Raw genomic sequence first — 288,358 nt, 5'->3', positions numbered from 1 at the left:
CCAAAAATAAATAAATTTATAAAAAAAAAAGAAATGAAGGAAAAGATAGTAAAGATCAATAAAACTAAAAGCTGGCTCTTTGAAATGATAAACAAAATTGATAAACCATTAGCCAGACTCATCACAAAAAAAAGGGAGCAGACTCAAATCAATAGAATTAGAAATGAAAAAAGAAGTAACAACTGGCACTGCAGAAATACAAAGGATCATGAGATATTACTACAAGCAACTCTATGCCAATAAAATGGACAACCTGGAAGAAATGGACAAATTCTTAGAAAAGCAGAACCTTCCAAGACTGAACCAGAAAGAAATAGAACATATGAACAGACCAATCACAAGCACTGAAATTGAAAGTGTGATAAAAAATCTTCCAACAAACAAAAGCCCAGGAACAGATGGCTTCACAGGCGAATTCTATCAAACATTTAGAGAAGAGCTAACACCTATCCTTCTCAAACTCTTCCAAAATACAGCAGAGGGAGGAAAACTCCCAAACTCATTCTACGAAGCCACCATCACCCTGATACCAAAACCAGATAAAGATGCCACAAAAAAAGAAAACTATACACCAGTATCACTGATGAACATAGATGCAAAAATCCTCAACAAAATACTAGCAAACAGAATCCAACAGCACATTAAAAGGATCATACACTATGATCAAGTGGGGTTTATCCCAGGAATGCAAGGATTCTTCAATATATGCAATTCAATCAATGTGATTCACAATTTTAACAAATTGAAGGAGAAAAGCCATAGGATCATTTCAAAAGATGCAGAAAAAGCTTTCAACAAAATTCATCACTCATTCATGATAAAAACCCTCCAGAAAGTAGGCATAGAGGGAACTTACCTCAACATAATAAAGGCCATATATGACAAACCCACAGCCAACATCATTCTCAATGGTGAAACACTGAGATCAGGAAGAAGACAAGGTTGTCCACTCTCACCACTATTATTCAACATAGTTTTGGAAGTTTTAGCCATAGCAATCAGAAAAGAAAAAGAAATAAAAGGAATCCAAATCAGAAAAGAAGAAGTAAAGCTGTCACTGTTTGCACATGACATGATACTACACATAGAGAATTCTAAAGATGCTACCAGAAAACTACTAGAGCTAATCAATGAATTTGGTAAAGTAGCAGGATACAAAGTTAATGCACAGAAATCTCTTGCATTCCTATACACTAACAATGAAAAATCTGAAAGAGAAACTGAGGAAATACTCCCATTTACCACTGCAACAAAAAGAATAAAATATCTAGGAATAAACCTACCTAAAGAGAAAAAACACCTGTATGCAGAAAACTGTGAGACACTGATGAAGGAAATTAAAGATGATACAAACAGATGGAGAGATATACCATGTTCTTGGATTGGAAGAATCAACATTGTGAAAATGACTATACTACCCAAAGCCATCTACAGATCAATCCCTATCAAACTACCAATCGCATTTTTCACAGAACTAGAATAAAAAATTTCACAATTTGTATGGAAATACAAAAGAGCTCGAATAGCCAAGCAATCTTAAGAAAGAAAAATGGAGCTGGAAGAATCAGGCTCCCTGACTTCAGACTATACTACGAAGCTACAGTAATCAAGACAGTATGGCACTGGCACAAAAAAAGAAATATACAGCAGTGGAACAGGATAGAAAGCCCAGAGATAATCCCACACACATATGGTCACCTTATCTTTGATAAAGGAGGCAAGAATATAAAATGGAGAAAAGACAGCCTCTTCAATAAGTGATGCTGGGAAAACTGGACAGCTACATGTAAAAGAATGAAAGTAGAACACTCCCTGACACCATACACAAAAATAAACTCAAAATGGCTTAAAGAGCTAAATGTAAGGCCAGACACTATAAATCTCTTAGCAAAAACAAAGGCAGAACACTCCACGACATAAATCACAGCAAGATCCTTTTTGACCCACCTCCTAGAGAAATGGAAATAAAAACAAAAATCAACAAATGGGACCTAATGAAATTTAAAAGCTTTTGCACAGCAAAGGAAACCATAAACAAGACAAAAAGACAACCCTCAGAATGGGAGAAAAAATTTGCAAATGAAGCAACTGACAAAGGATTAATCTCCAAAATTTACAAGCAGCTCATGCAGCTCAATATCAAAAAAACAAACAACCCGATCCAAAAATGGGCAGAAGACCTACATAGACATTTCTCCAAAGAAAATATACAGATTGCCAACAAACAAATGAAAGGATGCTCAACATCATTAATCATTAGAGAAATGCAAATCAAAACTACAATGAGGTATCACCTCACACCAGTCAGAATGGCCATCATCAAAAAATCTACAAACAATAAATGCTGGAGAGGGTGTGGAGAAAAGGGAACTCTCTTGCACTGTTGGTGGGAATGTGAATTGATACAGCCACTATGGAGAACAGTATGGAGCTTCCTTAAAAAGCTACAAATAGAACTACCATACAACCCAGCAATCCCACTACTGGGCAAATACCCTGAGAAAACCATAATTCAAAAAGAGTCATGTACCACAATGTTCACTACAGCTCTATTTACAATAGCCAGGATATGGAAGCAACCTAAATGTGCATCAACAGATGAATGGATAAAGAAGATGTGGCACATGTATACAATGCAATAGTACTCAGCCATAAAAGGAAATGAAATTGAGTTATTTGTAGTGAGGTGGATGTACCTAGAGTCTGTCATACAGAGTAAGTCAGAAAGAAAAACAAATACCATATGCTAACACATATATATGGAATCTAAAAAAAAAAGGTTCTGAAGAACCTAGGGGCAGGATAGAAATATAGATGCTGACATAGAGAACTGACTTGAGGACATGGGGATGGGGAAGGGTAAGCTGGGACGAAGTGAGAGAGTGGCACTGACATATATACTCTACCAAATGTAAAACAGATAGGTAGTGGGAAGCATCCACATAGCACAAGGAGATCAGCTTGGTGCTTTGTGTCCACTTAGAGGGGTGGGGTAGGGAGGGTGGGAGGGAGATGCAAGAAGGAGGAGATATGGTGATGTATGTATATGTATAGCTGATTCACTTTGTTATACAGCAGAAACTAACACACTATTGTAAACAACTGTACTCCAATAAAGATGTTAAAAAAATTTTCAATATAGAAATTAAACTAAAAAATATGAAAAGAAATAATAAAAACTTCCCAAATCTGGGGACATATTTCAATATTTTCAATATCCAAGTTCATGAAGGTAATAAGTCACCTCAAAATTTCAACTCAAAACAATCTAACTCCAAGACACCTAATAAAACTGAATAAAATCAAAGAGAAGGTGGGTAACAAAGGTGGGTACATCACAAGTCTAGTATGAAAGTTACAGACAAAATTATTAAAAATAACTACGAAACAGTAATTTGTAAATGGATATGCAGTATATATAGATGAAAAGTGAAATCAAAAACAAAATAGATAAGGAGATAGAAAATTGTAGAATATTAGTATGTGTTTGGAGTTATTATCAACTTAAAATAGATTGTTGTAAATATAATACGTTTTCTGTAAGCCTAATGGCAACCACAAAGCAAACACCTATTGTAGATATATAAAAAATACTAAGAAAAGAATTAAGACATACCACTATTAAAAAAATCATAAAATCACAAAAGAAGAGTCACAGAAAAAAGAAGGAACAAAGAAATTACAAAACAGCTACATAACAGATAAACAAATGGCAATAGTTAATCCATGCCTATCAAAATTACTTTGAATGTAAATGCACTAACTTCTCCAATCAAAAGAGATAAATGGCTGAATGGATTAAAAAATAAGACCCAACTTTATGCTGTGTACAAGCAACTCATTTTAGCTTTAAGGACACAAATAGGCTCCAAATGAAGGGATGGAAAATGATATTCCAAGCAAATGGAACCCGAAAGAGAGAAGGTTGCTATATTTATATCAGACAAAGTAGATTTTAAGTCAAAAACTTTAACAACAGACAGATACATAATGATAAAGGGATCAATTCATCAAGAGAATATAACAATTATAAATATATATGCACCCAGTATCAGAGCACCTAAATATATTTAGCAAACACTACAGAATGGGAGAAATAGACAATAATAGTAGGGGACTTCAATACCCTACTTAAACTATGGGAAGATCATCCAGACAGAAAATCAGTAAAGAAACGTTGGACTTGAACTATACCTTAGATCAAATGGGCCTGACAGACATGTATAAAACATTTCACCCAACAGCAGCAGAATACATATTCTTCTCAAGTGCACCTGTAGCTTCCTCCAAGATAGATTATATGTTAGGACACAAAACACGCCTTAGCAAATACAAGATTGAAATCATACCAAGTATCTTTTCCAACCACAATGGTATGAAACTAGACATCAGTAACAGGAGGAAAACTGAAAACATAATAAATGTGTGGAAAGTAAACAACCACTCCCAAACAACCAATGGGTCAAAGAGGAAATCAGAAGGGAAATAAAAAATTATCTTGAAACAAATGAAAATACAAAATACCAAAACTTATGGGATGCAGCAAAAGCAATAAACTTTTATGACAAAAACTCTCAACAAAGTGGGTATAGAGGGAACAGAGCTCAACATAATAGGTCATATATAACATCACACTCAGTGGTTAAATGTTAAAAGCTTTCCTACTAAGATCAGGAACAAGACAAGGGTGCTCATTTTACCACTCCTGTTCAACACAGTACTGGAAGTTCTAGCCAGAGCAATTATGTAAGAAAAATAATAAATAAATAAGAGGTGTCCAAATTGGAGAAGAGGAAGTAAAAGTGTCTGTTTGCAGGTGATATGATCTTATACACAGAAAGCCTGAAAGATGCCACCAAAACACTGTTAACACTAAAAAGTGAATTTAAAAAAAGTTGCAGGACACAAAGATCAACATAAAAAAATCAGCTGTGTTTCTATGTACTAACAACAAGCTATCTGAAAAAGAAATAAAAAACCCCATTTCAACAGAATCACAAATAATAAAATAGTTAGGAATAAATTTAACCAAGGAGGTGGTAGTGTAAGTGTCTGACAGTTTTTTGTTTATTTTTTTTTATCATAATGCAAGTGCCTAACTTAAGCTCTGATTGCTAAGGAATCCAATTCAAAGACAGCTCTCTTGACTAAACACACTGCCAGCCACATGACTAGGTAAGAGCCAGGCTTCACACCACATCCACCTCACCCCTACTGCACCAAAGTTTGCTTGTTTTAGAGATCTTTGATTCACTTAGATAACTGACTGTTGGCTGTTTTTCTCTTCTTGAACTTTAATTCCTGATCTTATGCTTTAAATTCACCAATAAAGAATGATCCTACGAAACCACAGGCCCCCACTATTGACCCCAATAAAAGCAGAGCTCCCAGACCTTAGTGTGTGTGTTCTCTCTCTCCCCACCTGCCCTCATTCCACCTGAGGCCTCACTGTGTGGCCTCAGGTATGCCACATACTCTCCAAGACCTATGAGTAATAAACCCTGTTGTTTCACAGTGTCTTGATGTTAACAGCTGAGGGCATCCTGCAGTCATAATAATAACCACAAGGGCTGGTCTAGCCACAACATCAGTTCCAAAAGGGGAAAAGTCTACGGGGAGCTTGCCTCAGGCCCAGATAAGCACCCAACCCTCGTATTTCTAGCCAAGAGCAACACTATCAATAGGCTGGGATCAGCACAAAACAGAGGTGAAAAATCTGTATGCTGAAAATTACAAGAGCTTGATCAAAGAAATTAAAGAAGTCACATGCAAGTGGAAAGATATCCCATGTTTTATGAATTGGAATAATTAATGTTAAAATGTCCATACTCAAAGCCATTTATAGATTCAATGCAATCCCTATCAAGATTCCAATGGCATTTTTTTTACAGAAGGGCAAAATAATCCTAAAATGTCTATGATTTTTTGGATAGACACCAAAAGTAATCAAAATAGTTTGGTACTGGCATAAAAATAGACACATAGACCAACCGAAAAGAATCAAGAGTCCAGAAATAAACCCAAGCATATACAGTGAATGAATATTTGATAAGGGAGACAAGAATACCCAATGCGGAAAGCTTAGTCTCTTCAATAAATGGTGTTAAGAAAACTGGATATTCACAGGCAAAAGGATAAAATTCAACTCATATTTTATAACACTCACAAAATTAATGCAAAATGGATTAATGAATTAAATGTAAGACTCCAAACTATAAACCCATTAGAAGAAAACAGAAAAAAGCTCTTTGACATTAGTCTTGGCAATGACTTTTTGGATATGACACCAAAAGTGTAAGCAACAAATGCAAAAATAAACAAGTAGGGCTACATCAAATTAAAATATTTTAGCACAGCAAAAGAAATCATCAATAAAAAGAAAAGGAAATCTAGGAAATGGGAGAAAATATTTGCAAACCATCTGTGGGATAAAGGGTTAATACAAATCAATAGCTCATACAACTCCATAGTTTAAAAAAATCCAATTAAAAAATGAGAAGAGGATTTGAATAGACATTTTTTTTCAAAGAAGGTATACAAGTGGCCAACAAGTACATGAAAAGATGCCCATCACTAATCATCAAGGAAATGTAAATCAAAACCACAATGAGATATCTCACACCTGTTAAAATGGCTTTCATCAAAAAAATAAGAAACAAGTGTTCCTGAAGATGTGGAGAAAAGGGAACCTTTGTGTGTTGTTTGTGGGTATGTAAATTGATGCGAATACGGAAAACAGAATGGAGGCCCCTCAAAACAGTAAAAATAGACCTACCATATAATTCAGCAATTCCACTTCTGGGTATTTATCCAAAGGAAACAAAATCGCTATCTTAAAGAGATATTTGCACCCTCATGTCCATTGCGGTGTTATTTACAATAGATAAGACACAGAAACAAGTAAGTATTCACTGATGGATGAATAAACAAAGAAAATATGGTATACATATACAATGGAATATCGTTTAGCCATAAGAAGGAAGGAAATCCTGCCTTTTGTGACAACACAGTTGGACCTTGAGGGCATAAGCCAAGTGAAATAAGTCAGAGAAGAGAAAGACAAATGCTGTATGTTCTCACTTATATATGGAATCTAAAAAAGCTGAACTCATAGAAAGAAAGCAGAATGGTGGTTGCCAGGAGTTGAGGGGTAGGGGAATGTTGGTCAAAGGGTACAAACTTCCAGCTATAAGATGAATAAGTTCTGGAGATCTAATATAAGATGGTGACTACAGTTAACAACAGAGTATTATACACTTGAAAGTTAAGACAGTAGATCTTAAATGTTATCACCACACAAAATAATGGTAATAATGTAAGGGGACGTAGGTGTTAACTAATCTCATACTGATACTCACTTTGCAATATACACATGTATCAAATCATCACACTGTACCTCTTAAACTCACATGTTATATTTTAATAATATCTCAATAGAGCTAAGAGAAAAAACGAATGAAAGAGAATATTTTATAAAATTATGCCTGAAAATTTCCACAACAAATTCTTCAAATTAACAAAACACAAGGAAAAATGTACTGGATAAATTAAAATACATTCAAATCCAAACATTTGTTTAAAATTTCCGAAGAATAAAAACAAGATGGTGACTGCATGTGAAGTACAATTAGATTGAAAGCAGAAATTTTTATCAACAACAGTAAAGGCTGGAGCCTTATCTTCAAAATGTTGAACTTAGCACAGTATACCTACGTAAACTTGCTTCAGACCAAAAGAGAAATAGACATCTTGAGAGAGGCAGAAGGAGCTTACCTTTTACAAGTTCTTACTGGAAGCATCCTGAGAGGATATACAGCTGACTCTTGAATAACACAGGTTGGACTGTGTGGGTCCATTTATACGTGGATTATTTCAATAGTAAAAACTACAGTACTACACCATCTGCAGTTGGTTGAACCTGCGGATTCAAAACTGTAGATATGGAGGAACCTATATATATGCAGTCGCCCTATATGTGGAGGGCCTATTATAAGTTTATATTTGGATTTTCAACTGCATGGAGGCTCGGCAACCCAACCGTTGCATTGTTCAAGGATCAGCGGTATATCTAAAAGAAGTACATACAACTGAAAGGAAGGCAGGGAAGTTAAGTCAAAGGCATTGGAAAGCAAGAGAATCTTGCAAAAGCATTGACTGTAAACAAATAACAATATCAACAATGACAAAAATAATAATGACTATTTATGAAAATATATAAAATGAATGACTAAAGGGGATCATCAAAATGAAAAGTATTCTAAGATCCTAAGATTCTGCCAGATATCAGTCTTAAAATACATAAAGCAAAAATTTTTTAATTTTTTAAAACATTGAAAATAAGTGGAATGAAAAACTGGCATAGTAAAAACAGCTTAACAGATCAAGTAGGCCAGAGCATTTTAAAATTTTCCACTAAGGGCCATTGACAGCAGAATACAATTGAGCATTTTTACTTCAGTCAATATCCATATTTGTTTAAATATAAAGGTACAGATTCCTCAACAGAAAAAAATTATTTTAGTAAAATTAATAATGTTTTGTGTTTATGCTGTGCCTTTACCTACTCCATGCATATCTCTATAAGCCTCTGAGTTGTGTTTATCACAGAAAATATCCTTGCCTTCACAGCTTACAGTACAGTTTTACAGTTGCATTACTTCAAACTGTCAAGAAACATATTATTCTCAGGATAGTAAATTTAGCCTTCAAACTTAGACCTCACAAAGTAACACATAAACACATGCACATGAACTATGGTATGACCTTTTGAGGTTGTCCAAAACACAAGGACATGATCTTCAGAATATTACTAAAAGAACTGTACTTCATAATCAATTTATATACAGCAAGAAAAGGCTGGTTCCAAGTAGGAATTTTAGTAACAAAATTCTTTAATATGTTAAAAGAGAGAAAACTAAATTATCATTTGCAAAAATGACAAAAAGATACCAAAGAAATTGTCATCTTTAGAAAATTAAATGTAGAATGATACTTCTTCAACATGTACAGGACAAGAAGTTCTATGCTCTCCACTTATCATGCCATACTATTTGAAACTTCTTGTCAGTGTGATAAATAATAGTAGAAATAATTTGTAAAGGAAGGCATCCAGAATATGCCACTATCTACCTAAAAAAAGCAAGGCAAAAAATTAAACTTAAAAGCATGTAAAATAAAAAATGGTATATGTTAGATGTGAAATATAAAGAAATAAAAAGTTTCCTTGGATACCTAATATCTAAGATGTGAGTCTCTATAGCAACCAATGTCTAAAATATATAGGAATTAATTTTATAAGAAATATTTATGAAAGTTATCACAAAACTTCACAAAGGAAGAATATTTTAAAAGGTAAATAAAAGGAGAGAGATATACCAGATTTCTGGATGAAAAGATGGGATGTTATAAAGGTATCCGTTTAAATTACTTGTAAACATAATGAAATTCTAATCAGTATCTGAAAAAGATATATTTCAAACTTGACAAAAATGTTTCTAAGGCTTATCTGAAAAAAGAGATGGTGCTGTTCTTATGCCCTATCCCTTAGAGAAGGTCATGCTTGAGAGAAGCATTTGGACTATGTTCTACATGTCCCTGAAGATATTACATATATGGATGGACAGAAAATTGGTATATGCTACTGTTGTTAGGTTAACTGCATATCTTGATAGATGTCCTATTCCATACTATTTACTTACAATCCTACTAAGTAGGAAATCGTGTTTCAAAACTTAATGTACACTAAACAGATCTTGGTACTCAGAATTGCAAATAAACAGTAGACTGAGCTTCAACATCTAACTTTTTCTTTCATAAATGGGAACTAAGATAAACACTGATATTTACTGAGCACTTATAATTATCTAGGAACTTTACATGCATTTCCTCACACAATCTTTTATGCAAACACCATGAGATAAATATATCAGCAGTTCCATGAGAAAATTAAAGCTCAGAGAATTTCAACACCAGTTTTTCAACTACTTATTGGTGAACTTGACCAATCCCAGGAACTTTTGGGCTTTAAATTCAGGCTTCTTCCTTGTTGCTGTCATTTGCTTATGGTTTTATTGCTTCTTTTAACTCTTTAATCATTTTTAGTATTCTTACTTCAAATATTATATCTAGTTAGGTCATTCTGCTCTTCATTCTACCTGACAATTCTCATGTTACTTTATTTGCTGTGCATTAGCAATTTTTGTTTAGTTGAAATTCTATTTATTTATTTTATTTATTATTTTCAATAGGAGGCCCTCAAGTTGTGAAAATGTCACTTCAGAGATGTTTTTGGCTTGTTTATTCAGGGAATTTCAAGGGCTTCAATGATCCTGGACCAATTTCTACACTGAATTTTTGCCATGTGGTTCACAGCCATGTGGGATATGTGCATTATCTCTCCATACCTATGTGTAAGGTATGCCTGGGATTCCAATTTCCCCTCAGTGACATTTTCTCTTAAGAGATAGATACAACAAATCCCCTTACCTTTTTACAGGAAGAGGTGGGGGAGTGAGGAGTACTGAGTTTTCTGCAGGTCCTTACCCTGAGCAGCCCCGAGGCATGCTGTCCATCCTTGTAAATCTTCACAAGCTTCAGAGCCCACTTCTCCAGCCCCTACGAGACCTTCTAGAACCCCAATCCCTTGACCATTTGGGTATCAGCCCTACCACTTTTGCATTGGTTTTGTAACTGATTTCAAGCAAATGCAGATTCACTTGTTATTATTTTTAGGTTATTTAATTTTTTTATTCTAGCACTTCCATATGTTTTTAAAGGAACATTGCCTCTTCTTTCTCTTTCCACATGAGCTGAGTCTTGGAACCCCATACTCTTCCCTCATTTTTTTGGCTCTATTGACTGAGAAATCTTTCTCTCTAACCTTTTCTTTTTTTTTTAATCCCATCCACATATTTTCTGTTCTCTTACCTCTTCCTCATTTATTGATTTCTTCTATCTTCTCCCCTTTCCCTGGGGTGCCCCTTCCTCTTTACCTATGTTCAACATCAGCCAACCCTATTCTCTGTCATTTTTTCCACTTTTCATGTAACTTATTATCTATTAGCTATACATTTTGTTTGGTTGTCTCTTGTTATACAAGGATAAAAGTCACAGCTGGAAAATTATGAGATTTTTTTTGTGTTTCATTGGTTCGCTCAGAACACTACAAGAAATTACAACCAAAATGGGGCTTTAGGGATCAAATTCTGATGAAAAATTAATTAAGTTAATTAACTGCAACTTGGAGTTTGAATGTACAGAACTCTTTTGGGTAACTAGCACACCTACAGGCTAGGCACTCTATTATTTAGGGTGTAACAAAGTGTGAAGCTTAAACTGAAATCCGATAATTTATGGAAAACCTCTTCTCAACTGTAAGTCCTAAATTAATATCAAGCATTTCATTTTTAATGTTAAGATATGTTAAATATGTCAATACAGCTTTAGAACGAAGATATTCTGTAAATGTGGCTAATTCTAATATACAAAGTTAGGTAAAAATTACAGCGAAGATATTTTGATTGATGTAAGGATAGGGTTGCTCTATCATTTGGAGGTCACCTTTGAGCAGGACCCCAGTTTGTATAATAGAAAGAACAATAGCTCACACTTACTGTGTAGTTACCATGTGTGACTTACGTTTAATCATTCATCTCCTTCTAAAATGACCCTAAGAGATAGGTTATATTATTATTTCATCTTGCATATGAGAAACTAAGGCACAGACAGGTTAAGTAACTTGTTCAAGGTCACACAGATATTGAGGTTTGAAGTTGGGATTTGAAATTAGACAAATTGGCTTCATTCTGGGCTTTGAAGAAACATTACACTTTCAAGAACTATACTTAAAGTCTAAAGCAACCACATTATAAGAACCATGAAGACCTTGGATAAGTGGTATTAATTGAAACCTATTTTTCAGTTAAGTATATATTAATATTTTAATTATTTTATAAGCATCTATAATTTACATGAAAAGATAAAACTTGCACTTTTTTTTTAAACCAAAAAGGTATTCTTTAACATCTCGAGTAAACAACCTGACCCTGCACCTAAAGCAATTAGAGAAAGAAGAACAAAAAAACCCCAAAGTTAGCAGAAGGAAAGAAATCATAAAGATCAGATCAGAAATAAATGAAAAAGAAATGAAGGAAATGATAGCAAAGATCAATAAAACAAAACCTGGTGCTTTGAAAAGATAAACAAAATTGATAAACCATTAGCCAGACTCATCAAGAAAATAAGGGAGAAGACTCAAATCAATAGAATTAGAAATGAAAAAGGAGAAGTAACAACTGACACTCCAGAAATACAGAAGATCATGAGAGAATACTACAAGCAACTCTATGCCAATAAAATGGACAACCTGGAAGAAATGGACAAATTCTTAGAAATGCACAACCTGCCAAGACTGAATCAGGAAGAAATAGAAAATATGACTAGACCAATTACAAGCACTGAAATTGAAACTGTGATTAAAAATCTTCCAACAAACAAAAGCCCAGGACCAGATGACTTCACAGGCGAATTCTATCAAACATTTAGAGAAGAGTTAACACCTATCCTTCTCAAACTCTTCCAAAATATAGCAGAGGGAAAAGCACTCCCAAACTCATTCTACGAGGCCACCATCACCTTGATAACAAAACCAGGTAAGGATGTCACAAAGAAAGAAAACTACAGGCCAATATCACTGATGAACACAGATGCAAAAATCCTCAACAAAATACTAGCAGACAAAATCCAACAGCACATTAAAAGGATCATACACCATGATCAAGTGGGGTTTATTCCAGGAATGCAAGGATTCTTCAATATATGCAAATCAATGTGATACATCATATTAACAAATTGAAGGAGAAAAACCATATGATCATCTCAATAGATGCAGAGAAAGCTTTCAACAAAGTTCAACACCCATTTATGATAAAAACCCTGCAGGAAGTAGGCATAGAGGGAACTTTCCTCAACATAATAAAGGCCATATATGACAAACCCACAGCCAACATCGTCCTCAATGGTGAAAACCTGAAACCATTTCCACTAAGATCAGGAACAAGACAAGGCTGCCCACTCTCACCACTCTTATTCAACCTAGTTTTGGAAGTTTTAGCCACAGCAATCAGAGAAGAAAAGGAAATAAAAGGAATCCAAATTGGAAAAGAAGAAGTAAAGCTGTCACTGTTTGCAGATGACATGATACTATACATAGAGAATCCTAAAGATGCTACCAGAAAACTACTAGAGCTAATCAATGAATTTGGTAAAGTAGCAGGATACAAAATTAATGCACAGAAATCTCTGGCATTCCTGTACACTAATGATGAAAAATCTGAAAGTGAAATCAAGAAAACACTCCCATTTACCACTGCAGCAAAAAGAATAAAATATCTAGGAATAAACCTACCTAAGGAGACAAAAGACCTGTATGCAGGAAATTATAAGACACTGATGAAAGAAATTAAAGATGATACAAATAGATGGAGAGATATACCATGTTCCTGGATTGGAAGAATCAATATTGTGAAAATGACTCTACTACCCAAAGCAATCTACAGATTCAATGCAATCCCTATCACACTACCACTGGCATTTTTCACAGAACTACAACAAAAAATTTCAAAATTTATTTGGAAAAACAAAAGACCCCGAATAGCCAAAGCAATCTTGAGAACAAAAAACGGAGCTGGAGGAATCAGGCTCCCTGACTTCAGACTATGCTACAAAGCTACAGTAATCAAGACAGTGTGGTACTGGCACAAAAACAGAAAGATAGATCAATGGAACAGGATAGAAAGCCCAGAGATAAACCCATGCACATATGGTCCACTTATCTTTGATAAAGGAGGCAGGAATGTAAAGTGGAGAAAGGACAGCCTCTTCAATAAGTGGTGCTGGGAAAACTGGACAGGGACATGTAAAAGTATGAGATTAGATCATTCCTTAACACCATACACAAAAATAAGCTCAAAATGGATTAAAGACCTAAAGGTAAGGCCAGACAATATCAAACTCTTAGAGGAAAACATTGGCAGAACACACTATGACATAAATCACAGCAAGATCCTTTTGGACCCACCTTCTAGAGAAATGGAAATAAAAAGAAAAATAAACAAATGGGACCTAATGAAACTTCAAAGCTTTTGCACAGCAAAGGAAACCATAAACAAGACCAAAAGACAACCCTCAGAATGGGAGAAAATATTTGCAAATGAAGCAACTGACAAAGGATTAATCTCCAAAATTTATAAGCAGCTCATGCAGCTCAACAGCAAAAAAACAAACAACCCAATCCAAAAATGGGCAGAAGACTTAAATAGACATTTCTCCAAAGAAGTATACAGACTGCCAACAAACACATGAAAGAATGCTCAACATCATTAATCATTAGAGAAATGCAAATCAAAACTACAATGAGATATCATCTCACACCAGTCAGAATGGCCATCATCAAAAAATCTAGAAACAATAAATTCTGGAGAGGGTGTGGAGAAAAGGGAACACTCTTGCACTGCTGGTGGGAATGTGAATTGGTACAGCCACTATGGAGAACAGTATGGAGGTTCCTTAAAAAACTAAAAATAGAACTACCATATGACCCAGCAATCCCACTACTAGGCATATACCCTGAGAAAACCATAATTCAAAAAGTCATGTACCAAAATGTTCATTGCAGCTCTATTCACAATAGCCTGGAGATGGAAACAACTTAAGTGTCCATCATCAGATGAATGAATAAAGAAGATGTGGCACATATATACAATGGAATATTACTCAGCCATAAAAAGAAACGAAATTGAGCTATTTGTAATGAGGTGGATAGACCTAGAGTCTGTCATACAGAGTGAAGTAAGTCAGAAAGAGAAAGACAAATACCGTATGCTAACACATATATATGGAATTTAAGAAAAAAAATGTCATGAAGAACCTAGGGGTAAAACAGGAATAAAGACACAGACCTGCTTGAGAATGGACTTGAGGATATGGGGAGGGCGAAGGGGAAGTTGTGACAAAGCAAGAGAGAGGCATGGACATATATACACTACCAAACGTAAGGTAGATAGATAGTGAGAAGCAGCCACATAGCACAGGGAGATCAGCTCGGTGCTTTGTGACCACCTGGAGGGGCGGGATAGGGAGGGTGGGAGGGAGGGAGACGCAAGAGGGAAGGAATATGGGAACAGATGTATATGTATGACTGATTCACTTTGTTATAAAGCAGAAACTAAATAAAAAATAAAAAAAGGTATTTCTTAATATATTGCCATTATGAGTGTGTGTTGTCCCAGTTGAATGTAAGCATTTTAGAAATACCATGAGAAGAGAAGCAGAGATCATTAGGATAGTCTATGAAGAGAAATTAAAGACTCACCATAGAGCCATCTTTACCTGGCCTTGGTCCAAGAATTCATTATAGCTACCTGTGACTTTATTAAGATAAAGACAAATAGAGAGACAGAAATGAAAACAATAACCACATGTAAAGGAAATTATTTTGACAATCTCTATTCTCAGGTACTCAAATAAAAATAAGAGATTTTTAAATATTTCATATGCAACATTTTTAATTTGTGTATTTCATAATTATTGTACCATATTTCCTTGATTACACAAGCAATATATGTTGATTATACAAAGTTTGGAAAGCAAAGAAAAGCAAAAAGAAAGAAAGGCAAGAAAAAGAAAACAAGGAAGGAAGGAAAGGAGGGAGGAAGGAGAAATGGAAGGAAGGAGGGAGGATGGGAAGGATGGATGAAGGCAAGAAAGGGAAGAAAGAGGGAAAAGAGGAGGAGAGAGAAAAATAAATTAAAAGATAAAGGAAAGGAAAAATCACCTACAGTTCAACTTCCCAGAGGTAATTTCTCTCAATATTTTGGTGTACTTTCTTTCCAATGTATATTATATATCATTAAAAATAGTCACATACACAGTGGGATGAATGCATTCATTTGTAGTCTCCTTTTTCTGTTATCAGTGCATTATGAACAAAACATTGCCTGTGCCATTAATCAATTATTTATCTTTCTCAATTTTTCATTTTAAAATAATTTCAGATTTACAAAAACATTTAAAAATTCATACAAAATTGTTGTATCTTTCCCCCATCTTTTCCAAATGTTAACACCATTATATAATACAATAAAATTATCAAAATCAGGAAATTAACATCGATACAATAGTAGTCAAAACCTACAGACCTCATTGAAATTTCATCAATTGTCCCACTAATGTCCGTTTTCTGGTCCAGGATCCAGTCAGGACCACATATTGCATTTAGATATCATCTTTCTTTAGACCACTTTAGCCTGGGACAATTTCTCATTTTTATCTTCCATGGTCTTTAATCATTTGAAGAGTATTGGTCAGATATCTCATAGAATACCCTCAATTTAAGGTTGTCTGATGGTTCAGATTATGCATTTGGGGAAGTATATCACAGAAGTGATGTTGTGCCCTTCTCACTTCATCATATGAGGAAGTGATGAACTTATTGATATGCTCCATTACTGGTAAATTAACCTTGTTCACTGAGGTAAGATCTAGGTCTTTCCACTAAAAAGCTACCAGTTCCCCTTTTGTTTTTAATAATTATCCTATGGGAAGATACTTGAGATTATGTAAATATCCCATTCACATCATACTTTCACCCACTAACTTTATCACCCATTGATAATTCTTGCCTAAAATAGTTATAACTACAGTCTTTACCAAATTGCAATTTTCTTTTCCCATCATTTCTTCTACAATTATTAATTTGAATTCTTCTATAAATACTGTCACTTCTCTCTCATTTATTCAAATATGTATGTGTATATATATATGTATATATATGCACATCAGTATGAACTCATGGATATTTGTTTTGTGTTTTATAATCCATTACTTCTATTATTAATTTTCTTGCTCTAATTGTACCAGATATTTGGCCATTGGAGCATGTCCCAATCATTTTTTTGAGCGCTTCCTTAATTTCTAGCACCACAAGACGTTCCTAGCTTATCATGTACTTTCCCTGCCCTGGAATCTGCCATGTCTCCAAAGAGTCCTGGTTCCATTTGTAGTAAAGTACCATTAGGAAACCAAGATCCAGGCACTGGGTATGCTGATTGTTACTTGGTTTTCTTTGTTTCCAGGCCCTTTCAGTAGACAGAGCTAGAAAATACATGTATATATACACAAAATTATATACACATTTATATTTATCTCCATATATGTGTATATCTATGTCTATCTATATTAAAAATGAATTTATACTGATATTTCTAATTCCACTCCAACAACTTCTAGCTTCCTTCCTTTCCTTATTTATAACTCCTTTTCACTTTTGAACCATAAGCCCCCCTTTTTATTTTGCACTTGGCCACCCAAATTATGTAGTGGGTTCTGTGTCCTAATGAAGGTATCAATATACTCTTAGTAGTAGCTTCCATGTCCACCTGCTATGACATCTCAAAGTAATTCATATCTTTCACCATCGCTTACTTCTCATTCACTTCTCCTTTTCCAAGGAAAGTTTATTGTTGAGTTATCAATTTCACTATCTCCTAGTTCTTAGGAAATATTTATTATATACTTCATTAATTATTCCATCTTTAACTTATTCAAACATAGTCTTGGGTCTGCAACATAGTGAGTTATTCTCCTAGTATTTTCACTAGGAGAATGGGTTAGTAATTGAGAAACTATTTTCGATTGAGCAAATGAGTAAATATTGTGGGTAATGTTTCAGGTTTCTTATTGTGGAGGAAAAGAGTTATAATGTGCAATGATCTACTGATTGCCAAAATCAGCACATTTCCCCTAGTTTTTCACATTTCCTTCATAATGTTGTTGGCCCCTGTTTTCTACTTAAACTTTTCTCCTCAACTGCCTCTCATGATAAAAATATTCATCCTTTTCCTCTATGCTCTGATGCCCCCCCTCCCACCCCCACTCAGTCTGCTTTTAGTGGATCTAAACAGGGCACATACCTTAAGGTTCAATCCTCAATCAAAAGAGCCATAGGAGAATTTAAAGGCAGGATGCAGAGGTAGAATCCAAAACCAAAAGGAGTGATGGAGAAAAGCAGAAAGCTAAGAATTTCCCAGGATTCGGCTACAGAAATTTGGAATTTCTCTTTAGACTTTTACTATTGAAGTGCTTCAGTCCAGTGATTCCTAATATTCTGGGAGGTTTTGAATTCCCAAAAGAAAGGATCTGATTGAGTCATCTTATGCCTTGGATCAATCATTTTTGGCCCTGTACAAGATCAGGAATAGAGTCTTGGTCCTAGCTGTTGGAAAAGACCACAATTGGTGTCTACTACAAATATTCACTATAAATATATCCTACATTTCTGCACTGAAAAAAAATTTCTGTACTTTTATTCCATTCTGTGTGATATAGTTTAAAGAAGACAATGAAAACTAGCCAGTTAGTTCCCAGAGAGAGTGGCTGAATGAACATAGAATCTAAAAAAAAAAAATATATATATATATATATATATATATATCAGATAAGAGTTGGAGGGAAGAAAATATGCAATAAGTTTTCAAATATTTTAAACTTATTATGAGTTAGAAAAGGTCAACTAATTTTCATACCTCCAGGGAACAGAAATGAATATCACAATGTAAAATATGTGTGATTGTATTTCTATGGCTCAAAGAGGAACATTTTTTTATCTTTTATTGAAGTACAATTGACTTATAATATTACATTAGTTTCAGGTGTAGCACATAGTGATTCAACATTTTTGTACATTACGAAATGGCCACCACTTTAAGTCCAGTTACCATCTGCCACCACAGTTATTATAATTTTATTGATTATATTCCCTTTACTGAACATTATATCCCCGTGACTTGTTTAATTTATAACTGGAAGTTTGTACCTCTTAATCCACTTGGCCTATTTCGCTCATCTCCTCACTCCCTTCTCCTCTGGCATCTACCAAATTGTCTTTTGTATTTAGGATTCTATATCTGTTTTGTTTTCTCATTTGTTTTATTTTTTAGGTTTCATATAAGCAAAATCAGATAGTATTTACCTTTCTCTGTCTGAATTATTTCATTTAATAATACCCTCTACGTCCATCCACCATGTTAAAAAAGGCAAGATTTCATTTGTTTTTATGGCTGAGTAATATTCTTGTATCTCATATCTTCTTTATTAATTCATCTATCAATGGACACTGCAATGAACTTTGGGATGCATATATCTTTTCAAATTAGTGTTTTCGTTTTCTTTGAATAAATACCCAGAAATGGAACTGCTGAATCCATGTTAGTTCTATTTTTAATTTTTTGAGGAATCTCCAAACTGTTTTCCACACTTACTGTACAAATTCACATTCCCACCAACAGTGCACCAATGTTCCCTTTCTCCACATCCTCACCAACATTTGTTACTTCTTATCTTTTTGATAACAGCCATCTGACAGGTGTGAAGTGATACATCACTGTGGTTTTGACTTGTGCTTCCCTGATGATTAGTGATACTGAGCATCATTTCACCTGCCTGTGGGTCATCTATGTCTTCTTTAGAAAAATGTCTATTCAGGTCTTCTGCCCGTATTTTGATTGGATTTTGGGAGGCTACTGAGCTCTTTACATATTTTTGATAGTAACCCTTATCACATACATCATTTGCAAATATCTTCTCACATGTATTAGGCTGGCTTTTCTTTTTGTTGATGGTATGGTTTCCTTTGCTGGGCAAAAGCTTTTTAATTTGATGTACTGCCATTTGCTTATTTTTCCTTTTGTTGCCCTTGCCTCAAGGGACAGATCCAGAAAAATACTGCAAAGACCAATACCAAAGAGCAAACTATGTATGTTTTCTCCTAGTTTTATGGATTCAGGTCTTATACTCAAGCGTTTAATTCATTTTGAGTTTATTTTTGTATTTGATGTAGGAAAGTGGTCTAGTTTCATTCTTCTGTGCAGTTGTCCAGTTTTCAAAACACCATTTATTGAAGAGACTATCTTTTCCCCATTGATATTCTTGCCTCCTTTGCCAAAGATTAACTGATTGTATAAGCACAGACTTATTTGTAGCTTCTCTATTCTGTTCCATTGATCTATGTGTCTGTTTTTGTGCCAGTACCATACTGTTTGGGGCATGATACCTTCAGCTTTCTTCTTTCTCAAGATTGCTTTTGGCTTTTTAGGGTCTTTTGTGTTTCCATACAAATTTTAGGATTGTTTATTCTTGTTCTCTGAAAAATGCCATGGGTATTTTGATCAGGATTTCATTGAATATGTAGATTGCTTTAGGCAGCATGGACATTTTAACAATATTAATTCTTCCATCCATGAACACAGTGTATCTTTTCATTTGTTTGTGTCATCTTCAATTTCCTTTATCGATGTCTTATAGTTTTGAGAGTAGGGGTTTTTCACCTCCTTGGTTAAATTTATTCCTAGGTATTTTATTCCTTTTGGTGTAATTGTAAATGGGATTTTCTTAATTTTGCTTTCTGATAGTTTGTTGTTAATGTATAGAAATAGAACAGATTTATGTATATTAATTTTGTAAGCTGCAACTTTACTGAATTCATTTATTTGTTCTAATACCTTTTTGGTAGCATTTTTAATATTTTCTAAATATCTTGTCATGTCATTTACAAAGAGTGACAGTTTACTTCTTCCTTCCCAATTTGGATTCCTTTATTTTTTCCTTGTTTGATTGCTGTGGCTAGGATTTTCAACAACATTGAATACAAATTATGAGAGTGGGCATCCTTGATGTGTTCCTGATCTTAGAGGGATAGCTTTCAATTTTTCACCACTGAAGATAATGTTATCTGTGAATTTGTCACATATGGCCTTTTTTATGTTGACATATGTTCCCTCTATACCCACTTTGCTGACAGTTTTTATCATAAATTTATGTTGAATTTTGTCAGATCTTTTTTCTGCATGATCATATGGTTTTTATCCTTTGTTTTGTTAATGTGATGTATCAGGCTGATTGATTTGCAGATACTGAACCATTCTTCCATCCCTGGAGTAAATTGCACTAGTTCATGATTTATTATACTCTTAATTTATTGCTGAATTTATTTTGCTAATATAACCACAATCTGTTGAGGATATTTGCTAATATAACCACATTTTGCTGAGGATATTTGTATCTAAGTTCATCAGGGATACTGGCCTGGATTTTTTTCTTTTTTTTACAAAAAAAAATACTACAGTATCTTTATCTAGTTTTTATATCAATCAGGGTAATGCTGGTCTGAGAAAATGAGTTTGGAAGTGTTACTTCCTCTTCAATTGTTTCAGAATAATTTGAGAAAAATAGGTATTAACTCTTCTTTAAATGTTTGGTAGAAATCACCTGTGAAGCCATCTGGACCTGAACTTTTATTTGTTGGAAGCTTTTTTGATTATTGATTCAATTTCATTACTAGTAATCAGTCTGTTCATATTTTGTTTCTTTATGATTCAGTCTTGAAAGAGTGTATGTTTCTAAGAATTTATCCATTTATTCTAGGTTGTACAATTTTTTGGCATATAATTGTCCACAGCAGTCTCTAATGATTCTTTGTATTTCTGTGGTATGGGTTATAATTTCTCCTCTTTCATTTCTGATTTTATTTACTTGCGTCTTTTTTCTTGGTGAGTCTGACTAAACTTTCATCTAGTCTATATTTTCAAAGAACTAGCCCTTAGTATTATTGATCTTTTTCTATTTTTTTAGTATCTATTTATTTCTGCTCTGATTTTTATTATTTCCTTGAGTCTAATAACTTTAGGCTTTATTCTTTTTCTATTTCCTTTAGGTGTGTAGTTTATTTTGAATTTTTCTTGTTTCTTGAGGTAAGGCTGTTCACTATGAAATTCCCTCTTATAACTGCATTTGCTTCATTCCATTGAGTTTTTAAAGTTCTGTTTCCATTTTCATTTGTCTCAAGGTATTTTTAAATTTTCTCTTAGATTCTTCCTCTTTGATTACTGAATATGTGATTAGTGACAGGTACGTACTTGCTGCCATTTTATTAATTGTTTTCTGGTTGTTTATGCAGTTCTTCTCTTTTTCTTTCTTCTGTTATCCTCTTCCCTTGTGGTTTTATGATTTTTTTAATGTTATGCTTGGTTCCTTTCTCTTTTTTGTGTATGTATTTATTATATGTTTTTGGTTTGTGGTTACCATAAGGTTCATGAATATTGACCTATATAAATGTGGTTTATTTAGGGCTGCTAATCATAAGTTTGAATGCATTCTAAAAGCACTATATTTCTATTCACTCCCTCCAATGTTTTACGTTTTTGACATGATATTTTACATCTTTTCATTTTGTGTATTTCTTAATTGTAGTTACCATCAATTTTATGATTTTTGTCTTTTAATCTTCATACAAAATTTGTAAGTGGTTGATCCACTGCCTTTACTATATATTTAACTTTACCAATGAGATTTTTTTTTCTTTCATAGATTTTCTTATTTCTATTTATGGCCTTTTCCTTTCTGCTTAAAGAAGACCCTTAAACCTTTCTTGTACAGCTGGTATAGTGGTGATGAACCCCTTAGTTTTTGGGTTTCTGGGAAACTCTATCTCTTCTCAGTTTTGAACGATAATCTTGAAAGGTAGGATATTTTTGGTTGTTAAGTCTTTTTTTTTCCTTCAGTGTTTTAAACACATCATGGCACTCCCTTCTGGCCTGCAAGGTTTCTGCTGAAAATCAGCTGATAATCTTACGAGGGTTTCCTCGCATGTGACTTGTTTTTCTCTGCTGCCTTAAAATTCCTTATCTTTAAACTTTGTCATTTTAATTATAATATGTCTTGGTGTGGGTCTCTTTGGGTTCATCTTGTTTGGGACTCTCCATGATTCCCTAGGTTAGGGAAGCTTTCAGCCCTTATTTCTTCAAGTTTTCTGTTCATTTCTCTCTCTCTTCTCCCTCTGGGACCCCCATAGTGTAAATGTTAGTATGTCTGATGTTATCCCAAAAAGGTCCCTTATACTACCACAATTAATTTTTTTTTCTATTTTTGCTGTTCTGATTGGGTGCTTGCCACTACTCTGTCTTCCAGATCACTGATCCATTCTTCTGAATCATCTGTCCTGCTGTTGATTCCCTCTAATGTATTTTTCATTTCAGTTACATTCTTCAACTCTGATTGGTTCTTTCTTATATTTTCTAACTGTTGAAGTTCTCACCACGTTCCTCCATTCTTCTCTCAAGTTTGGTGAGCACCTTTATGATCATTATTTTAAGCTCTTTATCAGGTAAATTTCTTATCTCCATTTCATTAAGTTTTTTCCTTCCCTGTAATTTTGCCTTGTTCTTTAATTTGGAACATATTTCTCTGTTTCCACATTTTGTTTGACTTTCTGCATTTGTTCAGTGAATCTGGTGAAATGGCTACCTCTCCCAGTCTTGAAGGCATGGTCTTGTGCAGGAGCATCCTCTATGAGTATTGCATGTGCCAGGCAGGTTTGGCAGGCAGGCTGGAGTGGGTGTGGATGGGGGGAATCCTGGGGTACACTGTGTTGGGGACATATTGGCAGAATGGATGGAGCTGGAGAAGATTAAGGCAGTGGGAGTGGAAGGGGGAAGTTCCAGATACACTGGGCTGGAGCTGCCTCATCAGGACAGGTAGAGCTAAAACCAAGTGCAGCCAGGGGGATCTGGGGCATGCCATGGCCAGGCTGTCTTGGTGGGATGGCTGGAGCTGGAGCAGGTGTTCTGGAACACCTTAAGGGCATGGTTATTGTTGGTGTGGCCAGTGATCTGGGGCATGCTGGGATGGCCTTGGCAAGCTGGTTAGAGCACGTGGACTGGGTTCCTACCTGCACTATCAAAGTGTAGGGGGAAGGCAATAAAAATGGTGTTCTCAGGTGCTTCTGACCCTGGAGAGAGTTCTAGCAGTTCCTTGCTTGTTTAGCAATGCTCTAGGATTAGTATATTTCCTATACATATAATCTAGGTGCCCCTTAAACCACTGGGCTGTTTCTTTTTTCTGCTGTGCCTCAGGCCAGCCAAGTATGCACAAGGGTCCCTTACATCCCTCCTTTCTGTCGGTCAACAGGTCAGGAGTGGTCACTTATCTCTGTCTCTCCTACTTATCTCTGTAGTCACTCTGTTTTTTGTTGTGCAGGAGCTGTTCAATCAGCCCTCCGACCTTCCTCAGTAGGAATTGCTCTATATGCAGATGTAGATTCAGTGTGTCTATGGGAGGAGGTGAATTCAGGGTCTTCCTATGCTGCCATCTTGGACCCACCCAGGAGAAACACTTTAAAATTACCAAGTTTTCTATTAACAATGTTATGAGAATTTAAACACTCTATAAATATGATAGGCAAACTCAAATTTTCCTTTCACTGGAGATATTCAAATTGAAAATTAACAATTATTTATGAGGAATATTCTAGAGAAATATACTAATACTATTTGAGGAATCTACAGTAACTATTGTCCAAGAATCTAATTAAATAATGTTGGCACTGGAGTGGGTCTTATGTAATCTAGTCTACTTAAATCACTCTATAAATGAACAACTGAGACTATGAAATTTTGTAGCCCCAAGGTTGGTTAGTGACAGGACCAGAGCAGAAACACCCTTTAATGAATGCTCCACAAAACCTAGAACAGATTACAACACCTACAATGAACAGAGGAACATACTAGTTCACAAGCAGAAACACTGGATAATATTAGTGCTTAATGTCAAAAGCTTTTCTGACAGGCTAAAGCTATAAAGTTTGCCAGAGCACTCTGTTCTGGTGCGGGGAAATAGCCTAAGCTGGCATTTTTTCCACTCAGGCTAATAAATATTTATATAGTTTAAATGTAAAAATAATATAAAACAAAACAAAAACATGTAGAAAACAGAAGAAAAATCACTGACAGCCCCACTCATATACAACTATTTTGGTACTATGGTTTATCTAATTCCACTATTTATTACTTTTGAATATGTTTTATGTGGCTTATATACACATACTTCCCATATGTAAAATTCTGCACCTTTATTTTTACTTTCCTCCAATATATTATCACACACTCTTAAATAGCTCTCTACATTTCCTTTAAAGGAGTTATCAAAGAACAATTTTAAGAAAATATCTTAATGAAGTGTTTTTAAAAGAAGTAGCAGAATACAATTGCACTTTTTTCTCATATTATAGCAATGTTCATGTTGTACAATCACCATATGTAACTTGAGAAGATTCTCTAACCAGTTGGGATGAAAGGCTATGTCTTTCTTCCACAGTCATTCTCATCTGTGAATAATTTAAGGCAGAGCAGATTTGTGACTACACTCCCACCAGTATCTTAGCCATATTATCACAAGTTCTTTTCATAGGTAATGCTCCTCTTCAGAGGAATAGTAATGCTTTTCCTCTCCAGAGGGATACATATGGTGCATTACTCCCCCCCCAATAAATATTGCGAATGAATGCAAAATATGTTATGTAAACTTGTATGTGCATTTAAAGCCCATATAAGATTCACATATTTTCCTGTTTGGGAAACAAATATCTTTTTTTTTTCAGAGGTGAGCTTGCATTTTTGCCAGAATGTTATCTTTTAAAATTTAATCCCTTGTGATAATTGAGCAAGAAATGTCAGGAAATTGTTATTCTGGCGAACGTGAGCACATGAACTATATGAAGGGCTGTGAGAGTTCAAAATAACCGAAAGAGCATTCAGGTTAAAGTTAGAGAAAGGAAGAAGATGATACAGAAGAATATTTTTATTTTTAATAGTACTTTTAAGCATACTGGAAAACCAACACTAACTGTGGACAAAAATATCCAATCATTCATCCTTTATTAAACATTAACATATGTTAACTATGTGTGTGACAATGACCAAAGCACCTCTCTTACTCTGAGTTCACCCATCAGTGCACTAAATGATACAGCTTCTAAGATTCCTTCCTGTTCTTCAAATCTCACTGCCACCTCCAACAACATATATTAAAACCACAAGATTACCTTAGTGGGAATACAAACGATTATTAAACATTGTCCCTGCTGTCAATGGGCCTAAATCTATAGTAGTGAAACATAGCTAAATCAGGGATTATAAGTAACAATACATAAATTAAACATTTTATTTTAACAACATATACGAATGATCATTCATTCACCAACATTTTCAGGTAAGAACTTTTAAAAATATGGGTCTCAAGATTGGAATATATTCTTTATAATTTCTAGTCTCTGTTTCTTTGAAGTAGAGTGAAGTAGAGTGACAGTCTATGTGTAAAAAAACCTTCCAGTATTGCTTTTCTTTTTCTAATCAGTTATTATGGTCATACTTATATATGGTCTTACTTATATATAAACTAAAGGATATTTTCCTCTGGTGAACACATATTGAGTCTTTCCAAAGCACTGGACTTAGTTTTCAGAGTCCAACTCTTGTCACACTTAATAAGTAAATAATTACATATATATGATTACATATGTAATTGACACGATATGATATACATATCATATATGTAATTACATATGAAATAGTAATAATATGACAATTTTATATGTAAAATATAAATATGTAATATTTATGTAATATAAATTATATATGCAATATGTAATTATACATAATTACAATTTTAGTTGTAACTGTTATAAGCATGTTTGAGAACAAATTCAACTGACTCTTGTTAAGCACACGAGCACCTCATGGGAGCCAAAGTGCACAGGTGCACTAGAGAGAGGCCTACAAGCAATGAATATTCACTACGCCCTGGACAGTGGTCAGTGTCATTTGTAGATGGACTGTGAGCACCTGTTAATACAGCAGTTATACTCAGTGGAGACTGGGTAAGAAAACTTCTCCTCTATTTGGGGACAACAAATAAGCATATAGAGAAGTGTGTAAAAATATGATATGAATTACTATAGAACAATGTAGTGAATATATAAATATATATAATCCAGCGTCTAACAAATGAATGGAAAGTATATGAGTCCAGAAAGAACTTTTCAGGGTAAAAAGTGTTAGGAGGTAACAGCTGTTTTCCACTCCTGTCCTCTCTCTGCCTCTTTAATCTTCCCATCCCAGGGGAATGCAATGCCTTTTCTCATTGGAAAATTTGAGTTTAACATTTCCCTTCTTCTCTTTCAGGAATGACCTGCTCATCTGGAGTGGGCTTGCTCTCTCAAGACTAGGCTCTGCCCCAGGTTGTAGAGGGACCTTGCCCCAGCCCACAGCTGCCAATGGTTTGGAATTTGATATTAAGAAGCACACTTGCCTACAGACATAAGCCACATTTTTCAACCCAGACTTTATCAGTATTAAAGGTGATATTTTGGCTCCCATCTGCTTGATATTATCTATTTTTTTCACTTGATTCAGAACGTAAATGAAGAAGATAGTTCTAGAGAGTGGCTGGGCCCTTCAAAGAACCCAGCAAGAAGATCAAAGAATGCTTGAGGAAAGGTGTGGAACTTCAGGTGGAGACAGAAATGGAGAGTCCCCAGAACTCACGTTTCACTGAAAATGCCTTTTAATGGGTCTGTCATTCCCAGATCTTCACTAATAACTCTTTCCACTCTACCACGAGAATCATCTTTCCTAGAAATGTGCTTGCGATTAAATATCTCAATTACTTCCTTAGCATAACATTCAAGGCCTGTTATTATTAGGGTGACCATTTATCCTGTGTTGTTTAGGGAAGTCCCAGTTTGAATATGTTGGTGTCATTATTGATAGCACCCCCTTTACTCTTAAAAGTGTTCCGGTTTCAAAGTTTTATTGTAACCGTATTTATGATGTACCTGTTACCTAGCCTTTCAGTCTCTTTTCCTACTTCTCTCTAACTTGCAATTCTAGCTCTACCCAATATAACCCACTCAGCAATTCCAAATAATGCATGCATATTGTCTCCTATGGCCCTTTGTCACAGCTGCCCCTTTTCTATGGAATGCCTTTCCTTCCTCCCTCATTTGGTAAAATTCTACTTATTCTTCATGATCCAGATCCAAGGTCACTGTTTCTATCAAGTCTTCCATGACCCCTCTCTGCTCATCCAAACTCACACTTAGTCTGTGTCTGCCACTGGAATGAAACGTACTTTGAGGCACTAAGGCACCAGTATATTTTGATCGATGTATACAATTTAATTTTTGCTAAAACAGAATATAGAGAATGTTAAACAGTGTCTTAAGAGTGAACACTGCACTGAGAATCCTTTATTGTGGTTCAGAGCTGGGCATAAGACACGCTCTGTAAGAGTCAAGCAGAGTTTAATATTAAGCAGGTGACAGAGAATAAGCACAGGTCAAGCGGGATGTGTGAGAACTCTCCCTGGTGAGTATATTACTGTGCTTGTTTAGATGGGCAGTAAACAGTCCAGCTCCAACGTGGCCTGTGCTAGAGAACAGTGGATTATTTTTATAGACACTGGGAGACATTGTTATGCTGTCGCAGTGATTGCATTGTCATTATTGCTAACCTGTTTAGTGTTCTTTTGAGTCTTTTAACCACTTCAAGTGTACTGTCAAAAATTCTAGTACTCAGAACTGTGCTGTGATGACAAAAAAACTGGAGAGCTACTGGTAGGGTAACTAAGAGCTAGGTGTTTTGAATAAAGAAGACCTGGGGACACATTCTGCCACCCTCTAAATGTGACTTTAGACAAATTATTGAAACTCTAAACGAAGTTTCTTCATCATTAAAAGAGGGACAACCCTATGATCCAGCAATCCCACTCCTGGGCACGTATCCAGAGAAAACCATAATTCGGAAAGATACATGCACCCCAATGTTCAGTGCAGCACTATTTACAATAGCCAGGACATGGAAGCAACCAAAATGCCCATCGATGGAGGAATGGATAAAGAAGATGTGGTACATATACACAATGGAATGTTCTGCCATAAAAAAGAATGAAATAATGTCATTTGCAGAAACATGGATGGACCTAGAGATTGTCATACTGGGTGAAGTCAGACACAGAAAGACAAATATCATATGATATCGCTTTTATGTAGAATCTAAACAAATGGTACAAATGAACTTATTTACAAAACAGTAATAGAGTCACAGATGTAGAAAACAAACTTACGGTTATCAATGGGAAAAGAGGGGAGGGATAAATTGGGAGATTGGGATTGACATATACACAATACTATATATAAAAAGAACCTGCTGTATAGCACAGGGAACTCTACTCAATACTCTGTAATGACCTAAATGGGAAAAGAATCTAAAAAAGAGTGGATATATGTATATGTATAACTGATTCACTTTACTGTACACCTGAAACTAATACAACATTGTAAATCAACTATACTCCAATATAAATTAATTAAAAAATAAAAATAAAAAAATAAAAGAGGGACAAAAATACCTATCCTATAAGGTTGGTTAGGTCAGTTACATAAAATCATGCTTGTAAAGGGCATTTAGATTAAGTACTCAGTAAATGTTAGCCACTCCTGCCTAGAAAATATTTGTGTACTCATATAAGATGTGTCATGATACCATGAGAACTAATCAACTGATGCAACTTTGTGTTTGTGGGGAAAAGTGTGCAGAAGAAAACTAACATGTTTGCTATATGTCTCCCCTAAACAGCTTTGCAGTCAAAACAGACTCTGAGCCACCAGACCCAGTTTTCATAATTTGGCTCAAGCAGGTTGGTCACTGAGGGACTGAGAGAGAAACCAGGTCCTCCTTCAGTGTACTTCCCTGGGGATAGTTTTCAAACTTGAATACCTTTTACATCATTGCTTTCTCTCCCTCTCCCTCTCTCCCTGTCTTTTTTTCTTTTAAGAAACCCAAGTGTTTACCCGGCAAGGCTCTTTTTCAACCATTTTCCTAACAAAGGCCTCTATATCTTCTGAGTCATAACATGACAGAAAATAATTTCCTGCCTTCTCCTCTCCTCTATTACTAAACTAAGTACACAACATAGTGAAGGTTTTATTAAAATGCTATTGTTATTAACGATGACAGAAAGAATAGAGGACCTTATTTCTAAAGCCCTCCTCCTCACTATACTCTATGAAAAATAAAAATCTAGAATAATGTCCCTCTGTAAGAACTAATTGTAGATTTGGGTAGACAAACAACAGAAATATATCCCGTCCATTTTTGAGAGGAAAATCATTCTGAGAATATCTGAGCATTTCTTCTACGCTAAGGTTGAGAGTCAGTACCTGGGAGGGTCTCTGGGTAAAGTGCAGAGGAAAGGAGGGAGGTAACAATGGAGAGACAGCAGCTGTACTGACCAGCAGTAGTAGCAGAAGCTTAATGGAAGATCAAGTTTAGAGAGTTATTTCTCTTTCTTCTTTTCTATTGTTCTTGCCCAGATCAATGCTAATCTTGCCTCAAAAATTGTTCTTACATTTTTCTCACGATAGAGATAATATCATCATAGGGTTGTTATGAGAAGTAAACATGATAACAGATGCAAAACACTAAATGCATTGCCCATGAACAAACTCAATGGTGTTGGTCATCATTATTATCATTAATTTTTATTATTGTCCTTATCATAGAGTGACACTAAGGTAGAATGAAATACTGGATAGATTGTGCAATGCTGTGAAATAGGATGAAGAGAAGATAATGGTTCCTGTACTGAGATAGGAGTTTGCAGATGAAGAAAACAAAAAAAATACAGAAACACTCTACTAAGAGGAAAGGGAGGTCCCATATCATTGAACACAGGGATATATATGTTCAGTGTTTGTTTGATTTCAGCCTGGGAGTCAAAAACACATGAGCTGTAACATGGTAAGAGGGCAAAAAGAATAATTGCGCTAGGGTGGAAGTGGAATCAGAGTAAGACGGAAAGCAAGACTGTGCAGAATACCAGGCACAGTGGAAGCTTCACGGAGACAACCCTGGAAATGGGCACAGATAATTAAGACAATTCTAAGTGCCAAGCTCCTAAGACTGAAGGGTGTAAGAGAAAATGGTTCTTCAGTGACAGGAATGCGGTGGCAAAGCAGTAACATCAGTGCAAAGCAAAGACAGTGAACTTAACAGAAGAGATTCAGGTCATCCTAGGAGACTTCAGAAAATTGAAGGAGATTGTGAGCGAAAAAGTCAAAAGAGGCTAAGACATCAATATTCTTTAGGAACCAATGTGATATGAGCTCATAAAATAATGGGATCAAGTAATTAGCCTAACTTCCCGGGGAGAGTTTTGGGACAGACCTTTGCCACCCAATCAGGCAGTGAAATGTTTCCAAGAACATCTTATGAGTAAATTAATTAACTGGCCCTTTATCTCCTAAGAAAATGAGCAGGCCATCCTGGGATAAATAAATATGGAGACCTAGATATACCTGAACATTGCTATAATATGAGAAAAATGCTATTATAGTATACTGCTACTTCCTTTAAAAAACAATTAAAGGCTTCCCTGGTGGCGCAGTGGTTGAGAGTCCGCCTGCGGATGCGGAGGATGCGGGTTCGTGCCCCGGTCTGGGAAGATCCCACATGCCGCGGAGCGGCTGGGCCAGTGAGCCATGGCCGTTGGGCCTGCGCGTCCGGAGCCTGTGCTCCGCAGTGGGAGAGGCCACAACAGTGAGAGGCCCGCGTACCGCAAAAAACAACAACAACAACAACAAAAAAAAAAACAACAAAAAGAAACAATTAAGATATTCTTTTCTTATAATTGTTCTTTGGGCTTCCCTGGTGGTGCAGTGGTTAAGAATCCGCCTGCCAATGCAGGGTACATGGGTTCGAGCCCTGATCCAGGAAGATCCCACATGCCTCAGAGCAACTAAGCCCGTGTGCCACAACTACTGAGTCTGTGCTCTAGAGCCCGCAAGCCACAACTACTGAGCCTGTGCACCACAACTACTGAAGCCCACGCACCTAGAGCCCGTGCTCCGCAACAAGGCACCGCAATGAGAAGCCCATGCACCGCAGCAAAGAGTAGCTCCAACTTACTTCAACTAGAGAAAGCCCGCGCGCAGCAATGAAGACCCAACGCAGCCAAAAAATTTTTTAAAAAATTGTTCTTTGATAGCTCCTTTAAAGGAAAGGTAGAGAACTATTTAAGAGTGGGTGATAATACGTCGGAGAGAAGTAAAAATAAATCCACATACTTGAATGCTCATTTGACCCACTTGATTGGGGCAAAGATAATGAAGTTCCTTTCACATGCTGAAGCATTTACAGTCATAGAAACCCACTTAGTGCAATGTTTGTCTGAGTATAAATGCTGAATAAATGTGGCTTGTATCTAAAAGAGTACGTTTAATTTTTAACAATGTATTTTAATCCAAATAAAGAGTACTGAATGATGGAGGGAGTTTCTAGTACATTGGTAGGAGTAAGGATGGATATATTTTGGAGCCAAGAAGTCCTTTGCAACTTTTCAAATCCCACTAGAAACCTATATGTGCCTAGGACCAGAGTTCAACACAGGCAGTTTTTATACAAGTTTCTAGGAGTTGTGAAGGACACCACAATAAATATTGTCCACATTCCCTGGGGAAAGTAAGTCAAATTACTTACTATTTGTGGAAAAAAAACAGTCTGAAATTGTGAGGGCTTCAGAAAGTCACCAAAGATCTGTCATGGGATCAGGTGAGCTCTCAAAATTTTATAATTTGGGGGCTAGAGGATATACTAAAATTCTTATTAGCTAAAATGAGGGTAAAGGAAGCAGGGTGCAGAAATGTATATGTTTATATAGAAATGAAATATATATGCAGTTGGGATAACAATATATTTGGAAGAACTTTCAACTTGTGGGAAGTTGAGAAAATGAAGTTCAGGGTTACCTGAGAATAAGGGGCTGGCTATTTTTACTCATCACTGAAATGCAGCCGTCAATATCTTTTCAAATAACCTTAAACTTAAGGTCTGAACTCTTCTGGATTTAACTCAGATTTCTAATGCCATTTTAACATTTTACACAGTGGTTTAATAATACAGAGTCTTCAGCTCAAAAAAATTAGGAACAGATGGTGAGAATGGACTCATTCCCATTCCTGATGTGCACTTTATTATACTCCTTTCAAAGAGTGACTTAAAGCACATTCCAAAAACGTACAGTAGGTGTGTGGCTTGTGTCTCTTGAGAAATGAATATTTTCGTGCAGTATTCCTTTAACTATTGCTATTCCAAGCTCTGTTTCGGAATGCAATGGGACAATCTTAGAAAACAAAGCAAATTAATAACTAGTGATGCAGATGTCCAACACAACAATTATTCTACAACCTATAAATGAATTTTAGTATTTAAATCTCTCTTTAAAATAAAAATTCTATTCCCTAATATTTAAAAAGGACTTTTAAACAATACTCAGTATCAACCACAATAGGATATTTTCAATTAATTTTATTTTATTATTTACTTGTTTTTGTGGTATAATTGGCATATAACATTATATTAGTTTCAGGTATACAACATAGTGGTTTGATATTTGTATATATGAGCCTAACAATAAATAGGATATTTTTTAAATTCCTGATTTCAGAAATTAATTATGAAATGGTGACATAAAAATAATAACAGCAGTAGCTAATATTAAGTGAGTGCTTGTTATTTGCCAGTCATTATTTTAAGTGTTATATATTTTTAAATCTCATTTATTGTTCAAGATTACCCCAGTTTCAGGGAATACATTTTTAGGGATACGTTTATCCCCAGTTCATAGATGAGAAAACTGAGATACGAAGAAATCAAGTATTTTGCCTTCCCAAGGTTTATAAATAACATACTCTGTTAGATGGCCATTAATAGTAACATTTAATCACTAGTAGAATACAAAATATTTAAATGTACACCTACAGAGTAAGATAACTTAATTGATTTTTTAATGTACTTACTACTAGATTACAGTACAGTTTGTTGTCTACCAGAAACATAGATAGCAATAAGTAAGTTTTCTCAAAGTATACCTCTGGCTCAATGTACTCTCACTATATCCCAACAAAGTCCCTAAAAGTGTGATTAAAATTTGATACTCTGCTTCTTATGTCATAACTGTTTTACTAGAATTATAAACAGAGTGGAGAGGTTGGGAGAGGCTGATGTATTTCTACAGTGGTAACAACTTGCTCTGAGCACTTGGCTTGGGAGTGAGGGAAGCCAGATATTATAGAACATTAATAAACAGAAATCTCTATTAAATAGGGTCAGGAGACCAGAAGGGGGAGCTCTCACACCCTATGAAGATAGCAGAGCCCAGCAGGAAGAAGACTCCTTTCCTGGCAAGGTCTCAGTCAATGAAAAGCCATGGACTTTTTGTTTACTGTAACCCTCCCAACCCTTTGTTTACTGTAATGCCCCTCTGAAAAGGCATTCTCCTTTCTTTGCCATGCTGGGAGTTGCACGTGGCTCACCATGATTGCAGACCCCAAATTGCAATTCTCTGCCAATCTTGAATCAACTCGTCTTTGCTAGAGAAATACCTGGCAGTCTATTTATTTTAGGTCAACAATATATATGAAACAACAATGATCCAGATCTGATTCTATAAGGAAATTCCCCACAAACACTACTAAAGTGATCTGCTTGGAGTATACTTTGGTGTTCTGGAGTCACACATCCTCTTAGAGAGATTTTCAAAATAACACCTTGTCTTTGATCAGTAAATCTTTTCTTCATATGACTTCCCAAAGATCATGCTTGCTTGAAAATTATGAGATGAATAATGAAGCAAGAGATCCCTATCTTCATTTTATCAAGTAACCAAAGTTTGGCTTGTACTTCCTCTGGATTTACAAGTTAGGAAGACTGCACTGATTTCAGCTCTGAATTAGTTTTTGCCAATTTTGCATGCTGCATGAAGCAGTGGTTCTCAAACATTAGTGTATATCAGAATCAACTGGAGGTTTGTAAAATTCATTTTACTGGGGACCCTGCCCCCAAGTTTTGGATTCAATAGGCCTAGGATGGGGCTGAAGAATTTGCATCTCTAACACATTCCCAGGTGATGCTGATGCTGCCAGTTGGGAGATCACACTTTGAGAAGACAAATCAGTGTGTGCTACACGTGTCTTAAAACCAAGCATCGACCATTTTGATTTGCATTAGATTTTTAATGTCTTTGGTTATTTTTTCTGAGAGCTAATTGATATTACTTAATACTTTATAGTTGGTTGTTATGTTTAAGTTTTATATCTTCCTTTTTTCAAGATGGTTGTTGCCCTATATATTTTTCTCTTCTGGATACCTGAATTCTAAATCAAAAAAAAAAAAATGTGAAATTTTGTGAAGGCATACATTCATAGATGTAAATCTTCCTTCCTATATTACCACAGTTTTAGATGGTGGTTTCGCTCCAATGAAAGGATTTTTTTTTTTAATTAAGAGAATGGTAATATGCTTCAAGTTGATCTTCTTTCTAAATGGATAATATTACAAATAATCATCGGTAGCTTTCCAAAGTATATACAAACCATATAAAGTAACTGAGGTACTGTGCTAGATTAGTCCCATTATTTTCTCTTTTATAAAATACTCATTTCTTTAATAGGCTTAGAATATTATAAATAAAGTTTTGCATAGCACAATTCCTATCAGGTTTCGAGAAAAAAATTTTGGTGCTATTTAGATATGCCATCCCTTTTCAAGGAAGATTACCCTATAAACCTAATCTTGGAATTGAAGACGTTTATTGGCTAACAGTATAAAAAGAAAACACACTAAAAGCCAGTAAGAAATTATCTTGGATTATTAAATTTTAATTTACAGCCACTCACGTCTGTGGCTTAATGTGGAACTCATTTTACAGATTGTTGACGTGTTATTTTTAATGTAACCAATGAGAGATTCTCTTTATCTGATAACTCTAAACACAGTTATGTTATTAAGGTACAGTATTTAAAGAAATGCTTACAAACTTAACAAAGTAAAGCCGAACATCTGTTTGCAAAGTAATTTTGCAGTCACTAAGAGTAAAACTATATTACTATTAGGAGACACAAAAGAAGACCAGAGGAGTTGTATTTTCTCAGCTTGTTTGTATTGTGAAGCACTGTTAAACAAATAGCATCTCCCTTTCATGGCTCAGAACCCCAGCCAATAATACAGCTGAGGCTGAAACTATTTGAGAGGGAGACTTGGCTTTTGTTGAGATCAGGCTGGAAGGCATTGCTTAGTAGAAAGCCAAAGTGCTGTTGCTCTACCACAAATACTTCACAAGGCAAGGAACTTTAGAGAGAGACGACAGCAGAAACTATTAGAAGATTAATGAGGAACCCCCTGGCCTGTTCTTTTATGGATTGCCAGGAACTTTTTCATCAACCATATTTACTGGGCAAGTAAATCTACTGCGAAAATATGTATATATGATATGTATCTGTGTCTACCTATCCATCCATCTATTTATATTTAAAAGGATCTCCTACAAGTCTGCTTTCAGGTAAGAGATTCTACACAAAAGGTTTAATAACATTTTATCAATAATGAAAGACTCAAGGAGAAAAAATAAAAGGAAGGGGAAAAGCTAGGAAAACTTTCACTGTGCATGCCAATTAGACATTTTTCCCTTCAATGCCAACAAGCTTCTTTTGGATTTTCTCACAAACATAAAGAAAATAATGCAGAATGAAAGTGAAACATACTAACAATGTATTAACGTATGTGTTAAATCATTTTAAAACTGCTTTACCAGTAGTATTTGTTATTTCAACAATCAAATATAGACTTATGAATGAATTCATTACATAAAATTAACAAGAAAAATGAGCATCATGTTTTTTAAAAAATTGTAACAAATTTGATATTAAGTTTATATACTACCCACATAAAACTTAAAAAAATAAACAGACAACAGGTTTTAATCTGCTAATGGTTTAGAGGAGCAGAGTAAGCTTAAAACTTCAGATTCCAAGCAAAAATTTCAGAACGATCCATGCAGTTCTGAATTAGTTTTAAAATAAGTACCACGCCAGGAGAAAAAGCTCCCTTCTTTTGTAGCGCTACCCCTTCCCTTCCTTACTGCCTCTTAACAGGGCAGCATGTAGAGCTCTGGCAGAAAATATGCAAGTTAACCTAAACAGAACATATGATAACTCTCTGCTAAAGAAGGGTGCTCTGTTACATTGACAGGGACAATTACAACAAAAGCTGAACTACTTTTAGGTAACTGTTTTTGGTAACCAGATTTTATAAAATTTAAATTTTAAATTTGGTATCATGTTGCCTCCAAACTATTTGGGATCACTTTACAACATTCCTAAACAAAACGGTATCCTAAATGCAGATGTATATAGATCCAGAACATAATTCACTTATGGAAAGAAACCAAATTAGAGTAATGGAGTGAGAGGAAATGAAGCAAGAATTATTAGTAGTGCCATCAAATCTCACAATGTAACCTCAGCCACATACCCACAATAAAGAATATCATAGTAAGAGGAATGTGCCGTATTATTATACATAGAAGACCATCACCAATGTCAACTATATAGACTTTGGTACAAAATTAAATACTTACATTTGAATATGAGTTATGTTTGATCTTTTCAAAATTTATTGCATTTCAGAAATACTACTGCTTACAACTGTCACATGATATCCATTAGCCTCTGGTTCAACCAAATCCTAAGACCCTCCCATTAGGTGAATGAATAGTATTATTTACCAGATTAATGAAAAGTATAAACCAGCAGATCTGTCCTCTCCCTTTCTGAACCTGTCTTTCTTTAAAACACAGTAATAAATAAAATGTTTAGACTCAAAGACTTTCCCTGTTAGGCAGCAGGCAAAACACAAAAGTAATCACATTTACTAAGAATAATCGAAAGGAAGGTATATCTCTAAAAAATAATAAAGATAAATTTATTTATGGAATTAGAGTCATTTTAAAGATAATTTCTAGTACTGTTTTGGCCTTCTATATAATAACATACTATACAGTATTTTAGTAAAAATGATTTAACCCCAAAGAGTATATATTCTAATTTGACTGTTAAATTTATGATAAAATATTTTAATGATATGAAAAACTATTAAAATAAGTCCAAGAACTCAACACCTAGATTTAACAGTTTTCAGTTTGGTATATTTGCTTCAGGTATCTTTCCTTTCCTCCTTCCCTCCCTTCCTTCCTTCTTTCCCATCTTCCTTCCTTCCTCTAGATTAGTAATAAAAATAGATATTAAATGTATCATTAATAAATTAAAATTGTGATTTGGGCTGTGAAGAAGCTCATTATAATAAATTTTACTAATGATTAAGCAAATAAATTTAAGGATTAAAAAGAGATCTTACAAATATGTAGTCTAACTTCCTCATTTTTACCCAACTCTCAGTTCCCTCTTATTTGTCAAAAATACCACGGAGAAAATTTTTTCAACTGAAACGTGTTTGACATCTAACACTGTGCAAATATAAGATGTACAACATGTTAATTTGATACATTAATATACTGTAATATGGTTACCACTGTAGAAATAATTAGCACCTCTGTCACATTACATAATGATCTTTTCTTTTTAGTGGTTGAAATCATTAAGTTCTAGTTTCTTAGCAATTTGATGATTATAATACAGTATTGTTTCTATATCCTCTATATTGTGCACTAGATCTCTAGGGCATATTGCAACTCATTGCAAGTTTGTACACTTAAACAACATCTATCCTATTCCCCCACCCCCAATCCCCTGGTAACCACTATGTTACTTTATGTTTTTATGAGTTTGGCTTTTTTATATTCCACATATAAATGATATCATATAGTACTTTTTCTTCTGTGTCTGACTTATCTCACTTAGCATAATATGCTCAAGGTCTACCCGTTGTCACAAATGGCAGCGTGTCCTCATTTCTCATCGTTGAATAATACCATAGAACAAATTCTTAAACAGGTGGAGGAAAAAAAATGCCTTCTAAGGTCACAATCAACATTAAATTCTGTAATTCAAACTTAAATGTTCATAAGTAGCTCTATTTTGGTGAATAAAAGCCATAATAGTTACCATGTTATACAACTGCGTTGAAATGCCAAGCTGGAGATCACGTAAGGAAACTTGAAAATGTTCATGTATGAACAGGTGGACACTGTTTTGTGTTTTTTTTTCCTACCACAATCTTTCCTGTACAACCAGAGTTCTTGGCATACTGGAGATTCTCAACAAGTATTTGCTGAATAAAGAAAATAATAAAACTGTACATTGATTCTGTCTACCTTCTACTTAGTGGCCCATCCTGCATACATTATCCTTTAAATACTCAATGAACGTCTTACATCTTGTGTAAATGACACTAGTTGGTGTCAACCCCCCAAAAGATCTGTCCACTTCCTAACTCTGGAAAACTTTGCATACAACCTGATTCGAAAAATGGTCTTTGCAGGCGTAATTAAGGATCAAGACAAAATTATATGGATTGTCCAAGTGGGCCCTAAATCCCACGTCAAGTGTCCTTATCAGAAACACACAGAAGAGCCATATAAAGAGAGAACAGAATGTGGCCATGCAAAGACAGAGGCAGAGCTGAGAGTTATTTGGCCATAAGTCAAAGAATATATGAAGCTACTAGAAGCTGGAAGAGGCAAGGAAGGCTTGATTCTCCCTTAGAGCCTTCTGAAGGAGTGTGGACCCCTGATTTTGGACTGCTGGCTCCAGACTTGGGAGTGAATGAATTTCTATTGTTTAAGCCACGTAGTTTGTGGTATTTGTTATGGCAGTCTTAGAAAATAATATAATACAGTGACCAAGCAGCAAGTTCAAAGCTGGAAAGATTTACATTCTAATCCTGCCTTCATTTTTTTATTGGTTCTGTGACCTTGAACAAGGGACACAGACCAATGAACATCAGTTTCCTCATCTCTAGGAGAGGATAACAACACTTACTCTATGCTATTCCCAAATGTCAATGAAATAAAGCATAGAAACAGTAAAACACTATACAAACAGAGGAGTGTTTTAATGTCTCTTATAATTTCCTCTCAAAGATAAATCTCTCTGGGACTTTTACCTTTTTATCATATGGCATAGTTTCAAATCCTTCATTAAAATGGTTATCTTCTTTGAAGATAAAGAGAGGATTCCAAAGGCAGTAAGAGAAAAACAAATAGTTAATTACAAAGGAACTCCCATAAGGCTATTAGTTGATTTCTCTACAGAAACTTTGCAGGCAAAAGGGAGTGGCAAAATATATTCCAAGTCCTGAAAGGGAAAAATCTGCAAGCTAGGTTACTCTACCCAGCAAGATTATCACTTAGAATAGAAAAAGAGAGAAAGAATTTCACAGACAAGCAAAAACTAAAAGAGTACAGCAACACTAAACCTATCCTAAAGGAAATATTGAAAGGTCTTCTCCAAATAGAAAAGCAGCAAGAATCTATAAGAAAGAGAAAATCACAACTGGAAAGTAAACCACTTAAATAATCCAGTACACATATTAAAAAAAATTCTGTGAAAGAAATGATAACCACAATGAACAGCAAAAGGATAAACATGGAGATGTAAAAGAGGAAACCAAAATCATAAAATGTGGGAAGAAGAGTACGAAAACATAGATTTTTTTTTTTTCAGAATGTGTTTGAGCCTACATGACTATCAGTGTAAAGTAAGTAGATATACGAAGGGGTTAACATACTTGAAAAACAGGTAATCACAAATCAAAAACTTACAATACAGTCACAAAAACAAAAAGAAGAGAATACAAGCATACTGCAAAAGAAAATCATCAAACCACAAAAGGAAAAACAAAAAGAAAAAGGAACAAAGAATACAAAATCAATGGGAAAACAAGATTTAAAATGGCAATAAATACATATCTATCAATAATCACCTTAAATGTCAATAGCCTAAATGCTCCAATCAAAAGACAAAGTGGCAGATTGGATTAAAAAAAAGCCTACACTATGCTGCCTACAAGAGACCCACTTTAGGGCAAAGGACACACTTAGACTGAAAGTGAGAGGATGGAAAAAGATATTTCATGCAAACGGAAATGACAAGAAAGCAGATGGCAATATTCATATCAGAAAAAATAGACTTTAAAACAAAGGCTATAAAGAAAGATAAAGGTCACTATGTAATGATAAAAGAATCAATACAAGAAGAAGATATTACACTCATCAGCAAATATGTACCCAATATAGGAGCACCTAAATACATAAAACAAATACTGACAAACATAAAGGGAGAGGTTGATGGGAATACAATAATAGTAGGAGACTTTAATACCCCACTCACACCAATGGACAGATCTTCTAGACAGAAAATCAATAAGGCAACAGAGATCCTAAATGATATAATTGAACAGTTAGACTTAATTGATATTTTCAGAACATTACAACCAAAAAACCCCCAGAATACACCTTCTTTTCAAGCACACATGGAACATTCTCTAGGAATGACCACATACTAGGGCACAAAACAAGCTTCAACAAATTTAAGAGTGAAGAGATTATTTCAAGCATCTTTTCTGACCACAACAGCATGAAACTAGAAATCAACCACAGAAAAAGAAATAAGAAAACAATTACATGGAGAATAAATGACATGCTACTAAAAAAACCAATGGGTCAATGATGAAATCAAAGAGCAAATTTAAAAAATACCTTGAGACGAATGACAATGAAAATACAACCATAAAAAGTCTGTGGAATACAGCAAAACAGTTCTTAGAGGGAAGTTCATAGTGATACAGGCCTTTTTGAAGAAACAAGAAAAATCTCAAGTAAACAACATTACCTATCACCTGAAAGAATTAGAAAAAGAAGGACAAACAAAACCTAAAGTCAGCAGAAGCAAGGAAATGATAAACATCATACAGGAAATAAAAAACTAGAGACTTTTTAAAAAATGGAAAAAAGTCAGTAAAACCAAGCACTGGTTCTTTGAAAGAGTAAACAAAATTGACAAACCTCTGGCCAGGCTCACAAAGAAGAAAAGAGGACCCAAGTAAACAAAACAAAAACTGAAAGAGGAGAAATCACAACCAATACCGCAGAAATACAAAAAAACCCTAAGACGATACTATGAACAACTATATGCCAACAAACTGGACAACCTAGAAGAAATGGACAAGTTTCTAGAAACATACAGCCCACCAAAACTGAATCAAGAAGATATAATTTGAACAGACCGATCACTAGAAGTGAAATAGAATCTGTAATTTAAAGAACTCCCTACAAACAAAAGTCCAGGACCAGATGGCTTCTCAGGCAAATTCTACTAAACATACAAAGAAGAACTTTTACCAATCCTTCTCAAACTCTTCCAAAAGATTGAAGAGGAGGGAACACTCCCAAAGATATTCTATGAAGTCACCATCACACTGATACCAAAACCAGATAAAGACACTACCAAAAAAGAAAATTACAGGCCAATATCTTTGATAAATATAAATGCAAAAATTCTCAACAAAATATTAGCAAACTAAATCCAAAAACACATACAAAAGATCATACATCATGACCAAACTGGATTCATCCCAATGTCACAAGGATGGTTCAACATACATAAATCAATGTGATACACCATATCAACAAAAGAAAAGACAAAAACAACATGATCATCTCAATAGATGCAGGAAAAGGATTTGATAAAAGTCAATATCCATTCATGATAAAAAACATTTATGAAAGTGGGTATATAGGGAACATATCTCAACATAATAAAAGCTATTTATGACAAAACCACTGCCAATATAATACTCAATGGTGAAAAGCTGAAAACCTTCCTGCTAAAACCTAGAACAAGACAAGGATGCCCACTCTCACCTCTTCTATTAAACATAGTATTGGAAGTCCTAGCCACAGCAGTCAGACAAGAAAAAGAAATAAAGTATATCCAAGTTGGTAAGGAGGAGGAAATAGTGTTTATATGCAGATGACATGATACTATATATATAGAAAACCCTAAAGACTCCACACAAAAACTACTAGAACTGATAAACAAATTCAGCAAGGTAGCAGGATACAATATTAACATAAAGAAATCAGTTGCATTTCTTTACATTAACAAATATCAGACAGGAAATGTTAAAAAAAAATCCCTTTTAAAATCACATCAAAAAATAAAATACGTAGGAATAAACCTGACCAAGGAGGTGAAAGACTTATATGCTGAGAACTATAAAACATTAATAAAGGAAACTGAAGATGATTCAAAGAAATGGAATGATATCCTATGCTCTTGGATTTGAAGATATTGTTAAAATGGCCATACTACCCAAAGCAATATACAGATTTAATGTGATCCCTATCAAATTACCCATGACATTTTTCACAGAACTAGAACAAATAATCCTAAAATTTATATGGAACCATAAAAGACTGAGAGTTGCCAAAGTAATCCTGAGGAAAAAGGACAAAGTAGGAGGCATAGCCCTCCCAGACTTCAGACAATACTACAAAGGTACAGTAATCAAAACAGCAGGGCACAAAAACAGATATATGGATCAATGAAACAGAATAGAGAGCCCAGAAATAAACCCACACACCTACAGTCAATTAATTTTTGACAAATGAGACAAAAATATACAATGGGGAAAAGACAGCCTCTTCAGCAAGTGGTGCTGGAAAGTTGGACAGCCACGTGTAAATCAATGAAGTCAGAACATCCCCTCACACCAACACAAAAATAAACTTAAAATGGCTTAAAAGGGGCTTCCCTGGTGGCGCAGTGGTTGAGAGTCCACCTGCCGATGCTGGGGACATGGGTTCGTGCCCTGGTCCAGGAAGATCCCACATGCCACGGAGCGGCTGGGCCCGTGAGCCATGGCTGCTGAGCCTGTGCGTCCGGAGCCTGTGCTCTGCAACGGGAGAGCCCGCAACAGTGTGAGGCCCGCGTACCGCAAAAAAAAAAAAAAAAAAAAAAATGGCTTAAAGACTAAAATATAAGACATGACACCATAAAACTCCTAGAAGAGAACATAGGCAAAATACCATCTGACATAAATTGTACAAATGTTTTCTTAGGTCAGTCCACCAAGGCAATAGAAATAAAAGCAAAAATAAACAAATGGAAACTAATGAAACTTATAAGCTTTTGCACAACAAAGGAAACCATAAAAAAATGAAAAGACAACCGATGGACTGGGAGAAAATATTTGCAAATGATGTGGCTGACAAGTGCTTAATTTACAAAATACACATACAGCTCATACAACTCAATAACAAAAAAACAAAGAACCCTATCAAAAAATGGGTGGAAGATCTAAAGAGACATTTCTCCAAAGAAGACATACAGATGGCCAATAGGCACATGAAAAGATGCTCATTATCACTAATTATTAGAGAAATGCAAATCAAAACTACAATGAGGTATCACCTCACATGGGTCAGAATGGCCATCATTAAAACGTCTACAAATAATAAATGCTGGAGAGAGTGTGGAGAAAAGAGAACCCCCCTACACAGTTGGTGGGACTGTAAATTGGTACAGCCACTATGGAAAACAGTATGGAGGCTCCTCAAAAAAACTAAAAACAGAGTTTCCATATGATCCAGCAATCCCACTCCTGGGCATATATCAAGACAAAACTATAATTCGAAAAGACACATGCACCCCTATGTTCATAACAGCATTATTTACAATAGCCAAGGCATAGAATCAAACTAAATATCCATGAACAGATAAACAAGTTGTGTGTGTGTGTGTGTATACATACACACACACACGCATATATATATACACACACACAATGGAATACTACTCAGCCACAGAAAAGAATGAAATAATGCCATTTGCACCAACATGGATGGACCTAGAGAATATCACACTAAATGAAGTCAGAAAGAGAAAGACATTTGCCATATGATATCACTTAAATGTGGAATCTAACACATGACACAAATGAACTTACCTAGGAAACAGAAGCAGACTCACAGACATAGAGAACAGACTTGTGGTTACCTTCCAAGGGAGGTTGTGTGTGTGGGAGGGTTAGATTGTGAGTTTCGGAACTAGCAGATGCAAACTATTACATATAGGATGGATAAACAACGAGGTCCTACTGTATAGCACAGGGAACTATCATCAATATCCTGTGATAAACCATAATGGAAAAGAATATGAAAAAGAATATATACATATGTATGTATAACTCAATCATTTTGCTTTACAGCAGAAATTAATACAACATTGTAAATCAACTATACTTCAATAAAATACATTTTTTAAAAGCTTAAAAAATGGTTATATTCTTATGGAAGAATAAATTTGACTATTCTGAATATTAATTCTCTAATCATTAATTGAACAAACTTGGTCTCTTCCATTAGGATGCATAATCCATATTCTACCTAAATGGCTACTCAGCATCTCTACTTGCTTGCCCAATATGCATCTCAAAATCAGTAAGTTCAAAACAGAAATCTTCACTCAACCTCGGCCTCAAACTTACCTTACCCCCAAGCCACTTCTCCTTTTAGATTTCCTCATTCATGGTCAATGGTTCCTAGATGAGCACACCTGGGCAATATAAAGTATAAAAGGCAAAATTAATTCCTCTCTTTGGTCACCTCTCACATCCAACCCACCAGAAAGATCTCGTGCCTGTACTTCTCACGTATATGCCAAATCTGACCATTTTCATTGAACACTAACCACCTTGTTCATTACCGTCTTCTCTCAACAGGAATACTTCAACAGCCTTCTAACTCATTTCCCAGTTTCCATCATGGGTTTACACGTGGCTCATTTTCTACATGCTAGTCGGGCAAACTTCCAAAAATGTAAATCAATCCATGCCACTCCTCTGATGAAATCTCTCCAATGTCTTCCCATTGCAATTAGAATACAATTTAAATTTATTGTCTTAGCCCACAACACACAGCTGGATTTGGCCTCTCCCTGCTTGTCTAACCATTCACCACACTCCAACCAAACGGACCTTCCTTGCCAAGCTCACTCTCTCATCAGGGACTTTACATATTCTGCTTAAAATATCCTTGTTCTAGTTCTTCAAAAACCTGGTCCTTTCTAACAATTAAGGTCCCAGCTCAAAGGTTACCTCCTGAAAGAGATCTTCCGTGGCCATCTCATATAAAGCAGCTCTCCCTCCTGTTTCTATACTAGCCCCCCCGATCCCAAATTCCAGTTTTCTTATTACAGCACTTATTACCATACAAGAGTGTCTTGTTTAGTTATTTCGGTATGCATTTACATCTGCTCTCTTTTTTGGAAGGTGATACCCACAAGAGAAATTACCTTTTGTGACTCTGTACACCACCTGGTGTCAACTACCAGACATTTCGTGAACACTCAATGAATGTCATTAAATACTTCAAAAAAGCAGATGGCAGCAAATAAAACAACAAAAATATGTGACAACTGTGGGAAAATGTGCAAATAGTCACAAATATATTTAAGTGTTCTGACTGAAATAGAGAAAATAAAGTGAGATAATTACTTTAAAATTCTAAAACTGTGGAAGAAATGTTAGGATTTTGAAGTATTGATTTAATATCCTTATTTTCCTTTCTAAAAATCCTCTTCTGCACATTGAAAAATAGTACAGAATCTAATTAGTAATAATGAAGATATAATATTATGCAATGATAATGTAATTATTATGATTTGGTTCACTAAAGAAGAAATATAAGCAAAATAACATCCCCTAATAAAATTTTAACTCACATAAACATTTAAAGATCCAAACAACCATGCAGTAGGCTGATTCATATGAACAGTATGGAGTAATTCCAGCATTAATAAACTAATAATAGTCATTACCTTTAATGAAGGTCATACAATTTCCTTTTTCAAGTCAACATAATTTTGAAACTTTATAACTCAAGGAAAAATTATATGAGGGCTTGAAAACTATTCAAGTAAGTCATGAATAGCAAGGGTACACACTTTACTCCTGGAAACTTTATCAGTGTAAAATGAACATGATTATGATTTGATTTGTGCAGACTTGTATTTGTGATTACTCCAATGCTGCCTATTAATTCTTAGAATTATATTAAATACACTCAAGGAAGATTGGTTAATATCTCCTGAGATTTCCATGAGAAATAAATGCTTTTTCATTTGGCTAGTCAAGTGGGAAAATACGAAGACAAAGTCTATACTAATTTACATAGCATACTGTGTTGTTTCCAAAGGCTCAAAAATATGCATTTTTCCGGATAGTAATAATCCCTTCCACTTTACAGTTTGCAAATCGCACCACATACATTATTACCTTTGAGCCTCATAAAAATAAGTGTAACAGTGTATTATTTCATTTTTGTATCAATAAATGAGAGAAAAAATTTACATAACTTTTCCAAATGGCATGGCTAGAACATGGACAAACCAACAAGAGGCCATGGTTGAAATTTTCATCATACGATCCTCCCTTGTTAATTTCTTGACAGGTAGGGCATAAAGTAATTAAAGAAAAGTGCTTTCAGCTACTGCTACCCAAGGAAGTGTCATGACATCCACATTTTCCTGCAACAGGAGAACCAGTTCTGACTCCAAGCAGGAAGTAACTCTTAAAAACAAGGGGCTTAAAAACCCCTCTTGCGTCACCAAAGTAAAGAAGAAAACAGCAATTCTACGAAGAGAAAGCAGCTGCCAGCAGACACAAAGTTCTTAGAATAGAAGGGCAGAGAACAGCTGGAAACTACTCCTAGACAGCAGTTTCCAAAACATATTAAAGTGAAGCACAGCTTTCTGTAGAAATCAATTGATAAAAATCCAGTACTTAAAGATTATACATTGAGGAAGAAAAACAGAAAAAGACTGAGACTATTACATTAAGGAACCTGAATCTATAGGTCAGGCAGATTTGGGCAAGAGAAACTTGAGAAAGATCAGAACCCAGATTGGACCATATCACATTGTTGAATGAATATTACAAGTCTTATGGGAGGGGAATTTGGAAAAGTCAGAACCTCTGTTATGCTTATTATAGATCTTACCTTACCACACTGTAAATTGCATAACACTTTCCTTTGGCTTATGGGCTCAGTTACTCTAGACAAAGTTGCTACTGTCATTAAGTTTCAGTATGAAGACACTTCTCTGGATATGTTTATATGAAGATACCTAGACCAATGCAGTTCCTACTGGAGCCCAGATTAGATTAGTCAGTGAACCAACTTTATACCTTTTTTAATGAGGTTATTTCTGTCTTAGGCTGTGTTCATCCACAAACGGTCACTGCTTCTCTCTAGGACAAGATTATACATGACTGTATCCCTCAGGCTCCCCAAACTTCTTCCTCCCTTACTCCTCCTGGGCCTAAGTGTGGTAATAGTTTGTTTGCTAATATACCCAAGATTACTGCAACAGTCTTTGCGATTACCATACACCCACACTTTTATAATTAGTATCTCTGTAAATAAGTCATTCTAGAATTAACCTATTTCAAGTGTGCCATCTGTTTCCTGTTAGTACTCCAAAAGATACAGATTACAAGACTCTGTTACCTAGTTCTCATCATAACGATGACAGATAATGAATTTTAGTATTTCCTACTGACACCAATGAAACTCAGGGTTGTAAAGTAATTTACCTAATGTCACACAGATAGTAAGGTAGCACCAAAATCTTGAAATACAATAATCTGAGCCAAAACCTCTGGTATTTCCACTGTACTGCATTGACTCTTGAGTTTATTATATATCTTTCCACATATGTATATCTGATTTCTAACAGAATTTGCTATAAAGTGACAGGATGTTTGAGTGAAAAAGATAGTACAGATAACCTATCTTAAAACCTTTATAAACAAATGAGGTAAGAAAACTGGGGAAAATGAAGTAGTTTGCTCAAATTCACAAAGGTATTGACTGCCAGCCAAATTTCCCACACATTCTTTAAATAAACAGATGTGCTATTCAATGACATACTGATACAGACAGGTGAAATGACTTGCCAAAGGTGATATACTCAAAGGTTGAGACATGTTTCTTATTCTCAAACATCTTATATAAGAGTTGTAGGGGGCTTCCCTGGTGGTGCAGTGGTTAAGAATCCACCTGCCAAGACGCGGAGATCACCTTCCTCCCCACAGATACACCAGAAATACAGCTACACATTGAACAACTCCTACAGAACACCTACTGAACGCTGGCAGAAGACCCCAGACCTCCCAAAAGGCAAGAAACTCCCCACCTACCTGGGTAGGGCAAAGCAGAGAGATTCCCGCACAGAGGATCGGTGCCGAACAGCACTCACCAGCCCGAGAGGCTTGTCTGCTCACCCACCAGGGCGGGTGGCGCTGAAAGCTGAGGCTCGGGCTTCGGTCAGAGCACAGGGAGAGGACTGGGGCTGGCGGCAAGAACTCAGCCTGAAGGGGGCTAATGCGCCACAGCTAGCTGAGAGGGAGTCCGGGAAAACTCTGGAGCTGCCAAAAAGGCAAGAGACTTTTGCTTCCCTCTTGGTTTCCTGGTGCGCGAGGAGAGGGGATTAAGAGCGCTGCTTAAAGGAGCTCCACAGACGGGAGTCGAGGCTGAAAGCGCGGAACCCAGAGACGGGCGTGGGACGCTGGGGCTGCTGCTGCCGCCGCCAAGAGGCCTGTGTGCGAGCGCAGGTCACTGTACACACCGCCCTTCCGGGAGCCTGTGCAGCCCGCCACTGCCGGGGTCCCGGGATCCAGGGGCGGCTTCCCTGGGAGAACGCACGGCGCGCCTCGGGCTGGTGCAACGTCACGCCGACTTCTGCCGCTGCAGGCTGGCCCCGCACTCCGTGACCCTCCCTCCCGCCCGGCCTGAGTGAGCAAGAGTCCCCGAAGCGGCTGCTCCTTTAACCCTGTCCTGTCTGAGCGAAGAACAGACGCCCTCCGGCGACCTACACGCAGAGGCGGGGCCAAATCCAAAGCTGAGACCCAGGAGCTGTGAGAACAAAGAAGAGAAAGGGAAACCTCTCCCAGCAGCCTCAGAAGCAGCGGATTAAAGCTCCACAATCAACTTGATGTACCCTGCATCTGTGGAATACATAAATAGACAACACATCATCCCAAATTGAGGAGCCAGGAGTCAGTGCTGTGCCTCTGAGGTGGGAGAGCCAACTTCAGGACACTGGTCCACAAGAGACCTCGCAGCTCCACATAATATCAAACGGCGAAAATCTTCCAGAGATCTCCATCTCAACACCAGCACCCAGCTTCACTCAACGACCAGCAAGCTACAGTGCTGGACACCCTATGCCAAACAACTAGCAAGACAGGAACACAACGCCACATTAGCAGAGAGGCTGCCTAAAATCATAAAAAGTCCGCAGACACCCCAAAACACACCACCAGACGTGGACCTGCCCACCAGAAAGACAAGATCCAGCCTCATCCACCAGAACATAGGCACTAGTCCCCTCCACCAGGAAGCCTACACAACTCACTAAACCAACCTTAGCCACTGGGGACAGTCACCAAAAACAACGGGAACTACGAACCTGCAGCCTGCAAAAAGGAGACCCCAAACACAGTAACATAAGCAAAATGAGAAGACAGAAAAACACACAGCAGGAGAAGGAGCAAGATAAAAACCCACCAGACCTAACAAATGAAGAGGTAATAGGCAGTCTACTTGAAAAAGAATTCAGAATAATGATAGTAAAGATGATCCAAGATTCTATTTCCAAGATCCAAAATCTTGGAAATAGAATAGACAAAATGCAAGAAACAGTTAACAAGGACCTAGAAGAACTAAAGATGAATCAAGCATCGATTAAAAACACAATAAATGAAATGAAAAATACTCTAGATGGGATCAATACCAGAATAACTGAGGCAGAAGAACGGATAAGTGAGGTGGAAGATAAAATAGTGGAAATAACTGCTGCAGAGCAAAATAAAGAAAAAAGAATGAAAAGAACAGAGGACAGTCTCAGAGACCTCTGGGACAACATTAAATGCACCAACATTCAAATTATAGGGGTTCCAGAAGAAGAAGAGAAAAAGAAAGGGACTGAGAAAATATTTGAAGAGATTATAGTTGAAAACTTCCTTAATATGGGAAAGAAAATAGTTAATCAAGTCCAGGAGGCACAGAGAGTCCCATACAGAATAAATCCAAGGAGAAATACGCCAAGACACATATTAATCAAACTGTCAAAAATTAAACACAAAGAAATCATATTAAAAGCAGCAAGGCAAAAACAACAAACGACACACAAGGGAATCCCCATCAGGATAACAGCTGATCTCTCAGCAGAAACTCTACAAGCCAGAAGGGAGTGGCAGGACATAATTAAAGTGATGAAGGAGAAAAACCTAAAAACAGGATTACTCTACCCAGCAAGGATCTCATTCAGATTTGATGGAGAAATTAAAACGTTTACAGACAAGCAAAAGCTGAGAGAGTTCAGCACCACCAAACCAGCTTTACAACAAATGCTAAAGGAACTTCTCTAGGCAAGAAACACAACAGAAGGAAAAGACCTAAAATAACGAACCCAAAACAATTAAGAAAATGGGAATAGGAACATACATATCGATAATTACCTTAAATGTAAATGGACTAAATGCTCCCACCAAAAGACACAGATTGGCTGAATGGATACAAAAACAAGACCCACTTATATATGCTGTCTACAAGAGACCCACTTGAGACCTAGAGACACATACAGACTGAAAGTAAGGGGATGGCAAAAGATATTCCATGCAAATGGAAACCAAAAGAAAGCTGGAGTAGCAATTCTCATATCAGACAAAATAGACTTTAAAATAAAGACTACTAGAAGAGACAAAGAAGGACACTACATAATGATCAAGGGATTGATCCAAGAAGAAGATTTAACAATTGAAAATATTTATGCACCCGACATAGGAGCACCTCAATACATAAGGCAAATACTAACAGCCATAAAAGGAGAAATCGACAGTAACACAATCATAGTAGGGGACTTTAACACCCCACTTTCACCAATGGACAGATCATCCAAAATGAAAATAAATAAGAAAACACAAGCTTTAAATGATACATTAAACAAGATGGACTTAATTGATATTTATAGGACATTCCATCCAAAAACAACAGAATACACATTTTTCTCAAGTGCTCATGGAACATTCTCCAGGACAGATCATATCTTGGGTCACAAATCAAGCCTTGGTAAATTTAAGAACATTGAAATTGTATCAAGTATCTTTCCTGACCACAATGCTATGAGACTAGATATCAATTACAGGAAAAGAGCTGTAAAAAATACAAACACATGGAGGCTAAACAATACACTACTTAATAATGAAGTGATCACTGAAGAAATCAAAGAGGAAATTAAAAAATACAAAAAACAAATGACAATGGAGACACGATGACCCAAAACCTATGGGATGCAGCAAAAGCAGTTTTAAGAGGGAAGTTTATAGCAATACAATCCTACCTTAAGAAACAGGAAACATCTCGAATAAACAATCTAACCTTGCACCTAAAGCAATTAGAGAAAGAGGAACAAAAACACCCAAAGTTAGCAGAAGGAAAGAAATCATAAAAATCAGATCAGAAATAAATGAAAAAGAAATGAAGGAAACGATAGCAAAGATCATCAAAACTAAAAGCTGGTTCTTTGAGAAGATAAACAAAATTGATAAACCATTAGCCAGACTCATCAAGAAAAAAAGGGAGAAGACTCAAATCAATAGAATTAGAAATGAAAAAGGAGAAGTAACAACTGACACTGCAGAAATACAAAAGATCATGAGAGATTACTACAAGCAACTCTATGTCAATAAAATGGACAACCTGGAAGAAATGGACAAATTCTTAGAAATGCACAACCTGCCAAGACTGAATCAGGAAGAAATAGAAAATATGAACAGACCAATCACAAGCACTGAAATTGAAACTGTGATTAAAAATCTTCCAACGAACAAAAGCCCAGAACCAGATGGCTTCACAGGCGAATTCTATCAAGCATTTAGAGAAGAGCTAACACCTATCCTTCTCAAACTCTTCCAAAATATAGCAGAGGGAGGAACACTCCCAAACTCATTCTACGAGGCCACCATCACCTTGATACCAAAACCAGAAAAGGATGTCACAAAGAAAGAAAACTACAGGCCAATATCACTGATGAACATAGATGCAAAAATCCTCAACAAAATACTAGCAAACGGGCTTCCCTGGTGGCGCAGTGGTTGAGAGTCCATCTGCCGGTGCAGGGGACGCGGGTTCGTGTCCCGGTCCGGGGAGGATCCCACATGCCGCGGAGCGGCTGGGCCCGTGAGCCATGGCTGCTGAGCCTGCGCGTCTGGAGCCTGGACTCTCTCCACAACGGTAGAGGCTGCAGCGGTGAGAGGCCCGCGTACCGCAAAAAAAAAAAAAATACTAGCAAACAGAATCCAACAGCACATTAAAAGGATCATACACCATGATCAAGTGGGGTTTATTCCAGGAATGCAAGGATTCTTCAATATACACAAATCAATCAATGTGATACACCATATTAACAAGTTGAAGGAGAAAAACCATATGATCATCTCAATAGATGCAGAGAAAGCTTTCGACAAAATTCAACACCAATTTATGCTAAAAACCCTGCAGAAAGTAGGCATAGAGGGAACTTTCCTCAACATAATAAAGGTCATATATGACAAACCCACAGCCAGCATCGTCCTCAATGGTGAAAAACTGAAACCATTTCCACTAAGATCAGGAACAAGACAAGGTTGCCCACTCTCACCACTCTTATTCAACATAGTTTTGGAAGTTTTAGCCACAGCAATCAGAGAAGAAAAGGAAATAAAAGGAATCCAAATTGGAAAAGAAGAAGTAAAGCTGTCACTGTTTGCAGATGACATGATACTATACATAGAGAATCCTAAAGATGCTACCAGAAAACTACTAGAGCTAATCAATGAATTTGGTAAAGTAGCAGGATACAAAATTAATGCACAGAAATCTCTGGCATTCCTATATACTAATGATGAAAAATCTGAAAGTGAAATCAAGGAAACACTCCCATTTACCACTGCAACAAAAAGAATAAGATATCTAGAAATAAACCTACCTAAGGAGACAAAAGACCTGTATGCAGAAAATTATAAGACACTGATGAAAGAAATTAAAGATGATACAAATAGATGGAGAGATGTATCATGTTTTTGGATTGGAAGAATCAATATTGTGAAAATGACTACTACCCAAAGCAATCTACAGATTCAATGCAATCCCTATCAAACTACCACTGGCATTTTTCACAGAACTAGAACAAAAAATTTCACAGTTTGTATGGAAACACAAAAGACCCCAAATAGCCAAAGCAATCTTGAGAACGAAAAATGGAGCTGGAGGAATCGGGCTCCCTGACTTCAGACTATACTACAAAGCTATAGCAGTCAAGACAGTATGGTACTGGCACAAAAACAGAAAGATAGATCAATGGAACAGGATAGAAAGCCCAGAGATAAACCCACGCACATATGGTCACCTTATCTTTGATAAAGGAGGCAGGAATGTACAGTGGAGAAAGGACAGTCTCTTCAATAAGTGGTGCTGGGAAAACTGGACAGGGACATTTAAAAGTATGAGATTAGATCACTCCCTAACACCACACACAATAATAAGCTCAAAATGGATTAAAGACCTAAATGTAAGGCCAGACACTATCAAACTCTTAGAGGAAAACATAGGCAGAACACTCTATGACATAAATCACAGCAAGATCCTTTTGGACCCACCTCCTAGAGAAATGGAAATAAAGACAAAAATAAACACATGGGACCTAATGAAACTTAAAAGCTTTTGCACAGCAAAGGAAACCATAAACAAGACCAAAAGACAACCCTCAGAATGGGAGAAAATATTTGCAAATGAAGCAACTGATAAAGGATTAATCTCCAAAATTTATAAGCAGCTCATGCAGCTCAATAACAAAAAAACAAACAACCCAATCCAAAAATGGGCAGAAGACCTAAATAGACATTTCCCCACAGAAGATATACAGACTGCCAACAAACACATGAAAGGATGCTCAACATCTTTACTCATTAGAGAAATGCAAATCAAAGCTACAATGAGCTATCATCTCACACCAGTCAGAATGGCCATCATCAAAAAATCTAGAAACAATAAATGCTGGAGAGGGTGTGGAAAAAAGGGAACATTCTTGCACTGCTGGTGGGAATCTGAATTGGTACAGCCACTATGGAGAATGGTATGGAGGTTCCTTAAAAAACTATAAATAGGGCTTCCCTGGTGGCGCAGTGGTTGGGAGTCCGCCTGCCGATGCAGGGGACACGGGTTCATGCCCCGGTCCGGGAAGATCCCACGTGCCACGGAGCGGCTGGGCCCGTGAGCCATGGCCGGTGAGCCTGCGCATCCGGAGCCTGTGCTCCGCAACGGGAGAGGCCACAGCAGTGGGAGGCTCGTGTACCGCTAAAAAAAAAAAAACAAAAAAAAACTACAAATAGAACTACCATATGACCCAGCAATCCCACTACTGGGCATATACCCTGAGAAAACCATAATTCAATAACAGTCATGTACCAAAATGTTCATAGCAGCCCTATTTACAATAGCCCAGAGATGGAAACAACCTAAGTGTCCATCATCGGATGAATGGATAAAGAAGATGTGGCACATATATACAATGGAATATTACTCAGCCATAAAAAAAAACGAAATTGAGCTATTTGTAATGAGGTGGATGGACCTAGAGTCTGTTATACATAGTGAAGTAAGTCAGAAAAAGACAAATACTGTATGCTGACTCATATATATGGAATTTAAGAAAAAAAATGTCATGAAGAACATAGGGGTAAGACACGAATAAAGACACAGACTTACTAGAGAATGGACTTGAGGATATGGGGAGGGGGAAGGGTAAGCTGTTACAAGTGAGAGAGTGGCATGGACATATATACACTACCAAACGTAAGGTAGATAGCTAGTGGGAAGCAGCCACATAGCACAGGGAGATCAGCTCAGTGCTTTGTGACCACCTGGAGGGGTGGGATAGGGAGGGTGGGAGGGAGATGCAAAAGGGAGGGGATATGGGAATATATGTATATGTATAACTGATTAAATTTGTTATAAAGCAAAAAAAATAAAAAATAAAAAAAATAAATAAAAACAAAAAGAATCCACCTGCCAATGCAGAGGATACGGGTTTGAGCCCAGGTCCGGGAAGATCCCACATGCCGCGGAGCAGCTAAGCCTATGCGCCACAACTACTGAGCCTGCACTCTAGAGCCCGTGAGCCACAACTACTGAAGCCCATGTGCCTGGAGCCCATGCTGCACAAGAGAGGCCACTGCAATGAGAAGCCTGCACACCGCAACAAAGAGTGGCCCTGCTGCCACAACTAGAGAAAAGCCCCACGCAGCAACAAAGACCCAGCACAGCCAAAAATAAAAAATAAATTAAATTAAAAAAAAAAGAGTTGTAGGGCAGAGTAGGTGCTCATAACTCTAATAGAGAGGAAATCAATATTTTTTAAACTGAAATTATCCATCAATTGCTTTATCTAACCATCTTACAGTTTTGATTAGAAATAACGAATCAATTTCTGAAGGAAATGGCAATCTGGGGAGCATATTTGACATTTTGAAATGCTATAATTATTATTATTATCCTCATATAGTATTTAGAGAATCACTATCTGGTCAAGTGAGGAATAATTCTAATATTTTAGGCAATTTTGAGTAAACCTTATTACTAGCTTTAAAATGTAAAATAAAAAGCATAGCTAACTCATACTAAATATAAAACACAAATAAAATCAGCGCTAAAAAAAGAATTTCTAGTAAAAATGTTATAATTTTCATGCCTTTGGAAGTTCTAACCAATACAATTTATCAAAATAGAAGTTAAATAATAGAAGTGAAAATATGGGGAAAGAAACAAAATTATCATTTTTATGGATAATATGATTGTATAGGTAGGAATTTCAAAAGAATGAAGAGAAACTACTAAATTAACACGAAAATTCAATAAGGTGGCTAGAAACAAAATGACATAGTTTTCTTGTATAGCAGTATTAAATAATTAGAAGTATAATTTAAAAACGTATACTAGTGTTCAAATATAAGGTACTCAAGTAAGAAAATGAACAAAAAATATATGAGATCTACATGAAATCAACTACAAAATTCCTGAAAGCCATAAATACATTAAAAGTCATGCACTATTTCTGGATCAAAATACAAATTATATAGACATCTAATTGTTTCCAAACTTCAGTAAATTTAAAATACAATTTTAATAAAAACTCTGAAGAGATCTTATCCTAATTAAAAAAAAATAATTATAATGTTCATGAACAGATAGCAGAAATCAAACAATTTTGGGGAGGAAATTTACACAAAGGAATTAGTTTACATAAAGGAATATATGATATGGAAAACAATGAGGAAAGAATAGATTAATCGACCAATTATCTTGAACAAATGGTCAGCTAATTTTAAAAATATCAGCTAAGATTCTATCTTTATAATACATGCAAAAATATAGTATAAATTAAAAAATTAAATATCAAGCCATAAAAAACAGAAAATATTAAAACTTTCTACTTTTATTTTTTTATTTTTATTTTTCTTGGTACACGGGCCTCTCACTGTTGTGGCCTCTCCCATTGCAGAGCACAGGCTCCGAACGTGCAGACTCAGCGGCCATGGCTCACGGGCCTAGCCACTCCGCGGCATGTGGGATCTTCCCGGACTGGGGCACAAACCCATGTCCCCTTCCTCGGCAGGCAGACTCGCAACCACTGCGCCACCAGGGAAGCCCAAAACTTTCTACTTTTAATGTCATTGGAAGTAATCATGAAGGATACAGTTAATATATTGGCAAAATAAAAATATAAAACTGAATGTTGAAAGTATTGTAAACATTAAAAGATAAACTGAAGAAATATTTGCAATAGAGAAAGGGTTAGTGAGTTTAATACATAGAGTTTAATCAAGCAATTAAGGAAAAATTTGAGACAATACATAAATGAAAAAAGGATATGAGAGAATTCATGAAAAAGGAATTTTATGTAATAAATATATTTTTAAAAGGCTGAATGTCAAAAGTAATGAAATATATTTTACTTAAAATAAAAATCAATTTTTCAGGCTTCCCTGGTGGCGCAGTGGTTGACAGTCTGCCTGCCAATGCAGGGGACACGGGATCGTGCCCCAGTCTGGGAGGATCCCACATACCGCAGAGCGGCAAGGCCCGTGAGCCAGGGCCACTGAGCCTGCACATCTGGAGCCTGTGCTCCGCAATGGGAGAGGCCACAACAGTGAGAGGCCTACGTACCACAAAAAAAAAAAAAAAAAAAAATCAATTTTTCAACAACTAGATTTGCAAACATTTTTTTAAAAGTTAGTTTTACAAGGTTAAGTTATGTACATAGTACCAAGTTTGAAAGTATAATGATATAGCCAGTAATTTCATCCTTGGTAATCCATAACAAGGATATACCCTGAAACACAAATATTTATGCACTAAATTCTTCTACACTGCATTAGAGTAAAAACAGGATTAATTTGCATATGGGATATGATATTAACTATGTTCTACCAGATAGAAGAATAGTAGGAAGTTTTGTAAATTGTATTTCATGTTGATTCTTTTTTTTACCTATTTTATTGAGATCTAATTGACATACAGTACCGTACAAGTTTAAGGTGTAAAGCATAATGATTTGACTTACATACATTATGAAATGATTACAATAAGTTTAGTGAACATCAACCATCTTATATAGATATAAAATTAGAGAAAAACAATTTCCTTGTGATGAGAACTCCTAGGATTTTCTCTCTTAACAACTGTCATATATAACATACAGCAGTGTCAATTATATTAATCATTTTGTACATTATATCCCTAGTACTTATTTATTTTTTAACCAAAAATTTGTACCTCTTTCTTTTTTTTTTTTTTTTTGCAGTACGCAGGCCTCTCACCGTTGTGGCCTCTCCCGCTGTGGAGCACAGGCTCCAGACGCACAGGCTCAGTGGCCATGGCTCGTGGGCCCAGCCACTCCGCAGCATGTGGGATCCTCCCGGACTGGGGCACGAACCCGTGTCCCCTGCATCGGCAGGCAGACTCTCAACCACTGCGCCACCAGGGAAGCCCCAAAATTTGTACCTTTTGATCCCTGTCATCCAATTGCCCCTCCACCTAACCCCACTCTGGTAACCACAAATCTGATCTCCTTTTATATGAGGTTGTCTGTTTGGGTTTTTTTTTTTTTTTTTTTTTTTTTTAAGTATGATTGATCTACAACACCATGTAAGTTCCTGGCGCACAACATAGTGATTCAATATTTCTATACATCGCAAAATGATCAATATGATGTCTAGTGTCCATGTGTCACCATACAAAGCTATTATATTATTATTGACTATATTTCCCACTCTGTACATTTCACTCCTGAGACTCATATGGTAATTTAAAGTTTTCACCTCTTGATCTCCATCATCTATTTCACTCAATGATCTGTGCCCCTTTCCTCTGGCAACCACTGTTTGTTCTCTGTATCTGTGACTCTGTTTCTGTTTTATGTTTGTTCATTTGTTTTTTTAGATTCTACATAAAAGTGAAGTCATAGGGTGTTTGTCTTTCTCTGTCTGACTTATTTTGCTTAGGATAATACCATCTAGGTTCATCCATGATGTCTCAAAAAGCAAGATTTCATTCTTTTTTACAGCTCAGTAATATTCCATTGTGTGTGTGACTGTGTGTGTGTGTGTGTGTGTGTCACATCTTCTTTATCTTTTAACCTACCGAAGAACACTTGAGTTGCTCTCATACCAAGGAAATTGTAAATAATGCTGCAACGAACATAAGGGTGCATATATCTTTTTGAATTAGTGTTTTTGTTGATTTCAGAAAAAAAAAAAAACAGTAGTGGAATTTCTGCATCTTATTGTAGTTCTAATTTTTTGAGGAATCTCCACACTGTTTTCCATAGGGGCTACACCAATTTACATTCCCACCAACAGTGCACAAGGGTTCCTTTTTCTTCATATCTTTGCCAACACTTGATATTTGTTGTCTATTTGATAATAGCCATTCTAGCAAGAGTGAGGTAATATCTCATTGTGGTTTCAATTTGCACTCCCCTGATTATCAGTGATGCTGAGCATCTTTTCATGTGTCTGTTGGTCATCTGTATGCCTTCTTTCAAAAAGTGTCTACTCGGGTCCTCGGCCCATTTTTCCATTGGGTAGTTTAATTTTTTGATATTGAGTTATATGAGTTCTTTGTATATTTTGTATATTAACCTCTTATAGAACTGAATTTGTAGATTGTCTTGGGTAGTATGGTCTTTATAACAATACTAATTCTTTCAATCCATGAGCACAGTATATCTTTCCATTTGTTTGTGTCCTCTTCAATTTCTTTCATCAGTGTCTTATAGTTTCCCTAGTACAGGTCTTTTACATTCTTAGATTTATTGCTAGGTATTTTTTTTGATGCAATTATAAATTTCTCTCATAGTTTGTTGTTAATGTACAAAAATGCAACATATTTCTACATGTTAATTTTGTATCCTCCCAATTTACTTAATTAATTTATTAGTTCTAATAGTTTTTTGGTGGTGTCTTTAGAATTTTCTATATATAGTATCATGTCATCTGCAAGCAGTGACAGCTTTACTTCTTCTTTTCCAATTTGGATTCCTTTTCTTACTTTTTCTTGTCTGTTTGCTGTGGCTAGGACTTCCATACTATGTTGAATACAAGTTGTAGGAATGGTCATTATTATCTTATTCCTGGTCTTAGAGGAAATGTTTTAAACTTTTAACTGTTGAGTATGATGTTGGCTATAGGTTTGTCACATATGGCCTTCATCATTTTGATGTATATTCCCTCTATACTCACTTTATGGACAATATTTTATCATAAATGATGGGTGAATTTTGCTCAAAGATTTTTCTGCATCTATTGAGATGATCATTGGATTTTTATTCTTCAATCTGTTAGCATGGGGCATCACACTGACTGATTTGCAGACATTGAACCATCCTTGCATACGTGGAATAAATCTCACTTGATCCTGGTATATGATCCTTTTAATGTATTGTTTAATTCAATTTGCTAATATTTTGTTGAGGATTTTTGTATCTGTGGTCAATAGTGATACTCTCCTGTAATTTTCTTTTCTGTGGTAACAAGAGATGAAGTGGAGTGACAGAGACACTCCAGGCTAGGACTCTGATATATGAATAAAAATATCTATAATAATTTGTATTTCCCTAATGTCTAATGATACTGAGCATCATTTTGTGCACTTATTTGCCATCAGTATACCTTCTTTAGTGAAGTGTCTTTTCAAAACTTTTCCATGTTCCTGTTGAATTATTTGCATTTTTCTTACTGAAGTTTGAGTGTTTTATATACACTCTGAATAATAGGCATATAGTGAGGTACCATTCCACATCTATTAAAAGCTATAATTTAAAAAACTGACTGTACCAAGTATTGGGAAGATGTGAAGGAATTGGAACTTTCATACACTTTTTTTTTTTTTTTTTTTTTTTTTTTTTTACTTTTGGCTGCGTTGGGTCTTTGTTGCTGTGTGCAGGCATTCTCTAGTTGCGGTGAGTGGGGGATACTCTTCATTGCAGTGCGTGGGCTTCTCATTGCAGTGGCTTCTCTTGTTGTGGAGCACGGGCTCCAGGCACGCAGGCTTCAGTAGTTGTGGCTCACAGGCTTCAGTAGTTGTGGCTAGCGGGTTCTAGAGTGCAGGGTCAGTAGTTGTGGTGCACGGGCTCAGTTGCTCCGTGGCATGTGGGATCTTCCCAGAGCAGGGCTCAAACCCGTGTCCCCTGCACTGGCAGGTAGACTCCTAACCACTGTGCCACCAGCAAAGTCCTCTCAAACACTTCTGCTGGTAAGATGGTATAACCACTTTGAAAAGCAGCTTGGCAGTTTCTTAAAATATCTACTATATAATCCATCCATACTACTCGAAGTATCTACCCAAAAGAAACAAAAGTATATGTCCATATAAAGACCTGAATACGACTGTTCATAGAAACTTTATTTGTAATATCCCCAAGCTAGAAACAACCTAAATGTCCATCAACAGACCAATAGATAAACAAATTGTGGTAATTCCATACAATAAAATACTACTCAGCAAAAGATAGGAATGATACTACTTACTGATACATTCAACAATATGGATGAATCTCAAAATAATATGCTGAGGTGAAAGAAACCAGACAAAAACTATGTACATTCTATGAATCCATTTCTATAAAACTCTAGAAGATTCAAGATAATCTATAGAGAAAGCAGATGAGTGGCATGTGAAAACTGGGAGGGAGAGAGTGAGAGGAGTGTGAAAAGGGTGCAAAACTGGAATTACAAAAGGTTATGAGATTAGTTTAGGGAATGAAACTTACAAAATGTACATTTTGTATATGTAAAATTTAGTGTATGTCTTTGTTACCACAATAAAAGCTGTTAAAAATTTACAGTGACCACATGTTACTTTTCATATTTCGATTATTTTTATTATTGTGGGTGCATTATTAAATATTCAGATTCTGATCATGTATTAGTTAACTTAGTGGGTGAAGAGTTTCCCTCAAGGGAAAGGTTTATGGAGGGAAGTCCTGTGTGGGCCAGTTAGGCAGGGAATGTTATACAGATATCTCTCTATGGTATAGGAGGGAAGACAGAGAAGCAGGAGGGAGGACAGGCCAGAGGATAAAGAAAGATGAACATGGCCTAGTGGGAGGAAATGGGTTTGAAAAGGTCCAGGAGGGCATGAGGCCAAGGTCAGTAGCTGAAGATCCAAGAAATTTAGGTGACCAGGCTGGTCACCTAACAGGTACAGTCTAGAGAGTCTATTTAAGATTTGGGGGGCGAGCCTAGCATATTTCATTAGACTAGGGTAAGACAAGTGACATATCTATTCTAAGCTGGGTAACGAATTCACTGGCTAAACAAAGAAGAGATCTCACAGTGATGCTCTTTCAAAAGAAGAGAAGTCTCCATATTTGACTAGGAAGAACACTTCACATTATGTAAAAATGACTGTCTATGAAGTTGGATTGCGGCTGGAAAGGAAGATATGTGAACACTTTCATTTCCTACTGTGTATATAAAATAATTGCTCTTTGAAAAAGTAAAATCTCAATTTAGTGAAAATGCTTAGGGATTAAGATTTCCTTGTTAATTGAATTTTTTATTTATACAATCATTGATGACAATCATAGAATTTCACAGCTGGAAAGGACCTTGGAGATCCTTTGGTCCAACCTCACTTTATAGATTAGGTAACAGAGGACCAAGAGGTTAAGTAAATGGCCCAAGGTTGCAGTCAATTAGTGACAACTGGGATTATAAGAGAAATTTAACTAGAACATGCTTTTGTTTCAATCCTTGTGATTGAAACTTTTTCTTCAAGAATGTGTTCATATATTTAAATGTTTTAATATGGAAATACAGGAACTCTGAACCTACAAAGAGGTGTGCCTCCAATTTCATCTTTTATCAATTGGTTTAACTAATATTTATTAAATTCCTACTATGTTCTGGGCACTGATTAAGTTCTAAGACTAAAGAAATAAAATATAAATAAAAAGAGCTCATAGTCTAAGGTGCTGACAGAAAGTAAATGTGATTAATGCTATGACAGATGTAAGCATAGGAGCTCTCAAACCACACCAGAGTGATGTCTGCTGGGATAGAAAAGAGTTGTGACAAGTATTGCATTAATACAAACAATATATTAATTAGACACACAAGAAAACATAAGAAAAACAAGGAAATATTATCACAAAATTTAGGATAGCAATTACCTCCAGGATGGAGTAAAGGGAGGCCATTACCAGAAGCCTACTCAATTATATTGGTCATGATCTATTTCTTAAACTGGATGGGCACATGTATGCTCATTCTAAGTGATTTTTTAAGTAACAATATATAGTTGTTTGTACACAGGCTACGTTACATACAGAAAAAATCTTTTAAGCAACTGAGAGCTAGAGAGAAGGAGAATAAGTGAAAACTACAGTCCCTCTAATGGTGAAGGGAAGAAAGGAGTTTCTATAGGAGTTCAAGGGGTATGAGGGGGGAAAAAATAAAGTATTTCAGCTTTTCTGCTGGCCAACAAGAAACAGATTGAAAATTACAGAGGACTATATCAATACATGTAATTATGAAAATTGGAGAATGTAAGTTTTGCTTGAGAAAAGTGGCAAGCACTTTCTTCTGTTAGACGAAAGAAAAAGGAAAAAATAGTTAACTGTGAGAAACATTAGGAGCAAATAAAGGCATTTCCTGAAGCTCCTCTTGAAGGCTCATGGTTTTCTTAGCAAAAGTAAGGATCCAATTATTTGCCCAGAGAGTAAGGGCAAGAGGTGGTAAGGGAGGGATAGGGGAGTGGAAGGGGTAGAGATGGGGAAGAATTGTTCTTAGAAGCTGGAGGGAAATGAAAAAGTATGAAATGGCCTCTAACGAATACAGACATTACCACTCAAGTCTATCTGAGGAGTAAGAGTAAACCTGCAGTTGATTATATTGGCAGTCTTGTGACTTTTTTTTTTTTTGCAATGATACGCAAGCTGGCTGCAGAAGTAGAGAGCTCAGGTGGCTTAGAATAACATAAAGTGTTCTGTGGACTTGATTGAGGAAGCAAGGAAACATAGAGTGTTGGGACATGTCATACATTGGACTGGGTTATGAGATGTAGAGCTCCAATCAGGCAAACAAAAGAGTGGAAAGGATGAAGCCATTTGAACCTTAATCTAACCCCACCAGGGCAGAACAGGTATGGAGATTATGCTTAAGATTTAATAGTTAAGATTTACTGTGAGCCTAACTACAAAGTGCAGTTGAAAGGGGAAAGGGGTGTAGGAGGTTGTGAGCCATGTACAAAGAATGTGATGAACTCAATTTGGATTCAGACAAAAGTCAAAAGGGGGTTTGCAAGAGCAGGTGTTAGATCCCAGCAGGAAGGCAGAGCACAGCTATATAATCTGGTTGATGGCCCAGGAAATTTAGGAAGAAAAAAAGTCACTATTCAGAACCAGGTCTGTAGGTGGAAAATAAAGGCCCATTTAGTAAGTGGGTGTTTAGAAGCAACACTTTTGTACTTCTAGAAGGGAGTAGAAAAGGAGACAGGCTAAAAGGAACTAAGTTACTAATTAGCCATGTTCTGGGAACTGGACCCCTAGAGATAAGGGTAAGTGTGACTCTGAAGTCTATATATCAGAGTCTTTGGCTGGAAGAATGACAAAGGCTAAATGTCTATTAGATTGGTGTCTTCAGCTGTTCAGTCGTTCTTTCATAAGTCAGTTGGTCTTGGAACTGGAGGAAAAGAAAGGTGTACTGAATGTATACAAGTGGACGCAGTTCCATTAGTGGAGCTTGGAACAGTAGAGTCAAGAGAACTGAGGTGGAAGGATTAATTAGGAGTTTGGCATTAAAATATACACAGTACTGTATATAAAATAGATAAACAACAAAGATCTACTGTATAGCACAGGGAACTATACTCAATAACTTGTAATAACCTATAATGGAAAAGAATCTAAAAAAGAATAGATTTGGGGGTGGTGGTGCAGTGGTTAAGAATCTGCATGCCAGTGCAGGAGACACAGGTTCGAGTCCTGATCCAGGAAGATCCCACATGCCGCGGAGCAACTACGCCCGTGTGCCACAACTATTGAGCCTGTGCTCTAGAGCCCGTGAGCCACAACTGCTGAGCCCTCCATGCTGCAACTACTGAAGCCCACATGCCTAGAAACCATGCTCCACAACAAGAGAAGCCACCACAATGAGAAGCCCGCACACGACAATGAAGAGTAGCCCCTGCTCGCTGCAACTAGAGAAAGCCCACACTCAGCAACGAAGACCGAACACAGCCAAAAATAAATAAATTTATTAAAAAATGAATAGATTTGTATATATGTATAATTGAATCACTTTGCTGTATACCTGAAACAAACACAACATTGGAAATCAACTATATTTCAATAATTTTTTTTTTAAAAAGAGAACTGAGGTGGATACTGTCAAAGAGAGCATGGTAAAAATGGATTAACATCAGGTCTAGGAGACTGGCAGAATCTGGGCCCAGATGCCACTGAGATTTCTCTAGGTGTGATTAATACTATTAATACTATTAATACTATTAATACTATGTTGGTGGACTTCAGGTTTCCTACTAGTTCATATCTGTACCCAGACTGTACCAAATGATTTAGAGTCACCTGTGTTTCTTCTTATAGATGGATTTCAAGATCACATTCATCAGACTGTCAGAGCATGGGTTAGTGTTTTCAAAGACTCGCGTTATTCTTAGGAAGCTTGAAGTGTTGCCCAAAACGCATGAGCACCAGTGCTGTCAAAACTTCTGCAGTATATGAAAGTGCCAAATACACCTATACAACACACCTGACTTCACAAAAATTTTAATCCATTTCACCCATAAGCCATGCTTAACAGAAAAATGACAAGCCAGAGTTGCCACCCTTGAGATTGTGGAATGTGGTTAATCATTTGGGAAGGTTAAAAAGAGAAGGGTGGGCAGAGGGCAGTAATAATTGTGAAGATGATTCGACGTAAAAAACAGAAGGAATAATGCTAAAGAAATGTAGGAACAAATACTCAAACAATAGAAAGGTGAAAGGTATATTTTCACTTTAAAAATTTTTCCTTGTTAAAATATGTTTTAAAGTTACTTTAAATATACAAGATTGAATCTTAAAGAGCTATGTATGGAAACTTCACTGCATGGCTCTTCACTTGGGAACTCTTCATTATAGAAGATTCAAGTCTATTTGGGTATCAATTGGAGAATGAGTATTCAATAAAATACCCAGAGGATCGCAAAATTATTTCACTAAAGGCAGTCTCAAAACAGGAAACTTGAGTATAGTGTTTTAGCAAAGTTCCAGTATATATTTGTATTTTAATCCTTTGGAATAAAAACTAGAATAATTTTCTCAGGAATTAAAACATAGAACTCTAAGAAAGATAGAAATAGACTCACAGACATAGAGAATAAACTTATGATACCAAAGGAGAAAGTGGGGGGAGGAAACTATATGTACTGTATGTATAGCACAGGGAACTATATTCAAGATATTGTAACAACCTATAATGGGAAAAAGTCTGAAAAAGTATACATATATATATATATATATATATATGAATCACTTTGCAGTAGAAACACTGTAAATCAACTATACTTCAATTTTAAAAAACCCAAAAAACAAAATATAGTACTTTAAGAATCTATGATGAGAATGCTAAGAAGAAAAATCTTTATTTTATTTTCCTAAAAAATAAGGAATACTTTATATCACTATGAGTAATATTTTTAATCTTCACTTTTTAAAAACATACATAAAAACATTTGAAAATTGTCCAAATTTTTAATATCTCCCTTACTGTTGATTTTGTTACCCACAGAAAGTTTAAAATTAGGTTTTCTGTGCTTAAAGCACAAAACTTTCATGAAAGTTTTTCTCAACCTTATTTACCCTGAGAAATATGTATCTTAATTTGATTTATGCTCTCAAATAAATAATCCACTTAATAGGGAATTTTTCTTAAAATGCAAATGCTATTCAACTTCAATACACAAACTTTTAAACTATTATTCTGCAATAAAGATACATTTTGCAAAAACACGCCATGCTTATTTTTCAGTTCATTTTTAAATTAATCTTGCACACACACACACACACATACACACGCTTAAGGGTGAACAAAACTTATGGTTGTACAATGTAGGGAAAAAACAAAACAGAAAAAGTCATCCTTATTCACTTTGAATTTTATCTATAGAATAAGCAATCATAGAAGTAGAAGAGAATTATATCTGTCATGTTCCCAACAAGAAACAGATGTCACACTCAAATTAGGATAATTCAACAGACTACCTGGATATGGGGCTATTTACAGAGGTGGGAATGTAGGGGAACCACAAAGTAGATACAGCAGTGCGGGCTTAGTAGTAACTGTGGAGCTGAGGCCCCTGACCTAAGGGAGAAGGGAGGGAGCGGTTATTGGACCATCGAAGAGAGAGCCAAGAGAACACAGACCTGACTTCATCCTCTTCCTTCCCCAATGACCAGACCCAATCTGAAGCCTCTGGGCACAAGAACCCCATGGCTGTAGGGCAAGTTGTTCCCTTTCCTCAGACAGAGAACAGGGTAGAGAAGGGAAGAGAACAGAAAATCCAAAGGAATGAACCAACAATGTCAAAGCCAAAAATATATAACCAGAGCAAAAAACTCTTCTCCTAAACTAATAGATAAGATACGTAAATTATAATAATTATTGAATAGTATTAGTAATTACAACCAAGCAGCACATGGTTGAATTGCTTAGAATTTCCATTACCATTAATGACTGAGTTCACAATCGGGCCTAACACAAATCCCATCGCTAAATCATAGTTAGAGGAGACACGGAGACACACGCACACACACAATGTAATATATTCAACAGCTAGGTTCATCATTCATTCTTTCAGTCATTAGCATGTACTCTGCTAGGCACTAGGGATTAAAAAAAGAGATCTCTGCTCTCCAGAAATTCACAGTGCAGTGAAAAAGACAAATTTAGCAAGTAATTAGGAGACAATAGAAGTGAAAAGTGGTAAAGACCTCAGAACAGGGAAGCCTTCATAAAATGCTAACTTTTGACCTGAGACTTGAAGGAATAATTACTCTAGACAGGGGATAAAGCTTGCACAAAAGCATGGAGTGAGAGGGTTTGGTATGGTTGGGAAACCAGAAAAAAAAATTCAGAGTGATGGGGAACAGTGTGAGTGAGGATGCAAGATGCACATGAGATAGAAAAGATGAGTTAGGACCAAATTATTAAGGCCCTGTTTGCTATGAAAATAGCATAAATTTCATCCTAAGATAATACTTTTCAAACTTTTCACCACAAAAATAACACAGAGAGAAGACAGTGAATGTATACACCCATAGATCTGTTGGCAACATCTGCAGCAGTTTCTACTTCAAGCAAAAACATTTTTAAAGTCTTAAACCTTACTGTGAAAACTAATGAGAATTTTGCATTCTACTCTTTTGTTTGTAATAACACGAAAGGGATATTTTGACACACTTAAAACTGAGTAAAGTGGATACTACAGTAAGCTCAGCCATGGTTAGTTTGGGGCTTCTAAAACTCCCAGGAATAAGCTAAGAAAACACCCTCTCCAGGAAGTTTGAAAAGCAGATTTGAAAAGTCTCAGGAGGCAATAGAGAGACAATGGAGATTTTATATACATATATATATAATATATAAAAATACAGACAGTGATACTACAGAAAAGAGAATGGATTCAAGAAATGCGGGCTCTAGCGTCTGGCAACACTAGGAGATGAAGAATGTGACAAGTTTTCTATCTTGGGTAGCTGGTCTCAATGGTAATGATATTTTTGAAAATCACAAACAAAGAGAGGAAAGTTTGTCAGTGAATGTGGCGATTATAGCTTGGGAACATAGTGAGTTTCAAGAGGACGCCATACAGATAAGTAGAGCTTTCCAGAGGAATGATATAAAATAAGGTCTAGAGTTCTAAAAATGGAGGTTGAGATTAAACATCAAATATTAGCCACCCTGAAACTAAAGCTGGTCTATACAAGTGTTGTGTTTGACGTGCATAGTGTGAAAATATGTTTTTGAACTAACCTTCAAACATTTGGAGACTAATTTCAACTATTCTCAAAATACTTCAAATTCAGGGAACCCTGGACCAAATTACCACATGACAAATCTCCCACTTACGAAGTAAAGGCTGCCCCTTTTGAAGAGGTCTGCACCCTCCTCTAATCAAGGAGGCATATACACTTACCTCCATCTGCCTCACTCATGTATAGTGTTACTTGTGAGGCCCTGATGATGTTTATACTTCAGTGTCTGGTCTAAGTGAAAGCTAAACTTTTATAGTTAATGAAATCACTTGTATGAGAGAACAGGAGGATAAGAGAAAGGAGAAAGGAAAAGAGATGGGAAGAGAGACAACGAAAGGAAAGGGGAGAGGAGGGAAGGAGAATGTTTTCCCTGAGAAACAGTTGAACACTTGCAAAAAGAAGTGCCAGAAAAGGATTGTAAGGATGGTCAAGCCAATAAGAAAACTCAGACTGTGCTGTCGTGACAGCCAAGGGAGTAGAGATCTCCAATAAAGAAATGAGAAGTCCCATGGGGTCGAAAGGTTCAATTCAAATGAATTTGGAATTGTGGAGATCCTTGTTGTTTCAACACGAGTCAGACTGCAGTACATTTAGGGGAGTGGAAAGTGAGAAGAGAGATACAAGTAGCCCAAAACATCCTTTTAGTAAATGATTGTTTGTGTGTTCTTTGAAGTTTAATCCACATGACAAAGTGCATTCTAAAACGATTTCTGAGTTATTTTTTTATATTTAATGGTTTGCAAAACAGATGAGAAATTAGTGTCCTAAATTATAAAATCTTAAGCTTTAATTTAAATAAATTTTATTTTCAGGATACACATATCACTAGAAAAAAAGGGATTATTGGTAAAGAGAACAAAGACTTATAGTGTATCTAGAACATTGCTTGAATATGAGGATAGATGAGACTTGAAGTAACCCAACTTCATGGCAAGGCTGTGGTGATTTTTTTTTTTTTTACTTGACCTTGATACTGACTCTTCTCTATTTTAGAGGAATGAAAAAATATTAATAAAATCATGTATAATGACCAAGATTTATGCAGATTATCCTCTCACTCAAATACTAACAAGTACATTTGTGGAACAGAAATAAATCCATTTACATCCAATGACCTGTCCTGCAGGTTATGGCAGAAAACCAAAGACATATTCAAAAGGAGTCTGTGATTGAAGAGAATTTATGGAAGGGACTGTTTTACAAAGGCTTTCACACAGTCAAAGGACAGCAATAAAGAATGGTATCAGATCCAAGGGCTCGTGACAGTGGAAAGAAAGCCAGCCCCAGGCCTGAATAAGTAAGAAGAGGGAATATTTACAAGAACCCAGGTAAACATGTAACTGTAGTTTAAAAAAAAAAAAAAAAAGGACAGGAGCTTCCAGAGAGCAACAGCTACAGCCAACCTGAATGATGCCTGACAGGAAGGGAGCTGGGGGAATAAATATCTCAAACACATTGTCCTCCAGATCTCCAACTTCCGGCCATTGTCTCCCATTTTCTAAACCCAGTCAGAACATAAGGGAGACCAGCTGATGTGACCATTAACACCAGCCTCCCCACTAGCAGAGAGAAGAGGAGAGAAGGGACAAAAAGATATCTCTAGCATATCCCCCAGAAAGTAAATAGTTTTCCCTCAGGGAGTTGCCTAGACCCTACATTACAGCAGTTTCTTCAACCAATGGCGAGTTGTTCCCCTTTTGCAATAATAGTGATGTTTCATTTTCTCATTGTTTGGAAAATTGGCATATAAGGCAGCATAATGGTTAGCGTAGTGGTTTTTTGTTGTCTGCTTGTTTATTTATAGCATCCAACCCCCTTTCTGATTTCCAGAGAATCTGTCATTGTTGATTGTGTCTGTGGGGAGGTGGGGAAAGGTGCTCCTGCCTTTGACTAGGAAAGCCTGAGGGACAGCCCCTTCCTCTTCCTGCCCTCTGCCCACAAAGGCAAGTCCCTGGACCTAAGAGCACTGAATGAGATGTGTTCTCCCAAGACCCTAAATTCAGAGGAGGTAAGCAATATTAACTAGAGTTAGGATTTCTTCTAGGCAGAGGAAGCTGTGCTCATTTCCTTAGCAACAGCAGTAGCAGCCTGGCTAGGTTACTCCTGTTAAGAACACTTGTAGTACTTTCTGTACTTTTACTACTGGGAAGCACTTAGTTCAGTCCATTCTGCTAATCTAGGCTTCCAGCTTCTCTGCAATTACCTAAGTTCCAAAGATCCCCCCCCCACCAATAAACGCTCTTGTTGGCTTCTGTTATGTGTACTCAGAAACATCTTAACATGTATGATCACTGTTTGCAGCACTGAGTGGCCAGTTGGACGACACCAGGTTTTCCCCAGGAGCAGGTTCCCTTCACACCTCTGATGTGGACCCATCTGCATTTGTCCTGTCCTCCTTACCCAGCCACTCAGTCCCCATCTCAGTACCTGACCTTTGTCCTGACCCTATCCTCAACTGGGGCCTTTCTCTCCCTTTCTTTTAAAATTAGTACCATTTTTAAATCTCAATCCTCGTCTTCAGAAATATTTTAATTCCAAGTCTTTTGATTCCAATATTTGGATTCATTTAGGTGTGTATAACTGATAGAAGCTGGACAGGACAAGCAATAGATTTTCAGGTGTCAGAGGTCAGCTGTTAGTTGAGATATCTGAGGAACAGGTAGACGATCCCGGCAGTCTTAAAAAAATCTCAACAGTTAGATGACTGACGACCCTGCTTAAAAATCTAAATGCAAGAGAAAAAGGGAAAATACCATTTTATATTTGTCTACTAAGTCAACCGCACTGAGCTAGCCACTTTGGGACATTTTCTTTCATTCTCACAATAAGAGAGTTTAGGAAACTTCCCCAAATAACTGCTATTTAGTGACAGAGCTGGAATTTGAACCTGTAACTCCTCCCTCAGCTCCTGCCACACCACCACTCTGCCTAAAAATGACAGCCACCTCTTCAAAGATTCTGACACTCCGAGTGTGAGAAAATAGTGGCAGCAGTCAGTTCAGTGACGAAGGTACAAGAGACTACAAGGCATCGTACGTTTCAAGATGAATTTTTGACAGCACAGGAGGCGCTTTAGAAGAAGTCATGAATTCAATTGGGTTAAGCTTAGAACATCTACTAGAAAACCATTTCTTAAATTACTATTTTCTATGGTATTGATGGAAAGGAAATTGTATAATTTGCTCATGTGCCAGAGATAGTCTGCTTGTTTACTGTTAATGATAATCAAAATATCTGACATGTAATAATGTTCGGGTAACACTTAAATCAACCTGATTATACTGGAGACCTAATAAATAATAACTACAGAGTTTTTTTGTTTAATATGCCTCTGGCTGCTGAAGTACTGCCAATCTGTAAAATATTTGAATTCCAAACCACAAATGGATGTGTATTCGATTGGATAATCAAAAGAGAGGAAATAAAAAACACAGCTTTGATGGAGTAGCCTTTTAACATGAAATTAAAGAAAAAAACCTGAAAATCATAAAAGTACACTTCAATTTTGAATGTTAATTTTAGGGAATTAATAATATTTTGTGGCCAAGATGAGTTTCTTTAGCATAATTGAATTCTTTTTGGTAATCGGGTTTCATAGGTGTGACCGGAAGCAGCTGCAAAAGCAAATCAGGTTTTCTCAGAAAGAATATTAATGGCATTCTGAAATTCCTCATTCCCAAGAGGAGAGTAAAACTTTAAGCTAAATACTTGAAAGAATACACATTTTACATGTTTCTTTTATTAGTGATGAGAGTTGCTTATTAATCAATGTTTAACAATGTAATTACAGCTGTTTTAGTCTCACCAGATAACATAGATTAATAAATGACCTGCAACTAGTGAAGTGTGCAGAAAGGGTAATGAATTCTTTCCATCAGCACACTAATATATTAGTAATAAACAAAGACCATGATGAATTAGGAGTATTGTAGAGTTTCTGAATATTGAAATCAAATTTCCAGATGAAAGCATTTAATCATTCAGTTTTCCTTCATTTACTTCTCTTCATGTCTGATAATGGGTTGGGATTTGCTTTTCTGGACTGCATTAAATAGTGCATCTAAAGCTCATCTCTTATACTATTTTTGCAAGTTTACACTGATCCAACTCTTATTATTTTATATTAGTTTTACCTAACACTGAAAGTAGTGTAACTTTGATATCAACTAATCGAATTATTACGTTTAGGAAGCTCCTTGTTCCAGCTCCACAAAGCACTACTAGATGAGCCCTGTTTTTCCAAAACTGGCTTTAACTATGCAGAATTCTATTTGAAAAATTTAGTTAACTCAAAGGAGAAAGACACAAACACATGTGTTTTATGATAAATATCACCAAAATCTGATGGGGAAGGAAAGTTATTAGTCATATGCACACCCAAAAGTAACACTGTACAATGTTTAAGAGTCATTTCAAAATATTTCTTTGTTTTAACTCTAGCCTTTCTTTGTTTTAACTTCTAGCCCTTGAAGTACTGTAGCAGAGAGTTGTTCGAATATGAACTTTACCTGATGGCATACATTATACTACGTGTTCCTTCAATTACATCCAATTACTACCAAATGCACCTTCCATATCATTTCTGGGGGGGAAGACATTCTAAATCTGAGTTACTAAATTAGAAATGCAGTGCTGTATTAAAAATAATTTGCAGCATAAGATGCCAAGCATTTTCTTAAACTATTTAAGACAAGAAATTATGCCTAAAAATATATATATATATTTTTTTCTGCTGAACTGTATTTTAAGATGTAGATTCTGAACAAAAGGTATAAATCACATTAAGACACAGGACAAAGAGTGAGCTACAAGCTACAAGAGGGAAAAGTCAAAGGATAAGAATTTGAAGCAAAGTAAATTTGTGCACTAACTTTCTGCCCATAATAGAAATGTTTAGTAAGAAAATTACTCTCTCCTGCTGAGAAAGGCTAAATCATAAAAACCCTGAGGGTTGACACTGCTTCCTGTATCCACATATTGTTGGAGATACCCTCTCTTTTTCTATCTTGACTCTAGCCTGGTGGAACAGAAAGCTTTTTCCTTCATGTAAAGGAAGCAAGTAAGCAGACGGAGAACTACTTATACATGAGCAGGAGTTAACAATGCTTTTTCTCCATGAAAACCTCTCAAGGAGGGTGTTAAAAGCTTCAACTTTAAGGCTGGAAAGTGTAGTGGACAATGGCTGGAGAAACTGGAACCATTCTACATTGCTAGAGGGGATGTGAAATGGTTCAGGTACTGTTGAAAAGAGTTTGACAATTCCTCAAAAAAAATTAAATATAATGTATACAACTGAGCAAATCCACTAAGTATATACCGAAGAGAAATGAAAACCGGTACTCAAATGAATACATATTCACGAATATTCATAGCAGCACTGTTCACAATAGATGAACAGTGAAAACAACCCATCACAGGATGAATGGATAGACAAATTATTACAATGGAATGTTATTCAGTAAGAAAAACAAATGAAGTACTGATACATGCTACAACTTGGATGAACCCTGAAAACATGCCGAGTGAAAGAAGTTAATAACAAAACACCACACACTGTATGACTGCATTTATGTGAAATATATGGGATAGGTAAAATCCATGGAGATAGAGCTGATTGGTGTTTGTCAGCAGTAGGATGGGGAGTAACTAGTTGATGGGTTTCCTTTTGAGTGAGAAAAATGTTTTAGAACTAGATAAAGTTCATAGTTGCACACATTGTGAATGTACTAAATACCACTGAATTGATATTTAAAATCATCAATTTTATGTTATGGGAATTTCACATCCATAAAATTAAAAACAAACCAAGAAATAGATAAAACCATAATAAACGATGGCTAAATAGTGTTTATTCCAGAAAAAAATGACCAAAACAGGATATCTATTTAAGTAAAAAATTCATGATCATACGAAGACCAATAAAGTTTAATAGCCAATGCTAATAAAAAAACCCTCTAAATAGAAGGAAATGATATAATGTTGATAAACATTAATAACAGATATGTAACAAAAACTTACTATTATAGTGAATGGTGAAATGTTAAAATCGTAACACAGAAGTCATGAACAAGACAAGAATGCCTATGCCAACTATTGTGATTATGAAAATTATTTTGGACAATTCAGTTAATGCAATTGGACTTTAAAAATGTGAATTTTTAAAAATATTGGAGGAATAAAAACATATTTATTTACAAAACAAATGATACATGCCCAGAAAATCCAAGAGATACCAAACTTCTAGAATTAAAAATAGAATTCAGTAAGTTGGGTGATATCTGAAAAACATACAAAGTTCCATAAATAATTCCCAATAACAAGTTAGATAATAGGGTTGCAAAATAAATGTCCCTGTTACAACTTTAAAAAAACTACAAAATATAATGTGTATTTTTTTAAGTACAGCACCTACATAAAGGAACTGGAACACAGGGCATTCTCACCACTCTAGCCACCAACACCATTTAGATAAGTTTGTGGTACCAGGTTCCTAGGACGTTGGGGCAGAATGGCACAGATCAACCCACTGTCCATTCCACAGAAACATTCAGGGATTGGGCTTCTCAAACCTACCACAGACACATGAGGGTTCCAGCATGGCAAAGATCTGTAACTGGTCCCAAGTGAGAAACCAGGGAGACTGGAGAGGATGAGGCTTTCATTGAGATGTTTGAGATGGAATCAGAACCTGGCAGAGGAAGCTGGGCCATGTAGCAAACTGTTCTCCATGTCAATTAGGCTGGTAAGTAATCCACAATAATAAGGAATATATATATATATATATATATATATATATATATATAATTTGTTAAAAGATTACTGACTTAAGTCTTTTCGCTATAAGACAACTTTTGTAAAATTTGACAAGGCACTGTGGTGAGTTATATTCATAATTTCAAATTGTTACAATTATTCTGGGAGATACATATTTTTAATCCCTGTTAGACAGATGAGGAAACTGATACTAAACAGCTGGAAGAGACCTGCTCTAAATCACAAAATGGAAAAGAATGGGGACTGGGATTTGACCATAGTTGTGAATGCATATATCATTATGTATCATTCAACAACATAGCCTACAGTAAGACTGTAGTAATGTCTTTGATGGTGCTTCTTGAACAGTATTTATTTCCAAGATATATGCCTGGCATTAAGAGCTGGACTTACTACAAAGATCACATTCAATTAGTGAACAGGCACCATCAACTATTCTCCTTTCATACAATTTTTCTAACAGTGCAGCCTTAGAACTTAGGCCTGAGTTATTGAACCTATACTTATTGAAAACTTTTGAGAAAAATGGATGAAAGCAAATGGTGAGATGTAACAGAAAATTCATTATCCACTTCTATATGATGGAAACACAGGGAATAGAGCAAGTGCTCAGAAAAGTTAATAAGCACGATTTAAGGTTATGTGACGATACAACACATCTGAAGAAGGGACAAAAAGAAAGAGTTATATGGAAGCATCCTTTGAATTGAAAGGACCATCAAACAAACATAGTACTAAGAAATTTACACCAAAAAACCATAAACCAGGAAAGACCCTCTGCTGGGGAACATGACCTTAAAACATACTTGTTTCCCCAGACTGTCCAGATAGTACACATGGCAGATCATGAGTTGATTTAATAATTCCTTTTATCACAGGTGAAAGTCTCTTTGTCTTTAATAGACAATGATATATTGACAGCATTTTGAAACTTGCCCAGCTGAGTTCACACAAGGCTATTACAAATAACTCAGAAACTGTAGGATCTGCAACGTATGGAGAGAAGCTGTTTATGGGTGGCTTTTTGGGTGTAAAGAAGAGGATAACCTGTTACAGTCATGTGGAGTGTGTTTCTCTGGTCAACTGCAGATAGAGTGGGGATGGGGATGGCTTCTATCAAGGCATAAATCTCTGATAAGCTAAAAGAAACCTGCTCCATCAAGCTGTGACAGGAAACCCTACTGGGAACTTCAGCCTCACATTTGTCCTTTTGAGATATTTTCCTTGCAAGAAACTTCAACCTTGTCATGGCAGATGCAAAGGGAGTTTGTTAGTGGGATTTGACCATCTTACAACTCAAGAAGGGCTTAGTTAGGACCTAGGACTTGAGCTTAATGCAATTTCGAATAACAATGTGTGTTTACTTCTGCATCTACTTTGTTTTTTAGTGGGCTGTCTTTGAGCTTCTTTTGTTTTTTGATTTATTCTACTACATGCTGAGAATAGTGATCAATGAATACATGCATAACACAGTCTATTATGAGAGTAATTGAGCATTAAAGAGTAAAGCTAGATTTACATCACAAAGATATGCAATCTCCTGAAACAGGTCCCAAATTTGGGCCTTGAAAAGGTTCCTGTGATTGCTTCATATTAAAAAAACCATTGCCCAGTCCTTTTCAGAGGGAATTCAGGCATGTACTACAACAACCCTGCTATCTGTTTTTCAGAAACATTTAGCATTTCAAACAAAAAAAAATTAATGAAACTCCTATTATAAGACATCTTGGGAGACCTTCAAGATGACGGAGGAGTAAGACACGGAGATCGCCTTCCTCCCCACAGACACACCAAAAATACATCTACATGTGGAACAACTCCTACAGAACACCTACTGAACACTGGCAGAAGACCTCAGACTTCCCACATACCTGGGTAGGGCAAAAGAAAAAAGAAAAAACAGAGATAAAAGAATAGGGATGGGACCTGAACCTTGGGGAGGGAGCTGTGAAGGAGAAAAGGTTTCCACACACTAGGAAGGCCTTTCGCGGGCAGAGACGATGTGGGGCGGCAGGGGGGACAGGCATGGGGGAAGCTTTGGAGCCATGGAGGAGAGCGCAGCAACAGGGGTGCAGAGGGCAAAGCGGAGAGATTTCCACACAGAGGATCGGTGCCAACCAGCACTCACCAGCCCGAGAGGCTTGTCTGCTCACCCACTGGGGCGGGCGGGCGCTGGGAGCTGAGGCTTGGGCTTCCATCGGATCGCAGGGAGAGGACTGGGGTTGGCTGCGTGAACACAGCCTGAAGGGGACTAGCGCGACACAGCTAGCCGGGAGGGAGTCCAGGAAAATGTATGGACCTGCCTAAGAGGCAAAAGACCATTGTTTTGGTGTGCACGAGGAAAGGGGATTCAGAGCACCGCCTAAATGAGCCACAGAGATGGGCACAAGCCGCAGCAACCAGCGCGGACCCCAGAGACAGGCATGAGACGCTAAGGCTGCTGCCGCAGCCACCAAGAAACCTGTGTGCGAGCACAGGTCAGTCTCCACACCTCCCCTCCCTGGAGCCTGTGCACCCCGCCACTGCCAGGGTCCCGTGACCCAGGGACAGCTTCCCCTGGAGAACACATGGTGCCCATCACACTGTTGCAACGTCACGCTGGCCTCTGCCGCTGCAGGCTCGCCCCGCACTCCGCACCCCTCCCTCCCCCACGCCTGAGTGAGCCAGAGCCCCCTAATCAGCTGCTGCTTTAACCCCGTCCTGTCTGAGCAAAGAATACATGCCTTCAGGAGACCGACACACAGAAACGGTGCCAAATCCAAAGCTGAATCCCAGGAGCTGTGCGAACAAGAAAGAAAAAGGGAATCTCTCCCAGCAGCCTCAGGGAGAGCAGATTAAATCTCCACAATCAACTTGATGTACCCTGCATCTCTGGAATACCTGAATAGATAATGAATCATCCCAAAATTGAGGCGGTGGACTTTAGGAGCAACTGTAGACTTGGGGTTTGCTTTCTGTGTCTAATTTGTTTCTGGTTTTATATTAATCTTAGTTTAACATTTAGAGTTTATTATCACTGGTAGATTTGTTTATTGATTTGGTTGCTCTCTTCCCTTTTCTTTTATATACAGATATATATATATATATTTTTTTTCCTTTTTCTGTGTTTTGGAGTGTGTATGTGTATGCTTCTCTGTGTAATTTTGACTGTATAGTTTCACTTTTACCATTTGTCCTAGGGTCCAGCTTGTCCTTTTGTGTGTGTGTGTGTGTGTACTTTTTAGCACTTGTTATCGTTGGTGGATTTGTTTCTTTGGTTTGGTTGCTATCCTCTTTCCTCTTTTTTCTTTTACTTTATTTTTTACTTTTTAATTTTTTTAAATAATTAAAACAATTTTTTATTTTGATAACTTTATTTTATTTATTTATTTTTTCTTTCTTTTTTTCTCCCTTTTCTTCTGGGCTGTGTGGCTGACAGGGTCTTGCTGCTGCACCCAGATGTAAGCCCTGTGCCTCTGAGGTGGGAGAGCCGAGTTCAGGACATTAGTCCACCAGAGGCCTCCCAGCTCCATGTAACATAAAAAGGCAAAAGCTCTCACAGAAATCTCCATCTCAACGCTAAGACCCAGATCCACTCAGCGACCAGCAAACTACAATGCTGGACACCCTATGCCAAACAACTAGCAAGACAGGAGCACAACCCCAACCATTAGCAGAGAGGCTGCATAAAATCATACTAAGGTCACAAACACCACAAAACACACCACCAGACATGGTCCTGCCCACCAGAAAGACAAGATCCAGCCTCACCCACCAGAACACAGGCACCAGTCCCTTCCACCAGGTAGCCTACACAACCCATTGAACCAACCTTAGCCACTGGGGGCAGACACCAAAAACAACAGGAACTACGCACCTAAACCCTGCAAAAAGAAGACCCCAAACATGGTAAGTAAAGAAAAATGAGTTGACAGAGAAACACACAGCAGATGAAGGAACAAGGTAAAAACCCACCCGACCAAACAAATGAAGAGGAAACAGTCAGTCTACCTGAAAAAGAATTCAGAGTAATTTTCGTAAAGATGACACAAAATCTTGCAAATAGAATGAAGAAAATACAAGAAATGATTAACAAGGACCTAGAAGAACTAAAGAGCAAACAAACAATGATGAATGAAACACTTACTGAAATTAAAAATTCTCTAGAAGGAATCAATAGCAGAATAACTGAGGCAGAAGAACGGATAAGTGACCTGGAAGATAAAATAGTGGAAATAATTACCGCAGAGCAGAATAAAGAAAAAAGAATGAAAAGAATTCACGACAGTCTCAGAGACCTCTGGGACAACATTAAACACACCAACATTCGAATTATAGGGGTCCCAGAAGAAGAAGAGAGAAAGAAAGGTACTGAGAAAATATTTGAAGAGACTATAGCTGAAAACTTCTCTAATATGGGAAAGGAAAGAGTCAATCAAGTGCAGGAAGCACAGAGAGTCCCATACAGGATAAATCCAAGGAGAAACATGCCAAGACATATATTAATCAAACTATCAAAAATTAAATACAAAGAAAAAATATTAAAAGCAGCAAGGGAAAAACAACAAATAACATACAAGGGAATCCCTGTAAGGTTAATAGCTGGTATTTCAGCAGAAACTCTGCAAGCCAGAAGGGAATGGCAGGACATATTTAAAGTGATGAAAGGGAAAAACCTACAACCAAGAGTACTCTACCCAGCAAGGATCTCATTCAGATTTGACAAAGAAACTAAAACCTTTACAGACAAGCAAAAGCTAAGAGAATTCAGCACCACCAAACCAGCTCTACAACAAATGCTAAAGGATCTTCTCTAGGCAAGAAACACAACAGAAGGAAAAGACCTACAATAACAAACCCAAAACAATTAAGAAAATGGTAATAGGAATATACATATCAATACCTACCTTAAATGTAAATAGATTAAATGCTCCAACCAAAAGACAAAGACTGGCTGAATGGATACAAAAACAAGACCCATACATATGCTGTCTACAAGAGACCCACTTCAGACCTAGGGACACATACAGACTGAAAGTGAGGGGATGGAAAAAGATATTCCATGCAAATGGAAATCAAAAGAAAGCTGGAGAAGCAATTCTCATATCAGACAAAATAGACTTGAAAATAAAGACTATTACAAGAGACAAAGAAGGACACTACATAATGATCAGGGTTCAATCCAATAAGAAGATATAACAATTGTAAATATTTATGCACCCGACATAGGAGCACCTCAATACATAAGGAAAATGCTAACAGCCATAAAAGGGGAAATTGACAGTAAGACAATCATAGTATGGGACTTTAACACCCCACGTTCACCAATGGACAGATCATCCAAAATGAAAATAAAGAACACAAGCTTTAAATAATACATTAAACAAGATGGACTTAATTGATATTTATAGGACATTCCATCCAAAAACAACAGAATACACTTTCTTCTCAAGTGCAGATGGAACATTCTCCAGGATAGATCATACCTTGGGTCACAAATAAAGCCTTGGTAAACTTAAGAAAACTGAAATCATATCAAGTACCTTTTCCAACTACAATGCTATGAGACTAGATATCAATTACAGGAAAAAAACTGTGAAAAATACAAACACATGGAGGCTAAACAATATGCTACTAAATAACCAAGAGATCACTAAACAAATCAAAAAGGAAATCAAAAAATACCTAGAAACAAATGACAATGAAAACACAACGACCAAAAACCTATGGGATTCAGCAAAAGCAGTTCTAAGAGGAAAGTTTATAGCAATACAATCCTACCTCAAGCAACAAGAAACATCTCATATAAACAACCTAACCTTGCACCTAAAGCAATTAGAAAAAGTAGGACAAAAAAGCCCCAAAGTTAGCAGAAGGAGAGAAATCATAACAATCAGATCAGAAATAAGTGAAAAAGAAAGGAAGGAAACAATAGCAAAAAAATAAAATAAAATAAAACTAAAAGCTGGTTCTTTGAGAAGATAAATAAAATTGAAAACCATTAGCCAGACTCATCAAGAAAAAAAGGGAGAAGGCTCACATCAATCGAATTAGAAATGAAAAAGGAGAAGTAACAACTGACACTGCAGAAATACAAAGGATCATGAGAGATTACAAGCAACTATACGCCAATAAAATGGACAACCTGGAAGAAATGGACAAATTCTTAGAAAAGCACAACCTTCCGAGACTGAAGCAAGTAGAAACAGAAAACTACAAACAGACCAATCACAAGCACTGAAATTGAAACTGTGATTAAAAACCTTCCAACAATCAAAAGCCCAGGACAAGATGGCTTCACAGGAGAATTCTATCAAACATTTAGAGAAGACCTAACACCTATCCTTCTCAAACTCTTCAAAATATAGCAGAGGGAAGAACACTCCCAAACTCATTCTATGAGGCCACCATCACCCTGATACAACAACCAGACAAAAATGTCACAAAGAAAGAAAAGCACAGGCCAGTATCACTGATGAACAAAGATGCAAAAATCCTCAACAAAATACTAGCAAACAGAACCCAACAGCACATTAAAAGAATCATACACTATGATCAAGTGGGGTTTATCCCAGGAATGCAAGGATTCTTCAATATACACAAATCAATCAATGTGATAAACCATATTTACAAACTGAAGAAAAAAAACATATGATCATCTCAATAGATGCAGAAAAAGCTTTCGACAAAATTCAACACCCATTTATGATAAAAACCCTGCAGAAAGTAGGCATAGAGGGAATTTACCTCAACATGATAAAGGCCATACAAGAAAAACCCACAGCCAACATTGTTCTCAATGGTGAAAAACTGAAAACATTTCCTCTAAGATCAGGAACAAGACACAGTTGCCCACTCTCACCACTATTATTCAACATAGTTTTGGAAGTTTTAGCCACAGCAATCAGAGAAGAAAAAGAAATAAAAGGAATCCAAATCAGAAAAGAAGAAGTAAAACTGTCACTGTTTGCAGATGACATGATACTATACATAGAGAATCCTAAAGATGCTACCAGAAAACTACCAGAGCTAATCAATGAATTTAGTAAAGTAGCAGGATACAAAATTAATGCACAGAAATGTCTTGGATTACTATACACTAATGATGAAAAATCTGAAAGAGAAATTAAGGAAACACTCCCATTTACCACTGCAACAAAAAGAATAAAATACCTAGGAATAAACCTACCTTAGGAGACAAAAAACCTGTATGCAGAAAACTATAAGACACTGATGAAAGAAATTAAAGATGATACAAACAGATGGAGAGATATACCATGTTCTTGGATTAGAAGAATCAACATTCTGAAAATGACTATACAACCCAAAGCAATCTACAGATTCAATGCAATCCCTATCAAGCTACCAATGGCATTTTTCACAGAACTAGAACAAAAAAATTCACAATTTGTATGGAAATGCAAAAGACCCCAAATAGCCAAAGCAATCTTGAAAAAGAAAAATGGAGCTGGAGGAATAAGGTTTCCAGACTTCAGACTATACTACAAAGCTACATTAAACAAGACAGTATGGTACTGGCACAAAAACAGAAATATAGATCAATGGAAGAGGATAGAAAACCTAGAGATAAAACCACACACATATGGTCACCTTAATTTTCATAAAGGAAGCAAGAATGTACACTGGAGAAAAGATAGCCTCTTCAATAAGTGGTGCTGGAAAAACTGGACAGCTATATGTAAAAGAATGAAATTAGAACACTCTCTAACACCATACACAAAAATAAACTCAAAATGGATTAAAGACCTAAATGTAAGGCCAGACACTATAAAACTCTTAGAGGAAAACATAGGCAGAACACTCTATGACATAAATCACAGCAAAATCCTTTTTGACCCAGCTCCTAGAGAGATGGAAATAAAAACAAAAATAAACAATGGGACCTAATGAAACTTCAAAGCTTTTGCACCGCAAAGTAAACCATAAACAAGACAAAAAGACAACACTCAGAATGGGAGAATATATTGGCAAATGAAGCAACTGACAAAGGATTAACCTCCAAAATTTACAAGCAGCTCATGCAGCTCAATAACAAAAAAACAAACAACCCAATCCAAAAATGGGCAGAAGACCTAAATAGACATTTCTCCAAAGAAGATATACAGATTGCCAACAAACACATGAAAGAATGCTCAACATCATTAATCATTAGAGAAATGCAAATCAAAACTACAATGAGATATCATCTCACACCAGTCAGAATGGCCATCATCAAAAAATCTAGAAACAATAAATTCTGGAGAGGGTATGGAGAAAAGGAACACTCTTGCACTGCTGGTGGGAATGTGAGTTGGTACAGCCACTATGGAGAACAGTATGGAGGTTCCTCAAAAATTAAAAATAGAAATACCATATGACCCAGCAATCCCACTACTGGGCATATACCCTAAGAAAACCATAATTCAAAAACAGTCATGTGCCAAAATGTTCACTGCAGCTCTATTTTCAATAGCCAGGAGATGGAAACAACTAAGTGTCCATCATCGGATGAATGGGTAAAGAAGATGTGGCACATACGTACAATGGAATATTGCTCAGCCATAAAAAGAAATGAAATTGAGCTATTTGTAATGAGGTGGATGGACCTAGAGTCTGTCATACAGAGTGAAGTAAGTCAGAAAGAGAGAGACAAATACTGTATGCTAACACATATATATGGAATTTAAGAAAAAAAATGTCATGAAGAACCTAGGGGTAAGACAGGAATAAAGACACAGACCTACTAGAGAATGGACTTGAGGATATGGGGAGGGGGAAGGGTAAGCTGTGACAAAGTGAGAGAGTGGCATGGACATATATACACTACCAAATGTAAAACAGATAGCTAGTGGGAAGCAGCTGCATAGCACAGGGAGATCAGCTTGGTGCTCTGTGACCACTTAGAGGGGTGGGATAGGGAGGGTGGGAGGGAGGAAGATGCAAGAGGGAAGAGATATGCGAACATATGTATATGTATAACGGATTCACTTTGTTATAAAGCAGAAACTAACACACCATTGTAAAGCAATTATACTCCAATAAAGATGTTAAAAAAATAAAAAATAAACAAATGGGACCTAACGAAACTTAAAAGCTTTTGCACAGCAAATGAAACCATAAACAAGATGAAATGACAACCCTCAGAATGGGAGGAAGTATTTGCAAATGAAGCAACTGACAAAGGATTAATCTCCAAAATTTACAAGCAGCTCATGCAGCTCAATATCAAAAAAACAAAGAACCCTATCCCAAAATGGGCAGAAGACCTAAGCAGACATCTCTCCAAAGAAGATATACAGATTGCCAACAAACACATGAAAGGATGCTCAACATCACTAATCATTAGAGAAATGCAAATCAAAACTACAATGAGGTATCACCTCACACCAGTCAGAATGGCCATCATCAAAAAATCTATAAACAGTAAATACTGGAAAGGGTATGGAAAAAGGGAATCCTCTTGCACTGTTGGTGGGAATATAAATAGATACAGCCACTATGGAGAACAGTATGGAGGTTCCTTTAAAAACTAAAAATAGGAGCCGGCCGGCCGGCCTGGCTCCCCTCCCCGGCCCCGACGGGCGGGCGGGCGGGCTGCCCTGAGGAGGCGGGGAGGGGAGGGCTGGGCCGGCCGGCGGGCAGACGACGATGCCGAACTTTTGCGCGGCCCCCAACTGCACGCGGAAGAGCACGCAGTCGGACCTGGCCTTTTTCAGGTTCCCGCGGGATCCAGCCAGATGCCAGAAGTGGGTGGAGAATTGTAGGAGAGCAGACTTAGAAGATAAAACACCTGATCAACTAAATAAACATTATCGATTGTGTGCCAAACACTTTGAGACTTCTATGATCTGTAGAACTAGCCCTTATAGGACAGTTCTTCGAGATAATGCAATACCAACAATATTTGATCTTACCAGCCATTTGAATAATCCACACAGTAGACACAGAAAACGAATAAAAGAATTGAGTGAAGATGAAATCAGGACACTGAAACAGAAAAAAATTGATGAAACTTCTGAACAGGACCCAAAACATAAGGAAATAAACAACAGCAATGCTCAGAACCCCAGTGCAGAAGAAGGGGGTGAAGAGCAGGATGAAGACATTTTTACCTTTAACCCTTGAAGAGAAGGAAAACAAAGAATACTTAAAATCTTTATTTGAAATTTTGATTCTTATGGGAAAACAGAACATACCTCTGGATGGACATGAAGCTGATGAAATCCCAGAAGGTCTCTTTACTCCTGATAACTTTCAAGCACTGCTGGAGTGCCGGATCAATTCTGGTGAAGAGGTTCTGAGAAAGCGCTTTGAGACAACAGCAGTTAACACATTGTTCTGTTCAAAAACACAGCAGAAACAGATGCTAGAGATCTGTGAGAGCTGCATTCGGGAAGAAACCCTCAGGGAAGTGAGAGACTCTCACTTCTTTTCCATCGTCACTGACGATGTGGTGGACATAGCAGGGGAAGAGCACCTGCCTGTGTTGGTGAGGTTTGTTGACGAAGCTCACAACCTGAGAGAGGAATTTGTGGGCTTCCTGCCTTATGAAGCTGATGCAGAAATTTTGGCTGTGAAATTTCACACTACGATAACTGAGAAGTGGGGATTAAACATGGAGTACTGTCGTGGCCAGGCTTACATTGTGTCCAGTGGATTTTCTTCCAAAATGAAAGTTGTTGCTTCTAGACTTTTAGAGAAATATCCCCAAGCTATCTACACACTCTGCTCTTCCTGTGCCTTAAATATGTGGTTGGCAAAATCAGTGCCTGTTATGGGGGTATCTGTCACGTTAGGAACAATTGAGGAAGTTTGTTCTTTTTTCCATCGATCACCACAACTGCTTTTAGAACTTGACAATGTAATTTCTGTCCTATTTCAGAACAATGAAGAAAGGGGCAAAGAACTGAAGGAAATTTGCCATTCTCAGTGGACAGGCAGGCATGATGCTTTTGAAATCTTAGTGGACCTCCTACAAGCACTTGTTTTATGTTTAGATGGTATAAATAGTGACACAAATGTTAGATGGAATAACTGTATAGCTGGCCGAGCATTTGTACTCTGTAGTGCAGTAACAGATTTTGATTTCATCGTTACCATTGTTGTTCTTAAAAATGTTCTATCTTTTACAAGAGCCTTTGGGAAAAATCTTCAGGGGCAAACTTCTGATGTCTTCTTTGCAGCCAGTAGCTTGACTGCAGTGCTGCATTCACTAAATGAAGTGATGGAAAATATCGAAGTTTATCATGAATTTTGGTTTGAGGAAGCCACAAATTTGGCAGCCAAACTTGATATTCAGATGAAACTCCCAGGGAAATTTCGCAGAGCTCAGCACAGTAACCTGGAATCTCAGCTAACCTCTGAGAGTTACTATAAAGAAACTCTAAGTGTTCCAACAGTGGAACACATTATTCAGGAACTGAAAGATATATTCTCAGAACAACACCTCAAAGCTCTTAAATGCTTATCTCTGGTACCCTCTGTCATGGGACAGCTTAAATTCAATACATCAGAGGAGCATCATGCTGACATGTACAGAAGTGATTTACCTAATCCTGACACACTCTCTGCTGAGCTGCATTGTTGGAGAATCAAGTGGAAACACAGAGGGAAAGATATAGAACTTCCATCCACTATTTATGAAGCCCTTCATCTGCCAGACATCAAGTTTTTTCCTAATGTTTATGCATTGCTGAAGGTCCTGTGTATTCTTCCTGTGATGAAGGTTGAGAATGAACGCTATGAAAATGGACGAAAGCGTCTCAAAGCATACCTGAGGAACACTTTGACAGACCAAAGGTCAAGTAACTTGGCTTTGCTTAACATAAATTTTGATATAAAACACGATTTGGATTTAATGGTGGATACATATATCAAACTCTATACAAGTAAGTCAGAGCTTCCTACAGATAATTCAGAAACCATTGAAAATACCTAAGAGACTTTTAAAATAGGCTTTCTCTTATATTTGATATTTGAAAAAATCTGTAGGAAATTTGAAAATATCTTACAGAAAAGTTGTAAGGTGTACGTAGGCCACTTAATCACTGAATATCTTGACCTGTAGGCCTCCCATTGAGTACATTAGTCATTGATAATCTGCCTGTTTAAATGGCCCGTTTGAAGTCCCATGCTTTGGAGACCTAACTGTTCTTCCAGAAGATAGCATTGAAAGTACCATGTTACACTCTGTGTGATCTCTGCTAATGGCACTTTGAAATTGTATTAAGTCATTTTAGATATAACATTTGTCACTGTGGATCCAATTGTCAGGTACTTAGTTATCAGTTCTTGGAAGAAATAAATTTTGAGGAGGTATGGGAGGAAGGAATACATTATATAAAACATTACAATGAAGCTCATGACTGACCTTTGAATAGTAGGAATTTAAGTATGCTGTTAAAAATCTGTAAGGGACCGTTAAAATGATCAGACTGTAAGAGAAACGTGTGAGCTCACCAAACAAGGATTTCAGTGTAGATTTTGCCTTTATCAAATGAAGTTGAAGGAACAAGTTAAAGTTTGAATGGAAGAGCCTGCCATTGTTGTTCCACATCTGATTGTTGCTGTTTACATTCCTTTATTGAGCCTACATCTTCATAAGCTTTTTGACAGGTATATGTTGAACACTTCTGTTTCATGGTCAAGACAGGATCAGAGACCATGGATACTGACAACTGATTTGTCTGTTTTCTTCTGTCTTTTTCCATGACTCTATCTACTGCCTCATCTTGATTTACAAGCAAAACCTAGAAAACCTACAAAAATAAGTGTTTTGTGGTTTATCTAGGAATAATATAGAAAATATTGCTGTTATTTTTGGTGAAGAAAATCAATTTTGTATAGTTTATTTCAACCTAAATAAAATGTGAATTTTGTTTAAAAAAAAAAAAAAAAAAACTAAAAATAGAACTACCATATGACCCAGCAATCCCATTATTGGGCATATACCATGAGAAAACCGTAATTCAAAAAGAGTCATATACCACAATGTTCATTGCCGCAATATTTACAATAGCTAGGACATGGAAGCAACTTAAGTGTCCATCGACAGATGAACGGATAAAGAAGATGTGGAGCACATATACAATGGAATATTACTCAGCCATAGAGAAACGAAACTGAGTTATTTGTAGTGAGGTGGATGGACCTAGAATCTGTCATACAGAGTGAAGTAAGTCAGAAAGAGAAAAACAAATATCATATGCTAACACATATATATGGAATCTAAAATACAAAAAATGGTTCTGAAGAATGTAGGGGCCGGACAGGAATAAAGACGCAGATGTAGGGGATGGACTTGAGGATATGGGGAGGGGGAAGGGTAAGCTGGAACGAAGTGAGAGACTGGCATGGACATATATACACTACCAAATGTAAAGTAGGTAGCTAGTGGCAAGCAGCCACATAGCACAGGGAGATCAGCTCGGTGCTTTGTGACCACCTAGAGGGGTGGGATAGGGAGGGTGGGAGGGAGATGCAAGAGGGAGGAGATATGGGGATATATGTATATGTATAGATGATTGACTTTGTTATAAAGCAGAAACTAACTCACCATTGTAAAGCAATTATACTCTAATAAAGGTGTTAAAAAAGACATCTATTGTGTGTGCATGCACAAACATATTCATATGCCATAAACAATGTTTGAGAGTACATATGAACATTTTTATGTACATGATGAGGATACAGTCAACTCCCCAGTAATCTTTTCTATGGATGTATAGGGGGAATGACAGTTGACCCTTGAACAACACAGGGATTAGGGGTGCTGACGTTTCCTATGGTCAAAAATCCGAGCATAACTTTACAGTCATCCCTCTTTATTTGTGGTTCTGCATCCCTGGATTCAACCAATTGCAGATTGTGTAGTACTGCAGTACCTATTTATTGAAAAAAAAATCTGCCTATACGTGGACCCATGCAATTCAAACTTTTGTTCAAGAGTAAACTGTAGTTTATATATGTCAGTCCCAATCTCCCAGTTCATCCCACCCACCCCCTTCCCCGCTCAGTAACCATAAGTTTGTTCTCTACATCTGTGTCTCTATTTCTATACACACGACTATGTATAAAATAGGTAACTAATGAGAACCTACTGAATAGCACAGGGAACTCTACTCAGTGCTCTTGGTGACCTCAATGGGAAGGAAATCGAAAAAACAGTGGATATATGTATACGCATGACTGATCACTTTGCTGTACAGCAAGAAGCTAACACAACATTGTAAAGCAACTATACTCCAATAAAAATGAATGTTAAAAGAAAGAGTGAACTGTAGTTGAAAATATACATTTGTTGAATTAATTGTAACCCATATTATCCTGGTTATTATCTCCATCTACTCCTACAGAGCCCCTATCTACTCCAAACTCCCTGCAACCCCCTCTTCCCAGCTACATCCTAGAACCTCCAGAGAATGGGCCACTCTCAGAAATAAGTTCCATCCAACAAACAAGAGGGGTAAAGTAAAGACAGAGGCAGAAAGAAAGCCTTAGGAGAGATTGATTCCCTGGTTCCAGTTAGTCCCCAAACCATCCCCACTCTTCCTTATATGAGCCATGTTTTTAGCTATTTGCATTATGCTGCTGTCACTCCCAACCCTACAGATGCTACAGTATCGCAAAACTTATCCTGGAGTCAACTTCTCATCTTCTGCTTCTACCCTTCCTTCAGATGCTAGGCTAAGAGACAGGAGAAATTTCTGGCCTCATATTTCTACCGGCATAAAGTGCCTGTGTGTAAAGCCCAGAGCACTTCTCTATCTTATATGCAAACTCTCATTCTGCTTCACCTCTTGTCAGCATTTGGCACAGCTGACCACTTCTTGAAACACGTTGCCCTACTGTATTCTAGGACATCACACTCTCCTTTATGCCTTCTTTCTCACTGGTTCTTCTACTCCTTGACAACCCTTATATATTGGGAACCCTGTATGCCCTCTCCTATACCTATATTCTCTCCCGATGGGATTTCATCAAGTTCTAAGGCTTTAATTACTATATGACAAATGTGTGTGTTTATACCTGATCTTTCCCTTGATCTCCAGATTTGTATCTCCATTTGACTACTCAGCATTTCAACTTGGATGTACTGTAAGTATCTCGATATTAACAAGTATAAAACAAACACTGGATACTTAACACCTTCCAGATCTATTTTCCCCGAGTTTTACCCATCTCGTACAATTTCTCGTATCAAAAACGTTATAGTTGATTCCTCTCTGAGCTCACTCCATACATCTACTACATTTATAAGTCCTGTTAGCTCTACTCCAAACTGTAGTTAGAATTCGAGCTCTTCTCTTTATCTCCCCTGCTGTCACCCTCATCCTCATCCCTATCATCTCTCACGGAGGGTTCTCCAAGAATCCTCTAGTTTGCGTCCTTCCCTTTGATTTCCCCACATGTGACTTTTTCCACATATTAGCCAATGTGGTCATTTAAAAATGTGAATCACATTACTTCCCTGTTTAGAACCCACCAATGTGATCCCATGGAATGAAAATAAAATGCAAACTTCTCATCTGAGCCTAGAAGAACCCACATGATCCAACCTCTGCTGGCCAACCCCAAAATAGTAACAAACTATCCTGCCCAACATGAGCCACACTGACCTTCTATGTCTGATTCAAAAAGGATGTATCTCAATGACAATTCAAGGCCTTTGCATCACTGTTCCTTCAACATGGAACACTCTTGCCCCAGATTTTAGCTCAACTGCCTCCTTCCATCTCATTAACTCAGTATTCAAATTAAATAACACTTTCTGAAAAAGAACTTTGCTTACATCTTGATTTAAAGTTGTCTTCTCTTCTAATAAACTTGATCATAATACCAGCATTTACTAGTCTCCAAACACGTATTACTCTCTGAGCCTGTACTATTTTTAGCTGTTCACATTATTTGTCTCCCTCATGCAGAGTATAAGTTCTGTAAAGGTAAGTATAATTTGCAATTGCTACATCCCCAGGTTCGACAACCACGTCTTGCTAAAAAGGCGAAAGAACAGGAGAAATATAAGAAGAATGAAAGGAAGATGAGGAGAAAGAAAGAGATGAGGGACAGAGGTGAGCTGGAGAAGAAAGTCAAGAAATGTATTGATAAATCTGAACCTCAACTCAGAATACTCAAATTAGCCAAACTCCAAATGTGTTAGTAAGTCTGGTACCTGAGACTCTTGAAACGAACTTCCTAATGACTTGCAGAATGCACCAGAAGAGGGAGATAGATGCAAGGGTATTAATCTGCCAAAGTTTGCAGTGGTTTTTAAACTTGACTGGGAAGGTGTCAGCAATTTTTAAACTTTGCTGCAGAAGTGTTTTCAACAAATGTTGCTGGAGCAAGTGGAGCATAGCCCCATCCCCCAAAAAATAAACCTTTACCTAAACCTCATACCTTATAAGAAAGCATTACTCAGAAGAATCACAGACTTAAATATAAAACTATTAAACTTTTAGTTAAAAACATATGGAAGTGGGAAGCAGCTGCACAGCACAGGGAGATCAGCTCGGTGCTTTGTGACCACCTAGAGGGGTGGGATAGGGAGGGTGGGAGGGAGATGCAAGAGGGAGGGGATATGGGGGTATATGTATATGTATAGCTGACTCACTTTGTTATAAAGCAGAAACTAACACACCATTGTAAAGCAATTATACTCCAATAAAGATGTTAAAAAAAAAGAAAAAATATCATCAATGTAAAGGGGTCAAATGAGAATATTTTAGGGAAAATAACTAGGTATAGACCCTTCATGAGATCTTTTATTCTCTAATAAGAGCAGAGCATAATCACATAGTTAAAACGGTAGGGAAAAAAAAATATGGAAAAGTTTTAAGTCTCCAGAACAAGCAAAGAGATTTTAGACTTGCTAACAAAAGCACAATTCATAAAAGAAGAAAAGTGAAAATTTGAACCTCACCAAAATTAAAAACTTTTTCCTTGTGGAAGACCTTGTGAAAAGGATGAAAAAACAAGCTACAGATTGAGAGATAATATTTGTAAACCACATATCTATAAAAGGTCTTGCATCTAGAATATATAACAAACACTCAAACTTCAACAGTACAAAACCAAAACAGTATAATTGGAAAATAGACAAAAGATACAAAGAGTCATTTCACCAGAGAAGATTTCACCAGTTGGCAAATAAGCATATGGGAAATATTCCATATCATTAGATATTAGTGAAACATAAATTAAAACCACAATGAGATATCACTACATACCTAAATTAGTGGCTAATTAAAAAAAATTATGATAACACCAAATGCTGGCAAGGATGCAGAAAAATTAGATCACTCATGCATTACTGTTCAGAATGTAAAATGGTACAGCCACTCTGAAAAAGAGTATAGCAGTTTCAGTTTCCCACAAAACTAAACTTGTGCTTACCATATGATCCAATAGTGGTACTCTTGGGCATTTATCGCAAAGAAATGGAAACTTATTGTCATATAAAAACCTGTACATGAATGTTCAAAGCTTTATTTGTAATGGTCAAAATCTGGAAGTAATCCAAATGTCCTTCAATGGATGAATGGGTAAATAAACTGTGGTATATTCATATAATAAAATGCTACATCAGCAAAAAGCATGAACTATTGATAGACTCAAAAAACTTGCATGAACTTCATGGATACTATGTTGAGTGAAAACAGCCAATCTCAAAAGCTCACATACTGTATGATTCCATTTGTGTAACATTCCTGAAATAACAAAATGATAGATGGAGAAGTTATCAGTGGTTGCCAAGGGTTAGGAATGCTGGGGGGAGGGGTTGAGTGTAACTACAAAAGAGGAACATGTAATATCTTTGTGATAATGTAACAATTCTGTATCTGGATTATGGTGGTAGCTACATGACTCTACACACAGGATAAAATTGCATAGAACCCACCCCCCCACACACACACGAGTGAGTATAAAACTGGTGACATCTGAATATGCTATGGATCGTACCATTGTCAATTTTATGGTTTTAATATTGTACAATAGTTTTGCAAAGATGTTAACATCGAAGGAAACTGGGTGAATCATACGCAGTCCCTCTGTACACTTTGTATACTTTGATTCTGTGAATCAATAATTCTTTAAAAATGAAAAGTTAAAAAATCAACTGAGAATCTTTTTAAAGACTCAAGCCCAGATTTCATCTTGAACCAGTTAAGTCAGAATCTCTAATTAAGCCAGGTTGTAGTATGTTAAAATCCTCCCAGGTAATCCCAATGAACAGCCAACATTAAAAACCAGTGTGCCAAAGTGTGGTTTTCATGGTGTGATCCCAAAATGAGAAGCAAAAAAATCATCTGAAAATCTGTTAGTCATGCACATTATCAGGCCCCACCCTAGACCTACCAGCTCAGAAACTGAGCAAGCTGTGTTTTAACAAAAATTCTAGTTAATTTTGATGTATACTATCCAATATGGTAGCCACTAGTCACATGAGCTATTGAGCAAGTTGAAATGTGACTAATGCGACATGTTGAAATGATAATATTTTTGACGTATTAGCTTAAATAAAATGTATTATTAAAATGAATTTCACTATTTATTTAAAAAAATTTCCAGCTCTATTGAGGTAAAATTGACATATAACATTGTACAAGTTTAAGGTGTACATGGTGATTTGACACACACATATCTATTGTAAAATGATTACCACAATCAGGTTAGTTAACACATCCATCACCTCATAAAACTATAATTTGTGTGTGTGTGTGTGGTGAGACCATTTAAAATATACTCTCTTAACAACTTTCAAGTATATGATGAAGTATTGTTAACTATGGTCACCATCCTGTACATTAGATCTCCACAACATATTGATCTTATAACTGGAAATTTCTACTCTTTGACCAACATCTTCCCTCACCTATTTCTCTTTAATATTTTTAGTGTGGCTACTATAAATTTTAAGTTATGGCTTACTTTATATGTCTTTTGAACAGCGGTGCTCTACAGCAATTATTCTCAACTCTAAGTATACAGTAGAATCACTCAAAGAGCTCAGAAAAAAGAAAAAAACCTAGTACCCCATCCCAGATTGATCTATATAAATCAAATTGCTAATAATGAAAACCTGGGGTTGACCATTTTAGAAAGCTTCTTGGATGATTTTAATGTGTTGCCAGGTATGAGAATCACTGATCTAAAGCTGGGTTCTGAATTTTTGCCGCTTGGATTCCTTCAACAATTCGATTTGGGAAACTTCACCCAGAAAATACACATTCACAGACAATTTACATATAATTTCAAGATACTTCTAGGCATCATATAAAGTCCCCGCTTTAGGACTTTCACATGGTTTACTTTTAAGAAACGGGTTTTAGAGAGTAACATTTTTTCATGCCCTTAGATCTAGACATTTGTTAGCACATTTTGTTTCTAAGTAGATAAACTGGAGCGAGGGTGAGCTATCCATCTTAATCTCAGAGATGATTTTTTTTAATTAACTAAGCATGTGTAATGAGAACATATCCTGCTTAATTCTGGTTTATTTCCCCAATAATTATCTGCGATATTTTATTATGTATAGCTGTCTTTAAAAATGAATAAACATCCTCTGACATATTGTTCCCTCTTTTGAATTTTATATATTAGCTACTCTAATGCTTTTCAAAGATCTGAATTGTTATCATTAATGGCACTGCCAAAAATCTCACCTCCAGAAACTCTAGACTACAAGAAATATCCTTGTAGAACATTTTTCTAGAAATAACTTTACAGAGCTGATTATAAAACACATGGTCGAGCTAACTGAAAACTATTCATTCACGTATTCAACTATCAAGTACCTAGTATGTATGTAAGCACTGTTCAAGGCACCATCGAAAGAAAATACTCCCCACCTTCAGGGGTCTTACATTCGAGTTTGGAAAGAAAGATAATAAATAAGGTAAGTAAAGACATGATATATTGAGTGATGACAAGATCTGTAGAAAAAGAAAAATGGGCATAGAGAAGTCCAAGGAAAAGCTTTGTGAGAAGAGACATGAGTAAACCTAAAGGAGGTGAAGGAAACATAGATATAAATGTTTAGAGGAGTTACATTTCAGGCAGAGGGAATGTGAATGCCTTGATGCAGAAGCTTGCCTGGCCTGTTAGAAGAGCAAGAAATCCGTGTGATGGAAAAAAGTAAGAAAGGGGAAAAGAGGCAAGAGAGTGGCAGTCACAGGGGTCATAGTCTGCTGAGATTGCTTGGGTCGTTAATGAGCTTGACTCTCATCACAAAGTGAGATGGGAGCCACTAGAGAGTTTCCAGTGGAGGAGTGATGTGTTCTGATACAGGTTGTAAAAGGATCACTCTAGCGGATGGTTGAGAATGAACTGAGGGTATGAGCAATTCAAGTAGAGAGCCCAGGTTAACAGAATCATCCAAATGATAGGGGGCAGGTGATATATTTTAAACTTAAATGCTGTATTTTATACCTGAAGTTCTAAGTTCCTATAATCACTTTATTTATAATCACTCTCAGCCTGTGTTATGTCCCAGGGGGGATAAAGCAGGAAGGGGAAGAACAGGAAGCAGCAGGAATGCATGGCTCCGGGTCCTTTTCTCGCTCTCAGAAAAAAAATGGACATGCCTTTAAAGCTTCTTTATTTTGCCATAATTAATAACATCACTTGTGGCACTGCATGCTACTTCCTGTCCAGTGAAACAGGAAGAATTAAGGCAGATGAAACATCTGTGGGCTTGCCTTAAGTAAGCAATCTATTTTCCAAAGATCAGGGTAAACTTCAAATGGACAATAACTAGATATTGTCTCAAAGTATAGAGAAAGGTTTTTGAAGTCCTATCAACAAAAATGAGATCTTTGTGAAGCCATGTGATGGCACAGCATTTTAAATAGCACATTTCCCCTCTACTCAGAAATAAATATGTAAATATTTATTCAGATTTCTGACTAACATGGTTTCTTTGACAATAGAATTTCACAAAACCTTAGTAGAATCTTTCACACATATAGTCATCCACCAGATTACGATCAAAGCTCTATTGTACTACAATGCAGAAAAGTAGGTCTTTCCAAGAAATGATGCTAGGCCTATTGTATACTCCATGGGAAAAAAATGCATCTTGACCTCTACCTGCCTCCAAAAACAAAAAAACAATTCTAGATGGATTACAGATCCCAATATGAAAGGGAAAATTATACAGACTGTAGAGGAAAACATAAGGAAATATCTCTGTGGCCTTGAATTCGGCAAAGAATTCTTGAACAGAATACTAATATTACTAATCTCAGAAGAAAATCATGATAAAATGTACCATACTAAAATCAAGAACTTCTTTTTATCAAAAGATTTCATTAACAGAGTAAAAAGGCAAGCCACAAAGTGTGACAAGACATGTATACCCAACAAAGGATGCATATCTAGATATATGAACTGCTATAATCTATAACAAAAAGACAACTCAGACAAAAAGGACAAGAATATTTAATAGACGCTTAACAAATGACGATATTCAAATGGCCAGTAAACATACAAAGATGTATTCAAGTTCATTAGTCATCAGATAAATACTAAAACCACAATATGACATCACAGAACGGCAAAAATAAAAACTAGGAAAAATATTAAGTATATGGAGCAATTGAACCCTCATACCTCAGTGCTCTGATAGATGTATGAGGAAACAAACTGGGCACTTTAAACTGAAGAAATTTAATTTGGAAATTAGATGCCTACAAAAGTTGGTGAAAGTCCTTGTATTAGTTTTGTACAATTGCATAACAAATTAGCCCCAAAGTCAGCGGCTTAACATAACAACCAACATTTGTTATCCCAGTTTCTCTGGGTCAGGAATCTCATGTAATCCAGGTGGACCCTTTGGGCCAGCGTCTTCCACAGGCAGCAATCAAGGTGCTCATCTGCACTACATCTCAAGGCTCTACTCAGAGGCTTTGCTTCCTAACTCACACCTGAGGCTGTTGTTAGGCCTCATTAAGATCTACTTTCAAGATCGTTCAAATGAAATTTCTTCAGTTTAAAATGTCCAGGGAGTTTCTGTTTTTCCAGTAAAATATAACATATATATATCCTGCTATGCCCTTTACATATTATCTCTGCTCTCTGAAATCTCCATCTCCCCATCACCTTCATGTGGCCAGCTATTCCTTACAACCCAAGACCAATCTGAAACACCAGTCACTGCTAGGATGTTCTCCCCATTCTGACTTATTGCTCTGAATACATCTATCAAAGCACCTATCTCATTTTAAAAAGCTCCATCTGTTAATTACGTTAATTATGTGTATTTCTGTCACATACTAAAATTTTTTGTGTGATATTTTACAATATATAGAAATATTGAATCATGTTGTACATCTGAAACTAACATAATGTTTTATGTTAACTCTACCTCAAAATCATAAACTATGATATGCTAGGAAAAATATAATATCAAAACTAGTTGCAGCTTCTGAAAACAGTTAAAACTTCGCACCATATTTCAATTCTCTCCTCCGCCGTCCCAATTTTTTGTTTGTATCATGCCTGCATTCTCAAAACATAAAGCCATTATGAGATAGGCTGGGACCGTTTACCTGAGTGCTTACACCTGGACAAAGGTCTCCTTGAGCAACAGAATACAAAGGAACTAAAAATAACTGCACCCATGGGAAGGCCGGGCAATTACAAACAATAAGATACAAAAAGGTCACAAACCAACTGCCACTTCTGAGGTGCTAGGAGCAAAGGAGGGCACTGTGCATGACCCCTGCAGACAGCACCGCCAAGCGGGTGGGCAGACCACCTAAGGCACCCCTCCAGCCCGACCCACCTGACCCACTCACACCCTCAAGCCATTTAAGGAAACAGCCTGCTCTCCTTCAAGAGCGAGCAAGGGCACCTGTTACTTGTTTTCACTCCCTCGGGCTACACCAGTCCCAATAAAGCCTTGCCTGAAATCCTCATCAGACTCCAAATGATTCAAGAGTCCAAGGACCCGAATTCGTATCAATTACCTACTATACTCTCTTCTGTTTAACCCTTATTTAATCTTCACACTAATCCTTACTGCAATGTCTCTTTAGTTATTTTGATTTCTGAAGCGGGTTCTTTAGTAGAGTCCTCAAGGAGGGCTCCTGGAACACTCTCCTGAAAACACTGTAATAAAGACAGGATCAGTACTACCGATTTCTCCTTTTGCCTCTAGGTTCCAGTATGGCTCAGCATCAGACTGTTAATGAGTCTACCTTTAAAAGTTCGATATTTTTCTCATCAAGGATTTTTGGCTTTTTGAAAAATTATTGCATTAAAATCTCATTTATCTTGATTTCTGAGTTGTTTGGTGCCCCTTAAGTTCTGTGCCAGAGAACTGTGCCTGTTTTCTTTTTTTTTTTTTTTTTTTTTTTTTTTGCCTCTCCTGGTTCTAGCCCTCAGTTGGAGCTTCTCTGGCTTTTGTCTTCACTGTTCCCATCCTACTTAATTCTGACTCCACTCCTTAGAGGTGATGTTCTTTGTGGGGTCTAGTACCAAGGAAGCCCTGGCAGCCAAATGTGAGAATTCAAAGACTTTCATACTTTAGACTTCTACCTCACTCTCTGGTGGAGTCAGCCAAGTTCCTCCGCGTCTCAACTGCAAGTGCTCGCCCGGCTCCTCCACAGCTCCGGCTCCTCCACGACCCCGGCTCCTCCACGACCCCGGCTCACAGCTCTGCGTCGGGTCCTTATTTGGCACCTCCCCCCGCGCATGCGTGGAGCTCTCCTGCTAAGGGGGCGGGACAGGGGCGGGGTGGGGGCGTGGCAAGGGCGGGCTCACTCTGCTGCTGTACTGAGTGTGCGCAGGGCCCTCGGGCATCCAGTTACACTGTTGCTTTCTTCTACTTTCCCCATCCTTGTGACATTGGACAGCTCTCATGGCTGTTGTCCACTCTGTGTATTTTGGGGTAACATGGGCATACCTTGTCATCTACTCTCGTTGTAAATATTGTCCGTGGGTTTGGGTTTTAATATCTTAATCGCTCTGTGTTATGTGGGAATTGTGGAAGACACAAATTCTACTTCTACAACAGCTGCCATCTTCCCAGAATTCTTAAACTTAATTTATTTTTAAAAGGATACTTTAAAAGAAAACACTGGAGAACCAAAATTATTTTTTATGTACAGAAAGCATTAAAAAAACCCAAAACTACATTAAAGAAAACCCCAAGACGATTTTTTGCTCAAGGCCTAGGTATGTTCTCATTGTTAACAAGGGAGACTACAACCACTAGGCACGTGACAGCTCCTGGTCCAGGCAGGCTGTTGAGTAGACAGTCCAAACACCCTTGTGCTACAAACTCCCAGGCATGAGATGGCCTGGCCAAGCTCAGAAGAGAGGAAGGGAAAGGCCTGGGGAGTGAAGAGGGAAGGGAAACCCAGGTGCAGGCTGTGATCCAAGGTTTCAGCTGCCAGGGTCGGGGTCCTGCTATTGGCTCATGGAGCCAGGTGAGTGAAATGAGTTTCACTGCCTTTTGATGGGAGAGAAGGCAGGGATCAGGGATGGAGACACACACACGCACACACACGCACACACACACACACACACACACAGCCAGGTCTGCTGGTGGATTGTGCCCCTAATAGAAGGTTGACTAGAAAACATTCTACTCATTGAAGAGGCTTTGTTGGCTGGGCTCTGGGTGAGGAAGAAAGAGACTCCCCTGAAGGGAAAAATTACTAGGTATCTGCTAGGGACTGAATATTTATGTTCCCCCAAATTCATATCTTGCAATCATAACATCTAAGGTGATGATATTAGGAGGTGGGGCCTTTGGGAGGTGATTAGGTCACGAAGGCAGAGCCCTTATGAATGAGATGAGTGTCCTTGTAAAAGAAGCCTGAGAGAGCCCCCTTGCCCCTTCTGACATGTGAAAACACAGAGAAAAGATGGTCATCTATGAACCAGAAAGTGGGCCTTCACCAGACAACGAATCTGCATGCTCCTTGATCTCAGACTTCCCAGCGTCTAAAACTGTGAGAAATAAAGTGCTGTTGTTTATATGCCACTCAGTCTACGGTACTTGTTATAGCAGCCCAAACGGAATAAGACAGCCTGGGATTCAGGCAGCCAGTGTCTGATTATAAGTGCTATGGATATAAGTAAAATAGAGGAAGAGGTGGAGGTGGGGAATGGGATACATTTTTTTGTGTGTGTGGTACGCAGGCCTCTCACTGTTGTGGCCTCTCCCGTTGTGGAGCACAGGCTCTGGACGCGCAGCCTCAGCGGCCATGGCTCACGGGTCCAGCCGCTCCGTGGCATGTGGGATCCTCCTGGACCGGGACACGAACCCGCGTCCCCTACATTGACAGGCGAGCTCTCAACCACTGCGCCACCAGGGAATCCCGACATTTTGTTTTAACTAGGCTGATAAGTGAAGTTTTGAGTCAGGACGAACATTAAGGAAATGATATCTAAGGAGAACACTATTTGTCCATCTCCATAGGGCCTGAAAATGCATTTGAGAAATTCAATAGCCTTTTCTGATTAAAAACCAAAACAACACTTAAAAAAATGGCAATAGGTAGAAATGTCCTTAACATGACCAAAAAAGCATATATATATATATATATATATATATATATATATATATATATATATACATTAAAACTCCAAAGCCAGCAAGTATCCACTATCATCAAAACATGCCCTGATCTCACCATGAACAAGAGTCAGCAGATACTACAAATAGGTGGATTAGAACCTCAAGACCTTCATGAAATAGAATAATTTGATAAAACTAAAAAAGAAATTCCTGTAAATTGGTTAAAGACCTAAAAGATCATATTGTAACCCTAAATGAATAAGATACTATGAAAAAATAACAGGAAAATTAGAAAAACAAAACAAGATAAAAACAATTTCTAAAACCAAAAAAAGAGAGTTATGGAAATTAGCTCTATTGAATGGATTAGATAGCAGATTAACCAAAGTTGAGGAGAGAATTAGTGAACCAGAATGTTGCAGAGAGGTAAAGAGATGGAAAATAAAAAGAGGGCAAATACAATGAGACATTAAAGGGGTAAATATAGAGCAATTTTTAAAAACATACTTATTGTATTTTGAGATATTTGAATACATAGAACTCTAACATTGATCCTAAGCTTATCACTGCTTTTTTTTTTTTTTTTTTTCCTTTTCATTCAGTATCCTTCACCATCCTGTTGTGTAGCCTTAGGAACAAGTATAACCAATTGAATCACAGCCGTTATTCTCTAAAATGTACATAACTACCACTTAAAATGTGATGATCTACTGGACAGTTTCCCTAAAGTATCTGAGGACATGCATGTTATTATAATATACTTTTATTCAAACTTGGAAGGTAGTTGTTCCTCAAAAGTTTGTTGTTCCCTCAAAAGTTTAACTCAAAGGTATATGTAAATATATGATAAACTGTTAAAATAAAGACAGAGATGTGATTGTATAGAAACATTAAATCCAAGTTGAGATCTGAAAGAACTCTAATGAGGGGTCTCGTCCTTCTTTATTGGAATGCAGGATAAATTTCCTTTCCCTGTACTCGTGAGGTAGGTAAAGTAGGTTTTGCCTTTTATGGTTATCATCTATCCTTAAATGAGGCAAATTTCTGTCATATTTTTCACTTCTTTAGTTTCATACACTTTACCACCAGAGCTTGCTGGATAAAAGACTGCCGAGAGAGTGACTATCAGATATTAAAATACTTAATTAAACTGAGATAGACCTCAGTCATTTCATCAATCTAAAATCAACTAGAGAATGTGCCAGGTTAACTTTGTAACTTTAGCTAAAGCAATGCATCTGTAAAACCAAACAATGACAATAGTAACCTCACAGAATCTGAGATGGAGTATAAATTTTCATGAATTTTTTTTTTTTCTGATCTAAGAGCAGAGAGGGGAAAAGAAAACACCCTTGGACAAGTCAGATGATAAAATCCATATTGTACATTGAATCATCTTGTAATTTATGGCCAAAAGTGTGACTATGAAGATATCATCATTGCTGAAGTGGCCAAAATCAACACTGAGTAAAACTGGCTAGTTACCTATTTCTCTGAACATATGATTTCTCTGTTTCTAAAAGGAAACATGAGTTACAAAGGAATCCTGATGGTGTTAGGTCTTCTGAATATTGGGCTATGCCTTTATTCATCTGAATATGCCCCCAGTGCCTTTCTAAATATTTAATAATACTCAAAAATACTATTTTTAATCAACGTTTCTATCAGTATTCTTTTTCTGAAATATTATGCTATTTAGACTGTGAACCTGTAATCTATTTGATCCACATCATCGAGGAGAAGCATAGTCACTTGTCTCTTTTAGTTTGACTAGTTCAACTTAAGGGGAAATCTAGCACCTCCTTCTTGAGGTTTTCTTTTCTCCATAATTGTCTAAGAATTCCTAGTAGTACAATCAGTCCAAAGGGATCAGATTTCTTCCCAATGATTCATATGTTTAGTCCACTAGTGACTTCATTTTCCTTACTGCCATACTGTATAACATTTGAAACCTACCTTTACACAGAATTGCTACACTGAAACCTTGTTCTGTAGTGTCACTCAACATTTGAGCTATAATGGTATAGCTCTTTTAGTTCACACTTAGATAATTAGTACAAACACCATACCTGCGTTGCTGGGTTCAGAGGGCTTCTGAGCCTCAGGCATATGTGTTCACCCAGCAAATTTTAAGCCCAGAATTTTCATTCCCTCACAATAAGTACTTCTCTGAGGTACTTAGGCTTATTTACTTCTCAGAGCCATTCTAATATTTTAGAGCTTCTAATATTGTTGAAATTCAAATGGGATTGCGTTAGGGACTTAAGATACCTTTCCTCCCAGGAAGGTCCTTGTCTCATACAAATGTGCCAACTTTCCCCACAGAACACACACTGCGGGCCAAGTTAAGGGGTAGTATATGGCACCACCTTTGGCAGTGTGCAGAATTCCATCCTTAGTCAGTGGAGAAAGTACCCACAGCTTTATATTTTACACCTAGGACACACTATTCATGAATTCTTTTCCCCATAACATAGAAACACTATTTTTAAATTACTTTGATGCATAAAATTACTATTGTTGAGACTTTTCTTAGACCTCCTTGAGAATAGCCAGGCAAATTTTGACAGAATTTCATTTTTAGTATTAACCGTGGCAGAAGACCAGGGGGAGAAGAAGTCTATAAAATGTTCCTCAAGCTAGAGAGTCCTAGGAACATCACAGGATCCTTAAAAACTCAGAACTGTCAAGTCCAAGGGAATACTCAATCCCAGCCTGGCCCTGTTTCCAGGGTAAAAGATTCTGGGAGTCAAGTGGGTGGAAAGGAAGGAAGAGAATATCTGAGATCTATCTGGAGGCTGAGAATTGCTCAGATGTTTGGTTTAAAAGAATTGAAGAGAGCTTTTCTGCAATATAATTCACCTTCTAAGGTGCCTTCAGAGCCTCTTCAGTTAAATATGGCCTGAATAGATTGAAATAGGTTATAGAACATCTCACAGATTTTTACAAAGGCCTTTAAGTAAGCTGGCATAGGTACAGAGTATAAGAAACTTAAAAGTGTCAAGGGAACAAATAGGTACCAATTATTATATATAAAGTTATATACAAATATATATACATATAATTATATATAGAGATAATTTCATAATTACCTCATTTTTATTCAGTGTGGACTTGGTTGGCTAGGACACCCAGAGGTCCTGATGCCCCCTGGTGGTCACTGAATTATCACAGATCTCCTTGACACCTGACAATCCACTGGGTTTGAAGAGCTAAAAAATTGAAAGATGAGAAACCGTGAAAGCATGTGGAAGTAATTTGCATAATTTAAACTAGTTCTTCCTATCAGTGCTGGTGATTTATAGAAAAATGAAGTATAAGTAGTGGAAAAGAAGAGCCTCCCTGGGCAAAATCAAATTTGAAAAAAAAAAATTCTTAAGCACAATTGGACATGTGTTAAGTGATTTTGAGTATAATGTGTCACATTTCTATGCTATGTTTGTAGTTCTCTTAATAATAGTCAAATAATAAAAGTTATTTGATTTAACACCTTTGAATATTTTAAGCGATCAGAAAATTTCAGAGTGACACCTTAGCAATATTCAATTGGACTCATAATCTTGATATAAATTGTATTTTTATTTGTTAAGCTCTCTGGAATTAACTCAGTAATTGCAGTTAAAGGATTATAATTTTAATTTTCTGAGCATCACCAATTTATCTGACCATACAAAAGTGAATGAACTTTTACAAAGGCACAAAATATAGTCTTGACTTATGATTTGATTTCTGAACTCTGACTTCCTATACTGCTAGATGAATCTGAAATTTCGAAGAATAAGTAACATTATTACTATGTTTTTTATGAGCTTAGTTTATGTACATTTTTTTACATTGGACTGCAAGTACATATTTTATATACACTACATAAATCACGCTAATGTAAATATGTAAGTGATTTTCCTGTACAGCGGAAAGACTATTTACATTTTGACTGAAATCACAAATAGAAAACCTAATTTTCTGTAATATCTATTAGCTGAGACATAATGTTTCTTTTCTATTTATAATCAGTTTCTTCTGTATGGTACCTTTTCTAATTCAGTTTAAATCACCCCCTTTTCTGTGATGAACTTGCATTTTCATATTTACCACCTGTGAATGTATTTAGATAGTAAGTGCAAAAGTAGTAGGTTCAGAGACAGCCCTTTGAGTTTGTTGTCATTGTTAACTACCTAGTTTGGCAGCCTTGGATTTGTAACATATTGAAGTCTCAGGTTCTTCCTTTACCCTCTAAAGGCCTGTTTAACACACACACACAAAGGCTTTTATTTGAAAATTTATGGAGGTAATTCCCTAAAGTCATTAGAATTTACTCCTAAGTGACTATTTCTCTCTTAAAATCAGAAAATATCTCCCATAGATAAACAGTGAGGTAAATATTAGTGTTGAAGCAAGTTAAATGAAGATAACAGCTATACCCTCATTTGGAATGTGTGTCTTGAATTTGTACATTTATTTTCATATATGTACAGTTATGTGTGATGATTAGTAATTAGATAGATAAAAATAACATGGTTCATAAATATTAGGCATGTCTTCTCTGCATCTGAAAATAGGAATTTTTCATCTTTCTGCTATACAATTATGACAGATGTTTCAAAAGAGGGTCTATGGATAGTAATATTAAAGTTTTGGTCTCTTTTTTCCATTTATTTAAAATTACCTAAATATAAGCTGGGTATTATATCAACTGCATGTCACAATGAATACATAAAAGTGAAAAAACAGTTTTTAAAATTTCTGCTTTGGCTCACCCATGTTGGTTATATATACACCATTTGGTATTGTTCAGGAAAATGATTTCTAATTCATTTTATATACACACATACATTTACTTTTCTAAAATTTGCCTTAGAGATAATATGCACAAATCATAGATAAGAAGCTAAAATAAACCATTTTTAAAATGATATAAAGAAATTACCTATTAAAAGTTATTTTAAAATATGAAAGTTTTGTGAACTGATTATTTTTCATTTTAGTGGCTTCATGTACAAAGAGGTTTACATGCTTTGCTGTTAGTCAAATACAGTCTAATGCCAATTTATATATTATATTTATATATTATACTATATAATACAGTATAATAAACATTCTTTTCTTTACTAGGTCATTCACTTTTTATTTAAATTCCATGAGTTCTTCATCACTATACCTAGATCCAAAAGAAAGAAGAAAAGGTTGGTAAACCTAAAAATGAGTATCACTGTGCAACTCTGCAGGAAAAACTGTCAGCAGTCTGGCACTTGTGCATTTAATGTGAAGCCTCTTGTCTCTAAAAATAAAAGCGAAGCTGAACATGCCCCTATGTCTGATAGAGAGAGGGCACACAGTAAGGGGACTCCTTATACCACCTACACCCATCAGAGTGAAGGATGTTACTTCTTTAGTTTCCTGGTTTAATGGAAAGGTATTTGTATTCACATCACTGAGTATTAGTCATTCAATAGATGAAAGGAATAGTTTAAACTTTAAAGGCTACCTTGGTGTCATTCTAAGAAGTGGGGATGAGACCCTGGGGAAAGTGTTGAAAGCCTGGAGAATCATTTTAACTATTAGAAGTGGTTTAATATCTGTGAGTAGAGTATGTGAGATTAACAGTTTTATTGCCTATGAGTGGGGATCTATATTTTTAATTCTAATGTTTCACCTTACAATTTTTACTCCTTAAAGCATCTGTTGGTGTCAATACTGCTTGATCTCTGTAACAAGTGCACTCTACATCTTTTTGTCTATTTTCAAGGTTAATCTGTTAAGCAATTTACATTTTCTATGAATCCTCTAAAGGGCACTTAAGATGCTTTTAGATATAATTTCCAAAATGTTTAATAGGGGTAATGGCTAGGAACAAGTAACATTTAAGAAATAAACTAGAGACCCAAAGAGAGGTTAGAGGGGAAGGAAATCTCATTTCTCTCTTCTTGGTAATTGCATTAGGCAAGTAAAAACTACAAGAGACAATTTTCCATAAGATAAAATTTTAAAATGTGGGGATCTGTCATCTCTTTGCTATAAATACCAGAAACAACTCAATTTACATTTCCAAATAGAAAAGATAGGAAAAGTTTGGAGTCTTAGGCAAAGTCAAACTTTTTGCCTCTCATAGAGGCAAATCGTGAATGACAAATTTTTTTTAACGGAAGAAATATAGGACAGGAAGAAAATAAAGCTCGTCTTTGACATGTGATCAAGTTACTCTGCTTGACCTTTGAATTCGATGATTTGGCAATTAAGGTTTTTAAGTTCTTCCTCTTATTGTACTACCCACATCTTGAATTGCAAAGTGTCAGAAACTGCCTAACGATAAAGGGATTCCTCTAGGCAGTCGTCCTCAATATTTTAGTTAGACGAAATCAACTGTCGATGTTGGTAACACTTTTTATTCTTAGTTTGCCTTTGAAAGATAATTATTGAATAATTATTGAAAAGTACTCAATATTTGCGAAAGAGGTCTTGATATTAATATAATTTTAATTAACAATGCATGGTAGCATTCTTTAAAATTAAATGTAATTTATGCAGCGAAATGGAAAATGATCAAAGTGTGGCAATTCCAGGAAAATCTCAGAAAATGATAAACATGTAGGAAAAACGATACGGAACCTTCACAAGTTTCTCTTAATGTGCTACTTCGTCCAACCAACTATCGTTAAATGATAGGGCGGGAGTGAGAGGGCACATAAAACAAAAGACTTCCTTTCTCCACTCCCTTTTCCTCTGGTTCTTTTGCCAGAGCTTGTTTCAAAATCTTGGAAACATTGTTTGAACATAATACATTTGGTTACTTTTATTCTTCCAGGGATTGTGCTGGGTGGTGCCTAGAGCTAACTGCCTTTGGAGTAACAGAAAAAGAGAAGTAGTAACCCTTCAAGAAAGAAAAAGAACAAAGTTACCCGACCCGCGGAGGTTGTGACTACAAAAAAAAAAGTAAAGGCACTTTACTTAAAGGCACAGCTCATTTCACTGTCCCGGCTCCGTGCTTGGTAGCTGAGAGATGGCTTGCATCCCCTCTTGTTTCTAAAGATCGCGAGGACCACCGCTATAAACACGATTGTAAATTGGGAGCGTTATTTTAGGATTGATTCTGCTCCACGAAAGCTGCGGTTGCTAAAAGCAAAGCTCCCACAGCAGCACGCACCTCGGTTGCCCTCCACGTCCTCCTTCTCGGAGCATCCAGCGCCAGCCCGGAGCTCAAAACCTGGAGGGAATCCGGGACCCGCAACCTGACTCCGCTGGCCGCCGATTGGCCCACGCCCCGAAACCCGCCCCCAAGGCCGGGGCGTCCGTTTCGCCGGGACCCGCCCCCAAGCCCTGGGAATCGCCGCCTGGGAGGCCGGCTGCGCCTGCCACTCAGCCCGAGTGGCAGAGGCTCTCGGCTCGGAGCCCCGCCCCCCTCCCCCCTAATTGATATTATTGGAGTGTGGAGCAAGCGGCCGGTCTGCAGTCGGAGACTTGCAGGCAGCAAACACTGTGCGGACCAAAGGAGGGGAAATTTTTTTTAAAAAAGCTAAACGTGGAGCAGCCGGCCGTAGATCGAGAAAGGGAATCGATGTGTGGAGCGCAATAATTTTTGTTTTTTAAAAAAGCCCCACATACTCCGGAGCAAACAGCATTTAAAAAGCTGCGACTCAACTGAAACCTAAGATAAAACCTTCTCATGCACCATGGTTTTTCAAACTCGGCACCCTTCATGGATTATTTTATGCTACATCTGGCTGCTCCGCTTTGCACACACCGTGGAAGCGCAGGCTGCAAAGGAAGGTAAGGTGATGGGAAAGCAAAGTTTGTTCTGACATTTATTTAGCTGTCTACCTGCAAAAGCCGGCTGGTCCGCGGGGTTGCCGGCCGCGCCTCCGGCGCCGGGCGAACCTCCCCCGCCGGCTCCCCGCCCCCTCAACGTTCGGGCCGCTCCTGGCGGGAGGGTGGCAAGCGGGCTGCTCCGAGACGCTTGCAGCCCCGCGCCCGGGGCCGTTCGCCCGACGGGAGCGGGATTTCTGGCGCAGACTGTACAGAGGGCGTGAGCAGCAACGGAGGGCGGGGGGCGGGGGTGTGGGAACGGCCGGCAAGCTCATTCTCCGGGACCCCGGGCAAGTCAGATCTCTTCCTCTAGCCCTCTCCTCTTCCTCCTCTCGCCGTTCGTCTCCCTGGGGGTAAGCTGCGGCCGGAGTTGGTCGGAGGCTGGGGAGTGCAGCCTCTAATATCCTGACCAGCCCGCAGGCGAGAGGCTGGAGTCCGGAGCCTTTCTAGAGGCGCCGTGACTTGGGTGATCTCCGAACGCTCAGGTTACTAATGAAGTGCTCACTGCGTCCGAGGAGCCGGCGCGGGCCTGCGGCTGGCGTTCGGCCGCCTGCACGGAACAATAACGCCGCGGAGGTGAAGCAGCGGGCGGCGCGCGCTCCGCGCCCCGCGGTCCTGAGACATCTCCATTCAGCGCGCGCCGCGCGGGTCCCGGCGGCCGCAGGGACAGCGGTAGCCCAGAGGGCTCGGCCGGGCCGGGGAGGCAGGGGACGGGCTGGGGCAGTGCAACTGATTACGAGATGCCTCCCGGGCGACCAGAGGCCCCCAGACCTCTGCCCCACAGTCCGGCAGTTAAGGGGCACGAGTGGTCTAACCTTGAAAAAGACCTGGACCCCGAGGGCTAGCTCTGGTTGACTAGAGCCAGGATTCATTTGGGCAGCCTGATACGCCTGTATATAGCTATCCCCCCCCCCTTCTCCTTTGAACCATTAACAGAAAGTAAAATACCTTTCGGTGCCTGTAGTTGGAGCTGGGGAAAAATAAATCCTGTCAATGGAAAGGTCTTGCTTCTGAGCAGTGTCACAATCTACCCGCCCTCCTCCGTATCTTGCAGGCTGTAAGTCTAAGGTTGATTTCCCGATATTTAAAAGCAGACTACTAATAATTACTTGTTCCTAAAGTGTGGAGGATGGAGAAATCTGTTATCAGATTTAGGTCATGGTGGTCGGGAGTGGATACGTACCGGTACTCGCTTCATCTATCCCTGAAAACTTAGTGATTTAGTGCTGCTTTTTAAAATTCTCTTCGGTCACTCAAAACACCCTCTCCCACAGCCAAACGCCATAGTCTGCTCCTTGATACAGCCTGACCTTCTGACCCCAGTTTCCACATCTGCAACCTGTGTTGATGCTGAACCCATTCAGAGAAAACCTTAACTTCCAGCTGTCGGCTTCGCGTTTGCAGATGAACCCACATCTGCTAGAAACACACAGCCATACACACCAAAGCCCACACTTCTACTCGCATGACATTAGCGATTAGGGACATTGAATCCTGGAAACTTGTATTGATGCCCCTGGAATAGCGGGACCCGAGGAAAAGTTTGCACCGCCGGGGCGAAACCCCGCGCGCGAGCTCGCACAGACCCCGGCTGGAGTTTGAGCTATAAATAACTGCATCACTAGGGGGAGAGGTTCCTGCAGTCAGAATGGCTTGCTCGCCCGCGCTCCTCTTCTGGGTGCGAAATACGTGGAGAGGATTCTGATTCTAGGAGGCCGAATTCTTTACATGCAGAAGTGAGCTGTTTAAAAGGTGGGCGGGGGTGAGGAATGCGCTCCGCTTCTCGGTGGCAACGCACCCGGCGCGCCACGGTGGCCCAGGGCTGCCGTTCTGGGAGCAAGCAAGCCCCGAGACGGCGCCGCGGCACCCAGGGGCAAGCGCCGGGAAGCGCCTGGAACAGGTGCCTGGCTCTCCGGAGCGGATGGGGGGTAGTTACAGGAAGAAGGGGCACCCCCCCTTTCTCCCCTTTTCCCGCACACATTCTATTGGGGAGGTCAGTTCCGGCTACTGGGAGCGCGCGTGTAAGTCAGTCTGACGTTTGGAGGCGAAGTGCAGCCGCTGTTTTTCCTTTCGTTAATACCTTCGCCGCGCTCCCTCTGAGGAGACGCTTCCCGATAGCCCCTCTCCTCCTCCCAGTTTCTTCTGGAGCTAGGGCGCCACCGGCTCCCTGGAGTGCCCAAGTCTGGCGGAGGCGTAATGGATGCTTCGGCCGGCGGGCGCGCCAGTCGGGCAGCCCCCTCCCCGCCCCGCCCCGCCCCACCGACGGCCCCGCCCCGGCTCCAGCAGCTGCCCGCCCGGCTCCGGGCTGGCCCCGCCGGGCGCGACCCGCATCTCTCTCCTCACCCTTGCCCCCACCCCCTGCATCCCCCACTCCAGCCCGCGAGGCAGAGCGCAGAGTCCCCGAACCCCAGCCCGTGTGCCCTGGGTCCTGGTTGGCCGCCGGGCTACGCCTCTGCGGGCGCGAAGGGAGGCTGGCGCTCGGTGCTCTGAGCGGGAAGGCAAAAGCGCGCACTTGCGGGCTGGCACAGAGAGCGGACAGCGGAAGGGAGACACGGTGAATCGTTCGAGCTGGTTAAACGCTCAGGGGTCGGTTTCCCTTTTGTTTTATTTGTTCATTTGTTCTCTCTTAACTTGTTTGCCATCACCGCCCCGCCGGGGTCCCTGGTTCCCACCCCAGGCTGTGCTGAGGGGTAACGGAAAAGGAGTAAACAATCATCACAGTGTTTAATTCACCCTCAAAAACGACCAAGAAAGCTTCCTGGGTTTAAAATTCACATGTCTCTTGTCACTGCGGAAGACCGAAAAAAGTAATAATAATAATAAGTAATCTCAAAAGGAAAGTACCTGGAATCCATGTTGTTTGTCCACGTTGAGGACAAAAACAAAATAAACTTTAAAAGTTACTTAATGCAAATTCAGTAATCTAAACATTTATGGCTGTTCCTAGTTCGAAGTACAACTTGGTATTTTAAAAGTGTGGCTTTGAAATTATAATTATTATTTGAAAGGGAGTCAAGTGTTTGTAACCAAGGTTTGTGCTGTCATGGTCTCCCTGAGAGTCTTAAGTATAAAACATTTTGGGAAAAAAAGTGTTTCTATATCCATTTTCAGTTATAGGGAATAACCTTGACTAGCTTGAAGGAGTTGAACACATAATCAATCAACTGTTTCTTTTCTTAGCATAACAAATTTTCGTTACCTTTAAAAACACATTTTTTCCCTCTGTTGGTCATTGAAAAGTTTATTTAAGCATGTATTTAATTTAAGTTCAAATTTTAACATTTTGCTGAGGATGATGGTAAACGTATTTACATACTTGAAAATGTATTCACCATTACTTCTGGACAAATTGATACATTTGTTAAAATGCTATAGAATCATAGAAATATTTTTAAAGAATACAAACTCATGTAACTCTGCAACCGGTTTGAGCAAAGAGTGAATGCTTTAGGAGGGGAATCGTCCTAAAAAGCAATAAAATATATTAAATTGGAAGTCTAGTAGATATTAATGTATGATATCTGCATGCATTATATTAATACTATCAGGAGCATTAATTACATTTATATAAATATTAAGTGTATTATGCTTTATGGTAGCATAAATGCAGAATACAACTGTGTTTTAAAAGTCAAGTCAAAGTTTAAATATTCCATTTTGAGAATTATGTACTGCTTTGAAATATTGGGAAATTTAAAAAATAGAAATATTGAAAACAAATGTTTGACTAACCCAATAATATATCTTGTAAGTGATAGGAAATTTATTTTTCTCATGATAACATTGCTTAATATAGTTTTTAATTGTATTCATTTTGGCTTAAGAGAAGACACTGTGTGTGGAAAGTTTAAAAAAAAAAAAGCTCCAATTCTCAAAAGGCACTAGGAAGTACTTTTGGAAGAATAGTACAAATTAATGACTGGTTGAGGAGTAATAGGGAAGTATGCTTTATTATGTTAATGTTATTATATTTGACAAAGTTTAGAGCACTCAGTGGTTTACAAAATTCTTTACAATATATTATTACTATCGAATCAGTATACTTCATATATCAATTTTTTACCCTTGCTTTCATGCTACTTTTGAGTTTTTAGTTAATTTTAATATTTTAATTAAAAACTGTAATGCTAGTGTTTTAATATCTTTTTTCCTCTAAGAAAGTGGAATATATTTGTAAGAGGTAGGTATACATTTTGTCATTCATTAATGTAAATAACTCTTTATTTTAAATCATAAAATGGTAATTATTTTAAAAATTAGATTGACTTTAATAACTTTTACAAACATGTTTTCATTTTTCATCTGACATTTAGAAATGCAACTTTCTTTTTCAGTACTACTGCTGGATTCTAAAGCACAACAAACAGAGCTGGAATGGATTTCCTCTCCACCCAATGGGGTAAGGGCTTCTCCTCATAAAATATCAACCTTTATTCTTTTTAAGTAAGAAATAAAACCTTTTCCTCCTCCCCCAGTGGAATTATTCATATTCTTCATATTTAAACTGTTTTGATCTCAAACATCTTGTTCAATATTTTGTTGTGCTTATAGTGAGGCATTGAGTTCTTTGAGTAGACAAGGTATATTTAGAACATTGAAAAATGGATAAAAAATGAGTTCTTATTATGAGTGGGACCATACCTCAGGTTCCAGGATATAACTGTTAACTAATTACAGAGAACATGCTTTTCACAAACTCACTTAAACCTCTTTAGTTGCTTTATACTTCCTTAGTATCATCACCAAGTAGGTTGTATGTAGTTCTTTAAAACAGTAGTTCTTTAAAACTGTTTTCCTCTTTTGAAAAACGTTTTAGCATCATTCAATATATACTTGAAAAGATAACTAAAAATGTAATATGCTCAATATTTTAACATAAAATTTGCTCTAAAATATGATTTGGATTTTCTGAAATTTTTATATTGTGCTATCTGTTGTTATTAATCAGAAGTGATGGCAGAGTATGCACATATCAGAGTAAAAATCTGTTACCATAAATGAGTGAAAGCCATCCAATAAAATTCTATGAAAATATAAGTAGATTCTAAAAAAAATTCTGACCATTATGTTTCATATATCTGAAAAGATATATTACTTACTTAAGTTTAGTTCAGTGTCTATGTCTTCAGGTCTTATTTTAGTTGTGAGACAGGACACATACTTCATCCCTGACTAAGAAAGGGGGCTCCAAGAAAGGTAAATGTACCCCATTGTTACTTAAGTTAATCTTCGGTACAATAAAAAGTCTGGAGTCAAAGAGCATGAAGTATAAGTGAGGATAGAAAAAATGTAAGAAACTTTGCAAAGACAAGAATGAAAGTCCGAAAGAGATTTTTGAGTATAAGAACATCATAAAATCAATATGTCATAAGCTAGAAGTTAAAGAATGCAAAATGTGAACAATGCAAATCTGTTTAAAGTATTTAGGTTTTTTATTAAATTAATATTTGAGAGACGCTTAAGATCATATTGCAGCTATCTGTATTGGTCAGACAAAGCTATAAAAATGACAAATATTTACAGATTAAATATAAAAAGTATGCTGAGTTTGAAGTATGAGTGTCATACTTTTCTTGAAAGTGGAGTAGTTTCCATGAGTAAAATAATATACAGTATAGGAAGACATTTGCAATAAAAAATGAAGCACATATCTTGCCAATGAAAGATGCGGCCCATTTTCCACCATCCATCAATTAAAACAAATAGAGATACAGCATGGTTTTTAATCTCTAAGGGGAAGTAAACTGATATATTATTGTAATATTTCATCCATGTAATCCATAAAATGATAAATTATGACTGTCAATGTTATCTTGGACTGAAATGGACATTTTATCAGTCCAAAGTATCTTGAGTTAACCATTAACCCTACATATCTTTAGGAATCAACAGATAATATTAGAAAATGACGACTGACGATATATTCCATATATGAAATGGATTGGCTTACATGTGGTTAAATATCTAACTGGAAATAAAATGTTATTAAGATATAAGTGTCTAGAAATAACTTTATAAGCATACTATAAAAGCATGCTAGCCGAATTAAGACTTCTTTCCCAATGGTGTTGTTTGTAGAAATCACTGTGGTCTCTTAGAAAGTGAGATAATAAAACAAAAGTTACATTAAATGCATTTATTTCGTCTCACTCTTTGTTATTTATGCAACAGTTATCTTGAAATTTTCCCCGCAGGAGTAAATTTTTAATTAAACATTAAAATTAACTGAGTTTCATTGGTAGTAAAGTTGATTTTTCCTACATTGAACAAAATAATATAATTGTTCTTGGAACTAGAAAAAGGAATTCTTGAGATATATTCCTTTCTAATACTTAGCCTTCGTTTCTTGTAACTAGGGAATTGTTCAAAAGAGCTCATTTATCCTTGGAGCTTTTCATTTTTTGGTAGACGCTACTACCAGTTTTACTTATTTTAATAATTTCAACCTAATTAAGAGACTAAAATTTGCTTGTCCAAATGGATGAATTTGGTTATATTTGGCTAAGGGCCATTCAAGAAAACTATAAGCAGCTAACTGAAACAGGAAACTATGCACTCCATCAACTAGTCACAAACTCCAGTTGTGTTGAGTAAAAGCTGAACATGATAATTGGTTGTTTGCTGCATTTGAGGACCTTTGATAATCTGTATAATAAAATTGTAGCAAATATATAATATGTCATCATAAGAAATTTCTGAATTACAGTATATTACTAATTTGTCTGTCTTGTTAGTTTTCTAAGAACTACTTTTAAAGTTAGATATTAATATTTCACAGAGCATTTAAGTAAATTGATTTTTCTGATCGAGTTTTACAAATAAAACTCATTACCACATGCTTAGTCGTTTATTTTCCCATCTGCTTTTCTTGAAACGATAGTTTAAATATTTCATGCTATGTGACTTTGGATTAGAATACTAATATAATTTTATATTTGGCATTTCCTGTTTGGGAAATGAATACAAGTAGGTGACAATTTCACTATTAAAGTATCATAAATACAAACTTGGAAATTTTGTAATAATGGTAAGAAAAGACATAAACAACTGTTCTCTTAGGCTTTTAAGTGAAATGAATTTATTAACTAATGAGCAATATAGATAGATTATACAAGACTTAATCTTTAAATTGTTGCAAATTTGGCTAAGCTTATTATTTTCCTTTTTTGTGAAAATATATGAGTTTGCTGTAGTGTACATTATATCAGCATATGAATGGACATTTTTAACCATCTGATATTTTTCCTGTCAGAAAGCTTATTACTGAAATATGATCCAGCATGCTGATTTGCCATGTACATTTGATTGTCTGTTGAAAGCAACTTATTTATAAAGATGTATCACACTTTTGTAACTATTTATTTATAATTATATGGCATTATGGATAGCATTATATATAACACTGCAATAAATAAATAGCTCTGTAAAATGCTCCTCCCTTATATCTCATTTTGCAAAGATCGTAGAAGATTTCGCATTATGAATATCAACATGTGGAATGCTTTTACATTTCAGAGTACTCTTGGCATCTTATTCCCTGTGTTTTTAGGTACTCTCTAAGTTTAACATCAACACTTAAAATGTCAACGGAGTTATCAAGAATTCTGCCATGTATCTGTATGTATATGCATTAAATGGTAATTTAAGTAATTTTGTTATGTGCTTTAGTCTATAAAAATCCCAAGCTCAGTGGAGACATTGGCATAAGGAAAAATGTAAAAAGCAACACTAATATACTAGCAAACAGATACTAAGCAAAATGAAAGATTTATTGTATGCATAAACAATACAAGCAACAAAAATGATGTTCTGGCACCAGGATGAAGCTGAACTGAGACTCTGTTCTAAAGGTTACAGTGTTCTTCAGGGTAGGAATTCACCTAGCTCTTTCAAAGATATGCATTTGTGCTACACTAAAGATTCCTCATGCACTTGCAAAAGCCAAATGTTATTTTTTGCTGAATGACTGATGACCTTTTCTAAATTTTACAGTGGGAAGAAATTAGTGGTTTGGATGAGAACTATACCCCGATCCGAACATACCAGGTGTGCCAGGTCATGGAGCCCAACCAAAACAACTGGCTGCGGACTAACTGGATTTCGAAAGGCAATGCACAAAGGATTTTTGTAGAATTGAAATTCACCCTGAGGGATTGTAACAGTCTTCCTGGAGTCCTGGGAACTTGCAAGGAAACCTTTAATTTGTACTATTATGAAACAGACTACGACACTGGCAGGAATATAAGAGAAAACCTCTATGTAAAAATAGACACCATTGCTGCAGATGAAAGTTTTACCCAAGGTGACCTTGGTGAAAGAAAGATGAAGCTTAACACTGAGGTGAGAGAGATTGGACCTTTGTCCAAAAAGGGATTCTATCTTGCCTTTCAGGATGTAGGGGCTTGCATAGCTTTGGTTTCGGTCAAAGTGTACTACAAGAAGTGCTGGTCCATTATTGAGAACTTAGCTGTCTTTCCAGATACAGTGACTGGTTCAGAATTTTCCTCTTTAGTCGAGGTCCGAGGGACATGTGTCAGCAGTGCAGAGGAAGAGGCGGAAAACTCCCCCAGGATGCACTGCAGTGCAGAAGGAGAATGGTTAGTGCCCATTGGAAAATGTATCTGCAAAGCAGGCTACCAGCAAAAAGGGGACACTTGTGAACGTAAGTAATGTGTGCTATTAAAATTTCACTTTGCACTTTCTTCTATATCAGAGATTTTAAGTAATAATGACTATTAAGTAATAATGACTATTTGAACAAGTGAGTCTGCTGTGTACCAGCAGCCCAATTGAGTAGATCTTAAGCAAAGTCACTATTGAACTTATCGATGATTCCCCACAGTGATATCTTCACTAAGGATTCAGTAAATATTGCAATAAATATCGGCGATAATAATATTTGTTACTAAAATTTAATTGGCCCTATGCTTGACATAGAAGACAACAGTTGCACATTGGGCTATGAGATTTAAGAGAGGAGACTGGGCAGTGTGAGGTGAGATTAATCAGGATTTAATGATGTGTGATTCCTCCTGTCTTGAAACCCATATCGTCTGGCCTTGCGGATAACAGGAAAAGGAGGTTAAGGGGTCTGCTAACAAGAGGTCTACTAATAGGCAAGACACATGCAAATAGATTTACAAACTTTTAGAATTCTTTTTTATAAGTACTAAAACTTTGATTAAAAGATCATCAAATTTCCCTTGTTAACTTTCTGAGGTTGCTTCTGCCAAAGCCATATTTCTTTCCTGGACTAAATAATAAAAGGAGTATTTCTCTGATAAGCCATATTATAGGTAGACCACATTTCTGTGGAAGTGGGCCAAAGTTTTAGTTATTGGAATACATCAGCTGGACATTTTCTGTTTGTTTTGAAACAATAATAACATATGAATTAGTGAACCTTTTCCTTTGTATAGTAAAACTGAATTTTCTCTTACATAGCTTTATGTGGTCATGATAATTGGCCAGTATTTTTCTATTTAAAACTATGTCACAGGGACCTTCAAAATTAATAGATATTTTTCTGTTTGTGGATATCCTGAAAATATAATAAGGTTATATTACTTATGTCTCTTATAACTTAGAAAACATAATATGTTCCGTAAAATAACTTTCATGTATTCTTTGTACCCCTAAGCCGGCTGCATAATTTTTATATTTGTACATCCTAGTTAATTTAGAGGGAATTGTAGCTAACAATGATAATTGTAACTAAATGTTTTTGCTAATTTACTATGTGCAGATACTCTTCTGTGTGCTTTACACATACGAGTTCATTTAATAGATAGATAACATTATCATCTCTATTTTACAGAAAAAAAAATGGGGCTGTCAAGGGTAAGTTGCTGATTGCAGTTACTTTAGTAAGTAATATTTGTCCTAGCTTAGATTCAAGCTCAGGGTGTTCTGATTCCAGAGCCGGGACTTTCGCAAGAGTATTGCCCTGGTTTCCATCAGAAAGCAAGGAGAATCCTGGCAAATATTATTCTGTTTCATTGCTGAACTTAAATGCCTTGGTCCTAGTAGTTTGTTATGTAAATCACATTACTTCCCCATAAAATTCTCATTCTAGTAGAACATTTCAAGAAATAATTTAACAAATATTTAGATCTGTGTTGTCTAATAAGGTAGCAGGTGGCCACATGTGGCTCTGAGGTTCTAAAAAGTGGCGATTCTAAATTGATATGTGCTGCAAGTATGAATTACATACTGAATTTCAAAGGCTTAGTACAAAAAAAAGGTGACAATCATCATTAGTAATTTTCTATGTTACTTAGATATTGAAAGAATCATACATTAGATATATTTGGTTAAATAAAATATAATATTAAAATTATTTCAACTGTTTCTTTTTACTCTCTTTTGATGTGGCTACTAGAAATTTAAGAATTACATATGTGGCTCACATTATATTTCTACTGCACACATTATTTAGGTAGAGTAACTGAGCAAATATATTTTTTCTGTCCTGGTTGAAGAGTTAAATACTTCATATGGATGGTTGCTAGCATATAAAATGCCTATGACCCAGCACTCAATTATCATTCCTGCCATAGCTGACATTGTAAAGTGAACTCTGAGCTAAACAAATAGAGATGCTATAGGTTCTGGTCCCATTGACCAGTTTAGCAGCCACCTCTGACACTCCCTGAAGGAATCAAACCTGTCTATCCACAGTCCTCGTCCCCTTTCCTTCACTAGTAGTATCTCTTAAAAAGTAGAACATCCTGCAGGTTCCACATGTGTGGAAATCAAAAACTGATGGAGATTTATCACTACTAATAGGCAAAATGCTATTCCACTTGGTAAGTATAGAATATTCTTAACGAACTAATTAATTCAATGAAAAGGAATGTTTTTATTGACTGGAAATGTTTTTATTGACAAGTACTTGAAAATGACGGTGGATTCAACAATAACTATTATAAGAACATTTTAACAACACACTATTACACTTCAGCTGTGAAAGCAGCCGGTTTCAGTAGTATGGAGATTTTGATTAATGTGAAAGTGGAATTTTAAATGTTTGCACAATTAAAAATGGGACACATAAAAATACATTAAAATGTATATAAAAGGCCTTATCCACAAGGCCTTTAGACAATTAAATTTGCCTAAAAAGAAACTAAGAAATAACATTAAAAGTCCTGTTCTTTTAAGGTTTAAGAAATTTTAAAGCAAATTATAGTCTCTTTTGTTTCATTTTGTGGATTTAATTCAATTGATTTCTACATTTACTTGTTAAGAAAAACAAACAGGAACTGTTTGAATTCTACACTTCTAAGTACAGAATTTAGTAAGAAAAGCAGTCTTTAACTGCAGTAAAGAGATATATTTACCATGACGACTCCAATTTCTTCCAAATGAACAAAGTCATCTCATTAAATGTGGTACTATTAAGATTATTCACATTCATTTATTTTGGTTTTGAGAATTGGAACCATATTTGAGTACCAAAATTATTGTCGCCTGCAAACTGCACCAACGTACTTAAAAATGAAGTAAAAGTAGTTCACTGTCATCTACTTTAATCTGCATTGGAATAGGTAGAATTAGGTATTAATAGTGAGAGTTCATTAAAAACATGTGATTAAAGGAGTCAAGATGCCTCCTTATGGTTCAGCCGAAAAAGGATGTGCGCACTAATTCAGGTAAATTGTCTATCGTGTAACGTTCTTAATTTTTAACCTTAGTGATGTTGACAAAGGAATTAAATACCTTATGCTTAACTGTGGCCCTATGTTCATTTGCAAAAACACTTCCCTCCTGGGCATAATTCCAACGCATTGTTGTGAGAGTACTTGCCTCTGGAATGAGTTCAGGCCCGCCTTTATAAGTATTTCTCCTGTTTCCTTTCAGTGATCCTGTTAAGAATTTGAAAATAAATTCCAGTCCCATATAGAGGAGAACTAAAGTGTTTGGGAGAGGATGTTAGTGAGCCCCTAGCCAAATAATGGTGGTTAGCCACTTAAAGGCAAGTTTATCTGGGCACTTTCTAGAATGGCAGCCCATTGTAATGTGTGTTAAAGTATAGTTTGAAATATGAACAACTGTGAAAACTGAGCACAGTTTAGATCAGTTGATGGAAAAGCTTTTACTTCTTTGTGATTTTGGAAAAAAATAACTCAATTTTGAAAACCACATGTTTGTCAAATCTAATATATAGAGAACTTCTGTCTAATTTTTTAATATAGTGATTTTAAGAAAACATCTCTTGGGCTTCCCTGGTGGCGCAGTGGTTGAGAGCCCGCCTGCCGATGCAGGGGACACGGGTTCGTGCCCCAGTCCGGGAAGATCCCACATGCTGCAGAGCGGCTGGGCCCGTGAGCCATGGCCGCTGAGCCTGCGCGTCCGGAGCCCGTGCTCCCCAATGGGAGAGGCCACAACAGTGAGAGGCCCGCGTACTGCAAAAAAAAAAAGAAAAAGAAAAAGAAAAGAAAACATCTCTTTACTGTCATTTAAAAATATAATTCCAGATAGCGTGCTTCGATTGTCAAGCAGTCCCTTTGAAAATATTTAGCATATCAGTTACATCACAACTTCTCTGCACAGTAACCAATATATTTAGATAAAAAGTGTAGTCATTTTAAAAAATTGAGAGCAGATTTTAGTTTACATATATAAATATTTTTAGAAGACTAATAAATCGTATTCTGAAATATAATTTGAAATGTTTGGAACTTTTGTACAATTTTATTCCATTTTAAAAGTAGAATAGTATTTCTCAGAGGGTGGAACTCGGTATTACAACTTGGATTTGTATAAGTGCTTTGTAGTTTACACTGAAAAATTATGTTCATTTTTTCTCATTTAATCCTCACCACACTGCTATGAGGTAGAAAGTATTATTTTTTCTTTCTTTCAATTTAGGAAGAAACTGAAGCTCAGGGATATTAATAAGTAACAAAATTGGATGAGAATCCAGGATCCTGTTTATCAGTTCAAGACTTTTTCCCCACTGCACCACACTGCTCCCTAAAATTTGTCCTGAACTTCAACCAGTGGATTTTAGTTACTGAAGAACTGATGAAACTTTATTCTAAGTAGGGTGACCATAAGTCTAGTTTGCTGGGGATAATTGTTTTACTTACTACACTGTGTCTTTATGCTTTCAAAAGTGTTCTGATTTGGATGATGGAATATATGCTCAGCCTAGTTGTAAAAAATCCAAGGATGTAATGCAGTTTACATGCACATACATCAGAACATAGAGATGTGAGCTGCTTGCATTATTTATATTGCTTAATTTTAATTTTCTGTGTTAAAGATTTAGTAATTTTTTTGATGATTTCATGTAAAGGGGAACTCAAATAATCATAGATTTCTAGTTTTTATTATAAGGAATTTCCCTAATAGTTTCTTCTTAATATTTTCTATTATCAAGTTGGCAGATATATCATTACTTTAATAGTGTAAAACTTACAGACATATAACATATGTTATATGTTATTTCAATAATTAAAACATTCAACTTAATAGCATTAATAATATTGAAATCTGTTTGTTGATTAGATTTTTGAAAACCATGTGTTTTTTTCACAGAAAAGAAGCATGTAATTTGTACCATTACTTTTCACGATAACAAATGAGTTTTTGTGATATATAGTATTTATAATCAAATATATACAGAAATGTAAGGTACACTATAGTGTTAATATCTCAGATGCTGGAGTCACAGAGTTTTTAAATTCTGGCTCAACAACATACCAGGTGCATAAACTAGGACAATCTCTCTAAGCCTTAGTTTCCTTAAGTGTAAAATGGGGCTAATAAAAATAGTACCTCCCTCATATAGAGTTCTTGTCAGAAGTGAATGAAATAATGCATGTAGAAACCCTAAGAATAGTATCTGGGACATAGCAAATAATCAATGAATGTTTGTTATTATCTTAGTATTAATAATGCAACAAGGAGTTGGCTAAGTAAAGAAATTTCATGGTAGTGAGTGAATGAACATAGATCTCAAAGGCCACAGATAGTTAAATATCCTTTAAGTCAGTAATCTCATCCCTCGTAATTCACCAGGGAAGTTATTTCAGTGAAAGGGAAGAACTTTCTATATAACCTTTTCTTCCCTCCAGCAATGTATATAATTTGAAATATTGAAAATAACCTAAATGTCCAAAGTTAAGTGTCTCATCTTGATTGAACTTAGTCCTTAAAGTATCAACAATGTGATATAGGAATTTTAAAACATCTTATTAATAATTTTGAATGCAAAATAAAGAATAAAATGTATACACTGATATTTAGAATTAAGCAAAATATGCATAGGGAAAAGAATAGATGGGAACATAAATATAGTCACAATGAATGTGTCAGAATATTGAAATAGTGGGTGATCTTCTTTCTCTGTGTTTTTAAACTTTCTTGAGCATTAACCTTTTTTAGCAATATAATTATAAGTTTTATGTAACCTGGTAGTTCATACAAAGACCACTTGAATTGTATCTCCAAAATATGGGTTTTTAAATTAAGTTAGCATCTGTATAAAATACAGGACTCAGGCAATAGAACAGGAGTAAATGGCAGGTACAGTTTAAATGATTTAAAAGTGGGGAGAGTCAAGGCATTCAACAAAAACAGATCATAGATTTTGTTTGTTTTTAAATTATTAGTACATGGCAAGAGCTGTTCTAAGTGTTTCACATGTGTTAATTCATTTAGTCTTACAGACAGGTAAGCACTGTTATTACCCAGTTTAAAGGAGAATAACATACTTAAAAGTATGTAAAACATAAAAGTGTTACATTTTATATATTAAATCATATTTACATAAATGATATGTATACACATTTTTATGTAAGAAAACTAAAGCACAGCAAGGGATGGCTTAAGTACCCACAATCACCAAGAGCATAGAGTGGCCGACTGCTGCTGTTTAATCAAGGCAGTCTGGCTCCAGAATCCCTGCCCCGAACCAATACAGTGGACCACATCTTTATAAATGAGCATATATCTATCACAAGGAATTTTAAAAAAATAACGTTTCTTTCAGGATGTCTTCATGGTGATACAAATCAGAGGACTTTCTTTCATTTATAATAATTTCAAAATACTTATATCTCTGTCTTTACCAACATTCTAAATATTTCATCTGCTTTGCCATTTTCTTTTCTATTCCTGTTCTTCTTTCATGGGGCGGTCAGAATGCACCTTGTAAAACACAACATAGACCCTGTTACTGTATTATTCAGAAAGCTTCAGGTTCCTGATGACCAATAAAAATTATCTGTTTCTTAGGGTGACATTTAAATACCTCCTACTTGACCCTAGTATTCTTTTCTAACATTGAGTTACATAATTTATCATCCTTGAGAGCCCTGTTCCCTCTGCTTGGTGCTGACTGGTCTCTTGTTCTACCTGAAGCACATCCATAGATGTTTTTATGATGCCCTATCACTTAGCTTCTGCTCCCAAATAAACAGAAAAACAAGTAAACCATCATGACAAATAAACCATCATAAACCATCACAATTACCTATTGTATCTTAATCTCTCACATCCCCAATTTATTCAGTGACCTCTCTTCCAAATTCTGATGGTAGATACTGGCTGTACCATTCTCCTGGTTTTTACCTTGCCTTGCCTTCTACCAGCAATGCCACCTATCCTATCTCAGGCTGTTGAAATTTTGCCTTTCCTTACATTTCAAATTAAATGGCACTTATATCTTGTTAAAAGATATCTGTGGGTTATTAAAAATACTTTGCCCTTCCTCTCTGGAGATTTTCATATGCGATCTGATTTTTATCAATGTTTGTAATTTCATTCTACAGCTTCTAAAGCTTCTTAACAACCAAAACTTACTTATAGTATTCTACCTACCTACCATGGTACCTAGCACAGTTCCTTGCACCACCCAAGTCTTCCAAATAAATGTTTATCAAATTTCTTAAAGACTTTGATAAATTTGGTTATACATTACCCACTCCCAAGGCAAATATTTTCTTATTTCAAATTCATATCACTAGTTAATTCCTTGTTGTGTAAGTCCAGTCTTTGTGATTAGTCTTAAACTTTATAAGAGAACCCTATATTGTATTTCATTTTGCTCATAGCATATAACAAGTTGATATGCTAAGAATTAGCAAACCTGAACAGGAGTCTGCTCCAGATATGAAGAATTTATTTCTATGAGAATAATGTAACTATTTATATTTATTCATTATCATATTCCCATTTCCTATTTGTCCATTGTCTTTATGTGTCTTTCCTTTTAACTACTCCATCTGCTTCTTTTAATGAACAGAAAGCCATTTCCCCCTTTACTAATGTAATATTTATGTCTTGAGAAAGAGAGTTGTAAGAGCCTGATACATTTTCTAAAATAAGAAGGTCTTAAAGCTTATTTATCTTATATGGGAAAGTAGCTTTTGTTTTAAGAGTATATTGGTCTTCTTCCAAATTATATGTTGTAAATATCTTGGTTTGCAAAAAAAATGAAAAATAAGAGAAAGAAACAAAACTGAGAAATCAGTCCCTAAGCTAACATTACACTCTATTCTATAAATTGGAAATTATGTAAATTCAGTATCAGTTCAAATATATTTCTGCTATTTCAGTTATAACCACATTACATTACAATTTTTATACTCTTCTTTAAATTATTCACTTTCAGGAGCTCATAATACTTGTTTTTCTAAGACTTTGTGAATAGGTAATGTGCATAGATCTGGAACAAATGCCATCGCTGTGTGCTCCAGTCTCAAATACCTTTTTCCCGGAACAGCTACTGTTAATCAGTTTCTTCTGTCCTTTGCGAGATATTTGCTCATAATTCCTTAAAGAATATGGAGGGCTTCCCTGGTGGCGCAGTGGTTGAGAGTCCGCCTGCCGATGCAGGGGACACGGATTCGTGCCCCGGTCCGGGAAGATCCCACATGCCGCGGAGCGGCTGGGCCCGTGAGCCATGGCCGCTGAGTTTGCGAGTCCGGAGCCTGTGCTCCGTAATGGGAGAGGCCACAACAGTGAGAGGCCCGCTACCACAAATAAATAAATAAATAAATAAATGGAGAAGGATAATTGTGATAATAAGAATCATAGCAAAATTTCCTTCTAGAACATTGTAGACTTCATTTAAAAATATACTGCTTTTTACTCATCTTCAATCAACATTGTATGTACTCACAGTACATTGAACATGATAACTATTCAAAAAATAAAGGACAGAAAGAAGGAAGACCTGATGAAAGTTAGGAAAAATGAGGAAAAAAGGAAGGCAATATGAAATTAATATGATTTAATATGATTTAACTTCCTATGGTTTAGAAACTCAGTACATGACTTCAGAACATTTCTAATTATCCTAACTTTGGCAAGTATATGGTTACCCTTTTATATTTCTAGTGGAAGTTTAAATTGGCATCAGTTTCTGGAAGATAATGTTAAAATATAAATCAGTGATACCTTAGAATGTTGCAATTAATTTGATTTTTTTTAATCTAGCTTCAAGCCATTTTCTCTAAGGTAATTATCACTAATCTACAAAAGCTTTTATTTATGATAATAGTATGTATAATGTAGTTATTTTGTGCAAATAATGTTATTATTTTAATGGGAGAAATTTAACCCAGCTGTGTATTTGATATTTTTCTCTATGGGCATAAAAATCTGATGCAAGAATCAGAGAGGAAAATTTCTGACAATCCTTTTATTCTAATTTTCCTTACATTTGAGTTAATTCAGGTTATCTCATCCTATGCAAATTATCAAAAAAATTTACTTTTATGGAAGCATGTCTTCATTATGTTATCCATATAGTATTAATATGTGTTAATTCCTATAGTATTAATACATGGGAAGTAGAAGGGCACATACACACATAAAACAAAAACAATTCAACTTTGAGTTTAAGTCAAATTAATGAGCTAAAGACATTCTTTTTTTTCTACATATAATATCAACTTCATTAAAAAGTTATAATCTGTGTATACACATCAAATATTAATCCCTAATAATAGCATTTCACAGGAACCCAGAATAATACATACATCAGTTGAAATAAATGTGCATTATTTTTCTCGAATTTTGTGGTCTTATAAAGAAGTATAGAAGGTTTATTATTTAGTGTATTTTGTTTAGTCTGGGGTCAATGAATGACATAGCAAAGAGGGGAAAATACATTCTGGGGCATAGTAGTTTGAAAAAAATTTAACAGTTAACATTTTAGGTATTGTGGATTTTGAATTTTTTAGTTTGGTTCTTTCATTTAAATTATTTACTGTTGATAATTATGTTATCTCTTGCTTCCAATATATTAGAAAATTAGGAGGCTTTGAAAGGACACATACTGTGGTTTATTTTTTGTTTCATGTGTCACCCAGTTAACACCTAGTTTAGCCCCTCACCTACGGTGGTATCAGCCTCAGACATGCACTGAAGCTATTAACACTGAATACAGAAACCTAGATCCAGGGAAGGGAGGACTGTGATGTTTTTATTAATAAAATATATTGATCACATATAATTATTAGCTAGATATCTTGTATTTGTCATTTAGTAAAGTTGGTTAACAGTCTGTTATGTTAATATTACCTATTGTACTTTTTAAGAAGATCATTCTTTCTAAAAGAGAGAGATTAAGGGTGGGAGCAGAAAGATGTAGAATATATCTAAAGAATCACTAGATATAATAAAAGTTAATTCTGACAAAATAAATTATTAGTAAGTTCACTATACTAATCTATGTTTTCCAATGATACATATATTCTATGTTTATTTTAATAGTAGTTTATTATTTTAGCTAAACCAGTTGCCATATAGGCAATGACACTTAATGGCATTAACTTTCTTATGACATTAATTAATGACATTAAATTAAACTAGTAGATAGGATAAATAAGTAAACTTGATGATTTCAAAAGTGTTTCTTTATATCTTCTATTTTTAAAAGTTGAAATAATTATACTACCTAGTGTTCCTATTTTAGTTGACATTTTCCAGTAAAGTAGTTTTATCCTTGAAAAGAGATGTGATATGCATCTTACCCACTCAAATGTATAAATTCATTATAACATAAATGTTCTGTGGACATTCTTATACTCCTTGAGGGTATAATCTCTTCCTAGACAATTAGAATCATAAATTCTTGAAGGTTGAGTGTACCTTAAATTTTGTTGAAGATAAATTATAAGGTCTTGGGGGGGCTTGTAATAAATGGGACAACTAAGGACCTCATTTATAGTTCTAACAGTTTATTTATGACAGATCCCAAAGTAAAATCAGAACTTAACTGTTTCCTGTTTTCTTTCCACTTCAACATCACACACACACAATACATATACATATACACACATGTATGTATATACACATACGCACACATACAAATATAGGTACACACACAGACATACTGTCCACCTCTACTCCCACCAAAATGAAAACATGCAAGTGAACACAATGGAACAAAAAATTAAGTTTATTGTTCTCGTTGATCCATTTTTAGATTGCTAAATTGCTGTGCACTAATCTCTTAATTTATAAGTGCAGAATAGTTAAGATTTTTTTTCTCTGTGGAAATCTCAGGTGACAATTATAAAGAGGCGGAATACTCATTCAGGATATTCTTAGATTATTGCATATTTTAAAAAGAAAAAACAAAACAAAATAAATCTCAGTAATGTCTTTAAATTTTGCTTCATAAAGCAAACAATTTATAAACAGATTTTTGCTTCCTTATTTTCAAGTAGATTGTTTATATTTCCTCTACTATAAGTGAAGATAAATTTCATTTTTTTTTACTTACTTTCAATTCTTGTAGTATTTTACCAAATCCTAAGAAGGTAAATTTTTGCAATTAGCGTGTTTTGGATATTGTGACTATTGTAGGTAAATGTGTTTTAAAATGAGAACAGCGAACACCTCTTACATTATCAGAAACCTAGGATTTGGGAGGGAGCAGAAACTCTGCTGTTTAACTTTGCAGTTTCCGTCTAGTTCTCCCTCTGAGAAACCTACAGACTTCAGCTTTTCGGTCTTTTCAAGGACAGAGGGACAGTCAGACTTCAGTAAAATCTGTTTCTCAAACTGACCTCTAAAATTAACACATGCTAAGCTTAGACATTCAGCTTGTGATCTGAAACTGGGGGAACGTGTGGCTCAGTATTTTAGTTTGCAAGAAAAACCTGATCGGAACTTTTTAAAAATTTGCTCTTTGGGCCATGCTTCTTGCTGTGTCTAATGTTTATTCTGCACAAACCTTATGTACTTGAGCACTGTGTTTTTCAAGGTTGAACATAATGTTTGATCATTTTACCCCTTTGTAAATCTTTCCAATATGATGACATTGCTACTCACTTCAAATTCAGACAGCCATCTCATTGATTTTCATGATTATGCGCCAGACCATCACTGTATGTGTAGTCACCCTTCTTTCTAATATACTTCATTCATCCTTCAACATGGTAAAGTGGATGTTCTTTCCCATCCCAGCTCCCTCCGGTTTCTTCTTTTTTTTTTTTCCCCCCTGCATCATTTCCTATAAATGAAATTTATCTTCACTTATAGTAGAGGAAATATAAACAATCTACTTGAAAATAAGGAAGCAAAAATCTGTTTATAAATTGTTTGCTTTATGAAGCAAAATTTAAAGACATTACTGAGATTTATTTTGTTTTGTTTTTTCTTTTTAAAATATGCAATAATCTAAGAATATCCTGAATGAGTATTCCGCCTCTTTATAATTGTCACCTGAGATTTCCACAGAGAAAAAAAATCTTAACTATTCTGCACTTATAAATTAAGAGATTAGTGCACAGCAATTTAGCAATCTAAAAATGGATCAACGAGAACAATAAACTTAATTTTTTGTTCCATTGTGTTCACTTGCATGTTTTCATTTTGGTGGGAGTAGAGGTGGACAGTATGTCTGTGTGTGTACCTATATTTGTATGTGTGCGTATGTGTATATACATACATGTGTGTATATGTATATGTATTGTGTGTGTGTGTGTCAGGTCTTAGTTGCAGCACACGGGATCTTTGTTGTGGCATACAGGATCTTTCGCTGTGGCGTGTGGGCTTCTTTCTAGTTGCAGCGCGTGGGCTCTGTAGTTGTGGCATGAGGGCTTAGTTGCCCCGTGGCATGTGAGATCTTCCCAGACCAGGGATCAAACCCATGTCCCCTGCATTGGAAGGTGGATTCTTAACCACTGGACCACCAGGGAAGTCCCGCTGGTAGAATTCTTAATTAGGTGTAACAGGAAATCTAGTTTTTACCTCTTCTGTCATTGATGATGTTAATTATTTGCAAATAAGCTTTTACTATTGACCAGAGAAGTAGTTTCATAATGGAAAGGTAAAGTGGTAAATTAAAAATTAAAACCACAAATCATAATATATGGCAAAACTTTCACAATTTGTATCCTAACTTGTTAAGAACATAAACCACACTTTGATCAATGTTGAAGGTTATAGTCCCTCTTGTAATATTTAGACTGTGAGTATCTAATTCTAGAATTACCACTGACAGTATCCAAAAGGAACTCAGTCAAGATGTGTATATGAATGCCTAATCACTTAAAAGTTCTCAATCCTTATTTTTTTCAAAAAGCTGTAACAGTTTCTGTTATGGTATGTTTAAATCTGAGAGAGAGAGATGGAGACTTAACAACAAAGGAGTGTGTAGTAATAATTTAAATAGTTTTTCCTGCCAGGAAGGCAGATTAAGGATGAATAACAAAAGAGGAGCAGGGTTAGGATACTGACACAACTTCTGATCTTTGGTTTTTTAAGGATTTTCTGTCCTATAATACTCTATTGTGGAGACAACAAACTACGTGTTAGGTCTGTAAAAGACAGCATAAATATTCAGGAGCCTGTGAATACAGCTCATTTAAGCCCATATGATACAAGCTGAGACAGGGTTGATTTGTCAAAAGACAAAACAGTAATGTATACCAGAGATCACATTAAGCACATCTTTTATTGCAGCCACTTTTTTTTTTAACCATTTCCTAATAGATGAGATGCAAGAACCAAGTCTGCTTTTGCATATAGGCTAATCTACACTGAAAATAGTATACATTTTATTCACATAAATCGAAAGGGCATGGTTATTTATTATTCATTAATGTCAACAGATAACTGACTATCACTTGCTGTCAGAGTGGAGTCTGATAGAATGCTGACATTGATTGACGGACATGGTCCTGAGAATCTGCATAGACAGACTGTTTAAGTCAGTTCAACATAAAACCCAGACTGGGCATGAGGAATCCTGTTAGTATTTTTATTTATTTTTTAAAAAAAACATTGCCTAGTATCCAGAGCTCATTTGATTTTTAAAATTAATTTTAGATTTTTAGCACCATCATTATAAAATAAGAGTAATAACTGATTTGATTTTAAAAATAATTCAGGTTCCTGGTGCTTCTGGCTCACATCTTGGAGGAATAATTTTGATTTTGTTCAGTCTGTCTTATAGAAAGAGAAATCAATAAATAAAAATTGATAGTTTCTTTGCATATGCATACCTGAAATTATTGGAATTTTGGGGAGGAGATACTATTTACTTAAGAGAATAAAAGTTTAGAGTCATTGATGTACCATGTATATGATATTAAAAATAAAAGGGGATTGTGTTCTTGAACTTCCCCTTGAATACCTATCAGCTTATACATTTTAAAATCAATTCCTCACCCTAATAAGTATACTTCCTATAGTGATAGTTGTTAATAATACATCTAGAACAAAATGTTTGGCTGCAGAGATTTTAATTGATGGTTATTTTAAGTATAATTTATTTTCTCAACTTGAGTGAAAGCACTAACACTAAAAAATAATATGCAGAATTAATAGTTTTTATTTCAAAGTATGGGAAAATGATCATATTATATTTTGTCTGCAATTTCACAGAAGGGTTAACTTGAGTTTGAATTGGTACATCCTTATCTTCATTTTTGTGAAATTTTCTTTTATTTTAAGTTTTCTCTTTTAGTACTGAGATTGGTATATTATATATATATATATATATATATATATATATATATATATATATATATATATTAGCTAACTGTACAATTCCAGATATGCAAATATGTTAAATTATATTTTGCATGGAATAATGTTGACAGTTATGTATAATAATATTTTAGAGCCTCTGAATTATAAATCCATACATACTCAAAATAGTTATTTTTCATAAAATGTGTTGTATGTAAATCTGCTTGTAAGAACTTTTCATCATTTATCATATATGTTTTGAACATTTGAATTTGAGGTAAGGTAATTTCTTTCAAATTATTCAAATATCAATAACAAATCTCCAACATATTAAAATAGCTCACAGGCAGGATCTCAAAGAAACATGTAATTTATTACATCGTATAGCATCTTTGTTAGGTATCAAATATTTTTATGTATTTTTTAGTCAGGGAAGGACATATTTCACAGTGTCAACCACTGGTAGAAGGCAAAATAGAGTTCTGAAAATTATGTAGAATATTTTCATCTATATTTGTTCTAAAATATGGTTGTCAATAACTGCTTATATAAAATGACTGGGAAGCCCTTTTTTCCTACCGACTGAATAGTTCTGCATAACATATATTACATACTAGTTAGTCATCAAAATGACAGAAGATTTTGATTTTCCGTTTAGAAGTATACTATGAGATTATCTAAGGGTTAATTTCTTCCGACAAACGCCATATCACTTACATTAAAATGACTTTGGGAAACAGAGATAAATAGTTCAGCACTTTCTGTGCTGACATGAAGTTTGCCTGTCTGACTGCATCCTTTCCACTAGACAGCAGAGATGCAATTACAAAAAAAGACATCTGTGCCAAGGTTTAGCTAGCCAAAAAGGGCAAGCTCTTGTGCTTAAAAGGTAGAGAATCTAATCGATGAGAATGTCTGGACCTGTTAGCACCAATAAAACTGAAGGCTACTGGGAAGCTCAGAGAGGGTCTTTTGTTGTAGAGCTAGAAAGAGACCCAAACTATGACACTTTAGGGGAGCAAGGTCAGCAAAGGAAGATCATCCATCTTCTGCAGTGGCAGCTTTCTGTCAGATTCTAACCCTGTTCAGTGCAGGAACTAAGCCTCTACTGTTGACATCAACCGATTCTCAGCCAAGTGTAAATGAAGCTAATATTCACTGACCCTATGCATAGCAAACGAAGCCCTGTGTGTCACTTAAGAAATAATGTTATCTGACACTTCAAAAAGTGAATGATGGACAGTGTGTGTGTGTGTGTGTGTGCGTGCTTGTTGGTCAAGTAAACAAATGTATATCCCTTAACCACTCTGTATTTTTAGTTGATTTTCACAGTAGCCACAGATTTGCCATTTTGACACTGATTTACCTTTGTATTATTTTCACTTACATGTCATGAAATTTTACATGCAGATATTCACTGTGCTTCAGAACAAACTCTTATAGGGCTTACTTTAGTTTCTGATACAGTACCTAGTCACAGAAAGAGAAGACCCAGTTTTCACTAATAAAAGATAAAATTTCAAAGAGAATTCTGAGTTAGTAGTTCACATTCAAAACATGATGAAGTAGAATATATGTCTTCATGACTGTAAAAAATGGACTGGTCTCATTATAGTATGGCAAGACAAAATGGCTATATTTTGTTTATCATTTCTAAAGCATTGTCTAAAACCTCTTTTCTTTTGAGTTAGCAATATTTGTTACAACCTAATAGTCTTTTCTTAGTCTATAAATCAAGATGTTCATATATTATGCTTACTGAGGATTATATTTAAATTGCATTTTGTGCACTTCTCATTTTGAAAGATTTTTCATGGTACTTAAAAAAAATTCTCACAAAAGTGAGGGCTAAAATGTACCAGTGCTCATAAATATCCATTACATCAACAATATTATGTAGGCAGTGTGCTTTGTAAATAAAACAATACCACTAAAAAGCTGAAAAAATAGCTGTGATAAATATAAAGCAATAATTTTAAAGAATGTGCAGAATTCAAGGATTTAAGGGAAAGATGAGTTAAAGCATGGTGTTGAATTTTCAGAGTTCCATGGAAGGTGAGTTATCTGACATGGATTTCATGAGAATCACCAGGACAGATCTGCATCTAATTGACTTCAATCATGTTTGAACTGAAAATAAACAGTTGTAAAATATCTGGGATCTGTGTATTGATTTTTGTTCACCTCATCAGTCTTGTTTATTTGTACTTATTAAAGGAGTGAGCATGTTTTTTGTTCTACCAAACTTAAAAAGATAGCATCTGATCAGTAAGGTATTTTTTTCTTCTTTTTTGACAAGTAACTAAAATCAGATGACATCATACACAAAGTTTTCTCCTGGCAGTTTCTTGAATCTAATCACACAAAGACACTAAACATGTGTTTAGTCAATTCTTATTTCTTTTTCCCCACATTTATCTGAATCTAAGCACCCTTGTAAGTAAAATGAAAGACCAAAGAGAAAATACCCGTGTTGAGAGTAACTTCATTGAGTTAGGACAACTCTTTCTCTGCAATCAGTTGTTTATCTTCTGCAGGATTCAACAATGATGTACATATAAAATACAAGTATTAGAGTTGTAGCTTGTTTATGAATGATATGTGATAGCTGCACATATAGATGGTAAATTTGGTCAGTGACAATTATTTTCGAAGCAGTGCTCTGACAAAGAGTAGCTTCATAAGTTTTGTTGTTAGCTGTGTTGGGGGGTCGGGGGTGGGTTAGGGGTTAGAGTTAGGGAGTGAGCTAAACTGAGCTGATTTTCATATATTTTGAATTGCATTTGTTTGTACTAAGGGTCTTTAAGATAAATCCAAGGGCTGTAAATACATACACACTTACTCCAGAAATGACAGGAGCCTCCTATTCTGGATATGTTTGTCGGAAGCAATCTATAAAAATTTGTGAAAAGCTCTCTGGAGTACAAATATAATTTTGCTTAAACTTTCTACATTAGTTTGTTATAGATTTTCTTGATTTCTTCAGAAATGTCCTTCAAGGAATTCTCATAATAGAAGAAAGTAAGGGCGAACTTGTTAAAAGCCAGTACATTTTGCCTCATGGAATCACTGTTTAATGGATTTAGCCAGGTGTTTGAATCTACGTTGAAAAGGCCAATTGTACTTTATGATCTGTAGAAGTCAGATTGGATTAGTAACACTGAAGTTTAGAAACCAAAGTGTCATTTCGTGCTGCAAAGTAAGTCTCAGCCCCTTTGCCCTGAGAGTTTACAAAGTTCAATTCAGTTCCATCCTGCTAGCTCAGTAGAGGGTTTTTTATACACGGATCAGTGTATTATGGTATCATAAAGACTTCTGGTAACTTTCCAAAACGATTCCTTGTTGAATCATTTGAACTCGCGGTGTCATCTCACAGGACTGCTTGGCTGATTCTTAGAGGCACTGTTTGAATTGGAAACTGAGACAAAGTAGGTACTAAATGTCTTTCCTGTACTAATTTAACAGTCATCACTCAACATTATACTAGGTAGCATATTCACATACAATACTGATTTGTATTTCAGATTTTTAGGATCCAAACAAAACCTGAAATAATTGGGATCCCTGGTTTCCCGTCAGAATGCTATAATAGTTGAGCGCTGTGGTTTGAGAAAAGATGCCATAGAGGGTTATTAAAGATGCCTAAAAACAATCACACTACTTCAGTATGATTTATAATTTGCTAGAGCAGGTCTTAAAATGAGTTTCAAAGATCTTTACATTCACTCAAACTGTAGAATCAAGGCAACACTTTCCAGAGTTGATTATATTTATTGCCATATATTATTATTAAATGAAATGAGATATTTTATCCAACTAGTATTAATTTCATGATTTTCTCTAAGGATTGCTATAATTTATTTAATAAGTATGTTTGCTTAAGTGTTAAACAATAATTCCCAATACAATTTTTGTTTCTATTTATTTTCAAGGAAATATTGAAATATATTTCAAGTAAATTAGTTCTTAATTTTACATTTTATGCTGTAGGACCTCACCTGGGAAATATATATATATATATGTGTGTATATATATATATACACACATATATATATATATAAATAAATAGACATTATGTCTATTGTTTTAAAATAATAAATGGTGCTTTACTGTGTAAAGGACAGGCTTGACATACTTATGTTTTTCAATAAGAAAGAAATTACTCTGGATTCAAAATCCCCCCTCCCCCAAAGTCAGTCTTTTCCATGGTATTAATTTTATATGCTGTGTTAATATATATTAAATGTTTCTTTTTTTATCTTCAAGGAACAATTTATGGAGTAATCAGGTAAATGGATAGTATTCAGTTTTAAATGCTGTTTGTTTATTCTTCCTGTTTAAAAAATGAAGGAAAACAATGGGACGGGTTATTTGTACTATACTCAGTTGGAGACTCATCACAGGAATAGTGACATCTCTGAGAGCTATGGAAGTTGTTTTTTCCTTTGTGTCAATCTGGGGGGAAAAATAAACAGGCAGTTCCAATACCTGGTCTGATATTTCCCATCTTTTCTTATTGAGACAACCAGGCAAAAGGACACGCAGCAGCGGAAAAGGTAACTATCCCTTTGAGGGCATGGTTGATTTTTCTTCTGATTCTTATTGTGCTATAGGGGTCAAGGATTTCTGGAGAAGATTGACCTATGTTTGCTGTCAGGAAAAGTGGGTGATTTTCACTCTCTATACCTGCAGGTCTCTGAAGTTATGTGTAGATTGGACTTTGCACTGCTTTGTCAGCATAACTGTGGCTTTTTTTTTTTTTTTGACAGTTGTAAAAGAATCCTGAGATGGAAGGAATTGGGTGTAAAAATTGCTTTCTTCTGTAGAGCGGGAGACTCCTATATAATTTATAGAAATTTAGATTGTAACATGTACATTTTAAAAAATTTTTAGATTGTGCCATTTTATATTTAAGAAAATTGTGTCTAATGCTGACTGATAATGCTCCAAAGTATAAACATTATAATGAGTGAAATCCAACTACAATTCAGTTCTTAGATTTTTTTGTTTTAGATTTTCTGTCTCCTTAACCATGAAGGGTTTAATTTTTATTCTGTTTTTAAGTAGCTGGAAGTTTAATGAGGAAGTAATAGGTTAGAAAAGTAGATTATTTTATTCCATTATCCTTATCTTTTAGCTAGTTAACTAAATAGCTAACCATCTTCTTCCTTCATTTCTTCCACCCATCCTTCTTCCTTTCCTTCTGTTATTTATTTATAACCATAAATATAATATGGATAGTTTATAATGACATAAATATATTCATAAATATATAGATAGTTTCCCCAGGTCAACAGGGTTTGCAGTAAATCCTTTCTCATCTACATCTTTTCCTTTGTTACTGAGAAATTATTCCTTGAGTTTTTCCCTATTCATGCTACTTCCCTTAGGCCCTCCTCTGACTTGTTCAACCAAGACATAAACGTTGACATGAGGAGGTCAAGGTGTTATATTTTCTTCTTGGTAACACCATATAATTATTTTACACCATTTGAATATTCTGAAATGTTTTCTAGTATTTTTTTCTCTATTATCAGTTGTCTGTTTTTGTTTATTTCTTGGACAGTGGTATGTTTGTAGCTTATCAAGTGAAGATGATGCTGAAGTTTCCATTCACATTTTTACACCTATAATGACCTTTTTTGCTCTCAAGGTAGAGATGCATGTTTTGGCATCTGTTTGAACCTCTGGAGGGCTAGTATATAGCATAAAGTTCCAGAGGGATTGCTTTCATTAGAATATACTCATAGTAAGGCTACAAGTACTAGTAGACTAGATTTAAATAAATGTTGACAATTTAAATTATTGCCAAAATTTAATTTTATTGAGGAAAACGAAACTGACAGGAATATAAAGGGGATTAGAGATTCTTCAGTACTGCCTGGAGAGTAGAAGATCAAACAAAAGAAAAATATTGGCATTAACAGGAATTCAGTACTAAAAGGACGGCTGGGGAAAGATGTTTGGAATATAAAACCAATTCAGTTTAGTTCAACAAGTATTTCTTTTTTTTCCATTTATTTATTTATTTTTCTTCATTTTTTATTTTTTTTTACATCTTTATTGGAGTATAATTGCTTTACAATGGTGTGTTAGTTTCTGCTTTATAACAAAGTGAATCAGCTGTATGTATATAGATAGATAGATAGATAGATAGATAGATAGATAGATATCTCCATATCCCCTCCTTCTTGCTTCTCCCTCCCACCCTCCCTACCCCACCCCTTTAAGTGGTCTCAAAGCACGGAGCTGATCTCCCTGTGCTATGCAGCTCTTCCCACTGCTATCTGTTTTACATTTGGTAGTGTATATATGTCCATGTCACTCTCTCACTTCGTCCCAGCTTACCCTTCCTCTTCCCCGTGTCCTCAAGTCCATTCTCTACATGTGTGTCTTTATTCCTGTCCTGCCCCTAGGTGCTTCAGAAGCTTTTTTTTTTTTTTTTTTAGATTCCATATATATGTGTTAGCATATGGTATTTGCTTTTCTCTTTCTGCCTTACTTCACTCTGTATGACAGGTTCTAGATCCATCCACCTCACTACAAATAACTCAATTTCTTGAGTGTTTTCTGTTTATAGATAACTGATAAATTTGTTAGGCAGAGATAAACTTACATGAGTTTATAGATTGCCAAAAACACTCAAAATTAATAAAGTTAACAATCCAGCAGTGAATATTTATCTCCTTTAATTTCTACCTTATAATATTTTTCTTTTGAAAATGCCTAACCAATGGTAAAAGAAAGAATAGTATGATGCACACCCTAATGGTTTTCAATCTCTCCAATTTTTAAAATACTGCCACATTTGTATTTGTTTTCCCCTCCCCACCCCTATCTGAGTGTCTGTGTGTGTGTGTAAGTTTTTTGGGGGACTGAACCATTTGAAAATAAGTTGCTGTCATCATTATACTTAACTTCTAAGTATAAGAAGTTAATATACTTTAAAATATTTCTCCAAAACAAAGGCATTCTGCTACATTTCAAACCTCCCAAATTTAACATTTATTTAAAAGTTTATCTGGTAAATAGTACATGTGCCAATTTCCCAGTTGCCTCAAACTGTTCTTTATACCTTAATTTTTTTTTAAATCCGTGATTCAATTAAGGGTCTCATATATGTTTGGTTGTCATATTTCTTTTTTTTCTCTTTAATCTGGAACTTTCCCTCAACACTTTTTTTTTTTCATTTTACTGACAGTTTTTTTTAAGACTCCAGACCCATTAGCTTTAGAATAATGCCACATTCTATATTTGCCTGGCTATCTCCTCATTATTAGATTTGAGTTAAATTTTTTGGTAAGGATACAATATAGTTGTTTTGGTTTATTTTCCATTGCATCACATCATGTCACATTGTCCCCTTATTTGTGATGCTGTTTGATGACTTGGTTCAGGTTATGTATACCATATCCTTCTATTGTAGGTTCAGGTTATGTATACCATATCCTTCTATTGTAGTAGCCTGTTTTCCTTTTGTAATTAATCAGCCATCTATGCAGTAATACTTGGAGACACTATAATTTTCTAATTCCTTGACAATCTTTCATCCAGTGTTTTATCATCCATTGATAATGGCAAGTGGAACCATTTATTACATTGGTAGTTGCAAAATGTCAGTTTTTAAATTTTCTTATTTCTTTTACATTTGGTAGTTTGTTTTATTCCATAAGAAAGAGTTGTTCCTTCTCTGGCCGCAATTTTATTTTTTGAATAGTGCTATGGACTCATAGAATCTAATAAAATAATACTTGTTTAAAGTGAGTTTTTACTTAAAGAAGAATGATTTCTATTTAATGAAGAAAGAAACTGAATATTAATAGTATTCACTTTAATGTCAGTTCATAATTTTTCAGACTGATATTCTAACCTACATCTTCCAGCCTTTGTTCTATTATTGTTTTACATGTTTTCCTTCTGAAGAGGAGTTTAATGCATCTTTATTGTTGTGCATCCTTTGTAACTGAGTGAATAACTATTTCATTTTCAGAGACATTTTGAGATGTCTTTCAGAATGGCAGCATAACCCTATTAATTAAATAATGGCCTAAAAATATCTCTTCTAGACTAAAGATACATAGAGGTGCCAGTCCAGAAACCAACACCAGCTAGCTGTATGAATGGGCAAGATAGTTAATCTCTTAAGAACTTGGTCTCCTACATTCAGATAGGGAAATACTAACACTATCTTATTTCAAGAGATGGTGTGTGGACCAAATGATTTAATATACATAAAACACTTACACAAGGAAAGTGGACAATAAATATGCATAAAATGAGGTGATGCTCGTAAAGCATTTAGCACACTAACACATGGTAAGCAATCCATACATGTTTAGCCATAGTTGTTATTTTTCTAAGAATTTCTGTCTGTGTTTCTATTTTGGTAAATGGGCCTGGGAATGATCCAGAAGTCTTATTGATTCTACTGCCATAAAATCTCTCTGATTTATCCAATCGATTTTTCCCCATCTTAATGCCACTATCTTAGTTTAAGTTCTTTCCATAGCTGCCTTAGAGAATATCAGTAGCCTCTTAATTTATTTGTTCGCATTTGGTCTTACTCCCTGTCAGTATTTTTCTACTTACCCTCCAGAGTCATTTTTTTAAAATACAAATTCAGTCATGCCACAACTTCCTTCAAAAGGTATAATTGCCTCACGTAGTTTCCAAGTTATTCTTTAACATCTTATTCAAAATCCTTTTAACTTGCCTCTGCATATCTTTTTGCCCATTACTCATCTATAATGAATAATTTGAGGTATCCTAAATATTGAATTTCTCCTTCTGATTGTCATATATTGTAATTTTCTGCCTAGATTGCCATCTCTTTTTGCAAGACTTTTCTAATCTTATCATTCTCCACTCTCCTCCCTGCCCCCTTCCTCACAAATCCATAGCCATACTGGTCAGGCAGGATTTCAATGTGCATCACCTTTATTGTATGCTCCCCATTAGATTATAGGTTACTGCAGAATAATGGCATTTCCTTATATTCTTCACAACTAGCACCCTACCTGAAGGCTTACACATAGAAATGAAGTTATTTAGTTAATTTCTGTACTGCAGGGCACAAAGATTACATATCATATACAATATTCAGTGGTGCCAACAAGTAATTTTGGTTGATAATAGGGATTCTCCTCCAAAGCAAGAAAAAGACCTTTGACTCTTGAAAAGGAAATACCAACCTAAATGTCCAAGAATAGGAGTTGCAGGCTATTATGAAATATCCCCAAGTTGAGATATCATCTAGAGTCTCAAATCATGTCATTGAATTATAATGTTTATATGGGAAAGTGTTCACAATATTAGGTTAAGTAAAAGAGCAGTGAGCAGAGTAGTGTGACATCATTGTTAGGAGAGACTGGAAAGGTATACACGAAGTTGCTAACATGGATCGTCTGCGGCCGGTGGAGATATAGCTTAGATTTGGTTTTCTTTGGATTATTCTATGTTCTTTATGTTTCCTGCATTGATCATGTGTTACTATGTATGTATATATGTATGTGTGTGTATATATGAATATATGTGTACATATACTTATATATGTATGCATTTATCAATCTATCTATGTAATCTGTCTATCTGTAATTTTACAAAGAAAAAAAGGAGCAAGGAAGTAAAACTTGACAAAATTAGCCCATCCTTGCCTTGTTTTTCACTCTCATTAACATGTGCAGTGCAAATACTTTTTTGATTGTTGTTTAAAAATATGGGACACCATTCTAGTTAATAAATATGGGGTCCCTTATTTTCAGAAATATTTTAGTATTAAAAAATACAATCTAGACCAATTTAGTAAATGCACCACCATTAAATGTAGAAGGAAAACAGACTTTTGGGGGTTTAAAAAGTTATGAAGTGTTTAAATTTTATGATTCCTTTCTGATTACTGGGTGACACAGAGTAGATTATTTAAGCACACTGTATATATAAAATACATAAAACTATCTCTGCCTCCCTATCACTCTCTCTCACATGTATATATCTGTATATACATATACACATACATATATATATATACAATACACACATGTATATTTTACTCTTACAGATTACTAGTCCTTGAGCTGTAGCTGTTACTAATAAGTTATTATACATTTACAGTCAATTGCATTGTTTTGTGGCATTAACTATCACTTATATAATAAGGTGCAAATGGGTAGCATGAGTTCTAGTAGGTTTTATGTATTAATTCCCCAAAAGTAAATGTGTCTTTTTGTGTAAGGAAGAAATTGATATATAACTGCATATTAATTCCAAAAAGGAAACCAAATTAATTATAAATTTAACTACTAAAAGGAAGTAAATACACTGTAACAATCATTTTCAATAGCAAGTTGAATCTTGCCATATTCTGCATATTACACATACATTTGTATTTGTACTGCAACTAATTTTTTTTTTTTTTTTTTTTTTTTTTGCGGTACACGGCTCTCTCACTGTTGTGGCCTCTCCCGTCACGGAACACAGGCTCCAGATGCACAGGCTCAGTGACCATGGCTCACGGGCCCAGCCGCTCTGCGGCATGTGGGATCCTCCCAGACCAGGGCATGAACCCGTGTCCCCTGCATGGGCAGGCGAACTCTCAACCACTGAGCCACCAGGGAAGCCAGCAACTAATCTTTGATTGTCTGATATCATATCCGAAATTTCTGGGTTTCTTAGTTCAAACAAAAAATACAGTTTTTAATTTTCATGCCATTCAGTAGGTCTATTTTAAGGATGCCTCACTAATTTTCATATTAGACTACAGAAAATATTTTAGGGAGATAAATTATCTGGGAATCATATGATAGAGTATAATTTATAAGAGTTTTTTTTTAAGATATATAAACTTGTGGCCTCTAGCTCTGCATAGTCCTATATATTTTTTGGTAGATCAGCCTTCTCCACTCAGATGTTTAGGAGATACATATCATGTCAGGATCCCAATCTTAGAAGCTTCTGCAGCACCAGGAAACTTGATTTGTAGAGTAGATGGAAAAGGCTGCCCACAGCTTGCGCTTTCCCATCTCAGCAGCTGTTGCCCAGCCTAAGACTTACATCAGGAAAATTTTCGTCCTGCCTGACAATTTCCTCCCAAATTATCTCCCCATCCATTAGTTGAAAAAACAAGCCAGAAAAACAAACAAACAAAAATCTGTACTGAGTATCTACTCTGTGTACCATAGGTAAACTTTCTATTTTCATCAAAGTATGAAGGTTTAAATAACTAGTTACAACATAAGTCAGAAAATGGTAAATTATATATAAATTCTAATTAAGTGAGAAAATAAATTTCAACTTTATTAAAATAAAGGCTTTTAGGAGATGGTATGTACATTGATTTTTAATAGACAGATGTGAAATCATATAAAGGCACTTCCAGGTGCCGTGAACATGATGAACAAAGGTGGGGCGTGTATGAAATTGCAGGTCATATTTGTTGATCAGATAGCTGGGGTGTGTGTGAAAAAGATTATAGTGATAAAGCTAGGAAAATAGAAGATAAGTTGGATTGAGTCTCGGGGGACTTTCTATGTTGTACTAAGGAATTTGTACTACGTTTGTAGTTATGGAGAAATCATCACAAATTTTTAAGTAAGGTATATAATCAAAGTTGTGCTGTGGTGATAACTTGAAGGGAAGTTGAAGACTGGATTAGAGATGAGAGAAACCAAAAGCAACACCTTTTGGAGTGACTAGAAAAAACTCTCTGAATGAAGACCCTGTTACTGAAAATGGGAAGGAAGGGGTGTGTTAGGGACACATTAGGAAATAAAACTAATGCTCAGAAAAGGAACAAGATGTTAAGGGTGACACATGACATTAGAGTTTTGAACTTATCTTTTACTACTGTCTTGTTTAAGCCCACTTCACTTCAGTCAAACTAACGTCCTTTGTCAATAGTTTCTAAATGCAGTCCTTAATTTTTGGTTTCAGTGTTTTCTATTGTGCTTGTTTCACTTTCCTGATACTCCTTTTCCTCCACATCCACCATAAAATATGTATATATTGTATATATTGTGTAACCTTCAAAAGCTCTAGTGTTAACTCCTCCAGGTAGCCCTCTCTGATTTTCATGGTCAAAATGAATCTCTTCTCTCCTGAAGTCCCAGAATATTTTATTTGTATATTCTTTATGAAAAATATATTATTGCCTAAGATGCTACATTTCACTGGTAAAGAGAAAGAGCTTTGGAGTCAAATTCTTACTCTACTACTTACTAGTTGTGAACTTGCGCATGTTACTTAATCTCACATAATCTGTTTCCTCGTCTTAAATTATGGATTCATGGTAGAATCCATGGAATCTGAATGATAGCTGATATTATTATTAATACTAAATCGTGTAATGCATATGTATTACTGAGTGACATCCCAGGAACAAATAAGTGCTTGGTAAATTTAGTAAATTTGGTAAATCTTTAGTTTAGCTAAAGATAGTATGTGAGTTGATGGGAATTACCTAAAAGCTTTAAGGAAGTAGGCAATGAGGCTCTCCCATCAAATGATGGGCCAGTGAGATTGAGTACTCTTAATGCCAGCCTGTTAAAATTGGATAAAGACTTTGGGTACAATGGACAAAGCAGGAAAGTATAGTTTTCCAATACCCAGTTTTGTAAAGTCTCATCCTTGGTTAGGTCAGAAAACCAGGTAGCCTGGGCTTCTGCCTTAAAATGAATGTGGCTGTGGATGGTGGCTACATGCAGTGTTAGAAGCCTCTTGCAAATGACTTAGATAAGCTATGACCTTGTCAGAGATATTTGTGAAAATATAGTAGTAGTAGCAAAAGCTGGGAAGACAAGCTAGATTAAATCCCAGTGGGAGAGTTTTTCAGGAAGAACCATATGGGGATAAGTAACGTCTCATTCCATCATCTAGATAGTTGTGAGGGCAGAAACCAAATTCACGTGAGCCAAGGAATGAATGTTCAAGTGAGAAAATGGCTGTTGTGCAGAAAAGAAAACCAAGACAAAGTAAGCTTGTTAGAGGAATGGATAAAAGTTTATCTATTTAGTTACTTGGATGGTCCACATTAAAAGGGTTCTTATTCTCTGCTGGATAGTTAATGATATGAGACAAAAGCTTTGAGAGGTTGGCATTAAAGACTTTTTCTATCCAAAGTTTCCTAAACTTATTTGATTGATCGAATGTGCAAAGCTGACTTTAAGATAAATCCTTTTCGTGTAATTCTTAGTAATGTTTGGTACAATGTTTCCAAATGCAGTGGGAAATGATTGTCTAGGGTCCTTGAAGGAGAAGAACATAGAAAGCAGGATTAATGTAGGAAAGGAAGAAGATTCAAGGCTGAGATCAAAGTGGGAAATATCAGAGTTAGTGACTGGGAAATGAAAAAATTCTGTTTGATGATGATGGCTTTAGTATGGCTGTGGTTGTTGACAGATGGAGAAGTGCTATCAGTTTATCTCTCCAAAAGATGGAGTAGAAGAATTGGGATGAGAGGATCACAGGGTATAAGGGAAAAGGACAGGGATGGGGAGAGGGGAGGGGGAAGGGGTACAGAGTACCCTGTCTCAGAATTCCAGAATGTCATTATCTTTTCTCCTGACTTATTAGCTCATTGGTTCCAACAACCTTTGATATAAAGTTTCTAAGCTTTTTAATTGGTGATTTAATTTGTGATTAATTCAATTTAATTTGTAATTAATTTGCTAATGTTTATTAATTAACCAGTTGTTAGAATTACTAAATACATGTGTTAATAATCACAATACCAAAAGAAGCAGCTTTATTTGCCCTACAAAATAAATCAGACTGAAAGTTCCTGCTTTTTAAGGACATATTTTGAAATGAAAAGGATTTTCTAAAATAAAAATCTTTAGTTTGTTTCAGAGAAGGTAGTAAAACACAATATGATCTTTTAAAGGCATATTGTATTAGGTCTTACCTGTGTTCCCCACCATTTATGTTCAGTTCTCGACTTGTGAAAATGAGATATGTATCATTTAACTATCTAATAACTTAAAATAATAACTTGTTTTATTGCTTATTTTACTTTTAACTTAAAATTTATCACCTTAGAATCTTCAATTTGTAATTTTGTTGTCAAGGACAGTTATGCATGAAGCATTGAAAGTAGATGAATTTGTAAGTAATAAATATGATCCTTTGAAATGAATATACCTGTGACTAGAACAGTAAAAATTTTCAGAAAAATCGGCTATGTGTTTTTGCTAAAAAGGATTTCATTATATTTAAGAGGATGATCTGAAAATGTTCAGGAGGCAATGCTTTAATGTTAACCAAAACACATGAAAAGCAAATGGAAACAAGACAGTCACCTTCCACAGAGCTTTTAATAGTTACAGTGAAAAATTAAGGACCACCTGCCACGTTGAATTTTATAAGTATGAATGATGTAGCAGTACTTGCCAATACATTCAGGAATAAGTGAAAAAAGAGGGGTTTTATATAGTAACACAAACCTTCAAATGGAGTTAATAAAAGACAAGGCTTTTCTTTACTGGGTGGAAAGTTATCTGCTATATAGAAAGGCCTACTGAATGAAACATTTGTCCTCAAATTCCTTTTAATCTGCTGTGAGGTTCTGCCTGTTACCTCACTTGGAATAATGTGCCAATTTTGTAAGGATAAAGAGAATTTTATCCTTTTTTCGTTCCTTTAGCTTCTTGGTGTAACATTTCCTTGAATTTCACAGTACCTACCTGTTTTTAGCAGCTCTAATTTCAGACTATCACTTTCCCGGACTAAAGTGTAAAAACTGATATTCTAATCTCCTTGACGGAGAATATTCAAGAAGTGCAATCCCAGTGAGAATGCTGCTTACTAATGGATATTTCTTTCTCCAACCATCTTTAAAAATTCAATTTCTGTTTCAACTCTTTAATACCTCCTGTTCTTTGCAGAGATGGATTAAAATGTCTAGTATCTGTGGAGGAATGCTTTTGTGGTAGCATATTGCTTTTGTATTATATATTGTAAGTGGTTATTGTTCATAGCTCACACCTTAATCGTTTGAGTTAAAGTATTTTTCTTTGCTCCTACCAAAATATTTGCTTTCTCCTGTGACAGTTTGGAACTGAAGTTCAAGAATTATGAGAAGGTATAATAGGGTTTGATTAGTTTGGCAACTAAGCTTTGCTTTTCAAAGTTAATTGGGTACTGTTCTTATAGATTGAAAAGATTTAAGTGGAAATAATAATAGATTTTAAAAATGTTATTGGAGCTTGAAATCTCTTTGGTGACTGTGGCAACATATTCAGGTTCTTAGCACTAAACAAGGGTGCTATAGTTAGTGTGCAGGAAGGTTAAACATAAACAGCAACAAAAACTTCTTACAGTTTTAAACTCAGTTTTAAGCAGGTTGTTATTGTGAAATATATTGATTCTAACTCACTTCTAAAAATATTGGTAGATATAAAATAAAATTTTAAAAAATAAAACATAGAATTTCTTTAAAAAATAAAATAAAATAAAAAATATTGGTAGACGGGCTGACTGTTATAATTTCCAGAATCTCCAGATTTCAGAACCTTGATGTATGTCTAGGTTATTTAGTTATTTTTGTTGCATACAAAAGTGAATTTTACTGAGCGTCTCATCATTGTAATTTCAGGAACTCTTAGAAAGGCCATTTCCCTTTGTTGTCATCTCATTCTAGTGATTAAGGTGACACTCATTCTGTTGTTATTAATAGCTCCCCTTTCACTCTTGAAAAGGTCCTGGTTTGGATGATAAATAATATAGTCACCTTCCATATAAAGTGGTTGACTTCCTCCTTTTCACACATTTTGTATGTTTCTAAAATAATCACTTTTTTAAATGTATTCTTTTATCTTTTAGATTTTTTAAAATATAAGGCTATTATTGCCTACCATATCCAAAGTAAAATTTATATATGTGTAACCGGTAGTTATATCCACTAAGAAAAGCAATTATAATGCCCTAACATTAAGTTATTAAACTATGACTCAAGTCTTCGTATTTCATGATAGAAATTGACTAATTATAGTTTTTGGAGTTAAATTTAGGGCTGAAAATGTAGAGCATCTTATAGGATCACTTGTCAAATGCAACTAAATGGAAAGAAAAAGCATGTTTTGGAGAAAGAGGCAATTCAACGTTTTTTGCTTCTCCAAAGTTAATGTGCGTACAGGGTGAACTTGGATGAAGGAAAATTTGATTTTTATAATTCATTAAATATTTATGTTCCAATCATGCCAGCCAACCCATGTGAAACATAATTTTAGCCTGGACAATGCTAATAGATATCGTCTTCCCATATTACTTATATTAATATAGATGTCTATTTATGATTTTATTCATCCAGTTATGTTCAATATAATAAGAGTTTATGCTCTTATTTTCATTTCTGTTTGTAATGGTTAGTGAATATACATATACACTAATGAAATGATTAGAAAATTATACTTGACAGTAATCATATGCCAGAATGAGTAGTATACACCAAGCAGCACACGACTTTGGCAGAGGTCTAGATCCAGGAAAAACACTCTACTAGAAACAGAACTGGATTCAGAAACTGATGGCTGTGTTCTAAGCCCACTTTTACTCTTTAGTAACATTATAAATTTGCATGTCACTTAATGTCTCTGAGCCTTCACTTTCATCTCCTGTCCAATGAGGGAGATTTGCTTGCCTACTTATCTCATATGATGTCGTGAGGACCCTTTTACCTTTTATAAATCAAATTGAATTTTAATTTCCAGCATTTTAATACTGAATCTGCTGGCATGTGCTAGACAGTTGGAAAGTGTAAGTGTAGAGAATGGGGACTATCTAGTAAAAATCTCTTGATTCTACCTCCCAAAGATCTACTGAATGTCCAGGTCTCTACAAACAAACTCGTGCATCCTCTTACCGACCACCGCTACCCTTCACCTGTTTTACTGCAGCAGTCTTCTCTCTGTTCTGTTTTTATGCCTCCTGCTAATCCAGTGTAGTTAGAGTGATCTTTCTAAGTGCGAGCCTTGACAGAACACTCTCTTCTTAAAATTCTTCAATGGCTTTCTATTCCTCTTAGAATAAAATAGTAATTCTTAACTCTTACCCCTGCTTCTTTTTTCCAGCTTCACCTCTTGCTTCTCTTCCACTTGTATTCTACATTTCAGACCATTGACATTCTGTCATTGCCTCAAATGTGCCATCATCTTTTCCCTCTCTGCTCTTTCTTTCCTTGTGAATAATCTCTTTCCACGCTCCTTTGAATATTTCTTCCTGAGTCTGCAGGTTTCAGTTACACCAGAAGAACTGTCACTTATCTCTGTTCCTACAGTGATCCCCTTTCTGAACACATCATGATTTGTGAGAATTGTTTTTTTAATTATTGGTCTTCTGCTGGACTGAGAGCTCTATGTGGGCAGGGATTTGTCTGTCTTTCTTCCCACAATGTCTGCTGTTCTTCGCATAAACAGTACATAAGAAGTATTGAAAATATTTGTTGAATGAATGAATAAGTGAATGGCTACACAGCAAGATAGTGCAGTAAACAAGATGTACCATGATAAACATTTGACACAGGTTTGCTGTGATCAGAGTGTCAAAAGAGTAACAGACAGGAATTAACTTGATAAGAGGAGTAGCAGAAAGTAGAAACTCCAAGTTTCCTGCTACTGAAGGAATGACAAGTTCAGGGTTTGTTTTGTTTTGTTTTGTTTTTCCCTTTTGAATTTTAGGTTTCGGTAGGCTTTATAAGTGGAGACACTTATATGTAGCTGGAAATTTGAAATAGGGGCACTGATATGATCGAAGAGATAAATAGTAGTAATAACAATAGTTCTGTCAACTGCAATATATATAGCACTTTTTTTAGTTTTTTTAAAACTTTTTTTTTTAACAGAAGTTTCAAATGAGGTTAATTTCTAAGCAACTCATCTAGAGCTTTAGCTGGAGAACTTTGAAGAAAAATTAAGTTTATGAAAGATAAAACTAACATTTGCAACAAAATTATGTTCTATTTTTGTATAAATATGGAAAAAAAATCTAACCATGATCCTTTCTTTATTTTGCCTAGTTAGGACAGAGCTTCATTAACACGGAGATGCCTAAGACTCAGAGTGAAACTGACAGATACCTGTTTGTAGTGAAGCAAGGTTTCTCAACAGCAGCACTATTGATGTTTTGTGCCAGATAATCCTCTGTTTTGGAGAGCCCTGTAGGAGATTTAGCAGCATCTCTGATGTCTGCCTACTAGATGCCAGTAACATCACCACCCCCTTATAGTTATAACAAAAAAAAATCTGCAGACGTTGTGAAATGTTCCCCAGGGGCAAATTCCCCCCACTTGAGATGTATTGCACTGGAGAATTAAAAATTACATCCCTATGCCATAGTTAGGAAAACTTTGTAATATACTGGAGCCTTGTAATTCCCAAGTAAATTATTTCCAGATATTTATTTGGTGATTATTAGCAAAATGCAAAGGACTGATGTCACTACTCTCAGGTATTGCTAGGAATATAGAAGTGGTGAGGACTCTGGGCTACTTTTCTAAGAAAGCAAAGACGTCTTAGGAATAAAGGATGGGAACATAAGAAAGGGAAGGATAATTAATTTGTGTTTTGAGGATCTGCCTCAAAGATGGAAGGGGAGAAGATATGAGTCTGCCTGAATCTTTCACTTTATCTTATAATGGAAGGACACGATTTTCCAGAAAATCAGCCACATATGTTCCTACAGGTGAGAAAAGCATCTTAGGCCTTCTGTTCTCATACATCATGATAGGTTGTGTTTTCTCAAAGATCTCAGGTCAGTTGTTTGGCTGCAGACTACCAGTGTTGTGTTATTATGTGAAAATGAAACCGCAGTTTGTTACTTGATTACTGCTCCTGACGGTACGGCCTGCTTTCTGGAGTGTGTCCTCTCTCTCTTTGCCTTGTTATCATCAGACTTGTTGTTAATTATGAGGAGACCCCACCTCCTTCTCCCCAACTTGCCCTATATCCATAGATCATAAATCTCTTATAATGAGGGTTCTGTTGGGCATATGGGCTAAGAGAATTAACAACAGAAGTTCTAAAATACTGTGATTTTTTTTTCGTTTTGTAGTCATGAAGGAAGAGAATGGTAGCTTTCATTTTTCTCAGTTTTAGAAAAACATTGTCAGACTTGGCAGATGTGGGTGGAAAGCAGACTGATATCAAGTTGTATATCGATACTTACCTCACTGTTAACGGTAGCAAAGAAACCCCTTGAACTGACCTGATAAATAAGTTGTATGATTATAGAAATCTGTTTTTTCATTACTTTCCCCTTTCCTTCTCTTTCTCTTTTTTTTTCAATGAATGTTTCTTCTATGATAGCTGCCTATGAGATATCAGAACCTTTCAAATCTCAGTTTTTATCAGTCTGTCTTATGTTGTTTTCTTTTGGTATTATATGGCAAGTTACACAGATTGAACTGTGTGTTTGGTATATTTCCTTTCATTGTATAGTGTAGAGTTGTTATCACCACCTAAATAACATACTAAACAAAGTAAGTTTATCTAGACCAAAACAACAGAAGGGGAAATAGGTTAATTTTCAAATGAAGAATTTTTTAGAATAATATCATTTTAATGAATCTAATATACCTGATTTCTTTAGTTGTTGAAACTATTAAAGGAATTGCTAAGTTGAAACTTTCACACATTAAGCTACTGGATTTATATAGTGATGCAGTTAAACAGATAGTTTGCAAAAATGTTGGATAATATTCCAAAGTTTTTATATGTTTTAGTGGAAGCAAAATTGTCTTAATTAAAAAAAAGACAGTTGTCTTTACTATGTTAACATAATGATAATTACATTAAATGACATGTATAGAGTACTGAGTATGTACTAGATATTGTTATAAGTTCTTTAATTTAGCCCATACAGCATTCATATTAGGAAAAATCTATTACTATTCCTAGGCAGTTTTCTATTCAGTGGTCTAGTTGTAGGTCTAGCATTTGAACCTCGGGTTTGAACTCAAGGTGTTTGGCTCCATAGCCTGCATTTTTAAAGACTGCCTTCTACTGTTCTATAAACTTTTCCTTATCCATCAATACACATTCACATATACAAATATTTTCTATTTTGGCAAAAAATTACAATCTACATAAATATACATAAAACAGCAACATCCTGGGTGGTATTAGAGACTTGCTTAGTGAGGCATGATGCTCAGAAGGAAAACTTCAAAGGACCAAACTGCTGTGAAATGTAAAGGAAATAAAGTTAACACTGTTACATTTACTTGGAAGAATATGATAACTATCTTGTAAGATTGTGGTGATAATATAGTAATACCCAGTATGAGATAGATAGATAGCTAGATAGATAGATAAAAGATAGAGATTGAATCTACAGTGTTTAATTTTAGGAAGGGTAAGAGAGAGGAGGGGCTCAATTGTCTAAACCAGAGGTCAAATATGGCTTCACTAAGGAGGTGTGGGTTGAAATTTTAGCAAATATATTTGTAATGAATCTCCTTTAGGAGTTCAGCACCACAGAGCTTACACCGTAGTATAAATATCTCTAAATTTGAGCGTGAATCTAAGAAAAAAATTGTGCTCTATTTTAATACCTTTTGTGAGACTCCATGTTATTTTAGTGCTTTCTGTTGGTTGGGAATTCAGTAGTCTACTATCTTATTATTTCTTCTGATATTTGATAAAATCTTCTTTATTTGTTGTTATGCTGTTTCTCTCTGGAAGTTAATAATAGGAGTACTGATGAAACACCGAGGTGTGCTGCAAAAGGATTTATTCCTTCATATGTTAGTCTAACATGTAAAACGAGATTTGTAGTAACTTTTTTATCTTTTGCAAAACCACACACAACAGTATATTAATCCATAGTAAATGATGTGCTTATGTTAAGCTCGTGATTCTTCAGAAGGGACTGCACCAGAAGAAAAGGGAGAGTAACAGATATAGCATAACCTTTTGTCATTCTAGAGAAATGACTTTGGAGACGTTGGCGAATCCTGAGAGCTAAAAATACCTCTAATTTTGATACTGTCATTCATGCTCGCTAATTATATTATCTCCGTAACACTGTGGGATAATGCTATGTGGTGGTAAACAGCTGACAAATCAGTGTTATATCAAATTCCAGAGAATCAAGAATCAAGTATTCTTGATTAATTGTTGGAATGATTGAAAAACTATTCCATAGTATTTCCACAAATTATACTGAATAAAAGAAATATGATTTTAAAGTACTTTACTGCATACAAGGTTTCCTGTCCTACCAAAGTATTGATTGAAGAAATTTAACTGTAGGATTCAGCATTTCCAAAAAGTTAGGGCTTCTGTTTTCTACTTGATAGAAATCTGTTTTCCACTTCACCAAATTCTTAAAAATCTAATATGGAGCATCTGGATTTTAAGAAAAGCTAAGGATTATTGCTTTTAGAATTTTCTGTTAAATTTGTTATTTTTGATTTTTGATATTTAAACAACAAAGTAGAATTTTTGGATTATATTAATAAAATTAAATATGATATATAGAAAAAATATGTCTGTTATTTCATTTTGAATATAAATTATTATAAGTACATATTGACTATGTCAAAATACATAGATATTGTTCATTTTATTATTATGTATCACAGCTAAATATTTGAATAGAAACAAATATATAAACCCTAATCTAGACAGCCATTTTGACAATTCTTTTAAGAAACAGCACACTCTAAATTATGTCTGTATACTAAAATTTAGAAGAGAGTAGTATATTTTGAGAATTCTCTATTCCCTTTGGAAATATAACTTTATTTCAGAGTAATCAAAGAATTAATTTAATAAAAATTAATAAATTTGTGATACAGACATTAAGACAATGCCAACATATGAACTTACTCAACTATCATAATTACATGTAAAAAATAGAATGTATAAATAACCATATTAAATAGCACTCAAGTTGTTAGAACTACAAGCATAGTACTTTGCAGTTAGGTATTCAACACATTTCATGAACAACAGAAAACTATTTAGAAGTTTGGACAAACTGCATTCCATTTAGGTATGTAACTTAAATGGAAACTTTGTAAAGCAGAGATATAATAAAGATAACAGGTAAAGAGCAATGTACCTTCTCTTAATAAAAAACTGTTTCCTCCAAATTCTAATTTTGAAAGATATTTTATAGCACTCAATACTGTCTATTTGTATGGTAAGAGAAGAATTTCATTTTGGGAAAATCCCAGAACTTTATTGGCACCAGGCCAGACGTTATCCTTTAACGTCTGCAGCTTGAAAAGCTTAACATTTTAGCCCCTTACTTAAAGGACTACTAATTTAAACTACAAAATAAACATCTTCAAAAATTGCAAAAGGAATAGTCCTATTCTTACCAGGTTTGGATTTTCTCTTATAATTTTTGGCATTTGGCAAGGATCACCCTTGGTCTAATCATGCCATAGGTTTTATGTTCATATTGTGACATGAAATAGAAGCACATGAAAATTTTCAACCATCAGATACCTAATTTTTCCATTGGCATACATCTACTCACAAAGGTTTTTATGTCATAAATTCTTATACAATACTTGATTATCCCTAAATTACATAGGACTGAGTCAATAACACCTTAGCTTTTAGATATTCTGTTTAATTAATCATACATACAACTACTATTCTTATCAGTCTTTTGTTGAACATTTACCCAAAAGGTAATTCAACTTAAATATTGAAAAAAAAGTCTATTCTAAAAATATTGTCTGATCTATTCCACCTGGTTTCCTTCTGTGACAGCGTGTCTTCACAATGTCATGTGCTTTTCTTTTGTATGTTCTTTACCATTTGGCTTGGATGTAATCTTTGAACTGATGTTTTTTCTTCCTTATTGTCTGTATTCTGATTAGTATAAATTGAAACTTCCAAACCTTTATGTAGGTTTTGAGATGATTTGATTCTAATTAATTAGGAAGATTTAATGAATTATAAGCTCTCTGTATTAAATATTATATTATAGTGCCATTAATGTAGCAATAGAATCAATCATTATATTCTTTTTTATTCTTTTCTTTGTAAGAACTTTCAGCGATTTTTCATTTACATTATTATCCTTTTCTGTGAGAAAGCAGTATTTCACTTCTGAATTTCTCAGTTATTTCAAATTGACTATGTGGGCGTATATGTGTTGAGTTTGATACTTTGTAGTGTTGACATTACATTTCCTGAGATCACCATTAATGTTAAGGTACTTTATGTTTTTATCCAGTTTTTCTGTTAAATTTAAGTTTTGACTTGAAAACAGTGAGATATTATATGTTCATATAAACAGGCTTTAACCCTTAGTTTTGTCATGCCCCTCCTCCCATAGGTCATAGGCAAAACAAATTAATTTGAGATATATGAAACTGAATGGAATAATACAAATGTACAGAAGGGTGTGTAGATATATGTGTGTGTTTGTGATCATAATTTAAAAAAAGATGTAATAGCCCATTGTATTTAAAGTAGTTCTTTTGTTTACTCTACAGTAATTGTTTTTAAAATTTAAAAGAGAGCCAGAAAAAACATTTTTAAGTAAATAATAAATAAATAAATAAATAAAGAGAGCCAGTTAGAAATAAATTGAAATCATTTTTCATAATGTAAGAAATATCAGTAATATTTCTGTGTTTTCCAATAGAAATGCTAATTACAAGTATTTACTTTAAAGTTGGCCTGTCTAGTTCCAAATTACTAACAGAAATGAAATCATTTCTGTACTCTCTAGAATATGGCAATTCTAGATTACCTAAATCTAGAATATTCTTGGTTTTGAGTTTGGATAGATCTGATATTTAAAGAAAAATGGCCTTGTTTAGGAATATGAGGGGGACTATTATTCTTTAGATTTTTGTCTTGGAAAAGAGCCCTACACTGAAAGTTTTGTTATGATTTATAATTCACTACTTAGTAGTTTCTCTTTCTTGGAATTTCCTTCTCCCATGTTCAAAGAAAACGTTCTCAATTATACTCATAAAATATTTTACATCTCATTCATACACTTATTCATATTACTATGTTAAGGATTCTCATAGAATCATTTTAGAAATCATCTAGAGCATTAATCTAAACATGGCTATGCAGTTATTTCCCTGTACAGCATAACAGGGAACTCCTTAGGAGTCTGAGCTCCTGAACTGTCTCTCCTATAACTGTCAGTACTGTACCACATTCTACTAAGAATGTACCACGTCATTTCCATTGATCTGATTACTATGGAAAATTTACTAAGTGGTGTCAGTGAATTAACCTTTGGTAAGTGGGATGGCTATTACCAGGTGCATACTTCTGTAGGATGAATAAATGTTTTTTCATTCAATAAATGTAGCTTAACCTCCTGCTGTATGCTAGACACTGTGCTGTGGTTTTAGGATCCATGGATAATATCATAATCCCTGTCCTTGTGGTGCTCACAGTGGGCTGGAGGAGACACACATGAAGAAATAATTATGACAGTGTTAATGCCACAATCATGACCAGTTTGTACTGCCTTCTACGTAGGAGTTAAGCTTCTGATTGATTGATTCACAAAGGATGAATCAGTTATTCTTAAAAAAAGGAACTAAACTAGTTAAGATGTCTTTTTACATGTGTAACACAGCTTTTCCTAAAGAATTTATTAAGAAACATATTAAATAATATTCTATTAGTACCAAGATTGTCTTTTTGCAAAATACTGTGGCTGCAAAGTAGATAGGATATGGTAGAACTATATCAGATTATTGGCTTGGTGTGGAGATAAAAATTAGCAACTAACTGGTTTTCTATTATTAAGAAGTGGAAAGTATGGGTATCCAGTTAGAGAATTCTTACTATTTTGTTTCTCTCTAACCATTCTGTTTATCTAACAATTCTGTTTATCTCACATATATGTATATGTATGTATCTATTCACTTTGTGTGTGTGTGAATGTCTGTTTTGAAAAAAATATTGAGCTCAACAACATCATTTGTTGTAAGGACTTATTCTGCCTGTTATTTTCTTTTATTTCTGAGAATTAAGGATTGAGTGAATCTCCTCATTGTCCTGATGCATCTTTTTAAGATGTTCTTCTTCCGGGTAAACTGATTTCTTTATGATCTTCAGAAAATGTCCCTCTAACATAACAGAAATGATTATTTATTTTGCCACATGTTCAAACTGCCTTCAACTGCTCTAGGGTAATTTGCTTCACAAGACTTAGTATTGATCCATATTTTATAACTGACTAAATAAGAAAAAAAGAGTCTCCACAAAATAGCTAGAAAGATTGCCTTAACTGATGATTTCGTTTTAATAATTTTTGAAATGATCACAGAAAACTGATGGTGAAAAGCCCATATCTTAGACTGCTTAAAATGGAAAGTCTGCCCTTTATTTTAAGAAATTAAGAGAAATTAATTCTTTTCATTTTGGCTATGGATCTTGCAGACTTTTTCTACATATATGTAGTTTTAAATAGATTGTAGGAGAAAACTAGTTATTGAAGAACCACAAAGTAGTCTGATTTTAATTCTTTGAATTTAACTAAAAATGTTCACTTTATTAAATATAACAAAATCTCTAACATTTTTATTTATATACGTATTTCTCATCCAGCTGAAGTCTTTTGAACTTGAAATAACCTGCCCTTCTAGAGTATTCTGATATTGCCAGATCCACTATTAGCCTCATTGAAAAACAAGCCAATAACTGCCACAAATAGCTCTCCAGTTTAAATATAATTGGTCAATAATATGTACCTACACACATTTCCTGCATGTCTACCTACACTGAGTAGTTTTTTCATTTCACGTTGATGAAATGCTACAGCTTTGGCAAGGTGACTTCTGAGTCTATGTTCAACACTGAAATAGGAGATAATTAAGTGCATTGTAAAAGATACAAATTAAGGTACAATATTTATAATTTATGTAAGTAATTTCTTATGAAAAATCAGAAATTTAATTAGCTTAAGCACATAATTATCCATACTATTTGATGCTAGGCCAAAAGGTAATATAGTATTGAGAGATCATCATATTTGTCTTTCAGCAGTTATAGCTTTGGTCTATTGCCTGGCACAATGCAAAGAGTAGGCAAACAATAATTACTTAGAGAATGAATGCATAATATGGCCATATTTGCCTAATAATTAATTTGTGTTTCTTATTTGCATACACCTCTGGTAATGGGGAGATGGCTCAGTGTTTATCAGGGGTAGAAACCAGAGTGGGATCAAAACTTTGCATGGAAATTGACATTGTGAAATAATCATAATAGTTTACTATTTATTGAGTGCTTATTCTCCACCAGACATTGTGCTAAGTTCTTCACATGAATCATACACTTTAAATCACAATAATTTTTGGAAGTAGTCTTATTATTAGGTTTTTCTATTTTAGGTATGGAAAAACTAGGCTCAGAGAACTTAAGCAATTTTACAAAGGTCACACAGCTAGTACATGCTGGAGGGAAGTCAGATTCATAATTTATATAAAGGACAAGTTGTATTGCTTTTTCAGGATTGTTGGAGTGAGACCTTAGATGATGAAGTTAACAATGTCTGTAATTCAGAATATGAACTTTATCTTTTAAGAACTGTTGTTTTTAATATGATTATGTTAAAACAAGAATCTTGATCTTTCAAAAGAGGAATTCTCACTAGTATATTTTACATTATGTTTTGAATATAGAGCTTACATTATCTGACCTTTCTTGCTGTTTTCAAAACTGTGAGGATAATTTAGCATAAGAAGAATGAATAATAAAATCAAATTACAGAAAGTATGTTATTATAATAACTATAAGGGAAATATTTGAAAATAAATTTGACAGTGGCCTAAATGCTAGAGTAAATCATATCCCCCGTCTGAAATGTTCCTAACACCAGTTACTCTTTAAGAACTTACTGAATCCTCTTGTTCATAATGACATGCCCTCAAGGAAATCTTTTAGTAAAATAAAATAATACTCTGTCATAAATGTCACATTTTTTTAGTTACCACAAATAAATAATATAATATTTGAGTTTGGTTAGCTGGCTTCCCCTAATTTAAGTGTTTTTCACCCATGGGAACCCCATAATTATGTTATTTTGCTATAGACATGAATTAAGGTTAAGGTTACTTTAGTTTATTTCCAGTGGGGTTACTAAATTCTGAGACTTCATAGTTAATTTATGTTTTTTATCTGTAGGTTGATCCCAAAGTAGACCTTTGAGGACAATATTGAGTGAGATCCAGAAGGGTCTGATTTCATTTTGAATCTTTCCTTTTATGGGAGTTGACTATTAAGTAATTTACATAATTAAAAATTCCATTTCTGGATCCTTACCTGCATGAACCAAAATGGATATGCACATCTCTGAGAACACATACAGGGTTTGGCAACAGTGGCACAGGGAGAGATCGAGGTGAATGGCTGAGCAGAGGAATCCTTGACACAGTGCCTGCCACTGCCTGTCAGGGATGCACGCAGAGACAGGACGGACCTTCCAGAACCTGTCTTTCACACTCTTGCTGAGGCACCACTGAAAGACTAAGTGGGTGTGAGTTAGGATGTACCATTTTGGGGTGGTGATGGTGATAGAAATATACGTGTAGCATTTCAACGAAAACAATCGTGCTAGAGTTTAACAGCTAGATAACCAATTACTGTGTAGTTAAAACAATCTTTTGAAAATTTAAATTAAAAAAAAAAAACTAGTGTCTCTAGCTCTTAGTAATGAATAACAAGAAAACAAGGACATCAAAGCCGAGAATGTGAAATGGCTTTGTCTAAATTGCATGCCAGTCAGTGGTGGCGCGGATTTGAACACAGTTCTTTGAGTTAAAATCCAGTTCTCTTTTGAGAATAAGAGAATAAGAGGAAAAAAGATTTTGAATATTCTAACTTGACATTTTTTTCCTCTTTTAATCATTTTGGTAATGAGGTCAGGCTCATAGTGACATTCTGGTACAGTAGAGAGTGTTTAAATGTCAGACTTCAGCAAAACTCCTAGCGTATTTCAAACTGATAATTTAACAAAGAAGAAAAAACTGTTGACACAGTGCTTTGTTTTATTTCCTTTTACAGTCTAAATCCTGAAAATAAAACTTTTAAATCCTTGTTATTTTACATCTGTTTCTTTTCCACTGTATAGTATCAAAAAACATGAAGTACTGAATTAAATAACTCAGATCAATAACATATATATTTATAATGCCCCCAAATTAGTTTTTCCTTTTAGTTTTAAAACTCCCAAAATTATTTTCAGCACTTGAGCACCTGTTATCAAACTTTATATTTCTGCATCATTTCTTTTCTAAACTCTTACAAGTTAGCTATGGGATAACATGGATGGTGCTTCACAAACTCTAATATACTCGTTACATCATGTTGCTTTTATCCTCCCTGCCCGCTGTTCATTCTCAATGTGAAAAATCATAACATGTCAATGACAGGAGGTCTGGCTTTCAGGCCGACTTTTTAAATTATTCCCACTGAGGAACTGTCAATAGGATTAAAATACAGATTCTGGATCTGTCCATCCCAGATGAGGTCAGCACTTTGAGCAGTGGGAATACTATTTCTGCAGTCTGTGCTTTCCCCTTTGCATGCAGAAGCATAGAGGTTAATATGACACAAATATTTGAAAGCTCCTATGGAAACAGGCTAGCTTTGCCTAAATTAAGTCAGTTGTCCATCTGCAATAAATAAAATAACAGCATTCATTAGAATCCGTAGCTATGTATATGTGTAGATTCTACAATAATATTAAAGCCCAGAAAGTTTCAATTACAGAACAATCCACTTATAGTCCATAATTAATAAACTCTTTGCAGCTGTGTAACTGTGGCTGGAAACATCTGCAAAGCCTCATATTTTACACACAGACACATACACATAATTCCTTCAGAAAAAGTTTAATTGTGCTTAAAATCACAGGTCTGGAAACAGAGTAAGACCTGAGGAAGCTGAGTCTAGTTGTATTCAGTTAGCTCCTTGGAGGAGGGGTTGGGGGGGAAAGGAAACCAGCCCTTGTCTAGCACAGGTGTTGTAGGTAAAAAATAAGAAGGTTTAAGGTCTATTCATATATTCACTGAAAACTAACTTTGTATATTATCTCCCCTACATATAACTTGGTATTGATAAGCATCTATTTAAGTTATAAAATTACTCAGTAAAATGCTAGTCCTCAGATAAAAGATAAATTATTATTTATAAAACTAAAATTAGAAATGGGTAAAAAAGAATATATTGATTTTCCTTTGTTCTGGAATTTATAGTTAATTTTTTACACCTAAATGTAGCTTTATAAAAATAGATGAATATAGAGCATATGTGTTAGAAAGGCAAACTAACATATTTTTGACAGATAAAATTTGGTATTTTTTCTTAATGTTGGCTAACTTAAATGCTCAGTTTGAAGTTGCATTATCAATGGATTTTATTATACATGACAACTTTACTGAGGTAAAATTCACATACCATACAATTCACCCATGACAGTTAACAATCTAGTGATTTGTTAGTATAGTTATAGAGTTGTACAACCATCACTATCAATCAATTTTTGAACATTTTCATCGCCCCAGAAAATAACCCTGCACCCATTAACAGTCACTTGCTATTCCTCTCACTGCCCCAGCTCTTAGCAACCACTAATCTACTTTCTGTCTCTATAGATTTGCCTATTCTGGATATTTCATATAAACAGAAGTATATAGTGTGTGATCTTTTGTGACTGGATTCTTTCACATGGCACAATGTTTTCAGAATGTATCAGAATTTAACTTCTTTTGATTGCTGAATAGTATTCCATTGTGTGTATTCATTTATTAGTTGATGGACATTTTGGTTGTTTCTACACTTTGGGCTATTATGAATAATTCTGTTATAAACATTTAATTATGTTCAAGTGTTTGTGTCAGTAAATGTTTTCATTTCTCCTGGGTACATACTGAGGAGTGGAGTTGTTGGGTAACATGATAACTATGTTTAAACTTTTGAGGACTTGCCAGTTTTTTTCAAAGTGGCTGCACCATTTTACATTCCCAACAGCAGTGTATGAGAGTTCTAATTCCTCCATATTCTTACCAGACTTCTTTTATCTGTCTTTTTTAATAGTCTTCCTACTGGGTATAAGTGGTTTATCATTCAACTTTCAAATTTTGAGAGCTAGTTTTGAGTTGCATTTCCCTGATGACTAATGATCTTGAGCATCGTTTTGTGTGTTTATTGGCCATTTGTATATGTTCCATATAGAAATATCTATTCAGATTCTTTGCCTATTTTTTGATTGGCTTATTAATAAATTTTAATTTTTTGATTATTTTAAAATTCTAACTTATTATAATTCTCAATAATATCTAATCTTATCTCCCTCATCAATTTTATGGTAGACATATCTTTTATCATGCATTCTTTACAGACTTTGATAGTCAAAGAAAAGACCTAGAACCTCCAGGATGATGATTCTAAACACCTGGAAAGCTTTTAAAATATAGATATATCCGAACCTTAATAATGACTCAGTTATCATTAATAGGGCCAAGACAGTAGTCTCTTTTCAAAGCATCCCTCATGTGCAGTCATGGGGCACAGCCCACTAAGATATGGAGTTTCAGTGCCTTAATGTTCAGGATGGGTCAGTTATGTCTGAAAGTAAAGATGGAGTTTAAAATTTCTAAAAAAAATGTGCCCATTATGGTTGAGGGAATCCTTCTTGGCTGTAGAGAAATTCTAGAAATATGTGAATTTTCTGGGATAACCAGTTTGTGGGAGAAGGTCCTTAGAAGTATAATCAGATAGGATATCCCCCAAGCTTACCCTTGTAGGTCATAAACCTAAAGTACCAGGGTAAGTCTGAGTATCTACACCCTTGATCAGAAAAAAAAGAGGTATTCCACTTCATCCAACTGCTTAGCCTAAAGAGTGGAAATTTGTCTGTGGCTTTTACAGTGGCCTTTAGGATTGTTCATTGAGAACACAGAGTTGTTACACCAGTACCGTGATTGTTCCACAGACTGCCTCATGAAAGTATATACTCAAAGGCCTGGCACCCCATTGCTTAAACACTTGAAATCCATTGAAGACAGCTATGGAATATGCTAATGTTAGGAGAGTTTGAGAATCAGGATACAAGGCTTTTGTATCAACTCTCTTATGTATTTAAATATCTTTGTGTTCAGAATTTTGTTGCTCTTAAGTAATTTACTTATAAATGGGAAACCCTGTTCCACTTTGTGTGTGTGTGTGTGTGTGTGTTTTAAGAATTTAAATCCCACATATTATTTGAACCAATTTTGTTACATAAGACAATCTTCTTATTTAAAAAGAGTTGAAATTAAATATAATATTACAATTACTTCATTGCAGTAAACAATATAGCAGATCTTGGAATATAGTATATTTTGTAATATAATTTAGTAGGTATATTACAGTAGGTAATCTTGTTACTGTCCAGGAAAAAGAAGTTTCATGTGCTTCCTAGATTTTCTTTTTCTTTGGTGCTTTTCCATTTAAACAACTGGCTAAGTGAAATCTTGCTCAGTGTATGAAATCTGACAAGATTATGGTTCTTAGCTCAAGGATAATGAACTTATGTTATTTTATTCATTAAGGCCCTGAGGGCTAGGAAAAAACAGTCCAAAGAATCAGTCCCAGGCCTTTGTGGTAACACTGAAAAATACTGTTACTAAAATCATTGGTGAAATATTATTTTTACAAAAGTAAATATTGAAAACAAATTTTATACATATTCCCAGTCTTCATCAGTCCAGTGAAATATTACCTTAAAACAAAGTTCAGTTAAAAAAACACAGTCATCGAAAAGCAGGAGATTAAAATGGTATGTTTCTTATTGTAACTAATTTTACCATAGTGCATACGGTATATTAATTAAAGTTTGCTTTAAGTTCAAATGCTGGTGAACAAATTGAGAAATAAAGCAAAGGAAGAAAAAAGTTTTAAAACTGCTATTGCACGATTCCTAGAAAGTTATTTTTATATACTTCATCATTATGTATAAAGGAAATTTATCTTTGATTGAGGTTTCAGAAGGCATTTACCATGAAAAACTTTTTTACTAGTACCTTTTTGGAAAACCAGCTGCATTTATAGAGAGAATAAATTGCCCTTATTTCCATGTACGCTTTTGGGAGCAGCTGAAGGGCTCATCTAAGTCTTCCTTAAGTGATTAAATCTCAGGTATATCACTTCACTCCAGTTTCTCTCACAGTATTTTACTCAAGCTATTTCATCTAGATATCTCATCTAAAATTTTAATTTTATGAGCATCTGTTACTTCCTTCCTAAACATTTTACTACGCAATTGCTCACTACTATCCTGAGAGATACAGGTTATGTCTTCTCGGGTTCTTTGCTTTACTCTTCATACCATAGCTCCCAAGATTTTGTACTTATTTTTAATAAATCTAAATTAATAGCTTCCTTAGATGTTAAGTGAAAACTCTCTTGTTACAACTTATTATTTTCAATATTAGCTGAACTGAAACAGAATAGTACTTCAAAGAAAAAATGTTAAGACTTTTATGACCACATTTTTTCGAGATTGCTTCTCTCATTATCTATTTAATGATGGCCATACATGTACTCCATCATTTTGCAGGCATCTACAATGCCAAAATTCATGGTGAAATTGAGGAGATCTATTTAATATCTCTTCTGTAAGGTGTACTAGGATATTATTTCAGCGTTTTCTAAGTTAAAATAATAGCTTTAAATTAGTCAAAGGGTATAATAAAAGGCAATAGGGGCCCATTGAAAATTCATTTTGGGGGTTGCTAAAGCTTCGAGACCCATTGAACAGATGCCAGACTTTGGCTCATTCAGCAGTCAAGGCTGGTGCAATAGCATATGGTTGAGTCTCAGCAGTCCTGTGTTCTAAATCCAGTTTTAGCCTAGGCAAACAGAATTATTTGAAGAACTCAGGTTAATTTTGCTTCAAATCTGTTTTCCCATCTGCTAAAATGATAACAGAATTTAATGAAATTTGAAAGTTGAATGATAAGGGTTTTAAATTTCTCTACATTAGGTACTGTATACATTCTACAAGCCATGTAAGTGGAGCAAGAAATGGACCTGCTTATTTGTGGGAAAAGTGGAAGTAAGCCTTTGGTTAGAAGCCTTTATTAGCAACAGGAGGGGGAGAATTGTGAGAGATTGCACTAGGTAGTTTGCTGCCTACAGTTCTGGAAGCCTTACCTAGTGGATGTTAAATCGTGTTGCCATTCCTCCCCCATTTCCTTGCTCCCCAACTCCTGTCCCTGTAAAAAGTGAGTAAATACACATAATATCATAAAAGACTCTCAGCATACATCTCTTCTCTCTGTCTCTCTCTCTCTTTTTCTTTGTTAATTCTCTGGGCCTTAATGTTATCAAGCTGCAGGTTGTGAGTAAAACATTGCCTTTTCTGTGTTACGGATGTTCTATCTGATCACTGAATTACGGATAATACATGGGACAAGATGCAGTGCATACTTAAAGAAAGGAATTTCCAGCCTGAGAAATCCATGCTAAATCCTTTATCCTACCAGTTAACCATTCTTTTATGTGGCAAGATTGTATCTTTAGAAACATTTTAAAGTGTTATTTTGTTTCATGTTATTTCAAAATCGAGCTCGTTTTTCTCTCTGTGTCTTAGATTTGTAGTAATTGCTACAAGAACAGGTGAAGATGCATTAAGCTTCGTTGCCTAATATGTTTGTGAGTGCTTCACTCTTGTATGAATTGAGGAAGCCAACTAAAGGCAGACTGGCTTCTGAGGGCAGCAGTGGATCATAATTTACAAAGAGATGATGGTAGTTCTGTTCACAAATCTATAACTTATCACAATATGACCTATCTTTAAGTTTCTAAGTTATCTAAAATACCTGTCTTGTTCATATAAAGCACCCTTATATTCTTGAAGCTTAAAAGATAATTTGGAGTACTCAATTGTACCAGATTATGTATTAAATATTCAGCATGGAACAAAAGTACAGAATGACTTGACTTTTTTCTGGAGGATATACTATCTTAATAAGATAGGATTGTTTTTCCACCCAAGAGGGAAAATGTGATTACACTTCTGAATAATGCTCAAGTTGAGAACATTAAACAAACTTGAATCTAATACATTAAAAGTTAAAATTGAATTTATGTTAAATATTCACTTATTTTTCTTTATAAGTATGATTTATTAATTTCTATTAAATTTGAAGGTCACTAAAACTTAAATAGATATTCATTTAATAAAGATGGAGGGTAAATTGAATCTATTTAATATATTCAATGTATAGTACCATCAATTAATTTAAAAATGGTTGAGATAATGGAAATTGAACTTGCTAAATTTTAGCTGAAGATAAATATGTAAAATGTCTGGAGATAGTAAATAGTTCCAGGTTACTTGATTTAATAACAAGTAGTCTCTAAGTGAGTTAGGGCAACTTCACTGGAAGGTGATAGAGATGTCTATTCATTTCTGAGAGCAGTTGCTGTGTTAGTGTGACTATCTTAACCTCTCCCAGCAGAGGAGAAATGGTTATCACCTGTTTGTAGTTGATGGCTTTCTCCTTATTTCAGGCAGAATAGGTTTCTTCTATTCATAGGATTTCATTTCATTATTTTTAGTAACAAGGAAGTTCGCTTAGTGGAAAGCAGCCTGCCTTGGAGCTTAAATTGGTTGAAATTATATCTTGAAGTTTTCTGAAAATTGCAGGGTGTGAGAGGGAATACATTTCTATCATTTTCAGATGACAGTTTTTACATCATTATTATTTGTAGTCAGGTAATAAAATTAGTTTAATATTTTTCACTATGAACCAAATTCACACATAAAAACTTAATTTATAGCTATACTAGATTAAGAAAACATAACTTTGAAGTGTGTTAATGTGAATCAACAAGCAAGTTAATTATTACTGAAATCAAAGTTCCCCTGAATTAGCTCTCCTGAGATTTTATCTAAATAAATTATGCTTGTGTTTAGTTTTGGGCTGTAGACTTTGGACTGATGCCAACTACAGGTGCAAGTTTGCTGTATCATTTGGTTTTTATTATTTTGTTTTAAAATACAGTATTATACAATTGGGTTATTGATATACACTAAACAGAATTTTACCATAAAGGGCATGTTTTTCCCTTCTTGTTTCATATAATTAGAGACTTATGGTTTATAATTAGTTCCCAGGAATCATGACAACAGATATAAAAAGAATATGTTAGAAATTTCTTATTGGAATCTAGGTTTCTATTGAGTCTGGTGATAGCAAATTTGGAAACCAAAGTTCACATTTTATTCTTTGCTAAATATTACTAAAATTTAAAGAAGGTCTGTTTGTTCTCATGTTTCTATTTTCACTTTGTTCTGCATTCACAGCCTGTGGCCGTGGGTTCTACAAATCCTCCTCTCAAGATCTTCAATGCTCTCGTTGTCCAACCCACAGTTTTTCTGATAAAGAAGGCTCCTCAAGGTGTGACTGTGATGATGGGTATTACAGGGCTCCATCTGACCCACCATATGTGGCATGCACAAGTAAGTTCATAATTGTAAAATTAGGACTTTCAAATCCCTTCCATTTGTTTGTAGTATTGTGACATCATTGAGATAGGCATGAAATTTATGAGTACATTCCACGAACCGATGAGGCTAAACAATAATATAAAAGAGATACATCTTACATCATCATCAGTGTAATTTTCATGTTTGCCAGATCAAAATGCTTTTTAATCTTGTTTTACACATGTATTCAATAGGAATAATAAATAAAATGTAAAACTTATTTGAGTCTTGCATGGCTGTGAAATGTTATTAAAAAGTAATGGTTTCTGAATTAAAATTCCATCACTAAATAGGGCAAATCTTACATCTTGGTGCTTCAATTAATGAATGTTTGAGAGACTCAAATCCAAAGCCAATTCCAGACATTACTATAAATCATTCTTGAGCACATTAAGAATGAATGGATGTATTCTCTGTTATACGGTTAAAAGGCAAAATATTTTTAAACAACTGCACAACAGTTTTTTTAGGTGCATTAACTGTTCTTTTTTAATAGCTTGGAAGAAAAATAGCTAAAGACCGTGGCAAAAGGACAAAGACAGTTGTTATCCTGTTTTCATTTTGACATATTAAATAGAAAATAAATAAAGCCTCTTGCCAAGTGAATTCAAGAAGGCTTTTATTCAGTTTCTCTAGGAAAGGTAATGAAATGTTTATGTGCAAGAGAGCGTTTCAAGTAGTTTTCTGTATGGTGATTGAGCCACTAGATTAATGCCTCACATGGATCCTTTAGTTCATTTTTGTTTGTTTTTTGTCTATTTTTGTTTATTTGCTTATTTTTGGTTTCCAAAGGGCCTCCGTCTGCCCCACAGAACCTCATTTTCAATATCAACCAAACCACAGTGAGCTTGGAGTGGAGTCCACCTGCAGACAATGGGGGAAGAAACGATGTGACCTACAGAATACTGTGTAAGCGGTGCAGCTGGGAGCAGGGTGAATGCATTCCCTGTGGGAGTAGCATTGGCTACATGCCCCAGCAGACTGGATTAGAGGATAACTACGTCACTGTCATGGACCTGCTGGCCCACGCTAATTATACTTTTGAAGTTGAAGCTGTAAATGGAGTTTCTGACTTAAGTCGATCCCAGAGGCTCTTTGCGGCTGTCAGTGTCACCACAGGTCAAGCAGGTATGTTTTTGTGTTTGTCTTGACTAAGTGAAAAATGTGACTACATAAGTGAGGTCTCTTGCTTGAATATCTCGTTAACTTGGCTCTACAGAACTTGATTATTCCAGCTTGTTGATTATTCACACCTTTCACTTTTCTTTGCTATTTCTTCTGTTGCCTGTTAAACCATTACTAGACTCATTAACATCTCCTCCAGAGATCTGGCCGGAGAAAGAAAAGAGGATAAATTGTAAACCAATTAAGACTGCTCTAAGAGGACCAACTCTATTAAGATCTAGGGGAGGAGGGGGAAAATATTGGACAAAATAAGATGTAGGATATTTCTTGCATTTTTAATTTACCTTTTTGTGTGCTACGTGATCATGATTAAAATCTACAGGATAATTAGGAATAATGAAGGAGTTGGCTTCAGCGTCTCACATGGTGTTAACCAGTTTTTTACCACATAAAATGTTATATTTGTAATAGGTGGCCAGTCTGCCTTAAAATTTGCATGAGGGAATTTTACATTCCTCACTAGATTTGTGATCATATTGATGTCTATAGTATTGGAATAAGTACTTGAGAGATCTCATGAGGCTTTCAAAATAAATGAATTAAGAAATATAATAATCATGATGATTGTGAACTGGTAGCTTAGCCTAAAAGCAGTTTTCGCTTATTTTCTTATTGGCATTTAAGATGCCCTGCTTGGTCATTCTTTGCTGTGGTAAGTAGGTTTTGGAAAATATAAATTGGGAAGGAAGCTTCAAAAATTGGAGACTTTCTAAACCTTTAGAAAAATATTATTACTGGGGGAAGTTCCAGAAATTGAGAGCTTTTTCAAACTTTTGAAAATTCTTGCTGCAGAAGGATGATGCTATGTAGTCAGAGTATCCAAGTGCTATGTCATCGTCATTAATAAAATTGGACCTGCACTGGAATACTGAGTTTTGTAAGCATCATAATAAGCTTATAACAAGGTCTTCTTGATCTTTGGCTAGCTGTCAACAGTAATATTATCCCAAATTCCTGGACATAGACTAATCTATTCTTCATATCTATGCCAATTTTAATAAAATGTTACCTATTTAAATTATATCTGCACAATGAAGCCTATACATATAGTCTCATGCTTACCATTTTGAACAGATTAGAGGGTTCGTATTCTAAAGGTCTTATTTTGATATTTATTTAAAAGGCTATTGCAAATCAGATTTCTTACATAAAAGCTGAAGTCTGGAGGTAAAACCACATAGAAATTTTTAGGTCTTCAAAAATTGGACAAAAGAAGCAACTCATTTAACTGATATTTGGATTGATTCATTTTATTTACCCTTACACCATTTGCCATTCTTTTATAATGCTGTTGTTAGTAGGTGTTTTTACTTGTTTTGCTTTATATTGAAATTTGTCATTGTAACGTTACAGTGAGTGGGTTTGAAACATTTTAGGTTCATGATTATGACACTAGAGCTATCTTTGGAACCATTAATAAAAACTCTTAGGTCTGATGAGCTAGAATAACTACTTTATTCTTGCTGATAATAAGTAAAAGAAGGGATATATTTATTTATTTTTTAATACAACCTAAAGATACTGAACTGATACCACAAAAAGAGTTTGCCAGGTAGGCCACTTTGGGGATCTGTTTCCATGATCTTTAAATGTTCATTGTTTAATTTTTCAGGTTAATACTACACAGCCTAAATAGGTCATAGATATTCCATAAGTTCCTGAATCAACTGTCTTATAGTAGTTACGTAAAATGGCTTTGTCCCTTGATTCTCTTCCAGTTAAGAGCAAACTAGGTTTGTTTGGTTTTGGGGGGGAGGTAATTTAAATGTACAAAAATTAGATTGCTATGATTACACAACTATGTAAATATACCAAAAATTATTAAATTGTGTGCTTAAAATGAGTAAATTTTATGGAATGAAAATGATACCTCAGTAAAGCTATTAACATTTTAAAAGAATAAATATAATAAAGTTAAAAAGCAAACTAGGTTTGTACTTTTATATTAAAATATTAATTCACAGTTACCTGGTCCCAACTACATCTCAAATACTAAAAACCCATGAACTTACACTCAGCTTTTTCTGCTTTCAAAAAGAAAAGCATTAATAAGGCAGCAAGCTGTGGTAATTTTTAAAGTTTTAATTTATTTTTTAACTGAGGAAATTTAGAATATGTTAGTGACTATTGTTCAGTTAAATTTGTACCCATTCCCCCCATCCCATCGTCAATATTTTTGCTTTTTCTAAGGGGGAAATGATTTGAAACTTTGTCCATGTTTATAACTATCCATGGAAACCTGCAATGATCCTTAAAATTCTCATTCTGTGTTAATCAAACAGCATCACCTCTCACCTAGTTTATGCTTCAGTCACTTCAATAATGAATTTAAGGATCTCTGGTCAGTTATCAGTTATTGCTCATCAGCAATCCACTGATGCCTAGTACAAAAAGAATCTGCATGTGTCTGGGCAAGAAGAGAGAGTAAGGATGGAAAATCATCAGGCAGTGTTTGAAAGGTAGTGTGCATTTTGTAGTTCCTTTTCTATTAAGTTTGGAGTCTGGAGCTCAGGACCCCCCATACCAGTGTTTGTGGAAATGGAAGTACATTGAAGACCCCCTCGTCCTTTCCTCAGGGTAGGAGTAGGGTTATTGGTGTTTAAAGACCTGTACCCCAAGCCCTGCTGCCACTTATGAGGTATGTGCTGTTGGGTGGACTGCTAAAGTTCTACAGGAGTATGATGGAGATAAGATGGTATCTATCTTCCTGCATTATCCTGCTAAATGAGATATTGAAGAAAACTTGAGAACTCTTTATTGTCATAAAAATGTTATTGCAGTGAGTAGCGTAATGAATGGTGATTAATCCTCTTTTTATGTAACTCTTTATGAACCTGTCAAGGCGAAACACACTAAAATCTTTACCTATTGCCATGTGTCCAGGGTGGGGTGTATAATCGAGGCCCAGGATTGGCAATTATGTGTTATAACATTGCAGGAGGGAGAAATTAATTTTTTTTTATCTAGTCACAAGTTGTCTTAAGACTGAGGTTCTTATTTAAACCAATAATTAGCCTTAAGATGAGATATTTATAGAGAAGCCTAATACGTGATATTCATATTTAGATAGTTTTTGTATTTACTTATCGGGAACATACTACCTACACAAGGTGTCTGGAATGTATTCTTTTTGTTGCTGTTTTGTTAGGAATGATACTGACCTATTAAGGGTGAAGTCACACAGCTTAAACTTAGGTACATTGGAGATATATATATATATATATATATATATATATATATATATATATATATATATACACACACATATATATATGTATATGTAAGATGGAAAGCACATGCATTTGACTTATGGCATTATGATCTTCATTCTTCCTTACAGTGGAAGGCTCCAAATAATTACACGTGTTCTGAAGTGGTAACTATTTAAATGCTACTTTTCAAAACATTAACCCAGCCAACTGTACCGAGTAGTATATGTTAAGCACTGTGCAGAATGCTGAAGATAGGACGGCAAAGAATGGTCCTATCCTTATGAGGAACTGTTACTATAGCAGATGTATATTTATTTATACAACTAATGATAGGACACTTGAATATAATGTGATGCATGCTATAGAACAAAATTAGGAACAAAATACAGAACCCCAAAGAAGGAATGATTCATTCCATCTGTGGAAAAAAGGGGAGTCCTCACAGAAAAGATGCCAATCAATCTAGAACTTTAGAATGGATATGGTTTTGCCAGAAGGAGGACAAGTGAGTCATATTCTAGGCCCTCAGGTGGACCTGTACCATGAAAACATAATCATGGCCACTACATTCCTTCCACAGATCAAGTGCATTAACACACCAAAATGGGCTGCAGAAAACTTAGTAAAAACAGGTCATCCAAAAATTACTGTCTCTGTCTGTAATACCTTCCTTCACTGTGGGATCATTTAGACAATTAGATAATTTTTAAATTTTTTAGAAAACATAATATAAAATTATAATATGTGGTCTTTCCCACAAACAGACTTAAGAAACTTAGTCATTATTCTTCAGGTCAGTAATCATGTTATGTTTTTGTCTTCACCATCTAACACAATTCTTTCTCTGTTCCTAATGTCATGTAATTAATTCTAGTGAGGAAACTAGTCACATACAAGAAAAGTTAAATGATTTTACGGGAGTGAAAACATTCGGATGTGAATGGAAAAGGCATAGGATTTGATATTTGATGACATGATAACTTCATGTTAGACAAGTTATTTCACCTCTTTAACTTGAATTTTCTCCTGAAATGGGATCATGTTACTTGACTCCTCATATTGTAAAAAAAAAAAAAAAAAAACTGAGCTTTTAGCTTAATACTTGTTATATTTGTTAGAATAAAAACAAAGTGTTTTTGTTTTTGTAAGTGTGTTATTGTACTACAACAATGATAATAATAGAAGTAATGATAAGGGTTACAAGTGATTGAAAGCAATACAATTTTGGTACTTTTTAAATGTACCAGGTACACGGAAAGTGTGTCAAGTTGAGTCACAATGTCTGTGGACTCATGTAGTCCTCCTAAATAACAGAGAGGTCTGGGACAGAAGACCTCTAAGAGCCCATCTTATGTCCATAATTAAATGGACAGTCATAATACAGTACAAACTATACATTGCACAGTGCAAGGTTGACTGCAAATTATTGATGGCTGAGTAATATGTGTACAGATACTGTCATTTTAAATGGGATCCATGACTTACAATGCTGCAGAAAGCACTGGGAAGAAATTAAGGATGAAAACTGGAACCTCTTGAAAGAGGATATGATTCCCCAAATTGGACTCCCTAGAAAGCAGACACTTTGATGCAGATTCCTTGCAGGAGTTGTGTTAGGGCATGTACTTGGGATCAGCACCATCTGAAGAGAAAGGAAAGGAGCAAGACTGAGCAGAAGGGAAATTGAGCCATAACGCAGTCTCATTGGGATTCTCTGCCAACTCCATGGCAAGCTCTCCACCCGTAAGGGACCTTCAGATTGTCCCAAGTTGAAGAGATAGTGGCAGGCTTTTATACCTCTTTGTCATACAGACACTGGCTGCAGACTCCTCTAGCAGGCTCCTCTAGGAAGGTGTCATTTTTCAGAGAAGGAAATTCTAAAGGGCAGCAGGGAACTGAGGTTTGCTTTTGCGCAGCTATCTCAGCAGCTAGCAAATATGTTCTTCATTCCTTCACCAAGGGTAATGGGGACCGTCCATTATAACATCCATTACATAGAGTTAAATCATGCCAAAGGATACAAGGGGCAAAGTTCAGAGTGTGTTTAGAGAATAAGTGGTAGCAACTGGATGAATAAAGATTTGTGGGAAGAACTAATGGGAAAGTTTATTTTTAGGAAAGAAGACCTTTCTAATGGGGGGAGGAGATAGTGGGAACTGGATGTTTTTGAACAGAAAAGTTATGGAACTGACCCTGGTTTACATCTTAAACTTTTGTGTATCTTCCACAGAACATTTGATGTATTCCATATAGCAGTTTGTTTTAAAAAAAAAATTCTCCTGCTTAGCCTTGATTCCTCTGGAAAACAGATATATAGAAAACATTTTCTGAAAATATGAGAAAGTATCAGCAAAATTGCCATTTTGAGGCAAAATTTCTTAATTTCTCTACAAAGATATCATATAGAATCTCTCTCAAAAAGAACTATTTTCTTTTTCTCATCATCAATTTTGTTGTATAGGGGTGAATGATTTATATAGCACTTATATACATATTATATCATTCAAATTTGAAGTAAATTTATAAAGTTGGTAAAACAAGTATTAATACCATTTACAGGTAAAAAGTTGAAGCTTAGACTTACCAGTGTCACATGGTAAATTATAAAGTGGCGACCCAGATTATTGTAATCAAGTATACCCCTTACCTCAGAATTATTATGCTCTGTAATCTTATCATGGACTTCTATCTTAAAGAATTTAGCTCTAAAATCCTTTACATGGGAATTTGCAGATTGATTTAATGGTCTGGTCATAAATTACTCTTCAATGAAAAGGGGACCTCCTAAGAAGTTTTGTTTCCCGAGGATATTAATAACACATATAATCTCTGAGAGGGAGCATTGGTAACTATAGTATTTGCCTCCTGGCTATGATTTTATTGCCCTTCTTTAAGAAACTTCAGAAACAACCCTTCATATCTTAATGGACTAATTTCCCTTACGTTTTCAAATCATATTTGAAATCATATTTCAAATCTTATTTCTCTGTCAAAATTAAGATTGGCTTCAGTATTCCCTTTACTTAGATTTGTGATGTTTACATAATGTTCCAAATGAAATATAATCATAGAGTTATATGATATAACATTATACATAAGCAAAATTCTACAAAAAAGAGAATACCAAAAGTCATTTCCTGTATTTGTCTGAAATATCTTCACTCACATTTATTAATGTGACTCAACTGTGATTATTTTTCTCATAAGTTAACTCAGATCATCTCTTTCCAATGATTTTAAATAGTAGGCCATCAAATTATGTGTCCTTTAAGGAAAACCAATTAGTTCCATTTAAGTTTATATATTTTGAGATTTCTTAATTTTTTAAGGGAACTTAATGTTAAGAAAATAATATTTTCTTGTTTGAGAACATTTACTGAGTAATATTAAAAGCAGTTATTGCCATAAGGTGTAACAAGATATAAATGCAAAAAAAAAAAAAAAACCCAACAATGACAAAAAATGTGTGGAAATAGTGTCAATGTTATTAAAACATGCATACATACATACACACACTTATGCAGTCTGCAGCAGAAAAATCAACTGAATGTGATTCCTTTAACAGTAAACCATTCAAAAATGCATTTCTGTTTCTAGTTTTTTTTTATAAATCTGATGTATCTGAATGGCATAGCAGAATTCAGTCATGCTAATTTATACCAAAGGGCATGACATTTTAGAAATTTATATGATTTGCTTTGCAAGTAGGAGCTTTAGACTATGTTAGTGAAATTTAATTCTTTATAAAATATTTTTGTGATACCACTAATTTAAAAATATACATGTAGATCCATTTACAGTTTTTCTTCAGTGATCAGTAATTAAAATATATATATAAAAGATTTTTGGATGCTATTTTAATAAAATTTTCATTATAGGAAATGCAACCATGTGGTATAAGTACTGATAACAAGTATTAGTGACTACTTGTTGACTATTTAGTATGTGCTGATCACTTTACATGTAAAGACCGATATGCCTACACAGTATCTTCACATCCCAAGTTCACACTGAAAATTTGGGAGAAAATTATGTCTTTTTGTGATCTGATCTTACAGTAAGTATCTCATGCATTTTCTTATAATATTTTTCACATATTATGTGTGAAATGTTTGTCTTCCCTGTTAGAATTCACAGTGTAAAGAAACAGTGGCATCTTTGGTCTTATTCTCTAGCCTCTGTAACATATTAAGCCCAGGGTACATGCTTAGTAAACTTGTTGAGTTAAATTCATAAATTCATTGTTTATTGTCCTGTAAAGAGACTTTCTAAGATTATCAAGATTAATACATAAAGGATTAGTTAAATTCAAATGCATTATAATTTTATTTAAATCATGCAATGAATATATAAGATAATGATTTGAAGTATAAAAATTTTGTGATTTGTTCTTAAAGCTATAGATATACTTAAAATCTTAAACTGAGTTTTTATCCATAACTTGGTATTTAAGTAGAGATTTAGAACAAAAGCTTAAAATAATCTTATTATGAAATATTAAGATACAAGTCACATTTAATTTTGAAAACTTTTAGAATTCTTCATATTTTGAAAACCTGCAGAAGGTCAAATTATTTTTTTTTCTTTTTGAACTACTTTTTTTTTTAACATCTTTATTGGAGTATAATTGCTTTACAATGGTGTGTTAGTTTCTGCTTTATACCAAAGTGAATCAGTTATACATACACATATGTTCCCATATCTCTTCCCTCTTGCATCTCCCTCCCTCCTACCCTCCCAATCCCACCCCTCTAGGTGGTCACAAAGCACCGAGCTGATCTCCCTGTGCTATGCAGCTGCTTCCCACTAGCTATCTATTTTACGTTTGGTAGTGTATATATGTCCATGCCACTCTCTCGCTTTGTCACAGCTTACCCTTCCCCCTCCCCATATCCTCAAGTCCATTCTCTAGTAGGTCTGTGTCTTTATTCCTGTCTATTTTAAGCACATGACACCAGCTTTTTATAGCTTATTTTAATAGTTTTTTTCCTTTGTGTAGTTTTGTAACTACTTAAGACTATAGCACATAGCTGTTCTGTGATTTTTCTTGATTAAAATATATGTAAGGAAATGCCTGTAAGCACCCATGTTCTCACCCCACACCTTTATCTTCATCCCTCCTTCTTGTTCTTCAGTCTCAGTATGTTTGTAAGTTGTCATATCCACCCTTTTCTGATTTTATTAATATTTGTAGTGAACTATCTATGCTTATGTTGTCAGGGTGACAAGTTGATCTGCATACTATTGAATGGAAAGACTTTGTTAATGTTTGAAAGAAATCTAGTATGTTCTAATCTCTTGTGTTTTCATTTCAATATATCTTAATCTTTTCTTAAACTCTTGATCTCAAAATTGCTGTTTTGTGGGTAATATTTAAGTGGGAAGAAAGAGTTGATTTGTGCAATAACTCAGTTATAATACTGCTGTGGACTAAACTGTGTCTTTCCCAAAATTTTTATGTTGAAGCTTTAACCTCAGTGTGACTATATTTGAAGATAGGGACTAAAAGGAGGTAGTTAAGGTTAAATGAGGTCATAAGGTTGGGGCCCTGATCCTACAGGATTAGTGTCCTTACGGTAAAAGACACCAGAGAACTGGCTCTCTCTTCCATGCACATGCAGTGAGGAGAGATCACTGAGTCCATAGCCAGAAAGTGGCCATCTACAAGCCACATAGAGAGGCCTCATCAGAACCTGAACCCTACTGGACCTTGATCTGGGACTTCCAGATTCCAGAACTCTGAGAAAACTAATTTGTTTTTTTTTAAATACCAAACCAATGGTATCTTATTATAGAAGCCTGAGTAGAATAATACAAATACTCATCCCTGAGATAGTTTAGTTCCATCCTATTATTTTGAAGGAAAGTATTTATTTTCCATATGCACGAGGACAGCTAAGGCATGAACACGTTTTTGTGAATAGGTCAAGGAGTGGGAGTTGTAGGCATTTTATGCATTTCTGTGATTTTGCCCCATCAAAAAGTACTAAATTTATTTAGTGCAATGCATTAGTAAGTGCCAGAAAGACCAATAGTAATATTTTGCTTTTGACATTAAAAACATTCTGGTTTTTAAACCAGAGCCAATTCATTATCTCATAAATTGTAGAAGGTGCTACACTGATGGTAGCAGAACATTCAATACAAAATAAGTTATGAGTTTTGTCCCTGAATATTCAAGCTTGAGCAAGTTTGTCATATTCTTGGCAATTTTAAACTAGCAATTTCTACATGATTAAGAAGTGACTGCAGTTTCAGGATTTTCTAGTGAAAAAAATTTTATAACTATATGTTTTGGATATTTAAATTTGTAACTTGTTAAACTTAAGCTTCCTCTAAAGAGACTCTTCAAAAAATATGACTGCCCATTAGGATCATTATCTTGGAATAGTCCATAATGATGGAATTATGTAAAGTAATTCTTATTATATATGCATTGTCCTTAATAGGAGATCCTTCATTTTGCTACTCTCAGTTTGTAGAGATTATAGATAATTGAAAATATAGCCACTAGAATATTATTTATAATGAAATAGCTACTTTACTTTTAAAGTCAAGAAGTTTGTTCAAGGGAGATCTAGAAAATCTGTTTTAACTGAAATGTGACTAACCAGACCACCTGCTCTTTACTTTTAGGGAGAAAAAGATACAAATAACAAGTTAACAGTAGGGACTGATGTAAAATATGCAAATATTCTTCAGGTTACAGTCCTGGGTCAATATATATTGAAACCATTCTCTTTTTCTGAAGGTATTACATAATCATAAAGAATAAAACAGCAAAATGTATGTAGTATAGTAAGATTACTCTGCTAAGAATACAAACTAACATGTTTGTGAAAGATTTTCAATACGAATTGAATCAAGAAGTGATTTTTGGTTGATCCTTAGTTGACCAAAACTGGTTACCTGATTTACTTGGTGGTGTTCCACAATACAAAAAGGTTTTGATCTGTGAGTTGTTTGCTTAGTTCTTATAGAGCAAACTGTCATAACCATTGTCCCAAAGGAATAGCATTATGAAGACAGGCACAGTTTCAGAAAAACTTCATTTAAGAGCAAGAAATCAATAAGCTGCATTTTGGAGAATGAAAAGTCAGTGGATGGTAATTCATACATTATTCATGTATAGACAAGTATATATAATGTGAATTGGTAGCGGTGATGATGATGATGATATTGATGATAAACATTCAGTGAAACTAATATAATATTTTATGTCAATTATACCTCAATTTAAAAAAATGGATTTGAAGTACATATTTAGGTTCCACCCAGTCCCATCTCCTACACTGTGCTACACCCAACTATACACATCATTTTAAGCCTTGGATGAGCTGAGGGACATAGCTTTGAGACAGGTAGGAGATAGTTTTTAAATTGACAAGCATTTAGTTGTTCTGTTTTCAGTACCAGTGTTAAAAGAGAGTAAATGTTGATTATTTTATTCCTTGCTTCACTGGTGATGAATTGAAGCAAATTTGATTCAGACAAGCAACCTGGTGGAATGATGCAGAACCATCCACAAGAACATCTGTACTAATCAACCAATGCAGTAAATTAGAGCTACAAGGAAAAGACATTGATCCAAGAGAATCATTAACAGTTTTAACCAACCGGTCTAAGTTATAGGGTGAAGGAGGGAACACTATCAAGATCTTGCTTTTCACATCTGTCAATTGCTACGGCAAAAGCCTGATTGCTACTTGTTTCAATTCAAACTGTTTTATGACTTTGGTTCCCTTTATGCTATTGTAAGCAAGAAACAAGGATTAAGAGGTAAAAACCCAGGAAAAATTATCCAAATTTCCTGCACTCCATTTACAAAGGAGTCAGTCACAAAGGGAGACATAATTGCTGCAACTTAACAAAATAATCAGGGAGAAGGCAGAGTGCATGATATATGCTCTGTGACAAAGCACGGGGAAGGGATGTGAATGCAGTCCTGTGGTTGCTTGCCTTGTCTTAAGACACAAGGACTAGAGAAGATCCATGAAAAACAATTAGTGTAACTTTAACGCACACAGTTCTTAATTATCCACAGCACGTTGACATCAGATAATTATTGTCCCAAATTTTAATAATATTTGATCATAACCTCAGCATATAGAAAGATGCAGAACACTGAGCATAGCATTCATAATGGCAGTCATGTATTATATAATAACAAATGCGAGGATACTGGTTAAGCCATATCCCTATTGTATAGGTTATTCAAATGTTGCTAATACTCTTAAACACAACACCCTTAGCTCCGGTTACATTAGGCTGTTACATGTGATCTGATGTATCTACAGACATGTATATGGACAGTTATAACTATATGTATGTTTTAACTTCATACATTTTATGAGCATATATACATTCCTAAATGAATGGATTTTAGGATGTTGGTGAGACTTAAAAGTTATAGGTTTGGGAATGATAATCATAGATGGTGAGTTAATGAATAGCCTTTTGGGGGAAAGAGGAGGTGGAGCTAGAATTTAAAAGTTTGAGAGAAAACTGGCAGAATATCCAAAGCACATGACAAAAATCAAAAAGGAGTACCCAGACCATTTGGATAGGAGGGCTATCACAGTAACCAAAGAAGGAAAATTTCCTGAGTCAGTTGATCATAGAATCAAATGTCACAGGAGGTCAATAGAATGGAGACAAAAGAAAGTCCATTGAATTTAACAGTTTCAAACCATGAGACAATTTTGATAGACAACTTGGGGTAGAGAATGTCATGATCATATTTGTCATGGTTCAAAACAAAGCATCACACTATGACATATGGGGCATAAGTGCTCAGTGTTGGCTGAATTGAAATGTAATTACTTTTTATGCTGATTTCATACAACATTTATCAGACTGGTAAAGATTCTAAGATAGATTATGAGTCTGAATTTTGTTTGAAAAAAAGTCTGCCTTTGTTCTTTTCTAATACATTATCGAAACCTTGTTTTCTCCTTGTTTTGACATCTCATCCTGTTTTCACACATCCCTGACGTCACTAAGAACCCAGATTTTGCCTCACATATATTTCATTGTTGAGAACTCGATAATCTCAGAAATAGAGGTCATAAGAAAAAAGATGTTAATTCTGTTAAGATAAACTATGCATTTACATTCTTAATATAAAATGTTGCTTGGGGCTTCCCTGGTGGCGCAGTGGTTGAGAGTCCGCCTGCCAATGCAGGGGACACGGGTTCGTGCCCCGGTCTGGGAGGATCCCACATGCCGCGGAGCGGTTGGGCCCGTGAGCCATGGCCGTTGGGCCTGCGCGTCCGGAGCCTGTGCTCCGCAACGGGAGAGGCCACAACAGTGAGAGGCCCGCATACAGCAAAAAAAAAAAAAAAAAAAAAAAAAAAATGTTGCTTAATTCTTAATTATTATACTAATATATTTTTTCTTCATATAAAATTAAGTATATATAGGCATAGTTACATTTTATGTTATGCTTTTTGTTTCCTTAGTTCTTTTTCTCCGTAGTTTCTTTGCTTTCCTCAGACATTTTAAATTATGCTCCATATCATGTGTTCATCTATAAAAATGTAGGAGAACTACCTAAAAGTTTGGAAACTTTATTCTTGCTATTTTTCTGTATTATAATACTAAGGGGCCTTCACCTTTTATTTTGAGTCACATTTCCTTTATCTTTAAAAATTGCATAAACAACAAACAGAAAGCCATGATGCTATTTCACCAAACCTTGGGAATTATTATGATTTGTAAGTCACTTCTCGTGCACCTGCTGCATTAAATACTGGTGTTATGTTTGAAAAGATACTAACTGACCTCCTTTAGACTGCTGTCTGACTACTTTGATGTTTCATTATTTTCTTCAATCCAGGGATGAAATGGATGAATGGATCTTAATTATAGTGTCCTGGTGACTCTTTTTTCAGACCATTTTTCTGGACAAGCATCAGCTAGTCTGACAAATCATGAACAGTTTACTTTATAGTTTGGCTGGGATTAAGTTACTAACTGGAACCTGCAGGGAACATAAAGAACAGTGTCTCCTGATAAAATGCATTGGATGTTTACCATGCTTGTCTTCAATTTTAATCAGTAACCTTTAGGAATGGAGGACTATAAACGGATAGTTCTCTGACAGATGTATTTTTATATGTTCACCTATAGCACTTCAAACAAAAATAGGCCCTGTGTATCAAATTTACATATCTAAAATCTTATTGTGTCTTTGCCTATGAAAGCTACATAATTATTTGAGGGTTTTTAATAGTAAATCAATATTTACATTATTATTTAAAGATTTTCATACATCAAAAATCTTTCAACTTTTATGCTGTTTTTTATTTTTTATGAGACAGTGATTTGTTGTTTTTGTGAATTTCGTATGCAGTCTACTAGATGACATGGTTTCCTTGTTCAGCATTAAGTTTGTTTTTGTAGACAAGAAAACTATTATGCGTTTTCTTTATACAGGTCAGTAAAAGCAAGATGTGTTCATTAGTTAAACAAATGAGTAACATGTAAAACCATATTTTCCAATAACTATCATTTAACTGGACATTTTGCTTCATCTATCTTCTGTTAGGTGTGTAATAAACATACCTGAAAGAACGCAACATAGAAATTAGATGTAATATCCCTCTAGGTAACTGAAGTTACCCTGGTGTTGCTATAAAACAGTTTTTAAATTGTTCTTAGACTGTAAATAAATGTATTGGCAGTAAAGAATTAACAACACATCCAGGAAGACTTTAAATAATAATGATGTAAAATATGTCTTATGCCATTCAGTTTATCTACTTTATAACTCTGTTTGATTACCCCAGCAAGCCTTTCATCTATAGAATTGCACCCTGAGGTGCTAGTGCTAGTGCTTGTCAGTTTATTAATTCATCACTTGTTCTTTTATAGTTGCATCCCTATTACAGTATGAACATAGGATGATATTCTCTTCTGAAAGCTGCCAGTCAACTGGTTCCAGTCTAGCTGACCTTTTGTTTGTAACTATGATCCTAATAGTTTTTCTATTGGCTTCTGTTTCTAATAGGTTGCATTACAATCTACCTTTTTGTCTTATGGTATCATGATGAGGATAGGCCAGCAAGAGTGAATTCCACACCTGCAATTACAGAGTTTTATAAAGAGGAAAGACCTGCTTCAAGTTAACCTGTAGTCTTTTTTAAAATGCCTTTTGATTTATCTGTCACCTGATCCATCAGCAATGAATAATTTTCATGGAAGGTGCACTTTAATTACATTCCCATTTGACTTGCATTATCAAGCCCTATCTAGGTAATTAATCTCACCAAGTATCCAATTTCGGCCTTTATTGCTGGCAGGCAGGCCTCTTGAATTATGTGTGCTTGAATGGGCCTTGGGTCATTTTAACCAGGCAGACCCTGAAAGAGATCTGGGGCCTTCCAAATCCTGGAACCGTGACTCAGAAAGTTTTTTTTTTTTCCTTAGATATTGTGATTAAACTATATTTGACATCAAAAGTACACTTCCATCTTTAATGAGGCCTATAGATTACTGTAATCATGAAAGCCTTCACTTTTAGGTATAGCCAATCTGTACGTAATTTTGTTATGTGGGGAGCTGTGCTCAGTTGTTAACTGTAGCTAACATCTGTATCAACCTGCTGATATAAATTTGCCACAGTTCACCACCTACACTTAAGCATGTTCCTTTAGTTCAGGATTTAAGATTTATATGAATTTAGGTGAATATTTGAGAGTTAAAAGACGGTTAGATCAAAATTAGAATCACAATTACCCTGCTTTATATCTAGTCATATACTTTTCAAAAGTTTTTTTTGTTCTTAATTAACAACTCACCTTTTATGTTTTCCCTATCTTTTGATGATTTCATTAAGGAATTACTGATGCCAATTAATGCCAAAGTTCAATGATCTTACCAAGTTAGCTTACACACATATGTACCATAATTCTGAAATGTATAACTTGCCTTTCTGTTATAGTGTTGTTTTAAATCTAGTGCAAAAATTTCAGTGTGCTTTGTAATTTTCTAATTTGGAAATTATGCTTATAAGGAATATAGCTTTTACTTCTCTACTCTGAAGACATTTCAAAAAACACTTGGAGCTTCTTGAAAATCAAATTAAAATATAGTGTAAATAGATCAGTTGCCTGTGAAAGTGATCTTAATATCTGTCAATTTTTTAAGCCTTAGATTGCCTGATTTGTAGAAGAGAAGGCTGTCCAATCTTTTGTAGACTAAATAGGCTATAATGTTTTCACAGTAAGATATTTTGGAAAATATGGACTGGTGATACTGAAAAAAAGGATGAGTACTTCTCCACCTTCTACTATCACCCTTGCATGGTTAATCGTGTACATCTCCGCCGCTTACCCTGACCCCTCTCACAAATTAATGTCGTGTATCTCCACAAGGCCATAGTTTATGATTGAATTTATTAGTATTCCACCATCAAACCAAACGCTACACAGAAAAAAGTCTAACTAGTTTTTTAAAAATCTCTTAACATGTAACTTTAATTTTTTACCCTTTGTTTTTTAGACAAATAGTTCAACACATTTTAATGGGATACATATTAATTATGGATTCCAAAAGCATTTAACACAAGTTTGTAAGAATCACATAGTATTTTTTTATCCAAGTATTAGTTTCCCTTGTCACTTAGAAATGTCTTCTATTTTTTTCACAGTAGTTTAATTGCAAGAATATATAGAAATGTTTTACCATTCATAATATTTCTAGAATGGAGATGCAATAATTCAATTTAATCTATTTTGACTAGATATGTTCATAATTATTGCTTACAAGCTACAAGATAGCTTAACTCAGAATTTAATTTGGCCAGGGATATTTGCTACTGAATGGTTCACTATTGTGAATTCCTCAGTAAAGTGTGTGTGCACACACATCTGTATATATACACACATGCACATCAGATATGTACATGCCATGTTGTATGAATATATATGGATTCATATTAGACATTTTGAAAGGAATTATTTCCTTTATGAATACACTATTAACATATATGCCCCTGATAATTAGATATATAGTATCTCTTAAATAGTTATATTTCCTCTTAAATGTTAATAGCCAAACAAGGAGCTTATGACTTTTCAACATCTGTCCCTACATTTAGCTTCTTTTTGACATTTCTGATTCATGATGGTTTGTATTTTTCAGTAATTGTTATTGTTCCCTATAACATCATTTTGAATTGGAATATAACAAATGTAATTAATGTTCACAGATAAAGGAATTGAGACTTAAATGAGAAAGACTGCTTATATAGCATCATATAGTAAATCAGTAGAATCTAGTTTAGAATTTAGGAATGGTTTGTTAACTAGAAACATTCTATCAGAGTTATTTGGCTTTTCTTCCAAATATTCTTTGATGTTGATCTTTTTCAGTGTATTGACTTGCCAAAAATATTTATTGCTTAGGCTGTTTACAGAGCCAATAAATATATCAAAATAAAATCAGTTTCTACATAATAGTGCATGGAGAGATAGATAGACTTAAAAGACACATTAGATAAGTTTGACTTAGAATGCTGGATTTGGAATCAGTGTTTGAATCCATGCTATATAAGTTGTTTTTTGACCTTGGGCAATTAATGCAATCTCTATATCTTACTAGTTAAGTAGGTATTACATAAAGCAATACATGAAAAAGTTTTATAAAATAAAAACACTTTGCAGTTGTCACTTGGTGGTGTTGATATACTAGAATGGAAATTTGAACAGCTGTGCTATAAATTTGACTGTAGCAAAAGCACTGTCTTGGAAAAATTAGCAAAATAATACTGATTATAGCAAAAATTAATATTGACCTCATTCTCCCAATATGTAGTCTTCTCAATAACCAGGCCTATGAAAGTAAAGGCATTTCTAAAAACCTATTTCTGGGCAAAACCATCATAATTCAGAGAATTCCAGGAATTAATAACAGGTGTATTAGATATAATCGATTTCATAAAATGAACTTTGAATTCTTAAGACCCTATCTCACAATAAATTAAAAACCTATTTTTATTGCCAGTTTTCATATTATTTTACTTTTAGAAAATGATGCTCAGTATCAATGTTAAAATTTAATATTTTTTAGGATTTAATTTAACATAAAGTTTAATTTTCTAGATATATGGAGATATTATAGTTATATACAATTTTCTTTACTACTCCATCAGAATATAGGGATCTTCCACTTTTAGGCTCAATTTATATTGTATTTTGAGGGTATGATAATATAAATCTAGAAGAAAATGATTTTATAGAAACAAATTGGAAGTATTCTAAAGATCAATAATCGTTAGTTATGCTTTTAAAAGATATCCTAGTATCCATCTCCATTAAATAATAAGAGAATTAAAATGACCTATTTTTGTTTTGATAATTATTTAATATCCAGATATAGCTGAAAGCTTTGAAGAAATTTTAAATACCTGGGAACATCTATATTTGTAAGTTAAGTCCACTTATGGCAAACTGGGAGTAGGAGAAATATGGTTTATTGAAATAAGAGTTTAGAGAGAAAGTTGAATTTCAGTGGTTCAGATATGGTATAGGATCACAAGCAGAGTATTCCATTTTGTAACTCTGTACAAGCTTACTAAGTATCTGGAAACAGTTCTCTTATTTGGTATATTTGATTGGTTTCTACTTTTCCAGTGGTTTTTTTCTGTTGGCTAAAACATGAGCCACTGAATACACATTCTTGCACACACACCCTGCTTAGATTACTTCAAACGATTGGGGGGGGGGAAATGCAAGAATTAGGAAGCCAAAAGATGTAAAAAAAGAAAGAGGGAGGAGAACATGACTTTGCACATGCATTCTAGTTTTGGATGGAATAATATATGACAGCTGTTCCAGACTGACCTTTACCTCAGAAAGTCCTTGTCTGCCTTTTACATTTCTACCCCCAGGGGCTGTTGATAGGGATTTTTGGCAACATGACAATATTCTTGGGCCTCCTGTGCTGGAGTTTTATACTGTTTGACCTGTCATCTCTTTTTCTTTTCTTTTCTTTTCTTTTCTTTTCTTTTCTTTTCTTTCCTTCCTCCCTCCCTCCCCACCCCCCCACCCCCGCCACCTTTTCTCTCTCCTTTCTGCCTTTCCTGCCTTCCTGTTTGATTTGGTGGTGAGCAGCAACTAGGTACAGAAAAAAAAACATGCTACAATATGAAACCACTATTCCAGTGTCACAAGAGTCGTATAGATGGTAAACAAAGAACAGGTTGTTCCCTGAGAATTCATTTCTTTGCCTCCAGTATGCTGCTGCTTTTTCCATCCTGTGATATTTACTTCTCTTTCTTAGGTACATCTGACCTGAGAGCTGCAGGTATGAGATCAGTGGTGAGAATAACAACAGATTTGTCTCTGATACTGTCCTGTTTGATATGGAAAAAATATTGGAATATTTTCTTTTCCTGCTAGCTTTCTATGAGAGAAATTTCTCAATTATTGACTGAATGCATTTATACAAATCTGTATGAGTGCTTTTTAAAAATAGCTGTTTGAGACCTTTTGAAAACAGGATTTTCTTTCCTTTGGGTACTTCAAAATTCTCTTCAATACAAAGCAGCACTATGTCTAGACTGATTTTCTATTTGTAAAAGTAGCTTTTTCTAAGGGTAGACTTCGTCAGAGGACTACCCACAGAAAAGTAGGTCTCATTTCTAATCTGTATTCCAAAGAATAAAACTAGAGTCTTTTATTACAGCCTTATTCAACCAGTGTGTAAATACATTCACTTACTACAAGATCTTGAGATTCTGACCTTTTAGAAATGGTGTGTGGTCACTGGAAGCTTGCTTTTGATCACAGGTAGTCTTTGACATTACTGAGCAATCTTATCCTTGAGGATCTTTCTCTAGTGTTCTGGGTCAGTCTCCCATGGGAGAAAAGTGAGGTTTTTGTGGAGTTGAAAACAAAGCAGCAGTGCACTCTCCTGTTGTTTAAGGTACTTTTCTGTGAAGATTCTCACTGTAGTTAATGTGCCTTCAGCCAAATACAGCAAAACCACACCATCAGTCACTTTTAATTACTCCTTTAAACTTCACTCATGCCTTTTTCTTAACCACTTCCAACCCCCAACCCTAAGGATGCTGAACAAAAGGAACAAGTTAGTTGATATAGGCTTCTTTGGTTTTTTTTTCTTCCTTTTCTATAGTGTTTAATAAAGGAGATCCAATTTATATCACTCTAAGCACCATCCAAATTTACGGTAAAATTGTTAAATTGGAAGAAGGATGCCATGCAAACAAAGCAAGAGAGATTGCTCTTGGCTGCTTGAGGGGTAGCTGCTATTGGAGCTGGTCATGGGGAAAACTGCTTCTCCTGTTCTTAGAAGGTGTAAAAGGCTTTGTACACCTGTACATTTGACTCCCCATTAGGCTTTCAAAGTGGTGGGTTCTCTGTATCAAAACAGTTTGTAACAAACAGCATATGAGTAGAATCTGAAACTTTATGTATGTTGTGCACTTGCACGGTTTACTGATGCTAAACTCATTGAAGAGAGTGCAAGAAATATTCCTCTGAGCCATCTTAAGAATCAAGAGCAATGTTGTAAATGAAGTTACACAATGGTTATATGTTATTTTTCTCTCTTATGTTAAAAAAGCCTTATAGTAGTTGAAAGGCTTGAAAGTTTTGGTACTCGGTACACTACATAAACTTTTAAAGTTTTTTCCCTTTTATGATACTATTTTAAGTGTGCTTTTTAAAATGTATAAATTACAATTAGACCTTATCCAATTTATATTGTGTAACAAGGATAATACCTGTGCCTCTTTTCTAGAGAGAAAGCTGCATCATACATCTCTAATATCCTGTATAAATGTTTGGATCTCTATACTACCAAGTCTATAGATTATCAAGAGATGAATAAGGGAGTTCTTTATTAAATAGCTAAATAACTTCTTTCTCTCTGTTTAAGTTTTCACCAAATGCAAAGGAAAATGATGTAATTTACAGTGATTCATATTTCAGTAAGAAACTATTGTTATAAGAATTCAGAAACTATAGCTATTTTCCAGGTCTCCATTTTACTCCCTATAGATAACATGGGACTTAAAATTAAAAAACAAAAACTGTGGATGATTATCATAATGTCACTAAATTATGGGTTAACTTATGGGTCCAATAGGTTTTTTGCCTTTTGCCCCTTTCTTTATCTTAGTACTCTATATCTTTTCTGGTGGTCTCCTTCACAAAGCACAGGTGCTTTTTTAATTACAATTATTTCACTGCTTTTTGTTTAAGTAATTCCTTATGTCCCTAATGACACCCAGAGCTTTAACTAGTACTTTGGAATTATAATGTAAATACCAATGAAGTTGTAAAATTTTAAATAGAATTCATGTCCCAGGTTTGGTCAGGCCAAAAAGCTTATATTACAATCCTAGACAGATAATATATCACACATGTAGATGATTATGCTTTACATTGGATGAAAAGTCTCATTTCATTCTAATACTAAAAACAGAAGTGGAGAGAATTTTTATAATATTACTTGAGTACCCCCTTATATTTTAAGAAACAGAAAAAGTAAGACTGGAGTTACAGGAGAGGTAGTTAGTGATTCAGCCCTGCCTACCAACATTTTATTGACTCCCTAGTTTTGTGAGGAATATGTTATTAAGAATGCTGGGGAAAGTTAAGCAAATTGCCCCAGGTGATAAGTGTCTGGGTGAGCTGACCGGTGAGGTCAGACTGTGGCCCATCCGCTTATCTCCTAGGTTATATTACTTCTTCCTGTTCTTGATTTTTGTAGTTGTGTTGTCTTATTTCTGGAGAAAAAGTCCATCCTAATAAACATGTGATGCGTACACAAACTGGAAAATTTCTAAATACAGTCTACACATCACAAATCTATACCACTTTTGGATTAAGTGTAAAAGTATAACATGCAATTGTCTTCATGGAATTCAGGGGATAAAACGGATTTGCATCACACTTTTAACCTCAATATTTATAGATTTGATTCAGAATACCCCAGTTATAATGCATGGAAAACTCACAAGGATGTAGATTTCTACCCAGTGTAGCAGCCATGGTAACATTTAACATACTTCTTTGGACATTTTTCCAACACTATATGATAAATTTGCTCTCTAGTAATGGAAAGTATTTCAAATTGTAAGTGTTGTATATGCAGGTTAGAGAATTATCTCTAGAAATACCAAATTAATGCAAGCAGAAATATAAAATTAGTTTCTATTATTTTGATAATTTTGAACCAGCATTTTTCACGTTTAAATTAAAACTTTACACAATTTGATTGCTTTAAATCTTTGCCAGATCATATTGTTCATCACATCAGTTTCTTTGAAAATTTGAAATTCAAAAACATCCTGAATAATATTTTCTACTTAAATTTATTGAAAATTTAAGGCATATTTCTAAAACATCTGTGGCTTTTGCCTCCAGGTGTATTAATAGGATGTGCACATAACCAATATTAATGTTTATATGAACTTGCTTACTTTTGCCATGAACAAGAATATTATAATGTAGCACAAAAATTTAACTTCATTGAAGTTATAATTGAGTTCCTGTGTAAACACTGCATATAATAAAAATATAAGCCACTTAGCAAAGAAAGAAATGGTATTTGCAGTGTTTATAAAAGTTCATATCAGATTAAAGATTACAAATATACAAAGCTCACAATCTATAAATAACGGTTCATTGTTTATAGTATGTTCTCTTCATAGTCAGAGCCAGTTAGCAGAAGTGAAACTTGCCAATGAAGGTAAGAAGAGTTAAAATATCTGTTGTTGTATATATTTTATGAACATCGTTATTCATTTATTAATCGTCCAAAAAGGCTTTTTATTCATTTATTTTTATTTTTTGCTTGATTCAGTTCCACTCCTCAGCCCCCCACCCAGGTCCATGGAGCTTCACTATAAACATTCCATGAATACAGTTCTGTGAGAATATTCTTAAACAGGTGCTTTTATTCAACATGTTTTCTGTGGTCATGCACATAAAAATGTAAGGTGCATAGTAAGTGCAAAATACATACTTCTTGGAAAAATAGATTTACTTTCTTACAGTTTTATTGAGATATAATTGACATGTAGCACTGTATAAGTTTAAGGTGTACAGCAGCTTAATGATTTGACTTATAAACATCATGAAATGATTGCCACAGTCAGTTTAGTGAACATTCATCACCTCATATATATTCAAAAGAAAAAGAAAAAGAAAACAGTTTTTCCCTGTGAAGAGCTCTTAAGATTTCCTCTCTTTACAACTGTCATATATAACATACAGCCATGTTAATTATATTTATCATGTTGTACATTACATCCCTAGTACTTATTTACCTTGTAACCAGAAGTTTGTACCATTGGACAACCTTCATCACCATACAAAGATTCCGCATTATTATTAACTGTTTTCCCCACACTGTACATTTCATTCCTGTGACTCATTTATTTTGTAACTGGAAGTTTGTACCTCTTAATTTCCCTCACTATTTCACTAATAAAATATATTTTTCTATTTTATTTATATATTAAAATAGATACTGCTAATTAATTAGATTTTAATACATTATTTCTATTGAATTGAACTATGTAAGTAAATGTGACTTAGAGTTGTCTGTGTTTCCCTTAAGGCAGAGTTGATATAACGGACTCCTTTTCATTCAGTAGTGGCCTGTGGGTACTTTGGGACAGACAGAAAGACATAGTGGTTTACACTAACAGCTGAAAAGTGAAAAATACATACCACTGAAGAAATAATTGATAAACTAAACAATGTATAAAGAGTTCTTGACATTTGTCAAGTATACACAAATAACATTGAGAAATTTATTGGGTGAAAAAGCACTGTTGCCTCAATTGTTTGTATAATTCAAATGAAAAAATTATTTGTCCTCAGTTATATACATTATTTCTTTAACTCTTTGTGATCATTTCTTTGAAAAAGTTTATGTGCATACATAAACAAATCTAGTGTGCATTCTAGAAGGAATCTCTTTTTTGAAGTAAGTTCTAAAAGAAAAACAAGAGACCTATGTCTGTGTTTGATTTGAGGGAGCTCCAGAGCATGCCCTTTATATATATTTTTTTTGGATAAAGATGTAATTCGTATTTCAGGAAGGCATGTATTCAAGAGTTGCAGAATTTGGAAAGGGTTTATGGGTGGAGAAAACTGAGAAAGACATTTGGATTTAGCTAGAAGGATATCAATGGAAACCTTAGAAAACATGGTTTTATTATGGTGGTGTGGCTATATGAGAAATGAAACTGGAGGAGAAACTCTGTTTTTAGGCCATCTCTGTTTACTGCTTCTCCTAAAGTACAGTGATATTCTTTATTTATAGTATTCTGATTTATACATTCTTTGCCAAAAATTATACCTAAAATCTTATAGTTTTACCGCATTACCATGTTGCTAATTTATATTTCAGCATTGCAAACTTTTCTTCAAATAGCCATGGTTTATTGAAATGTTTGATCACTCTTAAACGTGAATATGATCAGACAAATCTTCTACTGTAAAGCCATTTAAGAAATCCTCAATATTGTAGTTAAGTGTGTGTGTTCTCCATAAAGAAAAGTCCTAAGATCAGTTCCAGGGTAAGTCAGTAAATGCTTGACCCCTAATGCCCAAGCTAACAAGGAAGAGAGGGAGTAATATTTGGGGGGGGCGGCTTTGAAGAAAATGCTGTTGATTGCCTTGGATAAACAGATTATCCATGATTACCACTTTATGCATTATTTGAAAAAAATTAATTACTGTGTTTACCATTGTATACAAGGACTATTCCAAGCTTCCCTTAACCATCCCCTCCCCTTATCCCACTGATTGTCACATTTTTCTCCACTCCACCAAAAATGTAGTTTTTATTTTGACTGGTGTAAAATGATGGATCTGGTTATACTTTGGGTGAGAGTTTACATTGCTAATGATTTAATTCAACAATATCATTGCTCAGTGTCTTCTCCAAGACTAGGTCTTTGTTTTTGATTTCACTTCAGCTGTTGAGCATAGTAGAAAAAAGATGGAGCCCTCAAGGAAGAGAGACATGGTTTTACTTTCTAGTTCTGCCACATTACTGTTGTATGAAGTAAACAATATATAAAGCAAGATTATTTTATACATAACATTATCAAATGTTCTTGAGACAATGACAAAAAATATTTAAGAAAATCCAAGAAGTCCTAAATTTTTTTAACCTCAGTCATGCTTTCTAAGGTATGGAATGTATACTTTGGGAAATGTCCTCTTATTTTCAATTCTACAGAGAACAACTATATTGGAAAAGTACTTGAAAAATCAAATATATCAGGATTCATAGTTCATGGTATAGCACTCACATTCTTTATCAGGTGTGGAGTAAAGTTCTTGGAAGAGCTCTTGGGCCAAATGCTGTTGCTGTGTTAGTGTGTCTAACAATGACAATTTAATTTCATATTTGTGTTAATATTGCTTATGGTCTGGCTTGGACGTTAATTGATAAAACCTTTCAAACTTTTTGTCTGAAACAAAAACTGCTGGTAATTGGCTATTAAAAAATTCAGTTATTTCTGCTTAGAAGGTAAATGGTAATTGTTTAGTGGTCAATGTCTCCTTTAGAACTTGAGGGACAAGCTCTGTAGTTATTTATCTTAGGCATATATTACTTATATCATTACAATACAGATCTGCAGAAAGATGATATTTGTTCAGTCTGACACTAAAATATGAAATTTCTAAAGGAGACAAAAGTTGAAAGTTAATGGTAATTTAAAAAACTAAATAACTTCATTAATCTCAGTTTCATGAGCAGTTCGTTATCTGCATGTATTTAAATGATGAGACTTTCACTGTTATGGTATCATCATTACAAGCTGATTTTGCTCATGAAATGTGGTTTCGAACATGGATTTTTTAATGCAGTTTTGGTGTTCTTTGTCTACAAAATATTTCCTTTCTTCTTTTCCTTTCTTAATTTTGTTATCTTTAAGAACTTAGAACTTTACCTATTTTGTTTACTATATTGTTAACTCAGAGTATTATTTTGTTCATGGTGTGTATGTAGTTTGCTTAAGGAGACCACACCATCTTTCCGTCCTATATCCCCCAGTGAATCTTTCTCCTATTATTTAAGTTTTGTGCTTTGAGGGGCACATTGATTATGTAGAGCTTTCATGGGCGTTCTTCAATGAGAATGTATTATTACCCAGAGTGAATAGTGACCCTATAATCCTTTTCAGTTGCTATAACTCAGGAACCAATGTCCTAGGAGAAATCTTGGTATCCAAAAATAATAAACTTGGGTAAGACCAGCTTACCTCTATTTTGAGTTAGGAAAAATATCAATAAAGTGTGATGTATGGTGCACTTCTAGGAAGGTGAGGATTCCATCACATCAGACCTCTTTCCAGCTGGCTGATTGTTGATAATTCACTGGTGACATGCTTTCCCTTAAAATTTTCATTCATGGAATTCCCTGGCAGTCCAGTATTTAGGAGTCTGTGCTTTCACTGCCAGGGCCCGGCTTCGATCCCTGGTCGAGGAACTAAGATCCCACAAGCCGTGCGACATGGCCCAAAAAAACCCCTTTTATTCATTCTTTTATTATGCAAAAATATTTATTCAGCATATCATAAATTTTATACATATTTCTAGGTGCTGGGAGAAAGAACTAGACAAAAAAATTCTGCTCTTAAGAAACTGCTAATAGGAGTGAGATGCAGGGTAGAACAGACAAAAGTCTATTAAATGTGTGATGTATTTAAAAACTAGATGATGTTATCCAAATAGTGCAAGAAAGGCATGAACAGGGTGTCAGAGTGGTTGCAGTTTTTAAAACGTTGTCAGAAAATGTTCCTTGAGAAGATGACATTTGAATAAAAGCCTGAGTAAGATATGAAAGCAAAACCAAGGGTAGGAAGAATGTTCCAGTCAGAGAGAACCCTCTGTGCGAGGTCCTGAGGAAGGAGCATGGTGGGCATGTTGGGCTGGGAGGAGGAGGTAGCTGGTGTGGGGAGATAGAAGAGAGTAGAATGGGTGCCAGAGATTTCATGGGATTGGAGGATATTGTGTTGGTCCTTGTAGGTCATTGTAACCACTGGCTTTAGATGGAGATGGGAAGTTCCAACAGAGGAGTGACATCAGTCTACTTCCACTTTAACAATATAATTTGGCTGCTGTGTTAAAAATGGATAAGAAGGGCTCAAGGGTGGGAGTGGGAAATTAGTTCCGGAGGTTATTGTAATAATCTAGAAGGGAGATGAAGTTGGACTGTGTTCGACTACTGGCAATGGAATGGTAAGGAGTGGTGGTCAGAGTCTGGATACATTTTGAATATGGAGTCCACAAGATGAGGTGACTGTTGGAATGAGGGCTATGAGAGAAAGAGCAAAGTCAAGGATAATTCCGAGCATTTTAACCTGAGCAACTGAAAAGATGAAATTGCTAGTAACTCAGATGCAGGAGATTATGAGAGGGACAGGTATGAAGGAGAAAATTAGGAACTCAGTTTTGAATATGCTAAGTTTAAGATGCCTATAGTTGGATATACAAATCTGGAATTCATGTGTGAGGTCTGTGTTAGTGATATAAGAATTATCAGCAAAATATGGAATTTAAACTAATGAAACTAAATGTGATCATACATGGAGTGACTATAGCTAAAATCACAAAGAGGGTTCGGATCGAAGTGCCAGGGCAATGGGTGATGAGGAACAGTCAGAAAAAAATGACAGAGAATGAATGGCCAGTGAGATAGGAGGAAAATTCAGAGTTTAATGCTCTGAAAACATAGAAAGTGTTTCAAGGAGAAGGCAGTGATCTGTGTCGAATGTTAATAGCCCTGCAAGGTGAGCAGTGAGAACTGAACTTTGGATGCAGTCAACTCAGCATGAGTCTGATGGCCATCGGAACATCTAATATGCCTTTGATTGCACTAATCTGTCGTCTGAGGATGTCTGATATTCAGCTCTGCTCTACACTTGTCACCTCCAACTGGGAGTATTGTGTCCAGTTATGATGCAACTCACAATCCTGCCACATGAATACCAGTCAAATGAATGGGTTTGGCTCACTTGGAGAAAACAGAGGACTATACCATAGTAATCTTCAAAAAACTATGAAGCTTTATATCTAAGAAAATGTTTTTCTTATATTTGGTTATGATTTGTCTCTGTAGTTTCAGCCCATTCATTCATTTATTCATTAAATATTAAGTGCCTATGATATGTCAAACAATCTGCTGGCCCCTGGAGACCAAGTAGTGTGCGAGGAAGGCAAGATCCCTATGTTCATGGAGTAGATTGTCTGAAGAATTTTAGTCCAAAACTGTGATATGCCTTGTTGAGATTCCAGCTCTGTGGGTATTCTGCATTAGCAGGAAACTCACTCACTGAAAGTGAAAAGGGAAGAGAAAGTATAATCTCACCTTAAAAATTCAAGGAACAAAATATTTCTGTTTTAAAAACTCCTTTTTTTTTTTGCTTGTTTCTTATAATTTCCAGTGAATTACTGAAAATCATCACATATGGTGGATTTAGATCACATGCAGTCAGCCTTTCTTCTAAGGAAGTTCTAGCTGTACTATTCATTAAACATTTAATACTCATATTAAATTCATTTAAAATCACTTCTTATACATATTTAAATGACTCAGTGTTTTGTCAATGTTGTATCCTGATTTGGGTTGCGTTTTTACTCGTTTGTGAAACAAATATTTAGTGAGAGCTTACTGTATGTCAGGTAGTTTGCTGAGGACTGGGAATTCTGTGGTAAAATGGGCATAGTGTCCCATGGAACCTAGACTATTGAGGGAGATAGGTATCAATCTCTTTTCCTTTTTGCTTCTACTTTCCACGTAACATTATTCTTGAGTGTTCTTATGAGATTTTCATTAATAAGCTCTAGCCTATTAATAGGATTATCTACTGTGTGGCTGTTTGGTGAAGACATCAGGCAGTTTATAAGTCTAGAATTATTGTTCTTTAATAGTTGATGGATCTCACTGATGGCAAAGACAGGATGTTATGTCATTTTTTTCAGTAAGCGTAGGCATCAGCATTACATCTATCTTGAGCCAGCAAAGAAAACAGATAATTATTTAATCTCATGTGTTTGATGATAACCGTTTTTCTTGGCAAATGCTTGAATTAAGCAAGTTTTCTTCATTGGTATTTCTATGATTCAAAGTCCTTTTTTCAGCCAATTAAATATATTCAGAATCTTCAAAGTGTATCTGAGTATATATAAAATATTAAAGGTACACTAGTATGTTCAAAACAATTTTTCTACTGCAAGCAGAATTGGTTCACTGTATACCTATTTTCAATATTAAAAAGTGGTAGTTCATTTTGTTGGAATATTTTAAAAATTCCTTTTACTTATTTTATCTTTTATTTTTCTCCTGGGTGCCCTAGTACATGTATTTGGCAGGAACAGGAATAGGTGTGAAGGGTAGGAAGCAGTAGTAAATAGTAGGATGTTGTATCTTGACTTTTACGAATTTAACCCAAGTTTGAAATTATGGAAAATTTTAGACAATAGATCCTAACAGATGCTTGGATCTTGTGAGTCAGTTACACATCACTGGTTTGGCCCATGTTGTCGTGCAGCTGAATGGGCCTGACAGTTGCTTTGATGAAGGGGCATACTATCTCTTTCAGAAGAATACGGTGAAGAGTTTTTTACTTAGAGTTTTGATGATTAAAAGGAGATCAAAGAAGTAAGATAATGTCGACATTTCTATTAAATAAAAACCAGGCAGGACTAATTCTTTCTAAATTCCATTGGTCCTCTGCTTTGAACTGTATTTTATACAAGTATTTCCCAATGTTTATATATTGCTCTTGGCAATTCTAATTGTTTTTTTTTCCTTTCCTTAAAAACCCTTTTGGTCTACACCATAGGTATTTATATGCATTGTGACTTGGATCTTTTTTTTTCTTTCTTGCACTTTCTTTTCACTTGGGGAGGTGCAGAGATGGAGGCTAACGGGTGTTTTTCTCATAAAGATACTTAACTGAGGAAAATCTCCCTCTTTGTATGCTCCTTCCCTTTCCATCTCACTGTCCTCCCACCCATTCCCATTTTTTTAGCCTACATAAACCCCAGTCCTAGAAAAGGTGTATTTATGGGAAAGAACGCTTTTTTCAGGATTATTATTAATTAAGTAGAAAATAAGATAGTGAGTTTACATAAGTTTAAGGCATACAGCATAATGATTTGACTTACATATACTAAGAAATGATTACCACAATAAGTGTAGTTAACATGGTTTGGTTCTTTCTTTTCTTGGCCATGTTCCTCAGAGTCAAAGAGTGGGCCCTCCTATTTGCCACAGCATACTTGCAGACATATTTCTAAAGCACAGCCATCAATGTTATCTAGAAGTAATGTACACGGTTCGGAAAATACGCAGTTTTCTGTTTCCAGACTTTTCCTTTTATTCACTAATATGTTGTATGAATTTTCTGATCCCATTATTGCCTCAGTGACAATCCTGTTATATTTTTGTACTTCGTACGTTTCGTTTGCTCTTGGGTCTCCCAAAATCTAATAATGGTTTATAGATATTTCTTCCCCAAACTGAAAAACCTTCTAGCCACTGAGGTTTATGGAACATTCTTTAACACCACCTGAAGATAATCTCATTTTCAGGTAGAAACTTTAAAAAGTTACTTGAGGTTTAATTGACCACTCTACATAACTGAGGCCCAAGAAAAAAACATTCTCATAAATATTATAAGGATTCAATCATAAGAATATTTCTTGTTAGTTAATATATTCATATGCAGGTAAAGAAAGTTATCTCAGGACAAACTTAATGCAGATTTGGAAAAATCATATTGATACTATCCATTAACATTAATGTTGTGGCTTTTCTTCTAAGCCAACAGATCAAAAGATAGTAGCAATACTCCTGTGAAAAATCTCAAAAATATTTCCTGTGCTCAAAAAGTCCATCTCCCCCTTCATGGATGGTTTAAGATAACTTTTGGCAACGAAGAGACTTTTGGCAATGAAGAGCAGACCACTGATAATACTTGGAGGTAGTTTTGTATTTGTGATTAAATGCATGTGAAATGTATAAGTGGAAGGACTCCTGGAGTTAAGATGTTAATATTTCAGTGATAGATAACTCTCTTTGAAAACATAGCTCTTTATACAGATTTGGTGTGAAAATGTTTAGTCGAGCAGATGGAGATCCAGCTGGTGGAGTATATGTTTGTCAGGGTATCTGGCATTTAGCTACATCCAAAAATGATATCAAACCGAAAGATGCCAACGAGCAGCACTGTATGAAAGCCAGTCTGATCAGTTAGGGGTAGCATTCCCTCAGTTTTGATTTTCTAACCTTGTAGGAAGATATTGTAATCCAGATGGAATTTTCCACTTCAAAGATAAAAATAGAAATAAAATAGAAAAAATAGAAAATAGAGACAATAGAAATAAAATTGTCAAACAGCTGCCTTTCCAAAATCATGATTACAGTAGGCCAGGAAACACATGCTACTTCGTGTGTTGAAATTTGGTACCTAATGAATAGTATGTATCTGTAAGCATACAAAATCATACAGATTTCCCGGAACTTTATATTCTATATACTTAAAGTCATTATTTTGGTTTCATGAGCTAAACTGTAAGAAGTGGCAGAGGATAATGAGTAGAATAGTGCAAGAAAGATGGAAAGCATTTGGGGAAGAATGACAGGAGCCCCAAACATATTTGAAAACATTTTATCCTGTGGGGTGCCAGTAGGTAAGCCCACACTGAAGTGGATAAAAGGCCAGCCTAGTAAGGAATAATAGTGTGTTTACTCCTAAGTTTTATAACATTTATATTTGGTTGCTTAATATAGTCAACTTATTCATTTCTTTCCCCCAAAAATGAATTATTAGAAATAAATTATTTTGTCAAAATGTACATGTACATCAAGAAGTCCTATATTGCACATTTGAAATTGTTTGAATTGAGAGCAATAAACAAAAGTCATAATTGTAGTTAATAAAAAAATTTACAGTGTGTTTTTTGTTTGGTTCCCCTTTTGATACTATATTAGTAAAATAGAAATTCAAACTTTAAGTTCGCTGAAAATGACCAATTTGATTGATGTTTTATATGAGACCTCCATAGCATCAATTAATATATTTATTCATAGAACCATTAACACACACACAAGCGTGCACACACACAGAGTGGGGGGTGGAATGTCCCCTGAATACTCGGAACTGCTTACCACAGTGAGTACAAGTATCTGCAGATGACTTTTGAAAGGTTTACCATAGAGATTTAAATGAATCACTGACTCCAAAGAGAATTTTTGATCCTAATTTGATTTAATGAACTCATGAATTTGGGATCCCTGTTTTATAAGTATAAAATCAGAATAAGATAATCACTAATATGCCTCCCTGATTCTGCCACTGATATATCAAGAGCTAACTATGCTACTTTAAAATATCTCCTTACCGAATGCTTGGGCAGGGAAAAGCATGTTCCCTACCATGATTTAGTTAGTTCAGATTTAGAAATTGTCTAAGGAAGCATGTGTATCAGCAAAACTCTAGTGTATTTATCAGAAAGCACACCTCTGTGAAATAAAAAATTCTTTGGCCTCTCCAGGGAGCTTAATATTTTATAAAAGAAGACCAAAAAAAAAAAAAAAGAATTGCTATGAGTAGACAATAAAAGATATTTGCTTTTTATTTCCATGTAGTTCTTTTTTTTTTTTTTTTTAAATTGACATGTCTTTCAAGCCTCTTTTATTTATTTATTTATTTATTTATTTATTTATTTTTTAGATGTTGGGGGTAGGAGTTTATTAATTAATTAATTAATTTTTGCTGTGTTGGGTCTTCGTTTCTGTGCGAGGGCTTTCTCTAGCTGTGGCAAGTGGGGACCACTCTTCATTGCGGTGCGTGGGCCTCTCACTATCGCGGCCTCTCTTGTTGCGGAGCACAGGCTCCAGACGCAGCAGGCTCAGTACTTGTGGCTCACGGGCCTAGTTGCTCCGCAGCATGTGGGATCCTCCCAGACCAGGGCTCGAACCCGCGTCCCTGCATTAGCAGGCAGATTCTCAACCACTGCGCCACCAGGGAAGCCCCCATGTAGTTCTTTATTGCAGTATATCTTCCTAAATTTTAAAAAGGATGGTAATGAATACTATATTTCCTCTCTTCAAATATTCCTCTTAAACTTTACTTGTTTAAATCACTTTCTTATAGTATAAATTATATATATGTATATAATATATAACTTAGAGTATAAATTATGCATGTATATATATGTGTGTGTATATATATGTATGTATCTATTATATATATAAATAAAATGTGTGAGTGTGTGCATCTGTGTGGTGTAAAAACATGATTGCTTAATTTACTTTATACTGAGTTCTGTGTTAGGTTCTGTGCGTACATCATTTCAGTGAATCCTCATAGTATCCTATAAGGCCATGTTAATTTCTCCATTTTACAGATGACAAAATACAGGTGTAGAAAGTTTGATAACCTGAAGTTGTACAGAGGCAGGAATCAAACCCCAGTTCATGCTCTTTATCAGTATGCCTTAATGCCCTGTCCTAATTTTCTAGTCCTTTTAAGATCCAAAATTAAGTCTTAAAGGGCATAGTTTAGATATTCACCTGAGTAACTGACCAGTTCATTTAAACAAATTCCTAAGCAATTAACCTATCAATGTTGAGGCAATTAATGTTGAGCCACGTGGACCTTGGTGACCTGGAGAGGGGATGACTCCTTTCAGGTGGCAGTGCCTCCCACCTCTCACTGAAGATGCAGACATTCTCAGGGAGGCCAGGTCTGGCAATTCCAGAAGGCAAGCCAGAAACTTAGATTTTGTCAGTGAAATCTCAAGATTTTACAGTTCTTGTGGAATAATTCCATTTTAAAACAAACAATACCCACACTGGGTCAACAATACAGAAAAATAGGAAGGAAAGAAGAAGTGCATTAATTTGTGAGCTCAGCAGGAGAGGCAGGTTGAATTCTAGGAGTAAACAGAGTCTGAGACAGAGATGTGCACACAGGAAGTTTCTTGGGAACTGCTCGTGAGATCAACAACTCTAGGGTGCAAAAGTAGCAGGACTGAGCAGAGAGACTCCCTGAGCTAAGATGCAACTGCAACAGTGGCCTCAGCCAATCCCACAGAACACTTTGGCACTGGGCGGGTATTACAGAGTTGTCCTGATTGGGTCAAGGAGCCAGGCCTTTATGCTCTCTGTTCTCCCTTTTACCATTAAGTAGTCATTGGATATGCACCCACTTGGGAGTATGAACTTGGGCCATGTGGCTCTTATTAGCCTAGAAAAGTTTTCAGAGGGCCACTCAGCCAGTATCAACACAGTTAGTACTAGAGAGAAGGAGCTAGGGGGTCTGGGTGGTACACCACAGCAAATATGGCAGCCTGCTATCCACAGTCTAGCCCCGGCTGCTTTTACCACCTAAGTTATCTAGTAACTGTTTTCTAACTATTCCCTAATAATCTAGCCATCTCACCAGAAACACCTACCTTCCACCTCTATACATTCAAATTCTATCCATCCCTAAAGAACTTCTCAAACCTCCCTTTTTCTATGACTCTTTATAGATCATATCATATATATATATATATATCTGTGCCACTATGAGATATATATATATATATATATGTATGTAATCAATAAATAGTATATTGATGTTGCCCATTCTTTGATTCTCAAAATTTTATGTTCCCAAACTTCATGTCAGGTACTTGTTACAAATGCAGACACTGGTACCTAAACTCAGGAAGTCCTGATTCTGTAGGTAACTGGGTTGGAGCCCAGTTATGTGCATGTTTATGTGTATGCAGGTGATCCTTAATTTAAATACATATGCCAGATGTTTATATAGCAGTTTGAGATATACTGATTTAAAAGATACATAAAAATAGAAGTTCATATATCTTCTTCAGGGTGTACGTTGTGTTTTTGTAAGCCTTCCTCAGAGCACTTACGGTAAGTAAGTAAAAGTTACTGCTATTTTATTTATCAGTTATTAGGTGAGAACAAAATACATAAAATATACAAATTCTTTTGTAAACATGAGACATATTATGAGTGAAATTATATTTTAACTAATCAAAATTATTCTGGAAAACTTCTGACTTGGTAAGCTCCCTACATTCCCACATTTCAGGATTTTAATGCTGCCTCAGAACTTGGCTAATTGTGTTGGGCCATCTTGTCTCTAAAGCATTAAATACTAGTAAAGCTGTGTAAGCTTTAAATATAATTTTCCAAATTATATTTTCTGACTGGTGCTTATGAAATTTCATTTATTATCAAAAATGCAACACATTTTTTATTGTAAAATGTATGTACTTCCCTCAGTTGTAATTGCACATCTGACCTGTGTCTAATAGCATCTTTTTAAAACCACGGAAGAGAAAAGTAAGCATTATACTTCTACAGAACCTGTTTTTTCTAGCTACTTTCTTAAATATATTTACTAAGTATGAAAGGGAATTGTTTTTCTCCCAAGTGAAGTAAAATTGCGCTACAAATCATTTTGTGTTAATGATTGTATTCTTTTAAAATGGCGAAGAATATTCAGTCTCTAATCACTTTACCTATCATGGAAATATAATGTTAATTTTAAAGAATTCTCTTTTGAAATGAAAGAACTAATATACCTAATCTTTATTCGAATTTTACTTATATATCAAAATACTTCCCTAAGCTTTTGTTAAATCTGCAGAATATTCCAACATGCTGAATCTTCTTAGTATTAAAATACAACATTTATTAAAGCACTTCTGAGTAAAATAAAACCAGGCATGAAAATATAATATCAGATAAAATTTCTACAGTTTCACAAGGTTAATTAATCAATGAAATAGATCGGTGATTTCTCTTCCTTAAATGAGTAACCCATTAATACTAGCACACAAGACATGCCACGGATTTTACCACTAGGTCACATCTTTAATTATCTAACATACTTATTGTAACATATTACCCAATTTAACACACAGTCCATCATTCAAATATCTAGTAAATATGTACCAGTAAAGAGGGATCCTCAGCATGGAAAGTTTATTTTTCAGCTTACCACATAAATTGAAAAAATTTATAAAATGAACGATTTCATTGCCTTATAGATATTATTTTCTATGTGAATTTAAAATGATCAGTTATTGGTTACAAAATAAAGATTATTATAATACTTGATTGTTAATATAGGCAGTCTCTCAGGAAATCCTGTTGACTTTATCCTCAACATATTTATATATTTACAGAATATCTATGTAGAATCTGACCACTTTGTTCACTTCCATGGCTATTTGGCTGTTTCAGGCCACCAGTATTTCTTACCTGGATGACTGCAAAACTTCCTAACAGGTCTCTTGTTCTACCTTGGGCCCCTTATTGTCAGTTCTCAACACAGCAACTGCAGTCTTCTTAAAGCATATACGATTTTATTCCTCTGACCGGAAAGCTGTTATAACACCCTGTCTCACTCAGAGCACGAGTAAAAGTACACCAGGCTTTCTGTGCTTCCTACCTCAACTCCTTAACATTTCTGGTCTCGTCTCCTACCATTACCCCCCTCACTCACTTACTCCAGCCCTATCAGTCTCTTTGCTGTTCCTAAAACACACCAGAAATGCTCCCACTTTTGGGCCTTTGTTCTTGGTATTCTCACTATCTTAGTATTGTTTTCACCTGGATATCAGTTTGGCTAACTCATCTCCCACAAATCCTTGTTCAGAGCCTACCTTCTCAATGCAGTCTCTCCTGACAACCTATTTAATGTGACAACTTTTAAATTCTCAGTACTCTGACCCTGCTCTATTGTGTCTTTATGTCAGAGCACTTTTCACCTTCCACACTATATAATTTCTTTTTTTCTTTTTTTATTGCGGTACGCGGGCCTCTCACTGTTGTGGCCTCTCCCGTTGCGGAGCACAGGCTCCGGACACACAGGCTCAGCGGCCATGACTCACGGGCCCAGCTGCTCCGCGGCATGTGGGATCTTCCCGGACCGGGGCATGAACCCGTGTCCCCTGTATCGGCAGGTGGACCCTCAACCACTGCACCACCAGGGAAGCCCCACACTATATAATTTTTTTAGTTGTTAAGTTTATTGTCTGTCTTTCTTCTACAGAATATAAGCTGCAGTGGGGTAGAGATCTTTATTTTCTTTGATTTTATTTCCCTAACAGAAGAGTTGTGTGAACATAGTAAACCCTTAGTAATTATTTGTTAAATTGAATTGAATTGTGACATTAGTAAGAAGGTGAACTATTAAACACATATTATGTGTTAAATGTGTTACGAGTTATTTATGTGTTAAGAATTGAAATCTAAATTTAAACGACTGCAAAAATTAAGTAGAAACACGAGAAAAAATTAGTTATATTGGTCAGACCACCATTTTTTTCTGTCAGCCGCAAATAATATTTTCCTGATTCTAGAATTTCAGGAAACTTTAAAGTTAGGAAAAAAAAAAAATGAAAGCCTGACAGACAAGGAAGACTTCAGGAAGCTTTAACAACTAATCGCATTATGATATCATCACCATAAAGATAATGACATAGACTACAAAGCAAAAAGATAACAACAAAAAAATGACTGTATAGCTTTATCTCCACTATTTCTTTTTTTTTTTTTTTTTTTTTTTTTTTTCTTTTTGCGGTATGTGGGCCTCTCACTGTTGTGGCCTCTCCCGTTGCGGAGCACAGGCTCCGGACGCGCAGGCCCAGAGGCCATGGCTCACGGGCCCAGCCGCTCCGCGGCATATGGGATCCTCCCAGACCGGGGCACGAACCCGTATCCCCTGCATCGGCAGGCGGACTCTCAACCACTGCGCCACCAGGGAGGCCCTCTCCACTATTTCTTAAAAGCAATTGTGTTTAAAAACTGTATGAGCGTGCTTCCCTGGTGGCGCAGTGGTTGAGAGTCCACCTGCTGATGCAGGGAAGATCCCACATGCCGCGGAGCAGCTGGGCCCGTGAGCCATGGCCGCTGAGCCTGCGCGTCCGGAGCCTGTGCTCCGCAACGGGAGAGGCTACAACAGTGAGAGGCCCGCGTACTGAAAAAACAAACAAACAAACAAACAAAAAAAAACTGTATAAGCAAAACATAAAATTGCATGATTCATGGCATCTTTTAAATTAAACACATTTGTCTTTAATTAAAATGCACTGATTTTTAGTATTATCTGTCTTTTTCTCATTTCTAGTGAAAACTGCGTAAGGGATAGCACTAGTCCACAAACCTGCACTTAGATACTGTGAACCACTGAACTCATTGCCTTCAAAATGCCTGATTCCAAGTAGTTTCTTTCTATCGATACATGTATCTTTCACTTTCTCACCAAGCAGATGGTAGCATAGTGGCAAGCTACAGAGACATGCAGGCCAATTTATTCTGCTATGCAGTGAAAACTAGAATTTGTGCTAGAATGTGTAGGCAAAATAAAAGCAAGAGAAAGAAACTAACATTTTTGAGAGCCATATTATATACCAAGCACTATGTTAGTGTTTTCACATATATATATATATATTATATATATATATATATGTAATATATATATATATATAATTTCATTTAAGAAATCCATGAATTAGTGAGAGAGAGATATTAACACATAGGAAAACAGTGTGTCTTATAAGAACAACATTTTTCTTCTGAGAAGAGTAGTGCCACAATTGGATTAGCTCTTCATGCAGTGTAATATTTTGATCCAAAGGAAATGGTAGAGCATTCCAGATACAGAACACGATTATGAAGAAGGTATAGGGGTGAAAACAAGAGCTGTGTTTATTGGATGGCTGACTTGAAGGAGGATGAAGAGTTCCAACTCATATTGTAACCTCGTTAGATAAACTATTTCATCTCTTTCTGTAGCTAATGACTCTCCAAGGGGTTCTTAAGCCAGCTGTGATGGCAGCAGGAGCCAGCTTCACATATTGAGGTACTAGACAGGGTCAAGGATTTCTGCTTTTATAACAGCTGAAGGGATTGGGTGGGAGGTGATGTGAAGGAAGGACATAACTTAGCTCTGTTTTATTCTTGCAAAGTTGGTTCTGCCCAAGCAGTCAATATTTATACTTGTTATTCTGTATAACTCTGTGACAGAGTACAAATGCTGCTTAAAATTAAACCTTCATATGACAAGGCCTTATTCAAGAAAGTTCATAGTTGGATTAATCACTTTGCTAGTGTTAAAACAGAATATCCTGAAAAATGTGTCAGGGAATCCACGATGGTCCATAATTCATACATAAAAAGTATCAAAAACAGCACAAAACTGGGTCTTATATAAACATGCCCCCCAAGTTAGCACCTTTCCTTTTTGAACACCTTTGTTTCTAGGCTAGTTCCTATTGCTGTTTATACCATACATTCCTAGGACATGCTTCCAAGTATCATGCATGGAGAAATTTCAATTCATTTTCACATTAGCTTATTTAAAATATAATTAAGAGAGTAAATCGTCTTTAAAATCCCTATAATAAATTCCAAAGCCAGAAGGTTATGGGTTTTCTGTAAGACTGTTTTATAGCTACCCAGGTGAACATACAACTTACACAATAGAGAATAAAGCCCTCAAGGGCTTCTGCCCTTAAGCTTGCTTTCATCCTAGCAGAAAGAAAAAGAAGGGAAGAAAGGAAATGCAAAGTACCCAGCATGTTTGGCAAAGAGTAACTAGGGAGGAATGACCCTGGTAAATGCAGGAGGTAGTGTTACTAAATGTGCAATATGAAATTACTGCATTCCATCTTAAGAGTGTGGTTTAGTATTCTATAGTCAAGGCTAGCTATTTTCCTTCTGACTTCTAAACCTTTTCAATATTTGTTCTTATAGCTCCATCACTTACACATTTAGAAGCCATATATATAAGGAAATATATCTGAGAACCTTGAAATGAGCACCATTTGTTTATATAATGTAGAAACTCAGTAATCAACAGGAAATTCCTGAAAATATATAATTCTTCTATTTTAGAAGTGAAGTGAAAATCTATGCCTTAAGTTTACTTAGTCATTTTTACCAACTGATATAAAAAGTAATTACTTATCTCAATTAGTAGTTTATGTGTAAATTATTAATTGCATATCAAAAAAAAAAGCAACTTGGGACCTGATGGGTAGTCATTTAAAAGAGTAGATATTGATTTAAAAGTGTAGGTGTTTGCAATGAACTTGTATTACACACAACCTAAAAGTCCTGTAAATGTAATACATAATCAAATACAAATTATAGCTTTTAAGGTCTCTAAAAATATCTCTAGCTCCACAGGGAAAACCCCTAAATATTTTCAGGCCGATTCTGTAAGAGTAAATCCTAATGTTATAAGCTACTTGACATGTTCAAGAAATGAAAAACTTACAAGGATTTAGTTTTCACATTATTTAGGGAGCTAGAAAGGGGACGTTACACTCTCAGACTTAAACACAGAAAATCTGCTACATATTCATTGTTAAATAGAAAAGATTTTTAGAAGTAACTCCTGCACCTGCCATACCAGTTGTGGTTTGAGAGGGTAGACTCATCTAATTATCTGTTGGCTTCCCTCTATTGTTATCATAACTACGACAGTTCAGAACATTCTTATGATAGCATAACTCACTCATATGCTTCCTTTTACATCGTGTCTTCTCACTGTAGCCTCTCAACACGTTCAAAAAAAGTAGGAGCTAGAAAGAAAAATATACAATATCGCTTATATGTGGAATCTAAAAAAATGGTACAAATGAACTTATTTACAAAACAGAAATAGAATCACAGATGTAGAAAACAAACATGATTATTGGGGGCATAGGAGGGGAAAGATAAATTGGGAGATTGGGATTGACATGTATACACTACTATATATAAAATAGAACCTACTGTATAGCACAGAGGACTCTACTCAGTACTCTGTAATGGCCTACATGGGAAAAGAATCTAAAAAAGAGTTATATATGTATAACTAACTCACTTTGCTATAGACCTGAAACTAACACAACATTGTAAATCAATATACTCCAATAAAACATTTTTTTTAAATAAATGCAATATGGGATCCTAGCTGGGATCCTTGAACAGAAAAGGACATTAGTTGAAAAACTAATAAAATTTGAATGAAGCCTAAAAAAAAAAAAAGTAGGAGCTTAGCCATTTCTTCGACTCAGAGGAAGTTTAATTTCTACAACAGGTCCCATGAAATCAACTTTTTCATAAAGCATTATAGATATATTTTATGGCACCCATTCCAGGAGGCCTAGTCTTCCAGTAGGGTTCTTATAAGAAAACATAAACTGCTTCTTAGGGAGGGTAAAACTGAGTGAATTATCAGCACTTTGTTTATCATAAGTAAAATAACACATTGGGAGAAACCTAAATAGCTTCATAGGCCATGAAATTGGTAAGGCAAAAGCATGGTGCACTGTAGTAAAAAGTTGAACAAGGGAAGATCAGCTGATACTCAAGGTGTTGCCTTTTAAAAGATTGGCACGTGTATTCTTCTGAGTAATGTTCACTAACATGGTTTTCAGGTTGTGGTTCTAATTCTTGGTCATGGTTGTAAGTCATGTCTGTAAGGTGGACTTGCTACTCTGTTGGTTGAATGAAGATCTCTAAATGCTCAGTAGATGCATGTTATAACTGATGATTGTGAAGTAGGTTAGGAGATATGATGGAGCTGGGCGGGTCTGGGGAAGTGTCTCTGCCCTTTGCAGTCAGATGTCTTTATACTACCTTGTTAAATCTTCCTCCAGGCCTAAAATTCTTCATCTTCGAAACTGAATCACCATAGCAGTTATTAGGATGATAACTGTGCCAATTAAATAATAGATAATTAATATTAGACAACATAATAGGAGTAGTGGTAATTGGGTGTATTATATAGGATTTTTTCCCATGTAACACTTCTTAAAAATAAAGCAACTTACTCATTTAACTGAAACTTCTCAACTTTTTTTTTTAAAGATTTTTTTGATGTGGACTATTTTTAAAGTCTGTATTGAATTTGTTACAATATTGCTTCTGTTTTATTTTTTTGGCCACAAGGCATATGGGATCTTAGCTTCCCCACCAGGGATCAAACCTGCACCCCCTGCATTGGAAGGTGAAGTCTTAACACGTGGACTGCCAGAGAATTCCCCTCAACATTTATTTTTTGATGTAAATTATTTTTATGTATAGTTTTTTAAAAATTAGATATTTCCCTCAATGAAAATAAATACTTCCTATGGGATATGCTTATTTAGCCTCAAGGGGAAAAATGTGAACCAGTAAGATTGTTTCAGTATGACTATTTTTCAGAACACTCTAAATAGCCTCTGTCGTGCATGTTGAGACAGCTGTTGTCAATGAAACTAACATCTTATAGAAACCAGACAATGGAATAAACAGATGAAGACAGGGATGAAGTGGTTAATGGAACAGAAAAATAATGGAGGAAAAAGTATAGACTACAATACAGAAGCAAAAGAATTGAAAAGAGAAGTAAAAGGACTGGGAATATAACATAGAACACAGGACGAATAGAAAAGATGAAGAGAAAGGCCATCCCTAAACTCTTCATTTTCTGTGATGTATTTGCTACCCTCTGTGTCTGGCTGCCCATTAGTGCTAGGTATGGAACTGTTGCTTCTAATTTCCCTCTCTCCCAGCCTGAAACCGTCTTCCTTAGTCTGGTCCTCTTCCTCATTACAGGGTAAGGAAATCTCTGCTTGAGTCTTTATACTGCTTGTACCATGTCTCTAAGGAATACTTAACTCTGATGATTAATACATATTTTTAAAAATTTTGTCTCTTTAAAACCAGAAATCATATGAGAAATACCTTGGGTTTAATTTTGCAATCTTAAAATGTTCATATTTGGTAATTATTTAAAAAAGAAAATATGTCTTATTTTGCTTAGGTATGTATATTAAATTTTGTTTGTACCTCTGATTATACCAAATAAGAATGCTTTGCTACATGAGGTTCTCTAATAATAACATTTATTGTTTCTGGCTATAAAAGCAACATGTGTTTGTCATAGAAAATAGGAAGTCCAGTTATGTACAGTGTTCAAACAGGAAAGAAAATGATCACCAACAGTTAAAATTTTCCCAAATTTTCATTAATAGTGTTTATTTGATCCTATATGCTACTTTTTCCTCAATACCACATAGGATCATTTTCTCTTGAAATGAAATATTTCTTGAAAACATTACTTTCAGTAGTTTTATAATATTAACGTATGCAGGATATTTAGATTGTTTTCAAATCTTCACCACAATCGATAATCCCTTCCTATTTCTCTCAAGATATACCTTTTAGCATCTATTTAGGTTACGTTTACAGAAATAAGATTGCCCAGTCAAAGATTTTGTGCTTATTGTTAAATTGCTTCACACAGGTTTTATTTCAGCGTACACGGTATCTAACAATATAGGAGAGAACTTGCCTTGAGTTTTGAGTTTTGTTTTGAACTTCTATGAGACTACAAAGTGAAACACTATGTAAAAAAATTGATGTCATCTACCAGGGGGCTTTCCATTGCTGATTTTCATTCAATTTTTAATGTCTTCCACAATGAAACTGAAAAGTTACTTGGGGGTTGGAGAGTATAACTTTCTCCATTGAGGCCATAACCAGAATTTATATGAACTTGACTCATGTCATATGCCAAGTAATTTATTCCAAAACTCAGCACCATGAAAATGCAAATTAACTATAATAATTCATCTTTATTGAAAGTATTCAAAAACATCGCCCTTTTTAGTCTTTTTAAATGTACTTGTTAGCTGCCTGATAAAGTAATAAAACCATCAAGGACTGTGAGCCAAGTATAAAGTGATTAAAATGGTTAAAACTCACCTCTAAACTTGCTTTCCATAACCTGACCTCACTTTCTTTGTTTGCCTTTTAAAAAGTAAAAACTGAAGAATGGTATTTTCTGTTGTAAGTGAGATTAACAGAACATCTATCTACATTGTTTATTTAGTTGTGCAACTACTCATGTTCATTAATATCAGAAGTTATGTTAATGCAAATTTTAGTTGCTAGTCTCTACATTAACATTTATTTTGTTCTTTACTTACATGTAACTCAAGAATAAAACATCTTAGTATAAAATATTTTAATAGTATCATGATACTTGGGTAAGTATGTATTCATTTTCTCATATACTTATGTTTAATTAAACAAATTATATAAGAGCATAATTTATGAAATTTGAAAAATGGATTTTATTTGAATAGCATATATAATAAAGACATCTCTGATTAACCTTATTGGGCACCAGGAATTTTTGGCATTGTTTCAATAAAAGTGATAATTTCTTTATAAGCCATTATTTTTTAAATAAATACTAGCTTTTCAATTGATGTATTAATGTGGTGAATGGTGGAAAAAAGTTTTGACCGGAAACATTTTATAACTTTGATGACTACAATGATTTCTTATTATCAGTATTTCATATTATAAAGTATTTAAAACAGAATATTTTTAAAGTGGCCAACATTTCAAGAGGAATTTCATAAGTTAAGGTTATTCCATTTGTACCCTTCAAGGAAAGATCTCTGAAATTAAAAGATAGTTGAATTATTTATAAAAATTGTCATATTAATTGGGTTTTAAAAATCCACATGTAAGTATTCAACTATGAATTTTAAACTATTATCAGAATTAATAGTGCATTGATTCCACTACTTATAAAAGCAAAAAAAAAAAAAAAGAATAAGAGTATTTTTCCTCTTGTGTACTGAAATCTGTTACATTGTAGCCAGAGCAGGTGTTGAAGGGCCAGTGTGCTCAGCTCAGTGAGCCCCAGAGAAAAGATTCTAGTATCCTGAGCAAGAGGAATGGTCAGAGCCTGAGACAGAGTTCTCATGTAGCGTATCACTCATTAGTGATTAAACCTCAAAAGATTAAAAATGGGCAGCATACAAAGAATATGCTTCCTATTTGGATAGTGTCAGGTTTCTGTGACTCTGATACTGTTTGTCTGATACTGTTAGCTTATTCTGCTCAAACACATCTCTCCCACCCTACACACTTCACCAGGGAACACTGCCAGAGGGAGAGCTCAGGATAATGTTCTCTCTTTATTCTGAGAGTGCTGACATCCGAACAAAAATGCTCACATCCATATTCATCGTGAAGAAATATTGATATTTGAGAACAAGGTAGAAATTGTTTACTACTTTCACTATTTTATAGTAACCATAGAAGGTATTTTTGTTATTAGTAAATCTTCCTGGTTTCATCTGGACTCAAAGCCTGGATGAGAGCTTTCCCCAGAAGGAGGAGGACAAGATGTGATCAAATTGTCGTCTGGGGATAAGTTATAAAGATTGGTCTGTATTAATATGTAGCATAAGTGCACACACATTTTACCATAATTGTCCATTTTTCCAAGGTCTGCTAACTGCTGGATCTGAATGCTATGAAATTCTATTTGTACTAATCAGCCTAATGGGAGTACAAACAAGTTTGACTCAAAAATTGTATACTTTACAGCATAAAATTTAAAAACAGTTTTTTAGCTTTCATTGAACAGATTCAGCTCCTTAAAGGAAATTTTTATTTTAGGAAGAAAAAAATGGGTGAGTTAAAAACTCTTCTTTCCATAATATCTATTTGCTAAGGTAGTGTGGGAATAATTTAGTCCAGAAAAAGCTGAAAATGGTAGCAAAAAAACCCCAATTATTTAAAATTTGTTATCAGAGTCAGAACAACTCAGTTCATTAGCTGAGTTCATTAGCTGAGTTCATTAAAGGTTTATTATCTTCACTTTAATTCTGCTATATGGGATAGAGAGTGCCTTAACTAGAATTTTATGTTTATATTTGTCATCATGGTGAATTTTTTTTTCCTATACCACGTATTGTCATACTGGTTGGTTTTCTAACATAGAAAATACAGAGAAATATAACATTTGGTTGATACAATGATAGTATCATTAAGTATTTTCTTTGTAAGGAGATACAATTTAGGTAGGCTTGATAATTTATAGTCTGATTTCATTTTTCTAGCAGTTACATTAAAATCCTATGTTCAAATATAGTATTATTTGTAATTATACTTTTTTATATTAGATAATTCTGTTACGATTAAATTGAGATATGAACAATTCTAAGTGTATCAATCTACTCTGATATTTTCTATTAAAATAAATAATAATTGTGGGCTTCCCTGGTGGCGCAGTGGTTGAGAGTCCGCCTGCCGATGCAGGGGACACAGGTTCGTGCCCCGGTCCCGGAGGATCCCACATGCCGCGGAGCGGCTGGGCCTGTAAGCCATGGCCGCTGAGCCTGTGTGTCCGGAGCCTGTGCTCCGCAACGGGAAAGGCCACAACAGTGAGAGGCCCGCGTACCGCAAAAAAAATAAATAAATAAAATAAAATAAAATAAAATAAATAAATAATAATTGCTATTAAAATAGGTTATTTGTTTTATTTTTATAGAGAGACTTTTCACTCTTTTAAGAGGGAATTTACTTCTCTAACCTGATGAACCAAAACATCAGTGAGAACCTGGCATTCCCACTGTAGGTCATAGAATTCAGTTCAAATCTTATCCTAGCTGGAAATAAACTGAGGGCTGACATTCTCATGCTTTAGAGAATGTAGTTAGATTTTTAGAGGGTCTGTATTATTTACGTATTTCATGAATATATGAAATGATTTGAGCTGCACATGAATTTAGCTTAGAAGTCAAGGAAAGAAAAAGCAACTTATTTACACTGAGTTTTGTTAAACATTGGAATTAATTTCATATAAAAAATGACTATATTCAGTTCAATATAACATAGGTTACATGAAATACTATCTAGCTTTAGGTCTCTGTGTTGATCTAATGCCTCTGGTTTTATAATCTTTAAGTCCGTAGTTCTGTGCCACGCACACATTACTGGGTTGGGTATATCATCAGGAATTACCATTTAATTAAATCCATTTGAGTAGTTGAAAAATATATTCCTAAATCTTCTTGGTACTTTGTAGCAACCTAATACTTGGCAGACACCCTGAGGGCACTTTTTATATTTTCATTCCCACAGAAGCAAACTTTTACAGTTTCCTTATCCCATTAAATGAGATAAAATATGAAGTTTTCAATCTCTGGCATGTCAGCAAAACAAAGAGTCTTCCAACTGGGATTCCTGGAAGGATTTATGAGAGTAGAGAAGAATTGTAGGCTGCTTCCACAATTCTCCAGTCAAATCATATTTTTAAAAGTTCTTTTAAAGTAAGAGACATGTTTGGACTTGGTTGAGATAAGTATGATTCTAGCATAAATAGTGATGACCACACTAGTTTTTCTTTTGGATATCTGTTAATGAGCATAATGGTGACTATTTTAAATATCATTACCTCTGTGAGAACATTCAGGACATATGGGGTCAATATATTTTTTAAAATCTTTCTATGAGTTTGCAAAGATGGCACTAATGGAGGTGTTGACAATGGGGGGGAGGAAAGGATTTACTTAGTTCCCAGTATTTATTCCCATAAGTAATAGAATAAATTAATGACTCTGATTTTCATCTGCTTGGCAGTTTACAGTCTGTATTTTTTACCATAACCTAAATATGTCTAATAAGTCTAAATTAGCATTAAAATTTATGAAGAATTAGAAGGAAAGCCACTTTCAGAGTCAGTAGTTATTTGTCACTTAATTGCTTAATATTATGTATTGTGTTTTGTTTGTGACCAGAGAAGTATTTCTCTCTCTTACATGGGCATATTAGGTTGGAATTGCCCATATGGTTTTTGGTGGTTATAGAGAAATTGCAGGAGAAAATATTCCTTACAAAAAGTAATTTGTAAACAACATAGAGTGTATTAGGGCATTATTAGGAGATTTCAATCCACTAAATTCTGTAGAGCAGAACTGCTTCAACCTCTGATATGATTCTTTGGACATTTACTTGCATAATTTCTCTTTTCACTATCATCACCTTTTACTTTCCTTTTTCTCTGCTTAATCAAATCTTCTCCCACCTTTTAAGGTCCAGGTTATGCTTTTCTTTCACGAACCCTGTCAATTGTTCATTGATTCCATACATATGTATTTTATATCAGGAAGCAATAGAAATAGTATAGAAATATAAACTATAGAAATAGTTGTGAAAAAAAAACACAAAAACTGAAGCCCTCTTTGGAGCTTCAACTTATGTTCTAAATAACTTTTTAAAATAAAATCTTAGAATTTATTTTCAAATTCTAAAGAAATAAGGGGGATAACCAACAAAATTAATAAACTATAGGGTGATTTAGAAGGTCATAAATAGGAATAGGGAGTAAGAATGGGTAGTAAGGTAGAGGCTAATTGAACAAGTTTAAATAACAGGGTAACATTAATAACATGGAAGAGGAAAGGGAGCAAACCATGTGCATATCTAAGGGAAGAATGTTCCAAACAGATGGAACACCATATGTGAAGCCATGAGGCTAGAGCATGCCTGGTGAGTTATGGTCACAGCAAGACTATTACTAAAAAGCAAGGGAGAAAGTAGTGGGCAGTGAAGTTACGTAGCTAATCTGAGGACTTGGGGTTTTTCACTGATGTAGTTGGAAAGCCATTGGAGAGTTTCAGCAGAGGAGTGACATAATTTGGCTTAGGGTTTTAAAGAATCCTCTTCTAAATCCACAGCATTCTTTAAGGCATATATCTTATTTTATGCACTTGCATCTTACTTTCTTAACCTGATTATATTCCCCTTTAAATCAAGGACATAAGGTATAATCAATCATTTTATACCCCCAGGAGCATTGGGAGTGAGGTATATGGTATAGTGGCATTAGGTAAATAATCGTTGATTTGGTTTGGAAGGCTGGAGTAGAATGGATAAAATAAGCATTACAACCAGCATTGGCAGCCCTGGAACTCTTTTCTACACAGATTTGTTAGTTTACCTTTAAATACAAGCAGCCCGATAGAAACTGTTTTTCTATCTTCAATCTAGAACCAAGAACAAATCACAAACCCTTAGGTTGCCTCTATATTGCCTTTCAAAAGATGTAGTTTGAGCAAGTATCCAAAATTTAAGACTTAACATGTTACAACCCCTCCATCCTAGAATGCCTGTTAGGTCTTTACACTTTTCTTTAGTGGATCCTGTGATTTAATCAGAAATTTCTCCAGTGTTCTTTGCATTTGTGGGCAATGAAGGCTGTCTTAAACAGTAAATGCACAACCATCTTCCTCCTATTCATTTCTCAGACATTTATATCTTGCAGCATGTGAGAAGAATATTAAGTGGCTGTTAGGTGGAAGTAGAAAGGTTTCCACAAATAATGCCTGACAATTCAATCAAAGAAAATCAGGAGGAACAATTCATGGAAAAAGGTGACAGAGAAGATAGGTGGGGTTCCTGGGGACATTCACAGAATAGAATGGTCCTTTGCCTTGCTTTTTCATACTCCAAAAATACAACTTCATCTCCCATTTTTACAGAATCAGAAATCACCTATCTACTGATAAAATTACAAAATTAAAAATCTCCAGTTAAAGCTTATTTAATTTCATTTAAAAATGCAGAGTGTATACTATGCTGATTCATATGATTATGTGTACGATTTTGTCTCCATTTATTTCCATTTTGTTTCTTAAAAAGGAATGAATGGTGAGGTTTTATTACTCAAGGAGGTGATCTGTATGCTAGATCTAAAACTGCAACCATCAACAATATTTGCCATCTTTCTACCCTGCCTTGTTTTTTCTTCTTAGAACCTCTCACTGTTATCATAGTATACATTTTACTTATTCATGTTATTTCCTATATATCTGCTTCCCACCCCCATTAGGATGTAAGCTCCTTGGAAATATACATATATACATATATAATCTATTTTATTCATTGCTTAATGCACTTAAGAGAGTGCCTAAAACATATTAAACACTAAAATATTTGTTGATTGAGTGAATGAAATAATTATGATTACAAATTTATATATAATTTGATATGTATTTTTATATATATATGTCTGTATATACACACACCAAATGATTCCACTTTGTTGTGTTTTAATTTTATTTTTGACACAGAGAAGTTTACATTTTTATAAGTCTATCTTTTGCTTAATGGTTTATATCAGTATTAATTATGCTTTGAAAAACCTTACCCATAACAAATTTACAAAAATACTTATTCAACTATTTTTCTTTTATTAAATGGCTTAGATTTTATATTAAGATTTTAAATTATCAAGAATATATCTCATATGCAATGTGAAGCTGTTTTTAACTTTCTCCTTTCACTAGTCTTTTCAGTTGCTTTGATACTATTTATTGTAAAATTCATCCTTCTCATCTCATCCTTCTCCTTTAAAATTAGTATTTTAAAATGCTAATATTTTATACCAAGGTCATGTACAGACTAGAGCCTGTTTCTGGACTTTTTAATCTTATTTAATTCTTCATTGTTTATTTTGTTGGTTAATATGACATTATTTTACTTAATACAGATTTAGATTTTTATATTTTGTAATTTTTGCCACCTAATTATAATTATCCTAGTTTTATTCATTCTAAAGTATTTACTTGTCCAACCAAATATTAGTTTCTTTGTGTTGAGGTTTTTAAAAAGCCTCTTGGAATTTTCATTGAGTTGTCATTTTATTGAATTTTTGGATTAATTTGAATAAAATAGAGATCTGTCCAACATTGTGTCTTCCCATCTCAGAACATATTCTATTCCTTTATTTAATTGCATTATGTGTCTGTGTAGCTGAGTAAAGGATTATTATTTTCTTCATATAAGTCCTGTTGATTTCTTAGGTTTATTCCTAGGTGATTATTCTTAATGAATTTTTATGCCTGAAGGAAAATAAAATCACTGTTGACTTTCAGAGCTGTAAGATTAATTCTACCATAAGAAAGCCAACTTTTCAATTCATAAAATTTACAGATGTGTGCTGTATTTTAAAGGTTATGAAATAGTACACTATTAATGATAGACTGTGCACTCTTTTTTAGTCAATTTACTCAACAGAGCATTTCTGGAAGGTGCTTCACACCATGCCCATTGGTCCACCTCTTTAAACTCTGTAGCAAAAGGTACCTAAAAGTGGGAATGTTTTTTGTTTGTCTTCTTTGTGGTTCTAATACATGGATCAGAGAAGTACGGTCTTGTGGCTGCCCAGTTAGTAACAATTTGACATACTGGAAAACCCACTGACCATAATACAAGAAAAACTGAATTCTAATCTACTGATCTATTAAGTTACCATTTACCCTTGACAAGTCACTTCACTTCTTGGAGTCTCAATGTCCTCAGCTATAAAATTCAAGGTATTGAATTGGAAAAGATATTTTAATTTATTGACTCTGTTCCCACTGTGACCCTACTACTATTCTGTTTGCTGGCTCTGTCAGTGAATAAGGCAAAGTCTGCGTCCCATGGAAATTAGATTCTAGTGCACCTAGAACCATTCTCAGTCTAATGTTCTCTGTGTCTGTATTACAAATTGTGATGGAGTCTGGAGGAGAACTAAGCCTTAAGTTATAATCAAGAAAGATATAGCCACTGGAATTCAAGTACAGTTGGCCCTCTGTATCTGCAGATTCCACATCCACCAATTCAACTGGCAAAACTTGAATTTGCCACATGCAGGCAACTACTTACATAGCATTTACATTGTATTTACAACTATTTACATAGTATTTACATTGTATTAGGTTTTTATAGGTAAAGATGATTAAAAGTATGCACACCCACCCACCCAAAGGGCCAAAGAATAGTTCCTGTGACATTCCACCTCTCTCCATTTAGTCCCTCTTGGAAATCCATCATCGAGCTTGGGGACTTCACCCCAACAAAATTGTAAGCTTTGTTAGGTTTTTGTGTAAGACTCTTGCTGTAGTGTGGATAGCTGTGATTGGTGAATCAACTGTCTGTGGCTACCAGTTGCACTGAGATTGGAACAGCATTTTTACTTTCTGCACAGCAAAGAAGGTTTGTAAATAAAATCTTAACATTTTGGGTCTGTATAAGAAGAAAAGTATACAATATATGTAGGTTATTTGTAAATACTACCCCATTTTATATAAATAGCATTGAAGATATTGGTATCACTGGGGATCCTGGAACTAATCCCTCGTGGATACCAAGAACTGACTGTACAGTAAATTCTCTAGTGACTATCTCTAAAACCAAGAAGCTCAGGAAATAGCATCAGGTAATATACTAGACTTTATAACCTGCATATTTTTATATAAAGTTAGTTCAGCCAGCTCCTGAATGTGTCTGTGGATAAGCTTCCTTACTTTTACCTTTCTAAACTTCAAAATGCTCACTTGTACAAAGGCTACAATAATAGCCACCTCAATGGTTTATTTTGAGGAGTGAATGAAATAACATATGTGAACATTTTAATATAAAGCCTTAGAAAACCTCTGCTTAATAACTCTTAATTTTTGTCCCTGTTCAACATACTCTGAAATTGGGACTTTTCTTCACCTGTGAATTATATTAGGTTGAGGTCAATGTAAAGATCACAGTAGGTCAAAAACAGAGGATGTATAAGTCACAGAAGCAGCTTTTCTGTTTAACAACATGCTGATCTACCAAATGCCTCCTGGAAAGAGAACTTCTGAAGTGACACAGATCTAAAAGCTAAAGCTAATTTTGTTCCCACCCAAACTAAGGATAATTCCAACTCTAATCAATGAGGAATTAGATATAAAATATCATAATGGAAATAAGGGTCAGCCAGGGTATTTTTGGCAGAGACATGCTGAAGTAGAAATTTTAGTGGCTTAAAAAGCATTTAGCTCAAACCTTTGTAGTATGTTTTGGTGCAGACTTGGAGATATAGTATATAGGGGCCTCAAATACTGAGTTTCTGTTTTTAGTAAATAGCTGCCCTGTAGGTCATTAAGTGCTATTGCTGACAAGGTTGTATATGAGAAAGCTTTTATTTTAATAACCAGTGACAACTTTGCACTTATAAAGAACCTTCCATTTCTCAAAATCCTTTGGTTCAGGATAGCTAAACAGAATTGCAGTCACCTCTAGAATAGTGGACCTAAACCAAGTATTAACTCAAGAATAAATGGGACATCAAAGAAAAGAAGATTTTTGAGTAGAAACAGAGCACCAAAACTAATTCTTATAAAATGTGGCTTGGAGTCTTTATGGCCATGTTGAACAAAATGCTTTTCTCAAGATCCATATGCAGTAACCTGCAAGTAATTAGGCTCACTTTCCTCAGAGAGAAAAAGTAAGTTAAACCTAGGTCATGTAGACTCTACATTGTAGTTGTCAGCTCTTGGTGTTGTAGGTTTGGTGACCTTGGGAAAGTTACTTAAATTCTCTTATCTACTTCCTATTTGTAAAATGGTGAAAATGCCTTATCCAAGGACTTTTGATGATTAAATTAGGTAATTATATAGCACACCTTTTTCAGTGAAGAGCATACAGTAGTTAGCAAATTAATGAATAGTGGCCAATGAGAAAGCATAATTTTAAAAATGCAATTGACAGTTGTAAAAACAAACACAAAAATCTCTAAGGGGCCATGTATTATGCAAGATTTTATAGAAAAAAACTACAAAACATTTTCAAATGACATAAAAATGACCCCAAAGTAGAGAAAGGCTGACAATATTTATTGCTTAGAAGTCTTCATACCATAAATATATCAAGACTTCGTAAATGAATTTTTATATTCAATATGATTATAATCAAATTTCCCATATGATGTGTGCATGTATGTGTGTGTGTAAAACTTAATCAGTCAAATTCCTGAACTGAGTGGAAAAAGGGAAAATGGATAGGAATAGATAAAACAATTTTGAAGAAAAGGTATGGAGATGTATTGTAAAGCTGTGGAATTTTTTAAAAAATATACCATCAGCAAAAGGTAAGTAGCCTAATAAAATAGAAACAGAAAAAATATTTCAGACATATACAGAAATACCATATGTGACAGTGGTGAAATAATTAAATAAATAATGCTATAACACAATTTATTGATCTGTATAAAATAAATAACAATTCTATAGAATAAAGACAATTGTGAAGAGAAAAATATAACTTAAACAATTTTGAAGAAATATAGAAGACTATCTTTATGACCTTTGATTAAAGAATTTCCAGGAAGCCTGGTCCATAAAGAAAATGTTGATAAAATTGACTATATAAGGAAAATATAAGGCACACAGTGAGAGGAAATGTTATACATATCTGCCAAAGGAGTAGTGTCCCATGTTTATTTTTTTTTAATTACAAAATACTAAGAAAAAAAACAATCTTATGAAATGTATGAAACTGAAGAAACAGGAATGGTTAATAAATCAATAAAATAGTGAAATGCAAAAATGAACAGCAACAAAAGACCATTTAACACATAAGAAGAATAAAATAGTAATCAAAAATATAATAGAATATTGTGTTGTCTAAAACATATAAAAATGGCAATTTTATAATTTCCTGGTAGAAATTTATAAAACTGCTTAAAATAATATAGCAATATTTATCAAAATGAAAATTATCTTACTATTGAAATTCTAGTATACACAGATGTTCAAAATGGTTCACTGTATCATTGTCAGTGATTAATTACAAATAAAAATGGAACATTAACTTAAATGTCTATCAGGAAATACTGGCTGTTAGATAACATTTTTCTTTCTGTTTTTAGACAATGTAGGATTTTAAAAAAATTCTTAATCAAATTTTGTCCCAACTTTGTTCTCTTTCCCCACCCCTCTCTCTCTTACTCTCTCTCAATTTCTGAAAGTAATCACACTTGATAAGATTTGGAAGATTTTTTCCACAAAAAAAATAATTCAAAACTTTTAAATCTTAAAATTTGAAAGGATGACCATTAAACAAGCCAACAGAGTTTTAAATAGAGCTGTCATATATTTCAGGTGAAATTCAATAAAATGTGTGCAAGCAAAGGTATTGGTTTTATTCTACATTTTTTAGACCTCCAAAGCTTTGATTTATTATCAATGGCATATGTGAATACTTACGTATTCACATATGCCCTGAAAAAGTTGGATTTAAACTAAGCATGTATACATCATTATTAAAGGTATATAAGTTTTGAGAGCTGGGAAGCTGTAATTAATATAACCATAGATGGTTATCTAAGATGATACATATTATATTTATATATTCTTTGAAACAAAGCAACATTTAACTATAAATTCATAACATCATAATTTTATTTTTTTTAATCTATATATGTTAGAAAACCTTCCTCTTCATAATAAAGATCAAACTAGTTAACTAGTTAGCCATGAAAAAATGTACACTTCTCCAGCACACATTCTTCTTCAGTTTTTGTTTACTAGTAGTTACATATAAGTCAACTTTTTAATACATCAAAATGGAGTTTGTTTTCTTACCTATAATTGTCATTTGATTTAAAGTTAGCTTAATTTAGTATGTTGCCCCTGATGCATTGCTCATTTAAGAGGGTAAGGAAAATCTTATTACTACATGGAAAAAAAATTAGTATATTGTATTCAGAGTCCAAAGTTAAAACCCAGGGTAAATTGTCATCTCCACATTCAAAATCATAGTGTATTAAGACTTTTTCCACAGCTAACATCCTTGAGGTTGACACCTTCTTGTGACTGAGTAGATAGCAGTAAGAAATTCAATTACAGCAAGTCGGCTCTGTCATTGCACCTGTCTGCTTGCGCAGGAAATGATTTGTAAATTGGGCTTTATCTTTCCCACCCCATAAATCTCCTGTCCATAATTGACACTTGTCACCATAGATGAATAGTGGGAGAAAGGAAACAGAAAGTAAATGAGTAGCCCACCTGGGAAAACAATGTCTTGTTGTCTTTGGGAGTCATTTACAAACAGCAGTACCTACGGGCCAGAGTTTTTATCCACAAGCAGGTGGCAAACATTTTGCAACTGAAAAATACAATGCCTGAGGTGAATCACAATGCAGACAAGAACAGAAAAACGATAATTAATATATAACATTTTTCCTGGACATATAAACATGTCTTCCAAGGAAATAGAAGCTTTTCTTTACTATTTGTGATGCTCGCTTATTGCTGCTGCACATTTGTAAGCATCGGGTTGGTGTCGACCTGTCAAAATGCATTCATGAAGCAAGCATTTCGTCTGTCTTGGGAGTTGATATTGTCACTTGTTACACAACTCAACATCAGTTCAAAGTTGTTTGATACCAGTGTCGACAGATTGGTTTAAAAAAGACAAGAATGATGATGTTTTCTTTCAAATGTCAAAGAAAGAAACAAAGGATTTCATAAAGATGATCTTGGGAGCAAGCACTAACCGTAAACATGTGACAGATAAACCTTCATATCTAATTTTCCTAAATGGCTTATGTAATTTTATGTTTCTTTCTGAAGCTTATCTCATATTGTGAAACACTCATATATTAAAACAAACGAAAAAGCATTTCAGAAATTATTAATAATCTCTTGGTATTAAAATAGCTGAGTATTCTAAAAAACCATTCTTAAATTGTCACCAAAATTTTGATTAATGTAACCACAAGTGCAAATAAATTTAAATAACAAATCTAATATTTTACAAACTAAATTGTGAATTACAAAAATCATTATTTATGAATCATGTATGGCTTGCATAGTCTTTTCTACATATTAGCTGATTTTTTAATAATTCTTTAGTGTATAAAATTTTTATCAATAGTTTTAGAAATCTACAACTTATTATTAGGAAAACAGAAATTATCATTTCTTTTGAATATTTGCAAGATCCAGAATTATTTCTTTCACTTTATGTTTTAAAAATATATTCTAACTTACAAGGATAAGAACGTCATCATTCTCTTTGCTCCCACAGATCAGCACGAATATAAAGAGTTATTTCCTCTAAAATAAGAGCAGAAGATTAGATGTGGAGCAATGGCAGAAGCATAGACTTTACTTCAATACCTCTCCACTATCTGCTCCTATTATCTGTGGTTCAAAGGGTTGTTTGCCTATCTACCTAGCATTTAAAGAAGTTGTCAGCATTCTGTTATTTTTGTACTACAAAATGAAAGTTTGAGTGAGGAAGTTAAGTTGCTTCTCTGTAGGTTATTGTTAGTATAAAATAAATGATTTATTTATGCCGACTTTAGTATGCTGGGCTTGTAAACACAGTGGGGAATTTCTTGGATATTGATCTAAAGCGATAGGTGTTTATAGCATAATACAGTGGTACTCCACACTCTTTATCAGGGTCAACTTTGTCACTTGGCAACTTAATCTAAGAACAAAGAAAAACCTTTTAACACAAGTTAAGAGTGCTGTCTTTTACCTGCCTTTTTTTAAATCATCAGTTTTCCAATAAAAAGTAGATGTGCTATTGTTTATCTAATGAGTGTATCAGTCTGGCCATAGATATTTAAAATACTAAGGTAATATCAACAATATTAGAAACAATATGGAAAACGGAGATGTGGATATTGTTGTAAATTTATTTTAAAGCATCTTTAAGTAGATGCATTACTTGTCCAAATGTCAAAAAACCTTTAAATTTGTTCCACAAACACGTATGAAGTACCTGCTTTGTGTTTGGTTCTGTGCAGTGTCTGGGGATGTAACCAGGAACACATACAGTCCCCACCCCAGTGGAGCTCATGTACTGTAAGGGAGGAAGGCATATAAACAGGTAATTCCCCTAGTTGAAATATACACCAAGTACAGAGAAGCTGAGCCTTCAGTTGTCTTGAAGTTGTGGGCCGGATCTTACCAGCAGGCTAGCAAGTGGGTTTCCATGTAGAAGAAATTGAGTAGTCATAATTATGGAGTCATGAAATAGCATGAACTGTTAAACAAGAGAGAGATTTCCCTGTTAAACACATTTGAAGGCATTTTGCAATCCTGGCAGATAGGTATGAGAAGGAAATGACAGGTAAGTGATGCTGGAGAAGTAAACAGAGACCAACCAGGACAGGCCTTGTATGCTGTGCTCATTTTATGACAGCTATCATTTATGCTATACTTAGTTCGCTAAGCACTTCCTATCTTTTCTCATTTAATACTTTAGGTATCTCCTTAAAACTTGATATTATTACTTTGGAGGGATGAGAAAACTGAGGCACGATGTAATGAAATAATATGCTCAAAGTCACAGAGCTTAAGTACCCAGCACTATGATTCTTAATTGGGAGCGATTAAAAGCACTTAGAAGCATCAGAATAATAAAATCAGAATGTTTTTCAAAGGTTATAATAGGTGTTATCAAGAAGTGTTAAGGCCATCCATTCACATAATTTAAAATAATAACAAATCAGTGTATTAGCAAAGACAATTCCCTCTTATCAGAAAATATTACAGTTTATAATTAATATTCAGAATTTAACATATAATTTATTTAGTAAATATCATCCTTACGTTAGAATTTGTTTGCATGGATGATGTCACATTTTGTAGAGCATTTACCAAGTCATATTCTTTATTAACACACATAATAAAAAAAAAGAAGTAAGATATAATAATCGAATAAGATTGTGCATCTCTGCACCTGAGCTGTGCATCTCTGCACCTGATGCCTGAATATAGTATATCCCCGTGGATCTAAAGTAAAATACTCAAGGTTTCAAATATACTGTATTTAGAATATTTACATTAAATTATAAAATGACAGTTTGCACTAGAAGAAAATAATGTCAGTGAACCAAATAGAAATGTTTTTTGTTATGCTGTTTTGTAAAGTCGATTTGGTATGCTTATTTCCTCTTTAATTTCTTTCTTTCATAATAATACTAACAGTTATTGAAAGATTGCTAATTGCTAAGCGTGATGTATGTGACTCACATTATTATCTTTTAAAATCTCTGCAGCAACTGTATCATTTCAGTTTTGCAGATGAAAAATTATGTAGTTCAGAGCAGTTTAGCAACTTGAGCAAGATGACAAAACTAATAAGTGGCAGAGCTGGGATCAAATATTTTCTGTGTGACTTCAAAGCTTGTGAAGTTCGGGGGTGGAGCATTTTTATCAATATATTTTCTTTCCATTTACTCATATATACATACAAAACAGTGCCCAATCATATGTTGTGTTGAGGGTGGAGGTTAATTTCAAGCATGAGAAATCAAATTTAGACTGATTTGAAAATACTTTGCCTTCTAACTCTGGGGCATAATGAAGTTACATGCCATGCATGTATGTATGTATGCACACACGTGTATGTGTGTGTGTAGGTGTGTGTGTGTGTGTGTGTCCTCAGTGGCCCAGTGTCCTTTTGCACTGTACCTAAGGAATAATCTACAGGTTTTTTTTAAATGGACCAATGGGAAGCTAACAAATGATTCTTGTTCCTTGCACATATAACCTGGTACTCTGGCACCAGAAAATTATTCCTTGTCTGTTATTTAATGGTAAAATATTAATCTATTCTGAAACTTTTATCCAATACTTTATTTGGGTGTATGGTTAGATGCTTAATTATAATTCTTTTTTGTCTTTGACTAAAAAAGTGAAAACAAACAAACAAAAAAAACTCAAACCATAGAACACTAGAACTCTGTTAAATTCAAATGTTCTTATTTTAAAATACTGTAGAAGGAACCTTCCATTCAAAATAAATTCTTAATAAGCACAAACCATACAGAATCTGTCTCTCACTTTTCCTTGATATATAACACAATATATGTTATACAGATGCTTTTGTTTGTCATCAAAGACAATTTACAGCAGAAATAGGGATGTGTTCAGAAATATGATGGAGTTTTCTAGAGAAGTGTGCCACTGGACAAATTTTATTACTACACAAAAGAGAAAATGCACTCACCTTAAAGAGCATTTAAGCATTTATTGGTCAGTGACTTGCAATTTTAAGTGAGCATCAGCAGGTTAATACTTGCAACATAGACAGTTAGAATACATTTCAATGTTACATTCTCTGCCTGCAGTTGTACTTTTTGTTTTCTTTTGTTTTATGATGGTGAAAAGTCAGATTTGTATTAACCAGGAAGTAGAATTACCTTAACTGAATTATTCATGTGACTTTCTGCCAGGCTCCTAGTCATAAGATACCAGGTCACTGGGCATTCTGAAGAACCTGGCTCTAGCATTGAGTGAGGAAAGATTGTTATGTGAACATGTAATGGAAGGTGCTCAGAACCCGGCATTGCTTCACTTCTCAGAAAACAGAAGTTGCTATTGAGCCTTGGTGCTGGTTTGTAGGTAATCTGTTGATTTAAGACAAAAGAGATCTACAACTGCATAACTAACCTAAAACTAAGAGAGAGAGAGAGAAAGAGTAGGGAGAGAGAAGAGAAGAAAGAAATTCTGTGTCAGAGGAAAATTTTAGATCAGAATTTTCTTATCAGAATTTTGAAAGCAAAATGGACTATGATGACAATAGTTCCTTGAAATTAGACCTGGCAAATTGACCCACAGAGTTGAGGAAAAGTCTAATGCTATTTCTCATGTATTAGTGATTGTTTGAATAGAAAGCTGAAGAGTTATCAATTTCATACCTTTATTAAATATAGAGTTTATTTTTAGAGAATATGCACCAACAAAATTTCTGAGACTGTCTTATATCAATGAGAAATATCTTTAATGTACAAGTCATTTATTTCACAATACTTTTCTGTAGTTACCACATTTGGAAATCAGTAGTGATAAAATTACCAAAATATGTTGGTCATAAAGTGCTTTTAATTACAGATATGAAGACTTTGTATATGAATATCATTATATATATGTGTATATGTATGTACATGTTCATATATAGGATACCTATGTATTTATATTTAGGTACTATAGATGAAGAACTATAGTATTTTCTTACATGAAAAATTATTTCAAATAAATATTAAGAAGATATATTTTACATATGTATATAAATATGAGGTATGTATCAATTTTTATAAAAATAATTTGTTCTTTTATAATTTTTGAACATTTTGCTTTTTTATCCCAAGCAGTTTTAAGGCTGAAAGACTAGGTATTAACTAAAATCCTTCTTATTGATGACCATTTAAATAAAAATTCAGGGAATTGAAACTAATATTTTGATGGGCTTTGTTTTATTAACAAGTATATTATATATAACCAATGTTTTTATGTCCTATGATTTTTTATATCTCCAAAATCCTATGCAGACACACAGAACAAGATGTAATGAGAGAACTTGGTTGCATTTGGAAATTTTTTTAATAAAATAAAATAACACCTCAGAATACCATACACAAAATTATGCTTATTTGAAAGAGTAGTTTGAATTCATTGGTATCAGAATTTTATCTTACTGATATTGATATATTGAAAATATCCAAAAATTAATAACTGACTTTTAAGTTACTCTAATATAGGATGGTTTCACTAGTTTGTTTGTCTTTTTTTTTTATCATTTGGCATTTTGTGATGGTTCTCCCTTAGAGATTGCAGTAGATATTGCAAGCAGTAGTCAAAAAAACACCAGTCTGATCTTAAGGCACGTATTCAACTTCGCAAAGTTCTGAAAGATACTTTCACACTTTAATTTGAGAGAATAATTATCCTGCAACAACAACAAAAAAATTTGCATCCTAGAGGAAATTTTTAGATAATTGAGAGCTGTACTTTATACGTTAAACCAGAATTTAATATGTACCTAAAGGCTGGGAACTGTGATAAATAGTGAGGACATTTTGTTGTCAAAACCAAGCATGTCCCTCCAAACTTATGGAGCATACAGTGGGGGAGACAGACATTCATCAAATAATTATACTAATGCATGTCAATTTCCACCTCTAAACTGCTGTAAATGGAAATTTTCTAATTCTATGAGAACACAGATTGGGTTGTATTCAGTCAGAGAAGTTGGAAAAGATACTCTAAGAGGAACAGTCAGAATGATGTTTCACCTCAGTGTGAACAGGAGTTTGTCACAGCTGAGGAACGAAAGGAATATAGGTTGCACAGAATGGGGGGATATTTATACATGTTGAGGCTGGAAAGATAGATGAAGTTCAAACAGTAAGTTATTTTAAGGTTTCTGTCCTTATTCTAAAGTCATGGAAAGCCAATTTTTAACACCTGTCATTAGATATAATTTGCATACTATAAAATTTACCCATTTCAAGTGTATAATTCAATGATTTTTGGTAAATTTAAAGAGTTGTGTAATCATCACCACAATAAAATATTAAAATTTTAATATTAAAATATTACCATTACCCTAGTAAGATCCCTCCTGCCCATTTTCAGTCACTCCCCATTCCTACCCCCAGACCTAGCCAGCTACTAATCTAATTTTCATCTCTATAGCAGCGGTTCCCAACCTTTTTGGCACCAGGGACCAGTTTCATGGAAGACAGTTTTTCCACCGACAGTACGGGACGGGGATGGTCCAGGCGGTAATGTGAGCAATGGGGAGTGGCAAATGAAGCTTCCATTCACTAGCCTGCCGCTCACCTCCTGCTGTGCGGCCCACTTCCTAACAGGCCTCAGACCGGTACTGGTCCTCGGCACGGAGGTTGGGGACTGCTGCTCTGTCTTTCTAAACATTTTATATAAATAGAGTCATACAATGTGGGTCTTTGCATCTGACGTCTTTCAGTTAGCACAGTGTTTTTTGTTTGTTTGTTTGTTTGTTTGTTTTTTGTGGTATGCAGGACTCTCACTGTTGTGGCCTTTCCCGTTGCGGAGCACAGGCTCCGGACGCGCAGGCCCAGCAGCCATGGCTCACGGGCCCAGCCGCTCCGCGGCACATGGGGTCCTCCTGGACCGGGGCACGAACCCGTGTCCCCTGCATCGGCAGGCAGACTCTCAACCACTGCGCCACCAGGGAAGCCCAGCACAATGTTTTTTGAGGTTCATTCATGTTGTACCATATAGCAAGTCCATTCATTTTTATGAATTGAATATATACGGAATATATAGTGTTCCCAAATAATATTCCATTTTATTTGTTTACCAGTTGATGGATCTTTAGGTTGTTTCCATTTTTTGGCTATATGAATAACATTGCTGCAAACTTTCATGTTAATGTCTTCATGTGGACCTATGTTTTCATTTCTCCAGCGTAGACAACTAAGAGTGGAATTACAGGGTCATATGGTAACTTTATATCTAACTATTAAGAGAATTGCCGAACTGCTTATCGAAAGTGGCTGTTCTATTTTACATTTCCACCAACAGTGTATGAGAGTTCTAGATTTTCCCACATCCTTTCCAACACTTGTTATTATCTGTCTTGTTGACTGTAGCCATTCTAGTTGATATCAAGTATATAGTATCTTAATGTGTTTTTAATTTGCATTTCCTTAATGACTAATGAAAATGAGCATCTTTTTATACAACCTTCAGGAAATTTGACTTTTGAATGAGGAGAAGTGGCTTGCAAAAGGAAAGAAAAGAATTAGCCAGACAGATAGAGAAAAACTAGAAGAATGTGTCATGCGAGCCAAGGATAAAATGAGGAAAAGTTAACAATATTAATGCTGTTGAGAATACAAGAAAGATGAGGATTGAGAAAAGTACTTCACTGTGGTTAGATGAGGGCATCAGTGGTTTATCCAACCAACTAGATGGAATGAGGTGGACTGAAGCCAGACTAGAGAAGGTTGAAGCATGAATGGGTTTTGAAGAAAGGGAGAAAAAGAATCTAGACAACTTTTTGGGCATATTTGGCTGTACAGGGAAGAAGAGTGATTCCCTGGCAGATGGAAGGGGATATAGGCTTGAGAAATAATTTTATTTGCATGGGAGAAATCTGTGAAGTCTATTAGGCAGAATCCAATGGAGAGGAAGAGATAGGTTATATAAAAGAGAAAGGGTAATTTGTATGTAATAAATGTATCCATTTACTTAACATGTACTACGTGGCTAAAATATGCATGGTGGTGTGTTCCTTGCTAGTACTGTCAATCAATTGGAGACTCTCTATTTCACCTAGGAATTTCTCATGTCAAATGGCTAAATGAAATAATGTCATTAAAAGGTGTTCTTATAAAAAGTTCTCTTTAGTTAACATGTTATTCATGCTGTCTAGTAAATGGCTTCTCTCCAGGAAAATCTGTTTAAATCACCTGATATGACCTTTTCAGACCTGACCATTGCACTGTTCAGGTTTTCTACAGCTATCTGGTCCTATAAGAAAAAGCCTTACCTGAAATAGCTCCCCGATGTGACCAAACAAAAAAAAATTTTTTTCTCACTTCACTCTTAAACTTGCCAGATAAAGATTTAGTGATATCATAAATATCTCTCAAGTCCCAGTTTACATAACCTTACTTTTTATCCATGATCTGGTGCCTTCACTTAGGAATCTGAATCACTTTCCTTCATCCTTTCTGTTCTATATTCAGAAGAGAAATTAATTGAGGTGGATGGAAGTGTAGGAATCAAGTTAAATGGATGATCTCCCTTTCTCTTGCTATTGGGAAGATGAGAGTGGCAGACACTGCCGGTTTTCTCCCTAATAGCAAGTTCTTTCTTCTTATTTACTATCGTTTTTTTTTAGGGCAGCAGTACACTCAGCTTAAATTTTAGAAGTCCATGTCCAACCTAGGGAATAAGATGAATGAGACAAAAGCAAAAGACTGCTAGAGCTTGCTGAAATAGTTGGCTTTCCTTATTTAGACCCGGAGCATTCTACACTGCCTTTTCATTGCAAGCCTGCAACATGGATGATTGCTGTAGCAGCGTCAAGCGCAACGCATTGCAACCATGAGGGAAAGGCCAAGAGAATCATCTTTACATCCTTGAGCCACTGGACAAAATATAGCAACTAGTCACCTGTGAAATATAGTCCTTTTTGCATGAGAGAAGTAAAAAACAATTAAACCCTTGTTTATTGGGGTTTACTTACTTGCAACCAAACAAACTCTAACTTAGAAGTGAGCAAACTTTTCTGAAAAGGACAAGATAATAAAAATTTCCTGCTTTATAGGCCATATTTTCTCTGTTATAATTCCTCACCTCTGATATTTTAGCACAAATAACACCCATAAGCCATATGTAAACAGATGGATGCAGCTGTGTTCTAGTGACATTTTATTTACAAAAACAGGTAACTAGCCAGATTTGGCCCCAGGCCATAGAGCCCTGCTCTAACTGATAAAAGGTGAAACTAGGGACATATTGTCCTTGTACTTATGTTCTAGTTAGTTATTGAGATTGTTATTTCCTGGTGGCTGGAGACTATTTAGGAATAAAGTCAAAACTCCCTATAAGGACGATGAGGGCAGTGGCAGAAGCCTAGCAAATATTGATCAGTTTCTGTCTCTGGCTAAGTGACATCAGAATTTTGGCAGGATTCTGGAAGATTTTAATTCTTGTATTGAAGCACCTGTATTAAATAGTAATAGCAAACACATTTTTTTCATCCTATTGGTTTTTCTGTTTTCCGTAGTTACTAGCATTGAAGCAGAATTGTTTTTAACTCATTTTCTGAACAAATATACAATATTTTAACGACATTCTGGTCAAAATGTGTTTGTTGGCTAACCTGGCAACCTAAATGCTTTTTTTGATACTGATTGTATGGAAAATGAAGTCCAAGTTACAAACAACTAAACTACAAATTAACTTTTGGAACCAAACTTATTCATAAATTGGTAACTCTCTCTCTCTCTCTCTCTCTCTCTCTCTCTCTCTCTCTCTCTCTCTATATATATATATATATATATATATAATTATAAGCCAGATTTTCCCAATGTATAAAAGTGACTCTTTGGGTATTAATTAGCTACTTTAGGAAACTTCATTAATTTTCTCTTGGTACTAAAATATTATTTAGTAAATTAATGCCACATGGCACCATCGGCATTATACAGGTTTAGGAAATTTAAGGCAGTTTTCATTTATGCCTGACTTCCTAGGCAATAGCGACAACTTTCAAATACAAGCTGCAATGCTAGTTGAAATGTATTTAGGAGACTCCATTAAACTGCATACTTAGTTTGTAGTAGGTTCTTGAAATAAAGTAATAAATCTTGACTGGTGTTGAGAACTTATTATTAAGCAATGTGAATCTCTTAAGTTTATGCACTTCAGAGATGAAATGTATTCAGAGTATCTGGAGCAATTGGGATGATAACATTTTTTAATTGCACATTTTAAGTGAGATAATTTTAGTGAGTTTTTTTTTTTGTTTTGTTTTGTTTTGTTTTTTTTCGGTACGTGGGCCTCTCACTGTTGTGGCCTCTCCCGTTGTGGAGCACAGGCTCCGGACGCGCAGCCTCAGCAGCCATGGCTCACGGGACCAGCGGCTCCGTGGCACGTGGGATCTTCCCGGACCGGGGCACAAACCCGTGTCCCCTGCATCGGCAGGCGGACTCTTAACCACTGCGCCACCAGGGAAGCCCTATTTTAGTGAGTTTTAAGATACTTTAGGTTTCCTTCTTTTTCTGCTCTTCCACCTTTTCCTTCTTCTCCTCTTCCTCCTCGTTACATTCTTCTTCCTCCTTTCTTTTTTTTTCCTTCTTGAATAATCAAACTTATAACAGGATAGAGAATTAAAATCAAATTAGTTGCGAGGAGCACTAGGGTGATGATTTCTGCAAAAAAATGTAAAAAATAAGATAAACAAAACCACTAATGAAGAACAATAGCTGCAAAAAAAAATATTGTTAGATAATATTTAAGAAAATAGATTGATTTGGATACATAACAAGTTTTAGGTAGGCCTAGAAAAAATACAGTCGAAAATAATTCATACCAGAGTAGAAGACACAAGCAGGAAAAATAAAATAAAAAGAAACTGTAAACTGGAAAAGTATGAGATTGATAGCAGCCAGAATATAATGAAATTGGCTGTTCTCTTCAACCATTATCAAGAACTTGGGATAGAGTAAAAGAATGGTGTAACAGCGAACTGTCACACTTACTTTTGCTGTATTATGTTTTGTACTGTATCACTTTAAACACATTCATATCTCTTTGTAAATAGATATACCCTCAATTATATATCATGTAATAAAGTGGCTTTCAAAAAAGTTTTAATGTATTTATTAAAAGCAATTCATAGGGCTTCCCTGGCGGTGCAGTGGTTGGGAGTCCACCTGCCGATGCAGGGGACGCGGGTTCATGCCCCGATCCGGGAAGATCCCACATGCCGCGGAGCGGCTGGACCCGTGAGCCATGGCCGCTGAGCCTGCGTGTCTGGAGCCTGTGCTCAGCAACGGGAGAGGCCACAACAGTGAGAGGCCCACGTACCACAAAAAAAAAAAAAAAAAAAAAAAAAAAAAAAGTAATTCATAGATGCACGTTGTATATCTGTACTTTGGTATATTTATACACAAACACTCACATGTGAAACAAACATTTTATGAAACCATATCACTATATGCAGTAAACTCAATTTTTATGGTTTCATTCATTTTTTAAAAACTTTGGTTGTAACACATTATACTCATTTTATGATGATGAGAAATGGTGGTGTACTGGAAAAGGACTTGGGGGTTAAAAATGCAGTGTAGTCACATAGTAAGAACACAGCTGGCATTCAGTAACGTAAGTTTATTCTAATGGGAATTCTGAATATACGTTATTAATGTCCTGCTTCAAGGCAAATCTCATGTCTCCTCTTCCTTTAATATTCTTTCTATTAACAATGTTCCTCTTAATAAACAACCTGCATGTTATTTAAATAAATGCTATACTGCCTCTGAAAAGTAAACTGACTCTTTGGAATTCCAGAATGTTATAATATACAGAACAATATTTTAAATATTGTGTAGGTATTCAGGAAGAGGAACTAATGAGCTTACTTAGCCACATAGTTATATATGTAAATATCAGTATTTGTTATTACATAATTTAAGAATCATTCATATGTGTTCATGATACATATAATAGTATATAAATTAAAATTATTTACCTAACTGAGGGACTACATTCATCTCATATTATAAGGAAATATAGTTACAGTATATTGAATAAAAAATTTAGACAGTCTGTGTTTAATATAAATTAATAGAAAGAATATTCATGTTGTAAAGAATGTAAATAGGTAACTATGAAAATTATAAAGATAGCCATAACACAAGGATTTGGACTAAATCAACGTTTCAAAAAATTGTCAAGTGGTATCACAATATTTTTGTGATTGAAATACAACATGATTCTCTATTTATAATAAAACATGTTCCAAGGTCAAAGAAAATGTACACCACTGAAAAGCTTATTCTGATGACATGTAAAGGAGGTTTTGGTCATTAACAAATGTGTATACACACACATGTATATCTTATTCTTAATAAGGGTTTATTTTCATTATTGAAAAGGTCTGATTGTGGGCTATAGCTATCCCATACTTCCTTATGAATCATTTCTATAAATAGTTCATCATTAAAGTGAGACTATAGTCACGTAGTTGACCTTATAAATAGGTAGCCTTTAGCTCTAGATTCATGGAAAATGGAGATGGAGTCAGATTACTTGATAGACCACATGAGATAGTATGTGTTTTTTTCTAAAACAATCAAAATATTAATTTCCCCACCACCCAAAATAGAAGAGATTGCTTCATCTGTATTTTTCTGTCAACTTAATATGTAATATTTTAAAAAGAACGTGTGTTGTTGGACCTCTTCCCATTTTGGTAGTTATTTCATTTTTTTTTTTACAATGATACGTTCCTTCTAAATGACTTAACCTTAATGTCTTTCTGTTTAGCTGGTGTATATAAAATAGAGAGTATAAATTATGGAAATTGGTCATTTCTAAATGATTGAAATTGAATAAAATCTGTCAATATTTAAAAGCCTAACATTTGCCAGCATTTATTATAGACAGCCCTGGAATTCCACATTGAAATGACAATTTATGTTCCTGCCAAAGCTTCAGAGGAATTGATCTCAGGCTAGCTGTACAGCAGCTTCATCTAAGGACCATTTGAAAAATAATGATGCCTGAATCTGATCTCAGGATCAGAGTATTCTGGAATGAGTCCCAGGCATCAGTAAGTCTAATACAGACAAACAAAATATAGGATAATAATAAATATACATATATATATATGTATTTCTTACCATGTCACAAAAGTGGTTTTAAGTATTTAACATGTATTTATATACTGATTTCCAGAACAATTCTATTTATGAAGTATGCACTCTGATTAAAGCTATTTTAAAGCTGAGAAAACTGATGCTCAAGAAGTTTGTTTCCTTGTTCAAGATTGCACAATTTGCAAATAAACACTGGAACCTAGGTGCACACCCAGTAGACTAGCTCATGAGCCCATGCTCTTCAGTCCTTGGGTCTACTGTTTCTCCAAACGTCCTGCCTTCAAGGAACATCAGAATAGCTGAGGAGATAAACAACTATGAAATAATTAAACATTACATTGTATAATACTATCAGCAAGAGAAATAGGATTTGGGGGAAAAAATAATAAAATAATTCTGTATTAGCCGAAGCAGAGGAAGAATGATTCAGTGAGTTGTAACTTTTTTGTGGAGGCCACTAGAGAGAAAATCATGGATCCAATCTTGAACCTGGCTCTGTTATTATTTAAGATAATAGGAGAGGACTATAGTTATTTATAAGCATCTGGTCAAATATATCAGTAGTACTTCCACAGAATGGAATACAACACAGCTGATTAAAGAGTGATACAGATATGTATATGTTGAATGATACAAGTTATAAAATACAAGACAAATGAAAAACATCACGGTTTTGAACTATTAGAATAATATCATCCCTGTTTTTAAAATATGCATACTTTCATATATATCTAGACTCTTTCTGTGAGGATACCAAAGAAACTACTAAAAGTAGTTGCTTTAGGGAAGGGTAACTTTGTAACATGGGAACCAGGTTCAGAGGAAGTCTCCCTTTTCACTATATTCTCTTTTGTACTGTTTGAATTTTGTTGCATATAGTATGCATTTGCCATTTTAAAAAAAGTAATTTTAAAAATCTCTGCTCAGATTGACCTCTTCTGTTATCTGCAGGTTCTAGGACTCCTACCTATTGAGTAGATCCCTAAGAGTCTTTTCATCATTATGGCCCATCATGGATTCTCAACAAATGCTAAGTGTGTGACTTAGCTTTCCTGCTTCTAGTGCCTGCTCTCAAGAAGTGCCAGCACCCAGAATTATTGCAGCTTAGTTGAAAAAATAGGGATTAGAATTTGAAAAACGTGATTGAATCCAAAATCTGCCCCTTTCTGAGTAGATGCTACTTAATTTCTGTAACCCTTAGCTTTTCCACCAGTAAATAGAACGACACTACCTACCTGCACGGTTGCAGTAGGGAAGAAAGGAGGTATTTATTTATTTACTTACTTACTTATTTACTTATAGCAAACTGTAAGTTTCTATAGAAATGCCACCATGCCCTGCATCGAGTAAATGCCAAACAAACATTTGTTGAGTAGAACTGAGCTAGTAAAAAGTAATAACTGTTAATTGAAAAGATAGGTGACATGTATGACTCAATATCAAGGGCTCCTTAACCCTGCTGGACTGTCAGTTAGTTATTCCTCTGTGGGTAAGACTGGTGTGAATAGTACAGCTAGTTCTGGGCAGCTGCCTAATTTATACCTACTGTTTTTACAATATTCTATTTTATTTACATCGATAGTTACAATTACATTGTAATTCTATGAAAATGCAAATGCACCTGGAGTTACAAATTAACGGCCTCATCAATTCACATTTTAGTCAGTACTTAAGCAGAAATGAGCAGGAGTCCAGATATCTTTTTAGAACCAATTGCCACAGTGGCTTTCTCCACAACCGTCAGCTCTTTGCTCTTTAAAGCACTTTACATAGACTTTCCAGGAAGTGCGAAATCCTCTTGTAATTAATTAAACATCCAAACAATTGGTTACTAATCATCTGATGATGACAGAGGAAACTTTATTTTCAGAAAGCTGTATTAGCAGATCATTTTTGCAAAGATGTTGTGACTGTTGCTTTAAAGAACAGCGCTATCCTTAGTTGATCAAGTAGCAGAGTAGTGACATTTGTTGTTCTGTGAGGAGTGTTATTACCCTACTGAAACGATATTGACTTTACTCACAGTATATACTTGACTGGCACCCCAATCACGATGCGTTCTTTTTCCTGCTTTGTCAGTTCAATATCATTCATTTTTTGTTACAGAACTTTCAGATCTTATTTTTTTAGCTCTTATTCAAGTTGTCTTCTCAGTAATTGTTCTTAAATATATTTAGAAATCCATTCTGTGATATGCCTTATGTATTATATTGTGTATTTTACATTTTTGAATAAAACATCATCATTCTAATTGGTAGGTGATAGCTGGCAATGCAAAAAGCATAATTTAATTTTGAGAAAGATCAATTCATTTCCCACTGATTTTTTCAACTGCTTATTATAGAATGAGATTTATGTTTGTCTTAGCCACAAATCATGTTTCTCTCCAACCAAAAACAATTTGACAGATACGTATTGCAAATGGATTGCTCATAATTCCTGCAGACTCAATTGCCCTTAATTTCTGTGCTTTAATTTTTAGATAAAATTTTATATTTATTGCTCATGATATTATTACTGACCCTATTTTGTTCACAGCCAGGAAATTGAAGTTTAGTGAAATCACGTTAGAACTTTTTACATATTCCTAAATACCCTAAAAATTGAATTGATAAGTTACATGATACTCCACTGGATCATGTATACTTTTGGTCTACTCTTTTGTTATTGGAATAAATTTACATGTGTTTTTATACGTTTGTCCTGTAGTGCAAAAATGAAACACCTATGGGGAAGAGTAAGAAGGCTAAAAGTTGTGTATTATAAAATCCTAAACTCCTAATAATACACACATTTGTTATTTCAAAGGATGACAAAAATGAACTCCATACTATAAAGCAAGAAAAGTGTTCAGTAAAAGTCTGTTATTCTATAATTGTCAGATTTGCATTTGATTGTGATCCAAAGATTTCTTCATTTTCACTTTTTGTATTTACCTAATGGAAATCTAACAAGTGTCAATAGATGTAACAATTTGAGGTGTGTGGTAAAAGGTCATTTCATACTTGTTGACCTATCTTTCTTGATTGTATTATTTAGAAATACAAATATTATTTTTCCACTCACCATTCTTTGCTGAAATTTAGTGGGAGAATTTGTGTAGTGAAAATAATGACTAGTATAAATAAATTACTTTTAAAATCCAAAATCAAGTTCATGAGCTCCATTGAAGTATTACCACACACAAAAAAAAATTCTTCCAAATGTATGATGGAGAGTTCTTTTCTATAAGGCATTGTGTTTTGAGTCTTAATCAAGATTAAAATTCCTTGATTCCATGTTATTTCAACATAAATTTCAATATATCACATTATTAAACTATCCTATCACTAACCTTTTTTCATAGACTTTGTTAAAATTCCAGTAAGTCTATTCTTTCTTTACTGTATGTATTAGTTTTCTATTGCTACCATAAATAGTTACCACAAAAACTTCAAAAAACACTCATTTCTTATCTCCCAGTTCTGTGGGTCAGAGGTCTGGGCAGGTGGGGCTCAGCTGGAGCCTCAATTGCCAGCGTCTTGGGCTGAAGTCAAGTTGTCAGATGGGCTGGGCTCTTATCTGGAGCCTCTGGGGAAGATCCACTTCCAAACTCATTGATGTCAGAATTCCAGGCCTTTGTGCTGGTAGCATTGAGGTCTCCATTTCTCTGCCTCTGTCACCTAGGGCATGTCTTTGATCCTTAAAGGCTGCTCCCATACCTTATGTTCCCCACATGACTCCTCCAGCAGTGGCAGGTTGATTCCTTCTCATGCTTCAGATCTCTCTGGCTTCACCTCTCGCAGCATCTGTCTAGCCCTGGCTGGAGAAATCTCTCTGCTCGTAAGGACTGATGTGATTAGATTGGGCCCGCTTGAAAAAGTCCAAGATAATATTTTTATTGTAAGGTCTATCACCTTAATTACATCTGCAGTGTCCCTTTTGCCTTGTTATGTTGCACATTCATACATTCCAGAGATTAGAGTATGGAGTTTGGAGGGCCATTCGCTTACTATACTATGTTTTAAAATTGTCTTTTTCCTCACTTTGTGCTAGGAAATGTCTCCATACATATAGGTAAGCTTAACATTTTGGGGGGCATAGGGTGAGGGGGAATGGAGCCCTTATGAGTACATTTCATCTTGTAACTTAAATATAATTTTTGTACTTGGATTTCAATTAAAAATTGATTAAGATCAAAAATCATGCATGAGTGCTTGAAGCTCAAAATCTCGAAAATGTTGACTGGTTCAGGTCTGTACATAAACCCACCATTCTTACTGATTATTTTTTAGTTCAAAGCCTCATACTAAACGATCCTAGCCCACAAATTTACATTTTAGCCTGTTATTTGACTTTTGCTTTTCTGTTGCATCAACTTTGTTTTTATACTGTTGAGATTTACCACTTTAAACCACAGAAACCATTTCTGTATTTCCTAAGATCGTCTTTCACTGTCATTTGTATAGATTCCAGATATGTCCCCAATAATTCTTGAAAATATTTAAGGGCAAAACGTTCCATCTGTTTCTTCAGTTGAAATTAATTTTTATATCTGAATATTTCTAGAAACTTAGGTGAGAAATTAATGTTAATCATTTTTTAGAAACCCTACTACAAATTCACGTTTAAAAGCTTGCCTCTCTGAATTTGTTTTCTTACATTTTCCAATGCAGGGAATTTACTATTGTCGGTTACTATTTATTAGCTTCACATTAATTCTAATTACAAAAGATTTTATTTAACTTTGATAATTATGAAAGTTATAAATGTCATAATACCTTATGGGTTGTTAAATATGTATGTGATTCAACTAGTTGTATTCATATTCTTTTCAAAATGAACTTCAGATTGTAGTTAATTGAATATTTTGGTGTAAGAGCATATTCTTAGTGAAATTGTTACAGTGGGATTAATTTAGCAGATCAAATACATTAACCATAGAAATCAATGTTTTTTAATATTTCTTTCAATTTTACTTTTATGTATAACTATCTGCAAATCACGACTGTTAGAATCTGATTAGCTTAGAGATATTTTTGTTTATAAACTGTATATCTTATGAGTTGTATATTCTCTATGCCTGAGATATTGAAACTCAAGGGAAAATATTATCAATTTTTATGTACCAAAGTGCTGTATTTGAAGGACATAGGTAGGGAAAGATTTTTCCTATCATGCAGTTTATCTATTCTCAAGGGCCATGTGCTAGTACTTCTGTTTCTGACTCTTTTAAACGTGTGGCTTGATACAGTATTAGCAAGGGATAAATTTTTAAAAATAAGAAATACACAGGAAATCAGGAGTATAGTCACTGACAGATATGGCTCTTTGTACAAAAGAGGGAAAATACATCATAGAGTACTGCATTGCTAGTGCTGTGTTATGGGCTTCAAAATACTGTACATTTCAGATGTGTTTTTTGGTATCTTTCCCCCCATTTCCCAATTACCATCATTTTATTGGTAAAAGTTCTTTTTCCAGGATGAGATAATGAGTTTAATGTTAATGTGTAACTTGCAGAAATCATGTCTCATCTTATACTTAGATCTTGCTGCAACATATTAGAACTAAATGAGGTACATTTATACCCCAAGTCTCTGCCATATTTTGGAGGATTCAGTGTCTCATCTCTCTCATCTTGCTGTTTAGGGATAGGAACTAAGCAAAGTGTTTTATAGTTTGACTTACACTGAAAATCACATTAAGCTATGTGTTTTGTTTAAAGAAGACCTAGAGATTGGCACCTACTAGTGCTCCCACCTATTTCCATTTAACCTGTTTCCAAATGGCACACCTCATGCCGTAAACCCTGATTGGAGACCCAGCAGCCTTACTGAGTAATTTATGTATTGACTATTGCAGTATTCTCACCTGTGCTGCATTCTGTTTTTTACTAATTAAAATTAAAATACAGATTTTATGAATGGCGTTAAGTAAATTAGACTATTAGAGATTACTGGTTAAGTAGACTCTCATCTCACCATTAGCTGGGGAATGTGTCTCCCAGGGCTATGGCTTGGGGATGCAGCTTCTTAAATCACACAGTTGGCTGAGATGCTAAAAATGTTATGGGTGGAGAGATAAATTACTTTAGAAACAAGTTCTTCTTCACTGCATGTACCCAGGTTTTAAAAGTCGTGGCAAAAATAAGATTCCTTATTAGAAATTGGCTTCATTGGAAACATATCAGAAACGCATTTAGTCTGTAAACACAGTCTGTTGAGTACTTCAGCTGCATGCCCCTAAAGGGAAAGTTGTTCCACTTAATCCGCCCTCGTTATGCTTTTGTTAGTAATCTGAGAGGAAATGGGAGTCATGCATCTTCCAGGTCCTTCCCTCAAAATCGTCAAGCCAAACAACAGTGACAAAAGTTTTTTCTAGACATTGATATAAGAAAATATTAAGAAGTAGAAGAAACAAAATAAAGCCAAAGGGATAAACATCGGAAGCTTGCTTAAACAGCTTTAGACCCATATAATTGCTTTTCTGTCAGCAGGATTATTAACAATTTTGGACATTTGAAAATTAAATTAACAGCCTGAAAACATTTTACAGAATGAGCTAGAGCATGATACATGAAACATAATGACCCCACTGAAATTCAGCCAAGCCAATGCAGCTACTCATTTAGACAGAGAAGATAACTAGTTAATCGTCACTGAACAAATTAGACAGAGCAAATTAGTTTGCTACATTCCACAGTCTTAGCTACCAAAAAGAGTATATGCCACTAATTAGGATGAAAGAACTCTAGCATGTTATTATCTGTATATATAGAGAAAGCAAAACTGTAGCTTGAATTGCTTCTATCAAAGCTTGAAGCCTAGGTTACGTAGGGATAAATTACATGTGGAAGAGTCTGTGTGTGTATGTGTGATCACGCACATGTTTAAGTAACAGAAGCCTTAGCATTTTCTTGCACCTTAACCTAATGAAATGTAAAACACCCACACGCACACACATGCACAGACACACACGTGAAATGTAAAAACTTTCTTTAAAAGTTTGATTCCTTTAATTGAAAATGAAAGTAGCCATTTAATATACTTTATCTGGCACAGTATTAAGTTATTTGCTTCTTGTAAAAAGTGTATTGCTGTTGTATGTGAAATAAATATTTGGACTTAGAAATCATATTTTGTAGCCTTAATTAGCATTCCTTTGCTTAATTGTCATTCTCAGCCCCATCATTTCCATTTTTCACTAACTTGAACAATGCTATCTTCTGCTGTTTGCACTTTAATTTAAATTTCTATTAAGGTTTATGAACAGTAATAAGGTCCTGTTTGAATATTCATTAGCTTCTGAATTGTGAGCTATGAAAAGGTGCTTTCTTTTACCTTAATGAAACTGGCACAGCATGGGACTGATCAGTTGTGACATTTGATTTGAGGCATCCAGTGAATTTTCTCATTGTTTATTGACACATCTTGTCCAAACAGCTCCCTCGCAAGTGAGCGGAGTAATGAAGGAGAGAGTGCTGCAGCGGAGTGTGGAGCTTTCCTGGCAGGAACCGGAGCATCCCAATGGAGTCATCACCGAATATGAAATCAAGTATTACGAGAAAGTAAGTGCTAAGAACACTTATGTACAACCATGTACGATGCTCGGTGTGTCTTGTGTCATCCTACTGAACTGTCGACTAAAGCTGGTCATTATAACAGCTATTTGGAGGTACTTCAAAATAGTTAATTTTAGGCACTTTTAATAACCCTCTCCCTGAATCTCCGGTTCATTATTATAATGATAGTTTCTGTGTATTAAGTTTTTGTGTTACACAGATGAAAATATTCCACTAGTATGTTTAGGTATTCAAGTTTTGATGTCCTAATGATTAGATGTAGGATGTTTAGTACCACAGAAACCACAGAACCCAATGTGGTATTTTTTTCCCCTCTGTGTTTTTGAAAATGTTTCTTTTAGGGTGTCTGTTTGAGCCCTTGATGATTTATTTTATGTATGTGGTTTCGGTGATAATGACGTGACCTCAAGTAATTTTGATTTGAAAAAAATAAGAATATTTTCTGTAATAAATGTGTAGTGTTCTCCAAACTTCAGAGTCAGGTGATAATATTTCACCCCTTTAAATTCCTCCTGAAATTTATTTCATATATGTTATACTAATTATGTCTATTACTTCTTTATACCCTTCTCTCCATGAAAAAAATAGCATGGCTAAAACTCAAGTACTGCCCCTTTAATCCCCTATAAGGGCTAAATTTTAGTAAATAATGACATATCTCAGTGTATGAGTGCATTTATTTCTGACCCATCTAGAGAAAGATAGACAGAAAGACAGACACAACCCTGTTCACAAATTATTTTCTAGGCTCTACCTCTCAGAAAGACCTGATTCAAGGTTTGAAACATGGAAACTATTATTATTACTAATCGTAATAATAATAATAAGTGTTACTATTGTTGACTTAATTAGCTGAAGTACTCTAATATACATAACCATTTTAACCATTTAGACAGAATTTCAAAATGGAAACATAAAGCTTTGGAAATATTTGGGGACTGAATTGACTTGATTGAATCATTTAAATGCATACAGTGCCTTGGCAATAGACACTTTTTTTTTCACTTTGATGGAAAAACAGATAGTTTAAGATTAGTTTCAACGTTCAGATTGAGTTTACAATATTTTTACTTATTATTTACTTATTATTTCCTTAGCCAAAGTTACATTTTAAATACCTCATTTGTGTACCAGAGAATATATTTCTTGTCTCAGCAAATGTATTTCTAAGGGGATCCTTGTTTTTACTGTTGGGTTTGTTATGTCTGTTTTCCAGTGAACTCTGACAGTTATAAGTCCCTTCTGAAATTTCATCAGGTTTCAAAAGCAATGAAATACATTTAAAAAATATAAGTTAGGTGGTAAGTGAGAGTAAAGTTTCTTACAATGCAACACAATATTTTGCAAATCCTTTCTCTGGAATAAATTTGTTCAAATAGTTACTTTTCGATTTTACATGACAGAAACAGTGTATCTACATTCACTGAATTTTACAAATTACAAAATAATCTTACAAATAATACTATTGCTTTATAATGTATGTAAGCCTGTGGTCTAATGTTTATATCATTATGTCTTCTAATATCAGTTATGCCTAGTTCTTTTATTTGAGATAAATATATATTTATAATATCAACTCTCAGTTTTATAAGTGATTATAATGAAGACAATTACAAGTCAGCTTCACTAAATCCAGTTTAAGTATACATTTATTTACGCTTTTGCAAATATCATCGTGAAGGTAAATCAAACAACCAAACCAACATTTTCAGATTTCACTGAATAGTTTTATTTCTAGACACAGTTGAGCGCAGGTATTTATTATTGAACAAGTAAGAACCCATCTAGAATTGTATATTTTGATGAGTAGTTTTTATAACTTTTTTCATAAACAACACATTAGAATCATATCAACTAAACTTTACATTTTTATTAATTTAACTATTGTTTTGATGGAGTGTTTTATATTCTTGATTTTTTAATTATTCCATTCTTAAGCTTATCATATGTAATATGATGAACACACTTTTAAACTCTACAAGCCTCAGTTTTCATATCTGAAAAATGGGGAAATTGAACTGAGATGTTTAAAATATTGCCAAATCATAAATTATATGATAATTTAAGTTTTATATTTGACATTAAATTTTATATTACTAGTTTTAACTTCAAATGCTATTTTGTGAAATGTTTTTTTGTTTTGTTTTGTTTTTGCGGTACACGGGCCTCTCACCGTTGTGGCCTCTCCCGTTGCGGAGCACAGGCTCCGGACGCGCAGGCTCAGCGGCCATGGCTCAAGGGGCCCAGCCGCTCCGCGGCACGTGGGATCTTCCCGGATCGGGGCACAAACCCGTGTCCCCTGCATCGGCAGGCGGACTCTCAACCACTGCGCCACCAGGGAAGCCCGTAAAACTGGTTTTATTCTGTGAAAAATACATTTTTTTTTAGCCGCACCGTGTGGCATGCACGACCAGGGATCGAACCCGTGCCCCCTGCAATGGAAGCACAGAGTCTTAACCACCGGACCGCCAGGGAAGTCCCCTGAGAAATGCAATTTTTAATGAAAACAATTGATATGTCACTATCTTGGTGGTATTAGCTAAGTTTCTTGATTTTATAGATTTCTTTATTTTTAGCCTGTGGCTTTTTGCTTGTTGAATAACATTCAGGAACAGTATTAAGAGAACCACATTACGAAGTGAAAACCTCTGCTAAACTGTAGATTTTACAAGTGTACTTATGTTTTGGTCAAAAGGACCTTTGATTATATTTATGGCTAAATAGTTCTTGCCACTGTGCCCTCTACCAACAAAGCAAAGGCTCAAAACATCATAAATGTTTTAAAAAAATTATTTCTCTTTGAAATTTATAGAACAAAGGCATGTGCTCAATTTACATTTTATATTATCTGAGAAACAACTCAGTGTTCCAATATTCCACAGGGTACAATGTAGCCTTTATAAAAACAATGCAGCAAATTGAAATAAATTGCAAGAATTGGCTGTCAAATTGCCTGGTTGCAATCACAATTAAATATTCCCTGTATTGTTTCTAGGATCAAAGGGAGCGGACCTACTCGACATTAAAAACCAAGTCCACTTCGGCTTCCATTAACAACCTGAAGCCAGGAACAGTGTATGTTTTCCAGATTCGGGCTTTTACTGCTGCTGGTTATGGAAATTACAGTCCCAGACTTGACGTTGCTACACTAGAGGAAGCTACAGGTAAAATGTTTGAAGGTAATTACCATCTTTGGTTTGGATTCTTACTCTCTATAACTCTGGCATATTTTCTTTTCAGTACTGGGGGCGATGATTTAGTTCAAGATGATTTTTACTTTTAAAGGTGAATGTCTATGCATATGTATATATATATTCTTTGTAAAGGTTATTCAGAATAATAATTTAAAATTTCCAGTTTTGTTTTGTGATGTTATACCCTTGTGACTTAAATTCGTTTCTTTAATACAAACTGGTTTTATTTTGAAAAGATGAAGTCAGAAACAGAAGCAGGACTTGTTCAAATGTGTATTGATACAGACTGTTTTGGTACACCCCAAAATAATCTTACTCTAGTTGTCAAAGCTGCCCCTAAAATGAAGCCAAATGAAGCCAGGAAAACTCCCAAATGAAGTCAGGATATACACCAGGGTGGGCCAGAGAAAGGTGGTTTATAATAATCATGGTTAATTCAAGCTACTTACCTTTTAGCAATGATTTCAAAACTTGCCATTCAAGAAGAAGATCTTAGACCTTGTCATTCTTTTTATTTTTGTCATCTTTTTATGAAATATTTCCAACATACTAAATGACATATTTAAAGTATATGTGAAATATTAAGAAGAATAATTAATTGAATATCTCTGTATCTACCACTCACCTTAAAAATAGAACATTAGCAATATCTCGAATCCCCTTTATCACTTTGTGTTTTATAAGGCAGCATAGGAACATAACAAAAATACATGTGTCTATAGTGTATCACAAATAAGCAGATGTATCTTAGGATGCACGTCCCAGTCTATTGTCAGAGTGCAAGTTTAGAACAGCTTGAGTACCTCTGCTGGTTGTTATTCAGCTAGGTTGAAGCCTCAGGGTGTGTTTCTGTGTTTTGGAAGTTCTTGATTTCTCTCGATATTACTCAGGCTCAAGGTTCACCAAGCTGTTACCTCCTCCTCTCCTTACCAATCTAGTGTTCCTGTGGAATTCTACACAAATAGTAGCTAAAAAATATTATATGATTTTCTTTTCTCAATTTTTAATAGAAAAATTTTTAAATAAATTAAATCAATACAATTTTGATCAAAGAGTTATTTTGACTTCGGGAGAATATTTTTCTAGCTCTTTTAAAAGGTAGAATAAATTGGTAAATTCTTTTGCATTAGCTAATGCTTATTAAGTCTGCTAACAGTAGTCTTTTTTCAAAATATTTTGTTATATTTTTAAATTAAGCAGTAACTCTCAGAGCCTCAAATAATAAAACATATGTTGAAATAAATTTGAAGTATAAATCGTCTATATAGAATTATAGACACAAAAGTCATCAATTGAAAAAGATTTCACATAATATGATGTGATAAACATTGCCATTATTCTTTGTCATCTTTTTTAAATGGAGTGTGTAAGATTAAAACTGAGAATATCTAAGTTCAATGGCCCCGAAAAATTACAGTGTTTTACACTAATATTTCAACATTTAAACATTTGAGTGGTCTTCTGTTAAATGTGTTGCAGTAGTTTTTCATTTAGACTGATCTCTTGATATTTTACTTTGTAATTTTTAATATAATAAAACAAACTCTGTTTTTTCCATATTCTAATAAATAGTTCAAACTTAAAGAACCATCAATCAGCTATACTTACCCAAACTTTATTTATCAGTTAAAAGTGTAGGCTTGAAAACTTTCAAAAATGAGTTTGTACATTTTCCTGACTTCATAAATTAAGAATATTGGGTCAAACTATTATTTATTAGTGCTGAGGTTCATAGATATTATTTTCATTATTTAAAAATGAAGTAACTAACCCTCAGAGAAATTGAGATGAAGTAGTAGAATATGAATGAGCACATGAAATTAATGTTAAAAATGAATTTTGCATTAGAAAGGATTTGGTGATTTTTTTATGATCAGAATATTCTCTCCACTGGAAGGTAAAGTTGATGAGAGAACAATCCATATCTCCTTTTCTTACTTTAGTCTTGCCAGTGCCTAATATAGTGCTTGAGGCATAGAAGGCAGTCAGTAAGTAAGCAAGAAATGAATACCTCACAGTCATGAAAAGAACAGATTATCAGGATCAGTTAGAGCTAATAGATATATTCCTGGTTTCACATTTCAGCTCTGCCATGTCCATTTGTGTGACTTTGGATGAGCTACTTCTCTGTGCAAAGGTTGCTAGGATAGGGCTTCCCTGGTGGCTCAGTGGTTGAGAGCCCGCCAGCTGATGCAGGGGACACGGGTTCGTGCCCCAGTCCAGGAAGATCCCACATGCCGTGGAGCGGCTGGGCCCGTGAGCCATGGCCACTGAGCCTGCACGTCTGGAGCCTGTGCTCCACAGTGGAAGAGGCCGCAACAGTGAGAGGCCCACATACCGCAAAAAAAAAAAAAAGTTGCTAGGATAGCAGTACCCAACTCTCAGAGTAGTATGAGGGTTAAATAAAGTAATGTACACAAAGTGCCAAGTACAGTGCCTAGAACACAGACAGTCTTGAATGTCAGCTTTTCTTATTTAGGACAGCCATTCTCAAGCCTTTTGGTCACAGGAACCCTTGCAAGCTATTAAAAACTATTGAAGATCCCCAAATAGATTTTGACTATTTGGGTTATATTTATTTATGTTCACCATTTTAGAAATTAAAACTGAGAAATTTTTTAAACACAAGTATACACAACACACATTTCGTTAGCCATCAGAGTGATATTATCCTGTGTCATGTAAGTTCTTGGGAAACTCAATTGTGCACCTGTAAGCATGTGAGAGTGAAAAAGGCAAATAACATTAAATGAAAATAGTGTTGACCTTGCAGATTCCCTGGAATGTTCCTGAGGAACGCTTAGGGTTTCCCAGACACCTTTTAAGAACTACTGATTTAGCACACGTTACTGTGCTAAGAATTAGGGATGTACAGAAACACATGACACAATTGATGCTCCCAGTTCTGAAAGAGAGAAACTTGTACACAAGTTCTGACCATACAATTGAGCACTGGTAGAGTGCATGGCCCAGTGCTATCAGAGTGTCAGTAAACAGTGATCCTCTGTGCTAGGAAAGAGGGCAAGAAGGAAGATGCCACCAAAGAGAAGCTACCTGAGCACTGTTTGGAAAGAGAACTCAGATTATTCCATCGCACATACATCCAAAAATCTGCTTCTGCACAAAGCCAATGCTACTGTTTTCACAATTTTTAAATCATAGTGTAGTGATTATGACACATATAAATTACTTTTAAAATGTATTATCCATGAATTAGATGAAAATATGAACCATAAATTTTGACTATGTTAAGATTAAAGTGTGACCCTGAATATATATAAAAACATGTAAGTAAATAGTCACAACCTCTAATTCATCATTCACCTGAGTTCAGTTTTCTCATTGGAGTTCTGTTTCTGACGGTATGAGCAGAACAGAGCCTAAGACAAGCAAAAAATTAGACCCACGGGACAGATTGAATGAAAACAATTTCTACACATAATGTGTTTAATTTTTTCCTTTCTCATGAACAAAACTACTCCATTCTTTTTCCTCTCTTAATATATATTAAAAGACAGATAAAAACAATAAACAACCAAACCAAGAAAAATACTTGAAGGCATCTTTTCTCTGTTTAATCATAATAGGCTGTAATTCAGAAATTAAAGCTGTAAAGTTGCTTTCTTTTTCTTCTTTTTCTTTTTCCCTTGTTTCATTCCCTCAGGGAGCAAATCAGCAGGTGCTGAATTACGGAGTGTGTATAATACCTCTTTTCAGAAACCAATACACCAGAGCTATATTTACTGTTTTTCAACATAAGAGCTACCTATAGTTAGCATAGGTATACAAAATTAAGAGATGAGTTGTCAAAGGAGGGAGAAGTAGATAAACTAGAGAAAGGCCAATCAGAAAAATGTATGCTTCCTGTTGGGACAAGACACACTCTGCCTACATAAAATTTACTGCTCTGGAGAGTGAGTCCCTTGCCACACCAAGAAGGAGTAGTATTTTCCATCCTACCTTAAAGATTACAGCTGTTGATTTTTTCAGAAATAAGCAAACTATATTAGTTTGATATTATATGATTATCAATTTGCAACTGGATCAGCGATTGGAGTATATATTTTCATTGTGTTGCATTCTTTTGATTATTTTATGAAGTCTATACTGGTATTGAAAATATAATGCTCTGGGGAAAATGTGACAGTTGTGAATTGCCAGATAAGTAAAACTTCACTAATTTGGAAAAAGGCCGTGTGACTCGATGAAGAATCAGAATTAGAGGCTGCTTTTTTTTTTTTTTTTTTCTTTTTGCGGTACGCGGGCCTCTCACTGTTGTGGCCTCTCCCATTGTGGAGCACAGGCTCCAGACGCGCAGGCTCAGCGGCCATGGCTCACGGGCCCAGCTGCTCCGTGGCATGTGGGATCCTCCCAGACCGGGGCATGAACCCATGTCCCCTGCATTGGCAGGCGGACTCTCAACCACTGCGCCACCAGGGAAGCCCAGAGGCTACTTTAAAGGACATATAAACATATACTGTTCCCAAAGAGACTCTCAGAAAGGTTCAGCTGGGCTTGCCTTAATGAGCGTAGAAGAATCACTTAGCATTGTACAGGAAGCGACTACAATTAGATAATGCAAAAATGTTTTTTACAGTGCTTGCAGAAAGTTAGCCCTTTCATAAATAGCCTAGCTCTTAAACTCTCAAATGTGTATATTGCCTACTTTGTCAAATTAATACCAGTAATTCTCTTCGTTTTCCTTAATTAAGGTGGATTATAAATTCATAATGATTTACTATGATTACATGATGAATTTTATTCTATATTGATGATATGAGAGATATATCATTTAAGGTGCTTTGAAAAATGCTGAGAGTATGTATTTGGGTTCCTTTTTTACACACCAGGAAAACAGACACGGAGGGATCAAATACCTCACTGAGGGAAAAATAGGGATTTCATAGCAATTGTAGATGAAAGATCTTTATCTCTTGATTTATAACTAAGTTTCCAACAATTAAGCAGGAGATAGCCATTCAATAAGGCATTTTGTAGGGATCTTTTCTAGCTGAAGAATATAAAATAGATGAAAGTATTGTCCTTACCACTTATTTAAAATGCAAAAATAAATGTTTATTTAAATTTATGTTACAATAGAATGCATTTAAATTCAAGGTGAATTTAATAGCATAGCTGTCTTGTTTATAAGATTTTGTTTAACCTCTCTCAAGTGCTTGCAAGATATTGAGTGTTTTCTTGAGCTTTTTTTTTTTTTTTTTCTGTTTATAGCTACGGCAGTCTCCAGTGAACAGAACCCTGTTATTATAATTGCCGTGGTTGCAGTGGCCGGGACCATCATTTTGGTTTTCATGGTCTTTGGATTCATCATTGGAAGAAGGTAGAAGACAAAATTTGTTCTAATCTCTAACATAAAATGTGTTGGCTTTTCAGAATTATGTCAGCCTATTACTTATTGTTTAGTTTAGAATGTTAAATAGGAAATGAAGACATTTGTTGTCTCATATGAAACATTGAAGGTCAAAAAATTTCCATTCTCCCAAGGTCAGAATGTAGTGTGAGCTTGATCATTGCCTTTAGTTTAAGAGGAATGAGTATTTTAATTGCTATTGGGTGACTTTTTATTAGCTATTTTCAGAGTTAGATTTTTGTAATAAATATAGAAGACACCTGGGGAAAGATTTACTCTTAGTTAATGGTTTGTGGAAACCATTTAAAATCTGTTGTTGTTGTTGTTGTTTCAGAAAAATATATAAGCAAATATTCACTCATTGATAAATCTAAATCTATGAAATATGTCCCTTCCACAATGTCTCACACAAAGACTTTATATTCTCTGCTTTTTTTAAATCATGTGAACTGCTATATTATTATTGAGTTCAGAACTATGGACAGAAAGTTTATGTATTTTGTTTATAGCTCTAACTAGCATGTTGTTAAGTAATTAAGGTATATGATACTGAATTTTAAATATATAAAGTGAGATTATTGGTTGAGAATAATCATCAAAAATCTGATTTTTTTCCAGGCACTGTGGTTATAGCAAAGCTGACCAAGAAGGGGATGAAGAGCTTTACTTTCATTGTAAGTGTTTGGCTTTTCTTTATTATTATTTACCCCAATTAATACAGAAACCTGGTTGTTAATATTGGCATGAATAAATTCCTAATGTATCAGGCTTGAAAATATATCATGAGCTCAAAATGTTACTTTAAAACATTTGAACAAGATATGCAGAATGAAGATCATATGATGTGAATTTTTTAAAAATATATTCAAACATGTAATCTCTCATAAGAAATTTTAATATAACTGCAAGGATATTCAGTAGCTTTTATGTCACAAATGTTCCTTTTTCAAACTTTGCCCAAGTGTTTCATATCATTCTAATAATGATTGATTAAATGTTGCATGTGCCCATGTTGTAGCTCAGGAATTCATTTCAAGTTAGAAGGATAGGCCCTTCTTTTTCTACCCAATGAGTGATGATATAATGAAAGGCTAAGCTAAGGAGCCTCTTTCTCTCCATCTACTGTAAAATGTCCATCACAGATGATATTTCAAGGGACGTAAATAGTATAATAATAGGATTCAATCCTCTGATGTTTTCCTGTGGATCTGGGCTACCTGATTCTTAAAAGTTCATTTTAGAAATAATATGAGAAGAAAGCTCAGGGAACCAAAGAAAATAGATGCCCGACTGCATTAATCTTATCATTGTTGCATGTAGATGGCAAGTGAAAAACTGAGAGCCATGCAAGTAAATGTTGACTTCTTTCAGTCAAAGTAAAATCCTAACAGGGAAATGATTTTAGTTCTGATAATTGATGATGCTTTTATCCAAACCCATTATTCCTATTTTTAATCCTTGAAAATATTGAAAAATAATTTTATTTATTATTTTTCTTAGTAACCATAATCTTTATGAAAATTTCTCATGGGGAGATAAATTTCCTGTAAATGGCATAAGAATTACATCTATTTTTGTGTTATTTATCAAACTCTTATGTCAGTATCTAAGAAGATATTGTCATATACCCCTTCTAAAGTCACAGGAGTATGTAAGCATCAATCAGGGAAATGTGTGGTTGAAAAAACACAAATTGTGAACACCATTATTATCATGCCTAAGTTTCTTCAGTGTGTTATTAATTGTTGAACCAATAGTTCCCTTAACTTTAGTTTTCAAAAGAAAAGTGGTTTTACATATTACATATCCAAATTGATGATGAAACTCTGTAAAATTCCAACCACTGATGGCAGGAATGGTATTGGGACACTAGAAATTATAGTGAAAGGTAATGACCAAAGGGCGCTTTATCATGAAGTTTAAGTTTCAAGGCCCCTCACTTTCACAGACTCCTTTCAAGGCCCTGGAATAGCCCTAGCAAGTTAGTGTGTAGAATATTTTTTCTTAAAGAAAGTATCCCAAATTGTAGAAAGTTCAAGCCCCACAAGACTTAAATCTGCTCCTGATTATGACTGAATACATGTGATTCTGCCCCTCCCCCCAGGATGATTTGATATGCTCCCAATGTCGGTGCGTCCTCTTGCTAATCTGGCAGTGATTTTGTGACAAGTCCCAGTAATGAGAGTACCATAGGCCGTTTACACCTAGAGGATATACAGAAAAAGTGGAAGTTACATTTTTTTCTCTTTCATGACATGAGAGAATACTTTTAACACTTCCCCAGACAGAAAGGAGAGGATCAAAACTTGAATGCATTAATTTTTGTATCTAGTTTAAAATGCATATAGAAGAGTGACATAAGACTATAGTGGCTGGAATCCTTGACTCTATCCATATGTGAATAATGTGATGGCAAAATCATTTAATAATACCTTAATCAGTATGTCACTTTTCTCTTCTTTATTGAGGATATCTGAGACATCCCCAAATGATCAAATGCTGCCTCTTAGTATTTTTTTACTTTTAGCTTGCAGGTTAATGCTGAAGGTAAAATAAAACATGGCTTACCTAAAACATGATGTATAGCCTAATGCTTAATTGTCATCACTCAGTTTTGATATTTTGATGCCATACCCTTTTTTTACATTTGACATCCAGTTTGTAATTAGAAAAAAATAAAGCTGCATGTGTTACCTGCTAACATAGAAAAGATAAGCTTGAGGTATATGTAAACAGTTTTCATCTCTAGAGCAAAATATCAGTGGTGGTTTTAAGATGTTTAACATTCATGAGAAATGAAAATGAGACATTAAAACCCAAAAAGCTCATACTCTTAAATCAGGAAAAACAATAGACCAAAATATTCAGAAATTACATCAAAATTTTTCTTATTTTAAAGCATCCATTTTGAAACGAATAATGAAAAAAAATATAAAGTACACTTAAGATGTCCTATCTTGGTAAATCCTTTATATTTTTGAATTACCCTTTTTACAAGGATACCTTTTCTTGTCATTTGATGAGAACCAGGCATTTTATTTGATTTTATGACTGTATTTACAATACGTAAAGTACAACACTGTGGTCACCAGCTATTTACAAGTTGGTGTCCTTTTATTCCTTTAGTATACAGACAATTTCCTTAGGTGCTAAGACACCAGATTGAATTTTTACAGAAACATGAAAGCAACCATTTTACTAGCTTTTAGAGCACTGAATTTAATAGAATGTCCAGTCATTTGTATCAGGTGCCCTCCACTCTCCATGGCCCCAAGTGTTACATTTTAAGATATAAACACGATGGAGGAGTTTAGTGAAGCAATTCCAATTTACATTTTGTTTCCTCCTACCATTTCTTCTAACAATGTCTTTGAATCCAAGCTGGGCAGTATTTCATGTTTTTATGCCAAAATTGCTCTGGCCTGTCAAAATGTTTTATGACAGCTTGAATAAAGAACCATCAGAGACCCATTTGAGATGCAGAAGGCTACCTCCAATCCAGCTTCCTTATCACAAAACCAAACCAAAAAGAAAAAAACAAAAACAAAAAAACAATGAAAGAAAGGAAGAGAATAAAAAGGGAGAAGATGGCTCATTCTCCATCTGCCTACCAATCTAGGAGGTTAACCTATTGTTTTCTTCCCTTCTCTCTTTTTCTCTTCCCCTCCCTTCCCTGTACTCCTTTTTCTCTCTTTTCTCTTTCTATCCCCTCTCTCTTTTCTTCTTGTGTTTTTTTTTCATGTTCAGCTTTAGTAACAAATGAGCATCTGTCAGTTTTATAGACTGCAACAGTAATTGTTTAAGACAATCAATTTTGGATAAACAATCAACTACAGCAGAATAATTCAAGAGTTTTAAATCCCATTTTTCCTTTATACATTCTGCTTCTTTTTGTTTGTTATATGCTTATTTTAAAAATATAATTTCAATTTGATGTGATGACATAAGCACAGTTAGGCTGCAGTGTAATACATAAAGAAATATATTGTTCTCCAAATAGTAAGATTTAATGAAAAGATTGTTCAGTGGCTTTGTTAAAAACAATAAAGTTTTTTTGAGGATATAGTGTATCTTTTCATTGCATTAATATAACCAAATATATGCCTATCTATCTTATCTTTGTCTTTAACCAAATGATTAGATTTGGAATACATTATTGTAATTGATTTAAACTTGACATAGCATTTTCTGTTACCTGCATGCTTCTGGGTGCATTTTAAGAAGATTTTAACTTTTAAGATGATTCTATGTTGTTTGAATTTTGACTACCTTTTCTGAGGCATATTGGCTACCTCCTCATAGCAGTTAAGATCTTCCAGAGCCTTATAATTGAAAGTTCATATAAACCATTCCTCTTTCAAATTACTGTCATACATGGTTAACAGATCCCAGGAATATTGTAAATTTTCTAACTTTACTCTGCACTTTGTACATCTGGCCTCTATTGCCCTTCAAGGTGAAGAAGAAACTGTGTCATAGTAGATTTCTCTCTGGTTCTGTGATAGCAGTCCCTCACATCTTGTATTAATTTATATGTCTATGTCAATGGTGGTTGGTCTTTAAAAAAATAAATCAAAAGAATAAGTAAGATGTCTAACTGTTTTTAATATTGCTGTCAGTGTAGTAAGCTACCTGTAAATGAAATGTCTTCTTTTCCCATTGTATTAATTTGATTGATTGACTGAATGATAGATTTACAAATGTGTTTCCAAGTCCATTACAAACCTCAGTATGGCTTGAACTATGCCATGATAGCAATGAATTTAATTAAACCTCCAGTCTGATAAGAGTCATGTCAGAGAATTTCGGTGATGTCCTTTGTTGATTTACTGGAAAAGCAATTCAGTTAGTAAACTATGAGCTGGATCCTATGTTACCTATAGAAGCTTGCATATAATACCTATACTCCCACAGACTGAAGTAGTCTGTTAAAACTGCTGTGAATCAGGTGATGTGGAAGCAAGTTCACTGTTCCAAGGAGCACTCTGCATAATGAAATTCCTGGGCTGACTGCACAATAAGTGCTTTGCTTCATCACAGTCATGCTTTCTTACATCATTACAGTTAAATTTCCAGGCACCAAAACCTACATTGACCCTGAAACCTATGAGGACCCAAATAGAGCTGTCCATCAATTCGCCAAGGAGCTAGATGCCTCCTGTATTAAAATTGAGCGTGTGATTGGAGCAGGTAAGGTTGTTGTAGCTTCCTTGTTCAGCTGTTCCATTTAGCCAAGATCGAAAGTCATACATCATAATGACAGGCAAATAATTATAACTCAAGTATAGAACCTTTGCATTTACCTGAACTGTTAGAAGCAATGAGCCTGTACTTGTTTATGAAATCTTAAGAAAAAAGTGAAAAAGAAGCATGTAGTGCAGAGAATCGTGTATCTTTTGTCTTCTGTTGGATTTTTAAGATATCGTTCTATTATAAGCTATTTCATAATAGTTCTGGCCTGTCCAAGAAATGACTTCGTATTTAAAATAATTAGAATGTCCCGAATTTTGCTGGAATATACATTTCCTCTGCCTTGATTTACCACCTTCCTGCTAAGCTTTAGGTATTAGCTGTTCTGCTGTGTAATTCCATGTAGAAAATTAATATGTATGAATTACTTAAAAGGAGCATTATTTTCTATGGATACAATGTATCTTCAGAATAATTATACATTTTTGGATCAAGTCCATTCAATCTAGCAGACATAAGTAGATATGAATTCCAGATTTTTAAATCTTTGAGAAGTATTTGCTTCTCAAGCTGTGAAAACAACAGCAATGTTTAGAATTTGCTAATGTGCCCTTATACTCTAGTAAGCAGTGTACATTATGCAGCATATTTCAAACCTGAATGTTGTTTCTGAAAGAGTTTTTGTTAACCCAGTTAAAAAATAATAATAGTTTGTGTAACAGATAGTTTAGGAAAGTTTAAAAGTGCTTTTAAAGAATTTAATGCATTTACTTTGAGAGAGGAAATATTTCTGAAATTAAAATACACCTGCCTGTTCTGTTACTTCAGGAGAATTTGGAGAAGTCTGCAGTGGTCGTTTGAAACTTCCAGGGAAAAGAGATGTTGCGGTAGCCATAAAAACCCTGAAAGTTGGTTACACAGAAAAACAAAGGAGAGACTTTTTATGTGAAGCCAGCATCATGGGGCAGTTTGACCACCCAAATGTTGTCCATTTGGAAGGGGTTGTTACAAGAGGTAGATATTGATTATATATTTCATTTATCCAGCGAACACTCAGAAATTAGTGTTATTTCATAGATACTAAAAACTCAAATTGTAAATACATTGCATATTCTTAATGAATTTTTTTTCTTGATATGTAACCGACTACATTTTCTTTGTGTTACCATCTCAGAAGAAAAATCAGGATAAATGAATGCAGGTTTAGAGCTAAAGAATATATCTGATAGATAGATGGAGTGACAGATATTTTCATTTAGCTTCAAAGCCACAAAAGTAATACAGTTTAGTCTTCACATTTTCTGTAAGGTGTCATTTTCTCTGAGTTTTGTTCACAAAGCAGGAGTCAGAAGAACACATTGACTTTTACTGTTTAATTTTGTGAATCATGACCACATTCCAAACAGACAGTTAATGACGCTTTGCATTTAGCAGCACTAAAAGCGTTAGAAATACTCACCACTCACCCAGTCAGTCTTTCAAAAGAGCACCATGTGTTTTATCCGGAGTGAGAAAGAGGATAAATACAAAGTTTAGATTACAGTTTTGGAAGCAACACTGTTTTTTCTTATGGATATATTTTTGTAATTTTAGGGAAACCGGTCATGATTGTAATAGAATTCATGGAAAATGGAGCCCTAGATGCATTTCTCAGGGTAAGTAACAAAGTTATTCTCCCATTCTAAATATACATGCTGCCAATGTAATTTTCTGAACTTTTCTTTGCAGTGTAAAATGTGAACAGTATAAACTTTAACAGGTCACAAAATTGTCTTTGAAAAGCAGATTCAAAGAGTCTTAGACTGGATTGAACTAGAATATTTTTGAGCATTTAAGGATACAATGTAGTTAAAAAATAGTTTCCATTGACATATTACCACAAGTATGGAGGATACCTGAAGCCCTGTAATTTGAATACCTGTTGTAGCATAGCATTTTACTTTTTCAGTACAATTATAAATGAAATACAGACGTAATACAGGGAAGACTGAGAAGTGAGATAGCCATTCAATGTTGGTAGGATGATCCCAGCTCTGCTCTGTGGAAACATTTCTGTTATATTGTTATGTGAACACCGAGCCTAAAATAAAGAATAATGAACCTTTTTAGAGTTACAAGTATGTTATTTGTATAAATAATAAATTCTAAATGTAAAAACATACGTATTTTTACATTCAGAGACTTTCCACCTAAGAACGTGAACACATGTTAACATTTTTCAAATGGAAAAGAGAAAATAATGAGAACATACATGATCTAGAATGATAAGTTCAACCAAGTTTAGTAAGGATTCAGAGGATTTTGAGAGATCTTTACTGCTGCATCTTGATGATATGCAAGATGCAACTGTCATCTTGCATATGACATGCAAGATGATATGCGTAACTGTCAACTCTCTGGAAGAAAGCCTCACCTAGCAAGCTCATCTGCTCAATCCATGGTCCTCATGCACCATATCTGTAATTCAATTGGAGAAATCTGTGGGTTAAAAATATATGGTGGCCACTTGGTTACAAAGAGTGCTCAATTCTACTTGCTAGTACATGTATTTTAGAGAATCTTGGTTATAAGTAATGTACCTACAGATAGCAGTGAAAAGTATAAAATGAAAACCAAGTCAGCCAGTATAATCCTTTTCTACCTCTTAGTTTCTCTTCATCTTTACTCAAAAGTTTTTTCACCTTTACATTTTTTACCATTTGGAGAAAGAAAGCTAATATATGTATCTTTATCCCTTTTATATTTTTAGATTATTTGTGCAATTTTTGGCAAGTGAGGAAAACAGCTGTCAGGGATCTTTTTTTTTTTTATATTCCATTCCCTAACTTCGATTTAAAAATTAGCATATACTTTTGGATTTGCACAATCTGAAATTATGATTAGTTAATGTTAACAACACATCCATATAAATAACTAAATGATTATCAGAACTCTATTTTATATTACCTGACTATCAAGTTAAATCAGCACCTGTTATGTTTTTCACAAGTGTCTACACTACATAGAAAATTAACTGGTGATTCCTAGTATACAACAGAAAATGACTAGGGTGCAGACATTTTTCATGGTGATTTTTTTTCCCTTTCAAAGTATAGCTAACTGGACTTTAATTTTTGTCTTCCTGTAGAAACACGATGGGCAATTTACAGTCATTCAGTTGGTAGGAATGCTGAGAGGAATTGCTGCTGGAATGAGATATTTGGCCGATATGGGATATGTTCACAGGGACCTTGCAGCTCGTAATATTCTTATCAACAGCAATCTTGTTTGTAAAGTGTCAGATTTCGGCCTGTCCCGGGTTATAGAGGACGATCCAGAAGCTGTCTATACAACGACTGTAAGAAAAAAGTCTATTACTGCACCTTTTCATATTCCTGCAATTTTCCTACCAAGAAAGCAGGGCCTAATAATACAAAACTAAATGGGAGAAAAGAGGCAAATTGATCTCAGCTTTTTGTTTTTGCTATTTTTTTCCTTTTGGAAGAATCTTTGTTGCTTTTACAATCTACATATAAGCTAAGATGAGAAGTAATGATAAAAATGAGAACAGCTTATTTTATATTGGGATGTTCATATAAATAATATACACATACAACATTTGGTTACTAGCAGTCATAATTGTAGCAGAAAAATATAATCCCATTTTAATAAAGGTTTTAATAAAAGATTAACTATGCTAATTCTTATAACTTTTGTAAGATTAGAAAAAGGGAAAATATGAGGATTTACTTATATACTATTAATATTATTCCAATATTTCATTCCATTTTAGTATCTGTTTTGTCTAATTTGTCATTGTCCTTTCGACTAGACTCTTGCCCTACAACCACATAGGTCCATTATTGATTTGCCTTAAAAATGAAAACTTAACTCTGACATTTTAAAAAAAACAGATTAGTAACTTTAAATGCACTTAGAGAAATTCAAGATGAATAGACCTGATACTGCTGATTGCCAACCAAATACACAAGTGTTTAACTGTAGTTTACTGGTTCTGCTATAAATGTTTTATACATTATTATACATACTTAAAATGTCAATTTCTTTTTATACAGGGTGGAAAAATTCCAGTGAGGTGGACAGCACCTGAAGCCATCCAATACCGGAAATTCACATCAGCCAGTGACGTATGGAGCTATGGAATAGTCATGTGGGAAGTTATGTCTTATGGAGAAAGACCTTATTGGGACATGTCAAATCAAGATGTAGGTGTTACACTACTTAAACAAAAAGGATTTATTTAATACATTAATATTTATATTATGGGAACGTGTAGGTAATGGCTCATAAGAAGAAAATTTATAGAATCATAAAAAGATGATTGCTGAGTTTTCACAATTATTACCACAAATCACCACAATAATTACCATAAATTAGTGGTTCAATTAATTTCATTTTGTCTTCATTTTGAAGAATTGCTTTTTCTTTTTTTATTTAAATTCTCTGGACATAATAGAAGCCTGCAAAGGATATTTCTCCTTAATAAAGGTAATCATGCTGAGCTTGCACACCTGTAGTGGGAGAGTCACATGAATAAAAGAATCATTTGCGGAGGGGAGGGTGAGGAAGGTTGTGTTTGATTTTGTTGTTGAAGTTTGTCTTTCTTTTTTTAATTTCCTGATAAAATCTGTTTAAAGTATCTATTGTTGATTGATTTACTTAAATTTTAATTTCATGAGATAACCTAGATTTTATGACCAATATTGTTGTTTCATAGTGATATTTTAGAATGTAATCACAATGAGACTATCTTTGGAAATTTCTTCTAAAAATACAACTTATTAAATGTGTATCTTGTTACTAAGGCATAAGATACGTTGTTATCCTTTAAGAAGCTGACGATAGTTCTTGATATGCATCTCACACCAAGAAACCATTTATAAAACAATATAGCATAAGTGCAAGTAAATATTTGCTTCTCTAAGTTGAATTTTATAAAATTAACATTTTTATAAGCCAGAAGCTTTCAAGTACTGGCAGATTCATATGGCTTAATTTATTGAAAATATGAGTGAAATTTAGTTAAAAGTAGAGCAAATGTAAAATCTAGGAAGGTACCCTGGATTTGAACTAGAAATATGGAGAAAACCTTGGTTCATAGTTGATTAGAGAATTCACCAAGGGAGCCCTTTGGAAAGTCCAGAAATAAAGGCTTAGTGAAGTGTATGGGGACCAACCAAATAGACTCCTCTGCATCTCCTATAAGGGAGATGCATACATCGTTAATTGATTTGAAATGAAGTTTAGGTTGGGGCAAATTGATGAAAGCCTTTTTTTGAAGGAATTTGGAAATGGTAAAAATGCATGCTCTTGAAGAATAGAGTAAAAACATAAGTGGTGCTTGAAGAAATTCTATATTACCATTGAAAGGAAGGATGTGACAAGCAAACCGGTTTGGAGTAGTCAATTCTCGAGGTACTATAAACATGGACAGCAATAGACGCTGACTAACATTAAAGTTGCGTTATTTTTCAAAAACAGATCATGATCATTGTTATATAAAATTAGTAGCTCTTTTTTATTTTAGAATTTTCCACATCAAGTTCCTATGGTTCTTAAAACTTATAAATAGCTATTTTTAGACAACTAAAATGAGACTGCTTGTTGGTAAGGTAATTTTCAATACATTTTTTAACAAATTTTTGCATTGGCTGAAAAATTCACAGCCTAAAGAGGGGGAGCTTTGAAACCAGTGAAATCTTTTGTTATTTCGAATTGAATAATGACATAAAATTTTTTTATTTGGGTTTTTTGTTTGTTTGTTTTTGGTTTTGGTTTTTCAAAGATAAAAGTCTGAATGATGAGTCCGTTTGGCAGAGGCAAAGTTGTTAATATTTGACAGGTCTCAGTGTCAAAGATTTCATGGACTGTCAAAATGTGGGCAAACAAATCCTTGGGGCAGAGAAAGAGAAATATTTACATTTCCCTAGACACTCGGTAGAGTTTCATTTCTTTTGACACCTTCCTTCTGTACTAGATTCAAACATAAAGGGAATGACAGGAATATAAGATGACTTAAATTCAAAGTTCCCTTAACTTCTAAAAATAAATAATAGAAATGGTTAAGAAGAAAAAAAAATATCTTCAATTTAATTTTTAGTATTCCCTATTGGTTTTTTTTGAAAATTAAATATCATAAATGTATATTTAGTCTATCAAGCATTAATAAATATTTTTACTGATCAAATGAAATTTTTATAGGCACAATGAAGTTTACTTCTGACCTAGAATATTTTAGCACCATCTTTCTTCTTTTTTTAATCACAAATGTCTGAATTATTAAATTATTAAATTCAAGCACAAGAAATTATCTATGCAGTTCAGTTTTTATAGTGAAATTGATATTAATATTCTTCTTAAAGCATAATATTCATTATTTTATACTTATGTTAAACTGGTATTTGAGCAATTATATGTTTAATCTTCAATATACAAATGGTGGGGAAAACTGGATAATTTAAAATAATGAATTCCATTCTAGCAAAAAAAAATTCTCTAGAGAAAAGCTTTTTTCTTGGAGTCTCTGGGTAGGAGACCATGGAGAGACTTAAGTGACCTGCCAACTCCCTGATGCATATGGAAATCCTCTGTATATGTGAATATATGTTATTTTTCTGGGAATGTTGCTTTCATCAGATATTCAGAGACATTAATATTTAAAAAATCAGTCTAGATTGATGGAGAGAATCACCCTTGATTGAATCAACTCACTTTATATTGTTTAAATTTAGTTGCTAGAAATTTGTTAGGGATTTTAGAAATCCCTCAAATTTCAATACCTAGGATTACAAGAGTCTTTTCTTAAGTCACCATGAGAACAAGATCTAAGTTGATAGTTAATATTTGTCAGGAACTCCACAGAATTCTAGGCTGAAAGCTAAATAAAGTGAGGTTTCTGTGATCACTCTGAAGAAATAAAAAAGAGGTACACTAGTCCCTTAGTATCCATGGGACATTGGTTCCAGGACTTTGGCGGATACCAAAATCTGAGGATGCTCAAGTCCCTTATACAAAATGACATTGTATTTGCACTAAACTTGTGCCCATCCTCCTGTATACTTTAAATTATCTCTAGATTACTTATGATACCTAACACAATATAAATACTATGTAAGTAGATGTGAATACAATGTAAATGCAGTGCAAATAATTACTGGTGTGTGGCAAATTCAAGTTTTGCTTTTTGGAATTTTCTGGTTTTCCTTTTTCTTTTGAAATGTTTTCATCATGGCTGCCGAATCTGAAGATGTAGAATCCTCCCAGGATATGGAGGGCTGACTATATTGTAAAATCAATGAGTTAGTGCCAGGAGGCTTTAGTTGCACTCTAAAGCCGGGAATAAGCAAGAAAATCTTGGGAAAAGATAATATGCATATGTATGAAGTTAACCACACCCAAATAGGTTTATCACAGGATTACTGCTCATTGTTTTTCATGTGCCCATACATTTCCTGAGTTTTAACTGCAATGGAAGCAATTAGAATCTAGGTATTTGCAGTTAAAACCAAGAGGGTAGGCTTTCCCAATAAATTTCCAACTTTCATTCTTTAAAATCTGTAGGTGTTTAGCCCTTTCCATTAATGACCTTTCAAAGACAGAACTTATATGTATAAATGCAGTCAAATATAATACATAATACACAAATTGGAAATACTTATATTTGGCATTCACAGCAGCTCTCTTTTAATTGAATTTATGTCTTAATTAGTCCGAATATAATTTTCATAGTCAAATTATGAAATTTTAAATTTCTTCATTATATGGATTACTTTTTTTCCTGTTTATAGTACTCAACAAAGTCATTTCTTCTTACCTTAAGGTAGGCCAATAAATCATCCAATTTACTGGTAGGTAGTCACAAGGATGGTAAAAAATTAAGCATCCGTAAGGATAGGAGACATAAAGATAATTCTTTAAAGTGGCCCATGAAAAGACATTTAAGAGCTTTGAAAATATAATATGCCTGTAACTAAGTTTATTCTCAGCTAAACTGTGAGCCCTCAACTTTTCCTTTTAAAAGTCACCACTGATTTATTACTTTTTTTATATTAAGATATAAAAAATTGTGGATTTTTTGATAAAACTTTGCTGTAATCCTGTATGTGGGGTCCAAAATATTTAACTGCATAAAATGTGGGTCATGTTATTGTGAGGTTAATGAGATGAAAATGGGCATAAGTGGAGAACAGAAGCCAATCATGTTATCTCCCATTTTGAGTTATTATAGGCCCATTATCATGGGGTCTGTCTGTGCTCCTTTTTCTCTTAACTAGTGTCATACTGTAGTAATATTGAAATACATCTCGGCAAGCAAATGTGTGTTTTCCAAGTATTTCTCTGCAGTTTAAGAAGTGTCCCCTGTTGGATCCCAGTGTTCTATTAAAGTGTCATTTACCCTAGTCACTTCCTATTCCTCTGGGAATGATCTAGAATTAGAAATTGCTGTGAATATTTTCCTTTTTTTCTTTGACTTTTATTATAATGTTAAGGCTAGATCTCGACAGGCAAATCCAAGGGGTTTCTAGTAATTTCACAAAAAGATGTTTTAAATGAATTCTATGGATAATTACATAACACTTTAAGAAGTGTAGGATCAGTCATCTTACTGTGTGTTTTCTTGTTTCTGAGAACGTGTAACTATTTGCACAGCACACTTTTTGTTTTCCCAGTTGGAAATAGAATGCAGCTCTCAACAGCATGGGCTCTGGTCAGACAGCCTCCATCAAATTCTGTCTCTTCTACTGACAGCTATGTGATGTTTTCCCTGTGCTTAACTTCTCAGCACCTCCGATTCTTTGTCTCTACAATCAATATAATAATACTTGCCTAATAAGGTTTTTGTAAAGATTAAATGAGATAATTAAAACAATGCTAATCGTATAGTAAGTATTCAATAAATATTTACTATGATTATTGTATCCTTAAAAGATAACTTGTTTCTCTGGCAGGCTAACCAGATAAAACCTGCGGAGCCTCAAGTCTCAGTTCCTGGCTGAATCATCCCTTGAGGGCGGGTTTATCCTCAACAGGCTTGCCTTGAATTATGCCAAACTATGCTCTATAGAGACCAAGGTTCCCAGCACGTATCTCTGGTGCCCCTGTACGTAGGAGCATGATTCTTAATGGCAACTTTGGAGTCCCAAAGTCCATTCCCAGTCCAGAGCATCTCTTATTTTAATTATACTTTGCTGCTGCTCCTTTAAAAAATTGTAAACCACTGTGTTTTTGAGAGCTAGAAACTTCATTTTGTGTTGATAAATGTTCCCTGTTCTAATACTAGGAATCGTCAAATTTCTGTAGTGCAAGAGGATAATTACAGAAGTTTACTAACTCTTTCATTCTGTAAGAGTTATTTCATGTTACTTTATTCATTGGCACAAAGATTTAAGAACATATTGTACTCAAAGCCAAAGAATTCTAATTGGAGAACTGTTGAAGGGTATTTTGTCAAGAGGATCATGATAAGGTTTAGATGTACGTTTAAAAGATTATTTAGAGGGAAATAAAAAAGGAAAGATTTCTCTACCTGCATTGTTCCTTTCAGAACTTCTGAGAAAAAGCTACAAGTGGGGAAATAGGAGGTGGTAGAAAATAGTAAGCATTGCCCCAATCTTATGAGCACGGGAGTGGAGTCCCATCAATTCAGGAAAATACTGCATATGTTCAGATACAAGCAACCTCAAAATAGAGGAAAACCACTCTTTTCTCTGTAAAAAAAATGTTTACTATTTGGTCATTTTGAATATATAAAGTTTTACCAGTTATTTATTTACTTATTCACAACTTGAGCCACTGTTTAAATAACTTAATCCAGCTTTCCAAAGCACATTATTTTTAGTTTTATCTAACTTGCTTAACATAGAGCACCTTTGAATCCTAAAATAGCGCTGTCCCTGGAGTCTTATACAAAGCCACATGAAATTCTCTGCATTTAAAAGTTTTCTTTTAATTTAATTCCTCTTGTAGTTATATGTTGGTGATCTTTACAGAGGTCCCATTTGTGTATGTTTTCTTGTGTGCTTTTTAAAGGGATATTATAGAGGAATGTTTACAATGATATCCAACATTTGTAGTTACAGAGTCATAAACAGGAAAATTTTAAACTTCTCTCATATGACTTTCACTAGCATTCAATACCAACATGATTAAAGTCACTTAATGCTAAGGTGTTTTCTCCATAGCTGTTATTCAAAATAAAGTACTGAAGGAAAGATCCCATAGTGTGAGACTTGGTAAAGACATAACTACATACCTATGGGATAATGGCTCCATTACTGCAAAAATAAATATATATTTATGTGTTGTATTTTAATCTGTTATGTTCATGGTATTTTCTACCACACGAACACCATCCCATACCAATTTAATAAAACAAATATAAAGGTAACATTTTAAAAATTGTTGTATTCAAAATTAATAATAAACTTTAGGGTAAATAAGCTTTAAAACAAAAGTACATAAGCAAAAATAAATAATTTTCACCGACCCACTAACCTAATTTTCAGAGTAAAGCCATTTCCAATTACAGCATTGTGTATGTGTATACACACACACACACACACACACACAGATATCCATATACATATATGAAAAAATACTTCTACCATTTGAGTATATTGTATTTAGGAAGTAGTATCATCAGAAAGTGGTGACTAATTGCTGTGCATGTAAGAGAGTCTAGATTGTTCTCATTTCAGCTCTCTGGATGGGATGACTGGAAATGTCATTAATTGATTGAAAGAGTAAGAGCTTTGGGGGAAGGTAAAAAATTCAATTTTCAATAAAGTATGAAGTTCCTATGGAAAATCCAGGGGAAGATATCTAGTAAACTATTGGACTTACAGCCTAGTGATCAGGCGAGATTTGGGGTTGAAGATTTTATACTTATGAAATTTTTCAAAAATTACTCTATTTAAGTTTATCTCTTTACCTTTTAAACTTTATCAATCTGCATATATAAATTTTCCTTAAAGAAAAGTGGACACGGTTTTTCTTATACAGAGTATTTTCTCTAAAAATTGTTGATGCTAGCTACTTTATTTATTCCATCCTACAACCTTTTACATTTTAATGTGCTATTCTTGAATGTCAGCAAGCATCTTAAGGATATGTTTCCCTACAAATATTGTTCATCGACGTTTCTTAAAGCCAGCTTTTGTCTGACTACTTTAGTCCTGTTTTCTTCAAAAACTCAGGGTTACCTCTTTTTTTTTTCCAGAGAGCCATTTTTTCCTACATTTCTATTACTATTATGTTAGTATCAAAGGATTTGTTAATCCCTCTTGAATAATATTTTGATGTTTTACAAGTCCTTCTTATTTGTGTTTTTTTGCTTTCCTATTATTTTCCCTGTGCTGCTCAGATTTGTAACAATGTCTGATTTTAAAATCTTTTTTGCTTTCCATATAAATAAAAAACCCAAGTCTAAATAAGTAAGTTTTGGACTTTCTGATTGCCGTGTACAAATGTTTATGGAGGCTTAGTTTGCATTAACATTCAAAGATTGATACAAATAGCCTCTTAGGCTGTTAATAGATGTAAACGGTTAATGATGTGCTGATAAAAGTTTAACAGCCAGCACTCTGAGTGGGAAACTGATTTGTAACCTTTCCCAATTTCCTGGTATAACACTTCCCTCCCTCCATCCCCCAAGGCTGGTTTCAATCTGCCTGTGTGAGGTCACAGGACTTGGAGTTGGGAAGTGATCCAATCACCTTTATGAAGAGTACAAATTGGTTCTAGCACAATACTGTATCTTGTAACATTATACACTTCGTCAGTATATAAGCTTCATATTGTTTAAAATAATGGTGTGCTTGGTAACATTTTCTGTTATAGTACATTCACATATTTGGATATCTTGTTGAAAAGTATCATTTGAACTCTTCAAAAAGTGAAACTTTGTGGTAGGGGCTAATTCTGGGTAACTCAGACCTTCTTTTTACAACTTGAGGAATTCATAAATGTATGGGAAGATATGCACATGAACATCTATATACAATAAAATCGTTCCGTTAACATCCTCCCTTTTGAAAACCTCTGGGATGACATTAAAAAAGTTTCCATCTGTTGCGCCCTGGGTGAGCTTAATTGCTGCTCCCTATTGCTGAATTAACTAGGAAATGTCATCATACCCTGCGCTTCATGCACCCTTTAATAGCATGCTTAATATCCATGGATGTTTTGGAAAAAATAAGTAAGTCTTTTGCATAGCAGTGTACTTTACTCTTATCTGGATAAATCACTTTGCCTCCTGGGCAATTCATTTGATTATAATTGAACCTCAGTCAGTAATATTTTAATGTCCTTTTGGCTATTAGGTTATAAAAGCAATAGAAGAAGGTTATCGCTTACCAGCACCCATGGACTGCCCAGCTGGGCTGCACCAGCTGATGTTGGATTGTTGGCAGAAGGAACGTGCGGAAAGGCCAAAGTTTGAACAGATAGTTGGAATTCTAGACAAAATGATTCGAAACCCAAATAGTCTGAAGACACCCCTGGGAACGTGTAGTAGGTAAGAAATAGCTAAAGAAATGAAATCTGGGAGAAATTCAAACTTCATATGAACCATTTTTCTCCTCAGCCCCACCCCAATGGCAAATTGACATTTGTGTTAAATTATTAAAGTCCATATTAAATTTCTTATCTTTATAGAAGTTTTTATTTTTTTTCTTTTCAGATGGCTTGCCTTAGTTAAATCAGTGTTTAAAGAGATCTATTCATTTTTATTGCCTTAAATAAAATTTATGATCAATATCACTGGCTGTCATTTTAGAAAAATTTCTCAAGTGGATTTGTGTGATTAGGTGGCACTTCACATTTTCAAATTATCAATATTACATGGATTTTTATTGCTGTTGCCCTAGTTTTCTATTATATCCATATTATCTATTGGATTGTTTTGCTTTGAGTTTCATAGTAAAATGATTCCATGAGGTTAAAGATTATTTAGGTAATTCAATACATGATTTAAGAAGTATACCCATTAAAAATAACCTAACCACCCCATACATGCTTCATGGTAATGGTAATTTAGATTAGTAGTTATTCGGCTTCAGCTTCCAGGTAGACCTGTTGCTCTGTTGTCTGTACTGTAGTCAGGCCCTTGCGGAGATGTATGAACTCACAAGGCGCACAAGGGGTGCCATTAGTACAGTGGGTGCATTATGTTCTCAAAAGCACCCTCTGAACAAGTTAGTCCACAGCCAGATGTGCTTTCTTTACTCCCAGTTACTTTCAGAGAAGCAAATGAACAAATATTTACTGATTACAAATATTGTTGACCATACTCTGAAAAGTACATGGAAGATGCAATCTGCTGGTCATCATATCTAAATAAAATAGAAATTTTGTAGTAAGTAGGGTTTTTTTTTAACTTATTTTATTGAGGTATGGGTGATTTACAATGTGTTAATTTCTGCTGTACAGCAAAGTGATTCAGTTATCCGTATATATACATTCTTTTTCATATTCTTTTCCATTGTGGTTTATCACAGGATATTGAATATAGTTCTCTGTGCTCTACAGTAGGACCTTGTTGTTTATGCATTTGGAATTTGGAATTATTGGGCAAACTTTACACATTAGATTTTTATTAACATATCTGTTTATTTGTTATTACAACATCAATTAAATATGTAATTTTATTTTTATATCCTTATTTTTGTGGGGCTAAGGCATGCTTTCTTTTGTAATTCATGAAAAATTTTGCTTTTCTGTATTATTCTCACCCAGGCCAATAAGCCCTCTTTTGGATCAAAACACTCCTGACTTCACTGCCTTTTGTTCAGTTGGAGAATGGCTACAAGCTATTAAGATGGAAAGATATAAAGATAACTTCACAGCAGCCGGCTACAACTCCCTTGAATCAGTCGCCAGGATGACTATCGAGTAAGCTTAAACCTGCAAAATTATATTGAAGAATGTATCAGGTGCAATCCAAACATTAGACTTTAGGTCATCTTCCATATATTAAAGAGGTATGAACCCTAAAATCAGGGAGAAAATTGTCTCTTTAATAAGTGCCTACTATGTCCCAGGCATTTTGCTAAACAGACTTCTGAACATACAATATCTTTTTTAACCTTCATAGCAACAATTTTATTAAGTCAGTAGTTTTACATACGACAAGACTAAGGCTCAGAGAATTTAAATATTTGCCCTAAACTGACTCAATCGTAAATGGTAGCTGATTTGTCTCCATAGCCAGAGTTCAAAACACCACCCAGTGAGACTTCCTCTTTCATTAACTGCTGTATTATCTATCTTTTTTAATTTTTATTTTATACTGGAGTAGAATTGATTAACAATGTTGTGTTAGTTTCAGGTGTACAGCAAAGTAATTCAGTTATACATGTATAACTATTCTTTTTCAAATTCTTTTCACATTTAGGTTATTACAGAGTATTGAGCAGAGTTCCCTGTGCTATACAGTAGGTCCTTGTTGGTTATCTATTTTAAATATAGCAGTATATTCATATCAATCCCAAACTCCTGCTGTATTATTTAGATTCCTAGTCACTGGGGAAACTTTCTCCATTGCAAAAGAGGATTTCTTTCACCATGTTTGTATCAGATATTAAAAATCTCGAAATTTCAATACCAAAATGCATTATGAAATCCAGTATGAGCACTTCCTGAAGAGGTCAAAGGACACCTAATTCAATTAACCATAATAAGAATTTAACTTAAGTTTTGGAAGGTTTGTGATTGATTGATTTTTTTTTTTAACTGAAGAATGACCTGATAAAACAGTTTTTGAAATTGCTCTGATCTGGAGGTAAAAAGAACTAAATATTTCTTTCCGGCTCTATAACTGATTATGTAGTCTTAGGAAATACATTTAGTATCTCTGGACCTCAGCTTCCTTGGCTGCAGTATAACTCTTACAGGCAATGCAGTTCTTCTCAGTCAGTGTGTTTGAAAATGGGAAACAATTATCAAGGTTCTATTAGTGGGATGCTATTTATGTACTGTTGGGAGAAGTGTTTCACATTTTTCAGATGAGAAGAAAGCCAGCAATCATATACTCTTTCCTGGCATGTCAGGAAATGGCATATACATGAATTTCAGCATGTGCATGCTCTCTCATTTGGTTTTCTGCTGGACACCACGTGGGTAGAGCTGATGTAATTACACCTGTCTCTCCAAAGTAATCTACTCCCCTGAAAAACTGTGCTTCTCAAGGTCTTATTAGACCACGGCTATGAAATATCACAGTACTCTACTGTGGCTATATTTTAGCTACTTGTAAATACCTAAGCTCAGTCTTTTGGCTAATAGATACAGCTGGCATATGGCAAATTTAGGCTATTAAACATAGGTATTGCACACTTTAAGGAATTTTTTTTTTCCAAAATGTGGTCAAATGATGGTACTAAACTGAAGTATACAACCAATAATATGCTCAGGATTACCACACCTTAATTAAACTCAGTATAATACTTTGTATGATCCTTGATGATTCTTGATCTACTAGAGCCATGCAATGTTTCCATTCATACTGTATCTTATTGAAACAATGAAATGTTTTAAACTTTCCTTAGGTTCAAGAATACTACATTTCAAGTAACGTTTCCTAGCTGTACCTTAAGTTAATAATAATTTTAAGGCTTTGATCATTTCTTAAATAAAATGTCAAATCAAAGAATTCCCTGGTGGTCTAGTGGTTAGGACTCAGTGCCTTCACTGCCTAGGGCCCGGGTTTGATCCCTGGTCTCAGGGAGCAACCCCACAAGTCGTGCATAGCGGCCAAAAAATAAAGTCACCTCACACTGTTAAAAAAAAAAGGTCAAATAGTTTAAAAATAACTGATCAGGACAAATTGAGATCTTGAGTAACAGGGTTTTACAAAGGATAATGTTGATGCAGGTTGCCAATCCGACCCACTGTGGGAATAGGATCTTAATATCCAAGAACACCAAGATAAGATCTGTGTGCCTAAGATAAACATATTAATTAAAGAGTTGATGACAGTTTACTACCAAATAAAATTTTTGTAATGTAACTAATAAAAACTGCATTTGTCTTTTTCAGGGATGTGATGAGTTTAGGGATCACACTGGTGGGCCATCAAAAGAAAATCATGAGCAGCATTCAGACTATGAGAGCACAAATGCTCCATTTACATGGAACTGGCATTCAAGTGTGATAAGCGTTTCTCCCTTATGAGGGAGACTATGGACCACAAGAGAACAGTACTGGCCTTCAGTATATGCGTAGAATGCTGCTAGCAGACAGTTGATATCCTGGGTCCTTCCTACAGTGAAGAGAAGATTTAAGAAGCACCTATAGACTTGAACTCCTAAGTGCCACCAGAATATATAAAAAGGGAATTTAGGATCCACCACTGGTGGCCAGGAAAACAGCAGTGACAATAAACAAAGTACTACCTGAAAAACATCCAAACACCTTGAGCTCTCTAACCTCCTTTTTATCTGATAGACTTTTTAAAATGTACATAAAGAATTTAAGAAAGAATATATTTGTCAAATAAAATCATGATCTTATTGTTAAAATCAATGAAATATTTTCCTTAAACACGTGATTTCAGACTATCCCTTTTTAAAATCATTTGTGTTTATTCTTCATAAAGACTTTGTTTTAGAAAGTTGTTTATAGCTTTGGACCTTTGTAGTGTTAATCCATGACACATTGCTACACTGGGTACCTTTGAAAGAATCTCCAATTAAAAAGAAAAACATAGCATGATTGAAGATATATCTCTGTCAGAACATTGGTATCCCTTTTGTGCCATTTAATTTTGTTTAATCAGTGCTGTTTTGATATTGTTTGCTAATTGGCAGGTAGTCAAGAAAATGCAAGTTGCCAAGCGCTCTGATATTTTTTAAAAAGAAATTTTTTTGTAAAGGTCTGACAACACACTATCTTTTCAATGAAAAAAGCAATAATGATCCATAAATACTATAAGGCACTTTTAACAGATTGTTTATAGAGTGATTTTCCTAGACAGAACTTAATAAAAACTCAAATTGTAGGTTTATGATTATAAAAAAAAAAAGATGAGGCACTTCATCTAAAGAACGTTGGTGAAGGCAAGTCTCTGAAAGCAAGACTATCCAGTGTTATCTAAAATTTAATCTGAGCACATCACAATTTTTTCAATATCGAGACATTAGGAAATTTAGGAGAAATAGTTGACATATATTTTATATCCTATTCTGTTTAATGCAGTCCAAACATGAAAGGAAAGAATTAAGTTTTCTATTAGAACTCTGAAGCATGATAAAAGGGGCAGTTCACAATTTTCACCTTTCAAAAACAAATTTGCTGCACAGAATATCACCACTGCAGTTTAAAAAAAAAGTCTTTTTATATGTGAACGCTGATGTGAGAAGCTTGTTAAATGAAAGAACGCTTTTTACCATGTAAGGAAGAAGTGAAGGGTCTGGCTTTTTCTTTAAGCTTTATTAAACAATATTATTTGATTACTGTGTTAGAATTTCATAAGCAATAATTAAATGTGTCTTTATAGCTATTTCAGGAATGTATACATATTGTGAGTAATGCTTTCAAAAGTAACGAAAATCATGAACTACCCCAGAATTGAACTGTTGTATTTCCAAAGAGAATTGGGCTGTTTATAATGATTTTAATAGAGAAAGATCCCAGGGATCGGTCCTAATTGGTCTTGTTTGATAATGTGGGCACCCACAAACAAACGATCAAATAACAGAAACAAAACCTGTAAATGTTCCTTTGTAAAACTTGTAAATTTTATTTATACTGTCTTGTTTTGTACACACATTTCTCTGTAGTGGGCTCTGAATACATTGAAAATGCACTATATTTTTCTATTTTACTTGCAGAGCATCACAAAAGAACAGGTATTTTCAGTGCTACATAATGTGTTTTCCCACATTTAGGACCAAAGATGGCTATAGAAAAACTCAAAAGGATTGCGTCCCAACCCCTCCCCACCCCTATTTTTTCTTTTAAATCACTGTACAGTGTTGTTTGATATTTTAATTTATTTTTTGATTGACTAGAAAAATCATTTTAATTTCACTAAAATGTTTTTTGTCCCTAAGGAGAAATAATCTGTAAAATAATTTTAATTAGCATAATATAGTCACCTAGACACTTCCATTTGTAATCTTTGTAATAGACTGTAAATATATTTTTGGAACTATAACACAATGTGCTTGAGGGTTATTTTTCAGTGTCTGCAGTGTATACAAGTGTTTATACTAAGTACAGCACTTTACAATTCTAATCAGTAGCATTGGCCTTTGTGAGAATGAGTGAAAGAGTTTGAGTGAGTGTTCTTAATTCCGTTTGGATTCTAGACTCACTAATAATGAAGTTCTTTTCTTGTTCATAGCTTAAGGTGCTTATTTTTTCTATTCAAATTAAATTAACAAAAAGCCATTCTAGAAATAGAAGACATAGTAGGGTACATGCAAACGGTGTCTTTCCTGCTTTTTTCTAGCACTAGATTTATAGTTGAGTAGTCTTTCTTGAGTAGAAGGGCAGAATAAAAGTTTTTTTGAGTTTTTTTTCAAAAATAACTTTTTCCTTCAGCAATATACCTCATCTGCCTTAAATTTTTTACAGCTCTTTACAGGGAAAGGGAGAAGGGATGGGAAAGACACAGCACAATAGGAAGGGTATGACGCATCACTCTCTCGTTGGTAGGTTTCTTTTCCCAATCAACATTATGATTTTGAAATACATGTATGTGAAACAGATAGTCAGAGAAAAATAAATAACCTTGTAATGCTGATTGTAATACTGTCTTCCAGAAAGAGATGAAACGGTATAACGATAAGAATGTACAACTTGCACCTTGAAATCCTTTTTCTTTGTTTTTTGTTTTTTTGTTTTTTGATAAATCAGTGCTCAGGGGAGGTAAGGTAGAGAAAGCAAATGTCAGAAAGAGAATTCAAACGTCATAAAAATGCAAAAGGAATCAGCCTCCTTGCTTAAACAGAACCACCTTTTTTAGAATGCTGTCTTCACACATGACTTGTGTTTTGCATTCGGGACTGAAATAAAAGTAACTTTTGTTACATCTGAACCTAACATTTTCTCGGCAGTTGATCTGGGCCTTGTTTACTAGGACTGGTGGTTTATGCTTGTCAGAGCACTCTGAGTTGAATCATATTGTATACTTATGTAATCTACATTAGCTAGTACTATTTAGGATGCTATTTTAATTGCTCCTCTTATCCGTGTTTTTAAGACAATTAAAATGGTGTAAGTCACCTCTCTTTTTTATTTAGGTAATGCTGATATTCTCCCTTTTGTTTCCTGAGTAGCCTGGAACTGTGCTACTCACTGATGTGCATGTTCAAATAAATTACTGATGTGTATTTTTTTGCTATATGTGGAGAAATCATGGGGAACTCGGGGCGAGATGTGCTTTTTGTTGGTTGAATTTGTCCCTCCTTGCCTAAGAATTACTACAGGGGTCATCCTTTTATAAGGACAAAATGCTTTTGAACAGTGTCTTCAATGTATCAAGCACAAATAACTCTTTCTTCAACACGAAGCATAAGTCTCTTTTTACCAGCTTACAATAATAAACGAGTCTATTAGACAATGTAAAGAAAATCCTGTCTCCAATCATTGGTGGATTCCTTTATGTCCCTTACTCGTTCTTTATTTTCTTACACAATATCATGAAAGGAGATGTTTAGCGTAAAGGTTTTATTTAAATATTTCAGGGAGCCAATCAGAATATGAAGAAAATTATTATCCTTTGCACCCCCTCCTTCTGCACACAGACTTAATTCCACTCTAATTATTACAGAATAACAAGTTAAGACTATGTCTTCAAAGAGCCAAACTGTCAAATGTTTTAATTAAAACCTCTTTTGTTCTTTTTTGAATCTACAACTACATGGTACTCACAAGAATATTTGCATGGGGCTTCCCTGGTGGCGCAGTGGTTGAGAGTCTGTCTGCCGATGCAGGGGACACGGGTTCGTGCCCCGGTCCAGGAAGATCCCACATGCCGTGGAGCGGCTGGGCTCGTGAGCCATGGCCGCTGAGCCTGCGCGTCCAGAGCCTGTGCTCCGCAACGGGAGAGGCCACAACAGTGAGAGGCCCACGTACCGCAAAAAAACAAAAACAAAAACAAGAATACTTGCATGGGAAAGGTAATACTTTGTCATGAGACCCTGACAAATATTTCTTACATTTAGTATAATACAGCACCTTGGAGAGTCTCTGCATTTAAGATGCTGCAGGATGCAAACAGAGTGCAGAGAAAATGGGAAAAGTCATAAATCTGGTTATCTGATTGTTTATCAATGACACTGACTTAGATCAGACCAAATTGCTCCTGAAATAAAGAAAACTAAACACTCCCTTTTCTCCAGCATCACCATCATAAGCTCTACAAACTCTGAACAAATATCCAAACATGTTTCAAAAAATGAGACTAGGCAGATACCAGGTGACATGCTATCACTAGTTATCACACTCCTGATGCTGAGGCTCAGGGTAGGCTGAACTGAAGGTGAAAGATAATCTTGAAGTCTTGGCTGTCCCTGACTCTTCAACAAGCAATGCCCTTACGAAGTTCACACAGTGATCATTACATAGCGTGAAACACTGACGCACAGTCAAATGATCTCTTAAAGTACTGGATTTATAAGTGGTACAAAAATACACTATTCTACTAGCACTCGTTCTCCTCCAAAAGTATAAAGCTGTTATGAAGAATATACAAGTTCTATCACTAACTAAAAATTAGATTTTAATACTTTCGGTGATCATCAGTAACAAGTTTTTGCTGAAGTATTTTTATCTTCTACTGTTACCCTTTGTTTTATGTTGTTAGCTACAGTGAAAACTCACTATCAATTTTGAGAGAAGCTTCTGAGAGGATCAAAGAGGTGATCAAATTCCTAAATTCAATTCAAAAGATTGTAACTACTGATATTAACAAATGATAAAAGACAGTGCCTGGTGACTGGCAAACCTGCAATCTGCTCTGAAGGGAAAAGCACGCTCTTGGCTTTGTGGCAGTGGCCCTTCAATAGCCCCTACCCAGCTGCTCTACTGTTCTGTCTAATGCATCTCAGCATAGCTTGAAGAATACGAACAAGAGAATAAAATATCTCAGTAGGATGCTTCTGTGAACCTCATTAGAGTTAAGTGCTGTAGGGGGGTATTTTTTTCAAGTTCAGTGATTGAATGTAATTAAATCTATTATTAAACAATAAAAGACCTCTTCTGATTGACCATGAGGTTAAAATAAATGTAATTAATTGATCTAATTTAATTGGACCTATCTCACAAACTTTGGTAAGTAGCAATAAGTAGATCTAGTCTAGTGTTCCATGGGTCTGTGACAGCACTAGAAACCCCTTAGGTATGTAACAGTAGCAGGGATTCTCAAACTGCTGGCATTTGATGATTTGGGCGCAGGAACAAGTGAGGTGTTGTCTATTCTAAACCTCTATGAGTAACAAGCAAAGCTCCATAAGAAATAACCTGCAACATGTATTTCATTATTTCAGATATCCCACGTTTCCACTACCGAAGGTTATCTTTGTTTCCCTTTTGAAATTCATAGACTTTAATTAAGTATATTTGTACTTTTATATGTAACTTAAGAATGCACAGGGGCTTCCCTGGTGGCGCAGTGGTTGAGAGTCCGCCTGCCGATGCGGGGGACGTGGGTTTGTGCCCCGGTCCGGGAGGATCCCACATGCCGCGGAGCAGCTAGGCCTGTGAGACGTGGCCGCTGAGCCTGTGCGTCCGGAGCCTGTGCTCCACAACGGGAGAGGCCACAACAGTGAGAGGCCCGCGTACCGCAAAAAAAAAAAAAAAAAAAGAATGCACAGTGCGTTTTAAATGAATGATTAATCATAGGTCTTAAAGGTGCTCAGAGGAAGAAACAACAGGCACATTTGTTTTAGGTAATGTGGGTTCTAGTTTAGCAGAAGACAAACACATACTGTTCAAGTCTCACCATTTCATTATGGAGCCAAAATTAAATAAAATGAATGACTGGACAGCTAACTAGAGAAAAACAAATAGAGAAAATTAAGCTACATATGCAGAACTGTGTTCATATAAATCACATTTCTAAAATATTTCACAATTCACAGAAAGGAGGCAAACAACTCACACATACTTTTAAAAAGTGACATGAATTTGCAGACACTTATTACACAGATGGTTAGACCTATAGTAAAATACAAGAGAAAGTTCTAAATTTAACCTGGTGTCCCTTGGTCACTTAGCTAGAGATAAGCACTGTTAAGATTGAAAACCAGACAGAATATGTGGCTAAAATGTTCTCTTTCTAAATGAAAGAGACCCACAGCTTTCTTCAGCTCTGACATTTGCACGAGTGTTTTAGGGATCTACTGGGCAGGGGATCTGCTGGTCATATGTTATTGTAATTCCATGTTTCCACTTAGATCATCACCCCTTGCACACTGAGCTCCAAGTGTATTCACCGGAACCCAACTTAACAAAAACCACACGAATCTGACTTTACAAACATACGTGCTTAGCTTGACCTGAGAAATAGACAGGAGTTAATGCATGGGCTCCTGATGCTATTTCGATGGCTCTGTTTCTCATAAAGGAATGCCTGTTAGCTTAGTTGTGGTGCAGGGCCAGCAGACACGGAGCAATTAAACCTCTTCTGATCTACCTGAAAAACAAAACCAGCAAACACCAAAGAATGCCATCCTTCAGGTTTGCAAAGGAGCAAGTAATACTGTTTATTAAAGCGTATACAAAAGCGTATATAAAAGGAGCAAGTAATATTATATATTAAAGTGTATATAAAAGGCAGGGATGAATTGCAGGAAATGTGGAGAGTCCGCTAGGAGAAGCTGAGCGCAATGGAAGAAGCAATAAAGAGCTACTGGCAATTCTGACCAGAAAAAAAAAGGATGTGGTGGGAATAGAGTTTACAGAACCAAGGTCTGGCCCTGATGCTTGAAGAATGAATTAATTACTCTCTATTTCTGGATCAGAGCAACAGAATCACCTTCTATGCTTCCACAGCATTGCTCTCCATTCTCACATTCTCTCTCACTTTTCTACATGAGGGAAATCCCCATCTTCAATACACAACTCATAGTTGTTTCCTCCAAGCCTTCACTGACACTCAGGAGGTAGACTTCTCGCTTCTGTGCTTTGCTTCTGCTGCTGGTGCTGTGATTCCCCTATTGCGTTCTGTCAGATTATGTGTGTGTGTGTCTCTCCCACTAGATCAAGGGCTCTTGGAGGGCAGAAGCCAAATGGAAATCTTTGCTTTATGTCCTTTGGGATTTAGCTGTTTCTGGCATTCGGTAGACACTCTATAAATATTTTAGAATGTTTGAAGTGCAAATTAATTCAATTTTTTTTTCTTAAAAGATAGTGCAGATCAGGTGCTCTCTGAAGGATAAATGAGGTACAGTGAAGGTGGTGGTAAAACGGGTGTTGAGGGAGAAACTAGTTGCAGAGCAAGGATGGATGCTTCTGTGATAGGCTGGGGCAGCTGGAAAGCCTGGGAGACTGAACCAAGGAACACAGTGATGGGGACCCCGGTGTAAAAGGGAGGTGGGGAGGAGATAACTAGTAAACAAGACCAAATAGCAGCATCTTCCTGATGTTGAAAAAAGTAGGAGGTATCACTGGTTGTAAATAACAGAGCAAGATTAAAGAAGAACTTGAAATCAAGTAGAAGAAATTGGACTTGATGAGAGAGACAACAAAAAGCCATTTACCAATATCTTGGCTGACAAGGCAAAGACATGGTGAGAATGTTTGCTTGTTTGCCGTACGCGGGCCTCCCACTGCTGTGGCCTCTCCCGTTGCGGAGCACAGGCTCCGGACGCGCAGGCTCAGCGGCCATGGCTCACGGACCCAGCCGCTCCGCGGCATGTGGGATCTTTCCGGACCGGGGCACGAACCCGTGTCCCCTGCCTCGGCAGGCGGACTCTCAACCACTGTGCCACCAGGGAAGCCCGATAATGTTTTTAAGGAACAGTAATCTGCAGAAAGATGTGAGCTGTGATTGTGAATATTTTAAAATTAAACCTAGACAAGGGAAAAGAATATTTTTCTTCTTCTGGAATGAAAAAGTCTCTCACTTCAATCTCAGGATTGTATCAGTAATTCTATAGTTAAGTAAGAATAGAATAAAGTAGAATTTTGTGGGCTTACTTGTGAGTCTAGTTACCATTTACATCTTGAAGAAGCAGCAGAGTGTGGTGGGACTAAGTTAGACCATGTGGGACTAATTTCTATCACCACATGGGTAATACAGAGGAGACAACTTAATTTCTCTGTATCCTTTCTCCTATCTTACCTGTAAAATGGGACTAAATAGTACCTGCTTCAAGAGTTGTTAAATTTGTTAATTGATGCTTGGAAAGTACTTAAAACAGTAGTAAGTGCCCAGTACAAGTTAGCTCTTATTATTTCCCTGGGAAATATTTTTGTCTACATTTCTTTCTAACTATCTATTTGACAAACACTTATAAACACACCTTTGTGAATTCTGAAATAACTCACTTACAAATAACTTTTAGAATATTAATTATACATTTTCCTCCTAAATTTCAACCTTATCTTTTTCTCAGTTTTTAAAAAATCACTACTGATCATATCTCTCAAAAACGATGGTTCACTATGTTTAACTGATTTTAGCTTTTCATTATCACTGGAATCTAGCACCTTTTTCACAGCCACTGCCCTAAACTACGTTTTCATCATCTCTCACCTAGACTAATGTTACATCCTCCAGTGTGTTTGTCTTTCTCTAATCCTTTTTAATTATGACCTTCAGAGTCATTTCTCTAACACGTATCTGATCTGGGTTTCCCCCAGTTTAAAAGACTTTAATGGCCCCTCACTGATCAGAGAGCTGCACTCAACATAGCAACAACAGTTGTGATCCTGCCTTTGTGGTCGTCACCATGATCCCCACCTGCTAGACTAAAACACTTGTGATTTTGGAATACAAAGTTCTTTCATGCTCCCTGTCATTATGAGTTTTCTGAGAGAAGCAAGTGAGTCTACTTTATTCCTCCTAGTATCTATGGAGCCCAGCACAGATTTAAAGACTAGTGAAGCAAGAATATGGAATTATCTTTAAAACAAATACTGGATAAAAATTTAAATTTGAGGAAAAATACACAATACACCTCAATTCATAACTGGTATCACAATGTCATTTTTTCACTTTCTAAGCATCTTCTTCACTGACTTGGACACACCTCTAGGAACTATACAACAAAACAGATCATTTGTTAATAAGCATAGCATTCTGAGTTATAATAGAAAATTATATTTATGTGCTTATGTGCAAATTTACATTTTCTCTCATCTAAATATATGTTTTAAATTTCATCTTTCATTGCTACTTATTGGAGAAGTTGTGGAGAGACTTCTGCATGACTTTATTCTGCCATCCAATCAAGGAATCAGAAAATCTCTAATTTTCCATTACCCAGTAATATTATATAATATTTTCTATTATTTCTTTATCTGTCAATTACTTTGCCTCACAGATAGGAAGCAGAACTTTTGTGCAACTCACATTTCTATTCTAAAGCCTGGCACAGTTCCTAGCACCTTGCAGATTCCTAATTGGTGTGTGTTGAGTGATTGAGAGTCATGTGACCCTCAAGCTCTTCACTGCCTCAAAGACTCTGACACACCAGCAGTAAGTCCTAACCTAATTCATGAAGACCATTCTCCAAAACTGAGCCTCTTAACCACTCTCCTTCTATTGAAGTGTCTCTTTTCAATGTCATAGAAGTTTCCCAGATGCCTCACTATGCCATGCTTCACATGGCCCTCATCTTCACTGACCTAAGAGATATGCATAACCCCATCTGAAGCCTCCAGACCACAGTATCACAAAGATCTACACGTCTTGTCCAAACATATACCCCAAATGACATCAGCAACTTATGATCACATCTTAGTTTCTGATTGGATAAAATCATCATATTTATATTCAATTAACTGCTCACAAACTTTTTGGAATAAAAACAAACATGGAATTATAACTTCATCCTTCCAAATACCATTCTGACTAGTTAAAATATCACCACTGCCATGACATTTATTCTTCTCCCCATCTTTTTCCAAATAATCAAGCTAACAACTTTACATATTTTCCTAACCTTATAGCTACTTCTCTCCTTTAGCAAGAGGTCTATATGGCCTTAGCACAGGTGATGTCACATTTAGTATTTAGCCTGTTTTCTTGACTTTAACATTCTTAAAATACATACCTTCATGTTTTATCATGTGGGTATGCTGGGTTAAATATGCGAAACACCTGCTTCTGTAATTCTCATTCTACCTCTATTCTCTGCTCCCAAAGCAGCAGCAGACCCTGCTCTCTGCCTGTGTAATATGTTTGGGAAGAGGGCTGAAGAGGTTTCCCATCTACTGCTGCAACAGAGCAGCACCCTGTGGTCCTTGGCCCCCACCACCACATCTTCCACCTGCCTTGTGTCTGTGGAAAAACTTTAGCCAAAGAATAGGTTTAATCAGAGAACTGAGGAAATGCAGAAACAAAGGAAAACAGTCAAAGGAGACCAAATAATAATAGTTTAGTATTAAGCATAGTCCAGGACCTTTAGTTCCTTCCCAAGGGCTATAGATAATATTCTGAACCATATCCTGTGAGCTGTCTTATAGATACTGAAACCCCCAGCATGTGGAAGAAGTTAACTACATGATGACCCAACTGTCGCCATGACAAAAGCTGCCACAACTCCGAGAACTGGCCTCAAGGAAATGGGAAAAAACCAGCCCTGGAACTGAAGATTAACTGTACTCAATACAATCAAGATGACGCTGGTCAGACCACCACATGACCAATTTCAAGAAGACTCAGAGCTGACTGTGCTTTTTCTGCATGTAGCCCTTCCCTTCACCTATAAAAGCTCTTGCCCACTGGTTGTCAGCTGGGTTGGGGTCGGGGGGGTGTGAGACTTTGGACAGAAGTCCACCCTCCCCTCCTCCCTGCCTAGTTGCCAGCACTGAAATAAAGCAAACTTTCCTTTCCACCAACCTGGCCTCTCTATTGGCTTTTGAACTGCAAGCAGCCAGACCCCACTTTCAATTACACTGCCCTCACACATTCAATGTGTTAATGATAAGAGCCAACATCTGCTGTTAGAGATACGCATTTTGCCATCTTTCAGGAGTAAATATATCATCATGGTTTTTACTTTCTTTCCTTTTATAAATAAAGATTTCATTTTCCATTACAGTAGTACACATGTCCTCTATGCATGAGCTGTGGCCATGGAGTTATTGTAAGGAATTTTCCTTTCCATATATTCACCTAGCACTGCATTTGGACTGTCTTGCACATGGTAGGTTCATAATCTATAATTTTGACTGAACAACTGTGTCACCACAACTGAAGCTAAATAAATACATTTCACATATAACTAAAATACAATCTTTCACTTACAAGGTAGACTCTCAATTTTGAGTGCTAAGTTTTAACAACCATCATGGGTATCTCCATATACATTTACTACCAAAGAAAAATCTTTACACTTAGAGAGAATACAAATAACTAAGGTAGAGGAAAAAGTTAGAAGCTCTCAGTATTAGAAGTTCTCAGCTATAGAAGTATTAGTCCTGGTTCCACCATTTACTAATTCCTTGACATTGGGAGAACAATTTAACTCTATAAAACTCAGTTTTCTGGTCTATCATATTGGAGATATCTGCCTTGCTTTTTTTAAACAGTAACTTTATGAAGAACACATGAAATTAAACAGACAAATGAACTTAAAAAATATAGAGCAAATTTAAAATAACTTTATGATGACTATTTTTCTTTCAAATGGAATTTCACATGTTATCTTCTTGCCAGTTGCTTTTCCATAGTTTCAGTTGAACCTGGTAAAATTCAAATATATTGTAGGGAAGGATTTGATGCTTTCTTATTTTCAGTGATTATGGTATGTGTGCTTCTGATCTGGGTTGGTATTTCCTAACTTCCTTGTGGCCTTTCAAGCTTCATGGCTTGGATGGCCCCTAGTCCAAGAATTTCCCTGCTTTGCTTTCTTTCACTTCGGTGGTCTCCAGTCGAGCACAGTCTCAAATTCAAGGTTTTTCTTTGTAGCTGCTAAAGCTTCCTACAATCTTGCAGCTTGTAACCTGCAAGGTCTCTTAATCCCATAAACTCTAAATCACATCCCGTACTCTTCAAACTACATACGATTTATCTGCTCTTACAGCCCCACCTGGAAAGAGCCCCACCTGGAGTTTCGTGGCCCTTGTGAATTCTCTGTGTTGGCCCCTAGGTTACAAGCGGCGGGTGTTGCTCAGCACATGAGTAAGCTGCCTGAATGAAAGACCTGCAACTTCTGCATGAATAAATGCTGTTTGCTCTTTCTGTAGTGCTCCAGGGTATAGTAAATTTTCATTTCTTTATTTTAATCTTGTTTGTACGCATATCTAATTATGCTTGTTGGTTTAGCGCTGTGTAGAGAGTGTTGTGTAATGTTATTATCCATCTTGAAACGCCAGCCAGAGGACTAGAGTTGAAGCAACATGACTAAGGTTGGGTCAGCATTGCTGTTAGGGTCTGTATAATTTTAGAGATTTATACGTTGGATGTAAATATTCAAATCGGACAGACATTTTCTCACCAGGTTTCAGATGGTTTGAAAATCAGACAAGAAGACGTCTGGCATTTCTGAAGCATTTTTTTTTTATTCTTAGGATTTTTTAAATTTTATTGAAGTATAATTGATTTACAATGTTGGGTTAATTTCTGCTGTGCAAAAATTCTTTGGATTTTTAATGACTCACCCCTTTTAAAATAAAATAGATTGCATTAGTATTTTTTGATTTTAATATATTTCAGACAAGTAGAAATATGTATGCAGATGTATAAATAGCAATGCTTTAAAGCTAACCACTTCAAAACTATTATGACTGAATAAATTAATACATAAATGTTATTGAGACTAAAGAAATACATTTCAAAGAGTTACTGAAATAAACTCTGACTTGCTTGGTGGTTTCTCCACCTTTGACTATAAAATGATAGCTATTATCATGTGTAAATGCATATAATTTTTGATAATACATGGCACATTGTATCTTGATTTGCATTTTACTGTTTCCCAAACCTCCCACAATTCTGGTTCTCCAAACTCACTCTTTTTGTTATCAAGTTTGCAGTATGTTTTCTCAATTTAATTTTCAAAATCTGATGGCAAAAGGTGAGAGTAGTCCCTGTTTCCATTTCAGAAGTAGATGTGTAAAATTGTTACCTTCGTGGGATTCTGAGGTATGACAATTAAGACACTTCTGGCCTCAGGAAAACTACAGGTGTGAGCAAGGTAGGCATCTACAAATACTTGAACCTGGCTGGTGGAAAAGGTGAGTAATGTTTGTTTCTTCCTTCAAATCCCAGTTCTACCAATTACAGGTGGTGTGACCTTGGGCAAGTTACATAAATGCATTTTGCCTCATTTTCTCCTTTGTTAAATGGGAATGATTAATACTACCTGTTTTATAAGGTTGCTGTTAGAATTAAATAAATTAATATATATAAAGATCTTAGAAGAGCCCCTGGCTATTATTATTTCAATCATTAAGCTCTGTGACAAAGGACCCCTCAGTGTAAGTTAAGTGGCAGTAACCCATTGGAGGATGGTATGCCTCATTTTAAACTTCCAAAAAGATTTGCTGAAAGCAACTTAAACATCAAGTATTTTGCTAGACCTCTGAGCCCTATGATTATTCAAGAGTAAATAATAAAAAATGTAGAGAACTCAGAAAATAGCTTTAGAGAAGTTTCGAAAGAAATATCTATACCTGAACATGCAGATTTCCATAGCAAACAAGGACTCCAGAAAGAATGGAAGAAAACCTGCTTAGGCTCTGCCTTAGGGCACAAATGTGAACTGTGGATTTCTTAAATCTCTTTCTAATCAGATGCAGATGAGACAATTGCACAGATATGGAAGGAAGATAGACTTTGCTTACAGTACTG

General features: G+C 35.2%; 1 protein-coding gene and 1 long non-coding RNA gene across 5 annotated transcripts; one reads left to right on the top strand and one right to left on the bottom strand.

Moving 5' to 3' along the window:
* Positions 1-45,226: 45,226 nt before the first annotated feature.
* LOC308626391 lies at positions 45,227-108,900 on the bottom strand. The gene is made up of 3 exons (XR_014017238.1): positions 108,802-108,900; positions 104,753-104,872; positions 45,227-45,295 (listed from the first exon to the last, which is right to left on the bottom strand). It is a non-coding gene; the product is annotated as an uncharacterized lncRNA (long non-coding RNA).
* Positions 108,901-109,108: 208 nt separating this feature from the next.
* Positions 109,109-274,924, top strand: EPHA7 (EPH receptor A7). Of its 4 annotated transcripts, none has more exons than XM_081251359.1 (17): positions 109,109-109,424; positions 113,795-113,859; positions 117,453-118,122; positions 167,688-167,843; positions 168,663-168,998; positions 244,496-244,620; positions 247,631-247,799; positions 253,062-253,170; positions 253,819-253,874; positions 258,277-258,390; positions 259,219-259,404; positions 259,984-260,045; positions 261,518-261,727; positions 262,446-262,595; positions 270,711-270,904; positions 272,125-272,280; positions 274,426-274,924. In XM_081251359.1, exons 1-17 carry the CDS (start codon positions 109,328-109,330, stop codon positions 274,538-274,540), a joined length of 2,970 nt encoding a protein of 989 aa, XP_081107485.1. In that variant the 5' UTR covers positions 109,109-109,327; the 3' UTR covers positions 274,541-274,924. The 4 variants fall into 4 exon arrangements, with proteins under 4 accessions (XP_081107485.1, XP_081107484.1, XP_081107483.1 ...); XM_081251358.1 differs by having other exon boundaries at positions 258,265-258,390; XM_081251357.1 differs by having other exon boundaries at positions 247,631-247,814.
* Positions 274,925-288,358: the final 13,434 nt, after the last annotated feature.

The sequence above is a fragment of the Mesoplodon bidens genome, assembly GCF_964165515.1.
Source record: "Mesoplodon bidens genome assembly, chromosome: 12".
Taxonomy (NCBI): domain Eukaryota; kingdom Metazoa; phylum Chordata; class Mammalia; order Artiodactyla; family Ziphiidae; genus Mesoplodon; species Mesoplodon bidens.
This window is presented reverse-complemented; position numbering and strand designations above follow the sequence as displayed.

Bases quoted from the DNA above. Each gene is read 5' to 3' on its own strand.
- EPHA7 (XM_081251356.1), top strand. From the start codon at position 109,328: ATGGTTTTTCAAACTCGGCACCCTTCATGGATTATTTTATGCTACATC. The intron at 247,815-253,061 runs GTAATTACCATC...TTCTGTTTATAG, and splicing joins TACAGGTAAAATGTTTGAAG to CTACGGCAGTCTCCAGTGAA. The intron at 260,046-261,517 runs GTAAGTAACAAA...GTCTTCCTGTAG, and splicing joins CCCTAGATGCATTTCTCAGG to AAACACGATGGGCAATTTAC.